The sequence below is a fragment of the Schistocerca serialis genome, chromosome 1 (assembly GCF_023864345.2).
Source record: "Schistocerca serialis cubense isolate TAMUIC-IGC-003099 chromosome 1, iqSchSeri2.2, whole genome shotgun sequence".
NCBI lineage: Eukaryota > Metazoa > Arthropoda > Insecta > Orthoptera > Acrididae > Schistocerca > Schistocerca serialis.
In genome coordinates, this window is record NC_064638.1 from 181,628,173 (window position 1) to 181,916,530 (window position 288,358).

Sequence of the window (288,358 nt, forward strand, 5' to 3'; positions counted from 1 at the left end):
ATAACACTGAACAAAGAAGTGAGAGTGTGTAAATTGCATGATTTTGAGAATTTTATGTTTATTTTAGTACAAAATCATCAACTTCACAAATATTTAGTTCTAGTTTTTTCAAAAAAATGTTATCTACATCTTTGTATAAATAAGTAACTAAATATGCATTCATAACAAATTTTAACTGAATAATTACTTGAATTATTTGTTATGCATTGATAAATTTCATTGTCATTCTGGAAGCACAAAAGTAAAATATTAAGAAAAAAATGAAGGTAATATTACATGAATGAAAGTACTTTGTAAGCGTACTTTGTATCAGAACTATGTAAAGAACAAAAGAAAATATATAAATTAACTGGTCACAAATCTATATAAAGGATTACAATTGTTAAATGTCCACATGTACAGTATATACAGTTATATATTTTGTTCAGAGATATATTCGGATGATGACCATTTTCGCTTGGCTTGACTTTCATATACATACTCGGGAATATCCCTTAAGACAGTCCAGGAGTAATCTGCTAAATTAGTTGGGCTCCACTTTCCGCCATACCTATTTTCAAATGTGGCAATATCTTGTTGAAATCCCTTCCCATGTTCGTCACTTACTGCACCACAATCTTTGGGGAAGAAGCCAAGATGACTAAGTAAGAAATGCATTTTCAATTACATGTTGCAACCAAGGTTTTCATAAGATGACAACAAGTTATCTGCAATCATCTTGTAATTTATTGTTTGTTTGTTCCCTAAGAACTGTAAACAGACTGTCTTAAAACATTCCCATGCATGCTTCTCACCACCTTGTATTATTCCATCAAAAGTATGAATTTCAGAAAGCTCTCGCGTCTGCGGGCCTACAAAGATACCCTTCTTTACTTTGGCATCACTTGAATAAGGTAATTTTTGCCTTAAATACTTAAACACGTAACAATTGTGGTTCATTCCCTTAACAAAGATTTTCATGAGACACAACTTAATGTGCAAGGGCTGGAGCAGAATCTTTTAAGGGTCTAATTGAGGTTCTTTTTAACTGGTTGAAGAGATTTTCTGGTGGGCCATTCATGTTTACTGTAATGAGATGCACGAGCTCGGCTATCCCATTCACACAGAAAGCAGCAATATTTAGTATACCCTAACTGTATACCGAATAGAAGTGCAATCACTTTCAAGTCACCACATATCTGCCATTGAGAGTCATTATACTTGATGGCTTCTAGTAAAATTTCATGGTCTGGTACGACTCTTTCATATGCACACTATGCCCAACTGGAATAAAAGGAAGCTCATTACCAATATGTAAAAGCACTGCTTTTAAGCTGAACTTTGACGAACCAGTAGTGAGTCTCCACTCATCAGGGTTGTAGTTAATTCTGAGACACTTCATTAGACAATTTTTGTCTACACATGCCACAAGACTATGTTGAAGTTTAAAAAAAGGAGCCAGTTGTTGCCCTCTTATGCCGCAGAATGAAATATTTACATTTTTTTCTAGAAAATTGCGTTACTGCAATGTTGATGCTAAAATCTCAGCCTTAGCTTCAGAGAGGTCCAAATCTCTAATGATAACACTCAACTCACTTTAAGACAGTTTTTGTGGATTATCAGTTGATGATATATTTGGAAGAAACACTGGATCTTGTGATGTACATGATTCAGGACATTCAGAAACCCCATCAGAGGTAATCACGTACTCTGTCGGTAGCTCAGGTATTGACAATCCTTCCCCATGTAGAACTGGACGTATGGCAGGTGGAATGTTAGGATGGATTGCCGGCCGCGGTGGTCTCGCGGTTAAGGCGCTCAGTCCGGAACCGCGCGACTGCTACGGTCGCAGGTTCGAATCCTGCCTCGGGCATGGATGTGTGTGCTGTCCTTAGGTTAGTTAGGTTTAAATAGTTCTAAGTTCTAGGGGACTGATGACCACAGATATTAAGTCCTATAGTGCTCAGAGCCATTTGAACCATTTTTTTTGATGGATCACTGTCAGCTTCTTGTTCTTAGATATTCCCTTCTTGATAGGAGGAACCATAGCAGTCACTAACACGGTTAGTTGGATCTCGCCAGATCATGGGCACTGCAAAGGGCATTGAACGTTCTTTCCCATGCATCTAATTCCTGAGGTTGCTGGCACAAGTGTCGCAAATCACATGTGGAGTCCAGGGTTTATTCTGATGCCCTATTTTGCACGCAAAGTAACAATTGTAAACTGTGTCAATCAATGAAGTTATTTGCTGTTTTTATTAAGCAAATGTCACTTCTCCACACAAATAGCAAAGTGTGTCAGCACTGTTGACACAAACTCGTGGCATTTTTGTTCACTTCAATAGCAGTTAACTTAAACAATTGGTAGTTATTCTGGAAACAAATGTGCAAAAATTATTACGTCCATTAATAAAGTCACTGAAGTTGGAGAGAATGGAGACAAAAAGGTCACTAAATTTGGCACCAAAATGTTTGTATCCAAAATATTGAACACATGTAAGACCAGGGACAACAATATAATTCATTGTTACTAGTTACTATGACGCTGACAACCATTATAATATTTGATTTTAAACTTAACATAAAAATCCGTATATAATTATCTCATCGTAATAAAACAGTGCAAAATGAAGACTAGAGCTAATTTTGAATTGTCTTTATGATATTCGCGATCAGCACATTAGAACTGATAAGGATTGGCTATTTTCATTCGATTTACATTTCCATTGTTGCACAGTGCAATTGTACTTCTACGAACTAAGTCGTTTACAGAACTCTATCGACTTGCTATCGAGGATTTCCCTATGATGTGGGAAGAGTGGCTGTTACTGACGTCACAGGACAGGACAGGACAGGAGTCGGTCTCTCACAACCGCAGTAGCCGCTTTCGACACAATGTCTGTGGTAGTCTGACCCCTATCAGTAATATATGGACCACTTCCGAGAAGAATGAAAATTCGAATAAACCAGTAAATACCACCACCTGTAGCACAGCAGCGCCTTCAAAGTGGGTGGCGGAAACGCCCAGACGTGATGCCTCAAGTGCGTACACACTCAGTTGTGTTTAGAGGGCTACGTCAGCCTTCGCCAGAGGTTGGCCGATCTTCACAGAACCTTTAAAATTTTTGATTTACAAAATCGCAGGCCTCCCTCCGTCAGAAGCTAATAGAGTTGACGCGGGTAGGAGAGACGATTCATCTTCCGCTTTTGCACTCGCGGTATGTGGCAGTAGATGCACAAGACACGAGTGATGCAAATTCTGTTAAAATTGCGAGCATATTCTCAAGTATTAGAAAGGAATTTTCTCGCCGACTGGCTCAAGTAACTGTCTGAAATTCCTCGAACGTAGTGCAGCATTGTCATACAGTGGGTACGTAGACGAATTAACTAAACGTCGAATGTCGCAGGAGATAGATAGGTTAATGGTAATGATACGTGGAGTGTTTAATGCTAGTCACACATTTTTACACCGGAAAGGCAAGGTTCGTCTTCTTCACTATCGCATTTGGACAGTTGAGGCATGAAGGCAGTAATAGGAAAGATGCGAGCTTAAAACGGATATTAAGTTACGGTTCTTACAGTGCAGTATTGTTTGTGTAAAGCACCTGTGCTGCGCTTGCTGGGTAAATACATCATATCGAACAGTCACAATCAGACAACGAATGGAGTTTCTATGAGTGGAGATGATGCGAGAAATATGGCCAACGTTGTAAGAAAACTCTGAGGACTACAACGAAAAACAATAATTTCGCCAAAGAAAGTATCGGAAAAAATGGTAACACACATTCTTCATATTCAGACTGCTGTATTTGCTCCATTAAAAAAACAGAAGCTATGGAGATAGCCTGCAGTATGGCAGACATGCTGCGTTTGAAAACTACACTTAATAAATATGAGGAAGTGGCGCAAGACGCATGGCGGAGCTCTGTACAAGGAAAAGTGAACATTGCTCTCGACGAAGAACAAAATGCGTGAACGGAAAAGAAATATTTGAGTATTTTCAACTACTGACAAAGATGGAAAATCTTGATATGGAATGCCGATGAAACTAGATTCCTGATGAACGATGTTGCTGGACAAGTGGTTGTTCGTAAGCGTGCAAAGACGTTAAAGTTTCACTTCGTCAGAGAAAGGAGAAAGGTGACACAGTTACTGCTTTGGGTTGCTGCAATGCGAGAGGATACTTTTTACCCCCTTCCTGCATAAAGAATGGCTGTACGGCAAACCAAAATTTCAATTGGGGGCACGTACACGGACACCTATCGAAATGAAGCCCGAGTTAGCAAACATCATCGCACACATCTTCATCGATTGGTTACTAAACCACGGCATTCCCATAAAGTCTTGAGAAGAAAATCTTCATTTGGATGGCCATGCTTTGCATATGAACAGTGCCAATTTGTGACATGTAGCGAGAGATAATGACGTTAACACAATTTGCCTAACGTGTCATACCAAACAATATCTTCAGCCGCTGGACCGTATTGCTTTCGAACCACTAAAGACATATTGGAAAGATGCTTTCCAGAAGTTCACGAAGGTGAGAAACGGCATCAAGAACATTTCCAGATCCAATTGTGGGGAATTATTAAATTCTGCAAGGATTCGATTTGCTAATGTTGAGAATGTCATTTCTGCATTTAGAGCTACAGGTATCTTTCCAATTAATGTCGACGCTATTCCAGATTACGCTCTTCTTTTATACTGCGACCAAAACCATTCTGTTCATTTTCCTCCAAGCACACGTTGGCGATCACATTTTTCTGTTTCCACTTACTCGTCGACCAGATACAGTACTTCAATAGCTTCTCCTAATGTGAATTCCTAGATTCATATTCCTGATCCCGTTTCTGCTCAGCGAAGAGCAAGCACATCGTCTTCTGCTAATAATCTTTAGTAAATGCATCTAATACCGACCAAAACGTCCAGGTAACAATATCCATGACCCTTAGGAATACCTGACGTATTCTCTCGGGCTTAAAAACACCTGTTAAAAAAGGAAACAAAGTGCTACTAACATAACGGACCTAACTTTCATTTCCAAAGAGAAATTCACTGAACAAAACAAGTAAAAACCGAATAACAAGATGACTGCTGAAAATTATCTCATGAAACATGGAGAAATGAATTTAGGTTGTCAAATAAATGTGGAGGAGTTTCCAAGAAGACACAGAGAAAACTGCATTTAGAGTGTTCTTTAGATGGTGACAACCATCAGGAGATTGTTCTTCACTGTCAATGCGAGTCAGAGGAGTTCAGTGAACATGATTGTGTAGAAGGTCTGAAACTTCACTATCGAATTCGATCGGAGGCCTGCTGGCTACAATGTGCAGTGTGCCAACGGTGGCGGCATGAAGACTGTTCAAATCGTGATCTCTTTGTGGAGGGAACGACAAGAATAAGCAGCAAAATTTGCAGCTACACAAAAGGCAGAATAATACTTCTTGTCTTGTAACTTGTTCACACTAACATCTATATAGGGCAAGGAGGCATGTTTCACTCACTTACCAGGGGCCAAGTAAGGTGCGTCGGCAAGAGATTCCTATCCTGTAATTTTTTTTTTAATACCTATCTGTGAACAAGTTCGCTCAGTTTCTACGTTTGTATAGGATACCACACGCGTTTGTGATAGTTAATTGTTAACGTGATTCCTTCATTGTCCCCATTGGCTTAAAATGGTAATAAAAGCTTATTAGGCCAGTCGTAAACTGGTAGGCTAGGCTTGTCTTCATAATGTAACGAATTCCGGTCATGTATTTACATGAACGATCTGTTCTATTAAAGAAGAGAAATGTGTGTCAAACATTTGTGCAAGCATTTATGCTTTTACAGGATTTACACAACATCGTCGTATGCGCTCGCTCTCTCGCTCTCTCTCGCTCTCTCTCTCTCTCTCTCTCTCTCTCTCTCTCTCTCTCTCTCTCTCTCTCTCCATCCTACATATCGTAACAGGTAGCAGGCAACCAGAGTTGTTATATTCGGGAAGTGGATGAGTGCAAATGAGTGCTTTGTAATCCCAGGTTAGAACGTAACTCGTCCTAACAAAAAGGATAGCTACGGAGAAATCATCGTCATAACCACAGTTAACAAGATCCCTATCGCTGTCATCCCAGTTCCCATTAACATGATTTTTATCATGGCAGTCCCTTCACTCGTTTGTCGTCCACGGAACTGACACGTTCAGCCGACGGTGCGAAACGACGTAACACACAGATAAAGAAGGGGAAGTTGGTGGCACGGCTGGATTAGTTTCTTCAGGTCGGGATACCCGCTGGTTGATCACAAGGCGTCACTCGAGGTGCCGGCAGGGGTGGTGCGCTGCCTGTTGGGGCGAACAGCTCTGGACTCTGCCGGTCTGCGCACAAGGGAGGTAGGCGAAGGTCGTGGTCACGTCCTAAGGGAGGACATCACTGTCCAAGAACTGAAGCGATTGCTCCAACTGCGTAAAAGCTCGGCCCCGTACCCATCACCCCCACGTTACCGCACTTGCTGCTGCGGAGAAAGAATACCGTCTACAGTCTTTTCGATAATTTTTGGGGCACTTATATTCCGGAATGGATGTCGATACCACTCGTTCATATCAAACTCTCACTCTCACTCACTCACTCTCACTCACTCTTCCTCACTCCCTTTCCTTCCCTGTCCCTCTCCTCAACAATCACGATCGCCGCTTGCACTCATCTACAGACCAGGTCGCTCAGACACAGGTTCCTCTCACTGCTAGTCTGGATCCTGGAAGAAAGAATAGACGGCGGACTGGAGAGGTCGTGCAAACACCACTGCAGGTTCCCAGGCCACCTTTCAACTTCGAATAAGTGCAGCTGGATATCTGGCAGCATTGCACACATAACGCGTACCGCGGAGTGTTCTAATCTTTCTTATCTAAGAAATGCAGTCACACCTAATGCTATGCGTCTTTGTGAGCAGCCTGCTAAAGAACTGTTTGGCAGATGGTTGATAGTAAAAATCTAAAATTATTAACCACAATGTAGTAGAAGAGCTTCTGAGAAGTAGTTGATAATGAAAATCTAACACAAATAAGCAAGCCCTAAGGGAGTGTCAGTGACTTTCCACAAGACTCCGTGTTTCGTATATTCGCGAGGGTCTCAGAAGACTCCTGAGATTGAAGAGCAAAGCTTCTCTACTAATCATTTAGGTACGAGGCGCCTAAAGTTTCAATCATCACCTTCAAAAAATAGTCACGTAACTATTATTTCTTATTTACGTGAGCAGGGTTTCGTGGCTGTTGCCATGAAACGTAGAATATTACAGTATGTTAGGCCGCATCATGTTCCTCTTCTGTTTCTTCTACACGATTGAGATTTCGACACCTCTGATGGCACCTTCATCAGAATCTTTCGGTGTCCTCGATTATTTGAACAATGTGAAAGACCATGGTTGCGTCCACTTGTTAAAATGAGTTTGCCCGCGCTTGTTCTTAAGACGTGGGGTTTCTGAGTGAAATTTCTCCACCTACGATTGGGGGCCCAACCTTCCATGGATACGTAGAATAAAGTGTAGAGAAAAGGAGTGGCAATATTTATCATAATGTTATTGTCCTGCGACAGAGGTGGCTTCTTGGTCGTTGTTTGTATTCCTCGTGCACCATGGCTGCATGTGTCCATGTATAAACAGTAATTCCTCGGCTAGTGTTAGCACATTGCTGAAAATTGTTTGTCGACCGCAGTTCTCCTGACGTTCAGCTGCCTCATCAAATTTCAACGTTTTGTACTAATGTGACGTCCTGGCTCCTCAGTATTGTGTTTTACTACCTGAAGTGTGTCACGTCTCACGGCAAAAAATGGTCGGGACGTTGTACAGATAATAACGTCTCTAATTAACACTGGCCAACTATGAAAATGTTTCGGGCTCAAAAATAGTTAACTCTTCTGTATTTCCATCTGCTGAATAAAAAAAAACAACACAAAAATTACAGATTGCCTCTTCCGTGGCTAAAAAGTGACATTTAATTTTTATAGAGAACATATTCAGTTTGGGAAAAATTTTGTTTTCGTAGTTGGCGCACCTGATCAATAACACACCATAAGTGTTCTTAAGCAGTTTGAAAGTCATAAACAGAGATACTCTTGTTATGAATGCGAGTTTCATATACTTTCTGCTGTAATTATGGTTTGAGAGTGATTTTGTAGTGTAATTTCGTAAAAAACGAGTCGAAAATGTGTAAATATGGCGAATAATTTTCGTTACATTTGCAGTGAAATAACGTTTTTCTCACAAAAACGCAATCTGACGCCTCTTGTGAAGATTGCCTATCAGCATTATTTCGGCATGGAAGCAGCGGACCAGGATAGGTTACAGTACGCTATATATAGCGGAACGGAGGACGGTTTCGCCAGTCTGCGACGGCTCACCTGAAGATAACTGGCATGTGCCCAGTTGAAATATCGTGCGAAGTATAGAACGACGACCGGCTGCAAGGCCGAAATTTGTTTGAACAGGATAAGTCTTGCACTGCACATATGTCACAACGCATGTTCAGTTACACCGAGAGAATGGCTAGAAAATAAGAGATGATCTATGGCTTTTGCTGTACCTATGGTTTGGCGCGAGCCGAAAAACCATACAGATGACTGCTGTTTCTCCTTGTCTCCATCTATAAAGGAAGGATTACCTCTGAAGAAAAATGGGAAAAAACGAAAAAAGTCACTTCCCGATTATTCGGTCTTTTAATCGACCCATTCCTCATTCAGATAGTTTACCAGTTCTTACTCAACCCGAATATTGTGTATTTGAAGTAGAAAATGAGGACAGTGGGGAACAAGACGCAGTAGAAGAACCAAAAAAGTCTTCTAAGTCCCGTGACTCTGATTTTGAGGCAAAAGATGATAACACGCGAAGACTGAGTCAAGCGGAATTGACTGATCTCATTATAGATAGAGGTCTGCGCGGATGCGGATATCCGCGGTATTTGTTACTTGGCGGACCAAATCGCGACCGAAGCGGATATCCGCGGGTCATCTGCGGATAATGAGCAAGGCATCTGCCCAGTACGTGAGTTTCAATGTTAGTTGAAAACTTCAAGTCTGTTGACATTCTTGGAATCTCGCAGGGCCCGGGTAGAGCGGATGTCTATTGTCCTCACGTAGCTGTACCCAAGAGACCTGCGCCTAATCCGTTTCCGCGACCGTGTCTTTTGTGTGGCCTGTGGAGTGCTCTCTGGGTGTCAAACCTGCCCACTGTCTACCAGACAGGTGTCTGTTGCAATTTTCCGCTGGCTTCAGTTAGCGCTTTGTAGTGACCGAGTGACAACGTGCATCGTAGCAAATATCAGTGAGTTATTTCTTCAGATGAACACCATATCGATGGATACAATTTCGTGTAAGGTGAAAAAAGGTGATTTTACTTTAGTGAAGGAAAACAAATTGGAATCGCCAATTTGGAAAAAATTCGGATACGTATTTGATGGAAACGAAAAGACATAGTGGCTTGTTTTGCATGTAAAAATGTATATTCCTACACTGGACACAAAAGTGGTACTTCAAATTTGCTAAAACATTCGTGTGAGGCTGGGCAAAGTAGCATAATTACTTATTTAAATACCAAGAGAGATGTGAAAGTTCCTGAAGTTCTGCCAAATTTGAAGACAGCCGCGACAGAAAAACTTATCAATCTTGTCAGCAAAGAAATTTTTCAATTCGAAGTTGCGTGTGGATCTGGGTTTCTCGAGACGGCACAGTTTCTTATTGATGTGAGGGCCAAGTATGGTGCAGTGAGTGCTAAGGAACTGATACCTCATCCAACCACCATATCCAGAAATTTGAAGGAAACGGCCGATCGTCTGCGTGAAACTGTCTCGGCAGAAGTGAAGAATATATTCAGAGATATAGGTGGAGCACTAATTGTCGATTTATGGACTGATTCGTACCGTAAAATAAACTATATGGGAGTGACTGCACATTATGTTAATTATGAAGAAGTGAAACTTGAGGATCGAGTGTTGTTCACCAGAAATTTTGAGAGTGAGATTAAAAAAACAGGAGAAAACATTAAACTTTAATTAATTAAGATACTACGGTCGTTCGATTTATTCAGTGCTGTGAATAACATCGTGTTCGTTACGGATAGAGGTCCAAAAATTGTGGCAGCACTTCGCCAATACAAGAGGCCCTCGTGCTCAGCACACATTCTTAATACTGTGCTGGAGCACACGACTCGAGGAGACGTGAATGATGAGAGGAGTGACGTGCAGCAACTAATAAATTCCTGTCGAGCTATCACAACTTTCTTTAAAAGATCTCGTCTTCAGAATCGCCTTCAGACGTCATTGAAAGGAGATATAGACACACGATGGAACAGTAAATTGGATATGTTTGAGTCTATTAATTCACAGTGGTTTGAAGTTCTGTCAATTTTGTCAGAGAAAAATCAAGATAATTTGATTGATTCTATAGACAAGAGGATGCTGGAAGATATAATAACCTTTCTCACACCATTTAAAATAGCTTCTTGTGATCTCGAAGCTTCCAAAACCCCACGCATTATTTGTGTGTGTTGTGGAAGTTAAAACTTCTCTCCTTCCTTGAAAAAAGTGATGGCGACAGCCTATTTCTGATAGATTTAAAGGGTACAGCCAAATCTATTTTAATCAGCAATTGGGACATAACAGTAACCCATAAACTTGAAACGTTTTTGAATCCAAAATATAAAAACCTAAATTTTCTTAGCACTGCCGAAAAAGATGAAGTTGTAAAGGAAGCGAAAAATTATGTTGCGAGAAATTTTCCACAGTTAAAACATAAGAAGGAAACAACATCTGGAATTCCTACAAAAAAACAGAAGTCTGACGTACTTTTTAATGAATTTGAAGATTCCTCAGAAGATGAATCGACGAGAGATCTTGACTTTGCCTCAGATGAAATGCTCAGATACACGAATGATAAAGTCCAATTTTCGGAAGGCATCGACCTCATAGCTTGGTGGTATGGACGTGAAAACGTCTATCCGCGTCTTTCCAAACTCGCATACTTCGTGCACTGCATTCCATCGTCCAGCGCGCCGTTTCAGAGAAGCTTCTCTACAGCGGGACAAGTAATGCAGGACCGACGCACGTCTTTGAAGCCACAGACGATTGATGACATCATGTTCCTGCATAGTAATCTTCCAAAGTGAAAAGGTACTTGTACAGCTTCTCTTAATTCACTGTATTTTTTGGGCTTATCTGAATTAGTTACAATTTTTTGCATCTGATTCTTTCTTTTACAGAATTTCAGTCAGAAGCAAGCAGAAGATCAAAATATTTAATCAGAAGCCGGTGAGGTTTTTATTGTAATATTTATAGTAAAGAATTTCCTCGACATATTGTTAGTATTTTACCTATTCCCAACAAGAACATTTAAGTAGCATTAGGTCAAAGTAGGAAATATTGAACAAGAAATTTGTTTTGTTGTAATTTTCATATTAAAGATTTCAATTTTAAGTTTTTACTCTTCGTAACAAGAACACTCAACAGCTAACACGTCAATATTATTAAACTAGGTAATGATGATCTCACAAGTGCCTACCTAAATTTTAGCGTGCACTACAGTAACATTTGCAGCCGCCGACAATTGTAGCTCTTTGTGAACAGTGAAACAGCCGGGCCGGAGCGGTGGCACGGCGGGCCTTGTAATTAATTAAAAGTGGGACTTCAAACTACGGCTCACGACCACCTACGAGCTGTGACTGCGATAGCCCGTGAAAGATTATTCTGATCACATTTAAAACTTACAAAATATTCAAATCGTCCAAACTATTAATGTGTGTTTTAATTTACCAGCCAATTAGTAAAGATAAGGGCTGAAATTCGTAACAAAACTGAACATTTTAACTGTAACTCGGTATAGCTTAACAGGGAACAGTGCCTAACATTTGAAGTTATGGGATAGTGGTTTTTATATAGACATCTTCAAATCGTTTGCAGTTCCATTAAGCTCTGAAAAAAAAAAATTATTTTTTAACATTGAAAGTATTAACTGCGAAATCTACTGCAAATTTTGTCTTAGTAATTTAGACCAATGTTGAGGATGTTTGAAAGTGTGAAAAACTCTTTATTTGAGAATGAAACAGACATTTCATTTATCGCTAGGTCTTAATTCGATAAATCAGCCAAAAGGTGAAGTTCGAGATTTCAATCGTATTTTTAGTTAAAGCTAAATGGACTCCTAATTTCTATAACCACTGATTTTGTTGTCACTCTTCAGAAGACGAGTTATTTCTTCCAGACAATGTCAATGATTGCTGGCAGTTCACCTTTTTCACTGGAGCGCCAGCGTTTTGCAGTGTAGGCCTAATACTGTAAATATTTTCACCTGGAAATGACGAGGACTGAACGCGTAAGCTATAATATAATCATCAGCTGACACGAATGGCTTCAAAATTTGACACATCCAAGCAGTGAGTACAAAAAAACTGTCGGTAAATGATGCATTGTGCTCGTAACAGTTTAAAACCATCGTCATTTTCAGCTGCCTTGGCACAAGAGCAGCGAAATATAATTGTTTCTATACACGTATTTTCATCATTTAATACTATTACATTGAATATTATTTTTTTAAAGCGTTTCCAATCTCAAGAGATCCGAGCCGCTACTGTGTGTGCTCTGGAGCGCCAATGCTTTTCTGTTTGGAATGGTCTGCTTTAGAGTAGGTATAGAGGATTTTACGTGATTTAAGAAGTCAAAAGTAGTTAAGTTGTCGCAGAAATGGCATCCTAACAATGTCATTACATACCATAATTCTAAGTACTGCTCTCTATTACTATTAATTACTCATTCAGAACTTAAATATATGCGGATGCGGTTGCTGATTAGGACATTGCGGATGCGGTGCGGATGCGGATTGCGCTTTTCTTATCCGCGCAGACCTCTAGTTATAGACCTTGACCTGTCAAGCGAGAAGGCAGAAAATCTTGGGTCTCGAGTACAGCAATGGAAATTTCTCAAAAGTGATGTCACAGTCTCTCAGTACAAAAAACGTCACATGGAACTACTTCCCTTTTAGGAGAAGAAAAACAATCCTGTTACTTGCTTCGACACTAACGACTTGATGAAATCTTTGAATCTGAACCATGATCATACTGGATGGAGATTATTCACAGATTCCTCCAAGTTTAGTTAGAAAGCTGTGTTACTTCACAATGGCAACCATCTCCCTACTATTCCTGTTGGCCATGCAGTTCACATGAAGGAGACATATGAAAATATGACAGCTCTCTTGGACTCAATCAGATATCAAGGACACAAATGGAAAATCTGTGGTGATCCAGAAGTCATTGCCATACTCTTAGGAATGAGACTGGGGTACACAAAACATTGCTTCTTCTTATGTATGTGGGACAGTAGGGATAGGAAATCGCATTGTATTAGAGCAGACTAGCCTGCAAGAAATCAACCCTAGCGAGAATAACGTCGTTGCCGAGCCTCTCGTGGACCTAAAAGACGTTCTTCTTCTATCCCTGCAATTGAAGCTGGGTTTGATGAAAAATTTTGTCAAAGGTATGAACCAAGAAGGACGGGCCTTTAAATACATGAGAGAAATTAAGTGACGCAAAACTAAAGGAAGGTATTTTTACGGGGCCACAAATTCGAGAACTTGTAAAGAATTTTGCATTTGACCAAGTTTTGGAGGGGAAAGGAAAGAAAGCTTGGGAAGCCTTCACGGCAATTGTCGTTGATTTTTAGCCGTCAAAAGAGATGATATTGTATGTTAACTGGAGGCCTAGAGACGACGGAGAGGCTGCGCCCCCGCCGCAGCCGCAGTGGTCCAAAACCCCACGACGACTACCGCAGTCCACGTCAACCCTCCACCGCCCCGCATCGAACCACTCATTCAGGGTTATTGTGCAGTTCGGCCCCCGGTGGACCTCTAGGCGTCTTCTCTCTTCTCTTCCAATTGTCCAAGTTTCACATCCACATCACACTCCAAACGAAACCTTTTACGATACGTTTCCTTATTTTCAGACTGATGTTGTTGCTGGTGAATAAGTTCCTTCTCCGATTAAATGCAGTTTTGGCCTTTTGAATTCTGGTCGCAATTTCTTTCCGGCTTCTACCATCTCTTGTGATTTTGAAACTTCCTGGCAGATTAAAACTGTGTGCTGGGCCGAGACTCGAACTCAGGACCTTTGCCTTTCGCGGGCAAGTGCTCAACCTACTGAGCTACCCAACTAGGACTTTCCTGTGATTTTGCTTCCCAGGTAAGTGAATTCCTCTGTCACTTCCAGCTCCTCTCTTCCAATTATCATTCTCAAAGGTTCATATTTTGCTCCTGTACTGCATACCATCAATTTAGTCCTTTTCTTGTTAATTCCCATTCCATAGTGATTGCATAGATTTTTCCATTGTTCTGAGGACTTCCACTAGATCTTCTTTCGTCTCTGTGACTATAGCAATATCATCTGCATAACGTAGGATGTCTATCTTCGACCCATTAATTTTGATCCCCACCTCAGCAGTTTCTCGAACTTGCTCTATAACTTCCTGGATGTTAGTATTGAATATTAGAGGAGAGATAGCACATCCTTTCGTTATATTTGCTTCTTGTTCATGGTGACAGTTCCTAATCACTGCCACCTCATTCTTATAGAAACTGAGTATCGCACGGGCGTCTTTGTACTTTATTCCACTTCTCGTCAGAACTCTGAACATCTCTTGCCAGATAACGTTATCAAATGCCTTTTCCATGTCTACAAAGGCAATATAAGTTGGTTTATTTTTCTGTAATTGTTTTTCCATAACGAGTCTCATTCCCCAGAATCTCCTCTCTTGTTCCCAATCCCCTTCTGAAACCAAACTCATCTTCACTCACCATATCCTCCACCTTCTCTTCAATTCTCTTCTGAACTATTTTTATGAGAATTTTTGATGCATGTGATATTAGGCTTAGAGTTCGGTACTGTTCACATCTCGTAGCTGCTGCCTTCTTTGGTATAGGAACAATGATACATTCCTGGAAGTCTGTCGGTATCTCACCTGTGTTCTAGGTGGACCTAATAAGTTTAAGCATCATCATTTACATGCTGTCACCAGCATTCTTTATTAGTTCTGCAGGGATGTCACCAATACCTGTTGCTCTGTTGTCCCGTCGTTCTTTTAGAGCTCTGTCAAATTATTCTTGCAGAATGTCACCTCCCTTGTCATCTTCGTCTACTTGCTCTTCTCTTCCTATTACTTCTTCCGAAAGAGGTGTTCCGGCATACAACTCTTCTATGTATTCTTCCCAGCTCTTCACCATGTCTTCACCAAACAGCATATTCCCCTCTTTATTTTCTATTGTGCATGAGAGTGTTGTTTTATGTTTGTTAAAATATGGATTTGCTGTTCTGTAGGCTAAATCAGTTCTTCCATTTTGCATATTTTCTTCCACTTCTCTACACGTTTCTTCAAGAAAATTTTATTTTGCTTTCCTAGCTTCTCTATTAACTAAATTCCTTAGCCTTCTGCATTCAGCTTTTCCTTGTTCATCAGTTGCATTTTTGTATAATCTCCTGTTTTCTATAAGCTCACAATATCTGCTGTAATCCATTTCCTTTTGTTTTTGGGTTCAGTTCTTCCAACTATCTTTTCTTCTGCTTTCTATATATCAGATTTAATTTGATCCCAGTCTCCATTTACTCCACCATGTTGAAAATTCTAAGCTAGGTTGTATGTTTCATGAGCATAGCGCTTTGCCAGTCCCTGCAGTCTTTACATACACCTGCAAACAAAGAAAACAATTATGTAACTTCATTTTTCAGAGGTGATATTAAAAAGTTTATGACCACCCATCTCTAATACAAGCCTTCGTAAGAGGGTAGGCCAGAGTGACGCTCTATTTTTGGAACCGATAATCATGATTTTCTTCGGTAAAATAATACACAAATTACACAACTGATTTTAGACTTTTATTGTACACCTCTAAGATTGTATTATGGGCTCTTCTTAAGTATAAACTTGCACCCAGAGGACATTACTCGATATCGACGAAAGGCCTTCGTGGAGTGCTAGGGCGGTCGGTGGGAACTCTGAACGCCACAATTTTCAACTTAGATCAAAATTTCAGTAACAGCTTTGAAACTGATGTTGATATTTATAAAAAGGTGCACAAAAGTCGAAATAAAAACATATCGCAAAAACCCTAAGTGCTATAGTAGAAAAATCGCCGACTCGCACGTTTCCAAAAGATATAGCCTAATGTAGTGGTGCCGCCAACTTTTGTATTGAAAAAGCAAACGATTAAAGTTTCAGCTTGTGTTCTTTTAATATTGAAATTCAACGAACTTTTATTCGGCCCCATATAGTTGGCCTTCCTTTTGCCAATGTCAAACACACTCATTTTGACGAAATTATATCGATTAACTGGATTCCGCGAAGCAGTAGTAGAACTTTCACTTAGTTTTTACATTACTTCAAGATCCAAAACACACATGCTTGCAAAGAGTGTTTCAAGTTTTATAGTTTCATTACAGTATTTTTTTTATTTATTGACACCCAAAACCTTCTCTAAGTACGAAATTGTGATGACACGATATTTAATTGTTGAAGACTTATTAAATGTTCATTTTTCATTATATGTTCACACATTCCAGTGCAATTCGAGGACATTTCTGAACAGTTTCTGCTTCGAACCTTTGCCACTTGCAACAAATGTACACGCAAAACAGTAAAAATTTTTAAATGCGCTTGTGTTACACCGAGATGTTAAGTACCCTTTGGGCTTACTACTACAAAATGTTTACAGTTTGACGTCTTATCTAATGTTTTTGTCTCGTTTAGCAATTGTCTTTACTGCAAGCTGTTCACGAATGATAGTAACTCGCTACCCAAGCACAAATAGTTTCATTCTGATGAACTGCTGAAGGACTTCTGCTACTGCGTATTATGTATATGAAGACAAGAACTTAACTCAATGTTCTACGACGTGTAGTCTCGCGACATCGCTTTCTAAATGGTTTGCTTACCGCAGTATACCTGTGCAAATGCTGCCATTAGCAGAGGGTCTGTGTACAGATTGAAATATTCGGCTCGTATCTGGCATTAGTGCTGATCAAATCACTCCTCACGCATCTGGACTTTTTCTGTTTCCTTAGCATCCTTACATCTTTTTCACGATTTCTTGACGTGGTTTCTTACATCGCAGACCATTTCTGTCTCTCTTACTCTGCAGCGCGTGTTTGTGCTCTATCTCTAATGGCCACTGAGGGTAATTCTCATTCGATATTTCTCCCCGCAAGCAGCCAAGTACTCACCGATAGATTCGTCCTTGCAATGTTGTCGACATGCCGAGTCGCTCCGTAAGATTGGAAACTGGAGCAACTCATCTACGAAAGACCTATCGATAATGCAGCGCCAGGACGCCGCTTGGCTGGCTGTGACGTCAGGAGGAGGGCCCCGCCATTGGCCGGGAGACTGGCCAACTGCAGCAGGCGCCGCTCTCCCACCCACTCAAGGCCTGCCCAACAGCCAGAGAAAGCACAGCCTGTGCAGCAATGTTTCACTCCAATGGCGCAGACACTACTACAAACTCTGTTGTCAAGCGTTCTTTTATAATACAAGGCTTCCATTCCGGTAAATCTAACGAGCTATTAGATGGCAATAGCTAAAAGCTCATAGCTTGACGAAATGAATTTAAAAATCGATGAGGGAGACCTAATCTTGACCGTAGGAGGCAGACGGAAAAGTACGGCTGTAGTTGAGAAAGGAATGACTTTAACAGGATTGAATAGACCACTACTCTACGCTATATAGTCTGTCGGAAAATTATTGAGCGAGCAGCACTCTTTGTTGTGGGATTTGGCTTTGGCAGAAAGGATCGTCGAATTGCCCGGCAGGGCCACCCAAAAACAGGTGCATGTTTCATGTCAGAAAATGTTTTGCACCAGGCAGTGATTTGCATTCATTCTGCTCCAGTGATTTTGGTTACTAGCATCTAGTCCTTAATAAAACACCGTCAGTAAGTATACAGTCCAAGGAAGCTTATCGCATCACTATTATTTTTAGGAATAGGAAATCCGTTACAAATCTCACCTTTTCTGGGTCTGGCCACACACCTTTGTTTGACACAAGATGTCTACGTATCTATTTCTATTGGTACACGGAGACACTTTCCTGGATTAAGTTTTAGGTCACCTTGTGTGAGACTTACGAACAGCTCTTAGTCTGCTTATGTATTAATCAACTGTTTCAGAGAACACAATAATGTCATTTAAGAAACAAAGATACAGTGTCCACTCGAGGTTACGTAGAAGATTATCCCTCATCAGTTCGAAAGTTGCTGGTGCATTTCACAAACGGAATGGCATTATTTTAAATTCATATAGGCCCTCAGGGGTAATAAATGCAGTTCTCACGATCAGCCTTGTCTACTTCGATTCGCCAGTACCCTAAGTACAGGTCTATGGTGGAGAGAAACTTAGCTCCCTTCAGACAGACCGGTGTATCATCGATACATGGAAAAGGGTAAACATCCTTTTCAGTTATGGTGGTGGTGTGGGAGGGTGGTAGTGACATCACACACAGGTCGACCGCGGCACAAAGTCCGGTAGAGCCGCGGCGCCAGCAGCATCGCTGCTGCAGAGACCGGGGAACCAGCGACGCGACGCGACACGACACGACACGACACGACACGAGACAGGTCAGGTCAGGAGGGACCTCAGGCCACGCTACACAAGGCGCTTAGGTGGTTGTGTCACTCCAGTGAGATGATTCGTTCTGTAGCTTCCACGGCTGCCTAGGAAAGTGCTTCCTTTTTAACGTTTTTTTTTTGTTATCACCTCTTTCTCTCTGGAATTATCCTAACTTTGGGGAACAGACTTATCTGCGTCTTTTTTAGTTTCTCGTGGCAGCAGTGAACCACAGTTACTCCTTCTAGGGTTAAACAGTGCTTCTGTTATCCGTTCTCGTGAAATATAACCCGAATAGAACTTAGTGCCTTCGCGAAATTTTTTTGTGAGTAGGGCACCTTGTATTTGTTGGTTTGGGTAGTAGAGTGATTTTCTATTGCCGTGTATTTCTACTTTGCCTTACGGAGCCCAATCGCGTTGAGATCCTTGAAACGAATTCCAGTATAGGAACAACGTTCCACTGGCAACACTGTTACGTATTCTTCATTCGTCAATATAATAAATATCATTGTTTCATCATGATACTAGTCGTTGCGAAACAGTTGAAGCAAGCGCTCCAAAATTAAAGTAGAAATTATCTTTTATAGTTGCTTCCTTTGATTAGTTTTATTTTCATTTCATATTACAGTCTTCCTATCCGTGTTGAGCTACCATGTAAATAGAAGCATATACTGACAATTCTGTGGCACCTAAAGACCGTGTACGAAACGATCATTTCGTTAATTATCGTGTTGCGACATCAGTTTCGCACAAAACTTCGTAGTCTGCTTTTAGCTATCAAACATTAGTGATATTTACTTCGTAAAATTCTGAGAGATACGTTTAAAAAATGGCTTTCTGATCGTTTCTAGCTCTTCATATTTTGTAGTCTGGTGTGCAGTAGCACTTACTGCTAGTCGGCGCCGGTCAGAGTGGCCATGCGGTTCTAGGCGCATAGTGCTCAGAGCTTTTTTTTTTTTTTTTTTTTTTTTGCTGTTCGGCTGTACAGGACTAGAGACCTAATCGTTACAGTTTTCGTTCGTTACTTTAACCTGTGTGTTACGTCGATTGTTTAGAAACACCAAATACTTGTCTTACCCTCCGTACAGCATCATGACACGCTGGCATCAGTCACTCCCAGAATTTATAGCAACCGTACCTGAGAGGAAAAAAACCTCTTGGCATTTAAGAATGTTGACACCAGTGTTCTGTAATTGTGTAAGTTGTGTGTGATAGAGTGTGTCCTTGTTTTTGATGGTGAATTAATTACAGAATGTGACTTTGAGAACGCTTCTAGGAGCTAAGTTGTTGGCAAAATTGTTCCGACACGTTTCTTATCATTCAGCACTACTCTTCCAGATAGTTACCAACAGAGTTCTTGTAATTATTAATAAGAGAACAGTCTTAATAATATATCATGTCTTTACATAAAGCGTTGACGGATAAACGAATTGATTTAATTCGTTGTTATTGCGTGCTCATTTTCAACGATTAACACGATCTGTACTGTACTGAGATGTACTCGCGTTCTATTGATAAGCTGTCCTTATCCTATATGCTCATTTTCATTCTGCAAGTAAGAAATTGCCACACAGAAGTAAAAGCACCTCTTGTGAGTTGCCGGTATACGTTCTTAATTTTCGATTTTACCTTCCGTATGGGAGTTTTAGTTTAGACGTCGGATTGTTAAGTACTAATTGCATTTGCATATTTATTGTTATTTCGTGGTCATGATTGTTCTGATTTCACCTACGTCTACAGGATTACTCTGCAATTCACATTTAAGTGCTTGGCAGAGGGTTCATCGAACCACAATCATACTATCTCTCTACCATTCCACTCTCGAACAGCGCGCGGGATAAACGAAGACCTAAGCTTTTCGGTTCGAGCTCTGATTTTTTTCTTATTTTATTTTGATGATCATTCCTACCTATGTAGGTTGGGCTCAACAAAATATTTTCGCATTCGGAAGAGAAAGTTGGTGACTGAAATTTCGCAAATAGATCTCGCCGCGACGAAAAACGTGTTTGCTTTAATGACTTCCATCCCAACTCGCGTATCATATCTGACACTCTCTCTCCTAAAACGAGCTGCCCATTTTTGCACCCTTTCGATGTCCTCCTTCAATCCCAAACCACGCAGCAATATTCTAACAGAGGACGAACGAGTGTAGTGTAAGCTGTCTCTTTAGTGGACTTGTTGCATCTTCCAAGTGTCCTGCCAATGAAACAGCCCGTACGAATTCCTCTTCATCTCACAGCAGCATTTGCATTCCATGTCTCCAGTTATTTGTTGGATATATATTCCACCCTTTGCCTTGTCCTACACTTTTAACCCTCTAGAGCACACTCTACTGTAATGGAAGCTAATTCCGGACACCTTACCACATGTCCCTTCGTCTTCTCAATGTTTTTCATTGTTTCGTTGCCTCTCTGAATCTGTGGATAACCTCATGCCTTACGTTATCAGTTTACACAAATTTACAGCATCCTTCCATATCTGCACGCCTATAAAGCCTCCATTCTCTTCGTTTCCAGTTTTCCTACAGTCAGTAATTCACTACCATACAATGCTGTACGCCAAATGTGCATTCTCAGAAATTTATTCTTCGAATTAAAGCGAGGTTATAAATCAGTATACTTCTTTTGGCGAGGAATGCCCTCGTTCCCCATGCTAGTCTACGTTTTGCACCCTTGCTTCATGTTATGCTGTTTTTCTTCCACGGTAGCAGGATTCATTCGCTTCCTGATCTTTGTTGGTTCCCAACTAGCATGTTATATTTATTAGAAACCTTTCTACAGCTACTCCTCCCCAAGTAACAACTTTCGCCTTTTTTCGGTTTCTTCTCAGTCCAAAATGTTTTATCTTTAGCATGTTCATGCACTTTAACACATCACACAATCACAGTGTATACAGAAGTTCATTCTCTTGCCTAAGCTATTTTCTTATCCACAATGAAACAAATTCCACTTAAATCTATAGGCCTCTTAGTCTGGCCAAAAATCCTTATCCTCTCTCTGTTTGACTCACTTCATCCCAAACTAGATCTAGGGCAAACATTTTCACATTATGTTGCTTCCCTAAAACATTCAGATTTCTTATTTTCCTCGCACTATTCCGTTAAATGATGCTTTTTGTTGGTTTTCAATATTTTCCTGTTTTTCTTAGATCTTCCTGTGGTACATCTTATTGGACTTCTTGAAATTAATCTACCGCTTATAATTTCTAAATTGTGGTTCCCAAAACAATTGAAAACTGAATAACGAGGGATGAATCTGGTACCAGTATGTGTTTATATTTTAACTTCTGTAAGATTATATCTTTCTTACTCATACCCTCCTGGCTTTAGTTTTGGGAATTTCTCTGTTGAACACGTGGGAAACGTTATAAAGTTTCTACACAAATCTTTGAAGATAATCCATTCTTTCAGACGTTGGTATGTAGCGATTCAGATGTAATTTTTCTGTTCTCTATTAATTGCTCCATATAAATAAAGTATAGTATCTTTTATATTATTGTATAGCATACTGTTCAAATTTGTGTTGAGTATGTGTGTGCTGAAGGGTTTTGAACATTGTCAGTTTGATATAACGTTTTATTATGAATCACTAGGGAATAAGTTTCTAATATTATATATTACATATACTGTGGCACGGTCAGAAGCTTTTGAAGATCTGTTTATCAGTTTAGTTAATTTATTTCTGTACTAATTGTTTCACTGGAGCGATGATAACTATGCATGATTGACTGTCCTAGAAACTGCAACTACGCCTGCGGTTTCCTGCCACTTTACAAATCACAGCTACCTTGCTGTTGTCAGATGAAGAGGCCCAGTGCAGTGCTGACCCCTGAGCAGCTCCGCCAGCGCAATGCAGAGATGCAGGAGAGGCGGCAGGGGCTGCTGAGGGGGGCCACCACCAACAGCCACCGGCTCTGGCTGCAGAAGGTGGCGGACCTACCAGAGGTGGACCAGCTATTCGAGGACTGGACTAAGGAACTGGAGGGATTCGAGGACTTCGTCCAGAGGCACATCGCCGAGGACTCCGATTCTGATGAAGACTTCCTGTATGAAGTGCCTCCAGCTGTGGGAGAACAACAGCATAATGACCATCAGGAGGTTCCTGCCAGGGGGGGATGTGGAGAAGGGGGGCGGCAGTCTCCCCCCAAGGGACCAACCATCAGGAAGAGGCTGGACAAGCGGTGTCGTCGCCTGGTGGCTCTGCTGAGGGAGACGTCGGCAGCATTCACAAAGAATATGTGCCACTAGTGGTTTCTGCAAGTGCCACAGAATGTAAAGAATGACAGGTGTACTATTACTATCTTACTGTTGTGTTTTTTTACAGTGGTTAATTTAGCCATTCCTGTTTGTATTCCTCTTAGAAAATAAATCATTTTATTTGTTAATATACTAATAGATTTTCGTTATTTTCTTCACGCAACACTTTCCTTTCTGAATGCTGAGAACTTATTAACATATTGTTTTATGATTGAAATAAAAGTATTGTTATTCGAGCTAGTAGTACCATAATTATTGCCACTGTCAAATTCTTTGCCTCTCATGACTTGAAATTTCAGCTGTCTTACACACTATTTAATTTCTCCTTGATGTGTTAATGGTAACAGGATTCAAAATTAATTTGTTGGTTGTGAAGGAAACGAAAAATATCATTTACTTTACTGGTCGAAGGATGAACTCTGCTGGATGAATAAACAAACTCACTCTCTGTTCTCTCTCTTCAAGGCGATGTAAATGTGTGAACTCTGGGTAACAGTGCTGGAACTGTATCTACAGAAATCTTGGTAAGAAATGGTAATCTACTTCATGGAATGTCTCCGCTGCCAGACAAAGTTTTTGAGAGTGTATTTCCATTACTTACTTATCTGCATTTAGTTTGATGCTGTCTGCCACTGATACCTCTGAACAATCTCTGTAGATTAGTTACTGGTTCTTAGAGTAGCGTGAATGAAACAACAAGGTAACAGAAGTATGTCAAACATATTTTAAAACTATTTTTAAACCAAGTTCATATTTTTAATTCTTATTAGCAGTAAGCAGATGAAACCAACATTTAGCATGACAAAAATTACAATAGACAGAACACAATGTTTACATCATATCTAGGAAGAAATTGAGATGAAAATGCATCAAACAATTTGAAAGATTCAAAAAATAACGGCGACTCATTCCACTCAAATGTATATGACAAAATATTTTAATTGCTATCTAATTCCATAGTCTTGGACAAGAGTGTTCCAGCAGAATCACGTTGTGGTGGCAGTGCTGAAATGCAGTTGTTTGGTGATTGAGAGCAAAAGAATGCTGGGATTGCTACAATAATGTTTCAAGCATAACAAGACAAGTTTGGATATGGGGACTAGAGGCATTCAAGTAACAAGAGTAGTACTATGCTGCAAAAGTACAGATTGATGTAAGGTGATGGATAATTATGTTTTATGTGACATAGTTCTGTCAAATGAGATGTGACAAAGAACAATCTTAATCTGTTCTCTGACTGTACCAACACCATTTTGAGCATGAAATTTCTTATTTATTAACATGCAACACACTGCCACAACTTGTCCGGAATATTGAGGATATGCTTTGACACTCTGTATGCCCATATATTCTCCACAGGAAGTTGAACGTCACTTATCAGACTTTACAACAGGTAACAACACTGATGCCAAACTAACAATATCATAAAGTGGGTCAGGAATTAAAATAGTACACTAAGGACTGACACTGTTAAACTTCTCTGGGCAACTAGAAATTTCTTTGAATATGTCGGATAACATCAACCGTTTTTCTATTTGCAAGATATCCAACGGCTTAGTAACACAGCATCTGAACTACTTTAGTTGAGGGGAACTACCTTAATGGTAACTTTAAAAAAATCTTGTTAAACTGAATGTTTAAATAGTGGGATTAACGATAGAAGGATTACAATGTTATTTCAAATGTTAAACATGCACAAGGAATATAAACTTGTCAGGAAATTGGTTTAACAATCTACATGACATAATCCCTGCAGGAACATCTGGGACGGGCTCTGTTCATAGTTGTGATCAAGCTCTCTTTTGTAGTAAAAACTCTCTACATTTTCAGATTTATTTTGCCTGAATGTAATCCTGAAAGGAAATAACCACAGAATATTTATTTGCTTACCTCTTTCACAAAAGATGATGTAATCAACGAAGTAACAAATGATGGTGAATAGAGTCTGGTACCAAGTTGTAATATGTATAGTATAGTCTATACTTGATAGTGTTATCAATATTCAGTCTCAGGAACCGATAATCATCTACTCTTAATATGTCTTTATATTTTATGCCTCATAATCATCTATTTTTTGTTTTGTATGAAACAGTCATTTTAACACAGGTAGATGGACTACTTGATTGTACTAGTCCACAACCTCTCCAGAATGAGAGATACAGGTGCTGTTTAGTTTCACTTCTTCAGATCCAACCTGGAGCTCATTTCATTTCACTGACACTCAGTGCCTGAGAATGAAAATGTTCTAGACATGTTTCAACATCAGACACGATTTAGTAACAAATTGCTAACTGCCTTGGAGTATGAAGTTGGAGGTGTGGAGAGACATCTTATAAATGGGTTGGTATATTTGAATTGCGTTTCCACTCCTATTATGACTGTTTCCACAAAACACATGCATGACTATGCTATTAGATGAAACTAAATGCCATCTTATTCACACCAATTTGTAACATATGTACTACATAACTTTCATCACTGGATACTATACACATGATGTGATTTCACTGTTACACCTCCTGATTAAACCTCACAATACCGAGATAAGGGGAGGTTCCTTATAACCACTTCTTGAAAATATTGTAACCTGGGCACTTCTTATATTTTAAAATTCTGAGAAAATAGTTATTGTTTTAATGATTTTCTCTAGCAAATTCCATATATGATTTAAATTCTTCAGTTAAAATTAATCCAAAGATTTACCCATTGAATTTCATATTCAGTATTTCCAAGTTTATGGCTTTATGTTGAGAGTAATAGTCAACAACAATGAATCACATCTGTGTTTTCTAAATCTATTGTGGTGGTTCGAAGTCAGTAGTACATGCTACTGAGAGTGAGGTAAAATGTATTTTTCAGGTTCTGGGCCCTACTCACACATCACAAACTCTTTTAAAAGTATGTTAATATTATTCAACAACGATTATTGTATTTTTATTTTTAAATTTTTTTCAGGTGTGCATAAACTACTTTCTCCTCTGCTCTCCCCCTTTGATAATGCTTATTGAAAATGCCTCAGTATTGTTAGGATTAAAATGATGAGCATTAGTGTGACAAACCTGCCACCGTGCCATACACAAGCATTGCAGTTCCCAGCTGAACTATCCAGACATGACCTATGCATTTCACACACAGCTTCAATTTGCTAAATACATTCTCCAGTTTTCCAACCTGTAAGTAGTGCTGGGCTGTCTCAGCTGATGACACCCTTGTCCAAATAAAGTAGGATTCTGGTTTCAAATACCTGACAGGCACACCATTTTAACTTTTCAACAAGTCTCAGACTAACGCACACTGTGCTATAGAGTCAAAGATATATTAAGGTTTGCAGCTATAGTCTGTACCATAAGCAATATAGTTTGCAGAAGAGCTCATCTCTTCTGCCACAGACTCGTACTTAAAAACAAGCCCTGCAGATTAAAAAATGTGTACTTCGCCAAGCAAAGAACCCTATCACCAGAAGTCGTAAATTTCGGGAGAAATTCGAGTGACAGAAAAAGTTGTTTATCAGCCAACCAGAATTGTACAAGCAATGGAAAAAGTAGCTCCTAGGAGATCGCGCAAGCGTTTATTCAGGAGACTCCAAGTCCTTGCACTACCTTGTTTATAGGCTTTGCAAGTAACACTTTCTATGAGAAACATCTTATGCGATAACAACCAGATTCTAGTTAGAAACCAGAATATTCACTCATAACACAAGAAGAAATCACGTCTAGTATTCAACTAGAAATGGACGATTCCAAGCAGGAAACAAGCTGTACAATAAACTGTCTTGTGACATCAATATCATAAAAATCAACTGAGCATTTAAAGCAGCTTTACATACCTACCTACTACAAAATTTTATGTTGTTGCTGAGTACCTAAAAGGTTAAAAGGTATAGTATACATTTTATTGTAGTAAATAGTGATAACGAATAATATGTATAGATTGTACTAAGAGTGAAACCGGAAAAGAGATAGTAGAATTCAACTATGTTTGTTCAGTATCGCCTCGGAAAATGATTGTACATTATAGATAAATATTTGTTACCACAAAGAAGTATGTCGTCCACAACACGTTATCATGGTGTGATATAAATTGTAAGTATCTCTTATCTAGGATGCTGCAGCTGTAAACTATAGTCTCAAACACTATGCAGAGAGTATGAACTCTTAACTACATTAATTGCTGTGAATTCATAAGCAGAGTATGACGATGTGGCGTAGAATGGTGAACATACCATTGCTTTTTATGTCCTTGTTAAGAGTATCCATGAATGTGACTTTTTTTGAGGTTTAATCACAGTTTGAGTTTAAAAAGACTAAGTGTAATAGTGTGTATGAACAATTTTTTTATTGCTATTTGTACGTTTTGTAATAGATAATCAGTTTACTGATGTTCTCTCCTCATTTTTTCATAATACTGACTTTCCGATATCACTTTGTATCTATGCATAAAGATTGTGAATAGAATCAATAAAACAATACCGTACTGTACTAAACGATGACAAGCTGTCCTTTTTTCAGTTAGAGAGAGATGATCATGGCTTTCCCGGAGATAGCGGTTCCTGTTGTTTCGATTATGCTGCAGAAGTTTCTCTGGGATGCCCTTTCACGTCCTCCATATAACCCAAGCGTCTTCTTGTAAGATTTCCATATTTTTATAGCGCTAAATAAAGACATTCGGACCGTAGATCTGCTTCGGAGGAAAAGGTGCCACGTGGCTACAATCATGGTTTCGTGCGCAACCGCAGAAATTTTTCGTTGAATGCATTGACCGTCTCATTACACCGTGGGATAAATGAGATTACAGTTATTGTGATTTGCTTTTGAAATCATGAAAAATATACTTCCTTAAATCTAACTGACTCGCTTTCGTGATAATGCCCGGTCTTTCTGCACTCAATAGCTATTAGTAAACAAAAATGCAGAGTAGAATTAGTAGGAAAGTGTTATAGTTGCAAGATATAAATGAGCTGCTCCTGGCCGTATTATATGCGTAGAGACACACATCTCATCAGTGAGGGTTCGTGTTTCAGTTTTTATGCGTTGTTTGGTCCTGTTGGGTTTCACGCTTTGAAAGTAAAAGATACGTACACAGTTATGTCCGTACACGAAGAGACGTAGCGTTTGCCGCAACCACGTATCAATGGCGTTGAAATTTTTTATATTCACATTCAGTTCGTCATCAGTATCTGATTGTTGTTTTTCTACTCTAGTATCATGTGAGTTAGGTGGCAGTCAAGAATTGTTAGTGATATAACATATTTCGAAATTACGGCCGTGTTGAAGACACCACAGGGTAAGGTTTGCAGATATTACATTATCACATTATGACACTGAAAGTTCATTGTGAAAAAATTCTTCGACGAGCAAAATAATATTGTCCGTGCAACAAACCGAAGGTCAGTGGAAGAAGACATCTTTCACATCTATGTATCGGGCAGAAATGGAATCGCAGGGAAAACCGTTTCCGCTGTGTTAGGGCAGATAAGGCTCCAGCTGTGGAGTGATGGTGAGGGGTCGAGGGGTTGAGGGGGAGTGGTGGAGAGGGGTAGAGGGGGAGAGGGTGGGAGGGGCTGAGGTGACAGGGTGACAACGTGCAGCTTCCGCCTTCAGTCTGCTGCTGGACCGCACGCTAGCAACACCGCAACCATTCTTGCTGCTGTTGTACTTGTTGTTGCTGCTGCTGCTGCTGAGGAAGACAAAACAGGTGAGGGGTTCTCTTATGCTGGCGCCTTGTGCTCTAATCACGTGTGTATGATCGCTTACCGGCTGTTTTGTCGTCAACAAGTCACTCGTTTACAGTCATTCTCCTGAAATGTGAAGCTATTGCCGTCCCTACCTGTAGATGCGATTTTTTTGTTTATGTTTAAATAGCCCCTGGCTGCAGTGCTTCCTTCCAATTTCATTATTGCGTAATCTATCCCGCGACTGCCACTCCCATCTCCAGATTCATCTTGTAATGTACACTATAAAAGCCAATTTTGCAATTACAATCACAAGTCTGCGACCCAATCGCCATCTACGGCGGAAAGCCAAAAATGTTCGGATTTTACTTGTGAATGTCGACCTTCCCAGCGTGGCAGCGTTAAAATACTGTGACGTTTCAAAGAGTGCCGTGCTCATCTTCTGGAGAATTCACGCGACAGAGAATACTCTGAAAAATAGCGAGAAATAATTTGCGCCATGTTGTCTTTAATTGAAATGTTTTGTTCGGTGGGCCTCTGAAAACCCCCTCTCTTGTATTCGAAGCTTAGAAAGAATTGTGTGTGTTTTGTATCATTTCGTTCAGCTCCATTTATTCTGTGTTACACGTTATAAATTTAGTGGCTTTTTTGTTTATATGCACTGTGGCTCAGCGTTTACTGCCTTTGCGAACAGAACGGTTAAGTTTCATCACAAAATCGCTTTGTTATTTATTTGTTTTTTCTCATCACCAGGCTATCCCAGTTGAACTACTACTGTTTGCAATTAGAAAATTATCTTACTTTTAGTGCAATATATTTCCATTGTTCTGCATATGCTGATTTCTTTATTAACGTTGCCGCGATTTGTTTAGTATGACATGTATTGTGTTTTGCTTTTCTGCATCTCAGCTGCATGCATGAACGGTATATTATTTTTTCTTCTACTTACCTGCCCAAGGCATTACTTAACATACAACTTTTTACCACAGATTCGTCTCGTCATCATGTAATTTATTTTAACACATTGCCTGACAAGGGTTACAGTTATTGTACGCTTGGTTTAATTCAGATATTATTCCGCATCTCCGGTTTGCTGTCCGCTGTTCCTTGCACGTTTATAGATATTTGTTTTATTTATTAATCCTCAGTTTCCCCCCTGTAATGTATTTTGTGAAGTCCACGTGCGTTTGTCTTTCACATTAAGGCATCTTCAGTCTATTTCATGTAGACTAGTAACATTTCACTTTTATAAGCGATACTGATCGATTAAATGACAGTCAACGTAATTTTCGCATAGCTATTTATTACTGTTTTTATTTCTCCGACCGAAATAAATGTTTCCTCTTATCTGGTCATAGGTTAGAGGTCACACTATCACTTCACTCATACAACATCGAGACATTTTAACGTCACGACGTATTTGTTATGCAATGGTCTTACAATTCGTAGAATAATAATTGTGGAACGCCACTAAAGGTCTCCCACTAACTGCAGAACTTTCTTATGAGAGCTGTGAGTGATATCAGTTGGAACTTGCTGTTTACTTAGTGTCTTAGAAAATTTAGGACGTTTCTTATTAGCCATTCAGAATGTTTTGATACAACTAGCCTTGTCAACATGTAAGAATGAGCTGTTACAAACAGCAGATCAGCTTTATATATAAAGATGTTTAGAGTAAATTAAAGCGCATAATAGATTACAGTGCCAGTTGATAATACACTTGTTAACACGTAGATACATAGTTATCTGAATACTTGTTTATATATATGAATCTAAGTAAATTGCTTACTAGTTACTTGTATATACATAATTACATACATTCACAATGTAAAATTACTAATGGCTAGTTGAAGCAAGCCATACGTAAGTGTAATTGTATAAACATAACATCTAATTTTATTGACACATACAGCTACGGTTCATGAACATCACTCTCCATAAATTTTCGCTCTTTCAACAAAGCTCCTAAAACTTCCTTCAATTTGTGTAAGCGAGTCAAATGAGCTGTTTTTGAAGATTCCCTTTTTGGGTGGCGGAGGCAGAGCTAGAATACAATAAATGACTTGTCTGCCAGTCACGAATGTAAGCTGACTGGTGTATTTTCCCCACAACAGTATTCTTTATTACAGATGTGAGTGGAAGAGTGCATACTACGTCTTACTGACATTTAGTCTTTATTGATGTAACGAAAATAAACTTCTTTCTAGTTTGCTGCTTATGTAATATTTTTGTATCCATTCCAAAACTATCCTATCGATCAGAAGTCGAAGTAATTTCGCGTTCTTCATTGTTTACATTAGTGGTGCAAACATAACGAAGTACATATGGCAAATATAAGCTTATTACAGTTCATTTCTGTTCTCTCCGGGTTATAGAACGAACTGCGGAACTCATACCTGCCAGAATGGGTAGAATGTTTCAGGCACGGTATTTGGATGACTATAATTTTGATTTAGAAGTTACTTCGCGGGGGAGGGAATGCACGTAGAAAAGACGAAAGGCGTTGTGTGACATTCTCATGATCATCCGTTTGAATAGTATTGTACTATTTTTGTTTGTAAGTAAAATGTAATTTGTCATGTACACTTGATCACTCAAATGGGATTTTCTTTTCGTTTATGTTTTTTTTTCTATGAGTTACTTTTCTTGCAAAGATAGGATGTGTCTTATTGGTTATTCTGACTTCTATGGAGGTTGGCTTGTGATTATTATTTCTGGGATATTCCGTGCATGTGACATTGTTTCATACTTTTACGCTCTCTTGCGGTCCTTGTATCTGACATGTAACGTTCTAGGTCGACTTGTTTGCACAACATACCTGCCATTACCTAAGTTCAATTGTATTTAGTATAGATATGCTTTCATGTGTGAACTTGGGGATCTTGTCAGTTTGGAATGTATTTTTTGATGGAATTATCTACTGCGTATGCTTTGCTTACACCTTGTGTTTTGGTAATTTTGTGTGCGAGTTTGTGTTTCTAAAATATTGTATACCTTCTTGGTCTTCTCTTACATATTCCTAATTGTTCAGTGTGTATGGGAGTGAGATGTGATTGTTTTGTTTAATTTTGCTGTTATTTTTATTTTGTTGTTCAGCTTTATGATTTACTACTCCATACATTGTTGTTGGCTATCTGCTTTATGATTTCATTTTTAGAAATTTTCGTATTTGACTGGCCCTGTGATGAATCTATGGATCATGTGTCAAAGTGTTGTTTGGATTGTGTAGTTGGAGGAGTGGTTCATGATTTTATACGTTGCTGTGGGTTTACAGTAAATTTAGAATATGCGCTTGCTTTTTTACTATTTTATCTTGAAAGTTAATTTGACGATCATGTTATTTTTCAACTATAAATTGATCTTTTTGGACCTCCTAAATGGCAGCAAATAATTTTTCAATTTCGGTCTGTATTTCGTGACTAAAGAAGAGGATGTTGTTCTATATATCTGATGTAGTACAATATGGTTTATTATTTTGCAACTTCATTTATGAAAATGATCTGTCAAACATGATTTATAAAATGTATTTACTACGTGTATTGAAGCTTTTGATCCCATTGGCAAACTATCCCATTTTAAATAAAATTCACTGTTCAACTGGAAGCAGATTTATTGTGTAGTAAGCAATACTGAAGTGAGTATTCTATCAATCTGGTCACCGTTGAGTTGGCTGTGTTTTCAGGTTTTTGTTTGTGGTCAGCCCTCTGGTAACCAGATTAATGAAATACTAACTTCAGTAATGCTTATTACAGAACAATACTGCTTCTAGTTGGACAGTGAATTTTAATCATAAGAGGGTAGCTTACCAAGAAGACCCCATTCCAGGCGCTTTAGTAAATATTTTTTGTGGAGCATGTCGAGTAGACAATTTTCACAAGAATAGTTGCACAGTAGTACAATATATTGTACTGGTTCAGATATATGGATGACATCCTCTACCTAAGATATGAATCACAAAACAAAAATTGAAAAACCTCTTACTGACATTTAACTGCGTACATAAGGAGAGAAAATTTACCATTGAAACAGAACATAAAAATCATAGTAATTGTCTAGATACATCGATAAAAAAAGAACATATTCGAAGTTTCCTGTAAATCCACAATAACCATCATTGTCATTAACAAGTCATCGAACCAGCCACAAAAACAAGCACCACTTCTACATTTGTTCTATAGACTCGACAAATTGCTACTCAACAAAGAAAACTACCAAACGGTACTGGACGTCATAAAGCAGATAGCCACAAACAATGCCTGCAGTATTAAAACGTGCACACAGTATGCAGCAGTAAGGCAGCTGCAGCGCACACCTGTGGGAAAGCATAAGACAAGGTTTCGTTTGTGTGTCAAATGAATTCCCACTTAAGAATTTGAGAATGTTAGTGAAACTAAGATAAGTAATACTAGTCGATTGCCGCAATTATATGGATATGGCAATGAGGACAAAGAATTTGAAAAGACCATTTAAAACTGTAAACGAGAGAGATTGTGCCGTGAGCAGATGCTGAGCTGCGAGAAATGGGAGAAGAGAGTGCATCTCAGCACTGGATAGAATTACTCAGGTAAATTATGAGAAACTGAAGTGAAGATTGGATGAGAACTTGGCCGAGTCTTGAAGACATGGACAAGTATCTATTTTTATATCACTTTTGAGAAAACGGAAATCCATTGCGAAATTACGTTGGAAAAGTCCCGTTGCAGTTACTTTCGTTCAAGACCTTTAAATGCAAGCTCCTCATTAACTTTCTACTGCTCAGCGCTACCACTGAATGAGTGCACGTTTACTTATCTGTGTGTTGTGGAGGTACCTCCTGTCTTCCTCCACCATTTCCCCCGTGACCGCTATTATCTAAGGACGGCCGATTCATATAGATGAGAGTTTGTTTCCTTTGTAATCCCACAGGAACAGTATATTTTTGCTTATGCTGCTCAGCACGCCGTGCAAGGAAAGCACGCCAGTGAAGCGTCAACTCGAGTTTTTGTGCATGCAGAGACAGAGTTCAGACTTCAAGAATACGCAGGGAGTTGACAGACATGAGTAATTGGAATGAGACTGCAGGGGAAATGCATCTCCACCTATTTTGTTTTTTGATCTTTTACTTCCTTCAACTGATTGTCTGATATACTGTTGCTTTTGTTCATACTCGTTCGAATCCACCTCAGTGTTTCTCTCAGAACCCACAAGCGTCGTAATAGGATGCTTGTAGGTTGTGTGATGTCAACACTCTAGGTTTCGATATCCTGATTAGCTACATGAGTTCGTAATTTACAGACTGTATTTATTCGAAGTAATGTGATGTTGTGGAGTCTTTACCGTTCTCCGTTTGATTCACAGGAACTTTGATCTTGTCAACTATCTCGTAATACAAATTTTCGCATGCATGTAGAGTACCATGTTGTGTTTTTGCTTGTTGGCCTTTTTAGTATTTGTTACTCCGTCATTTCGTTCCCGCGTCTATGTACTCTCTCCCGTTTCTTTGGCTTACTGTCCCCGCCATCTCTGGCAAATATAGCGTTCGTTTTATTTCTTTTGTAACTCTGAAATTTCGGCTATAATTGTGTATGTATAACATTTATTGCATTGTTCAGTATTCAGAGACATTCGTCTTTGCTGTGCAGTATCAGTACTTCAGTACACGCTATAGAACCAAGGCTCGTTTAAGTCCCTCAGTTTGGAGGTACAATTTGCGTTGCCTCTACGAACTGTCAGCTTATTTACGCTTGATAAAGGTAGTTTATACGTCTATCCTCGCTAATGGAAATATCCTGTATATTTTCAGTTCGTGCCACTATGCAACCCTCATATCCTTTGGTACTGAAATGTTTTCATTTGGTAGTGTCTTGGAATTCCACACGCACTTCATTCCATATCGCACTGTTTTTCAGTTTTGTTAGGTACTTCACGTACAGGAAGGGTACTTGCAATTTAATAGAAGTCATCATTTCAATAATTTTTATGTTTGTTTGGTGTTACACTACATGGAGCTTGAATGAGCGTGTATAAATTTATGGTCGCTAGCTGCTTCCTGGTCCGTTATTCTCCACTTCATACAGCAAACTTACAGCCTTCTCCATCCTCGTGAAATCGAACTTTTCCCTGTCTTCCTGTATCCTTCCTTCCTTTAGGTATACATGGCCTATTATGTGTGTGACTATTCTTGCTGTCCTTTCTCTTTCACTAAACTTCTTACGTTTTGTCATCCATGCAGAATGTATTTTATTCTTTCTCCATCTCAGAATTATTTATTTCGTGCTTCAGAGCACATCCTTTCACTTTCCTTAAATATTTCATTTTAGCCGACTTCGTACTTCTTTGGTCTTCCTTAGTTACTGTGCATGTGAGCATAGGTGCTACCATTACTTTGAAGAAATCTGTCTGTGTCTTGGCTGATGTTCTAAGTATAGTGCCACTGCTTGTTAGACCTGGTAGAAAGTGATATTTCTCTTAACTTTAAGCGAATTTCTTTTTCAAATGGTTTTGAAGCCCAGCAAACTATGCAGAAAATTCAATTATTTTGTAGAATGTGCGGTATGTGTGAGTGTTGTTTTCAAATTTTTTGGACAAGTGCAGTGGCAGTACTGCAGTACGCCGTTATTGGGTATCAAAACAAGAATGGCGCTATGAATCTACATTTTAAGATTGAACTGCGCTGTTCTGTTTTCTGGTCCTGGAGTGGCGTGCTGCTGTACTCTGGCGCTCTGATTCGCATATGTGCCACGACTTCATACGTGTACCTGCGATCAGAAGCTCGGATACTTTATTGTTGTGAAGGTAAAATGTATCACTGTAAGCCAGAAGGACAAGTCTCTTCAGACTCTCATCGTTATGTTAACTTCAACTGCAGTGATGGCCGGTTTCGTGGATTCTGTGTCAGTAAGCAAGAATAACAATTTTACGCGTTAAGGTAGATGTGTCACTGTAGAGTTAAATGCATTTTACTATTACTGGAATTTACTCGATGCCTTACAGATGTGATAGGTGTATGTAACTGCTACTTTTTGTTGATAATGATGAACTGATCTTGTATTTCATTCGACAGGAAGCAATGGGCCCTCGACCAGAGAAAACTTCCACTCGCAACAGCTTCGACAGGAAGGCGTCGAAGCGGCAATGCGCTGCAGGGGCCTCGGAAAGGGAAGAGCCAAGGAGGAAGATCGCTCGGAGGGTGGACATGCTCCCTACCGAGTCGCCGAGTGCCGAGGGGGTGGTGGAGGAGGCAGTGGTGCGGCAGGACAGCAGCAGTGCCTACGACCCACGGCGCCAACAGGTGGAGGAGTACGTGCCGGAGGTCGTGCCCGAGTGGCGGCGCCCCGAGTTCCGCGCCTACTGGGCCGACGCCGACCAGAGCTGCGGGGAGGAGGAGCCGTGGGGGCACCTGGCCAGGGACTGCCACCGCGACGACTGCCCTTTTGTCGAGGTCTGCCTGCCCGACGACGACGATGACGAGTCCGTCGCGTCGCTCGTCAGCAGGTGGCGCAGCTGGGGCCACCTGGCTAGTGAGTGCCCGGGCGGCGACTGCGGCTGCGTCCCCGTCTTGCTGCCAGACTAGGGCGCAGCCAGCGAGTCTGCTGCCGGGGCTCTCCTCCCAGAGGAAGGGTCGTGGCAGCTGGGAGCGGAGTCCGCACTGACTGCACCACGGCGCCAGGTGAGGCTCTCGCTGCATTTGCCTCTCTGCTGCTTGCGTAGCACTGTGTCCGTTTCCACGCGTACTGTTCTTTTCCTGTGGCTGCTCTGTGATGACCTTTCATTTGATATACCCAATGTTTTTATAATCACACGGTTTCACCAATGAATTTTGCTTCTCACTTTGTCCCACGTCAAGGCTGTGTCACCATTGTTATGAACTGAACTGCGATGGTCAATTTTAACAGGTAGCCAAATGCCCATCCTCTCGCCTCTTACCATCCATTTTTAATGGACCACATGAAAGAACACTTTAATTCGTGTGTCATATGTGCTAATCCATTAACTGAGAAGACGGTACAAATTAGTGGGAGTAGATGACAACGTCCACTTATGAGCCCTACTAAGCTAAATCCACGTTTTTGTGCAGTCTGGCTATTTTTCCCATCAACTGGGCTCGCCCTTAACTCCAAATACTGATAGCAACTGTTTCAGTTGTTGCTTAGTAGAGACCTTTATTCGTGCTGTGCGTGTTTCTGACATTCTAATGACAGGCCGTCCACGAAACGCGACAGTGACATTTTTGCAAGAGGTGGAGTCTCCTTACTGAGGCGCTGTTGAGAACGGCTCAGTCGTATAACGGTCGGTTTACATTTGACGCAACGGAACGTCGAAAGACTCCAAATACAAATTTCAGCCGGTGGCGTTCACTCACTAAGGCCGTCAAAGGAACGGGACTTCAGACTTAGGGTTTCTCGGGAATAAAGTTTTGAAGTTTTTACGTACTTAGAGGGGGGCGGGTTGATGGGGAGGGCGGGGTCGTCTCTGTGGCGTAGTCTGCGAACACGTCATGTGAACCGATTCCCAGCCGCGCACTCATTCTACAGTAGGTGATTTTGCCTTTGTTTTCTTACTCCTTGTCTTGTTTGCTTAGATGATTTTGTAGAACTTTGGAATTTTTGCTACGGATCCTCTTCTGCGAAGGCGTAAAATATGCGAAATTCAAAACGATTTACAATACCTGGAAAAAGACGCAGCCTATTCTGTGGATTAGTAAGACTGTAACTGACAAACATTTTTCTTAAAATTCAAAAAATACAAAAACCTTCATACAGACACCTTATTTACGTAAGGGAGTGAAGATTAATACCTAGTTTCACTGTCTATAACAACCCTATTCAGATCATGCACATACTAAATGCCGATTGAATATGAACTTCGTGTAACAGTAGTAATCATAATTCTTTGGCATATGTTCGTCTAGAAAGCAGCTAGAATAAGAAAAATTTTGGAAGCGCTAGTAACAACAACATTTAGCCAAGCTGTGCATAATGCTCTCACGAGGCCCATATTTAACAAACCGGCTGTATCAGTAAAAATCGTAGCAGTCATTAGCGTAATTATGTTTTGACTTCGAAAGCGGTTCAGTGAGGTCAGACCGGCAGTGTGTTTCTGTATTCTATTTCGTCACCGACGACTTTCATGATGAAAGGAAGACTGTTTTCTACGTTATAAATGCTACTGCTTTATCAAGCAGGACGCTGAGCCTTTCACAATTTTTGTGCCGTTAAAGCTGAAGTTTTTGCGCTAAATATGTGTTTCATATAATGGCAAGTTACTGATGTGATTTTTACCGATACAGCTGATTTGTTCAACGGCTCAGTCCTGTTGTTGCTGTTAGCTTCCAAATGTTTCTTATCCATGCTGCTTTCTACACGAATGCACGTGACACCCTGATGTCTATTAGGGTTGTATTCAGCTAGTGTTCAACCGTATCTCGTACGTGAGAGATCTGAATATTGTAAACATTGGAGTAGGCTGTGACGTGATTTTTTATTTGAACGTGCGATTAGCTTATTTCCGCTACTTGTCATTGTTAGGCATGTGTAAAACAAATATGGAAAAGCACTACATTGTCTGCATACATCGTCATGTATAAATACCATTTCACATTAAGGTAAAACATTACTGCACAAATTTGTTAAAACTACATGGTAATTAGCAGCTGCTGGCAGTTACCATGTGGTTGTAAGAAATTTATGCACTAATGTTTTACCTAAATGTGAGGTGTGTAAAGTGTTATTCATACTTGGTGATGTAGGCAGACAATGCAGTGCATTTCCATGATGGTTTTACAGTGGCTTTTTTTTTTTTTTTTTTTTTTTTTTGTTTGTGGTTTTAGGGCGCAAAACTTCTATGGTCATTAGCGCCCAGCCCGTGACGTAGAAAACAGGAAAAAAACGAAATTTAAAATCAGCAGCAATGGAAACAAAGTCAGAAAATTTGAGAAACTAAAGGCAGAAGGAATGCTTAAAAGTCCACTATAGAAAGGGGTTGGTTGTCCCCCAAAAAAAAGCTTCAAATGACTGACGTCATTTCACTGTCACTAATAAACTGTAGAACGCGGTCAGCTGAGCGCGTGTCATCTGCTAAAATCGACGATAGATCAGGCGATAGCTGTAGACGGGAGCGTAACGGATTAAAATAGGGGCATTCAATTAAAAGGTGTCTGACCGTCCACAGCTGAGAGCAGTGGGGACAGAGTGGGGGAGGATCACCGCTTAAAAGATGTCGATGACTAAAAAGACAGTGCCCTATCCGGAGTCGAGCTAAAATTACCTCCTCCCGACGACGCGTTCGGGAGGAAGAGGTCCAAGCGCAAGGAAGGGCTTTCACTTCCCGCAATTTATTGTGGGGAAGTGTTGACCAATGCGCATGCCATAAATGAGTGACTTGGCGACATAAACCGCTCCGTAGATCGGTAAACGGAAGAGACTGAATAGCTGGCCGAGGAAGAGAGACTGCAGCCTTGGCCGCTATATCGGCCGCCTCATTTCCACAGATACCAGCGTGTCCCGGGAGCCAGAGGAACGCCACTGAGACGCCCCCCAGGTGGAGCAAGCGCAGACAGTCCTGAATCCGGTGGACCAGAGGGTGCACAGGGTAAAGAGCTTGGAGACTTAGGAGAGAGCTGAGAGAATCGGAGCAGATTACGTACTGTATCCGCTGATGGCGGCGGATGTAGTGGACAGCCTGGAGAACAGCGTAAAGCTCCGCAGTATAGACCGAACACTGGTCGGGAAGCCGAAAGTGATTTGGGGTGTCGCCAACAATATAGGCACTCCCTACACCTAACGATGTTTTCGAGCCATCGGTGTAAATAAATGTGGCTTCCGTCATTTGTGCACATAGAGCAGCAAATGCCCGACGGTAAACAAGTGTAGGGGTACCATCCTTGGGAAATTGACATAGGTCTCTGAGCAAGTCGATCCGGGGACGGTGCCAAGGCGGTGCTGTACCCCAAGTTGTCAAGAAGGTTTTAGGAAAGCGGAAGGAAAGAGAATGGAGCAGTTGACGGAAGCGGACTCCCGGGGGTAGTAGGGAGGAGGAGCGGCCTGAATACCAGACATCAAAGGAGGCGTCGAAAAAAAGGTTATGGGCTGGATTAGCAGGCATGGAAGACAGATGGCTAGCATAACGACTCAGAAGGTTTGCCCGCCGATTGGACAGCGGAGGTTCAGCAGTCTCAGCATAAAGGCTTTCCACAGGGCTGGTGTAAAAAGCTCCAGACACTAAACGTAATCCACGGTGGTGGATAGAGTCGAGACGCCGAAGAATAGACGGCCGAGCAGAGGAGTAGACTATGCTTCCATAATCCAATTTCGAGCGCACTAAGGCGCGATAGAGGCGGAGAAGGACCACTCGGTCCGCTCCCCAAGAGGTACCATTCAGGACACGGAGGGTGTTAAGGGAACGCAGACAGCGAGCCGAAAGATAGGAAACGTGGGAGGACCAGCACAGTTTTCTGTCAAACATAAGACCCAAGAATTTAGCGACGTCGGAAAACGGAAGGTTGACAGGGCCTAGATGTAAGGAGGGCGGAAGAAACTCCTTACGTCGCCAAAAATTAACACAAACGGTCTTACTGGGTGAGAAACGGAAGCCGGTTTCGATGCTCCACGAGTGGAGGCGATCGAGACATCCTTGAAGACGTCTTTCAAGAAGGCTGGTCCGTTGAGAGCTGTAGTACATCGCAAAATCGTCCACAAAGAGGGAGCCCGAGACATCAGGAAGGAGACAATCCATAATTGGATTAATGGCGATGGCAAACAGTACAACACTCAGCACGGAGCCCTGGGGTACCCCGTTTTCTTGGGAGAAAGTACGGGAGAGAGTAGTGTTCACCCGCACCCTAAATGTGCGCTCTGCCATAAATTCGCGAAGAAAAAGGGGCAGCCGGCCTCTAAAGCCCCAAGAGAACAGTGTACGGAGGATGCCTGTCCTCCAACAGGTATCGTACGCTCTCTCCAGATCAAAAAATATTGCTACCGTTTGGCGTTTCCGGAGAAAATTGTTCATGATGTAAGTGGAGAGAGCAACAAGATGGTCAACAGCAGAACGATGCTTTCGGAATCCGCATTGGGCAGGTGTTAAAAGACTGTGGGACTCCAGCCACCAAGCTAAACGGTAATTCACCATACGCTCCAAAACCTTACAGACACTACTCGTGAGAGAAATGGGGCGATAGCTAGAGGGGAGATGTTTGTCCTTTCCAGGTTTCGGAACGGGAACGACAATAGCTTCCCGCCATCGCCTGGGAAAGGTACTGTCGGTCCAAATTCGATTATAAAGGCGAAGGAGGTAACGCAGGCTATGGGTTGATAAATGCAGCAACATTTGGACATGGATACCATCCGGTCCTGGGGCGGAGGAGCGAGAAGAAGAGAGTGCATGTTGGAGTTCGCGCATGGAGAAAACAGTATTGTAGCTTTCGCGATTTTGAGAGGAGAAAGCAAGATGTCGCACTTCCGCTGCACGTTTCTTCGGGAGAAACGCCGGCGGGTAATTTGAAGAGCTCGAAATCTCAGCAAAGTGCTGACCCAATGAGTTAGAAATTGCGACGGGGTCCACTAAGGTATCATGCGCGACAGTGAGCCCAGAGACCGGGGAGAAACTAGGCGCGCCTGAGAACCGTCGAAGCCGACTCCAAACTTCCGAGGAGGGAGTGAAGTTGTTAAATGAGCTAGTAAAGAATTTCCAGCTTGCCTTCTTGCTATCGCGGATGACGCGACGGCATCGCGCACGGAGCTGCTTATATCGGATACAGTTGGACAAAGTTGGATGGTGACGGAAAATGCGAAGAGCACGTCGCCGCTCACGTATTGCGGCACGGCATGCCTCGTTCCACCAAGGGACTGGAGGGCGCCGGGGCAATTCGGAGGTGCGTGGTATTGAACGTTCCGCAGCTGTGAGAATAACGTCGGTAAAATGTGTGACCTCATCGTCGACGCTGGGAAAGCGACGGTCATCGAATGTCGCTAGAGACGAAAAAAGTGTCCAATCGGCTTGGGCAAACTTCCAGCGTCGCGAGCGCATATATGGCAGTTGAGGCTGCAGTCGAAGAACACATGGAAAGTGGTCACTCGAGTGTGTATCATCAAGGGCGAACCATTCGAAGCGCTGAGCTAGCGGAACAGTACCGACCGCAAGGTCCAAATGGGATAAATTTGCCGTGGAGGCAGACAAAAATGTGGGGACCCCAGTGTTGAGGCAGACTAAATCCGCTTGGTGGAAGACGTCTAGCAATAGTGAGCCACGTGGACAAGGATGTGGAGATCCCCAAAGCGGGTGGTGGGCATTGAAGTCCCCAACCAGCAAATAGGGGGGTGGAAGCTGATCAAGAAGATGAAGGAGATCAGCTCGTGCCATTGGTGTAGACGATGGAATGTATACCGTACAAAGAGAGAACGTGTATCCAGAAAGGGAAAGACGGACGGCGACAGCTTGGAAGGAAGTGTTTAAGGGGATTGGGTGATAATGGAGAGTATCATGGAGCAGAATCATGAGTCCTCCATGGGCTGGAGTGCCTTCAACAGAGGGGAGGTCATATCGGACGGACTGAAAATGAGGGAGAACAAAGCGGTCATGGGGACGCAGCTTTGTTTCCTGAAGACAGAAGATGACCGGCGAGTAGGATCGTAAGAGGATCGACAATTCCTCCCGATTGGCGCGAATGCCGCGGATATTCCAGTGGATAATGGACATAGGGTGAACAGAAATGGAGGAACGTCACCAAGGGTGCTGTCAACGCAACGACTGCTCAGAGCTTGCGACTGACAGGATGGAATGGCATTCAGTCGAAGGCAGAAGATCCTGATCCATAGGTTGGTCAGGAGCAGCTCCTGCCACCAACGATCGGCCAGTTGACCGGCCACCAACAGTGCGCCTCGGCGACACAGAAGATGGCCGAGGGCGATTTCCGCCAGGTGGTGCTGTAGATGGGACACGCCTTGGCGGAGAAGGAGAGGAACTGTGTTTCTTCGTAGCCTTCTTGGAGGTATGTTTAGATGAAGGAGGAACCGATGGTTGTGAAGTTGCAGTACGTAAAAACTCTTCACGAGAATGCTCTTTTTTGGAAGACTTGGCGTCTGACTTTTGGGCTCGAGATTTAGCAGAACCCGACGAAGGGTGAGCCATAGAGTGGGCAGGCGAAAGAGGTGAGGTTGAACGGGCGATCTTTGCGCTGGCCGATCTGACGACCGTGGTACTAAATGTGAGATCGCAAGTCTGCGTGGCCGCCTCCTTTGTTGGCCGAGGAGAAGCAAGGACAGCGCTGTATTTTCCTTTCTGAGGCACGGTGGGCTGTCGACTGGCGAGTAACTTTCGAGCAGCAAAGGTCGACACCTTTTCCTTCACTCTTATTTCCTGGATCAGCTTTTCGTCCTTAAAAACAGGGCAATCTCGAGAGGAAGCAGCGTGGTCACCCATACAGTTGATGCAGCGAGGGGATGGAGGTGGACAAGCACCCTCATGGGCATCCCTGCCACACGTAACACATTTGGCCGGATTGGAACAGGACTGGCTGGTGTGATTGAACCGCTGACATCGATAGCAACGCGTAGGGTTTGGGACATAAGGGCGAACGGAAATTATCTCATAGCCTGCTTTGATTTTTGATGGGAGTTGAACTTTGTCAAATGTCAAGAAGACAGTGCGGGTTGGAATGATGTTCGAGTCAACCCTTTTCATAACCCGATGAACAGCGGTGACGCCCTGGTCAGACAGGTAGTGCTGAATTTCTTCGTCAGACAATCCATCGAGGGAGCGTGTATAAACGACTCCACGCGAGGAATTTAAGGTACGGTGCGGTTCCACCCGGACAGGGAAGGTGTGGAGCAGAGAAGTACGCAGCAATTTTTGAGCCTGGAGGGCACTGTGTGTTTCCAACAACAGGGTGCCATTCCGTAGTCTGGAACAAGACTTTACAGGACCCGCAATTGCGTCGACACCTTTCTGAATAATGAAAGGGTTGACCGTGGAAAAGTCGTGACCTTCGTCAGACCGAGAAACAACAAGGAACTGTGGCAACGATGGAAGAACCGTCTGTGGCTGAGACTCAGTGAACTTACGTTTGTGAGCAGACATAGTGGAAGGTGAGGAAACCATTGCGGAAGAATCCCCCATGATTACCGGCGTCTCCGATGGCGCGCTCCTCCCTTGTGGGGGCCCTCACCGAGGGCACACCCGCCTTAGGTGATTGTTCACACCTCAGGTCACACCTCCCGACAAACGGACGGAGGGACCAATCGGCACTTTCGGAAGGTATCAGCTCGGGTAATCACCCCTCCCTGGGCCTGGCCTTTACCAGGGGGTACGTACGTGTCCTACCTGTCTACCCGGGGCGGGGAATTACGCGTTACCCCGTCACCGGCTACGCATGGAAGTGCGTGGGTCGGCCTTCAGACACGCACAGGGAGGAAGAAAGAGAAAGGGAAAGGAAAGAAGAGGGGGTCTCAAACGCCGCAGCGGAGAAAAGGGTAAAGAGAAGAGGTAAGGAAAGGAGATGGACAAAGGAAGGAAGAAGACATACAAGCAAGTAAGAAGAAGAATGCGGTACATTTACAAGCGTCCGTCTCCGGACGTAGGCGCAAACCATACTCCCAGAGGGGGAGAAAGTGAAGGAATCAGCCAGAGGTGAGGGGGGGGGGGTGAAGACAGGGGATGGGGAAGGATGCGGAAAGGGAAGGTATGCAGCCCGGAAAGGAAGGAAGGCCACATTAGCTCGGGGCCCCGTGCTCGCTACGCACGTATCCACAAAAGAGTTGTGGATCCCCTGGGGGGTTTACAGTGGCTTGACAAAGTACGTACTCTCAATTAGCTACTCGCATGATTAAACAAAAATCACATTACAGTCTACTACAAACGATGTTCAGCTTTATCAGACATCTGGAGGCTGTGGATCCCCACAAACACAAAATTTGATCTGAATATGATTGTCACTCACAACGTAAACTACCTAGCCATCTTAGTTACGCAAACCCCGTCTAGGCGTTAAAGGAGTTTTACATTTTGTTTTGTTTTAATAAACTACGCAAAGTGCGTTTCCTCCATTCTTGATAATGTTACGCATTTCTAAGAACATTATTTGTTAAATGATCTCTTGTCAACAGTGAAAAAATCAGTGTCATTAGAGAAGAAAGATGAAGTTGCTTCTGACGTTATTTGACATTCGCAGGAAAAAAAATTCCCGAGAGGTTCAGCTAAAAATGTTGTATATACTGACTTGTGGACGTTAAATCAGTTTCAATGTATATATTATCTCTCTAAAAAATATCGATATTTTAAAATGTTTGCACGGTGTTTTTGCAATTGTTTCACTTTTCAGCAATTCGTATGGTAGACTTTTTAAAGAATAGAATTAACCAGTATTATTTTCACTTTGGCACAAGTAAACTTTGTCATGGGTTTCCCCTAATTCTGATGATATTGTCGGACTTTGTGTCATGGATGACACTATTACCTATCACCACTCAGCACTGTGGTATGTGAAGTGGCGTCGTCTTGTTGCACCGCTATTAGACGGTTACATCGCGTTCCGTTGACGTCCACCTTCAATCGGCTTTTAATAGTCGCAAAGTCTCCTGGGCGACCTTGTGTTGCGTGGTCTACTAGTTGCCCTAGGTCATCTAATAGAGCTTTAACGTGACGGAGATGTTTGAATTAATGTATGAACTTACAATTAATTGTATCGGACGTGTCAAGGCGGTTATCTACTTGTGAACATGAGTTTTCCTTGTGATAAGGACCGCTCGGTGTCAGCGCATTGTCCTCGCGGTGATACCTCTACATTAGCAGTATGTCGCTGGCCCCATTAACATTCACTTCACCTAATTTGACACACGCGTGAGATGCTAGCCAGAGTAATTCATAGTGTTGCATCAAGCCTGTGACATTTTCGCCAAAAAGCTGCGAAATCGCAACTGACGCGTTGGTTGTACGTATAAATAACTCTCGTTGCGAAGTTCCTTTAGCTGTCAACGGCTGGCCCTGGCTTGCAGGACTAAATCACTGTGCCGCTGTTTCAGGACCCGACCTGACGTCTGAGTGAGGCACACTGGCAGCACGTCGATGCTCACCATCGTTCTTTGGTTTGTTTGATGTATAAAGGCTCCCCGTGGATCGTCCGTTAAGTTGCTGTTTACGTTTTCCTTTCCATTATTAAATTTTGAATTAACTTCTACAGAGATGGATTGACCAGCGTTTTCTTGCGATCACTTTCGGTTGCACGTATCTTCCCGCACTCAGTGCTAATATCAGACTTACGTCCACACAACTGATTCTCAAAACTACGTTCTGTCTCCATTCTTACGTGAGAATTTCTTCATGAAATTTCCACTACTACGGGCGCGTTCATGTGTTGCGTGGGCTCTCCCAGTCTACTTCGTTGTTCCCACACCTTTCCCCTGCCTCAGAGATTCTGCTTTCGATAATTGCGTATTTTGATGATAAATGCTTCAGCTGAAAATTTAGCATCTCCTGTCCTTTACAACTGCGGCTTCCGATCCACGTAATTACGTATAATTAAAAACAGTAGGCGCTAATGGATCATTATGATGCGCGGTTTATGGAATGCGTCAACGTTTTACTTTTCGATGTGAGACTTTTGCCTAGCGGACATGACTACGTCTAATAACGAACTGTAACAAAATTACTCATACGCCTCCTTTTTACGTTACAGGTGCCTGGCATTTTTCCTCTAGACGAACACTCCCCAGAGCTGACGTGACAAGATCTCCACATGAGTTCACACATTTTTATGACGCATTTTATTATATTTTATTGTTCATTTTATTACATTTTATTGTAAATTTCATTATATTTTATTATATTTTGTTTCATTTTATTAATTAAAATAAAATTTTTTTGTTTGTAACTGTGTCTCTTATTTGTTATTACACATTTTCACCTTCGATCGTTATTTGTCTACACCGTAACATGACGTTCATCTGCCTGACTTAATAACGTGCACAAGAATCCGGCTAGCGAGCATCGGGAGAGTTCATTACAAATTTATATGGACCACCTATTTTATTTCCATGTAACGTACAATAGTTTCAACACGTATGTTTAAGTTGTATTAGTTACATGTCAGATAAACACGATCGGTTTTAAAGGTAGTTAAGACACATTATGAACTAATTAATGAATATAGACTTCGACAAGTTCAGTCATGTACAATTGCATCAGACGTGCTACATATGATTATAACTCAAACATGGAAAATGAAGGATCGTCTGGGGTTACCCATAATATTGTGTATGAACATAGATTTAATAATCGTGGTGTGCACATCGACATTCTCGGATGGTGTCTTATTTCGTGTACTATGACAGTTTGTCAGTCTAGAACACAGTTCGAGCCAAAAGAAACGATCTTGTTATAATTACTATTTTTCCTGCACCATTTCAGTGGCCACAAATTATTTTCAGTCGACAAAAGACTTACTTAGAGGACATTTCCAAATCACATATAAGCCTATCTTTCATACAGTAAGCTGCTATTTTTTTTATTGACGATGTAATAGTTTGTACTGTATTCCTGCCGTTGGCCGACTTGCTTTGTTTTCCACCAACTAAGTCACCCTTTCATGCTACGGCTGCAAGAAGACGTAGTTACCACACATTACTCTCAGCTTAATGTGACTCACATGTATCTTAGAATACTTGATTGTTAATGTTATATAAGTACCCATGCTGTCACAGGGATGAAGTGAACATTACACATCCGTTCTATGGTTATCTCCTGGACGAAAGGGAATTTGTCCTGTAGTGAAAATTTTTGTAATCTTAGAAGTCTGGTACAATTAAGTTTGTGCAATAATTAAAAGAAGCGAAGGTGACTAAAACCAAAGTCGTTCAGTTAACAGCCATTCTTCATGAGTAAGATTAATCATCATTACTCTAGAATACTCGTGTAATTAAAGATAACACACAGAAACAGAAATAAATTCGGTAAGTATACATGCACTTTGTATTTGTACCATACTAGGGAATATCGATAGGTGTTGAAATACGTATTCTATTAGTGTGACAATGACACTAAATAAAAATGAGACTATTTTAACGCATTATTTCAGGCGTAAAAATTAGAATTCTGTTGTCTTCAACCTAGAGAATTTGACATCGTTGATATTTATTTTGAAAGTTTTTAAGCTATGTTAAGAGATCTTCAGTCAGTTTCGTATGTCGTGAACCATTAAGAACCTGCTCACATGATCCACTAGAATACGTGCTATCTTGATGTCATTGCACTTTATGTGTTGCTATATTGTGTAAGGAATGTGACATAAGCGTGTCTATGTAGAATGTTCGCTCACGTACAGGAAGATTATTCAACACGGGAAGTGTCACTGATACAATGAACTTTCTTTTCTGTCGAAATTAAACTATAACTATCTGGATAATAGTGAAATATTGTGACGTAGTCCTTAAAGGTACGTAATTGCTTAATGTTGTACAGAAGGCGACAATGAGCGGGACAAAGAATAGAACTTAATCCTACTTTCGGAGTGAGACGTCTGACAAAAAGTTACATCACACTACAATACTCGAGAATTTCTGTGGGGCGTCTTTGGCTTTAAAATGTGTGCTAACCGCTGTTTTCGTATTTAAATTGAGATTCTGATTCAGACAGCCGATGATATTGTGAAGGAGTAGCTGCTCATGGATCACACCCTTCAGAGCATTACCAAATACAACTTGGAACAAAAAAAGCTTCCCAAGTACATGATGTACTTCAACTTTCACTTTTTACAATACCAGAAAAGGGCAAAGTGCTGTCCCATTTAGATATTTCATTTGATAAATGTTACGCGTATCCGATACATGGATGACTTGTGCAGTATGGTGGGGCAGGATTTCACGATTTTTGTAATTTCATGTTTCTTAGGAAAGTTTAACTTATTACGTATTTTTTATAGGAATACGTAACAGGTAAGACCGGAATTCGTAAACCGAACTGTCAGTTCAAGACCGTCGCAAACTCTCAGAGACAGTAGTTGTATCCCATTAGTTGAAATAATCTTTGCTGGAAATAATTTGTAAAGTAGCGTTAAGGAACGTTGCGAACTCAGCCACAACTCTCGTCTCATGTTTGTGCGTCAATCCTGTCAGAACACACGTGGACCTGGATGCCGCGATATGCCAAGGGAGCGGTGTTACCTGCTGCTGGAGTGTATGAAAACCCTGGACCCTGTTGCACGTAGTGGTGCGGGACACATTTAGCTCCAAGCTGGAAGACTTGGAACCGCTTTGTGAACAATACACAGCTACAGTTCTATAGCCCAGGTTACCCCTAGACGCAAATAATAATCGACTATGTTACAATACACGAATACATAAGTTGTACATAGGTAAGTCACTGTTGCGCTTCGCATTTTGCAAGACTAGAATTTTTCAACCCCTTGAAGTATGTAATCGTCTACCACTAAGAGCAGTGAATTATTGATGAAACAAACATAAAAATAAATTTTGTGACTGGTCGTACATTTTCGTTAGGGGATTACAGATGCATCCGATTCCACCCACCTGCTTTGACCCATGACGTCGTCATGGGGGCGGAAACGACCATTTTCGGTGTCTCCAAAACGGCGCCTATGAAGGCACTGCATAAACACAACAAACACGAAAATACATGTAAATACGACAGTAATATCTCCCTACAAAAATATAATCAATCTAACGGGATAACGACGGTAAACTGAGGGTTTTAGGGTGGGGTCAAGTTAAATATAAGCAGAAGAAAACGCACAACACGATCCCAAACCGCACAAAACGACAAAAAATTAAAAAATCGCCTAATTCCTCTACAACCACAAAATCTACACAAATCTGTCACTTCCCTTGACGTAGGTTGCTCAACCGCAACTGTCGATACCCAAAAGAAAACACCGATTACAACAAAAATAAAAATCTAACAGGTCCCTTGACATACATAGCTCAACCGCAAATATCGAAGTCACAAAACCAAATCGTAAAATAACAATTGTGATCGGATGCTCCCTGCATCTATACATGCAACCACGGGGGACGATACCAAAAATTAAATACCTATGATAAATAAAACCAATCCCACAAGACCTCAAAACCCAACAAAACATTATAACCCGCGAACAATAGACACGGAAACAACTACTTACCACCATCAAATTCCGGCGCTACACGCTAGGTTGGTCACCCCAGTCAACCACGCAAACACAAAGAAGAAAAGCTTCCCAACCACCCACAACCTTAAAACCCCCGCCCCCACCCCGCCCGAAAATAAAAAATCGGCCAACAAATAAAAACCACAAAATAAACGAAACTCAGTCACGCATTACAACTCAAGAATAGCTGCAACAAAATAGATCGTCTCCAACATAATAACACAAGCTCTCCCCCCCCCCCTCCCAACCCACCCATCTAAGTCCACAATCATTACCCACAACCGATCTGGGGCACGTTCTGAAATTTTACAATGTGTGGAGTAAAAGTTGTTTGATGCTCAGTGAATGATTGAGCATGTAGCTACCGAAACAGGACAAGTCTAGTTGTGCAAAAACTTTCAATTTCTGGTGTGCCATTTCCTATTTCACGTTACGTACAAGTAGAGTATACACAACCCTCCATACGGAATTTTTAGCAGATAACACATTAGGTGGGATTAGAGTTGGACCAGTCCCAGGCATATTTTCTCATCAGCCGATAGTGTCTCAGCTCCATGCAACGATGGGGAAACAGAGTTCAAATACACGAGGAAGATATTCAAGACAAATGATGATTCGCGTACCTCATGTGAAGATAACAGGGCCGTGGGTGCTTCGGCAGGTATACATCAGATAGTCTCCCACAGCAGTCGCAGGGTCTGACATCCGCGAGGCTCTGCCGATGGTATCCCAGCTGGCCCACACACGACAGGCGCGTAGCACGGCCGACTGCCAGGGCGGCCATCTCAACACTGCTCTGGCCAGTTTTCACAAAAAGCACACGCGTGACACATCATAGACGCTATATAATAGTGAGGCAGCGCCGTAAATCGGCCGATGCCTGGAAACCACATACACTGTAAGATTCGTTTCTAGTAGCAAGACTCACACAGACGCTTTAGTTAGTCGCAGTAGGAAGCTGGAACGCAAAATTACGGACACGCCTACACTCACGAGGAGGGACAGCAAACTCCTCGGCGGTAGCACAATACAAACAGACGCGAAATCGGTGCAACTGACGATTCCCAACCATGACAGACAGAGGGAAAACACCGTCCCCTGTAGATGGTTGATGATTCGCTGCAGTCCACCAATCATCGACGCAGCAGGACAAATACAAAGGGGCCTACACATGCACCAACCGACAGACCGACAAGCTGGACATGTGCGGGAGTTTTGGACAACAGATCGATCAATTTTTCTCGACGGGCGGTCGGTGGAGTATGACCACCCGACAGCCAAGTACACAACCGACACAGTTGTCTATGTTCGGTGGAAATGACGTACTGGGAATGGTAAACTAGGTTGTTATTTTCTCAATTCGTTTTCAAGGTGGCAAGGAGGCCCCATGATCACTAACGGAAGTCGGTCGAGACGTGTGTAGACTGCACAATAAATTGGTCGGTCAGTCGTTTGGTGTGGGTATGGGGCTTCTACTTCTACACGGATACTCTGCAAATCACATTTAAGTGCCTGGCAGAGGTTTCATCGAACGATGACTGCCATGTCGCCGGCGGCGGCTACAGCAGGACCGCTTGCTTAATGTAGTGTGGCTGGCCTGACCTGACGCCTGAACATCTACATCTACCTGATTACTCTGCTATTCACAATGAAGTGCCTGGCAGAGGGTTCAATAAACCACCTTCAAAGCTGTTGCACTTTCTACGTGTTCTGTCAATGAATCGCAGTCTTTGGTTTGCTCTACCCACAGTATTATCTATGAGATCGATACAATTTAGATTATTTGTAATTGTAATCCCTAAGAATTTAGTTGAATTTACATCCTTCGGATTTGTGTGGCTTATCGCGTAATCGAAATTTAGCTGATTTCTTTTAGTACTCATGTGAATAACATCACACTTTTCCTTATTCAGGGTCTATTGCCACTTTTCGCACCATACAGATATCTTATGTAAATCATGTTGCAAGTCGTTTTGATAATCTGATGACTTTACAAGGCGGGAAATGACAGCATCATCTGAAAACAATCTGAGACGGCTACTCAGATTGTCTCCTATGTCGTTTACATAGATCAGGAACAATAGAGGGCCTATAACACTTTTTTGGGGAACGCTGGTTATTACTTCTGTTTTATCGATGACTTTCCGTCTATTACTGCGAACTGTGACCTTTCTGACAGGAAATCACAAATCCAGTCACACAACCGAGGCGATACTCAGTAGGCACGCAGTTTGGTTAGAAGACGCTTGTGAGGAGCGGTTTCGAAAGATTTTCGAAAATCTAAAAATATGTAATCAATTTGACGTCCCCTGTCGATAGCACATAACATGGGTCACTAGGCGTGCCGCAGAGAAAGTGTTAAGGGAGATCGGGGCTTAACAGGCAGTCGACAGCAAAGTAACAAGAGATTGGACCCAGACTTGCGTTGGACGGATATGTGAGTACACGAAATATATTCGCAGTTGTGGATATGGACTACCGTCAGCTGTACAATAGTATGATGACAGTGAAAATATATGCCGGACCGGGACTCGGACACGAATTTTGCGCTTATCTCGAAATTTCGCCTTACCATTTGGCTATCCGATCACGACTCACCGCCAGACCCAAACCTCCATATATCGTCAACCATGTGTCCACAATCTGTACTCGTACGTACACCGGGTATGTATATTCCTGTACAGGAGGGATATTCTAGTCTAAAGTCTGCCCGGTGTCGGCGAGTGAAGAAGATACTGCAGTACCTGCATGTCCGATGAAACTTTGCATCGTCATTCACACACTGTAATGTCGTAAGTAGATACGTGAATGGGAATCGGCGGTGGTCGTGTGCAAGTCACCATTGTTGTAGGACCTCCATTTATTTAGGAAGACCACGAATATTCTTGTACCTGTAGCTTAATTACCACTCACACTAAACGCGAGTCCAGCTGAGATGTGACACAATTAAAGTACGGTGTAGCAGAAGGTGACTGCAGTGCCCGTGTAAAACGGACCATGGCGGAGCCCACAGCTCAATGTTTCTTGTGCAACTTGCGCTTGTGGACAGCGTACTCCAGTTGCCCAAATGCTGTGTCTTATACTCTCATAGGGCACACTTTCACATCTGTTCTCCCAAAAGCTATTCCCTCTAGTTAGTTTCTTTAACAGAGGGAATTTCAGAGAGATATCGCGCTCAACAAGACATGGCGATGGATGTTTACTCGGGAAAACTGATTCCCTCGACACGAAACTAGAAACCAAAAACGACTGCTGGAGTTAGTAAACTGGTTAGAGACAACAGATAGCCGGCCGCTGTGGTCGAGCGGTTTTAGGCGCTTCAGTCCGGAACCGCGCTGCTGCTGCAGTCGCAGGTTCGAATCCTGCCTCGGACACGGATGTGTGTGATATCCTTAGGTTAGTTAAGTTTAAGTAGTTCTAAGTGTAGGGGACTGATGACGTCAGATGTTAAGACCTGTACTGCTGAGAGCCATTTTTCTAAATCGATATGGCGTTCCTTTAGTGGGTGACAGCGCTCTGCAGATGGCAGAGTGTGTGGATCCGATCACAGATGCCCGTCAACCTCCTCAGAGAGGAAAAAACAATGAATCTTTTACTGCATTTCGTATAAGGATCTGTAATTATACGGCAAATAAATGAATGTAATTTCAAAGATGTAAAAGGAAGTGCAATAACCATCCAAAAGATTGTAAGAGGTTTTCGTTCCCTACATTCCAAATTTCAAATCGATATGATTTTGTTGTAGAGGGCGAGAATGATCTGGAAACAGCAGATTACTTGGATCCGCTGGAAGATGCCCGTGAACTTGCTGACAGACGGAAAAACAAAAAATCTGCTGTTTTTCGTATACGGGTCTGTAAATTCGACGTCAAATAGGTGACTTTCAAACGCTTAAAAAAATGTAGCTACTCACCAAGAGTTTGTAAGACGCGTTCGGATCCCACATTTCAAATTCGAAATCGATATGGTGCTTTGCGGTGGGCGATAATGCTCTGTAAATAGCGGGGTAAATGAATCCATTCGCAGATGCCCGTCAACGTGGTGAAAGAGGAATAGACAAAAAATCTGATGCTACATATTTTATTTAGATCTGTAAATTTGACGTCAAATAGTTGAATGTAATGTCAAGGATCTAGAAAAGGTACTCCAAATAGATAGCAAAATGTGTTTGGTCCTCACATTCCAAATTCCAAAATGATATGCTGTTCCTTTTGTGGGCGACCATGCTCTGTACGTAGCAGAGTTAGTGGATCCATTGGCAGCTGACCGTCAACCTGCTGAGAGAGGAAAAAACAAAGAATCTGTTACGACATTTAGTATATGTACCTGTAAATTGAGTGACAATTAGATGAATATAATTTTAAACGATTAAAACATGTAAGTACTCACAAATAAATTGTAGGATGTCATGGACGCCACAATTTGAAATTCGAAATAGATATGGTGCCTTTTTAGTGGGCGATAATGCTCTGCAAATAGGGTAGTAAGTGGATCCATTCGCAAATGCCCGTCAACCAGCTGAAAGAAGATATGACAAAAAATCTGTCAGTACACTTTGTATTTTTATCTGTAAATTTGAAGTCAAGAAGGTGAATGAGATATCAAGGATCTAAAGAAGTTGTAAGTACTTACCAAAAGAAAGTAACATGTTTTCGGTCACTACACTCAAAATTCTAAATTGACATGATGTTTTTTTAGTGGGCGACCATGCTGTGGAAATAGCAGACTACATGGATCCTATCGCAGTTGCCCGTCAAACTACTGACAGAGGGGAAAAAAAATAAAAATCTGTTACTGTTTTTTGTATACGGACCTGTGAATGTTACTTGAAATAGGTGAATGTAATTTCAAGTATTTTAAAAAGATATAGCTATGGATCAACAGCTTATAAGATGCGTTCCGGACCCACATTTCAAATTTGAAAGCGATACGGTGCTATTTTAGTGAGCTATAATGCTCTGTAAATAGCGGAGTAAATGGATCTATTGGCAGTCGCCCGTCTACGTGCTCGAACAGGAAAAGATGAAATAAAAATCTGTTACTACATTACGTATTTGGATCTTTACATTTGACTTCAAATAGGTGAATGTAACGTCGAAGGATCTTCAAAAGCCGTAAGTAATCACCTAAAGATAGTAAGAAGTTTTCGGTCCCACATTCTAATTTCGAAACCGATATGGTGTTCTTTTCGTGGGCGATAATGCACTGCACATAGCACAGTGTGTGGATCCGATCGCAGATGCCAGTCAACATGCAGAGACATGGTAAAAAAACAAATAATCTGTTACAACATTTACGCATGGATGTATAAATTTGACGTCCAATAGGTGACTGTAATTTCACACACTTAAAAAGTTGTAGCTACTCAGCAAAGATGCGTTCCGATCCCACATTTCGAATTCGAAATCGATATGGTGCTTTATAGGGGACGATAATGCTCTGCAAATAGCGGGGTACGTGAATCAGTTCGCTGATGCTCGTCAACGTGCTGAAAAAGGAACAGACAGAAACCTAATATTACGTTTTGGATTTGGATCAATAACTTTGACGTCAATTAGTCGAATGTACTATCAAGGAGCTAAAAATATAGTAAGTAATCCCAAAAGGCCGGCCGGTGTGGCCGAGCGGTTCTAGGCGCTTCAGTCTGACACAGCGATACCGCTACGGTCGCATGTTCGAATCCTGCCTCGGGCATGGATATGTGTGATGTCCTTAGGTTAGTTAGGTTTAAGTAGTTCCAAGTCTAGGGGACTCATGACCTCAGATGTTAAGTCCCATACTGCTCAGAGCCATTTGAACCATTTTGTGAACGTATCATCCGTCTTCGGCTAGGATGTTCAGACATCACAATTCAGGTCTTGAATATTCCTTGATGCCTTACAATCCTAGCTACGTTATCAGCTTATCCCTTCTGGTAGACAAGGTTTTCGGTTTCAGCTCTTTCCATTTTGTGGCTCTTGAGATTTAGGGGAATGGCAGTGTTGCAAAAACACAAAGCCGAGACGAATGTTTGGCAGCTGAGTTTGTGGTGTTGATTAGCGCCAGTGGAATGTAGAATTCCGCCCCAAGCTGTGTGCCCTTAAGGCAGGCAGTGCGTGGGTGGGACAGCGGCGCCTGCTGCTACTGGTCGGCCGCACGGCCAATGGCGGTGCCCTTCGTCTGACGTCACAGCCGGCCTCGCGGTGACCTCGCGCTGCCCTGCAAGCGTGTAGCTATCCCAGTGGTCTGCAAGAGACTGTTGTGTGCAAGGGAGAGAGGATCTATTAACTTGACTTCAAATAGGTGAATCTAATATCACGGATCCAAAAAAGTCGTAAATACTCACCAATAGATTTAAAGATTATTTCGGTCACCACATTCCAAATTCTAAATTGATATGCCGTTCGTTGTGGCCGAGTGGTTCTAGGCGCTTCAGTCCAGAACCGAGCTGCTGCTACGGTCGCAGGTTCGAATCCTGCCTCGGGTATGGATGTGTGTGATGTCCTTAGGTTATTTAGAACTACTTAAACCTAAGTTGTAGGGGACCGATGACCTCACATGTTAAGTCCCATAGTGCTCAGAGCCATTTTTACTCCCAAAAGATAGTAAGATGTGTTCGGTCCCCACATTTTAAAATCGAAATCGATTTGGTGTTTCTTTTGTGGGCGACCATGCTCTGCATGTAGCAGAGTTTTTGGGTTCATTCGCAGATGCCCGTCAACCTCCTGAGAGACGAAACAACAAAGAATTTGTTATAACATTTCGTACATGGATGTGTAAATTTGACGTCAAATAGGTGACAGTAATTTCAAACACTTAAAAAAGATGTATCTGCTCAGCAAAAGATAGTAAGATGCTTTCCGACGTGACATTTTAAATTCATAATCGATATGGTGCTTTTTAGTGGACGCTAATGGCCTATATACAACGGAGTAAGTGGGTCTATTTGCAGATACCCGTCTACCTGCTGAAACAGGAAAAGAGAAAAAATCTGTTTCTACATTATGTATTTGGATCTGTAAATTTGACTTCAAATAGTTGAATGTAATGTCAATGACCTTAAAAAGCTGCAAGTTCAAATGGCTCTAAGCACTATGGGACAATATCTGAGGTCATCAGTCCCCTAGATTTAGAACTACTTAAACCTAACTTACCTAAGGACATCACACACATCCATGCCCGAGGCAGGATTCGAACCTGCGACCGTAGCAGCCGCGTGGTTCTGGGCTGAAGCGCCTTGAACCTCTCGACCACAACGGTCGTTAAGCCGTAAGTACTCACCTAAAGAGAGTAAGATGTGTTCGGCCCCACATTCCTAATTCGAAATCGCTATGGTGTTCTTTTCGTGGCCGATAACACTCTGCACAAACCCAGTATATGGATCCATTCGCAGATGCCCGTCAACCTGCTGAAAGGAAAAAAGACATAACCAGGGAATAATGAGAAAGTAACAAAGATTTCCAGATACAGAAAACACAACACAAGTAATGAAAATTCACGAAAAGATATCATATATAGGACTCGTTAACCAGAATTGACCTATACAGGTCAATTCTAGATACCGATTCCAAGATTTATTATTTTCCAAGTTTTGAAAGTAGATGTTTGCAGCGTTCTATTACAGTGTTCTTGTTTTTGGTGTTACTTTCTGTACTACTGTTGTGGCATTAGGTGCCTACAGCACATTCATCGAGAAATGTCGTGCATGGAATTACTCTGTCATTTCTACGTTTCGTTACTTTTCGTGATTTTTATTGGATATGAATTATGTAAGGATTTAACTTTTTTGTCTCGCTCCTATGGTAAGGCAAAAACACGAAAACTAACAAATCTAGGAATCTACAACTAGACCTCACCTATACAGCTCAAGTACAGAGACAAACCCAAAAAAATAAATACTTAATGAAAAGTCACAAAAAATAACGAATCGTGGAACGGGGAACTGTAGCTGACCTATATAGCTGTGGTCTTAGGTTTCTGGATAATCTCACCGTCGGAAATCGAGCCACATTCGGAAAAGTGTAATAAAACATTTATGAGAACTACGATCATAAATATGATTTTGAAACCAAAATGCTTACATTTAAAAAAGTATTCGTGCACTGGATAGTGCTGTGAAGTGTAAGAATGTGCGAATCGTTAGACCTAATACAAAATAATTGCTTGTCAAGAATAGCGCCTATCATAATACCAGAAAATAACAGAAGTATATCGTCCTAACGCATGAGATACGGTTTTATTCCGTCTTGATTTCAGCGGTATAAGGTGCTGTTATACACAACTTGAAACTATTTCTTCACAGAATAAATTGTAGCTTATGGCTCAGAATCAGGTGAGATTCGGCTGTTTTCACTTTTATTTCATTATTATTCAAGTCCCTCGATAATTTTACTAACGCTTGGAGCGCTAAAATATAATAATTATGTATCTACACTCCTGGAAATTGAAATAAGAACACCGTGAATTCATTGTCCCAGGAAGGGGAAACTTTATTGACACATTCCTGGGGTCAGATACATCACATGATCACACTGACAGAACCACAGGCACATAGACACAGGCAACAGAGCATGCACAATGTCGGCACTAGTACAGTGTATATCCACCTTTCGCAGCAATGCAGGCTGCTATTCTCCCATGGAGACGATCGTAGAGATGCTGGATGTAGTCCTGTGGAACGGCTTGCCATGCCATTTCCACCTGGCGCCTCAGTTGGACCAGCGTTCGTGCTGGACGTGCAGACCGCGTGAGACGACGCTTCATCCAGTCCCAAACATGCTCAATGGGGGAAAGATCCGGAGATCTTGCTGGCCAGGGTAGTTGACTTACACCTTCTAGAGCACGTTGGGTGGCACGGGATACATGCGGACGTGCATTGTCCTTTTGGAACAGCAAGTTCCCTTGCCGGTCTAGGAATGGTAGAACGATGGGTTCGATGACGGTTTGGATGTACCGTGCACTATTCAGTGTCCCCTCGACGATCACCAGTGGTGTACGGCCAGTGTAGGAGATCGCTCCCCACACCATGATGCCGGGTGTTGGCCCTGTGTGCCTCGGTCGTATGCAGTCCTGATTGTGGCGCTCACCTGCACGGCGCCAAACACGCATACGACCATCATTGGCACCAAAGCAGAAGCGACTCTCATCGCTGAAGACGACACGTCTCCATTCGTCCCTCCATTCACGCCTGTCGCGACACCACTGGAGGCGGGCTGCACGATGTTGGGGCGTGAGCGGAAGACGGCCTAACGGTGTGAGGGACCGTAGCCCAGCTTCATGGAGACGGTTGCGAATGGTCCTCGCCGATACCCCAGGAGCAACAGTGTCCCTAATTTGCTGGGAAGTGGCGGTGTGGTCCCCTACGGCACTGCGTAGGATCCTACGGTCTTGGCGTGCATCCGTGCGTCGCTGCGGTCCGGTCCCAGGTCGACGGGCACGTGCACCTTCCGCCGACCACTGGCGACAACAGCGATGTACTGTGGAGACCTCACGCCCCACGTGTTGAGCAATTCGGCGGTACGTCCACCCGGCCTCCCGCATGCCCACTATACGCCCTCGCTCAAAGTCCGTCAACTGCACATACGGTTCACGTCCACGCTGTCGCGGCATGCTACCAGTGTTAAAGACTGCGATGGAGCTCGGTATGCCACGGCAAACTGGCTGACACTGACGGCGGCGGTGCACAAATGCTGCGCAGCTAGCGCCATTCGACGGCCAACACCGCGGTTCCTGGTGTGTCCGCTGTGCCGTGCGTGTGATCATTGCTTGTACAGCCCTCTCGCAGTGTCCGGAGCAAGTATGGTGGGTCTGACACACCGGTGTCAATGTGTTCTTTTTTCCATTTCCAGGAGTGTATTTCGTAAATTAAGCAGAAAAATAATTGAAAACAAACGTTAATCTTACGGCTGCTTTCACGTCGCTAGGAGCGTTAGTTCAGTTCCAACTGTCAGATGATAATTTTCGCAGTAGTGTTGTCACGGCCGCGTATGTTAGGCTGTGGTTTACGTCGGTTACTAAGGCAACCACAAATAACATTTAAGAACAGCCTACTTACCACTTACGTCCGTACTGGAGCGGGGCTTTGAATTTCGCCTCGCTACACTCGTTCCCTCAGATATAAATTATACCGTCGCAGCTGTATGAGCGCTCGACGGCAGAGAAAATATGTAAGAAAATGAAGGTACAAAAATTGTAACTCTTTTTGTTTAGTACCCGCTTTTGTCTGTCTTGAGACAGGAAGCTTAACTTACTTACTAGCTAGTCTTGGTCGGATTTAGATGAAAAAATTTATTGATGTGCAGACGTATTGTGGGAGTTTGTATGAAATTTGGAGGACGGAAGCAGCAACGTAAAATACATGGCATTCAACAGCAAGATGGTTTTGATTTGTATACATCAGTAATTCCTGGAAAGTGAAATTTATTGCAAAATTTCGGAGCAGTTACGACTTTTCACGCAGAAATGAAGCAGGAGATTTTTGGAGAACAAAACCTGGACGCCGCACGAGATAAGACATGTTAACATGATAAAGGCTGAACGCTTATCTACGCCATTTCCCAATGCTAATCACATTTTGTTATTATCTGTTCTCTTTCAAATAATTTTTGTAGTGGAAATTGGTTTGACTTTTGCTCAGAAACGCCACAAGGACCACCCCAACAATAGCTTTTCCGAATCACGAAGTCCTATAACTTTTCTGTAATACGAAATTTGCATTTCATCCTTTTTCACGGTCATTAATGATTTTAAAACCCCCTTTTTATTCACCATTTCTTCCCACATTATCAACACTTTCTTTTCTTCTCTTCTCTTTTTCTTTCTTATTAACCACTACAGTACTCTTACATCCTTCGCATTGTTAACTCATGATGTCACACATGATGTCACCGGTCAAAGCTGATAGGTGGGATCGGACACTAAAATTAACACGGCCTGAAATTAATCTATAAACAAGTACTAATTATTATAAAATGTATTATTTCTTACCAAACGTCTCTGTAAGTCGTATGTTTCTAGACAACATGCAGTTGTACTCGAGCATTATCTAAGCGAGCGAATACGGCCGGCATTTGACACAGCAGTTTCGTAGGAAAATTTCTAGTTTATAGTAGCCCGGTCTCCCTGCAGTTACAAGATTCACGAAATTTAATGTTTCTTCTACGGCCATAAAATAGTTATAAATAGTTGGACGACTAATTTGCATAATTAAATTACGGAGTCATTAAACATACGCGAATGCTACAATTAATGTTATGCATCCGCAGAAAGTTGCAATCGATTCGATGTCTGTTTTTTGGCAGAAATAAGATGCTATTTGCTGGCTCACCAGAGTATGCTGTCACTTCCCCGTGCTCTTACCGCGTTCCACAGTTTCTTTAAGACTGTTAAATGGATACACGAACAGTCGTCTTGCTCGCGATTCGGCTCGTCTCAAACCGTTAACCGTTGCTAAGCTACGGCGTGGGCCGTTGAAGAGAGCCCTGTATTGTTGACAATTGCGTCACGACGCGATTTGTCTTGTCTACGCTAAGAGGATATGAGGACAGTTACCACGGTAGCGACGGTAGCATGGACGTAAATGGGCTGTGGCATACTGGTCAACCACGCCAAAAATAAGGCGCTCAGAGGAAAGAAACGAAAGAAATAAGCAAACATTAAAACAGGAAGAAAAACTGGATAGAAACTGTAAAATCCATCAGTCAAGACGAATCTTCAACGAGGTTAAAGTAATGCAATCACTTAATTATTTTTATTTCATTATACGCCGCTAGTTTCGTTGCACCAAACGGAGGTGCAAATCTCCATGCTCATGGCACAAATCAGTTCATCAAATTAACATCAGGAAAGTTAATAATAGATAAATTTTACACGAGCTTTTGTGTAATACATAGCGTAATCAAAAGTTAAAATACAGAAATCTGCTTAATTTTTATCCTGGGACTCTCCAAGAGCATGGAAGTGGTGAGCCACAAAAAATCTTCATCTTAGACTGAAAAGTACATAGATTACTGCTAAGATTTTCTTTTTTTAAATTCATGTGATTGCTTATTAGAAATGGAAAATACTGCACGCTATTCTGCTCAAGAATCAAGGGAGTGCAAAAGAAATGCAGACTGCATTTTTCCCTAGTATTAAGTGACTGAAGGCTGCTAACTCTTGGAATAAGCTCATGTTGACAACATGTTACGTAAAAGAAAATATATTTAGAGTGGCCAGTTTCAGAATTCCCAGACTCTTGAGCATTGGTCGACCAGAGTTTCGCGAACTTATGCCACACTTTGCCCGAACTGCTCTTTCGTGAGCCAAAAATACTCTTTTATGGGATTATTTACACCTGGCTGACGTCGTATGTAATAAGACACTGAAAATAAGCAAAGTAGACTAATTAGGCTATCACTTATTTCAGTTTTTGTTCCAATGGTAAATACATCAGCACAAAGTTTTTGAACAAGAAACTGAACGTGGGCTTTCTATGCCAGCTTACAATCTATTTGAGCAGCTAAGAATTTGAACTGTTTAGATTCACTAATCGTGTGCCCATTACCTGTAATGAAAACGTCAGTTTTAGTTCAATTGTGTGTTAGAAACTGTAAAAACGGAGGGTTATCGTAAGTTTGTATCCTACAAGACATTAACTTATATCTTCAAATGCACAATCTGATAACTGCATATGTTGCGGTCGGTGTCTTTTTCAGTCAAGGTATTGTCATCAGCAGACAGTAATATGTTAGAATCTCCTGTAATATGTACATATGCATCTACATCAGTACTACGCAAGATACGTGATGGTATATGACGGAGGATAATTATCGTTCGATTGTCGGTACGTTGTCGTATTAGCTCTATTTTCTCAAATATTCTTGTCGTGGTCATTTCACAAGATGTATACGGGAGGATGTAGTATGTTTTCCGACTCTTCCCGGAAAGTACCCTCTCTAAATTGCTCTGAGCACTATGGGACTTAACTTCTGAGGTCATCAGTGCCCTAGAACTTAGAACTTCTTGAACCTAACTAACCTAAGGACCTCACACACATCCCTGCCCGAGGCAGGATTCGAACCTGCGACCGTAGCGGTCGCGCGGCTCCAGACTGAAGCGCCTACAGCCGCTCGGCCACACCGGCCGGCGTACCCTCTCTAAATTTCAATAGCAAACCTCTCCGTGATGCACAACGCCTCTCTTGTAGCGTCTGTGTAGCGCCCACGTGCCGGCTAAACGATCCCGTGACGAAAGGTGTCGCTCTTCTTTGGGCCCTCTCTATCTCTTCTGTCAGTTCTACCTGGTAAGGGTCTCAGAGATATGAACGATACCCAAAAATCGGTCGAACAAGCGCCTCGTACGCCACTTCTGCCGTGGATGAGTCACATTTCATTAAGATACTTCCTATGAATCTCAATCTGGCTTCTGCTTATCCAACATATGTAATTTATGTAGTCATTCGACTTAATGTAGCTCTGAAAAGTGCTCCTAGATATTTTACGGTAGATACCGTTTCCAACAAGTTGTCAGCATTAGTGCATTTGTACAGCAGTGAATTTCTATTCCTATGAATGCGCAGTACGTTACATTTATTTACGTTCAGGGTTAACTGCCAAAGCCTGCATAATTGATCAATGCTTTGTAGGTCATTTTGTAAATCTATACTGTCTTCTGGCGCTGCCACTGTCTTATAAACGACCACGTCATCCGCGAACAGTGTCGAAGAGCTTCTGACAGTTTGTGCTAGATCATTTACAAACAATGTAGGCAGTAATGGTCGTATCACACTTCTTGGGTTACTCCGTGATCAGTCCGCAGCTCGTGGTCGTGCGGTAGCGTTCTCGCTTCCCACGCCCGGTTTCCCGGGTTCGATTCCCGGCGGGGTCAGGGATTTTATCTGCCTCGTGATGACTGGGTGTTGTGTGATGTCCTTAGGTTAGTTAGGTTTAAGTAGTTCTAAGTTCTAGGGGACTGATGACCATAGATGTTAAAGTCCCATAGTGCTCAGAGCCATTTTGAACCATTTTTTGTTGGCGGACAGGCATCCTCCGCATACTGTTCTCTTGGGGCTTTCGAGGGCGGCTGCCCCTTTTTCTTCGTGAATTTATGGCAGAGCGCACATTTAAAGTGCGGGTGAACACTACTCTCTCCCGTACTTTGTACCAAGAAAACGAGGTACCCCAGGGCTCCGTGTTAAGTGTTGTACTGCTTGCCATTGCCATAAATCCAATTATGGATTGTCTCCTTCCTGATGTCTCGGGCTCCCTCTTTGTGGACGGTTTTGCGATGTACTACAGCTCTCAACGGACCAGCCTTCTTGAACGACGTCTTCAAGGATGTCTCGATCGCCTCAACTCTTGGAGCATCGAAACCGGCTTCCGCTTTTCTCCCAGTAAGACCGTTTGCGTTAATTTTTGACGTCGTTCGGAGTTTCTTCCGCCTACTTTACATCTAGGCCCTGTCAACCTTCCGTTCGCTGACGTCGCAAAATTCTTTGGTCTTATGTTTGACAGAAAACTGTGCTGGTCCTCCCACGTATCCTATCTTTCGGCTCGCTGTCTGCGATCCCTCAACACCCTCCGTGTCCTGAGTGGCACCTCCTGGGGAGCAGACCGAGTGGTCCTTCTCCGCCTCTATCGTGCCTAAGTGCGCTCGAAATTGGACTACGGAAGCATAGTTTACTCCTCTGCTCGGCCCTCTATTCTTCAGCGTCTCGACTCTGTCCACCACCGTGGATTACGTTTAGTGTCTGGAGCTTTTTACACCAGCCCTGTGGAAAGCCTTTATGCTGAGACTGCTCAACCTCCGCTGCCCAATCGGCGCGCTGTCCTTCTGAGCCATCTGTCTTCCATGCCTGCTAATACGGCTCATGACATTTTTTTCGACGCCTCCTTGGATTTAGGGTATGCAGGCCGCCTTTCCTCCCTACTACCACCAGGAGTCCGCTTCCGTCAACTGCTCCATTCTCTTTCCTTCCACTCCCCTAAAACTTTCTTGACAACTTGGGGTACATCACCGCCTTGGCTCCCGGCCCAGGACCTGCCTGCTCCGTGACTTTTGTCAGTTTCCCAAGATGGGTACCCCTTCTCTTGTTTAATGTCGGGCATTTGCTGCTCTATGCACACAAATGAAGGATGCCACATTTATTTACACTGATGGTTTAAAAACATCCTTTGGTGTAGGGAGTGCCTATATTGTTGGCGACACCCCAAATCGATTTCGGCTTCCCGACCAGTGTTCGGTTTTTACTGCGGAGCTTTACGCTGTTCTCCAGGATGTCCACTACATCCGTCACCATCAGCGGATACAGTATGTTATCTGCTCAGATTCTCTCAGCTCTCTCCTCAGTCTCCAAGCTCTCTACCCTGTCCACCCTCTGGTCCGTCGGATTCTGGACTGCCACCACTTGCTCCTCTTGGGGGGCGTCTCTGTGGCGTTCCTCTGGATCCCAGGACATATTGGTATCTGTAGAAATGAGGCGGCCGACATAGCGGCCAAGGCTGCAGTCTCTCTTCTTAGGCCAGCTATTCGTATGATTCCCTTCGCCGATCTAAGGAATTTTTTGTCGTCGTGTTGCTCTTTTATGGCACGCATATTGCTCGACACTTTCCAGTAATAAATCGCGACTCGTGACAGCTCTTCCCTGTGCTTGGACCTCTTCCTCCCGAACTCGTCGTCGGGAGGAGGTAATTTTAACTAGACTCCGGATAGGGCACTGTCTCTTTAGCCATCGACATCTTTTAAGCGGCGATCCTCCCCCACTCTGTCCCCACTGCTCTCAACTGTGGACGGTGAGACACCTTTTACTTGAGTGCCCCTATTTTACTCCGTTACGCGCCCGTCTACAGCTGTCGCCTGATATATCTTCCATTTTAGCAGATGACACGCGCTCAGCCGATCGCGTTCTCGAGTTTATTAGTGCTAGTAAGATGACATCAGTCATTTGAAGCTCTTTTTGGGGACAAACAACCCCCCTTCTATAGAGTTTTTTAAGCTTTACATTTGTTTTTAGTTTCCCCACTTTTTTGAGTTTATCTCCCATTGCTGCTGGTTTCCAGTTTCGTTTTTTTACCTTTTCCTAAGTAACAGACCGGGCGCTAAAGACCGTAGCAGTTTTGCGCCCTAAAACCATAAAAAATACCTCCTCCTGTTGCTCTGGAAGTATCAATGTCCCACGTAAATCTATATCGTCCTCATGACTGGACATAATTTTCTATGTAAGACCTTTCATTCCAGTTGCGGCTATTGGTGCATGGACATCGCAAGTTTTTGCGTCAGATCTATACCTCCCTTTGGATCGAACATAGTTCCACACACATAATTTTCTTTGGATATATCAGAAGACCGATCACAGTGTCTTTACACTCCAACACATACGCATTTCAGACAAGCAGTGCCAGTATCGTTTAGGTGCGTAGCGTCCAAAAAAATATGGTACGTCCACATTCACACCGGCTAACTGTCTCCAGTCTCCTCACTTCTAGGAAATTATTTGACTTCTAGGTCACCCCGCCGATCAGATTCGAGAACAAATTGCATGTATTTTCAATCAACTCATCCGGAAGGCGCTGCGCTCCTCCAAGACTCTCTCAAACAAGAGGTGTAAAGTGCAGGCGTGCGGCACTATGTCATAATCATCAACACTCCCGCAGACAAAAGTGTTCGGAAGACATCACTGATATGGGCTGGTGTACTGCAATAAACATCGCAGTCGTTAGTGCGACAAGAAAACGTGATCATCTGCATAACGGAGTCGATGAGAAGACATTCTGCCTTTCCATGATACAGCTGCATTGCCTGTCCTGTTTGTGCACTATAGTAGACCCGGTTGAACATTTGCGTTACACTAATATGCAGGTGTTTACGAAATGAATCATTCACCCCCTACGGTCAGATAAACACGTCAGAGCGTTGAAATCTCAGTTCCCCACGTCAATTCTATCGCCCCCTTAGGGTAGACATATTTAATTTTTTACAGAAGTAGTAGTATGATCACTGCTCACACACATCTAGCGATATGTCGGAGCACAAATAAAAGTTACTTTACGTTCCAGGAGAATAACATTCCCGGCAAGTAGGGCGATTATCATTTATACGTGTATAGCGGGCGAAAAATATGTCGTAATTTTGTTAAAAATGCTTTATGTGAACTTAAAAATAGAAAAAACCATTGCCTTTCGAATATGTTGTTTAACCACACCCGAGTATACAGTCGTGAGAGAGAGCTCTTCCTCAATGTTCAACCTCTGACCTACTGTCCCAAGAAGCTGTGAACGTTAAATCAAACCATCCTATAACGGTCTGCAGGCAGTATCATTTACGCTTTCAATCCAGCAGTTAAACTTTCTTTCGTGTGCAACAAATCCAGCTCACGTTTTACGAAATAATGCAACGTAGTGGTTTCTGGTAGTCGTCTTGTGACCTTTTCCACGTGCGTCACGTACTCCAAAATGCGTATTATGCAGAAAAAAACTATCCCTAACACCTATTTCTACAAGACTGCACAATAATACCTTTATACCTCCCACTGAGTACATAAACTACAATTTAAATGGAACGGACGAACTGTACAACAACTTACTACAAGTCCTAAGCAGCAGTAGTAATGAGCTGAATCTAGTCTATTGACCAGTATCAGCAAGCTATGCAGAGTACTTATTACTTTGAAGCTTTCAAATGCATTATCAACCACTTTCCAAATTATTTTGTTGTGGTTGATCACTTCTGGTTTATTCGAGCTAAAACGACCGAGGCTCGCTACTTCTACCGAAATTAAAAATGTTACCACCGGTGACGTTCTCCTTCATTAATCTGCAAAGACTCACGCGCGTGTGGACACCACACTTCTGCTGCAGAACTGAAGTTAGTACGTTACAGTTCTCGTATATAAATGAGCCAGTATGGGAGCTCGTTTTTATTATGATAGGAGCCTCTGGTAAGAAATAAAGGCATGTGCGATTAATTGGATTTGGTTTTTGGTGTCTATTACCTGATCACCCCTTAATGCTCCCACGGTCACAATAGATCAACATCGTGGTACCTTGAATGAAATTCCTACGTTGGTTTAAAAGTGAGTTGCCATGGGCAAACAAAATCCCACAGTTTTAAAAGTGTGACGATAGTGGTTGCGGTACAAATGTTTGACGGTGAAAGCGTAAGTTCGGAATTGGTGACGGTGCTTTCCCATTAAAGTATGCCAAAACCAAATTGTGAATGGTTGCTGCTGTACGCCATCAAAACTCTGTACTATATAATAGCCACGGTTCCCCAATAATGGCATAATTTGAAAACGCAGCATAAAGAAACATGACTTCCTTATTTTTAAAAACGCCTGAAGGAACAGATATTGGTGACTATCTTATAGCTGAGCCAAATTTATGAAATTTATGCATAATTGAGCAATCTTTCTGATACTAGCTGCATGAAGATATTACCTGTTGGTGACACATGAAAGTTTGTGCCAAACCGCGACTCGAACCGGAGTGCTTCCTTGTCACAAGAGGTTGAGGTAAATATTTTGGCCATCCGGTGCAGCCGCAATTGCGAACAAATTCATAAATTTAGTACAGCTGCCGGATCTTCAAATTTCTGCTTATACAGACATGGTTGAAAGTACGTACACACATGAAAAAAAGTTTTACACCACCTCGGTTCCGAGAATTCCGGAACCTGTACAGAAAACTCGAATAGAGATCAACATAAATATCATTTCAATTCTTTTTATTTCTCATGAAAACCACACATTGCAAGTTGTACCACCATAAAGCGAGACCTTCAGAGGTGGTGGTTCACATTGCTGTACACACCGGTACCTCTAATACCCAGTAGCACGTCCTCTTGCATTGATGTACGCCCGTGTTTGTCGCGGCATACTATCCACACGTTCATCAAGGCACTGTTGGTTCAGATTGTCCCACTCCTCAATGGTGATTCGGCGTAGATCCCTCAGAGTGGTTGGTGGGTCACGTCGTCCATAAACAGCCCTTTTCAATCTACCCCAGACATGTTCGATAGGCTTCATGACTGGAGAACATGCTGGCCACTTTAGTCGAGCGATGTCGCTATCCTGAAGGAAGACATTCACTAGATCTGCACGATGGAGGCGCGAATTGCCGTCCATGAAGACGAATGCCTCGCCAATATGCTACCCATATGATTGCACTATGGATGCCGTTCACTTATCGTACAGCCGCTACGGCGCCTTCCATGACCACCAGCGCTGTACGTCGGCTCCACATAATGCCACCACAAAACATCAGGGAACCTCCACCTTGCGGCACTCGCTGGCTAGTGTGTCTCAGGTGTTCATCCTGACTGGATTGCCTCCAAACATGTCTCCGACGATTGTCTGGTTGAAGGCATATGCGACACTCATCGGTGATGCCAAGCATGAGCGGTCCATTCGGCATGTTGTTGGGCCCATCTGTACCGCGCTGCATGGTGTCGCGGTTGCAAAGATGGTCCTCGCCTTGGACGTCAGGAGTGAAGTTGCGCCAACAGTCTGGATGATTGTCTGATCTGGCCTTATAACACTAACCAAAACGGCCTTGCTGTACTGGTACTGCGAACAGCTGAAAGCAAGGGGTAACTACAGACGTAATTTTTCCCGAGGGCATGCAGCTTTGCTTCCGGAGGTAAAATAGTCCCCCATTCGGATCTCCGGGCGGGGACTACTCAGGAGGACGTTGTTATCAGGAGAAACAAAACGCGTTCTACGGATCGGAGCGTGGAATGTCACATCCCTTAATCGGGTAGGTAGGTTAGAAAATTTAAAAAGGGAAATGGATAGGTTAAAGTTAGATATAGTGGGAATTAGTGAAGTTCGGTGACAGTAGGAACAAGACAGGGTTATAAATACAAAATCAAATAGGGGTAATGCAGAAGTAGGTTTAATAATGAATAAAAAATAGGAGTGCGGTTACGCTACTACAAACAGCATATTGAACGCATTATTGTGGCCAAGATAGATACGAAGCCCATGCCTACCACAGTAGAACAAGTTTATATGCCAACTATCTCCGCAGATGACGAAGAGATTGATGAAATTTATGATGATGTAAAAGTGATATTGAAGGGAGACGAAAATGTAATAGTCTTGGGTGACTGAAACTCGATAGTAGGAAAAGGAAGAGAAGGAAACGTAGTAGGTGAATATGGAATGGGAGTAAGGAATAAAAGAGGAAGCTGCCTGGTAGAATATGCACAGAGCTTAACTTAATCAGAGCAAACACTTGGTTTAAGAATCAAGAAAGAAGGTTGTATACATGGAAGAAGCCTGGAGATACTGGAAGGTCTCAGATCATATAATGGTAAGACAGAGATTCAGGAACCCGGTTTAAAATTGTAAGACATTTCCAGGGGCAGATGTGGACTCTGACCACAATCTGTTGGCTATGAACTAAGACTAAAACTGCAAAAACTACAAAAAGTTGCGAGTTTGAGGAGATTGGACCTGGATAAACTGAAATAACAAGAGGTTGTAGAGAGTTTCAGGGAGAGCATTAGGTATGATTGACAGGAATGGGGGAAAGAAATACAGTAGAAGAAGAATGGGTAGTATTGAGAAATGAAATATTGAAGGTTGCAGAGGATCAAGTAGGTAAAAAGACGAGAGCTAGTAGAAATCCCTGGGTGACAGAAGAAATATTGAATTTAATTGATGAAAGAAGAAAATATAAAAATGCAGTAAATGAAGCAGGCAGAAAGGAATACAAACGTCTCAAAAATAAGATCGACAGGAAGTGCAGAACGGCTAAGCAGGCATGGCTAAGGACAAATGTAAGGATGTAGAGGCTTATCTCATTAGGGGTAAGATAGATACTGCCTACAGGAAAATTAGAGACCTTTGGAGAAAAGAGAACCACTTGCATGAATATCAAGAGCTCAGATGGAAACCCAGTTCTAAGCAAAGAAGGGAAATCAGAAAGGTGGAAAGAGTACATAGAGGGTGTATACAAGAGCGATATTCTTGAGGACAGTATTATGGAAATGGAAGAGAATGTAGATGAAGATAAAATAGTAGATATGGCACTGCGTGCAGAGTTTGACAGAGCACTGAAAGACCTAAGTCGAAACAAGGCCCCGGGAGTAGACAACATCCCATCAGAACTACTGACAGCCTTGGGAGAGCCAGGCATAACAAAACTCTACTATCTAGTGAGAAAGATGTATGAGACAGGCGAAAAACCCTCAGACTTCGAGAAGAATATAATAATTGCAATCCCAAAGAAAGCAGATGTGGACAGATATGAAAATTACCGAACTATCAGTTTAATAAGTCACAGCTGCAAAATACTAACGCGAATTCTTTACAGACGAATGGAAAAACTGGTAGAAGCCGACCTCAGGGTAAATCAGTTTGGATTCCGTAGAAATGTTGGAACACATGAGGCAATACTGACCCTAAGACTTGTCATAGAAAATAGATAAAGGAAAGGAAAATCTACGTTTCTAGCATTTGTAGACTTAGAGTAAGCTTTTGGCAATGTTGACTGGAATACTCTTTCAGATTCTGAAGGTGGCATCTACATCTACATGATTACTCTGCAACTCACATTTAAGTGCTTGGCAGAGGGTTCATCGAACCACAATCATACACTCTCTCTCTACCATTCCACTCCCGAACAGCGAGAGGGAAAAACGAACACGTAAACCTTTCTGTTTAGGCTCTGACTTCTCTTATTTTATTTTGATGATCATTCCTACCTATGTATGTTGGGCTCAACAAAATATTTTCGCATTCGGAAGAAAAAAGTTGGTGACTGAAATTTCGTAAATAGATCTCGCCGCGACGAAAAACCTCTTTCCTTTAATGACTTCCATCCCAACTCGCGTATCATATCTGCCACACTCTCTCTCCTATTACGCGATAATACAAAACGAGCTGCCCTTTTTTGCACCCTTTCGATGTCCTCCGTCAATCCCACCTGGTAAGGATCCCACACCGCGCAGCAATATTCTAAGAGAGGACGAACGAGTCTAATGTAAGCCGTCTCTTTAGTGGACTTGTTACATGTTCTAAGTGTCCTGCCAATGAAACGCAACCTTTGGCTCGCCTTCCCCACAACATTATCTATGTGGTCTTTCCAACTGAAGTTGTTCGTTATTTTAACACCAGGTACTTAGTTGAATTGACAGCCTTGAGAATTGTACTATTTATCGATTAATCGAATTCCAACGGATTTCTTTTGGAACTCATGTGGATCACCTCACACTTTTCGTTATTTAGCGTCAACTGCCACCTGCCACACAATACAGCAATCTTTTCTAAATCGCTTTGCAACTGATACTGGTGTTCGGATGTCCTTACTAGACGGTAAATTACAGCATCATCTGCGAACAACCTAAGAGAACTGCTCAGATTGTCACCCAGGTCATTTATATAGATCAGGAACAGCAGAGGTCCCAGGACGCTTCCCTAGGGAACACCTGATATCACTTCAGTTTTACTCGATGATTTGCCGTCTATAACTACGAACTGCGACCTTCCTGACAGGAAATCACGAATCCAGTGTCACAACTGAGACGATACCCCATAGGCCCGCAGCTTGATTAGAAGTCGCTTGTGAGGAACGGTGTCAAAAGCTTTCCGGAAATCTAGAAATACGGAATCAACTTGAGATCCCCGGTCGATAGCGGCCATTACTTCGTGCGAATAAAGAGCTAGCTGCGTTGCACAAGAACAATGTTTTCTGAAATCATGCTGATTACGTATCAATAGATCGTTCCCTTCGAGGTGATTCATAATGTTTGAATACAGTATATGCTCCAAAACCCTACTGCAAACCGACGTCAATGATAAAGGTCTGTAGTTCGATGGATTACTCCTACTACCCTTCTTAAACACTGGTGCGACCTGCGCAATTTTCCAATCTGTAGGTACAGATCTATCGGTAAGCGAGCGGTTGTATATGATTGCTAAGTAGGGAGCTATTGTATCAGCGTAATCTGAAAGGAACCTAATCGGTATACAATCTGGACCTGAAGACTTGCCCGTATCAAGCGATTTGAGTTGCTTCGCAACCCCTAAGTGCCTGCTTCTAAGAAACTCATGCTAGCAGCTGTTCGTGTTTCAAATTCTGGAATATTCCATTCGTCTTCCCTAGTGAAGGAATTTCGGAAAACTTCGTTCAATGACTCCGCTTTAGCGGCACAGTCGTCGGTAACAGTACCATCGGCACTGCGCAGCGAAGGTATTGACTGCGTCTTGCCGCTTGTGTACTTTACATACGACCAGAATTTCTTCGGATTTTCTACCAAATATCGAGACAATGTTTCGTTGTGGAACCTATTAAAGGCATCTCACATTGAAGTCCGTGCCAAATTTCGCGAGTCTGTAAATTTTAGCCAATCTTCGGGATTTCGCGTTCTTCTGAACTTCGCATGCCTTTTCCGTTGCCTCTGCAACAGCATTCGGACCAGTTCTGTGTACCATGGGGATCAGTTCCATCTCTTACCAATTTATGAGGTATGAATCTCTTAATTGCTGTTGCTACTGTATCTTTGAATTTGAGCCACGTCTCGTCTACATTTGCATAGTCAGTTCGGAGGGAATGGAGATTGTCTCTTAGGAAGGCTTCTAGCGACACTTCATCCGCTTTTTTAAATCAAATTATTTTGCGTTTGTTTCTGGTGCATTGGGAGAGATGGTATTGAGCCTAGCTACAACGACCTTCTGATCACTAATCCATGTATCAGTCATGATGTTCTCTATTAGCTCTGGATTGTTTGTGGCTAAGAGGTGAAGTGTGTTTTCGCAACCATTTACAATTCGCGTGGGTTCGTGGACTAACTGCTCGAAATAATTTTCGGAGAAAGCATTCAGGACAATCTCGGAAGATGTTTTCTGCCTACCACCAGTTTTGAACAAGTATTTTTGCCAACATATCGAGGGAAGGTTGAAGTCCCCACCAACTATAACCGTATGAGTGGGGTATTTATTTGTTACGAGACTCAAATAAATTTTCTCTGAACTGTTCAGCAACTATATCATCGGAGTCTGGGGGTCGGTAGAAGGAGCCAATAATAACTTAGTTCGGCTGTTAAGTATAACCTCCACCCATACCAATTCGCACGGAGTATCTACTTACACTTCAATACAAGATAAACCACTACTGACAGACACAAACACTCCACCACCAATTCTGCCTAATCTATCTTTCCTGAACACCGTCTGAGACTTCGTAAATATTTCTGCAGAACTTATTTCAGGCTTTACCCAGCTTTCTGTACCTATAACGATTTCAGCTTTTGTGCTTTCTATACAGGGGTAAAATACAGGGAGCGAAAGGTTATTTACAACTAATACAGAATTTATACAGAAATGGCAGTTGTAAGAGTCGAGGGGCATGAAAGGGAAGCAGTGGGTGGGAAGGAACTGAGACAGGGTTCTAGCCTATCCGCGATGTTACTCAATCTGAATATTGAGCAAGCAGTAAAGGAAACAAAAGAAAAATTCGGAGCAGGAATTAAAATCCATGGCAAAGAAATAAAAACTTTGAGGTTCGCCTATGACATTGTAATTCTGTCAGATAGCAACGGACCTGGAAGAGCAGCTGTACGGAATGGCAGTCTTGAAAGCAGGATGTAAGATGAACATCAACAAAAGCAAAACGTGGATAATGGAATCTGGTAGAATTAAATCGGATGATGCTGCAGAAATTAGTTTAGGAAATGAGACGCTTAAAGTAGTAAATGAGTTTTGCTATTTGGGGAGCAAAATAACTGATGATGGTCGAAGTAGTGAGGATATAAATTGTAGACTGCCAATGACAAGGAAAGCGTTTCTGAAGAAGAGAAATTTGTTAACATCGAGTACAGACTTAAGCGTTAGGAAGTCGTTTCTGAAAGTATTTGTATGGAGTGTAGCCACGTATGGAAGTGGAACGTGGACGATAAATAGTTTAGGCAAGAAGAGAAGAGAAGCTTTCGAAATGTTGTGCTACAGAAGAATGCTGAAGATTAGACGGGTAGATCACATAACTAATGAGGAGGTATTGAATAGAATTGGAGAGAACAGAAATTTGTGGCAAAACTTCACTAGAAGAAAGGATCAGTTTGTAGGGCATATTATGAGGCAATTTAGTATTGGAGGGCAGCGTGGAGGGTAAAAGTCGTAGAGGAAGACAAAGAGGTGAATACACTAAGCAGATTCAGAAGGATGTAGGTTGCAGTAGGTACTGGGAGATGAAGAAGCTTGCACAGGATAGAGTAGCATGGAGAGCTGCATCAAACCAGTCTCTGGACTGAAGACCATTACAACAACGTTTGTCTCCCTAAGACTTTGTGGCGGGAACCCAAGGAAAGCTGCGAGCGATGGGTTTAGTAGACAGTGCTATATACGGAAGTTTTGCTCAGTTCTCGAAGCGTGCTCAGGTAGTAAGAGTAACTAAGGCGACCGTTCGCAACAAGAGAGGTATCTGGGTTCGAGTTCCGATCGTCTACTATTTGAAAAGAATGCTAATAAGAATATTTACCCATCGGTTACGACCAATACCAGAGCTGTGCAAATAACGGAGTTTAACCCATTAGCAATTTTATAACATTGCCGATTACTGAAGAGAATTCCCCAAGTGTTTCGTCTAGCTCTGGCTTGATGAGTTTCCACGAAGTGATAGATTCTACTGAGAAATCTACGGGTGATAAACTTCTTTCACATTATTCGTGTGAAATTTTCGATCGCCATGTGTTCCGACCTTCATAATCCCACACAAACACGAGATGTGTGGTATCTGCAGCTTTAAACTTACTCAAAACGGTAGAGAAAAGATCAACTTTGGTCTGATAAACTACTCTTCCCTTACTATTACGCTGCTCTTGTTAAGCTTTTCTGCTGGAAGTTACCTGGTTAAGATATACGAAGTGGAACAAGTAAACTAGGAAGTGCTTGCGTTTCAGTGAGTGTTGACTTTCTATTTGGGACAATACAGTCCCCATATGGAGTAATTTTAGAGTGTTACAGAGGAAAATGTACTTGCAAGAGGATACCTGTCCAAGTCTGGGATGGGTTTCTGTGACATGATTATACATACATTATTGGTCACATTGAGACGAGAGATCTCCGATGCTCACAACATCAGACCTGTTCGGACATGTGTCCGAAGCAGACTGGTCCAGAGGTGCACCGTGATGCCATCTGTTCAGAGCGTCTTCACCGACAATTTTTGGATCTCTCTCTCTCATGGCTTTAGTGTCTTCAGTATTAGCATGATCTCTTCTTCTGTAAATGTCCAAATTGTTGCAAAAAATTCAACTTATTTAACTTTAGGACTGGAGTTGAACCCGAGATAAATCCATCCAACTTGTCCCAAGGGATTATAAAGCTTACCTTCTACTGGCCGAATGCTTCCTGTGCAACATTCCAATTTGTCTAGAGAAAATAGGGATAGGCTACATATCCTCCAGAGTCACAGATCGGACGAAAAACGTGAAGGAATAGACACGCAGAAAAGACTTTCTGTGCTAGTACAATTATTTTAATCATTCTACAGCTTCTCCTCCTACCCACTCAACAGTACATATTTTTGACGTATTCCTTTTTTGAATCTATGACTGATAAAATCTTTAAAAAATTTTACTTTTAGAAAATTTCAAGTGATATCCACAATAACAGCATTACTAATCTACACTGATGGAAGCAAAGTGGCAAGATTTGATGTAACGAAAATGAGTTACTGTAAGACAAGACGCATGACATTTGTGATGTTTCTCACAAACTTCTTGAGAATTAAATAATACTGTTCGCTATTTTATCTCTGTTGTGTCTAACAAGTTTGCTAGTTGCAATTGTCGATGGAACTAAATTTTCTCGGGTAAGCATCCATTGTCATGTCTTGTTGAGTGCGATATCTGTCTGAAATTTCCATTGGTGACGAGACTAATTAGAGTGAGCAATTATTGGGAGAACATCTGTGGCAATTACAGATGTGGAAGAGCGTCGATTGAGAGAATAAGACACAGTATTTGTCCAAGAGGAGTAGTTGGTTAACAACGGAAAATTGCACACGAAACTTCGAGCTATGGGCTCCTTTCTCATACATTTCACGCGGGCACTGCAGTTACCTTCTGCTACACTGTACTTTCATACTGCCACGTCACAGCTGCATTCGCGTATGGTGTGAGCAGTGATCAATCTGCAGGCTCAAGAATAATCGTGGTTTCCTCAATAAACAGAGGTAATACAATAAGGGTGACTTGCACGCGACCACTGACGATTACCGTTCTCGTATATATGATATTGCGGTGGCTGAGTTATTCCGAATTACGATGAAAAGTTTCTTTGACCATGCATGCATGTCCGAAGGAACTTCACATCGTAATTCTTATTAACACAGGCACTGTAATGTCGTATTTATGCACCGACACCTGGGCAAACGACTTGCAACTGAAGTGTCTCCCTTCTACGGGAATACACATAATGCATGTACGAGAACAGGTTCTGGGCGGATGGTTGACCTCATATGGAAGTTTGGGTCTGGCCGTGGTTCGTGCTCAGATGGGCTAATGGCAGGGCGACCGCTCGCGATAAGGGGAAAATTCGGGTTTGAATCCCGGTTCGGCACAAATTTTCATTGTCATCATTCCGTTATACAGCTGATGGCAGTCCATAATCGGAACTGCGAATACAGTTCGTGGACTCGCATATTTGTTCAACACAAGCTTGGCTCCCATCTCTTTTGACTTTGTTCTCGACGGGGTGTTAAACTCCGGTCTCCCTTCACACGTTCACTGCTGCCCGCTTGGTGACAAATGTTCCAACGTCATGTCAGGCCAGCCACACTACATTAAGCGAGCGGCTCTGCTGTGGCCGCCTTCGGCCACACGCCAGTCGAAGTGTCTGAAGCCTTACGCCCCCACCAACCGACCGACGGACCAATTTATTGTGCTGTGTACGCACGCCTCGACCGACTTCACGCCGTGATTATAATGCCGCATTGTCACCGTGAAAACGAATTGAGAAAATAACAACCTGCTTTACCATTTCGAGTATTTTGTTTTCCCCACACATAGGAAATTGAGTCGGCGATGGACTTCGCTCTCAGGTGGTCATACTCGACCGACCTCCAGACGAGGAAAGTAGCTCGGTCGGTTGGCCAAAACGCATACACATGCCCAGCTTGGTCGGTCGGTTGGTGCATGAGTAACAGATCTTTGTATTTATCCTGCTGCATCCGTGATTGGTGGATTGTAGCGAATCATCAACCATCTACAGGGGGCGGTGTTTTCCACCTTTCTGTCACCGTCGTGGATCGTTAGTTGCACGGCGTTCACGTTTCTTTGTAGTATGGTGGCGTCAAGGAGGTTGCTGGCCTACCTCGTGAGTGTGGCCATGTCCTTAATTACGAGTCCCAAATTCCTACTGCCATCCACTAATACGCTTGTGTGTGTGTGTGTGTGTGTGTGTGTGTGTGTGTGTGTGTCTCTGTCTGTCTGTCTGTCTTACTGCTACTAACGAATCTCTCAGTGATTGTGTTGTGGTTTCCTGGCATCGGCAGATTTACAGCGCTGCCTCCCCCCCCCCCCCCCCCTCCCCGCCCCCCCGCCCATCTGTTAATGGTTAATGTAGCGGCGATGTTGTGCCATGCGTGTGCTTTTTGTGCACACTGGCCTGAGCAGTGTTACGATGAAGCCCTGGTAGTCAGAAGCGTTGTCAGCCTTTCCCGTATAGACCAGCTGGGATACGATCGGCAGAGCCTCGGAGATATCGGGGCCTGCGACTGCTGTGGGAGACCACCTAGCGAAGCACCTCGACTGTGTAACCTTCACATGAGGTACGCGAATTACCATGCATCTTTAACTTATGCCTTGTGTATTTAGATTCTGTTTCCCCACCATTGCCTGAAGTTGAGATTGTATAGTCTGATGCGAAAATGTGCCGGGAAGTGATCCACCTCTCATCCCACGTATTGGGAACGTACTATGATCTTAAAACGCCGTATATAGCTTCGTGTGTACCTTAATTGTACATAACTTGAAACTGAAAATGCTAAGCCAAATTTTGAACACTTTTGCACATCTAAAACTGTCCTGTGTCAGTAGCTGTGTGCTCAGTGATTTTTACCCCACACGTTGGGAAATTGCAGAACATGAGTCACATCGATTGGGGTATCGGTATGACACTAATTTTCTATCTGAAGCGGTTACTTTAGCCAGTTACGTACGTCTCTTACGCTTGTTTACAGTTATCAGTCGACGTTTTCCACGGCTTCGTCCACAGTGTGGTGGGGAGGGCAGCCGCAGTGGACACATTCAGCTCCCAGCTGGCTCACCAGACACGACGCATGCGCAGTTCTTACCTGCAGTGCGGCGATGAAGATTTACATTACGGGCTGCAAGCAGAACTGTCATCAGGTATTTACGTCTGCAGCCGTAACTGCTGTTTTTCTTCGGCCGCTGTTTCTGTCCTAGTACAATACCACCATGCTCGATTTTTTTGATTTTCATATATTTTGCAGCTTGCCTAACAGTTTTCCGAAATTCTTACAGTTGGTCATCTGTCACTACTTCGTTTATCGGTGTTAGTGGATTCAGGACGTGAATAAGAAGCACGGGTACTGCCATAGGTTCCTGATTACTCGGTCCACATCTTTAGGTGCCTAAAATATCTACGCTAAGTAGTTCGTTAATATTACCTCCACTTCCTGCAGTCACACAACTATCCAAACTTCTGCCTCAAACGGCGTAAAGCAGGAGCAACCCCACAGAGCCGGGCACTGCGCTAAATGTACCGTTCACAAGGCATACATTAAACAGAGCATTCTGGCAGCTCCTCTCGGACCGCTTCCCAGCAACACGATTTTCCCCATGTTGCTCAGCCCCCCATGCCTGTCCCACCCTTGACATGTACACTGCTTCGTAATGCCAGATTCTCATCCCATTCAGCTATAAAATTATCTCACATTTAGGTCCCCATTGTATAAATCAAGCAAACCTGAATCTCTTTGGATCGCCTGCTCCTGTTCCATGACAATGAACGTACCTGCAACCACTGTACCACCAAAAGTCACATCCTGACATTCTTGCCACTTCATCCGCTCGTAATATTGGAGTACTAAATTACACACTTGTCCATTGCCACCGTTCTTGAGTGACATATTCAGTTAAACCTACAGCATATGTTAAAAGGCGGTTGACTCTTTGTGTAAAGTGAACGACCCGAGACATCAGTAGGTCACATTCTTCGAATATGATTTCGTACATCTATATATGCGTCAGCAATGTTTCATTTACGGAAGTCGTTGCTGTTCCATTTACAATATTGTCCGTAGTTCTTGAGTGTCCCATGGCGAACTTCTTTTCCGATTGCTTTGTATCAGACTGGTCACGTTTGTTGGTATAATATTCAATACATCGTCGTTATGGAATCAGTTTCTAGTAGCAGCGGAGTTGGCTGTGGCAGTTGCAATTCCTCTGCAACAGATTCACAGAAAGTGGAAACTGTTGGCATCCAAATGCCAATAAGCAATGTTTACCTGACACGTAAATGCGGTAAATGGAGAGAATTAATGGATTTTCTGAAACGGAATGGCTTCATTAAGGAAAGGAAAAGACATGGTAACTCAATGGAGATAAATTGTGGCCCATCACTAGTACTAGGGACTGGTTCATGTAGGGTAATCGGCGTTTGCGGGTGTGGCGGTCATTTAGGGTAAACTAGTCGAAATTAATTTCGGTGAAGTTTCACCTTTTTGAGGTAGACTGCATGATATGAAATGGGCTGATAGGATGTTGCTGACGGACGTTCTCTGTACGCTGAAGTAGGGAGGGAGCGGGCGGAGATGGTGTTACATTGGAATGCGATGGAGGCCTATTATGTTCCGGTGAAGTTAAAAGTTGAGACTTGGTCTTCTTGGTTCCTAGTGAGAATCGAGGAAACTTTGTACTGAAAGTAAATGCGAAATGGGGTATCACTGCAATGGATATCGATACGGGTGCAACCAGTAATGCTAATAAGCATTGCACTTTGTAGGTCTAATAACATTAGACTGATTATTTAATCGTACTTGCGTCATGGATGTTAATGTCCTGTTCTCCTAAAACCACCAGCATTTCGCTACGTTCCTTATATTCACTTTTTATTTTGAATAACTTTATGAGAAAGCGACAGTTTCGTCGTATGTGCCCTGTGGTCTTGTGCATTGTCACAGCCATGTTGGGTTTAAATGAGGTACTTAAATTCGCCATTTTTGAATACGTAAAGGGTAAAACTGACCCCTAAGCGCACTACTTACGCAGTGTTAATTGTTATTACAAAGCTAATTTTAAAAGCTGTATAATATAGAAATCTTATCCTAATACTTACCTGGATTTGTTGGTGAAAAAAGAGTAACTTTTTCGCCAGTGCATGTTAAGACTTACACAGCATCAGTAATGCAAATGCGTAGCTGAAAGGTCACATTCACGAGACTGAACTATGATTAGTTCACACATCATTAGTTAAATCGAAAAAAAATGGAAAAACTGACAAATTTACGATCAGTCACACAATTTTTGTTTGTTGCATTAATAATACACTGCTCTCAGTGGTAGACGATTATATACTTTCGGCGGGTACAAAAATTCTATTTTTTTCAGTCAGTAGCGGGATAGTGACTTAGCGATAAACTCAGTATTTGCATATATTTATTCGTGTCTTGTAACTAATCGGTGGTTACTTGCCTGGTGTTAACCTGAGGTGTAGAACTGTCAGTGTGTACTGCTCTAAAATTGGCTTGTTCAAAAAGCGGTTCCAAGTCCTCTATCCGGGAGCTAAGCGCGTCCCGCACCACTCTGTGCAGACAGGGTCCAGGGTTCGCACGCAGTCCAGCTACAGGCAGCTCCGAACCGTCGGCACCTCGGGGCGTCCACCTCCACGTGTTCTGGTGGGGGTCCCTCACAAACGTGAGGCAACAGGTGTGACTGAGTGCGTAATATTCCTGTAATCATTTACAAATTAATTCCCGTAAAGATAATCCAACAAAAAAGATACGATCTTGTACGGACGCCACAATCTGATTGGCACATTCCCGTCTTACTCCTTACGTATTCGAATACATATGTAACCAAAGCGCCATGTAAGTCGCGAATCTTCCCTAAGAAACATAAAATCAAAGATATCAAGAAATCCTGTCCCATCCATACTACACAACTCACCCACGAATCGGAAAGACGTAAGGTTCATAGAACGAAATACCTAAATGGCACTATTATGTCGTCTTTCTGGTATTGCATAAACTAAAAGGCGAAGTACATCAGGGATGCGGGAAGAATTTGTTGCTCTAAGTGATAGCTATTAATATTCTGATCAGTACCATACCATCAGCAGATACTTCTTTGACGCCTTTGCGTGCTGAAGTCAGAACCTCACTTTAAAATCGAAAAGACTGGTTAGCATGCATTTCAGTCAAAGGCGCCCTTTAGAAATTTTCTAGAGCTGTAGTGTGACGTAAGCATCCGTCACACGTCTCAGTCCTTAAGTAGGCTTTATTCCTTGTCCCGCGCAATGTCACCTCCTTGAGCAGTCTACAAGTTATCAACCACTGCTACCCTCGCCATCCTTTGGTTGCGTCCATCCTGGAGTCCATCTGTGCCCTGGACCGCTCTCGTTGTACAGGTGTGTGTGTGTGGACCCCAGGACACGTCAGCATACCAGGCAACGAACTTTCCGATAGGCTGGCCAAACAGGCTATGCAGAAACCTCTTCCGGAGATGGGCAACTGTGAACCCGACCTGCGTTCTGGCTGACGCTGCAGGGTTTTTCGGCATTGGGAGACGGAATGGCATAACAGTACGCATAATAAACTGCGTGTCGTTAAGGACACTACGAATGTGTGGAAGTCTCCCATGCGGGACTCTCGCAGGGAATCAGTTGTCCTCTACCGACTCCGCATTGGCCACGCTTCGGCGACCCACGGTTACCTCCTGCGCCGTGGAGACCCGCCTCAGTGTCTGTGAAGCTCCCGGTAGACAGTGGTCCATATTCTGGTGCACTGTCCCACTTGACTGCCCAGTGAGGGAGTCTTGGGTTACCGGACTCGTTGCCGCTCAATTCATCTAACGCCGCCTCATTGGCTGATTAAGTTTCAAGTTTTATTCGTTTGGGTGGGTTTTATCATTTAATCTAAGTTTCCGCCAATGTCCTTTGTTCCTGTCTCTCCTCCACCTTATTGCTTTCAGGGTTTTAATGTGTTGCAGAGTGGCTGGCTTTTCCTTGTTATTCTCGTGGTCGGCCAGCCACTGTCATATGATTTATTGTTTTACTAACTTCTGTTTCCAGCGTCTCTGCTTTCTTGTCCTCTTTAGTTGCTTTTAGTGTTCATTGCCTTTCCTACGTTCTTGTGGTTTTTTCCTTTCTTCCGTTTTGTTACAAGTCCCGTCTGCTTTAGTGTCACACTTGTGGCATTGTTTTATTAGTAACAAGGGACCGATGACCTAGTAATCTGGTCCCTCCCCCCTCTTTTAAACCAACCAACTAACCAACCAACCAACCAGTGTCACCTTCTGTACAATATTAAGCAATTACGTACTTCATAAGGTCTGTGTAACACACATTTCACGGTCATCCAGATAGCTAGTGTTTCCAATTACGACTGGAGAGAAGCTTAATTGTATGAGTGACATTTCGTGGAATGTGAGTGCCCGTTCGACATGGACAGCGTATGTCACATTCCATGTCATTTACGTAGTCACTGTCACCACTGTCTCAACTTCAACAATTTACCAATACGAAAAGTGCAACGACACCACCATACCTCGTACTCTAGCTATTTGCGTGAGCAGGTTCTTAATGGTTTGTGACGTACAAAACTCATTAAATGCGTCTGAGCATAGCTTAAAAAGTTTCAAAACAAATATCAACGGCGTCAAATAAGTTACCTACGATTAATACAACAGATTGGTAATATTAAAGCCTGAAATAATTGCTAACATACCATTTTTATATAGTGTCGTTGTCACACCTATTAATCATTCAGTAGCTGTTTTGATGTTACGCAGTGGATACATTTTGTATCTTCACAGAGAGGTATCATCAGGTCTAAGACACTAAAGGTGGTGGAATATTGTTTGTATATATAGTTGCAAATTAATACTTCAGATTAATGATCATAGATATCAAAATCACACAGGTTTTAATCACGTTAGTCTAAAATCATAAAATTTTATAGTCACACATGCATTTATTCGTAACTTAGCTATCAAGCAATTCCTGCATTGAATAAAATAGATTTTCTGTCAATTTAGTCGAATACATTTTTCAATTCACTTAGTCTTTGTTTGTGTAATATTTGGAAAACAGTTGTAGAGGGGCATTCCTACAGGTATGTCCACAATCCCTTTCTCATAGCAGCTGGTTCAGTGTTGAATTAACCCTTAGCTTCCAGCAATTTCTGGTTTCATATTGGTGAACTTTTTTCATTTACTTGGTAGAGATAACTGTGTTCGTCGGCGAGTGTTGGAATTCTGTAGATGTAGACGTTTATTGGTGTTCGGATGTTCAGTTCTTTGAATTTTGGTCTACAATTCTTTTGCCTAGTCACTATGTAGGATGGCCTTTTCCTATATAATAAGGGTCTTACTCATATTTAATGCAATCCCCCAAAATTCATTCCTATAGGACATAATGGAATAAAATTTTACATAGTAATATTTTATCATGGTTTCCATGTTGACCATTTCACTTCTTAATACCAAAACAGAGTTGAGATTAAGATACTCAATTTTTTAATTCTAACGTATTTTTGATCTTCCTGATTTTAACAGATGAAATTGGTTTCCTTGTAATTCCATACTAATTTGTTATTGCAGAACCAATTACCATGGCAACAAAGAACCACTTCAGCATTTAGAATATGTTCTCCAAAATTTTCACCCTTTATCACAATATTGGCATCAGCATAAAGGATGGGGTTCATTTTGGATGTCATTAGGAAGCTAATATACATACATCAAGAGGAAATTGGTTTCCTTGTAATTCCATACTAATTTGTTATTGCAGAACCAATTACCATGGCAACAAAGAACTACTTCAGCATTTAGAATATGTTCTCCAAACTTTTCACCCTTTACCACAATATTGGCATTGGCATAAAGGATGGGGTTCATTTTGGATGTCATTAGGAAGCTAATATACATACATCAAGAGGAAATTGGTTTCCTTGTAATTCCATACTAATTTGTTATTGCAGAACCAATTACCATGGCAACAAAGAACCACTTCAGCATTTAGAATATGTTCTCCAGAATTTTCACCCTTTATCACAATATTGGCATCAGCATAAAGGATGGGGTTCATTTTGGATGTCATTAGGAAGCTAATATACATACATCAAGAGGAATAATGGCCCAAACATGATTCCTTGTCGTACACTATGTATAATTTTCTTTCTGAGTAAAATTTAATTAATTTTATTCTGATATCTGTTTATGAAAAAAGGATCTCAACAAGTGCAGTACTTGTTACCCTTATAATTCCTCCAAATGTAATTCGTAACTAACTAGATATAATGCTTTAGACAGGTCGTAAAATATCCCTGTTGTAGTTTCCTCCTTGTCAAAAACGTAGTTCGTGACATTTTGTGCACCAGTAGTGGTGGACTTACTTTGGTAACGATACTGACTTTTGGATAGTACTTAATGTGTTGTGAAAAACTTTATCAACCTTTCGTACAGAATATGTTCAAAGAGTTTTGCTGTTGTTGGTAAAATACTCAGGTAGGTAATTTTTGGTTTCTCTTGCATCACTCTTTCTAAATAAAAGTATTATCCTTCCAATTTTTAGTCTTTTGGGAAACACCCCCGTCTATTATTGGCTCATTATATACTTCGGACAGTGGCATACCTAGAAAGATAGAAGACAGTTTGAGGAGCATATTTGAAATCCCATAAATATGCTTAACCTTACTGTTCTTCAGGCTGGTTGTAACTCCAATTACTTTTCCTTCAGTAACAGAAAACAAGTAAATTGAATTACTTAATGGTTGTTTCTTCAGCTTGAACCCTTTTAATGCATTCGTTGCTGAGATTGTGATAGTGTCTTATATTCAGATATTTACATAGAAGACATTTGATAGTGATTCAGGACTTTTTATTTAGCTATTACTCCATGAAATTTCTTTGGGATAGTCCTTTTTATTCCATTCATGACTCATTTCTTCATTTAAGATTTCCCATGCTGTCCTTGCCTTTTCTTCTGAAAGGCTGATAGCCTTCTCAGTATCCATATTCTTAGCAAACATAGTGACTTTGTTATATATCTTCTTACACCTAGTATATATGTTCTTTGAGCACTCTGTTCTGCACTTACCTAATACATGCAGCTCCTTGAGTCTGCTACTAGATACCTTAATGCTCCTACTTATCCAGTTTTTGTCTTACAAAACCCACATTTGTTTTTGTAGGGAAGAATCTCACTAACATGATAGCAAGTGTTCGTTGTATAGATACTAGCATTTTTCCATTGTTTATATCTAGTAGTTCGGTCAGACTTTCCTTAGCAATATTGTTAGTGAACTTGTTTTCTTTGTGTAGAGGTTTATATTTAACATTAAATTTCCTGTGCTTTTGGTTTATAGTAAGTATTTGTTCCGTGCAGTAAGATAAATTGCTTTCAGCAATGTTTACTGTGTAATTCTTAGTGAATACTTGTGACAATATAATTAGTTACAGTGGCACTGTTACTAGAAACTCCAGTAGCAACTATGATTGTATTGTGCATGTTGAAAAAGGTGAATCTTGAAGTGGTTTTCGTTTAGAATCGTTGAGGTAATAAACATCGAAGTCCCCATTTGCTTTTAAATTCAGTAGTCTTGTTTAATGCTACATGGAAGCTATTTAGGAATATTACTAATTTACTATCAGGTTGTCTATAGACTTTGATTCGATGTCGTAGATCAGCGGGATTACAGAAACGTCATATTCCACCCGTCTGCTTCGACCAATGACGCCACCAATATGGCAGATAGGGCCATTCGCGATGACTCCAATAGGGCACCTATGACGTCATTACGAAATCATAACGCGAGCGAAATTAAATTAAAAACCAACACATCTTTCTCCAAAAATATAATCAAACTAACGGGACCAGCGTGGGAAATTGGGGGCTTTTGGATGACACACACACACACACACACACACACACACACACACACACACACACACACACACACACAAAAACCACCATCCCAAACCACACAAACGGCATAAATAGGCAGCACAAAATTCCCAAATTCCACTACTCACAATATCCTCAAGAGTCGGACACTTCTTTTCACCTACATAGACACAATTGTCGATACCACAATATAAAACCCCAAAATCTCCAAAAATTGCACCATCACCACAACTATCGATACTATAAAACGAACACCTAAACAAACATAATTTGAATCGAACACTTCACTTGACCTAGCGGCTCAAGATACCAAAACACACACAGCTACGACAGCCCATTGGAATTAGATACTTACCATGACCTATACAGCTATACAGCTGAAAAACAACTAAAGATACAAAAAAATTTTAATAGATCTTCTCCAAACATACATAAATGAAACCCCAAGTGCACATACCAAAACCTCAAACACCAACACATTCAGTAAATACCACCGTCCACACAACACAGAAATACCCCGCCGAACATCATAACACACGAAAAATACAATCAGCCGCCCAACAAAAAACACAACCAAAACAACTCCCAACCCACTTACAACCTACCAACGCCCCAGCCTTCACCCTCCCCCAAATCAAAGATCTATCAACAAATAAATACCAAAAAATAAACATCTTTCACACAACTCAAACTGCAAAAAACATACCCCACATAATAATCATAAAACAACCACCACCTCCACCCGCCTACATCTAGAAACATTACGAATACACACCCCCTCCCATCCCTGCCCGAGATGTAGCTCTACACCCTCACAAGAGATCGTTAACAAACTACCTTCAGCCTATACGTTTTACTAGTTGCCCTTTAAAAAACCCAAAAAATCCAATAGTCCCCAGGGACGCTCTTCTGCCAACAATACTCATGTAAATGAGACTGAAGGTTAGAAGAGCGCCTCTTCCCCTTCCCGTTATAACTGACTTAACCGCTCCCCAAAAACCCTATATCGTATTTGTACATACCCCAGTCTCATAATTTTTCAATTACAAACTATGGCTAACTACTAAATGATGATAGCCCCTCTCGCCAAACTCCCTAAAACACGAAAAAGCATCGGAAACCATTGTGCTGCCCCATCTATACACTCCTCATACGTCCCTCCAAAACCCTAAAAACACACTCTGAATAACCACCCCCAGAAACAGCTCCCCACACCCATAAACCAACCGGAGACTTACCCCTCCCATACTTTCTTCCCAAACAGCGAATCGTCAACCTCCACCACCTGAGGTCCACCCAATTTACCGCTGTACTTAATACACTCTGAACACACTTCCCTACAAAACGAAAATAAGTCAAAAACCGTCCTCTCACTCACACCAGTCTCATGTGCACAAAAACCGAGAGGATCTGTAACAAATAATACGTCAACACAATCTCTCGCATGCCCAACCTACACCTCTCTAACCAGGTACCACGCCTTATGGAGCGCCATACGTTGCCCCTACAGCACCGCCACATGTAACCCTCCCTGGTCCGAGACGCCGGAACTTCTGCCGACCTCATTTCCTGCCGTCACACGCCGCACACAACCACTTCTGCCAGCTGCCCATACAGTTCCACAAATTTTGTAAGGGACAACGCATTCTCCCCCATTTCCGCACGCAAACGAGCGCTATTAAATTTACCCGTCATACCCACACCAAACAAAAGTAACCACAAATTGAACGACTTACTACGTGACATACAGCAAACACCATAACTTGAACACAACGGAAACTTAATTCTTAACTCACTGACACCAATTTCTGTTGAACAGTAACAACCAACTAATGAACAGTTTAAGCAGCGATACAAAAATGAACCAAATACACCACACAACACGAGAACCATAAACACACCACCAGAGGACACCAACGACTGCAACAAAATATCAACTCATAAACTAAACGCCGCGTCGTCGTGACGTCACAGAACACACTGAAGTCACGGCGCAAAGCCGACGGGTGGGATCGGAGGCCTCCGTTGACAGAGCGCTCTATGGCAGAGCACTCAAGTTCTTTTTCAATACGTAATTTGCATAAATCCGAAATATTTTTTACACGCCCAATAGTCCATTTTGCACATAGATGCCGCAAGTTCATTCTTATGGCTTGTTCTACTTTAATATGAAGCTACTGTATAGTTGTAACGTTTCGGTACCACTAGCGAAACTCGCTGGTATGTTTTCACACAAAGTAGATGTATACTTCATGATCGTATCTCTGTTTTTGTGTGTTCTCCTTAGTTACGTGTGCTCCTGGATAATGATGGTTACTAATTGCCATGAGGAATGAGTGTTAACTGTACGACCTTCATTTTGGTGACCTTCACCGCTGATAATCTTTCTACACAGTCTAGCGTACCAGAATTCAACAATTACAGATAACTTCACTGCTGGACAAATTGTCGTCCAGCAGGTTCCCCTAGAACTGATGCGTAGTGCTCATGGCATCTCCGCGATAACATGGATACTTCAGTGGCTACTACCAACTAAGTATTCTAAGATAGCTGTGCAACACACTGTGCTGAGAATAATTTATTGAAAAAGTGTGGCAATAAGTTTCCTGCAGCCGTAGCATGAAAAAACGCCTTAGCAGGTGGTAAACAAAGCTAGTCAGCCGTCAACAGAAATACGGCGAAAATTATTACACCGTCAATAAGACACACAGCTGTGTGGCAGAGACCCATACATCGGACACGAAGACGTCCTCCAAGTTTTTCGGCAAGTAACAATCTGTAGGCATTTGGATGATGCAGGACAAATAATATCGTTTCCTTGGGTTTTGGAACCCTGTGGTAGACTGACATACTGTCATAGTGCGCGAAATGAGATATCATCCGAGAATGTCAATGTTCACAATACAATTAATATAGGCCTATCTATATTCATGCTCAATATTGTGGGAAACATTATTAGATCCATCATTATCCTGATTTGTCATTATGTGTAATACAGCTGATAGTTGTACACGAATGTGCTTGCCAGTCTGTACGCATTAATTAGTGCATAGTATATTCTTAAGTACCATTAAAATACTTAGTAACCGATACATGTTTCTCTGACAGGTAACTAATACAGCTTGGAAAGACACAATCTTCAAACCTTTCAACGTTACATAGAAATAAAATGCACAGTCCACAGAAATTTGTCATGGACCGTATGGCTCTGAAGCAAGATCCTTGACCAGGTTGTAAGGTTACATAGAATTTCATGTTACAGTGTAGACGTAACGATCGGAGGTGAAAAGGTGTAATTCCAAATAAGAGACACAAAGTTACAGAAGAATATCTTTTATTTAAATTCATAAAACGTGCATAAAATGAAATCACTCTCTCTAGGAAGTTCCCTTACCTGTCAATGACTGTCCTTGGGTTGCAGGACTAGTGCACTCTGCCGCTGTTTCCGGTACCGAAGTGACGTCTTGGAAGTCTGTGGTGTTACATAATGTAAGTGTAGTTGAACAGAAACCACAGATGATCTTCAGTCCGTGGGCCAAATTCCAGGGAGGCTCAGTGTGTGGAATGCTAGACACCAGTAAAACGTCAAAGGCACATAATACTAATTTTATTACTATCGCTTATCGTTTAACTTAATCGTGCCTGCTGAGCAACACACTACGTATATCAGCAAAAGAAAAGTCTGACTCATTCCATAAACCGTGCATCCTAGTTCACCACAAGTTGTTCTTCATAATGAAGTACGTGGATTGGAAGCTCCAAGTGTAAGGGACGGGAGCTTCTGGAAAGGTCAGTTGAAGTATTGTCTGTAGTAGGCTGTAATGCTATGTTCATTTAATCGTTCGATCAGCTAATTTGGACTAATTGTCAGGCGCCAAAAGAAAGATTCTGAGTGCTTTTTAATGTTGGTTTTACAGGTAATTGACAGTCACGGTTAGTCGAAATCAGCTAATCACACGATTAAACAAGCATCGCCCTACAGCCTACTACGGACGATGTTTACGTTTATTAAACTCCACATGAAGTGCCTTCAAACATTACAATGGAGAGAAAGACATGAAACAGCAACTTCACGAACAATTTACAGGGAGCATTGATTCGTACACCAAACCAAAGAACGATGGTGAGCATCACGATGCAACCAGTACACCTCATTGAGAGAGATCAGGTCGGTACCGGAAACAGCGGCAGAGTTCGTTAGTCCTGCTAGCCGGGGCCAGTCATTGACCGCTAAGGGAACCTCCTAATGAGCGATTTGTTCATACCACCAAAGCCTCAACTGCAGTTTGGGTGCTTTTTAGCGAAAATGTATCGCACGCTTCATGTAAGACGCCATGAGTTAGCAACGCACGCGTGTGTTAAATTACGTGAACGCTAATTGGGAGCTACATCCAGTTTATGTAACGAAACGTTACTAACAAACAATTATCGTCTTGATGACAAAGCGGTAATACAGAACGATCCTTGTTAAAAGAACAATCAATGTTCACATGTAGATATTAGCCCTTACACGTCGGAAACATATGATTTTTCAATATATATTCTTTCAAACATCTCTGAAGTTGTTAGATGAGATTTCGAGATTGCAGCCGGATCATGTTTACTTCTTGCCACGATATTTCGGCTGGCAATCGTCCAGCCATCTTCGGGTGTCAGTCACTGGAGACTGCAAGTTCCTGGAATCAACTTCGTAGCAAAAAATTTGCGCGAAAACTCAAGCGCATTGTCCTACGTCACAGGAGCGTCCTCTATCGAAATCCGCGATCTATGGAGCTACAGTTCTATCTGTGGCGCGCAGGCGCATGCGTGAATGTGGAAACTACATGTACGCCCTCTGTCGGAATGCACGCCCACGTGCTAAAAACAGACGTCAGATGTCGCCAGGGGTGTCATTGTGAATAAAATGTCTTCTCTGAGGAAATTAGAGAGATCCGGGCCCCAAGCCTTGTCCAGTTGGAAACCATCACGATTTATAAGATTTTGCCCTAGGCGTACCTCCACAGATTCTTTACTTACCGAATCCCAGAAAGTTTTCGCTGGGACCAAGATTTTCGTGGCGGAAAAATCCATAGCGTGTCCTGTGATAATAGTGCTCAGCTACGGCCGACTTACTGGGCTGAGAAAGGAGTGTGACGTTCGACTTCAACGCACCTTTGATGTACTGTGCGTGTCGTCTGACCGATGTAAGCTTTGCCACACTGGCAAGGAATTTTATAGATCCCGGCCTTTTGCAGACCCAGATGGTCTTTTACTGGACCAAGGAGGTCACTAATCTTCGCCGGTGGCCGGAAGATTACTTTAACTTGATGTTTCCTTAGAATCCTGCCTATTTTAGATGAAAGGTTGCCGATGTATGGAAAGAACTCCCTGGACTTGAATAGCTCCTTATCCTCTTGATTTTGTAGGTGGTCACATTTCTTCCTTCTTAGCGCTGTTATAATCTGATATGGAGAGTAACCATTACCTCTGAACACCGACTCTAAATGTTCCAGGTCCTTTGTAAGGCTGTCTCCATCAGAAACCACATTGGTCCGGTGCACCAACTTTCTAAGGACGCCGGTAGTTTGTGCAGGGTGATAAGTCGACGCTTGCAGGTAAAGGTCCGTATGTGTTGGCTTACGGTAGACAATGCCCAATGACCCATCCACTCTTAGTAACGAAGACGTGCATAAACGGCAAACAAGCATCCTTCTCTATTTTTTCTTGTGGATTACATTCAGATGTTGCAAGAACCGTGACAGTTCTTCACCATGGGACCACACTAAAAGAGTGTCATCTACATATCGCCAGAAAACTTCCGGTTTAAGTTCTGCAGAGTATAGTGCCCTTTCCCTAAAGTCTTCCATAAAAAAGTTTGCTACCAAAGGCGAGAGAGGACTGCCCATGGCAACACCGTCAGTCTGCTAAAAATATTCCTTATTAAATAAAAATTAGGTTGAGGAAAGGAGGTGATGGAAAATAGCTGTTACGACGGCGGTGAACTTACTGCTGAGCGACAAAGAATCCATAAGAGGAACCTTAGTGAAAAGTGAGATGACGTCAAAGCTGACTAGTAAGTCAGTTTCTCTGAGTTGAAGTGACTTCAGTCTATTGATAAAGTCAGCCGAGTTGCGAGCATGATGCACGCACTTCCCCACAAAAGGTCTCAGTAGAAAGGCGAAATGTATCGCCAAATCATACGTGGGGGCTTCAATATTACAGACGATCGGCCGTAACGGAACCTTTCTTATGGATCTTCGGAAGACCGTATAACCTGTGTGGCACAGAACTATGAGGTCTTAGTCTTTTGGCCACTTCTTGCGGAATAGAACAATTCAGCAGGGCTGATATTTTCCTTTCCACTTTCATTGTGGGCTCTTTGTCAATCTTTCCATTCATTGGTTCCTCGGCAGTTGTAAATGTGCTGATTATAAACCTCACGCGGCAAGAGCACTGTAGCGTTTCCATTATCCGGTGGTAACACCACCGTGTGAGGATCTTCTCGTAACTTTCGTAGTGCGGCCCTTTCCATTGCAGAAATGTTGCTCTGCTGCCATGGAGCTTTCGTGAGTACACAAGTTTCACGTCTTACTTCTTCTGCAGCATCTCTGTGAAGTTGATAATTCTTTCGATGACCTAGGGCAAGTGGTACACCACACAACACAAGATCGCCTGAGAGACGTGCGACTATTAAAGGCCTCTTCAAGGTGGACGTCAACCGAGAGGAACGCAACGAGGTGTAACAATCAGATAGTGGTGCGTTTACAGTGAACGCAAGGGCAAGGCGACAGAACTTCCCACACCGCAGTGCTGAAAGGTGATAGTGAAGTAATTGAACATCAAACATGATACCAAGTGCGGACTATAGTGTCGGAATTTGAGGTCTAGCGATGATAAAGATGACTTGTGCCGTAGCAAAGGTACTGGTTAACTATTGCAGATTCAGCCTTCTCCGTATCTTTATATCTGCTCTGCAAGCCATTTCCATCGACTCAGTAGCGTACTCAACACCCGACTCTCACACCAGCTGCTCTTACAATCAGAATGCTTACTGCAGTGACAATGCTACTAGCACACAATGATCACGGTTGTTGTGTGCTTCTAGGTGAGAACGTCTCTGGTGTAACATACCAACTACTGTTGGAAGAAAATCCACTACACAAATGTGAAATAGAACACATCGAACGAAAATAGGTTAGATCACTTTTCTTGAGTATCAATAACAAAAATAGAATTTCTGTTATGGGTACCAAGTTCTTGGAAGCACTGAAACTTTGTATTACTCTATATTTGACAACCCTGTTTTACTAAAATTTGGATTGCAGATTATGCTGAAATAAGTTTTCGAAAGAAAGTAAATAACAGAAACAGAGGAGCATAAGGTATTTTGGGGTTGGGAACCATTCGTGTAGACAGATCTGGTAACCACAGTAAGCGAAAGAGGAGCCAGTTAAATTGTAACACAATCACCAAGTGATAGAGAGAAGATACAAAACAGGTTTGTTGGCATCCTCATCTTAGACGTCTCTTATCAATTGTTATTGGTTTTTCCATCTCAGGTTCATAGTTCTTACTTACATAGATATTCTGCGGTTCTTGAGGATATATGGACACACAGTTTACAAATACGCTGTCAGACGAGTGTCGGCTGCGATCACCGTCTGAAACTCCTTGGATAGCTCTTCAGCGCTGTCGCTAATTCTCAGTCGTCGACGGTCAGCTGGAAGAGGTTCTGCACGGCGTCATCCCGCCATCGCGATGGGCCAGCCACAGGGTCGGGAGCAGACACAGCGGCGGCTACTGCGGGCCCCTCTGCAGATGGCTGGCTGTTGCAGAAGCCTGATCTGTTACCGAGCATGTGGTGGTAGCGTGCGGCGCGCTCACCCACACTCCTGGCAAAGGTGAACGGCAGCGGCACCCCTCTGGGAGGAGTGCCCCGGCCACTGGTGCAGCGACCCGCCAGCAGACTAACTGGCTGCTCCCTCATCGGGCAGCATGATGGGGACGCGGCCGCAGTCGCCGCTCAGGCACACGAACGCCAGGTGGCCCAACCTACGCCACCTGCTGACGAGGGACCTCACGGGTTCGTCTTCGACGCTGGGCAGCCTGACCTCCCGAAACGGGCAGTCGGCATTGCTGCACTTTCTCGCCAGGTGGCCCCACCTGCGACACCTGCTGACAAGGGACCTCACGGGTTCGTCTTCGTCGCTTGGCAGGCTGGCCTCCCCCAACGGCCAGTCGGCATTGCGGCACTCGCTCACCAGTTGGCCCCAACTGTGCCTCCTGCTGACGAGGGACATCATGGGTTCGTCTTCATCACTAAGCAGGCTGACCTTCCCAAACAGGCACTCGGCATTATGGCACTCGCTCGCTTGGTGGCCACATCTGCGCCACCTGCTGACGAGGGACCTCACAGATTCGTCTTAGTCACTGGGCAGGCTGACCTCCACAAACGGAATTGCAGCACTCGCTGGCCACGTGGCCTCAACCGCGTTTTCTGCTGACGAGGAACCGCACTGGTTCGTCTTAGTCGCAGTGCGCTGGGCAGTCTGACCTCCCAAATGGGCAGTCACTAGTTCGGCACTCGTTGGCCAGGTGCCCCCATGGCTCGTCCCCACTGACCTCTTAGACGTCGGCGTCGGCCCAGTAGGCGCGGTACTCCCAGCGCCGCCGCTCGGGGACGTCCTCCGGCACGTACTCCTCGACTTCCTCGCAGCGCGGGTCATAACACTGTGTTGCACTGCCACCGGCTGCATCTCCTCTTGCTCGCCCTCTGACGACTCGGGAGGGCGTGGCTGGTCGCACACCCTCTGCGGGACTCTCGTGCAAACGGCCTTCCTCTCCTTCTTCGCCCCCAGAGGACTCTGCACTGCGACGCCACATGGCTGTCTTCCTCTCGAAGCGGTTGCTGACGGCAGTCTTATCAGGTCGCGAGCCCGTTGGGCTCAGTCGAATGAAAAATGGGACCAGCTTAACATTCACAAACGTAAACAGCTGTTACATACACCGAACCCAACTATAAGGCATTGAGTAAATTCCACTAACAGTGATACATGCACCTTAATGTGCATAACCCGTCATTCTTGCTTACTGGCAGTATACACGTAATCGGCCATCACTGTAGTTACAATTAAAGTAATGATCAGAGTTAAAAGGAACGAAGCATCGTGGCTTAGTGCGGTACCTTTCACCTTAACGTATTAGTTTCTGTCTGCAGGCATACATTTGAAGTCGTCGCACACATGGAAATCCCAGTGCCAGATTACGACAGCCCGCCACTCCAGGAGCCAAAACCGAATAGCGCAGCACAATCTTAAACTGTGGACTGGCAGCGCAATTCTTTTTTGTTTCCTATAACGGCGTTCTCCGATAGTGACACTGCACAGTGAAACATCCAATAGGGCATAATCCAGTCGAGACAGCATAATAAATGGATGTCCAAAAAATTTAATTCATCACAGACCGCACTTTCTACAATATAATTAAATTTTCCATGTACTTGTCCTAACAATTTACAGCATTTTAAAAACAAATTCACTTCGTGTGAAGTAAAATTTCAGTTTACACCAGATCTAGCAAGCAGTAGTACTATACATAGAACGTCAGCCAAAACACAAAAAGGAATTCGTCTAAGTAATGGCAAAACCTGTGCTCACGTACAGAAGTGAGTCCGGGACAGTAAATAGCAAAGGCTAGAGAAGAATGAAGTCGGCTGAAATGAAATGTTAAAGCAAAGCAAAAATATGTAATCAGAGAGATCAAATCAACTATTCTGTAATGTGAAAAGAATTAAATATATTTTGGATGGAGGAAAGAATAGAACTTGGTCTACAAAATTGGAAGAAGAATATTGAAAGAATGGGGGCAGAAAAACGAAACACATTCATAATAGACTATACAGACCTAACGGCAAGACATGCTACAAAACAAGTAAAATATTGATTTCATAAAGACGGAACATGCTATAGGCTGTCAGGGGTAACAGACCAGGAAACAACTAGTGACATTAGGTCTGTGCATTCTGATTCAGGATCCATGCGGCGTAACACTTCACGCAGATAGAAATGGTTGTAATGATACGTTCCTTGACTTCCGTGTAATTGCAAGTACAGATTGTACATGAAGAACCAAGCAAACATGAGAAACAGTGCGATATGTAAAAACGTGCGTGTCGAATTAAAGAAAACAATAAAATGAAAAAAGATTCAGTACCAAGGAAAGTATATGAGGAATGCCTAGTAACACAGTCAAAACTTAGGCATGTAGATTTGCTAGAATAAACGTAAAAATATACTTCCGAGATGTAAATACGCTGGTTGTTCATACACACACGGGAACTGTTCCTTGTAGCTGCGAAACAAAACGAGCTTTCGCTATACAGTGTGCTCTCAAGCACTGACACTCGATAGGAAAGACGATCGTCGCTGAATACTGAAGAAAGCAATAGGTATCGTACGCGCTTCGGAAGAGAAATAGAGAATCATAACGAAAATTTCTGAGGCACCAAAGAAAGCACACGAACGCATGATTCGTAAGAGGAAGGGGTAGAAAACCAAGGCTATGGGGGGGAGGGTGCAGGATCACAGCAACGAAATGACGGAGTACTAAATACTGTAAACGCCAGCAAACAAAAAAGATAAATATATATTATAGGAGAGATCAAAGATCTTGTGACTAAGACGGAGAACTGCAGACACCATAACATAACATTACTTCAAATAAGTAGAATCTGTAAATTACGAACACTTGCAGTTACCCCCCTGCGGGTCCGGGGATTGGAATAGGCCTGAGGTATTCCTGCTTGTCGTAAGAGGTGACTAAAAGGAGTCCCTCCCCCTCAAGGGCCTGCGTCCGGAGACGGATGGTTACACGACCTCTATTTGCGGTCATTTTGCTTTTTCACTTCTCGTTTCTTCCTTTCTTTGGTTGGTTCCTTTTTTTGCTCTTCTCCACCTCACTGTCTTCCTTACTCTTTCCCTTCTCTTCTTCTCATTGCCTTCTCATTGCCTTCTTCTCATTGCCTTCTTCTCATTGCCTTCTTCTCATTGCCTTCTTCTCATTGCCTTCTTCTCGTTGCCTTCTTCTCGTTGCCTTCTTCTCGTTGCCTTCTTCTCGTTGCCTTCTTCTCGTTGCCTTCTTCTCGTTGCCTTCTTCTCGTTGCCTTCTTCTCGTTGCCTTCTTCTCGTTGCCTTCTTCTCGTTGCCTTCTTCTCGTTGCCTTCTTCTCGTTGCCTTCTTCTCGTTGCCTTCTTCTCGTTGCCTTCTTCTCGTTGCCTTCTTCTCGTTGCCTTCTTCTCGTTGCCTTCTTCTCGTTGCCTTCTTCTCGTTGCCTTCTTCTCGTTGCCTTCTTCTCGTTGCCTTCTTCTCGTTGCCTTCTTCTCGTTGCCTTCTTCTCGTTGCCTTCTTCTCGTTGCCTTCTTCTCGTTGCCTTCTTCTCGTTGCCTTCTTCTCGTTGCCTTCTTCTCGTTGCCTTCTTCTCGTTGCCTTCTTCTCGTTGCCTTCTTCTCGTTGCCTTCTTCTCGTTGCCTTCTTCTCGTTGCCTTCTTCTCGTTGCCTTCTTCTCGTTGCCTTCTTCTCGTTGCCTTCTTCTCGTTGCCTTCTTCTCGTTGCCTTCTTCTCGTTGCCTTCTTCTCGTTGCCTTCTTCTCGTTGCCTTCTTCTCGTTGCCTTCTTCTCGTTGCCTTCTTCTCGTTGCCTTCTTCTCGTTGCCTTCTTCTCGTTGCCTTCTTCTCGTTGCCTTCTTCTCGTTGCCTTCTTCTCGTTGCCTTCTTCTCGTTGCCTTCTTCTCGTTGCCTTCTTCTCGTTGCCTTCTTCTCGTTGCCTTCTTCTCGTTGCCTTCTTCTCGTTGCCTTCTTCTCGTTGCCTTCTTCTCGTTGCCTTCTTCTCGTTGCCTTCTTCTCGTTGCCTTCTTCTCGTTGCCTTCTTCTCGTTGCCTTCTTCTCGTTGCCTTCTTCTCGTTGCCTTCTTCTCGTTGCCTTCTTCTCGTTGCCTTCTTCTCGTTGCCTTCTTCTCGTTGCCTTCTTCTCGTTGCCTTCTTCTCGTTGCCTTCTTCTCGTTGCCTTCTTCTCGTTGCCTTCTTCTCGTTGCCTTCTTCTCGTTGCCTTCTTCTCGTTGCCTTCTTCTCGTTGCCTTCTTCTCGTTGCCTTCTTCTCGTTGCCTTCTTCTCGTTGCCTTCTTCTCGTTGCCTTCTTCTCGTTGCCTTCTTCTCGTTGCCTTCTTCTCGTTGCCTTCTTCTCGTTGCCTTCTTCTCGTTGCCTTCTTCTCGTTGCCTTCTTCTCGTTGCCTTCTTCTCGTTGCCTTCTTCTCGTTGCCTTCTTCTCGTTGCCTTCTTCTCGTTGCCTTCTTCTCGTTGCCTTCTTCTCGTTGCCTTCTTCTCGTTGCCTTCTTCTCGTTGCCTTCTTCTCGTTGCCTTCTTCTCGTTGCCTTCTTCTCGTTGCCTTCTTCTCGTTGCCTTCTTCTCGTTGCCTTCTTCTCGTTGCCTTCTTCTCGTTGCCTTCTTCTCGTTGCCTTCTTCTCGTTGCCTTCTTCTCGTTGCCTTCTTCTCGTTGCCTTCTTCTCGTTGCCTTCTTCTCGTTGCCTTCTTCTCGTTGCCTTCTTCTCGTTGCCTTCTTCTCGTTGCCTTCTTCTCGTTGCCTTCTTCTCGTTGCCTTCTTCTCGTTGCCTTCTTCTCGTTGCCTTCTTCTCGTTGCCTTCTTCTCGTTGCCTTCTTCTCGTTGCCTTCTTCTCGTTGCCTTCTTCTCGTTGCCTTCTTCTCGTTGCCTTCTTCTCGTTGCCTTCTTCTCGTTGCCTTCTTCTCGTTGCCTTCTTCTCGTTGCCTTCTTCTCGTTGCCTTCTTCTCGTTGCCTTCTTCTCGTTGCCTTCTTCTCGTTGCCTTCTTCTCGTTGCCTTCTTCTCGTTGCCTTCTTCTCGTTGCCTTCTTCTCGTTGCCTTCTTCTCGTTGCCTTCTTCTCGTTGCCTTCTTCTCGTTGCCTTCTTCTCGTTGCCTTCTTCTCGTTGCCTTCTTCTCGTTGCCTTCTTCTCGTTGCCTTCTTCTCGTTGCCTTCTTCTCGTTGCCTTCTTCTCGTTGCCTTCTTCTCGTTGCCTTCTTCTCGTTGCCTTCTTCTCGTTGCCTTCTTCTCGTTGCCTTCTTCTCGTTGCCTTCTTCTCGTTGCCTTCTTCTCGTTGCCTTCTTCTCGTTGCCTTCTTCTCGTTGCCTTCTTCTCGTTGCCTTCTTCTCGTTGCCTTCTTCTCGTTGCCTTCTTCTCGTTGCCTTCTTCTCGTTGCCTTCTTCTCGTTGCCTTCTTCTCGTTGCCTTCTTCTCGTTGCCTTCTTCTCGTTGCCTTCTTCTCGTTGCCTTCTTCTCGTTGCCTTCTTCTCGTTGCCTTCTTCTCGTTGCCTTCTTCTCGTTGCCTTCTTCTCGTTGCCTTCTTCTCGTTGCCTTCTTCTCGTTGCCTTCTTCTCGTTGCCTTCTTCTCGTTGCCTTCTTCTCGTTGCCTTCTTCTCGTTGCCTTCTTCTCGTTGCCTTCTTCTCGTTGCCTTCTTCTCGTTGCCTTCTTCTCGTTGCCTTCTTCTCGTTGCCTTCTTCTCGTTGCCTTCTTCTCGTTGCCTTCTTCTCGTTGCCTTCTTCTCGTTGCCTTCTTCTCGTTGCCTTCTTCTCGTTGCCTTCTTCTCGTTGCCTTCTTCTCGTTGCCTTCTTCTCGTTGCCTTCTTCTCGTTGCCTTCTTCTCGTTGCCTTCTTCTCGTTGCCTTCTTCTCGTTGCCTTCTTCTCGTTGCCTTCTTCTCGTTGCCTTCTTCTCGTTGCCTTCTTCTCGTTGCCTTCTTCTCGTTGCCTTCTTCTCGTTGCCTTCTTCTCGTTGCCTTCTTCTCGTTGCCTTCTTCTCGTTGCCTTCTTCTCGTTGCCTTCTTCTCGTTGCCTTCTTCTCGTTGCCTTCTTCTCGTTGCCTTCTTCTCGTTGCCTTCTTCTCGTTGCCTTCTTCTCGTTGCCTTCTTCTCGTTGCCTTCTTCTCGTTGCCTTCTTCTCGTTGCCTTCTTCTCGTTGCCTTCTTCTCGTTGCCTTCTTCTCGTTGCCTTCTTCTCGTTGCCTTCTTCTCGTTGCCTTCTTCTCGTTGCCTTCTTCTCGTTGCCTTCTTCTCGTTGCCTTCTTCTCGTTGCCTTCTTCTCGTTGCCTTCTTCTCGTTGCCTTCTTCTCGTTGCCTTCTTCTCGTTGCCTTCTTCTCGTTGCCTTCTTCTCGTTGCCTTCTTCTCGTTGCCTTCTTCTCGTTGCCTTCTTCTCGTTGCCTTCTTCTCGTTGCCTTCTTCTCGTTGCCTTCTTCTCGTTGCCTTCTTCTCGTTGCCTTCTTCTCGTTGCCTTCTTCTCGTTGCCTTCTTCTCGTTGCCTTCTTCTCGTTGCCTTCTTCTCGTTGCCTTCTTCTCGTTGCCTTCTTCTCGTTGCCTTCTTCTCGTTGCCTTCTTCTCGTTGCCTTCTTCTCGTTGCCTTCTTCTCGTTGCCTTCTTCTCGTTGCCTTCTTCTCGTTGCCTTCTTCTCGTTGCCTTCTTCTCGTTGCCTTCTTCTCGTTGCCTTCTTCTCGTTGCCTTCTTCTCGTTGCCTTCTTCTCGTTGCCTTCTTCTCGTTGCCTTCTTCTCGTTGCCTTCTTCTCGTTGCCTTCTTCTCGTTGCCTTCTTCTCGTTGCCTTCTTCTCGTTGCCTTCTTCTCGTTGCCTTCTTCTCGTTGCCTTCTTCTCGTTGCCTTCTTCTCGTTGCCTTCTTCTCGTTGCCTTCTTCTCGTTGCCTTCTTCTCGTTGCCTTCTTCTCGTTGCCTTCTTCTCGTTGCCTTCTTCTCGTTGCCTTCTTCTCGTTGCCTTCTTCTCGTTGCCTTCTTCTCGTTGCCTTCTTCTCGTTGCCTTCTTCTCGTTGCCTTCTTCTCGTTGCCTTCTTCTCGTTGCCTTCTTCTCGTTGCCTTCTTCTCGTTGCCTTCTTCTCGTTGCCTTCTTCTCGTTGCCTTCTTCTCGTTGCCTTCTTCTCGTTGCCTTCTTCTCGTTGCCTTCTTCTCGTTGCCTTCTTCTCGTTGCCTTCTTCTCGTTGCCTTCTTCTCGTTGCCTTCTTCTCGTTGCCTTCTTCTCGTTGCCTTCTTCTCGTTGCCTTCTTCTCGTTGCCTTCTTCTCGTTGCCTTCTTCTCGTTGCCTTCTTCTCGTTGCCTTCTTCTCGTTGCCTTCTTCTCGTTGCCTTCTTCTCGTTGCCTTCTTCTCGTTGCCTTCTTCTCGTTGCCTTCTTCTCGTTGCCTTCTTCTCGTTGCCTTCTTCTCGTTGCCTTCTTCTCGTTGCCTTCTTCTCGTTGCCTTCTTCTCGTTGCCTTCTTCTCGTTGCCTTCTTCTCGTTGCCTTCTTCTCGTTGCCTTCTTCTCGTTGCCTTCTTCTCGTTGCCTTCTTCTCGTTGCCTTCTTCTCGTTGCCTTCTTCTCGTTGCCTTCTTCTCGTTGCCTTCTTCTCGTTGCCTTCTTCTCGTTGCCTTCTTCTCGTTGCCTTCTTCTCGTTGCCTTCTTCTCGTTGCCTTCTTCTCGTTGCCTTCTTCTCGTTGCCTTCTTCTCGTTGCCTTCTTCTCGTTGCCTTCTTCTCGTTGCCTTCTTCTCGTTGCCTTCTTCTCGTTGCCTTCTTCTCGTTGCCTTCTTCTCGTTGCCTTCTTCTCGTTGCCTTCTTCTCGTTGCCTTCTTCTCGTTGCCTTCTTCTCGTTGCCTTCTTCTCGTTGCCTTCTTCTCGTTGCCTTCTTCTCGTTGCCTTCTTCTCGTTGCCTTCTTCTCGTTGCCTTCTTCTCGTTGCCTTCTTCTCGTTGCCTTCTTCTCGTTGCCTTCTTCTCGTTGCCTTCTTCTCGTTGCCTTCTTCTCGTTGCCTTCTTCTCGTTGCCTTCTTCTCGTTGCCTTCTTCTCGTTGCCTTCTTCTCGTTGCCTTCTTCTCGTTGCCTTCTTCTCGTTGCCTTCTTCTCGTTGCCTTCTTCTCGTTGCCTTCTTCTCGTTGCCTTCTTCTCGTTGCCTTCTTCTCGTTGCCTTCTTCTCGTTGCCTTCTTCTCGTTGCCTTCTTCTCGTTGCCTTCTTCTCGTTGCCTTCTTCTCGTTGCCTTCTTCTCGTTGCCTTCTTCTCGTTGCCTTCTTCTCGTTGCCTTCTTCTCGTTGCCTTCTTCTCGTTGCCTTCTTCTCGTTGCCTTCTTCTCGTTGCCTTCTTCTCGTTGCCTTCTTCTCGTTGCCTTCTTCTCGTTGCCTTCTTCTCGTTGCCTTCTTCTCGTTGCCTTCTTCTCGTTGCCTTCTTCTCGTTGCCTTCTTCTCGTTGCCTTCTTCTCGTTGCCTTCTTCTCGTTGCCTTCTTCTCGTTGCCTTCTTCTCGTTGCCTTCTTCTCGTTGCCTTCTTCTCGTTGCCTTCTTCTCGTTGCCTTCTTCTCGTTGCCTTCTTCTCGTTGCCTTCTTCTCGTTGCCTTCTTCTCGTTGCCTTCTTCTCGTTGCCTTCTTCTCGTTGCCTTCTTCTCGTTGCCTTCTTCTCGTTGCCTTCTTCTCGTTGCCTTCTTCTCGTTGCCTTCTTCTCGTTGCCTTCTTCTCGTTGCCTTCTTCTCGTTGCCTTCTTCTCGTTGCCTTCTTCTCGTTGCCTTCTTCTCGTTGCCTTCTTCTCGTTGCCTTCTTCTCGTTGCCTTCTTCTCGTTGCCTTCTTCTCGTTGCCTTCTTCTCGTTGCCTTCTTCTCGTTGCCTTCTTCTCGTTGCCTTCTTCTCGTTGCCTTCTTCTCGTTGCCTTCTTCTCGTTGCCTTCTTCTCGTTGCCTTCTTCTCGTTGCCTTCTTCTCGTTGCCTTCTTCTCGTTGCCTTCTTCTCGTTGCCTTCTTCTCGTTGCCTTCTTCTCGTTGCCTTCTTCTCGTTGCCTTCTTCTCGTTGCCTTCTTCTCGTTGCCTTCTTCTCGTTGCCTTCTTCTCGTTGCCTTCTTCTCGTTGCCTTCTTCTCGTTGCCTTCTTCTCGTTGCCTTCTTCTCGTTGCCTTCTTCTCGTTGCCTTCTTCTCGTTGCCTTCTTCTCGTTGCCTTCTTCTCGTTGCCTTCTTCTCGTTGCCTTCTTCTCGTTGCCTTCTTCTCGTTGCCTTCTTCTCGTTGCCTTCTTCTCGTTGCCTTCTTCTCGTTGCCTTCTTCTCGTTGCCTTCTTCTCGTTGCCTTCTTCTCGTTGCCTTCTTCTCGTTGCCTTCTTCTCGTTGCCTTCTTCTCGTTGCCTTCTTCTCGTTGCCTTCTTCTCGTTGCCTTCTTCTCGTTGCCTTCTTCTCGTTGCCTTCTTCTCGTTGCCTTCTTCTCGTTGCCTTCTTCTCGTTGCCTTCTTCTCGTTGCCTTCTTCTCGTTGCCTTCTTCTCGTTGCCTTCTTCTCGTTGCCTTCTTCTCGTTGCCTTCTTCTCGTTGCCTTCTTCTCGTTGCCTTCTCTGGTCTCCGCCTAGGCGTTTGAGACAGTCTGTCCTCTCTCTCCCTCTCTCTCTCTCCTTTTTCCTCTTCTTCCTTCCTCCCTGTGCGCGCCTGAAGGCTGACCCACGCGTTCGCACGCGTAGCCGGTGACGGGGTAACGCGTAATTCCCCGCCCTGGGTAGACATGTAAGGCACGCACATACCCCCTGGTAAAGGCCAGGCCCAGGGAGGGGTGATAGCCTGAGCTGATACCTTCTGACCATGCCGATTGGTCCCTCCGTCTGTTTCTCGGGAGGTGTGACCTGAGGTGTAAACATTCACCTAAGGCGGGAGTGCCCTCTGAGAGGGTCCCCACAAGGAAGGAGCGCGCCATCGGAGACGCTGGCAATCATGGGGGATTCCTCCGCAATGGATTTCACTCCATCTCTCTCGACTTCTGCCCAAAAACGGAAACATGACCAGCCACCAGTGACAAAAGTACTACCGCCTGCCCCACAGTTCCTCGTCGTTTCTCGATCTGAGGACCGAAAGGATTTTTCCTCTGTCAACCCTTTCGTTATCCAGAAGGGCGTAGATGCCATAGCCGGATCTGTCAAATCTTGTACCAGGTTGCGTAACGGTACCTTATTACTAGAAACTGAGAGCGCCTTTCAGGCACAAAAACTGCTTCGGGGCACACTCCTGTACACGTTCCCTGTCCGGGTGGAGGCTCACCGAACTTTGAATTCGTCTCATGGTGTGGTCTATACTAGATCCCTCGACGGATTGACTGACGAGGAGATTCAGTCTTTCCTCGCTGAGCAGGGCGTGACGGCTTTCCATAGGGTCATGAAAAAGGTCAACAATGACCTTGTACCGATCCGGACACATTTCTTGACCTTCGATAGTGTTAAGCTGCCATCGCGCATCAAGGCGGGCTACGAGGTTATTTCTGTTCGCCCCTATGTCCCGACACCTACGCGCTGCTACCAGTGTCAGCGTTTCAATCACACTCGACAGTCTTCTTTCAATGCGGGTAATGTGTCACTTGTGGCAGGGATGCCCATGAGGGTGACTGTCCACCTCCGTCTCCTCGTTGTGTGAACTGTCAGGGTGACCATGCCGCATCCTCCCGCGACTGTCCTGTCTATAAGGAAGAACGCCGTATCCAAGAAATTCGGGTCAAAGAGAAAGTGTCCACCTCGGCTGCTTGCAAGCTATTGGCTAGTAGGAAGCCCCACGCTGCTCCCAGCGGGGAAATACTGTCCTCGCCTCTCCTCGGACTACCAGGGAGATGGCAACCCAGACATGCGATCTGACCTTCAGCACCACGGTCGTCCGTTCGGCCAGTGCTAAGATCGCGCGGTCGACGTCTCCTCTTCCTCCCATCACCCCACAGACACCAGCCCCTTCATCAGCTTCTGCTAAGACGAAGACACAGAAGTCAGATGCACGGGCCTTCAAGAAGGAACTGTCCCGTCCAGACTTCCTACGTACCTCGACCTCCCAGCCTTCAACCGGTACTTCCACCAAACGACCTTCCAAGAAGGCTCATAGGAAGCACAGTTCTCCTTCTCCGCCACGGCGCATTTCTTCTCCTGCGCCACACAGCGGTTGCCGCCCCAGGCCGTCATCCGTTTCGACTGGTCGCACCGCTGGTAGCCAAACATCTGGCCGTTCACCGGTGGAGGAAGCTCCCCCTCCCGGCCATCTTCCCAAGATGGCTGATGAACCTATAGTCCCAATGGACGATGACTGTCCGCCTACTGATAGCGGCGGTAGTGCTCGCTCGAAGCCAGGCCCTCAGCGGCCTTCGAGGTGACCCCTTCTTTCATCTTCCTTTTCTTCTTACGATGGCACTTATTCACCGGAATATTCGCAGCATTCGCTCCAACCGAGAGGACTTGAAGTTGCTGCTCCGCTTACACCGTCCGCTCGTCGTAGCCCTCCAGGAAACGAAGCTACGCCCATGCGATCAAATAGCTTTGGCACACTACACCGCTGTGCGTTTTGACCTACCCCCTGTGGTAGGTATTCCGGCTCATGGAGGGGTTATGTTGCTCGTCCGGGTTGATATTTACAACGATCCCATCACATTGCACACTGGCCTGCAGGCAGTTGCCATCCGCATTACTCTCCCCACTTTTACATTTTCCATTTTTACCGTTTACACTCCATCGTCGTCTGCTGTTACCAGGGCAGACATGATGCAGCTTATTGCTCAGCTACCTGCCCCATGTTTGTTAACTGGAGACTTCAATGCCCACCATCCCCTTTGGGGCTCTCCGGCATCCTGCCTGAGGGGCAGGGCACCTTTAAACGCCACCCTACAGTGGCGAATTGTATCACTTATAAACGATTACGTGCACAGTGTCGTCGTATTATTAAAGAAAGCAAGAAAGCCAGCTGGGCTGCTTTCGCAAGCACCTTCAACAGTTTTACTCCTTCTGTTGTCTGGGGTAGCCTGCGCCGGCTATCTGGCACTAAGGTCCACTCACCAGTTTCTGGCTTGATGGTCGCGAATGACGTCCTTGTGGCCCTGGAGGATGTCTCCAATGCCTTCGGCCGCTTTTTCGCTGAGGTTTCGAGCTCCGCTCATTACCGCCCTGCCTTCCTCCCCCGCAAACAGGCAGAGGAGGCTAGGCCACCTAACTTCCGCTCCTCGAATCATGAAAGTTATAATGCCGCATTCACCATGCGGGAACTCGAAAACGCACTTGGCCAATCACGGTCCTCCGCTCCAGGGCCTGATTCTATTCATATTCAGATGCTGAAGAACCTTTCTCCTGCGGGTAAAGGTTTTCTTCTTCCTACTTATAATCGCATCTGGATTGAGGGACATGTTCCCGCATGCTGCCGCGAGTCTATTGCTGTCCCGATTCCTAAGCCGGGGAAGGACAAGCACTTGCCTTCCAGTTATCGACCCATCTCGCTTACCAGCTGTGTCTGTAAAGTGATGGAGTGAATGGTTAACTCTAGATTGGTTTGGCTGCTCGAGCCTCGACGCCTACTTACCAATGTACAATGTGGATTTCGTAGGCGCCGCTCTTCTGTTGACCATCTGGTTACCTTGTCGACCTTCATTATGAATAACTTCTTGCGGAAGCGCCCGACCGCGGCTGTGTTCTTTGATTTGGAGAAGGCTTAAGACACCTGTTGGAGGGCGGGCATTCTCCGCACCATGCATACATGGGGCCTTCGCCGTCGCCTCCCTCTTTTTATTCGTTCCTTTTAATGGATCGACAGTTCAGGGTACATGTGTGTTCTGTCCTGTCAGACACCTTTCGCCAGGAGAATGGGGTGTCACAGGGCTCAGTTTTGAGCGTCGCTCTCTTCGCCATAGCGATCAATCCAATAATGGATTGCCTCCCAGCTGATGTATCAGGCCCCCTTTTCGTGGACGATTTCACCATCTATTGCAGCGGGCAGCGTACGTGTTTCCTGGAGCGCTGTCTTCAGCGTTCTCTTGACCGTCTTTACTCCTGGAGTGTCGCCAATGGCTTCCGTTTTTCTGCCGAGAAGACGGTCTGTATTAACTTCTGGCGCTACAAAGAGTTTCTCCCACCGTCCTTGTGACTCGGTCCCGTTGCTCTCCCATTCGTGGAGACAACAAAATTTTTAGGTTTTACATTTGACAGGAAACTTAGTTGGTGTCCACATGTGTCATATTTGGCTGCCCGTTGTACCCGTTCTTTAAATGTCCTTCGTGTTCTCAGTGGTATGTCGTGAGGAGCGGATCGAACCGTCCTACTTCGCCTATATCGGTCGATCGTCCGCTCCAAGCTGGATTATGGGAGCTTTGTATACTCCTCTGCACGGCCATCCATCTTACGCCGCCTCAACTCCATACAACATCGGGGTTTACGACTTGAGATCGGAGCGTTTTATACTAGTCCCGTCGAGAGTCTTCATGCTGACGCTGGTGAGTTGCCACCCACCTACCGGCGCGATATACTGCTTTGTCGGTATGCCTGTCGGCTACTGTCAATGCCCGAGCACCCGTCTTATCGTTCCTTTTTTGACGACTCTCTCGACCGTCAATACGGGTTGTATGTCTCTGCCCTGCTACCCCCTGGAGTTCGCTTTCGTCGCCTTCTTCAACACCTTAATTTTTCACTCCCTGCAACCTTTCGAGTGGGCGAGAGCCACACGCCACCTTGGCTCCAGGCTCAGGTTTGCGTCCACCTTGACCTCTGCTTGCTCCCGAAGGAGGTTACCCCCGGTTCAGTCTACCACTCCTGTATTGTCGAACTTCGTTCGAAGTTCATTAATATGACCTTCATTTATACAGATGGCTCAAAGACCAATGACGGGGTCGGGTGTTCCTTTATTGTCGGGGCACAAAGTTTCAAATACCGGCTCCATGGCCATTGTTCGGTCTTCACAGCTGAGCTCTTTGCCCCTCTACCAGGCTGTTATTTACATCTGCCGCCACCGACATTCTGCTTATGTCATCTGCTCCGAATCCCTGAGCGCCATCCAGAGCCTCAGTGATCCGTATCCGGTTCACCCTTTCGTGCACTGGATCCAACGCTCTCTTCAGCAGCTGGTGGACGTCGGTTCTCCAGTTAGCTTTATGTGGGTTCCTGGCCATGTCGGTATCCCTGGGAACGAAGCTGCAGATGCCGCGGCCAAGGCTGCGGTCCTCCAGCCTCGGACAGCTTGTTGTTGTGTCCCTTCGTCGGATTGTAGCAGGGTAATTTGTCGGCGCATTTTATCGCTGTGACATGCCGATTGGGCTGCACTTACGGACAACAAGCTTCGGGCCTTGAAACCTCTTCCCGCGGCTTGGACGTCCTCCTCCCGCTCTTCTCGGCGGGAGGAGGTCGTTTTGGCCCGGTTACGAACTGGACACTGTCGGTTCAGCTATCGCCATCTGCTGACGGCTGCTCCGGCGCCGTTCTGCCCATGTGGGCAATTGCTGACGGTCCGCCACATTTTAACGTCCAGTCCGGATTTTAACACACTGCGTCTTGATCTTGGCCTGCCATGTACTCTAGATGCCATTTTAGCGGATGACCCACGGGCAGCTGCTCGCGTTCTTCATTTTATCAGTTTGACGACCCTCTCTAAGGACATTTGATTATGCTGTTTTCTTTTTTTAATCCTATACCTGTCTGTCTGTCTTTTATCGTGTTTTCCCTTTTAGTTGTTGTTTTATACTTGTGCCTCGCGGTGCATTCCTAACGTAGTCTGGGCGCTAATGACCGTTGAAGTTGTGCTCCCTAAAACCACAAAAAAGAGGTCGGCTACCCCTTTTTCTTCGCAAATTTATGGCAGAGCGCACATTTAGGGTGCGGGCGAACACTACTCTCTCCCGTACTTTCTCCCAAGAAAACGGGGTACCCCAGGGCTCCGTGCTGAGTGTTGTACTGTTTGCCATTGCCATCAATCCAACTATGGATTGTCTCCTTCCTGATGTCTTGGGCTCCCTCTTTGTGGACGATTTTGCGATCTAGTACAGCTCTCAACAGACCAGCCTTCTTGAACGACGTCTTCAAGGATGTCTCGATCGCCTCCACTCTTGGAGCATCGAAACCGGCTTCCGTTTTTCTCCCAGTATGACCGTTTGTGTTAATTTTTGGCGACGTAAGGAGTTTCTTCCACCCTCCTTACATCTAGGACCTGTCAACCTTCCGTTTTCAGACGTCGCTAAATTCTTGAGTCTTATGTTTGACAGAAAACTGTGCTGGTCCTCCCACGTTTCTTATCTTTCGGCTCGCTGTCTGCGATCCCTTAACACCCTCCGTGTCCTGAATGGTACCTCCTGGGGAGCGGACCGAGTGGTCCTTCTCCGCCTCTATCGCGCCTTAGTGCGCTCGAAATTGGACTATGGAAGCATAGTTTACACCTCTGCTCGGCCGTCTATTCTTCGGCGTCTCGACTCTATCCACCACCGTGGATTACGTTTAGTGTCTGGAGCTTTTTACACTAGCCCTGTGGAAGGCCTTTATGCTGAGACTGCTGAAACTCCGCTGTCCAATCGGCGAGCAGTCCTTCTGAGTCGTTATGCTAGCCATCTGTCTTCCATTCATGCTAATCCAGCCCATGGCCTTTTCTTCGACGCCTCCTTTGATGTAGGGTATGCAGGCCGCCCCTCCTCCCTACTACCACCGGGAGTCCGCTTCCGTCAACTGCTCAATTCTCTTTCCTTCCGCTTTCCTAAAACCTTCTTGACAACTTGGGGTACTGCACCGCCTTGGCTCCGTCCACGGATCTGCCTGCTCCGTGACCTTTGTCGATTTCCCAAGGATGGTACCTCTTCACTTGTTTATCGTCGGGCATTTGCTGCTCTATGTGCACAAATGACGGACGCCACATTTATTTACACCGACGGCTCGAAAACATCGTTAGGTGTAGGGAGTGCCTATGTTGTTGGCGACACCCCAAATCACTTTCGACTTCCCGACGAGTGTTCGGTTTATACTGCGAAGTTTTACGCTGTTCTCCAGGCTGTCCACTACATTCGCCGCCATCAGCGGATACAGTACGTAATCTGCTCAGATTCTCTCAGCTCTCTCCTCAGTCTCCAAGCTCTTTATCCTGTGCACCCTCTGGCCCACCGGATTCAGGACTGTCTGCGTTTGCTCCACCTGGGGGGCGTCTCGGTGGCGTTCCTCTGGCTCCCGGGACACGTTGGTATCTATGGAAATGAGGCGGCTGATATTGCAGCCAAGGCTGTAGTCTCTCTTCTTCGGCCAGCTATTCAATCGATTGCCTTCGCCGATCTACGTAGCGTTTTAAGTCGTCGTGTTGTTCATTTATGGCACGCGCGTTGGTCGACACTTCCCCATAATAAATTGCGGGACGTGAAAGCTCTTCCTTGTGCTTGGACCTCTTCATCCCGAACGCGTCGTCGGGAGGAGGTAATTTTAACTCGACTCCGGATAGGGCACTGCCTTTTTAGCCATCGACATCTTTTAAGCCGCGATCCTCCCCCACTATGTCCCCACTGCTCTCAGCTGTGGACGGTAAGACACCTTTTAATTGAGTGCCCCTATTTTAATCCGTTACGCTCCCGTCTACAGCTATCGCCTGATATATCGTCGATTTTAGCAGATGACACGCGCTCAGCCGACCGCGTTATCCAGTTTATTAGTGCCAGTGAAATGACGTCAGTCATTTGAAGCCTTTTTTGGGACAACCAACCCCTTTCTGTAGTGGATTTTTAAGCCTTCCTTCTGCTTTCAGTTTCTCCAATTTTATGACTTTCGTTCCCATTGCTGCTGGTTTTCAATTTCGGTTTTTTACTGTTTCCTAAGTCACGGACCGGGCGCTAATGACCATAGCAGTTTAGCGCCCTAAAAACCAAAACAAAAAGACATGCACTCATATACCGCGTACAATAAAAATACATCTGCGGACATGCAAGATAGATAACTAATAAACAAGGGAAAACATTAGTTCTTTGAAATTCAAACGCGTTCACCTTGGTGCAATCGGTTTTATTTCTAACACGTTTCGCATATCACATTAAGGCACTTCAGTTGGGTGAATCCGGATTAACAGTTCGGTTTCTACATGCTATATTCAGATTATAAAACCGTCTGCACTATCTTCACGTAAGTAAATCACTTACTCGTTTTTACGGTTGAAGCTTACGTTTTCTTCATATCTCGTCTTAGGCTGGATGTCAGTCTGTCAACTTAAAAAACATTCACATTTTCAGGACGCGATCTTTTCCTTCATAGAAAGTTAAGACCTTTAAGAGGGCGTGACAGCAGTTAGGCAGGGAGTGGACAGTAGGAAGATTGTGGACCATATAGCTGCCAGAGTGTGAGAAAGCAGTTCTAGGTATTTGTATGAATGAATGCATTTTCAGTTCAATGGCTAACTGACGGGGATCAAGGAAGATGACGTGACAGGTGTGAGTGATATCCTAATGATCATCTGTTGGTTGTCATACTACTATTTTGTCTGTTAATGCAAGTAAATAGCGATTTTTCATGTGTAGGAGAGTTTTTCTAGTAAAGTTGATTTTCAAGGTGAAGATAAAGTTTTTGTGCTAAGTCTTCCTTAGAGACTGTGTCCAGTGTTATAGTTCATTGTGCAAATGAACGTTAATGAATATGTGGTAAATTTTCGAGGCTGATGGTTTTTGTGACTCATGTTGTTTCTAAGGCAGCTTGCAAGTTGAATGTTGTGAAAGAATCAAAACAAGAGGTTTATTGAACTTCCCAAAGTCCTTACACAAATCATCAAATAGAATTCATCTTGTATTTCTATGCATTAGTTTAGCGATGACAGTCTAACTTCTTTAGAAAGTTGTTACTATCACTAGTTTTCGCTCTGTGCAAACAAATCACATCTGTTTTTACGTCTAATAGGTCAGCTTCAAATGCCTCCGCAACTTCTTTAGGGAATTGTATTGTTGCATAATGTGTATTTTCACATAGTTAAAACTACAGTGTCGGTAATTTTTCGACAAGTGAGCACGTAGTGCCTAATTTGCAAAAGCCACCCTCTGAAACTCTACCTCATCAAGGCAGTGTTCTGTTAGACATAATAATGTATTTTTATAGTTAATTTTCTAACACTGCTTCAATATCACCTACTTCACTTCGTAGTAGCTGCACATTCTGATGAAATTAAAGTATATTCGACTTTAATGTTCAACTTTGAAACTTGCTTCTATTTCTTTTGGGCCAAGCATTGATTTGATACCTTATCTGTGGGTTTGTGTCATGTGTCGCCAATGAAAATTCTTACTGCGTGCTGCACGCGTAGATTTCTTTGGCGATGTTTTCATAGTCTTGTGGGTTACGGGAGTTTTTCTCCTAGATGTAAGGTGGTCTTCTGTTGTTGGAACAGGACGCCACAACCAACGTACAGCGGTAGGTGGACACTTCACAAAAATTTAAGCGCGCCTTCAAGACGTAACACCCAGGAATGTTGGCGAATGGCTGCCTTCTACTGCAGCGTAGTGCCTTCCCACATGATGCCAAGGCTGTTCTCACTACGCTGAAGAAGTTTTGCTGGGATGCCCTTACCTACTCTCCATACATTCTGGACCCCTCTGCATACGATATCCATATTTTTTGGAGCTCTGAAGAAACACATTCATGGCCGTCGATTTGCTTCGGACGAAGAGGTGCGCGCTTGGGTACGTTCATTGTTCCGTAGGCAGCCGCAAACATGTTCAATAAAGGCACTGTTGTCGTGTCTCACAGTGGGATAAATGTTTTAACTGTTATGACGATTATTTTTGAAGTTAACTTTCCTTTTGTCCATCTGTCTCTTTTTCATTTTACTGCCGCTTATACCCAAAGGCACTGGTGTAGTAGTTTCGTCCTAGTGCGTGTTCGTATATTTTCTTGCCGTAGGAGTTTCTTGTAGGTGAGTTCCAGTCAGGGTGTTTTGCGTTAGTATCTCCAGCGGCGATTATGCGCGGTGATGAGTGTAACGCTGTCACGTGTCTTGATGTTCATAGGGCTGTTGTATACTGACACCAGAGTAGTGTAGGCTCCGTTGAACATGACCCTGTTGGCGGTTGCCTCCAATTTTCCAATTTCAGGGAGCACTATGTTTGTCTGTTAAATGTCTTTAAGTATGATGATAGGTGTTCCACTGAAACCAGAGCCGTCCGGTCCCACAGCAGCCACCTCACATGAGATCGGACACTTCCCTTGCCCTATATACGTCAACAGCAGCTCGCTCTACCACAACACCGATACCACCAATCACGGCTACATCAGCCACCACAATATCTCTCTCTCTCTCTCTCTCTCTCTCTCTCTCTCTCTCTCTCTCTCTCTGTCAGCTCCTTGAGCATGTTAGCATGTTATAGGGTCTAACAGATTTTCATGTTATAATGTACAGACATAACGATCGGCGGTGAAAAGGTGTAATTCCAAATAAGACAGTTACAGATAAATATTTTTTATTTAGATTAATAAAACGTGCATAAAATAACTCTCGCTAGGAAGTCCTATGGGCTGTCAATGACTGGCCTTGGGTTGCAGGACTAGTGCACTCTGCCGCTGTTTCAGGTGCCGACCTGACGTCTCGGAAGTCAGTGAAGTTACATAATGTTAATGTAGTGGAATAGACAGCACAGATGGAACTCTCCAATCCGTTGGCCCAATTCCAGGGAGGCTCAAAGTGTGGAATGCCAGGCACCTGTACAATGGAAAGGGGACGTTAGATAAATTTTTAATGTAGCTCATCATTAAACTTCCTCGTGCCTGCTGAGCAACACACTACGTATCATACCAGCAAAGGAAAAGGCTGACTCATTCCATAAACTATGCAACCTAGTGAACCACAAGTTGTTAAACATAATCAAGTACATTGATCGGAAGCTCCAAATGTAAGGGGCAGAAACTTCTACAGAGGTCTGTTGAAGCGTTGTCTGTATTAGACTGTAATGCGATGTTTATTTAATCGTGCGATCAGTTAATTAGGACTGTCATTGTCAGGCGCCTGGATAAAGACGCTGAGATTTTTCATGTTTGTTTTACAGAGAATTGACAATCACGTTTGTTAGTCTAAATTGGCTAATCTCACAATTAAACAACTATCGTGCTACAGCGTACTACAGATGATATTTTTGCGTTTATTAAACTCCACATGATGTGACTCGAAACATAATAATGGAAAGAGACATGATGCAGCGACTTCACGAACGCTTTTCAGGGAGCCTTTATTGGTACATCAAACCAAAGAACGATGGTGAGCATCACGATGCATCCAGTACACCTCATTGAGAGAGGTCAGGTCAATACTGGAAACGGCGGCAGAGTGAGTTAGTCCTGCTAGCCAGGGCCAGTTACTGAAAGCTAAGGGAACTTCCTAGCGAGTTATTTGTTCGTACCACCAACGCCTCAGCTGCAGTTTGGCTGCTTTGCCGAAATGTATCGCACGCTTGTCGCAACAGGCTAAGAGTTAATCTGTTTGTTGCTACCATCCCACGTGTGAGTTAAATTACGTGAAATGAACGGTAATAGGACCTACGTCCAGTTTATGTAATGGAACGTAACTAATAGACAAATGTCGCCCTGATCACAAAGCCATGGCACAGAACGGTCCTTGTTACAAGAACAATCAATGTTCAGAGATATATATTAGCCCTAACATGTTCGAAAAAAGTGATTTTTCAATATATACATTTAAACATCTCTGAAGTTTATACTTCGTTAGAGGGCAAGTAGTAGACTACGCAACACAAGATCGCCCAAGAGACGTGCGACTACTAAACGCCCTCTTCAAGGTGGACGTCAACCGAGAGGAACGCAACGACGTGTAACCGTCAGACAGCGGTGCGTTCAGAGTGAACGCAACGGCAAGGCGACGCTAATTCACATACCGAATTGCAAGGGGACACCACTTACTGCAGTTGTGAAAGGTGATAGTGAAATTATGCAATATCAAAAATGATACAAAGCGTGAAGTACAGTATCAGAATTAGGACTAGCTATGATAAATATTACTTGTGCCGTAGTAAAGGTATTGGTCACCTATTGCAAATTCAGCCTTCTCTCTGCTCTGCAAGCCATTTACATCACATCAATAGCGTTGTCAAGACCCGAATCTCGCACTAGCTGCTCTCACAATTGGAAAGTTCACTGCAACGACATTGCTACTAGCACCCAGTTATAACGGTCCTCATGTGCTTGTATGTGGAAAGGTCTCTGGCGTAACATGTCAACTACTGTTCGGAAAAAAAATCCACTACACACATGTCAAATAGAACACATCGAATGAAAGTAGATGACATCGCTTTTCTTGAATATAAATACCAAAAATAGAATTTCTTACGGGTACCAAGTTCTTTGAAACACTATAGCTTTCTATTACTCGACATTTGATAACCCTCTTTCAATAAAATATGGATTGCAGATTATGGTCAAATAAGTTCTCGAAAGAAGGAAATTAAATAAACGTAAATATAGGGGACAATGAGATTTCTGGGGTTGGGAACCATTGATATAGATAGATCTGGTAACCACAGTAATCGAAACAGGAAACAGTTAAATAACAGAATCACCAAGTAATAAAGAAGTGAACAATATGTTTGCTGCCATCCTCATCTTCGACATATGTTACAATCTGTTGTTATTCGTTTTTCAGTCCTAAGTTCACTTCATTTGAAGCATAGTTTTCCATCAGTTTCTATTTATGTAGATCTACTGTGGCTGTTGCGGATATATGGCCACATAGTATGTCTCTGGATTTCGATGTTTATAGATCACAAACAAGCTTCACTTAAAAAGCATGACTTCCAGTCACCCAGACTGACATCTTTCCGCGTTGCTTTTAAGAGACCGCTGCTTATTTACTGAGTCGTCTTGGTGCAATCCGAGTTTTTGCTGTGCATGTAACGACCCCGCCGTCAACATTGCGTCAAACCTTAACGTTTCTTGTAGACGGTGTGTCTCAACCTGCATATTTCTGCATGTCCTTTTGTATGGCATAGACGATACTATTTTTCTGCACGATTACCTGGTAAAAGTAAAACCATCACTGACGAATGCTAAACAAATCTTGTCGACAAAAAGAGGGGAAATGTGTGAGAATTTTGTTACGAATTTTCAGTACAGGTAAATTGTTGGAACAACTGCCAAAAGCGAGTCTGACCTGCGTTAAAATGACGAAGTCATTTTTCCGATAAGTTTTCCAGTCAGCCTATGCCAAGCAATACACAATGGCCCTCGTAAATCTTATTCGGGTCCTGGGGTGAATGAAGAACAAAAGAGTTACCGGTTAAAAGTAATACAATCCATTGAAAACACTGAAATTATTTCTAACATGTTCTGGGGACCACCAGTGGTCGAAATGAAGCAGCTCATGCTGACGGTCAAACTTTTCGGAAGTCGACACTGTTCTATGCGTTTGTCACCAACATCTAGTAAGTGTAGCATCTGACAACACAACCTAGGAAGTGCCCAGTGTGTTGTCGAAGCGTGTGCGGTGGCTGCCATCCGGGTATTGCGACGGTTAAGGAGATCAACTAAAGCGGAAGATAAGAGAAGTGCTTGCTAGTGCTCTGCTGAGGAATTAAGATTACAACGCAGACTGTTAGACTTGGCTATCTGTATTACATAAAAACTGAGCGTGCGTAATACTAATATAATATTACTAGGTAACCTCGGGGAAGAAGAAGAAGAAGAAGAAGAAGAAGACCGAAGGTTGCCCAGTCCTTGATTCAAGAAGGTCTTAAAAATAAATAAGAGAAGAATGGGAATACAGAAACCGATAGCGGCAGATACCTGGGATGTGGCGACAGCTGTAGGAATCCACAGGACAGAGGGGACCAAATTGAGAAGCAGTGTGATGATGGAAAGAGATGACGACGAAAGATATTGAAAGGAATTACATACCTCGGACGAAAGCTGCTCCAGACGCATCCTCTTGACGGGTCTGTGAACTTTGCAAGACCTTTAGTTGAGGATATCGTCGTGTGACCCAATGTCAGAGGAGTTGCTGAAGTCGTGCACACTGTCATCCGAGTCAGTCAGAGGCCTCGCTGTCTGAGTCGCTGTCTTAGGAATCACTGTCTTCACTGCTGTCAGACGACTCCGTGCTGCAATCAACGCCCGAAACTTCTTGGCGAGCTCTACAGCGCTGTCGCTGCTGCTCAGTCTTGGTCGGTCAGGTGGGTTCTCCACTGCGTCATCCCCCTGCCACAGGCCTGAGAGCAGCCCCAGAAGCAGGCGCATGCGCAGCGGCGGCTACTGCTGGCACCTCTACAGGCGGTTGGCTACTGAAGAAGCCCGGACTGTTGTCGAACTTGTGCTTGTAGCGTGTGGTGCTTTTACCCACGTTGTAGGCGTTGCCCAACGGCAGCAGCGCTTGCCGCTCGAGGTACAACCGCCTTCTGCGCTCCTGCAATTGCCGCTTCTACTCCTCCCATTACCTCTGGCTATGGACCAGGAAATGCTGTGCTCAGTCACAAAGGTAACTTATTACCATATCATGCTAGACACCGCTTTGTTTTACTTGAAGTACAGCAGTCAGCCACCCTTTGTAAAGAACCTAAGGCATACCTCTATTTCAAAACTTGAGTGTTACACAATCATTCTCACTGTGAGATGATGAAACTCATGGAATAGCGATATGCACATATACAGATGGCCGTTTAGCGCGTACACGGGGTATAAAACAATGCATTTGTTGAGCTGAGCTGTAGTTCGTACAAAAGTGATTCATGTGAAAAGATTTCGGACACGACTATGACTGCACGACGGGAATTAAGATTCTAATTGCAGAATGGTACTTGGAGCTAGACACATAACATTAAATTTCGGAAATCAGGGAAATATTTGGAGATCTACAGCGCCAATAGTTTGCTGAAAATACCAAATTTCGGACAATACCTCTCGCCAAGGACAACGCAGTGACAGAAGGCCTTCGCTTAACAACCCAGAGCAGCGGTGTTTCTACGTAGTTGCACTGCTAACAGACAAGCAACACAGTGTGAAGTCCATAGCAGTGCAACCACAGAACATTATTATGTGTGGAAGTGGATGGAGTGATGTGCTACCAGTAAAGCCAAATGCCGTGAGAGCTTCTCCTGGTGCATTGGTACAATTACAGTGGTCTCTGTGCTCAGCTACCGCCGCCCTCCCTCTGGGAGGAGTGCCCCAGCCACTGTGTATATCGAACTGCCAGCAGACTCGTTGGCTGCTCCCTGATTGGGCTGCACGATGGGGACGCAACTGCAGTCGCCACCTGGGCACTCCGCCAGGTGGAACCACCAGCGCCACCTGTTGACGACGGACCCGACGGTTTCGTCTTCATCGCTGGGCAGGCTGACCTCCACCAATGGGCAGTCGCAACTGCAGCACTCGTTGGCCAGGTGGCCACACTTGCGCCACCTGCTGACGAGGCACCCCACAGGTTCCTCTTCGTAGCTGTGCAGGCTGACCTCCACGAACGGGCAGTCACAACTGCGGCACTCCCTGGCTGGGTGGCCCCACTAGCGCTACCTGCTGACGACGGTCCTGACGGTTTTGTCTTCGTCGCTGGCTGACCTCCGCAAATGGGCAGTCGCAACTGACACTCGCTGGCCAGGTGGCACCACTTGCGCCACCTGCTGACGATGAACACAACAGTTTAGTCTTTCACTGGGCAGGCTGACCTCCACAAATAGGCAGTCACAACTGCTGGCCAGGTGGCCCCACAGCTCCTCCCCACAGCCCAATGCTGTCGGTGTCAGTCCAGTGTGTGCAGAACTCCTCCCAGTGCTGCCGCCTTGGCACTTACTCCATTACCCACTCCCCAACGTCCTCACAGCCAGGGTCGTACTCACTGTCCTACACAACCACCGCCTGCATATCCTTCTCATCCCCTGGCGACTCGGAAGTGTGTGGCTGCTTGCCTGCCCTCCACATGCCTTTGGTGCAGATGGCTTTACTCTCTGGCTCTTCACCTTTGGAGGTTCTGCACTGCATCGCCTCTTGGCCACCCTCTCGAAGCGATTGCTGATGGCAGTCTTATCAGGTCATGGGCCCATTGGGCTCTGTGGAAAGAAAAAGGGAACAGTTTAACATTAACCAACGTAAACAGCTGTTACATATACCAAACACTATCGCCTTGAGAGTCTCGTGGACAAATAGCGCGAGATAGGTTTCACACGATCGTCATTTTTGTAACCCGTGCTAATTCCTACAGAGTAGATTTCTGGTCTCCAGAAAGTCATACTGTAACATAATACACTTCCCAAAATTGTAAAACTGATCGACGTTAGAGATATAGGTCTATAGTTCTGCACATGTTCTACGTCCCTTCTTGTAAACGGGGATGACCTGTGCCCTTTCCGAATCTTTTGTAACGCTACGCTCTTCTAGAGACCTACGGTACACCGCTGCAAGAAGGGGAGAAAGTTCCTTCGCGTACTCTGTGTAAAATCGAACTGGTATCCCATCTGGTCCAGCGGCCTTTCCTCTTTTGAGCGAGTTTGTTTTTCTATCCCTCTGTAATCTATTTCGATATCTACCATTTTGTCATCTGTGCGACAATCCAGAGAAGAAACTACAGTGCAGTCGTCCTCTGAAACACCTTTGGAAAAACACATTTAGTATTTCGGCCTTTAATCTGTTATCCTCTGTTTCAGTACCATTTTGGTCACGTACCACTTTGACATAAGACCAGAACTTCTTAAGATTTTTCTGCCAAGTCTATGTATAGAACTTCACTTTGGAATACGGTGAACGCGTCTCCCGTAGCCCTCCTCACACTACATTTCGCTTCGTGTAATTTTTGTTTGTCTGCAAGCTTTTGGCTATGTTTTTTTTATGTGAAGTTCCCTTTGCTTCCATAGCAGTTTTCTAACTCGGTTGTTGTACCACGGTGGCTCTTTTCCATCTTTGCTGATCTTTCTTGGCACATACTCATCTAATGCGTATTGTACGATGGTTTTGCACTTCGTTCACTGATCCTCATACTATCTTTACTTGAAATGAAACTTGTGTTGAGCCGCCAAGTACTCTGAAAGCCACTTTTTGTCACTTTTTCTAAACAGAAAAATCTTCCTACCATTTTTAAATATTTCTATTTACGGCGGAAATCACCAATGCTGTAACCGCTTCATGATCGCTGATTCCCTGTTCTGCATTAATTGTTTCAAATATTTCGGGTTTGCTTGTCACCAGAAGGTGTAATATGTTATCGCCACGAGTCGGTTCTCTGTTTAACTGCTCAAGGTAGTTTCCAGATAAAGCACTTAAAAAAATTTCACTGGATTCTTTGTCCCTGCCACCCATTATAACCGTTTTCTCCCAGTCTATATCTGGCAAATTAAAATCTCCACCCAAAACTATAACATGGTCGGGAAATCTACTCGAAATGTTTTCCAAATTTTGTTTCAGGTGTTCTGCCACAACAGCTGCTCAGCCAGGGGGCGTATAGACATCCAGTTGCCATGTTTGAGCCTGCTTTAACCGTGACCTTCCCCCCCCCCCCCCCCAAGTTATTTCTCACTTCGGATCTCCGTCAATTTCCTCCGATACTATTGCCCTTCTTATTGTTATAAACAGGCCTCCCCCTTCACTATCCAGCCTGTCTCTGCGGTATACATTCCATTCTGAGTTTAGAATTTCATTACTGTTTACATCTGGTTTCAGCCAACTCTCCGTCCCTAGTACTATGTGGACATTATAAACGTTTATTAATGAGAGCAGTTCTGGAACCTTTCTATAGACGCTCCTGCAGTTTACTATTACCACATTAATATTGTCAGTCCATGCCTACTGCTACCTTGTCGCGTCTCAGGAGGCGTCTTGTCAGGCCTAGGGAGGGAATTCACTAACCTAAAACCCCTCATGTGCACTCCACACGTACACCGCTACCCTTGTAGCCGCTTCCTGCGTGTAGTGCACGCCTGGCCTATTCAGGGGGTAGTTGAAATTAATGATCAGAGGTAAAAGGAACCAGGCATCGTGGCTTACCGCGATACTTTTCACTTTAACGTATGAGTTTCTGTCTTCAGGCATACATGTGAAGTCGTCGCACACGTGTGAAACACAGCGCCACAGTACCACAGCACGCCACTCCAGGAGCAATAATTGAATAGCGAAACCCAGTCTTAAGCTGGGAATTGACAGTGCCATTCCTTTTTGGCTCCGATAAGGGCGTGCTGCGGTACGGACACTGCACAGTAAAACATGCAACAGGGTATACTCCAGTCGAGACAGTAATAATAAACGTATGTTCAAAAATTGAACACACATCAGACTGCACTTTCTACATACAAAATAATTAAATTTTCCCCATTAATGTCCTCAAATTTAACAGCATTTGAGAAACAAATTGACTTCATGTTAAGTAAAACGTAATTTTACACCAAATCGAGCAAGCAGTAGTACTAGACATAGAACGTCAGCCAAGACACAAAGAATTCTTCAAAGTAATGGCAACACGTATGCTCACATACGGAAGTGAGACTTCGAGACTAACTAACAAAGGCCAGAGAAGTATGAAGTCGGCTGAAATGAAATGTTAAAGCAAAGCAAAAGAATGCATTGAGAGAGATCGAATCAACCCCCCTGCGGGTCCGGGGATTAGAATAGGCCCGAGGTATTCCTGCCTGTCGTAAGAGGCGACTAAAAGGAGTCCCTCCCCCTCAAGGGGGTAGTTAGCGCCTGCGTCCGGAGACGGACGGTTACACGACCTCTATTTGCGGTCATTTCGCTTTTTCACTTCTCGTTTCTTCCTTCCTTTGGTTGGTTCCTTTCTTTGCTCTTCTCCACCTCACTGTCTTCCTTACTCTTTCCCTTCTCTTCTTCTCCTTGCCCTCTCATTGCCTTCTTCTCCTTGCCTTCTCATTGCTTTCTTCTCCTTGCCTTCTCTGGTCTCCGCCTCGGCGTTTGAGACACTGTCCTCTCTCCCTCTCTCCTTTTTCCTCTTCTTCCTTCCTCCCTGTGCGCGCCTGAAGGCCGACCCACGCTTTCGCACGCGTAGCCGGTGACGGGGTAACGCGTAATTCCCCGCCCTGGGTAGACATGTAAGGCACGCACGTACCCCCTGGTAAAGGCCAGGTCCAGGGAGGGGTGATAGCCTGAGCTGATACCTTCTGACCATGCCGATTGGTCCCTCCGTCTGTTTCTCGGGAGGTGTGACCTGAGGTGTAAACATTCACCTAAGGCGGGAGTGCCCTCTGAGAGGGTCCCCACAAGGAAGGAGCGCGCCATCGGAGACGCTGGCAATCATGGGGGATTCCTCCGCAATGGATTTCACTCCATCTCTCTCGACTTCTGCCCGAAAACAGAAACTTGACCAGCCACCAGTGACAAAAGTACTACCGCCTGCCCACAGTTCCTCGTCGTTTCTCGATCTGAGGTCGGAAAGGATTTTTCCTCTGTCAACCCTTTCCTTATCCAGAAGGGCGTAGATGCCATAGCCAGATCTGTCAAATCTTGTACCAGGTTGCGTAACGGTACCTTATTACTAGAAACTGAGAGCGCCTTTCAGGCACAAAAACTGCTTCGGGCCACACTCCTGTCCACGTTCCCTGTCCGGGTGGAGGCTCACCGAACTTTGAATTCGTCTCGTGGTGTGGTCTATACTAGATCCCTCGACGGATTGACTGACGAGGAGATTCAATCTTTCCTCGCTGAGCAGGGCGTGACGGCTTTCCATAGGGTCATGAAAAAGGTCAACAATGACCTTGTACCGACCCGGACACTTTTCTTGACCTTTGATAGTGTTAAGCTGCCATCGCGCATCAAGGCGGGCTACGAGGTTATTTCTGTTCGCCCCTATGTCCTGACACCTACGCGCTGCTACCAGTGTCAGCGTTTCAGTCACACTCGACAGTCTTGTTCCAATGCGGCTAAATGTGTCAGTTGTGGCAGGGATGCCCATGAGGGTGACTGTCCACCTCCGTCTCCACGTCGTGTGAACTGTCAGGGTGACCATGCCGCATCCTCCCGCGACTGTCATGTCTATAAGGAAGAACGCTGTATCCAAGAAATTTGGGTCAAAGAGAAAGTGTCCACCTCGGCTGCTCGAAAGCTATTGGCTAGTAGGAAGCCCACACTGCTCCCAGCGTGGAAATACAGTACTGTCCTCGCCTCTCCTCGGACTACCAGGGAGGTGGCAACCCAGACATGCGATCTGACCTTCAGCACCACGGTCGTCCGTTCGGCCAGTGCTAAGATCGCGCGGTCGACGTCTCCTCTTCCTCCCATCACCCCACAGACACCAGCCCCTTCATCAGCTTCTGCTAAGACGAAGACCCAGAAGTCAGATGCACGGGCCTTCAAGAAGGAACTGTCCCGTCCAGACTTCCTACGTACCTCAACCTCCCAGCCTTCGACTGGTACTTCCACCAAACGACCTTCCAAGAAGGCTCATAGGAAGCACAGTTCTCCTTCTCCGCCACGGCGCATTTCTTCTCCTGCGCCACCCAACGCTTGCCGCCCCAGGCCGTCATCGGTTTCGCCTGGCCGCACCGCTGGTAGACGAACATCTGGCCGTTCACAGGCGGAGGAAGCTCCCCCTCCCGGCCATCTTCCCAAGATGGCCGTTGAACCTATAGACCCAATGGACGATGACTGTCCACCTACTGATAGCGGCGGCAGTGCTCGCTCGAAGCCAGGACCTCAGCGGCCTTCGAGGCGACCCCTTCTTTCATCTTCGTTTTCTTACGATGACACTTATTCACTGGAATATTCGCAGCATTCGCTCCAACCGAGAGGACTTGAAGTTGCTGCTCCGCTTGCACCGTCCGCTCGTTGTAGCCCTCCAGGAAACGAAGCTACGCCCATGTGACCAAATTGCCTTGGCAACACTACACCTCTGTGCGTTTTGACCTACCCCCTGTGGTAGGTATTCCGGCTCATGGAGAGGTTACGTTGCTGGTCCGGGATGATATTTACTACGATCCCATCACATTGCCCACCGGCCTGCAGGCAGTTGCCATCCGCATTACTCTCCCCACTTTTACATTTTACATTTGTCCCGTTTACACTCCATCGTCATCTGCCGTTACCAGGGCAGACATGATGCAGCTTATTGCTCAGCTACCTGCCCCATTTTTGTTAACTGGAGACTTCAATGCCCACCATCCCCTTTGGGGCTCTCCGGCATCCTGCCCGAGGGGCTCCCTGTTAGCAGACCTATTCAACCAGCTCAATCTTGTCTGCCTCAATACTGGCGCCCCTACTTTTCTTTCGGACACATCTCACACCTATTCCCATTTAGACCTCTCTATATGTACTACCCAACTTGCACGCCGGTTTGAGTGGTATGCACTTACTGATACATATTCGAGCGACCACTTCCCGTGTGTTATCCATCTCCTGCAGCATACCCCCTCCCCATGCTCATCTAGTTGGAACGTCTCCAAAGCAGACTGGGGGCTCTTCTCTTCCAGGACGACCTTTCAGGATCAAACCTTCACAATCTGCGATCGTCAAGTCGCACTCCTCACGGAAGTCATTCTTACTGCTGCTGAATATTCCATCCCTCACCCTACTTCTTCACGTCGCGTACCGGTCCCCTGGTGGACCGCAGCATGTAGAAACGCTTTACGTGCTCGTCGACGTGCTTTACGCACCTTTAAACGCCACCCTACAGTGGCGAATTGTATCACTTATAAACGATTACGTGCACAGTGTCGTCGTATTATTAAAGAAAGCAAGAAGCCAGCTGGGCTGCTTTCGCAAGCGCCTTCAACAGTTTTACTCCTTCTGTTGTCTGGGGTAGCCTGCGCTGGCTATCTGGCACTAAGGTCCACTCACCAGTTTCTGGCTTGATGGTAGCGAATGACGTCCTTGTGGCCCCGGAGGATGTCTCCAATGCCTTCGGCCGCTTTTTCCCAGAGGTTTCGAGCTCTGCTCATTACCACCCTGCCTTCCTCCCCCGCAAACAGGCAGAGGAGGCTAGGCCACCTAACTTCCGCTCCTCGAATCGTGAAAGTTATAATGCCCCATTCACCATGCGGGAACTCGAAAACGCACTTGGCCGATCACGGTCCTCCGCTCCAGGGCCTGATTCTATTCATATTCAGATGCTGAAGAACCTTTCTCCTGCGGGTAAAGGTTTTCTTCTTCCTACTTACAATCGCATCTGGACTGAGGGACATGTTCCCGCATGCTGGCGCGAGTCTATTGTTGTCCCGATTCCTAAGCCGGGGAAGGACAAGCACTTGCCTTCCAGTTATCGACCCATCTCGCTTACCAGCTGTGTCTGTAAAGTGATAGAGCGAATGGTTAACTCTCGTTTGGTTTGGCTGCTCGAATCTTGTCGACGCCTACTTACCAATGTCCAATGTGGATTTCGTAGGCGCCGCTCTGCTGTTGACCATCTGGTTACCTTGTCGACCTTCATTATGAATAACTTCTTGCGGAAGCGCCCGACCACGGCTGTGTTCTTTGATTTGGAGAAGGCTTACGACACCTGTTGGAGGGCGGGCATTCTCCGCACCATGCATACATGGGGCCTTCGCCGTCGCCTCCCTCTTTTTATTCGTTCCTTTTTAATGGATCGACAGTTCAGGGTACGTGTGGGTTCTGTCCTGTCAGACACCTTTCACCAGGAGAATGGGGTGTCACAGGGCTCAGTTTTGAGCGTCGCTCTCTTCGCCATAGCGATCAATCCAATAATGGATTGCCTCCCAGCTGATGTATCAGGCTCCCTTTTCGTGGACGATTTTACCATCTATTGCAGCGCGCAGCGTACATGTGTCCTGGAGCGCTGTCTTCAGCGTTCTCTTGACCGTCTTTACTCCTGGAGTGTCGCCAATGGCTTCCGTTTTTCTGCCGAGAAGACGGTCTGTATTAACTTCTGGCGCTACAAGGAGTTTCTCCCACCGTCCTTAAGACTCGGTCCCGTTGCTCTCCCATTCGTGGAGACAACAAAATTTTTAGGTCTTACATTTGACAGGAAACTTAGCTGGTCTCCACATGTGTCTTATTTGGCTGCCCGTTGTACCCGTTCTTTAAATGTCCTCCGTGATCTCAGTGGTATGTCGTGGGGAGCGGATCGAACCGTCCTACTTCGTCTATATCGGTCGATCGTCCGCTCCAAGCTGGATTATGGGAGCTTTGTATACTCCTCTGCACGGCCATCCATCTTACGCCGCCTCAACTCCATACAACATCGGGGTTTACGTCTTGCCATTGGAGCGTTTTATACTAGTCTCGTAGAGAGTCTTCATGCTGACGCTGGCGAATTGCCACTCACCTACCGGCGCGATATACTGCTTTGTCGGTATGCCTGTCGGCTACTGTCAATGCCCGAGCACCCGTCTTATCGTTCCTTTTTTGACGACTCTCTCGACCGTCAATACGGGTTGTATGTCTCTGCCCTGCTACTCCCTGGAGTTCGCTTTCATTGTCTCCTTCAACACCTTAATTTTTCACTCCCTGCAACCGTTCGAGTGAGCGATAGCCACACGCCACCTTGGCTCCAGGCTCAGGTTCGCGTTCACCTTGACCTCAGCTCGCTCCCAAAAGAGGGTACCCCCGGTTCGGTCTACCACTCCCGTTTTGTCGAACTTCGTTCGAAGTTCATTAATATGACCTTCATTTATACAGATGGCTCAAATGACGGTATTAAGTGTTCTTTTATTGTCGGGGCACAAAGTTTCAAATACCGGCTCCATGGCCATTGTTCGGTCTTCACAGCTGAGCTCTTTGCCCTCTACCAGGCTGTTCTTTACATCTGCCGCCACCGACATTCTGCTTATGTCATCTGCTCCGATTCCCTGAGCGCCATCCAGAGCCTCAGTGATCCGTATCTGGTTCACCCTTTCGTGCACCGGATCCAACGCTCTCTTCAGCAGCTGGTGGACGTCGGTTCTCCGGTTAGCTTTATGTGGGTTTCTGGCCATGTCGGTATCCCTGGGAACGAAGCTGCAGATGCCGCGGCCAAGGCTGCGGTCCTCCAGCCTCGGACAGCTTGTTGTTGTGTACCTTCATTGGATTGTAGCAGGGTAATTTGTCGGCGCATTTTATCGCTGTGACATGCCGATTGGGCTGCACTTACGGACAACAAGCTTCGGGCGTTGAAACCTCCTCCCGCGGCTTGGACGTCCTCCACCCGCCCTTCTCGGCGGGAGGAGGTCGTTTTGGCCCGGTTACGAATTGGACACTGCCGGTTCAGCAAACGCCATCTGCTGACGGCTGCGCCGGCGCCGTTCTGCCCGTGTGGTCAATTGCTGACGGTCCGCCACATTTTAACGTCCTGTCCGGATTTTAACACACTGCGTCTTGATCTTGGCCTGCCATGTACTCTAGATGCCATTTTAGCGGATGACCCACGAGCAGCTGCTCGCATTCTTCGTTTTATCAACTTGACAAACCTCTCTAAGGACATTTGATTATGCTGTTTTTTTAATCCTATGCCTGTCAGACTTTTATCGTGTTTTCCCTTTTAGTTGTTGTTTTAAACTTGTGCCTCGCGGTGCATTCTTAACGTAGTCTGGGCGCTAATGACCATTGAAGTTGTGCGCCTAAAACCACAAAAAAAAGATCGAATCAAGTATTCTGTAATGCAGAAAGAACTAAATAAATTTCGGATAGAGAAAAGAATAGAGTTGTCCAGAAAAATGGAAGTATATTGAAAGAATGGGGGCAGAAAGAAGACCGTTCATAATAGTGTATAGACCTAAAGGGAAGACATATTGGAAGACAAGCAAAATGAGGGTTTCATGAAGACGGAACAGGCTATAAGCTTACTCCACGAAGTTAAGGAGGGATAACAGCTAGTAACTATAAATTTGTGCGGTCTGATTCAGGATATATCAGCGTAACACCTCAAGTAGATAAAATTTCTTATGATACACAGAGACTGTACATGAAGAACCAAGCAAACATGAAAACAGTGCAATACGAAAAAACGTGCGTGTGGGATTACAAAAACCCATAAATGAAAACATTTCAATACCAAGAAAAGGATATGAAAAATGCGTAGGGACAGGAAGGCAAAACATGGGTATATCCATTTGCTAGAATATGCGTAAAAATACGCTTAAGATACACTCCTGGAAATTGAAATAAGAACACCGTGAATTCATTGTCCCAGGAAGGGGAAACTTTATTGACACATTCCTGGGGTCAGATACATCACATGATCACACTGACAGAACCACAGGCACATAGACACAGGCAACAGAGCATGCACAATGTCGGCACTAGTACAGTGTATATCCACCTTTCGCAGCAATGCAGGCTGCTATTCTCCCATGGAGACGATCGTAGAGATGCTGGATGTAGTCCTGTGGAACGGCTTGCCATGCCATTTCCACCTGGCGCCTCAGGTGGACCAGCGTTCGTGCTGGACGTGCAGACCGCGTGAGACGACGCTTCATCCAGTCCCAAACATGCTCAATGGGGGACAGATCCGGAGATCTTGCTGGCCAGGGTAGTTGACGTACACCTTCTAGAGCACGTTGGGTGGCATGGGATACATGCGGACGTGCATTGTCCTGTTGGAACAGCAAGTTCCCTTGCCGGTCTCGGAATGGTAGAACGATGGGTTCGATGACGGTTTGGATGTGCCGTGCACTATTCAGTGTCCCCTCGACGATCACCAGTGATGTACGGCCAGTGTAGGAGATCGCTCCCCACACCATGATGCCGGGTGTTGGCCCTGTGTGCCTCGGTCGTATGCAGTCCTGATTGTGGCGCTCACCTGCACGGCGCCAAACACGCATACGACCATCATTGGCACCAAGGCAGAAGCGACTCTCATCGCTGAAGACGACACGTCTCCATTCGTCCCTCCATTCACGCCTGTCGCGACACCACTGGAGGCGGGCTGCACGATGTTGGGGCGTGAGCGGAAGACGGCCTAACGGTGTGCGGGACCGTAGCCCAGCCTCATGGAGACGGTTGCGAATGGTCCTCGCCGATACCCCAGGAGCAACAGTGTCCCTAATTTGCTGGGAAGTGGCGGTGCGGTCCCCTACGGCACTGCGTAGGATCCTACTGTCTTGGCGTGCATCCGTGCGTCGCTGCGGTCCGGTCCCAGGTCGACGGGCACGTGCACCTTCCGCCGACCACTGGCGACAACATCGATGTACTGTGGAGACCTCACGCCCCACGTGTTGAGCAATTCGGCGGTACGTCCACCCGGCCTCCCGCATGCCCACTATACGCCCTCGCTCAAAGTCCGTCAACTGCACATACGGTTCACGTCCACGCTGTCGCGGCATGCTACCAGTGTTAAAGACTGCGATGGAGCTCCGTATGCTACGGCAAACTGGCTGACACTGACGGCGGCGGTGCACAAATGCAGCGCAGCTAGCGCCATTCGACGGCCAACACCGCGGTTCCTGGTGTGTCGGCTGTGCCGTGCGTGTGATCATTGCTTGTACAGCCCTCTCGCAGTGTCCGGAGCAAGTATGGTGGGTCTGACACACCGGTGACAATGTGTTCTTTTTTCCATTTCCAGGAGTGTATGTAAATACGCTGGTTGTTCACACACTAGGAACTGTTCCCTGTAGTTGTGAAACATAAAATGAGCTTTCGCTTTGATGTGTACTCAAGACTGACGCTAGTAGTAAAGACGAACGTCGCTGAATACTGAACAAAGCAATAGGTATTGTACATGATTCGTAGAGAAGTACAGACTTACGACCGAAATTTCAGAGGTATAAAAACCACGACCGCAGGTTTCGCAAGAGAGCGTGGGCAGAAAGTGGAAGGAATGGGGAGTACAGAAACACAGCAACGAAATGACTGTGTAGTAAACACTGAAAGGCCAGCAAACAAAAACATAAATTGCCGCTCTACACGCATGGCCAGATTTATATTAAGATATAGCAGAGAAGATCAAAGCTCCTGAGACAAAGTGAGATCTGAAGACAACATATCACATTACTTCAAATACGTAGAATCTGTAAATTACGAACACGTGCAGTTAATCAGGATACCCGAACCAGGTATATCACACAGACTACAAACATTTTTAAAACGCGTGCGGGTTCTGAGAGAAACGCTGACAAACACTCGAACGAGTATGGACAAACACCATAGCATAATATATCAACTTGTTGAAGCAAGCCGGCCGGAGTGGATGAGCGGTTCTAGGCGCTTCCGTCTGGAACCGCGCGACCGCTACGGTCGCAGGTTCGAATCCTGCCTCGTGCATCGATGTGTGTGATGATGTCCTTAGTTTAGTTAGGTTTAAGTAGTTCTACGTTCTAGGTGACTGATGACCTCAGAAGTTAAGTCCCATAGTGCTCAGAGCCATTTGAACCATTTTGTTGAAGCAATTGAAAGCCCAAAAAAAAGACAATTCAGGAAGAGATGCTTTTACCCCGCAATCTTATTCCAAAATCCTCCTGTCAGACAGCTCCCTGTGTATTCTAGGAGTGCGAACTCAACTGCGTCTGCATTGACAAAGACGCGAGTCGACCCCCCCCCCCCCCCCCCCCAGATGGGAGTTGACTCTCATTGGCCTGCCTTTTTTGCTCGGCATGTTGAGCAGCGTAAACAGAAATGTGCTGTTACTGTGTCGTAGAAAGGAAACAAAACTTTACCTATTTCAATCGGCCTTTTGTGATGTGAAAATGATTTCCAGTGACAGCTACTAGAAATATACTTATTCTCGCAGCAGGTCAGGCCAACGCGTATTGGCCCCTGGTGTGGTTAATGGCCCCATTTAGGGAAGTGACGGTAGCAGGATTGGCCAGCGTTCTTGTAGAAGGACCTTGCGGTGGTACGGAACGGTGTTGCACGAGCGGGGTGGTAGTGCCATCGTGCAGCAGACGATTGTAAAATGACGCGAGAGGGGTGGTGGTCACTGTTACGTAATAGTTGTCATGGGGAAGGATGGGGGAAGACAGGAAGGCAGTACCTCCACGCTACACAGACTACAAAACGTGTGGCTATTAATTGGTATCGCTGAGCACGTGAACCAGTTTCTTAGTAGAAAATTAATATGGCCTTTGGATATAAAGATCTTTCACGAAAGTAACTGCAACTGATCTTTTCCAGCTTAATGCTCTCAAAAATAATATAAAATTTGATATTTGTACGGCCAAAACCTTACCCAGTCACGTTGAATTCAGTTTTCCAGAATTTACCCGAATAATATCCTGAGGTGGTCACACTCCTCCCATTCCAGCTTCTGCTCCGTATACAATCTCTCGTTCGCCGTCTTAAATGGTCATTTTAAATACTTTCTTCTCATTGGAGTGTTGTAATAGACTGCCGTCACCTGCCTTATCTTCATTAACGTTCTCGGAGTGCGAAATCATTTGACGTACAAACGAAATCTTATACTTTTCCACTGGCGTTTGCCTCAGCCGATAAACTGTTGAATGCACTGTGGACATTTTAATAAGTTTTTCGTAACTAGCAGCTACCCATTAAGACATGCATTCGTATTGCGGGTACAATGAAAATACATTTGCAGACATGGAAGATAGGGAACTAACTAACTATAATGGAAAATATTAGTTCTTTGAGCTTCAAACGCATTTACCATAGTGCAATCTGTTTTATTTATTCCTAACACGTTTTGCCTTTTACCGTAAGGGATCTTCAGTTGACGTCATCCGGAATAATAGAGTTAGATTTCTACAAGCTGTACTCAGATTAGAAAACTGCCAGCATCATGATCTTTACATTAGTATATCATTACTTATTCGTTTTTACGGTCAAAATCCAAGTTTTCTTCTTAATTGGTCATAGGCTGGATGTCATAGTTACAAAACATCGATACATTTTCACGTCACTATCTTCTTAATGTGTTACATTTGGGAGGGCGTGATAGTAGCTAGGCAGGGAGGATGGCAGAAAGATTGTGGACCAAACAGGTGCCAGTTCGAGAAAGAAATTTTAGGTATTTGTATGAATGGATTTTTAGTTCAAAGGTTAACTGAAGGGGATCATGGAAGATGACGTGACAGGGGTGAGTGATATTCTAATGGTCATCGGTTGGGTGTGATACTACTATTTTGTCTATTAATTTAAGTAAAGTGGGACTTTCCATGCGCATTTGGTCATTCAAAAAGGGGGGGGGGCGGCGGCGGCGGCGGCGGCGGCGGCGGCGGCGGCTTTATCGTTCCTGCTTCGGTTTTCTTGTATATAATAATTTTCATGCGATTGTACGTAACTTACTATTTATGGTTATTCATAGTTCGCGTGTTGGTATGTTCTTTGAGCTACTCTGAAAATGTGAAGTAACTTACTTCATATTTCCAGGCACACATTTCTTCTTTGTACATGATCATTAACGTTAAGTCTGTTTGACCAGCATACCTACAATCACATGTTAAATTGTAGTTAGTATCAATATATTTTCTGATCAGTTTCTTGTCAGTTTTGGAATTTAGTTTTCGATAGAATTAACATTTGTGTGTGCTATGTTCATACGCTCTCTTTAGAAATTTTGGTAATTATGTGCGTGTGCGCGTCTTAGCAACTGGAACGGTAATCTAATATGTATTTTCATTTATTTGAAAATAATTTTTACATAAAGCTGCTGTTATTTGTAGCATGATCCTCCTTACATGTTGACAAGATCAGTCGTGTCAAAACATACAGAAAGGCTAATAATTAATATTCTAAAGTTTCTAAGAAGAGAGACCAGCTCTTGTAAGATAAATCTGCAGAAAATGAGACGTCTGGTGGGGTGGAGTTCCACAGAAGTCTCCCTCCCTCTCCCCCCCCCCCCCCCTTCCCCCACCAGGTGTGCTCGCAACTCTTCGGCAGGTTTGTGCTTGGCTACCACGGGGCCTTAGCAGCATTTTTTCCTTTCCCCTTCAATGCTCCATGTCTATCCTCTTGCTACTCTTTCTTTCCCCTCACTTGGGAAACATGTCTGGGATTTTATTGGGAATGTTCTGCAGTGTCTGTTGCTGACGTAAGAACAGTCTCATCTTTGTTTTACGTTCCCATTTCATTTGTTCCGCCGGCCGAAGTGGCCGTGCGGTTAAAGGCGCTGCAGTCTGGAGCCGCAAGACCGCTACGGTCGCAGGTTCGAATCCTGCCTCGGGCATGGATGTTTGTGATGTCCTTAGGTTAGTTAGGTTTAACTAGTTCTAAGTTCTAGGGGACTAATGACCTCAGCAGTTGAGTCCCATAGTGCTCAGAGCCATTTGAACCATCATTTGTTTCCTTTCCCCCTTGTTCCTCCGCTTCGGCTTTTGAGGTTTGTCCTTTCCTTCTTCCTCCCCGTGCGATTCTGAAGGCCGGCCCACGCATCTGACCCGTAACAGTTGAATGGGTAATGCGTAATTCCCAGCCCTGGTTGGAGAGGTAGGGTTTGCACGTACCCCATGGTACAGGCCATGCCCAGAGAGAGAGGTGACAGCCTGAGCTGCAACCTTCCCAAATTGGCGATAGGTATCTCTGGCAGGTGTTCAGGAGGTGTGACCTGAGGTGTGAACAATCTGCTAAGGCAAGTGCGCCCCACTTCTGAGGAAGCACCCAGTTGGAATTAATGCACTTCTGTCGCCATCGTACTGTTCATCTGGACCCAGAACTTTACCTTAATGATGATCCACTCCCTGAGTTGGGACATATCGATTCTTAGGACTGGTTTTTGACTCTAGATTGACTGGCAGCACGTCAGTGCTCTCCGGTGCTTGAGCAGCACCAGTCGGGATGCAGATCTACGTTGCTGTGGCTCTACAGAGCCCTTGTCCAATCCAGAATTAACTATGGGAGTGTGGTTTATGGTTCAGCAGCACCCTCAGCGTTGCATGTACTCGACGCTGTGCACCACTGTGGGGTTTGATTAGTGACAGGTGCTTTTAGGACGAGTCCGGTGATCAGTGTACTGGTGGAGGCTGAGGTCCTTCCATTGCAAATCAGAGGTAAATGTAGTGTAATGTATTGCGAATACATAGAAAGAAGGATCCTTTATAGTATGATTATATGATAGCGGAGCAAACACTGGTAGCAGTTACTTCTGTAAAATATCTGGGAGTATGCGTGCGGAACGATTTGAAGTGGAATGATCTTATAAAATTAATTGTTGGTAAGGCGGGTACCAGGTTGAGATTCATTGGGAGAGTCCTTAGGAAATGTAGTCCATCAACAAAGGAGGTGGCTTACAAAACACTCGTTCGACCTATACTTGAGTATTGCTCATCAGTGTGGGATCCGTAACAGATCGGGATGTCGGAGGAGATAGCGAAGATCCAAAGAAGAGGGGCGCGTTTCGTCACAGTGTTATTTGGTAACCGTGATAGCGTTACAGAGATGTTTAGGAAACTCAAGTGGCAGACTCTGCAGGAGAGGCGCTCTGCATCGCGGTGTAGCTTGCTCGCCAGGTTTCGAGAGGGTGCGTTTCTGGATGAGGTATCGAATATATTGCTTCCCCCTACTTATACCTCCCGAGGAGATCACGAATGTAAAATTAGAGAGATTCGAGCGCACACGGAGGCTTTCAGACAGTCGTTCTTCCCCCGAACCATATGCGACTGGAACAGAAAAGGGAGGTAATGACAGTGGCACGTAAAGTGCCCTCCGCCACACACCGTTGGGTGGCTTGCGGAGTATAAATGTAGATGTAGGTGTATAACTGCTCAGCAGTTATGTAGCACACATTCGTAGTTCTCCTGAACACACGAATTACCATCACCTTTTCCTTCCTGCAGCAGTTCATCTCCCTCATCCGAGGCCCAGGTCGGGGCTAACAATTGCGGTTTGTTTGCAATCCCTTCTGTCTGAACTAGAGTCCTTGCCTGACAGCCTCTCCTCAAGGTCTATTCACGTGCACCTCCATAGTCTATGCCTCGGCCGCAGCTTCGTCTGGACATTTCACATGCCCCTAAGTTCTCTGTTAACCCTGTGGCTCTCCTGTGTCACTTCCTCTAGATTCTTGAAGTATTCTGGCTCTCTGAAATGGCTTACACTGACAGCTCCATGGCTGATGGTCACATTGGCTTTGCCTACATTCATGGTGGCCATATGAACATCATTCCTTAACCGGTGCTCCAGTGTATTCACTGCAGAGCTGGTGGCCACTTCTCGTGCACTTCAGTATTTCCATTCATGCCCAGGGAGTCTTTCGTTTTATGTACTGACTCCTTGAGTAGCCTGAAAACTATCGACCAGCACTAACCTCGTCATCTGTCCATCCAGGAGTCCATCTATACCCTGGAACGGTCTAGTCGTTCAGTGGTGGTCGACTGGACCCCTGGTCACGTAGGAATCCAAGGAAGTGAACTTGCTGACAGGCCACATGGAAACCACTTCTGGAGATGGGTATCCCCGCAATTGACCTATGTGCGTTATTAAGCTGCAATGGTTTTCAGCTTTGGGAGCCGGAATGGCAAAATATCAGTACGCACAACAAACAGCGTACCATAAAGGCAGGCTGTTCCAACCGAGCTCCAGGGAGCCGGAGCGCTCCGGAGCGCTCACTGCGGCAGCGAGCCCGGGTGGAGGGGGAAAGCGAACTCACTGCCCCCTGGCCGCATGCAGCCGTAATAATCCGTGCTCAATGACAGCTATGACAAGCCGCGGGAGCTCTGTACCTCTATTGGAGGATACCTTTCTATTCATTGAGAGGGATGGTCGACTACAGTGTTTTGTATGTCATAAAGTATTTAATTCTGCGAAGAGGTACAATATACAGAATTAAATACAATCAGGTAGAAGGCGCTGCACGCAGAGAACTGGCAGCCAGGCTTAAGAACGACATACCAGTAGACGTATGTTTAAAAACGGATTCGTAATACGGAGGGTATCAAAACGTGCAACATAGTTCGTGTTCTGTAATGCACCAAGAGGCACTGTGTGCTGAAACAGTAGAGCTAGGTGGCGTAATGAAAGATGTCGTGAAGTGTGTGAATTTTGTGCGTCTTCAAAGGATTCCTGAAAGATGTGGAAGCGGAGTATGGGGATATATCTTACCACAGTACAGTTCGTTGGCTGAGTCGGGGAAAAGTGCTTGATGTTTTCTTTGCCATTAGTGAGGAAATACCCATTTCGAAATGAAAGGGGGAGAAATGCGTTGTCTGAAAGATATAAAATGGATATCAGACCTGGCGTTCCTAGCTGACATAACTATGCATCTGAATAATTTAAATCTGTCATTGCAGGGCAAAGGGCAGCTAATCGTTGACATGCACGCGACCAGATCAAAGTGTTCATGGAAAAGTTACGTTTACTTGAAAGACAGATGAATAATGGATATCTAACGTTCTTCAATCATCTTGCTTCTTTGAAGCTACCTGAAGGTACTACTTTCGGCAATTACCAAGCAAAGTTAATGCAGCTCATCACGTCGTTTGAAACAAGATTCCGCGACCTCACTAGTTTGGAAATGGAAATTAAGGTGTTCAGCACTTTTTTTTCAGTTTCCACCGATGACTTGTCATCGTCACTTCAATTGGAGATTACTGATTTGCAAAATTCAACTTTGTTGAACGAGAGGTACTACAACACGTTGTATTTGTCACGATGGTAGTGTTCATTACAGAAAAAACATTTCCCAAACTTCACAACAATGCCGCTCAGATCATGTGCATGTTTGGATCTACGTTTTGATATGAGCAGCTTTTCTGAGCAATGAAAACAGTTATAAAGTAAGGAACGATCGCTTCTTCAGGATGCAACAATGAAGGCCATCCTCCGCATTAACGCTGCGAACACTTTGACGCCTGATATTTCCGATCTTGCAATGAAAAGAAAATTTCAACCTACAGAGGCCCAATAAATTTAGTATGCAATTTCTTGTAAAACATTTGTTTCTTATTTATTTCCTGAAGATCGTATTTCCTGGTGTAGCACGTCACCACGTCTTAGCAGCTAACAGTGTGAGGTTGTCGATCTTGTAAGACGCAGCTGGCAGATCAAAACCCTTGCCTTGCCGCCTGCCTCAGCCAGCCGTGCCACCTGCCGACGTACCGGCCCACTTGACTGGTCACAGCGAGCGACGCGGCTCCCTGGAGCAGGGAGCGCTCCGCGGCTCACAACGGAGCCCACGAGCTGGAACAGCCTGCATTAAGGGGACCACGAATGTGTGAAGCGCTCTATGAGGGCCTCTCGCTGGGACTTCGTGGCTATCTGCCAGCTCTGCATTGTGCTGTGAAGACCCACCTCAGTGTCGGTGCTGTGTCCGGTTGACAGTGGCCCATAGTCTCCTGTTCTGGCCTTATTTGGCTGCCCTGCGACTTCATCTTCGGATACTAGACTCATGATTGATTTTAGCAGACAACGCCTCATCAACTGATTTGGTTTTACGTTCCATCTATGAGGGTGGGTTTTGTCATTCGATCTGAGTTTTAGCGCATGTCCTTTGTCCCTCTGTGTCCTCCACCCTAGTACTTTTAGGGTGGAGGTTGTAATGTGTTGCAGGGTGGCTGGCTTTCCCTTTTTATTTTCGTGGCCGGCCAGCCACTGTATCCGCTTCGTTGTTCCACTCTCTCGTTTCTTTGTTCCCTTTAGTGTTCGTTGCATTTCCTCGTTTTTGTGGTCTGTTTTATTCTTACACTACTGGCATTGTTGGTAGCGACGTACTACATAATTTAATGGTATACTGAAAACTAAAATCATGGAAATTTTCTTTTAGTTCAAATAGTCACCTGGAGCAGCAACATTCACTTACAATACTACCTTCCATTTGCTGGACAGCACTGTAAAGCGGATTTTGGAAGAACTACAGGCCATCTCTCTCGTATCACCTATCTCTGGTATACTCTATGTACACCAAGTGGAAGTCGATAGAGGCCACGTTAATATTCAATGAGTGTGTTTTCCGGGACGAATTCTCAATAAGCTGTGTGAATTTCAATACTCAATAACAAATGGCCAACCGAACTACGGTTCGCCATCAGTTGTTGTTGTTTTTACTATCAGAAACAGTCTTGATCAACATTTATTTATTACAGTGACCTGTTTCGACCACTACTGTGGTCATCTTCAGACCAGTGAGTAAGAACCACCACCTGCTGGAGAATCACTAGTGATTGTGGTCAAGACAGTTTTTGATAGTAAATATTCGTAACATATTGATCAGTGTCACTCCTATGAAGTATTCAAATGTAATTATTGTTGTGATTTGAGATCCCCGTCTGAGGAGCGCAGGAAGAACATCTTAGCTGGTACTGTGCTGGAGATATTACCGGCGTTGGGAAGGTAGAGGCCGAGCAAATGAGATTATTCCTTGGGATCACGAGCAGTTCTTTTGATCGCGCCAGGCACTGTTGCACATTTGGCTTACCAGTTTCAAGTTTGTGAGCATGGGAAGTTTCATTGTGAAGACATTCATCAAGTAAAATGTGTGCCGAAGGATGCTTATGACGAGGAATAACACACCGATTTTCATATCCTTGTCTTTTCTCTGTTGCTTTTGTATTACTGTGTAAACAGAAATTCGATATGGGATTCGTTCCATATTTCATTATTTGTCTATTATTTTTGGGGTAGAGTGTACGATATATTAGTGAACGATAATGTTCTGCTTTATTTCAGGACAATATTGATTCTGTATGTATGTTTCCTGTGCGATTCGGTCTTCCTGTTCAATAAATGTTTCAGGGGAGACTAAGTTTCAGTTACAGGTCTATAATCGCTCGTGCCCGCCTCGAGTATGAGTAGTTCCAGATGAACGTGCAGATAACAACCTGGACATCTGGACAAGTATGGTAAAAAAAAAGTAGTGATGGCGCTGTTGGTGTAATCTGGCCAGTCGTGTTCATGTGCAGTATTGTCCTTTATAATTGTAATGTAGTTTTCGACAATATGTTGTGTGTTTCATGTGTTTTTGTGTAGTCTGAAGTATTTTAGTTTCTGTCTTTGTTTAGTTAGTAACATTAACAGCAACCCAATCCTATACATTCTATGCTCTCCTGACAAGAATTTCATTGTATAAGATTACTATTTCCTGAACGTGAGATTTGTGATCAAGTAACTGAATAGAAACCCATCACTATCTTGGTGAGGGTTGTCTTGCACTACGGTCATTTCTCTGTAAAAAAAAAAAAAAAAAAAAAAAAAAAAAAAAAAATCTTTTTGTTCAAAATTAAGAACTGAATTTAAGCCCAGTATGTAAAGTAACAAGGGCAAGTTTTAATGTTATTGTTCTTATTATTAGTATTATTATTGGCACTTAGAGATAAGTAGATTTAAGACTATGATTTAAATCAAAGACCAAAAAAGAATCAATAGGGAAACCATATAAACTGATATTAATGTTATGTGGTCGCAGGTTCGAATCCTGCCTCGGGCATGGATGTGCGTGATATCCTTAGGTTAGTTAGGTTTAAGTAGTTCTAAGTTCTAGGGGCTGATGACCACAGTAAAGTCCCATAGTGCTCAGAGCCATTTTTTTGGTAGAACTCTCGTCATTTGTCTTGCGAGTACAGTTCATGATGAGAAACAAGGCAGCGGCGAGGAACTACAGTAGCTTACGCTCCGGCTCACGGGACGGCGCTGGAGGCAGCTGAAGGCGGGGATTCCGGCAACGAGCAGCGGTCGGGGACCAGACGGGGTACCGGGTCCCCAACCCCACCTCCTGTGTTACGAGCGGCACTGGCTCCTGCGATCGCCTCCCTCGCCGGCTGGTAGACCTCACACAGGACGACGCAGGCAACGCCGGGCGGCGTCGCCACAGTTGGCTTCTGGTCGCCGCGCAGGGGGTCGTCGACCGCAGGTGTTTCAGTGGGACGGCTGGTCGAGCGCACGTCATCTGGCGCTGGCGTTCGACGGATCCTGGCGGCATCTGTCAGATCCTGTGGGCAGCGCTGAAGCACCTGTGTCTTTGGGGAGGGGGAGGAGTTACGGTTTGCTGACACTGGAGGAATGCGTAACAAGATAATACAGAGGCCATTATCGGCAGGAGATAGGTGTTCGATGAGCGTGTAACATCCAACAAATGGGTGTCACTTCGCATCGTATCGATGACACTACAACGGACGTCAGAGGGGAGAGTCAATACGCCCACTCTGCTGATGCTTGACGGCTGCGTAGCCATTCTGGAGGTGCAGAAAGGTTCACTGCTTGCTTAGAGGGGCGCCAAGTCGAGCCTATACGCGTCTCCCTGGAGCACGAACTTCGACATGGACGTCGTTGTCACACCACGGAAACATTGCCAACACCAGAGAACAGGAGTGTGGCAAGATTACCTGCTTGCCAAGGTAGGCACACGGAAGATCTTAGACGTGCTTCACTTGTCAAGGAACTCGAAGACGGTTGTGAGTGTGCCACGCCATAAGGAACAGTCAACGTTAAGATGACAACCTTCAGCAAACATCGCCATGGTATGGCTGTCGAGGTATGAAGAGGGCACACACGCATGGCTCAGAGATGATTTGTTGGAACATCAGAGGCAGGAAGGCTGCGCTTCGCGAATGGACAGTTGGTCACTGGTCACAGCTGGTACGGCGCTCACTCCTACGCTACGGGGACTTCATGGGCCTTCTAAATACAGTGTTGTGCCAGTGATCAGTGGTAATGTGCAACGTATCCGTAAAGTACGTCTTCTGCAACAAAACTGAACCTCCTTCATTACTATTTGTATTTTTTTCTTTGCTTACTTGTCAGTACTGTCCCGCTGGTTCCCACTCTGTTCGTCATTTGATTTAAATTTTGTTACTTCGTCATTCTTTTTCTTGTTATTTTTCATACTGATGTCTTTGTTCTGCTTTTGTGATGTTGATTTCACTTTTTAACTCGTTATGGGGAGTAGCCGATGTAAAAGATTTTTAACACGACACTCCACAATAAAAATCACTTCGATAAAGTAATTGATGTCAGTTTCCTTAAATTTATATTTGGTGACGATCCTAATACATTACCTTTGTCAGGTATTATTTAATTTTGCTTAGCTAGACTCATAGCTGTGTCACTATTGCTCTTTTATTGTCGGTTGCTCACATTGTAAATATTCAGCCTTGATGACTAGCTTGACGTCTAAATTTCTAACTTACGTTGGTGGCACAAAGTAAAAAAAATTAATACATTGTTAACATTGGATAAGTTTTTTGTTTATTGTGCTGGTTGCCTGGTGTCTAACTCAGATATTTAAATTTTTATGTTTGTACACAATTTTAGGAGATTTTTACATGCCAGGCACGTTTAAAAGCCTGGTTGGATGTATAAGAACGCTCCCTGCACAGTCTTTCTCCCCGAGAGGCTGCGTGATGAAAAGTTCCTACATAAGCACTTTCATAGTATTTTGTTCAAGTTTACGCAGTTCTCAAGTATTCAGCATCTCACTTCTGGTGCTTACATAAATGATGCAGGGAGAAAGAGTGAACAACTGGGTGTTCGTTCGTCAGCCACTATAAATTCATATCTGCTTAGCAACTAGCTTTTTACACACCGGTACATGCAGGTTATTAAAAATAAGTGCTTCACTTTACCTGCCACGCCTTATTTATAATGTTTTACTATGTTTCTTTCATATTCCTGCCCCTCTTTGAATGACGGAGTGGGTGAATGTGAATGTGTCTGTGTATTGTGCTACTAAAGTGTTTAGCCTTGGTCACATTTCCGATTGCTGGTAGAGCAGTTTAGCCAAGTTACGGATAGCCTTAGCATCAGGCAAAGAGGGTTGTGTTCCTCTGGTCGGTTGGTTATGTACAGCAATCGGTCTGTTTCCGCTACTTGGGTGGACACCGGCTGGAGTGTGGGCTGAAAAGGGTACGTTCCGACTGGGGCTCGGAATGTGAAGACTAACGACTCGTCTCTAGTAGCTTTGGTATGCTGTTGGAACCGTGCAAGTTAAAGCCTAGATAAAGTTTTAATCTGTTTCTTGCCTAACTTTATGCTTTTATGACCATGTTGCGTAAGTGCTTTGCGATAAGGAGCCCTTGGAACTTTTTTTAACATTCGGTGTCTGTAGGAGTTTGCTTTGTTGAGCCACGTCTTAAATTTGGAAGCATGATGGATAAAAGATGCTTGCTCTGGTCTAGTACTCTTGATTACTAATGTGAAAGTATATGTGCGTGTGTTCCTTACGTCACAATTCTTGCTTTCTTTGATTTTAACTTTTATTCCGTAATTTTCTGTTTATTCTATGTGAATGCCTTCGCCTGAGAGTTTCACGTGTTCGCTTATATACTACCTGATTCTCTTCTTTTACTTACCTTTCGCTGCTACCCATCTGCGTGAAACAATCTCCAAACGGTTTCACGATTTTGATGGTTCTGCACTGAGTTCCTTCCTGTACTGTGGGCCACGTGCTTTGTAAGCGGATGAGCTTTCAGCGACTTTTTCTGTCATTTGACTTTACTTACATTAGCAAATACATTAATTTTGATATGCATATGTTCTAATCAATTGTAATTTTGTTTTCATTCCTTGTGTAAATACTTCCTGTAACTCTGCAAGCGTTGTGGCTAATGATTGCTTCATATATTTCTGTATCCCGTGTTTCCTTAAGCTTCGTGTTTCTTTTCGGTACCGCTAACGTTTCTGTAATTGGAGTTTTTCGCATCTGTCCGCACGCCAACCTTTTCGGCAGCGTGGTTTCTCTGTGGTCCTTCAGGTTGAACCCTGCACGGCTGTCAGTTTCAATCGCTATACTGTCAATTGTCTGACGCTTTGCCTCAATATTTAATTTTAATCTGTGAATTTTAAATGTTGCATTATTGATGCGTCTGGCCGTGGAGCATGTCCTGTTTGCCTAATGTGTGTGTTTATGGTGTAGGTTTCTATTCATGTCGTTCTTTCCGCTCTCTGTATTGTCATGCTGTGAATGTCGAAATGCGTGTGTGTAATCAGACCAGTATTCTCAGTTGGCAAACTATTTATTGCCCACGAGCTATAAGGTTAGATATTTTACGTTAATTCTGTTACTTCTGTTACTCCTGTACAGTGAATCAGGCACCAGCAACAGAGTTTAATTGAATGTTAATATTCTTGCATCTCATGAATTTATGTCGTGAATAAAACGTTCAGTTCAATTGAAACTAATACTAGAAACATACCACCTATGCTGAATTACACGAGTACATCCTATATCTCTTTCCATGAATTCTCGGCGGGTCAGGGATTTTCTCTGCCCCGCGATGACTGGGTGTTGTGTGATGTCCTTAAGTTAGTTAGGTTTAAGTAGTTCTAAGTTCTAGGCGACTGGTGACCATAGATGTTAAGTCCCATAGTGCTCAGAGCCATTTGAACCATCTTTCCACGCACAGGTTGAATAAGGTACACTCCTGGAAATGGAAAAAAGAACACATTGACACCGGTGTGTCAGACCCACCATACTTGCTCCGGACACTGCGAGAGGGCTGTACAAGCAATGATCACACGCACTGCACAGCGGACACACCAGGAACCGCGGTGTTGGCCGTCGAATGGCGCTAGCTGCGCAGCATTTGTGCACCGCCGCCGTCAGTGTCAGCCAGTTTGCCGTGGCATACGGAGCTCCATCGCAGTCTTTAACACTGGTAGCATGCCGCGACAGCGTGGACGTGAACCGTATGTGCAGTTGACGGACTTTGAGCGAGGGCGTATAGTGGGCATGCGGGAGGCCGGGTGGACGTACCGCCGAATTGCTCAACACGTGGGGCGTGAGGTCTCCACAGTACATCGATGTTGTCGCCAGTGGTCGGCGGAAGGTGCACGTGCCCGTCGACCTGGGACCGGACCGCAGCGACGCACGGATGCACGCCAAGACCGTAGGATCCTACGCAGTGCCGTAGGGGACCGCACCGCCACTTCCCAGCAAATTAGGGACACTGTTGCTCCTGGGGTATCGGCGAGGACCATTCGCAACCTTCTCCATGAAGCTGGGCTACGGTCCCGCACACCGTTAGGCCGTCTTCCGCTCATGCCCCAACATCGTGCAGCCCGCCTCCAGTGGTGTCGCGACAGGCGTGAATGGAGGCGTGAATGGAGGGACGAATGGAGACGTGTCGTCTTCAGCGATGAGTCGCTTCTGCCTTGGTGCCAATGATGGTCGTGTGCGTGTTTGGCGCCGTGCAGGTGATCGCCACAATGAGGACTGCATACGACCGAGGCACACAGGGCCAACACCCGGCATCATGGTGTGGGGAGCGATCTCCTACACTGGCCGTACACCACTGGTGATCGTCGAGGGGACACTGAATAGTGCACGGTACATCCAAACCGTCATCGAACCCATCGTTCTACCATTCCTAGACCGGCAAGGGAACTTGCTGTTCCAACAGGACAATGCACGTCCGCATGTATCCCGTGCCACCCAGCGTGCTCTAGAAGGTGTAAGTCAACTACCCTGGCCAGCAAGATCTCCGGATCTGTCCCCCATTGAGCATGTTTGGGACTGGATGAAGCGTCGTCTCACGTGGTCTGCACGTCCAGCACGAACGCTGGTCCAACTGAGGCGCCAGGTGGAAATGGCATGGCAAGCCGTTCCACAGGACTACATCCAGCATCTCTACGATCGTCTCCATGGGAGAATAGCAGCCTGCATTGCTGCGAAAGGTGGATATGCACTGTACTAGTGCCGACATTGTGCATGCTCTGTTGCCTGTGTCTATGTGCCTGTGGTTCTGTCAGTGTGATCATATGATGTATCTGACCCCAGGAATGTGTCAATAAAGTTTCCCCTTCTTGGGACAATGAATTGACGGTGTTCTTATTTCAATTTCCAGGAGTGTATTTCATTCTCTTTTCAAATTAGCCTAACGCTAGTTAATGCACGGTCGTGCTCAAAAGTATCGGAACGACCTAATTGTATTTCGCCTTATTCGCATGCAACCCGCATAACGTACCTGTTTAGCCCTCTAATCGCTCCTCGGAACAGTCGTTTGACTATTGAAAATGGTTCCAAGTCACCACTAGAAAACGCTGCTCTGTATCGCAAGAACTCAAGATGTAAAGCAATACCACGATACTACAAATATCAGGGAACACCTTATCGCAGATAAGGCTGTCCTTAAGGCTTGTAAGCTCACATTTATTACAATAAATGACATACTGCGATGTCACCACTCATTACGTCAGGTAGGTTCGTCGTATTCATGATTTGCTCATCAAACTAACATACCGTACTCATTCTTTAAAACAAAATGACACTAAAAATTTAAGTTATTCACGAGAAGCTTGTTGAGAATATGTATGAACTTCAAATGACACGACGAACCGTCTCGTTTTGCATATTGATTCAAACCCAGGTCATGCAGACTAAGCAAAGATTTCGTGACTGACGGAAACTAACAGCCATTCCTGACTAGGCGTACAGAGTGATATACCTCGATTTTAGACAGTATCAGTTAGCAAATATCAACTTTAAATTACATAAAGTAAACATTTTTAACGGACGCGAATTCCTACCCAGCATCTATTCTCCCTGTAAATGAACTAAGAGATTTTAAATAGTACTTCTTCAGAAGTAACTTACTTGATATGCCATGAGGTAAAGCTTTGTGTTGGACAGCGATTCGACCCAGAACGTAATCGAATTGTTATCGAAGTACAATCAACTGAGATCGGATTTTCTCGGCAGTAGCTAGAAGTTTTAACTGAAATGACGAGACGAAACATTTTCCTTCCTAGGACTCCAACCCGGCACCTATCTCTGTTATATTCTAGAGAAAACGATCGTTAAATACGGGTTTGTCACACCAGCAGCGACATGTGAACATGTTTGTACTAGAAATATGGCGAAGAGTTCAGTGCAGACTGGGAATCGAATCCCACACATACGGTTGTTGACTACACACAGAGGTCAGCTACAGAATTTTTCTCTACCAGCAACTTGGAATAACTTCCTTGAACTTACAGTGATCTCGCAAATAGTTCTGTGTCTCACTGGGAGTCAAAAGCGTCAGATACCGTTAGTATTCACTACGAATGAAGATAAATTAAAAATCAAAATTATTATCCACCAGCAGACACATATTATGATGCTAGAGCTTGATAAAATTTTAGTACCGGGCCAGGCTTCGAAGCCATTCACGCGCAATGTGTGCAGACGTTGAAGAATCTGCAGTTTTGAACAAACAACAAATTGTAGTCGAGCTGTATTTTCACGAAGGGATCAAATTCCGCTTTAAGGGCGGTCTGAGTTGCATCATAGTTCAGAACCAATTTTATCGACATACAGAAGCTCAATTAAAAGATAGAATAAATGTCCTGTGATCCTACATAGCATTTGTTTCGTCACTAGAACTAAATAACTAGTATAAGAAACGTTACTAGTGATAGTTTCTACATGTCGCCACTCCTGACTTTGTGGTTCAACCTGACGTATACTTGGTAGAGATGGAATATCATGTTTAATGTGAATTTAAGACCACAATTTCATTATACCTTCTTCACTTGGCGTAGCCAGAAGAGAATAGAATCTCTCGCCGTATCAAAAATCATCGGCAGAAGTTGGTATCTAACTCAGATCATCAATCCAACAGACCATCAAATCCTCCTCTGCCTAGGATTTTTCTATCCTAACGCCGTTGCGCCACACTGGATGATAATTCTGACACACACTCCTTGTAGTGGTTTTCGCCCCTGTTAACTAATCACGAGAGATGTCTGAAATACTTCCATTCAGTAGTAACAAAGCGTGCATGCATTTAAAGATGAAGCGCATGATGTGAAGTTCTGTGATGGAGATACTAACCCAACACGTAATCGGATTGTTAACTAAGTAAAATAAAATGTTATGTATCGTTTTTCTTACCAGCTGCTAGGTGTTTGAATCTAAAATAAGGATACAAATTTTTGTGCCTGAGTGACAATCGAACTGTACACCTACCGTCCGTCTTTATTATCCACGAATATAGCTTAAGTATCAATTGCTTACTCATCAACAGTAAGATGTGTGCGTGTTTGACCAGAAATAACGACACCAATTGCGATTTTTGGCAACACATGAACAGACATTAAAAATGCACGTTAATTTTCACTAGCAGGCCGGTGTGCACGTGATAGGGCTTGAAATGATATTATGAATATTTTTGTACTGGATCAGTATTCGGAGCCACATACTCACCTTTGGAGGAGACCTAGAGAAGATTGCAGTCTTGGGAAAAGGAACGAAATTATTGAACTATACTGTATCGAGAGATACAGATCCTCGAAAGAGATCACAGTCCAGCACCAAAGTTTTCAACGTCTCTAGTTCAATCAAGTACAAGTAAAATAAGAGCCCTGTTCCTTTAAATGGCTATCGGCTCATCAAATAAAATTTTCTAATGTAAGTACGTTTACTGGCAACAGTATTTCTGTTTACCATGACTTCCGCCTATGTCATTTCGCAACGTAAACCAGCTCTGCCCAGTTGGTTATAAAGGAGAGTTATGTTTAATGCGGATTCTGGATTATAACGTTTTTTCCCCTGAGGTTACCAGAGGTAAGGTACATCTGTTTGTGCCTCTTAAAAGTAAATGCCTGAACTCACGCATCGCACCTGTGATAGTTCGTTCCACCAGACCATTGTGACCACATTTTCCAGCCCCAGTATTGTGCTGTAACGGATGATATGCTTAGCTTAAAAAATTAGTTACGGTGGAAAAAATGCGGGTCTATTAAATGGTTAAGTAGAAGCAAGCTTCTGCCGCGGAGATGATGCTGTTCACATGTCAGCAGAATGTAAAGAGGCTTATAGGCATCATAGCCTCGATGTGAAGACATTCTGAAATTTTCACTAATTCCGGAAATCTCTTAGTTTGAGAAAATCATCTGTGAAGTGTGAAGTTACCGTATAATTTGATTATTACCGTCGTTATTACTATCATTTTCTTCATACCTCTGCTGGAACACAGGTGCTTAAAGATCATTTAATGGCTTTTGGTCATTATAGCAGTAGTTGACCAAGAACAGGTTCTTTCCCTGTCTACGGAATCCTTCATGTTACTACCAAACATCAGCAATTACTCGTAGATTACATTAAAACTAATTGGTGAAGACTTTGATAGCAAAACGCGCTGCCATTCTTAATTTACTTGCACCTAGAAATGGCTCTCGAATACTGCCAAACCGAAAGCCAAGGGATCTTACTGCTTTCCGATATAAGTCGCTGTAAGTTCTTCTATATGATTTTGTCGAAGTGACCTGTTTAGAGTTGTGTATGACAGAATGTTTTACAAAATCAATTGTTTTTCTTTGCAATAAACACTTTCATTCTAAGCTATAAAGTTCAAAATTTTCGCAATATTACTTCAAATTTAATATTCGCTTGTATAATGTAGGAAAGTTTTTCACAGTTGCAAAACCTGCATTCGACTCATTGACCTTACACTTTGTCGCTGACCATAAATTCTAGCTCAGTGACACCAGTTAAAGTGACCTAATGGAGCGAAGACTGTTCGCCAGTGCTCTTTCTTCACTCACTGTTCGTTTAACCTGATTTTGTAATGATTTAAATAAGACATGACCTTCCAGTGGGAGAAATTTCGTCCCCCTTTCCGTTCTGTGAAATTTGTCAAAGCTTTTTGCCTTCCAGCCAGCGAAATGCGGAAGAGTACGGCTGGTAAGCGATTCACAAACCACGATTTAGTGCCGTTAAGACGATTTCTTTAAGCATTGTGGTAGCTGAAGGAATTTAGTTTCTAATTAAATAGTCTTATGCAGCAACGTTCGCAGATATCTCAAATAGGATAAGTTCTTTATCCAGGTACAAAAGTTGTAAAACAAACTTTCCACAGTTTGTGTCAAGTTTCTTTCCGTCTGATAGCACTGCCTAAGTATTTTGTGTAGGAGATATCACAACTAGTGTTCCTGTAGCTGTGGGAATCATTAGTTGAAAACGAGTTTAACACCAATGGGTACAGTACTGCTAAATATTCAAAATGATCATCAACCTAAGTCTGAGTTCATCCACAAATTGTCACTTTTATGATATTGAAGCTAGACTCTGTATCCTTGTCTTCCTTGAGTGGGCATTCGAAGGCGTTTACACACATGTATACAATACTACGAAAACGCTATAGTTAAAGTGGCTCTCATAAAGTAATTTTGCTTTTAATCCTTCTGGGTCTTCAGTGTGCAATATGTGTTGTAGATGCAGTCTTAGACAAAAAAAAATAACAGCCGAGTCGTTCACTTAAGGTGGACAATACAGTCGTGCTCCCCTCAGAATTTGTCTGCCAATATGCCCATTCTGGCAACATTGTAGACTGCAGTACTTGCCGGAGGAAATCTTGACTGCAGTCAGAGTACGTCACTCTTGACTACAACCGTAGTCCTGGGGTAAAATGCGAGACTAGCTAAGACGACGTCTGGCAACCGAAAGCACATGGCGTCAAATTTTATGGCACCTTTACTCTTTTTGCTGAAGCTATGAGTGTAATTCAGGCGAATCTAAAATATATTTCGCTTTGTCACATTGGTAATAACAGTTGGGTTCAACAATATTTTAGCCAGAGATTTCTTGGCTGATCATCTGCTTGTGAAAACCGCATGTGTCTGAGTTTTCTGGGACCCGTTTACTGCCTACCGGTGGGGGCTGAGGCACTGCTCTGCCTCGCCTCCTGCCAACAATGTCTGCTCCACTCCTCACTCTCGATGGTGTAACATGCTTTAATGTTGGTGAGTGGTGACCCATAAAATCTGTCTACGATTTGTTTTTCACACTTGATGGCAATGGAGGCACAAAATGGTTATCGAGTACTTTATTACACTAGTTTGCAGTATATCAATATTTCACAGAATTAATTTCATTGTTTCTGATCCAGTGCGCTATAATTAAAGCGTCACATCCTGTTCTTTTTCCTTTCACAGGAGATTCCTCAAATTATTTTTGTCATGGATTCATATATGTTAGTTAAATCACAGAGTAAATGCAATGCAATGTTATGTGTTTGGTTTCTTTCTTTTTTTTTCCCCTATGGTAAATGGATGCGAAACACTGTCTATACCTTTCACAACCTGCTCTATAGCTACTGAGGCAAACTGCTTGTTTCGACGTCCATAGATTAATTAATGGAGAAGTGAACGCTGTTCAAACGTAATATTTAAAATATTCAATTGGATTTAAGGTGACAAAATTGCCCGTATTTGAAGCTACCCAGTGAAAAAGTTGCTAGAGCAGCTGTTAGCTAATGGCTGCAGAGAGTGCAAAATTGCTACTGTGGAAATTTAGCACAGAGTCCCTATAGTAATCAAGAGGTTAATTTCCTTCATACTTATCACCCTGTCATGTGAGTCTTAAGTGAAGAACAATATTGAAATTGCTATCGTTGACGGTCGATTCAAATTTCTTCAGAGACACTTGTATTGTGAAGCAGCCTGGCAGTCAGAAAGCAGAGATCTATGACCATTAACACAACTCACTGAGACGAGTTACCAAAAGGACTTGATATGTAAAAGTTTTCTTCCTATTTAGTTAAGAATTTTTTCTGGAAATTCGAAGTTCCATAAAATAAATCAGAAAAACTTGCATATGCTGGCCCCTAAACACAATTAAAAAAGAAGAAAAATTAAACATAAATGATCTCTTTGATGCCTCAATCATTACTGCCATTATGTGTCTTACCAGTTTGATTTTATTTACTGACAAAACTACATTCACAAACCATGGAAATGTTAATTTTCTTCACATGCATTATTGGGCAACTAAAAATCCATGTTGGCTGCGACAAGTTGTACACCAAAAACCGTGGTCGGTGAATGTATGGTGTGGGATTATGGAGAACAGAATTATAGCCCCCTATTTCATCGAAGGAAATCTTAATGGTAGGAAGTACACCACATTCCTGCAAGAACCATGAGGTCGGTTATTGTAATACCTTTAGGAACAAAATGTATCAACACGATGGGTGCCCAGCACATTTTTCGCTGAAGGCTGGAAATGAGTTGCAGAGACAATTCCCAAATCTTTGGATTGGACGTTGGATGTGTCGTTGTCTGCTCGTTCGCGAGACTTGACACCCCCTGGATTTTTCTTGTGGGGATTCGGAGACATTGTTTATAAAGACGTTCCTACTACAGCTGAAGATAAGTGAGAGAGAATTGTCAGAACATGTGCTTCGATAAGTGCCGAAGTGATAGGGAACACAATCCATAAGAAGGTTGCAGCACTGCATTGATACCAGTGGCCATCACTTCGAACACCTTCTGTAAATGGACGTTCATGCCATTTTTTCACCTTCGTTGACCTTCAGAGGCCTTACTGTTACACATCACTGGATTCGTCTCGATAGCTGCTATCAGAAAAAGTACCGAACTATAGCATCCCGTTTTTTAAAACAAATTTGACCTTAATATCTCTGAAGCGACCCCACCCAGCAACAAAAACCCATAGTCATATTATGGCCCCCGGTTGTCCCATGCAACTCTTGTCCCACAAACTCTTCAGCTGCTATCCTACTTGCGGGATTAATACTGGTGGCATTAATTAGTGTCTCACTCTTTAAAATAATCCTCCAAATTGCGTTAGGGGTGGTTGTGGGGAGGAGAGCCTCTCCCTGTGGCGGGTACCGCCCAGCCGACCGCTGGTTCCTTCCTTTTTCCCTTACCTTGTTGTGCCTTCAGACCCTCTTGTGCAAGATATTGCCTGCGTCACATCAGTTTTCTTCTACCTATCATGTTACAACTGTCACGCGTTTTTTTAACACATTGACTTCCTTATACAGTTGCAGCATCAGTCCCCACTTCTGTCACTTTTTACCTTTCTAAGTGTTTCTCTCATGAAATTGAGGGACTGATGACCCACTAGTCTAGGTAAAACATATCGTCATCAACATCACGAAAAAAAGTCAGGACAAGCCAACCAGAGTGCTCTCACTCCCAGACGCAACAATAATATTGTGATCGAGTGACGACACATCCCTACAGATTTTAATGACTCATTTCCAATCCCTGGCGAAGACTTCATGTGCCACATTTTTCCACAAAACATATTAATATTATTTGGAAATATTTATCTGAAAAAGCAACGAAAAGTGTTTCATTTATTTTCTTCTTGTCGCTGTGAGCCTTCATTACAGGAGGAGGGAAAGCCTATAAAACATGAACCAGGCACTCCGGATCAGAGCCCTTTTGCTGTGCACATATCTTTTTCCGCCCAAAGTTAAATGAGAAAAAAATTTGCTCTGTTTCACAAACACAGTTCTGGGGATCGTACCACGTGAACACTAGCATGAGCTGACAACTGATTACGTACAACACTAAGAACCTTCACTGTATCGGCTCACTGAAACAGTTCTCGATGTGTTTGGAGAACTGTGTGGCAGTTTCAGAATTTCGTGATCATATTGTAGCACACAATACAAATGAGTACTGGAGAGTTAACTTGTCTCTTTGAACGGGATAAAAGACGGCACAGAACACAGGCAAGAGACAGCCGGAGGCGATATCAAGTCAGGAGCAACGTTCTAGCCGTGCATAGCGTTGGAGATCCCTGTCGTAACGAACAATACAGTCGAAAAGCGCAGCGGATCCAAATCTCTGGTGTGTGTGTGTGTGTGTGTGTGTGTGTGTGTGTGTGTGTGTGTGTGTGTGTGTGTGTGTGTGTGTGTGTGTGTGTGTGTGTGTGTGTGTGTCGGTACGATGACAGTGAACACCGCTATTAAGACTGATTATTCCACTCATAGTTCGATAATATGTTTATTGCAGAATTGAGACAGAAGCGTTATTTCTTCATAAGACAATGGTAACGGCAATAATCTTCCTTGATAAGAGGTAAGTAGAAATGAGAATCCAAAGAACGTCGGTCCAATAATCGTCGTAGCACTAAACACAGCAGCTTTGACGAGAACTCGCCAAGTTCCATAACCCGACTTCCCAGAAGCTTCTCTCAGTGGGAGAACGAAACAAAACGAGCACATGTCTCGGCTTATCTCTAGACACTCCACCGTTTCTAAGAAAAACGCCATCAAATTTTTCGACGCAAATTAGAGGCCTTAGTGCGTGCCATAAGTTCAGCCCGACTGGTGATGCAGTGCCTAGCATGGCGACCTCGCACTTGTGCGTCCCGTGTTGTTAATGGGTTTGATTTTTCAAATTTATCTACCATTGTTGATAAAAGGTTACTACATGAATGAATGTTAATAAAATTAGGGGCTACATGGAAGCTACATTAATTGTCAAGTAACTGGGTTTAACGAAAATTGTCATGCATTTATTACATCTACATACATACATACTCCGCAATCCACCATACGGTGCGTGACGGAAGGTACCTCGTACCACAACTAGCATCTTCTCTCCATTCCACTCCCCAACAGAACGGGGAAAAATGACTGCCTATATGCCTCTGTACGAGCACTAATCTCTCTTATCTTGGTGGTCTTTCAGCGAAATGTAAGTTGGCGGCAGTAAAATTATACTGCAGTGAGCCTCAAACGCTGGTTCTCTCAATTTCCTCAATAGCGATTCACGAATAGAACGCCTCCTTTCCTCTAGAGACTCCCACCCAAGTTCCTGGAGCATTTCCGTAGCACTCGCGTGATGATCAAACCTACCAGTAACAAATGACCCTCAATATGACCTGATAGAGATCCCAAACGCTCGAGCAGTACTCAAGAATAGCTCGTATTAGTGTTTTATAAGCGGTCTCCTTTACAGATGAACCAACCAACCAAAATTCTACCAATGAACCGAAGACGAGTATCCACCTTCCCCACAACTGCCTTTACATGCTTGTCCCACTTCATATCGCTCTGCAATGTTATGCCCAAATACTTAATCGACGTGACTGTGTCAAGCCCTACACTACTAATGGAGTATTCAAATATTACAAGATTCATTTTCCTATTCAGCTGCATTAATTTACATTTATCTATTTTTAGAGTTAGCTGCCATTCTTTACACCAATCACAAATCCTGTCCAAGTAATCTTGTATCCTCCTACAGTCACTCAACGACGACACCTTCCCGTACACCACAGCATTTATGTAGATAGAAAACAACAGCGGACCTACCACACTTCCTTGGGGCAATCCAGATGATACCCTCACCTCCGATGAACACTCACCATCGAGCACAACGTACATTCTTTTCGGGGTTTTCTGAACTGTCATATCTTCCATTATTGTGTTTTATTGTTATGTTTTTTCTTCAGGAACATTCGGTGCATTCCTCTGGATGATACAGATCATAGACACGATCGAAACATGGAGATCCGGAACACGACGAGCCTCCCGCGAAGGCACGTTTGTCATGGCGACGTTGCTTCGTATGAAGCTCGCTCGGGAGGGAAACATCGTTAACGTTGTTCCAGATTTCACGCGTTCGCAATAATTTCTCAATTGCAGTCGATTGTGAATCAAGATACATTACACGAATTTCACCGAAAACAATTTCAAATAATTTTTCCATTCATTTATTTCTTAAATACTTTCACCAGACACACAATCGGTACGCGAATGAGGACGTCATTTCAGTATGCAATGGAAAACATTCCTGTAGTAATCTTCTACGGACATCGGTAGATACAAGAAAAACAAAAATAATAAGGATCGGGTTTCGAACACGGGCCGCAAAAGGGCGAAGCTGCGACGCCAGCCACTGTGCCAACGCTTCGATCGTACTAGTTACTCGCTAAAAGGAGCATAAAAACCTCGAAAACATTGAGTAAAGGCAGAATATCTACGGGTAAGCCCAGAGACGTGTTCGCTTATTTTGATCCCTCTCCCACAGGGCGAAGTTACTGGGAATTCAGTTTGTCACTTCCGGGTTCTCCTTGTGAATCCACTGAAAGATTTGCTTGGCGGCTTAGCATTCGTTCGGTGCCGTTCAGACTCGGTAGGAGCTCCCACAGATGAGACACCTTAGGGTGTCGGTGCTAGTAGCCTGGAGCGGAGCTGCGACTGGAACCGGCTGCTGGAGGTCGCGCGCGGAGGAGGAATAACCACGGCCTCTTGATGCCCACGTGTTCGGCGGACGCAAGCTAGTCTCTGACAGCAGCTCCGCCGCTGTCGGTGTGAGCATGCCTGTGTATGATAATGGTTCCTAGTGACGCATGACAGCGTTAAGCCTGTAAACATAATGTTTGTAACAAGCACCGAATCCAAACACGCGATGCGCCAGAGACACGAGTGAAGTCTTTGGAGCTGCGCCTGCGGGCCAGGGCCGACAACCCGCTGAGCGTAGACGATGGGCCGGAACCAGGCCTGGCCGACGGCGCAGGGGTCCGGCCCTGCATGCAGTACCCATGTCCTTAATCCAGCGACAGAAAAAAGTATAACGTAGCTGTCATATACGCACACTCATCACATTTTTTAAAATATTACAGAACAAATTCTTTTGTCGAAAGTATTGCATAAAATTTCCAACAGGTATGCTCCTCTTCCCCTATAGCAAAATATACTGCCAGAAATACGATTACAACAGACGCGCAAGGAAGTTGACTTTGATCTCAAAGAAAGCATGATACTGCTTTTTTTCTTTTAAGCCTCCACCCTTTCTTTTTGAGACTTGCGTTCCGCTCTCTATACACATCACATCTGTCCTGCCTTTACCACCATAACATCCTCTTAATCGTAATACCACTTCACAGAATATTTCCTCATGTAAATCTGCAACGGATAGCAACCGCTATTTCTTCAGTTTCTAGGAAACTATTAGGTTACTCGCCTGGTATCTTGAAATAAGATTTACTTATTTTCGATTGACTTAACTATTCAAATTCATCTATAAAGGAATCCTTTGTCATGGATGACACTCGGCCTGTCTCATTTCTGAAACGCAATTCTGTTTACTTACTTCCTCCCCAAGGAATTGATTTCGAGTGCACCTCTTTCATCTCCCCACCCAGACCTTCTAAACTACCGTCTGAAAAGTTAGACGGATCAGTTCTTGTCAGTCTTTAGAGGTAGAAGAAAAGATTCAGGAATTTATTACGCTTCAAAGTTCTTCGAACAAATACGCTAACTCCAAACCTGCAGGGGTCAAGGATTGTCACCTACCTCGAGATGACTGGGTGTTTGTGTTGTCCTCATCATTTCATCATCATTCATGAAATTGGTGAGTCTGGACTGAGCAACGATTGGGAAATGGTACGGGCGCTGATAACCGCGCAATTGAGTGCCCGACAAGCCACAAGCCAATCATCATCACAGCTGGTGGAATGCGTGGTATCACCTGGTGGTGGGCTGCTTGGCATCACAGCAGATGCAGTCCATGACACAAAATAATGGGCGTCACTGGTGGATTGCATCAACATATTCTGTTATCAGCTGTACTTGTAAGCGCACAATGCGCCCATGGAGATGGTCAGAGAGCTGTATAACGTGAATGTACCCCCTGTCAATACTATCAATGTTCGATGGTACGCCCTGGCGTATATTTGCCCTCTTTCCCACCATTTACAATGCCCATCCTGATGTGTAGTGGCCTGGGATAGGACAGGTCATTACAGTTTCTATCAGCAATTGATCGTTACACTTCATGACACAAATTGTATCGGTAAGTGTTCGTCCAGGATCCAAACGCTACTGCCTGGTGAGAGAAATGATTTTTGGGTCATTCTTGACAACGAAACACTGAGTCTGGTGTCGAGCTGTAAGACTGGGTACCTTTGTAAACTGCATATGAGCAGTGGTACTTGAAATACCTCCAGTTCAGCTGTATTGGCTCATTCCACTTGAGTGTGGTGAGTCTAACTTTGTTTGTATTTGATTATGAAGAGTTCGCATTGAGAACCCAGATGATTTAAAAACAGCTCAATAGGAAGAAATACATTTTGCCTCAAAGTAGCATATCTATCGCTGTATATTTCCTTCTGGGGTAAAATACTATTAGGCGTGGGCGTAAAGGCCATATGCAGAAACTGTGTAAGCAACTAACGTCTTATTCATGTGATTCTCAGAAGAAGAAGAAGCTGTTACCCTCAAACAGTATTGCTTCGACGGTCATAAAGTACCCCATTAGACCATAACACTGCCTCGTGGGCTTAGTGAGAGGCGTGGGGCAGAGGTTTCTTGTAGTCCCTATGGTGCATGAGTACATTATTAGTCTGGACTTGGTGAGCAGAAGGAGACTGGGGCCTCTGTGATATAAGTTATGTGGGGCTGGCGATAGACATGTTGAGCCGTTGGGTACGACAGTTCTTGGGTTTACCGGGTTTACCTTTGGGGAAACTGAGGTTACAGAGCGTGTAGAAGTTCTGTCTTCTGTGGGTGATGGATATTCAATGATTCTCGGACTATATTTTCTCTACAAACATTGTGCAAGAATTGATCATTGGCAACTCCTGGTTCAGTTCAGTAAAACTGTATTTCACTTGGCTGATATAATTGGAAACAGTCATGTTGCAAAGATCACCTATCATGAAGGTGATGCCAGCTAAACTGCAGACGAATTTTCAAAAAATTGATCTGCTGGATAAAATACTGTCAGGTGTGGGAAAGGTACTGTGGGTTTCAGCGGGTACCAGTAAGGCTTATGGGACTTTGCACGTAGTTGAGCCACTGTCAAGTGATACAGCTGGATGGTTCACATCATTTTGCACATAGAATCAAAGCAAGTGTGAGTAATGTTAATGAGAATATATGCTCGAAGGTATCATTGATAACTTTGGCACACGTGTTACAATGTATAGTTAGTCACTCTGGAGTATTATAGTAACAAAATTTCAAAAGGTCGAGTCTGGACAGAAGCCATAAGCAAACCATCAACAGCACAGCGTTACGCAAGAAACTGATTAACTTGAGCAGTGATTACACAGTATTGGTTTGAGTCCTGTGGATACTATCGATAGGTGGGACTACACTAGGCATGGCCTTCACCTCAATAGGAAAGGGAAGGGAAAACTGTCTGGGTTGATTGCAGAAAACATAAGGGGGAACACTGTCACAAGTGGTAAAATAGCAGTGGTCACAGGTGTCAGAGAAATGCCTTTTTTAGTATATGGAAGGGGGAAGAAAAACGAGTTTTAAGAGAGATTGGCAGACACACTCAGTTTGAGAAAACAGACGAACAGGAGTCAGATTTTAGCATATAGATTCCATTTAAACAATGTTTAACAGAAAGTAATCAGACACTGCCAGTTCATCTTCACCAAAGCAGTTATAATCCCATTAGTATGCAGTATCAGTTATCTTTATTACACCATAACATTCTGGGACTCGGAAATAAAATTGATGAAATGAATTCATCTAACCAAATTCACATAATCTGCCTCTCTGAACATCAAGTGACCACTGGCATAGATATGTTAGACATTTCAGGATTTAAGCTAGCTTCCTACTTCTGCAGAGTAGATATGGATGGAGGAGTAGTTGCCACATTTATTAAAAACTGCCATAAATTCAAGAACATTGACATTAATAGATTCTGTTTGAACCAGCATATAGAAGCATGCGCAACAGAAGTAGAGTTCCATAACAGATCCTATATAATAGTAACTATTTACCGAGCACCTGCAGGAAATTATAATCTATTCCTAAATCATCTAGAAGCTCTTTTGGGTTATTTAACAGGAAGAAACAAAGAAGTTTTGATTGCTGGTGACTTTAATACAGATTTTCTAATGCAATCTTCTGGTAAACATTTACTGCAGTTAGTAATGTTGTCTTTCAATCTAACTCACACTGTAAACTTTCCAACTAGGATGACTAAATCCTCAAGGACAGCCATTGATAACATTTTTATAGACAAATCAAAGGAACAAAATCAGATCATGATCCCTGGAAAACTGCTCATAGATATGAACTGGAAAGATGTTTATAGTGCCCATGACATGAATGAAAAATATAATACATTCATGAAAAATTTCAGTACCATGTTTGAAAACTGTTTTTCTCTAAAAGTTACTCAAATTAAACAGAAGTTTATAATAAAACCATGGATTACACAAGGAATAAAGATTTCCTGTAAGACAAAAAGGAAAATGTATCTGTTGACCAAGAATAGCTCCAATACTGATGATGTAGCTAAATACAAGGAATACTGTAAAATATTAAAAAAAGTAATTCAGACATCTAAACAAATGCACTATGAGAAGATAGCAATGTCAGGGAACCAAATAAACACAATATGGGATATAGTGAAAGGAGACTGGTAGAACCAGAAAGGAACAGGAGCAAATAGCATTAAGGGTAGATGACACATTAGTAACCGATGGGAATAGTGTGGCAAATCTATTTAACAAGTACTTTATATCCGTTACTGATAGAATTGGATTGTCAGGATCAGTAAATAATGCCCTTGAATATCTGAAACTAGCCTTTACAAATAGCTTCAGCTACATGAATATGTCACTCACTTCACCAAAAGAAATAACTTCCATAATAAAATCTTTGAAAACAAAGCATTCTAGTGGTTACGATGAAATATCAACAAAGATAATTAAGGCTTGTTCTTGTGAGTTTAATACAATTCTAAGTTACTTGTGTAACTAGTCAATTATAAGTGAGACATTTCCTGACTGGCTAAAATATGCAGATGTTAAGCCTCTAATCAAGAAAGAGGATAAAGAGATATCATAAAACCACAGACCAATTTCACTTTTGCCAGCATTATCAAAAATGTTAGAAAAACTAATGTACAGGCAGCTTCTCAACCATCTGGCGACAAATAACATATTATCAAGAACACAGTTTGGATTTCTGAAGGGTTCTGATATAGAGAAGGCTATTTACACCTACAGTGAAAATGTACTTAATTCATTAAATAACAAATTACAAGCACCAGGTATTTTCTGTGATTTGTCAAAGGCATTTGATTGTGTGAACCACAACATCCTATTAAATAAATTAGAATTCTATGGTGTCATGGGCAGTGCTGCAAAATGGTTCAAGTCATACCTAGCTAACAGGAAACAAAGGATGTCAGTACAAGGGACTAGTGAATTAAGTAATCAGTCATCATCAGAATGGGAGGAAATTACATGTGGTGTCCCACAAGGATCCGTCTTAGGGCCATTGCTTTTTCTTGTGTAAATTAATAATCTCTCATCAGTTACACTGCCAGAAGTAGAGTTCGTTTTGTTTGCAGATGACACAAGTATTGCAATGAATAGTATGTCGAGTGTAGTTCTAGAAAGATCTGCTAATGATATTTTCATGGATATTAATAAATGGTTTAAAGCCAACTCATTGCCATTAAACTTTGAAAAGACTCACTACATGCAATTCAGAACCCATAAGAGGTTTCCACCCAGCATATGCATAAAGTATGAAGAAGAGCAGATAGAAGAGGTTGACAGTCTTAAATTCCTGGGATTACAACTTGATAATAAATTCAGTTGGGAGGAGCACACCACAGGACTGCAGAAACGCCTTAACAAATCTGTATTTGCAATTCGAGTGTTAGCAGACATGTTGTTGTTGTTGTTGTTGTGGTCTTCAGTCCTGAGACTGGTTTGATGCAGCTCTCCATGCTACTCTATCCTGTGCAAGCTTTTTCATCTCCCAGTACCTACTGCAACTTACATCCTTCTGAATCTGCTTAGTGTATTCATCTCTTGGTCTCCCCCTACGATTTTTACCCTCCACGCTGCCCTCCAATACTAAATTGGTGATCCCTTGATGCCTCAGAACATGTCCTACCAACCGATCCCTTCTTCTGGTCAAGTTGTGCCACAAACTTCTCTCCTCCCCAATCCTATTCAATACTTCCTCATTAGTTATGTGATCTACCCATCTAATCTTCAGCATTCTTCTGTAGCACCACATTTCGAAAGCTTCTATTCTCTTCTTGTCCAAACTATTTATCGTCCATGTTTCACTTCCATACATGGCTACACTCCATACGAATACTTTCAGAAATGACTTCCTGACACCTAAATCAATACTGGATGTTAACAAATTTCTCTTCTTCAGAAACGCTTTCCTTGCCATTGCCAGCCTACATTTTATATCCTCTCTACTTCGACCATCATCAGTTATTTTGCTCCCCAAATAGCAAAACTCCTTTACTACTTTAAGTGCCTCATTTCCTAATCTAATTCCCTCAGCATCACCCGACTTAATTAGACTACATTCCATTATCCTTGTTTTGCTTTTGTTGATGTTCATCTTACATCCTCCTTTCAAGACACTGTCCATTCCATTCAACTGCTCTTCCAAGTCCTTTGCTGTCTCTGACAGAATTACAATGTCATCGGCGAACCTCAAAGTTTTTATTTCTTCTCCATGAATTTTAATACCTACTCCGAATTTTTCTTTTGCTTCCTTTACTGCTTGCTCAATATACAGATTGAACAACATCTGGGACAGGCTACAACCCTGTCTTACTCCCTTCCCAACCACTGCTTCCCTTTCATGTCCCTCGACTCTTATAACTGCAATCTGGTTTCTGTACAAATTGTAAATAGCCTTTCGCTCCCTGTATCCCTGTATTTTACCCCTGCCACCTTTAGAATTTGAAAGAGAGTATTCCAGTCAACATTGTCAAAAGCTTTCTCTAAGTCTACAAATGCTAGAAACGTAGGTTTGCCTTTCCTTAATCTTTCTTCTAAGATAAGTCGTAAGGTCAGTATTGCCTCACGTGTTCCAGTGTTTCTATGGAATCCAAACTGATCTTCCCCGAGGTTGGCGTCTACTAGTTTTTCCATTCGTCTGTAAAGAATTCGCGTTAGTATTTTGCAGCTGTGACTTATTAAGCTGATAGTTCGGTAATTTTCAAATCTGTCAACACCTGCTTTCTTTGGGATTGGAATTATTATATTCTTCTTGAAGTCTGAGGGTATTTCGCCTGTTTCATACATCTTGCTCACCAGATGGTAGAGTTTTGTCAGGACTGGCTCTCCCACGGCCGTCAGTAGTTCCAATGGAATATTGTCTACTCCGGGGGCCTTGTTTCGACTCAGGTCTTTCAGTGCTCTGTCAAACTCTTCACGCAGTATCGTATCTCCCATTTCATCTTCATCTACATCCTCTTCCATTTCCATAATATTGTCCTCAAGTACATCGCCCTTGTATAGACCCTCTATATACTCCTTCCACCTTTCTGCTTTCCCTTCTTTGCTTAGAACTGGGTTTCCATCTGAGCTCTTGATATTCATACAAGTCGTTCTCTTATCTCCAAAGGTATCTTTAATTTTCCTGTAGGCGGTATCTATCTTACCCCTAGTGAGATAGGCCTCTACATCCTTACATTTGTCCTCTAGCCATCCCTGCTTAGCCATTTTGCACTACCTGTCGATCTCATTTTTGAGACGTTTGTATTCCTTTTTGCCTGTTTCACTTACTGCATTTTTATATTTTCTCCTTTCATCAATTAAATTCAATATTTCTTCTGTTACCCAAGGATTTCTACTAGCCCTCGTCTTTTTACCTACTTGATCCTCTGCTGCCTTCACTACTTCATCCCTCAAAGCTACCCATTCTTCTTCTACTGTATTTATTTCCCCCATTACTGTCAATTGCTCCCTTATGCTCTCCCTGAATCTCTGTACAACCTCTGGTTCTTTTAGTTTATCCAGGTCCCATCTCCTTAAATTCCCGCCTTTTTGCAGTTTCTTCAGTTTTAATCTACAGGTCATAACCAATAGATTGTGGTCAGAGTCCACATCTGCCCCTGGAAATGTCTTACAATTTAAAACCTGGTTCCTAAATCTCTGTCTTACCATTATATAATCTATCTGATACGTTTTAGTATCTCCAGGGTTCTTCCATGTATACAACCTTCTTTCATGATTCTTAAACCAAGTGTTAGTTATGATTATGTTGTGCTCTGTGCAAAATTCTACCAGGCGGCTTCCTCTTTCATTTCTGTCCCCCAATCCATATTCACCTACTATGTTTCCTTCTCTCCCTTTTCCTACACTCGAATTCCAGTCACCCATGACTATTAAATTTTCGTCTCCCTTCACAATCTGAATAATTTCTTTTATTTCATCATTAGCAGACATAGGCGACATAAAAATGAAAAAGCTTGCATACTTTGCCTACTTTCATTCCATAATGTCATATGGTATAATATTTTGGGGTAACTCATCAAGTCAAACAAAAGTTTTCAGAGTCCAAAAGCGTGTAATACGTAGTATTTGTGAAGTAAATTCACGGACGTCATGTAGAAACCTCTTCAAAGAACTGGGTATACTAACCAGTGCCTATCAGTATATTTACTCCTTAATGAAATTTGTCCTAAATAATATATCTCTTTTTCCAACAAACAGCTCAGTTCATACATACAATACCAGGAACAAAAATGATCTGCACAAAGATTTAAAAGCACTTACTTTAGTTCAAAAAGGGGTCCACTACTCAGGAACACTCATCTTCAATAATTTTCCAGCAAACATAAAAAAATGTAGTTACAAATAAAGATCAATTTAAAAGGAGCCTGAAAGATTTACTAGTGGCCAACTCCTACTCCACTGACGAATTTTTTAATAGAAACAAATTATGTATTGTATATATTCATACTATTAGTATTGTTATTTCAGCTACAAAAAAATAAAAATAAAGTTGACATGTTCCAAATCCACGAGGATCTCCTCAGCATGGATCTATGGGACGAAAAGCTAATCTAATTTAATCTAATCTAATCAGTTGTGGAAAAGGTATTGTTGAAGATTAACGACGTGTTATGAAGACGGAGGGGGAGGGGGGGGTTACCAGCAACTATGGTAACTCAGCACCATATACCGACAGAGTAACCTTATCGAATAGTCAGACAACCACAGCCATTCACTGAACAGCAACTATGACATGGCATCATCGAACTTACTGCAGTCCTGGGGTGCCAAATATTTGATACTAAGAAATCACTGTGTAGAATGAAGAAAGATACGTTTTGTAGTGATTACAGGTTTCTGAATGCACAGACCACTGCAGATACTTATCTTACCCATAATATTGCGGAAACCTCGCATACTTTGGGTCAGTGTCGCTACTTTACTAAAATGGATCCGAAAAGTAGTTATCATCAGTAAGGAGTAACACTTCAGGATAGGCCAAAGACAGGGTTAAACACACCGTACAGACATTATCAGTGTAACTAGATGCTATTTGGTTTAAGTAATGCGCCTGCTTTATTAGTTGGTCTTCCAAGAGGGTTAAAGTCGAATCCCTGTATGGATTACTTAGAGGGCAAAATAATCTATTCAGAAGGTATAGCACATTTGACGCTGAGCGTGGACAAATGACATTTTGCTCAAACTCGACTTGAGCGTGTGGGATATGTAATTAGTGAGTGTAGTGGGCAGATTGATCATCTTACAGAGCAATTCGAAAATTTCCAGCAACATCGACGACCAAACAGAGACAATCAGTTGTCAGTATGTGCAACTACTCCAGTAAATTCGTAAAGGATTTTGCAAAAATAGCCGAACCATTGAACAGAATACAGAAAAGGTGTGGAAAGTTTCACAGGAAACAACAGTGTGAATTAGCATCAGAGAAATTGAATGTGCATTGATTTTGGACTTTATATGGGTTTTCCAGATTTTGAAAAAGAGTTCATCCTCTCTTGTGACGCTTCTAATGAGACAGTTGGTTTTATTTTGGGGCTGGCGATTGATGAGCAGGAGTGAAAAAAGACGGAATATAACTACTCAACAACTGAAAAGGAAATGTTAGCTGTCATATACGATATTACATATTCCTATGTTAATTGTATGGTAGAAGATTTAAAGTTGTGACTGTTCATGCATCACTGAAATGACTGTTTGGTCTCATCTAGACGTCTAACACATTGGGCTCTCCAGTTTTTGAGTTTGATTACGAGGTTGTCCATAAGTCAGGTAGAAAACACACAAACGTGGAACACATTAAGGGGGTACGACAGGGTGACGGACGAAAATACGGCTCAAATACAAGATTCTTTTTTTCTCGTACTGGAATATAATAGGCAGATAAATGAATAAAGTATACACTAAAGTTTTTGTTCGTATTTTTATTGAAAAATATTAATATCATCACTGTGTAATTGGGATTTTCCCAAAGCAACTCTGAAAGGAGGTAGATCGATGTTTATATCTGTAAGTCCGGTTGCGGTTATCTGAAACATGAAATTAACACACCACCCTGATCCTTACAGATGTAATTTTAGTTCGTCATAGAGGTTTGCAAAAGAAACTTTTTTGGCGAAATTATAAATATTTGAAAAACGTGGCAACTTTTAGGAATCCTGTCTTTTGGCTGAAAAAAAAATACTCAATATCAACATAAATAAGAAATGGGCTACAATCAACTGAAGAAAATTCATTTCGCTTCAAAAAAGAGAGACCAAAAACCATGAAAACTGGATGAAAATTGTAGCTTGAGCGACCACAATCATTTCGAAAAGCATGGTTTTGAGAAACACGCGTTCATAGTTTGACAAGCATTTATCATATAAAAAAGGGGGGGCAATGCTTGAAACTTACCGAGTATCATAGATTCATGGTCCACAATAAGTATCGCTACGGCTAGTTGATGGTCGCTTTCGGCTACTTCGACCTGATACGCCCCTATTTTCGAACTCGAAGCGCTTTTTGCTGCTGAGCGCATCGTCGCTGGCATCTCATAAGGCATTTCAATGACGATTTTGATTTGAAGGGCACTCGCTACTTGTTTTAATGCAGTACGGTCTATACTGAATTGACAGACGGCGAAATTTGGAGCAATGTTGACAATTTCGCTTCGGCTGAATGTTAGTTTTGGAGCGTATCTCCAAATGAGGCTATTGAAAATTTCATTCACATTTTGAGTAAAACCACCGAAACAACGCTCCAGAAGATCAGATTTACTCAGATCGGTATAAATAAGAGTGATGGCATCGATAACGACTTGGGGCAATGGTTCTCTAACGCCGAGAAGTGCCGTGCACCCTCAGGGTCAAGCACTCATAGAACCGTTACTTTTTGGAGTCTGGAAATGATATTTTGGGGAATAATTCTTCAATGTATTTACATTAGAATTCCATTTTTAAAAAGTCGAGTTTTTTTTTTTTCGACCGTCACCCTGTCATTTCCCGGTAAGTCGCGAAGTAGGTAAGTTGAGTATGTTGGGCAAGGTAGTGTTGCATTGGCCACAACCACAAGCAGTGGGTGAAAACCAATACATTAAGAATTGTTGTGCAGAGTCCATATATCATTGTCCTGGCAGTTTTTCAAAAAGGAGTGTTGCAAAAGGCTCAGCATCATATCATGTCATGGTGACTGGTGAGCTACAGACAGACGTTTTGAGGAACGGTTTTGGTGGAGATCGAGGAAGCGTGACATGGAGCAGTATGTCAGAGACTTTGTACCATGTATGCAGAGAGAAAATCCCTTTTAGAAGGTTACCAGAGACATCAAAGTCATTTCAAATGCTAGGGCTCGACATTTGTGGACCATATAATAGAATACCTGCAGGAAATAGGTACATACTTATGATTAACGATCATTTCTTAGAATTTCTAGTAATTATATCAGCTCCAGACCATCAGGCCAGTACTGTGGCAAAGGCATTAGTTAACAATTGTGTATTGAAGACTGGAGTGTCTGATAGCTTAGTCAGGGATCAGGGTACAAATTTCATCTTGGAATTTACAAAACAGCTATGCCATGTGTTGTGTATTCAGAAGTTATGAATGAGGCTGTTCTACCCCTAAATGAACAGTAGGACAGAGCACATTCATAAGACCATTTTGAAAATGTTAAATTTCCACTTCACAACTGTTACACTGCTCTCCGTAGCTCGTTTGTGCATTCAACCCAAAAGTTAATACAGCAACAGACATATCACCATTTGACGTTCTATACAGGACGAAAATGTCATTCCTCTTTGACGTTTTAAGTCCTAAATAACGCCGAAACTGCGAATCAGTGAATAAGTATCCGAGAAGAATATGGGAAGTATGGAAAAATGTACAAAACATTACCAAAAAGGCTGTGGAACGCAAGATCATCTAAGCAGGGGCATGGGTAGACTACCACAGTATCATATAGGGCATAGGGTGTTGGTCACTAAACCCTACACACCAAAGTGAGACACAAATCAGTTCTTGACCATATATCATGGACTGTATAAAGTCGTGGAGACGATTTCAGCAATTAACATAAGGGTACATTTCCTGCCAAAACATCTATCATGCACCACAGTCAGGTGGAACTATTTAAGGCTTTTGCGAGTGCGGTACCAGAATTAGCGGTGACCAACCTCACGTGGAATGATGCAGTAAACAGAAAGAATTAACCTATATTCGCTATGCAGCACAAGAGCCAAGATATGCCTTATTCTTTGCAATGTTGTGCTGGTGTTAGATTTATTCCTGATATTTTTGTTAGCGTATGCGAACATTTTGTTTTTTTGTTTTCTTTGGGTTGATTGATATTTCATGTCTATGCCATGTGTGTACTTCTTTTATTATTGTAGGGTAATTGTCAGGTTTTTGTTGTCATTATAACTTGTTTCTATTTGTCATTACTTACTTGTACCAGAAAAAGGGAAATGATGGGTGGTTCCTTTCCTCAGATGGTGAATTTGTGAGGACATCCTGGATGATGGGAATCGTCCTGGGTTGGTCGTACTTCTGCTCCATAAGTGGAGGCTTACCAGTCGTTCAACCATTAGTATCGGTTGTGTCGTTATTTAAGCATTTGGTTGTCTTGCTTACAAGCCATCAATGGACATTGAAATTAACAGTAGAGATATGGGAAGTAAGGAAAGAAATTTAGAGATTGGATGATTTTTTTTAATTGTGTAAAGAGGCTCAAGGAAGTAATGTTCTTTTTTCAGAAATGCCAGAGGACTACGATGAGTAACAGTTTACATATGATACATTAAGAGCATAATTATCCCAGCTGGTGGATTTGTGCCAAGGCCCTAGTTTGGAGGAAGAGGTTGGTTAAATGCAGGAGGTAAATTACTACAAACAGTGTTTGGGACAACGTTTGGGGAACATGTTTGGAAATTAAATTATCCACTTGGGTAGGTCCAGCATGTGGCAAGTTCTATGAAATGCATTGTAGAACAGCATGCAATTTGACAGTATAGTTTAGAGCAAGGAGTATGAAGCAGTAAGAGGTTAGTATGAGAGCTAACTCGGTATACCAGTGATACAAAGATGATGTTGAATAACGATTTGTGGAAGATACATGGACAGTTAAGTTTACTGGATAATAAGTTGGCCATTGCAATGTTGCTCCAGGCATTGGTAGACCAGCTGGGTGACACAAGCAGTGAGGTGACCATACCACAGGAAACAATGTATTGTGCAGTAAATGGATGGCTCACAACAGTTTTGATTCCAGTACAGCCGTTCATGTTGGGATTGTGTCCAATGGAAAAGCAGTTACCAGCAGAATTAAGACAGCTCACAAATGATTGAAAGTAATTTAGCATTTTACGGCCAGGAAAAGAGTAAGATTGGATTGAATAAAGGTGTACATAGCAGTTCACTTACTTATACCATGGGTTAGTTTGAAATTTCAGTGTTACACATTCATACATATCCAGTGAAATATGGGTAGTAGGGAAATGGATACAAATGAGAATGCAGAAGGTTTATTGATTTCTGATAGTAGGGAAACTCATGTGCTTATGTCATTAGCAAATTTGGAGAAGTGTGCTCAAGGAATGTTGTTGTCTGTCCATACAGACTGGTGTAGACCTACATGCAGACATGTGAGATGAGTATGTTTTTAGGGTAAACAAATGAGGGAAGTTTCAAAAAGGAATCCATATCTACATAGTCTTACTTCCAGAAAAGTTGGGTGCACAAATTGTGAATTTTTAAAGTTTTATTCCTACCATGGCCAAGCAGTAGAGGCAGTCCTGGCCAAAATCCTAATCAAATAGGTAACTTGGTGCTATGTCTTCTCACCAGAAACTGTGTTGGCAGATCGCTATGAAAAAGGGAAACCTGAGAGGTTGTGAAAACTGGAATTGCAGGGAAGTCAAATGTTACAGCTTGTGAGTTACAGTGGCAGATACAACTGCTGTGATGTTGATATGGAATACATTTTATTGACCAGAAAGGTCACTAAGGTTATTACCCACCCAGAATTTAGCTTAGCACAATGCCACCCTCAACCCTAAACTAAACTTTCATTTGACAAATTTATCAAATCACAGCAGGAAAAATTTCAATTAAGTGGATGGTACAACATGGTCAAGCTCACAGAAAAGATAATGCAATGTGACCAATATTGAATAATATTTTGTGACTCAGACACTAGTATGCTAGACGTTGCAAATTAACCACACATAGCAAACCAAGCTCACAGAAGAAGAAGTTGGGAAAATCTGACAGGAAAAGTAATTGGAAGTGAGCCTTGTCATCCTCACCAGTAGGAATAGGTTAGCAGCTTAGCTATAAGGGTATAAATAATCATGCTTATCAACAATGTAGGAAAAGACTGATTGCTACTTACTGGAAAGAAGACATGTCAAGTTGCAGACAAGCATGATTAAAAGACACACACATATAACTTTTGGACACACACACACACACACACACACACACACACAAACACACACACACACACACACACACACACACACACACACACACACACACACACACACACACACACACCCTCCACCATCTCAGGCCAGAATTCAACATCTTCGACCAATAGACTGCAAGCTCTCTACAGTCTGGCTGGGGAGACGTGCCCTCACTACATCGTAGCCAGTAATCATTAGCCATCATCCTGATAGATCCATGGGGGCTGACTGTGGCGCTGCTGCTCTTCAACTAACACTGGGTGTTGGCTACTGCACCAAAGTGCATGACACAGGGACCACGAGAAAGTACGGGATTGCGTAGCTAGCTAGACATTGGAAGACCTGGCTGGGCCACACCCATTCTTCGCCACTGGCAGCATGCATGATGTTGCCTGCTGGTGGGCTGCTTATCATCACAGTACCTGTCACCCATGACCATGGACAATGGAGGTCTTGGAGGGTCTGGCATCAAAGCGTTCCATAACAGTCTATTTTTGCAAGAACACAGTGCAATGGTGAGGATGGTTGGAATGCTGTAGAAAGCTACTTGAATATATGCCTCTCACTACCACAACTGTTTGAATGTATGCACCGGTGTAAATCTACCCGCTCCCTAACTGTTTATCTTATCTAACCTGATTCATAGTGGCCTGGTCATTATAATAACAACTAATCTTTACCTAATGTCTCTGAAATCCTTAGTAGCTTCTGGTTCTTTCCACTTGTCCAGATCCCATCTTCTTATTTTCATTACTTTTTGCATTCTTCAGTTTTAATATATATATTTCATTACCGCAAATTGCAGTCAGAGTCCACATTGGTCCCTTGAAATCTCTTACAATATAAAATCTAATTCTGAAATTTCTATCATACACATATATAATCAGCGTAAAACCTTCCAGTACCTCCAGGCCTCTTTCATATGTAGAACCTTTTACACTCTTCTTAAAGCAAGTATTAGTGATGATTTAAATTATGCTCGATGCAAAATTCTACCAGGTGGCTTCAGCTTTCATTACTTTTCACTAGTTCATACTTTCCTACAATTTTTTCTCCTCTTACTTTTTCCACTATCAAATTCCAAACCCCATTACAATTTAATTTTCCACTCCCTTAATTATCTAAATAATTAATTTTCTCTTATCATACATTTCTTCAATCTTCTAATCATCTCCTGAGCTAGTTGGTACTTTAACTCATTTACTGTGGTGGTTGTGGGCTTTCTTACTTTCTTGGCTATAATAATGCAGCCACCAAGCACAGTAGCTTACCCACACTCCTATTTCCTTATTTTTTACTAGACCCACTCCTGTATTATGACTATTTAATGTTGCAGTTATACCCCTGTACTCATCTGACCAGAAGCCCCAGTCCTTCTGCCACATAAGTTTGCAAGTTACCATTATATGAGTATTTACCCTCAACATATTCATTTCACTTTTAAATTCATTCATCACTTAACTGATTAAGGGAGCTAACATTCTGAGCTCAAAACCACAAAATGCCAGTATTGATTTGTCTGATGATGACATCCTCCGAAGTAAACCCACCTACACAGCAAAAGGGAATGGTATTTTACCTCCAGAATATTTTACCCAAGAAGAAGACCTTTGGGAAAGTAGTTATAGTTTCTCCTTGTCTTCAGTCATTCACAGTATCAGCACAGCAAGGCCAATTTAACTTCTGTTACATGGCCAGGTCAATCAACTAAACTGTTGCCCATGCAATGACTGAGAACATAGCTGCCTCTCTTCATGAACATGTTTCTCTGGTTTGATGCATATGTGAGACTGCAGATTAACAAACAGATATTATCAAACTTGATAAAAGGGTTTGAAACGATATTCAATGCATAAAAATGGTGAGTTCCAATGCAAATAAAGGTGTGACACTATAGGGATAGACAAAACATTGATACATCTGTTAGTTTTGGTGTGAATGGCCAAAAAACTTTGTTGCTGGAGATTTATCTCCTATTGGAGTGATGGATAGTTCTGACCAGGAGAAAAGATCTGTAGCAACAGTATTAACCAGCACACCAGATTTGAAAATAGTGAAAGAAATGAGTAAGTGGGAGAAAATGCAAGAAGAAATTTGCAAAGCTAGTTTTGAAAAATAAATGACTTTACTCAGAAACGTGCATTTCAGGTGACACATTTATGGAGATGCCACCTGATCTATAATAGTAGAACACGGGATAAAGTTATGATAGAGCCAAAGCTAGGCTCACTGTGCTTGTACGTAGGTTTTCCTTTAAGTAAAGGACTTTATTTGTGATATTTTCAAAGAATGGAGTCATTTCAAATGTATTCAAGTGACACTCAGTGTTATTTTAATTGTAATATATATAATAATAACTGGAATATATATAATAATAATTGTAATATATATAATTCGATCTGATTTGTCCAATTTTGACTCAGGAATAGTAAGTGTCACATCAATATCAAGATAACTATTTATTTCTCTTTTCCTTTATCCTTCTCAAAAACTCTTTCATTTTCTCAGAATGATCTATTTCTTCTCATCTGCCCTTCTGACTTTCAATGTTTATCTGTTTAATTTATCTTCCTGGAAACCTCTGTATTTTTTTACTTTTAATCTTAATTTGTCTGACTTGAATAACGACTCCTGCTCAATCTGCATTTATGTTCCCAAACAAGGGAATATCCAGGATGGAATGTAACAATACTGTAAAAGGAAAAGTCTTTTTGTTGTGCCTATCTGTGACTCAGCATCAGCACTATATGGTGAGTGGCAACTTTCCTTTGCATTTAAGTTCTTTTATCTTGCCTCACTGGCCAATTTCTTTGTCTGTTTTTCTTTTTTAGAAGACTGTGTTGATCATTTTTGTTAAGCTCTCTTTATTCTCACAAGAATCCATAGAGTGTAATACATTGTGGCAGTGACTATTCCCATTGTGAATTGATGAAGGAAGGTGATCAGCAGCACAAAAGAGAACATGCAGAGACAGCACTTTTATTGAAGTCAGCACAATACAAAAGGATGTGTAATGCTTACAATGGTGGTTAAAACTGGACTGCAGCAAAGATAATTATGAAGTCCCTCACAATAGTTCATGCTATAACTTATCTTCACATTTTTGATGTTTTGTGGTCACAACATGGCACCCTACAACAATGCAGAGAATGGTGGAGGAAACACAGAAGCAATGCCAAGGTGTGTGATGTGACATAGCAGTCAGTTGGCATCATGCATCATGAATAGAAAGTTTTCCTGACAATCTACATTGTGGCTTGTCCAGAAGAGGGTTGTGGCTGGACTGTTTCTTGCAGAAACGGATGGAGCAGAGCTGTGTTGGTCTGAAATGATGTACTCTTAAATTCATGCCAGATATAGTCTGGCAGCACAAGGGACAGGGATCAACTGGTTCTGCCTCATGGCAGTGTTGTGCACGACAGGGGGCATGCATATGGGAAGGTAGCCATGGTTGTTGACTGAAGCAGTATTCCTCCATGTCGGGAGGATAGGTGATGATGATGCATAGGAACATGAGATGGTGCATTGAGACATGAAGCACACAGGAGGCTCATGGAAAACAAAGAGAGTGCCATCATATAGCTTTAAGAAGAGGTACTTGAGCAGGAACAGGAGATGTCAATGTTAAAGAATGTGATGCAGGAGGAAGAGAGAGACTCAGGAAGCTTAAGACAAATAACAGTAGGGAGTGTGTCAGAGAGAGGGAGGTCACGTGCAATACCCAGAGCTCTCAGATCACATCAAGCACATGATCACATGTGTTGTCAGCACTGGGAAGTAAGACACCAAGGGTTCCATGGGGGGAGGAGAAAAGTTGCAGGTTATGTTATCAGATGCTCTGCTTCAGAGAAATTTTGAAACCTGTGAAAGGTACTAATTTAAGTCCCAGACTCTGAGATATGGTTGTTCATAAGCCACATATTCGTTAACTTATTTGAAAGCAACTACATAATTTCAGTTTAGACACAGGCATACATACAAACATGAGAGATATATAAAGGGAATAGTAAGTAAGTGGTAACTGAGAAGTCAGTGATGGTCGAAGTGAAAGGATCAGGTTGGTGGTTATAGTGAAGAAATGAGGATAAATGCATTGTACATACATGTAAATCACATAATCACATGTAACTAACACACACACACACACACACACACACACACACACACACACACACACACAGAGTTTCTGCCCAAAAAGTAAAATGTGCACACATATAATGTTGTATTTATTACTTAATTTGCCTTGATACGAAGGTGAATTGGAAGTGAAACATGGACGATAAATAGTTTGGACAAGAAGAGAATAGAAGCTTTCAAAATGTGGTGCTACAGAAGAATGCTGAAGATTAGATGGGTAGATCACATAACTAATGAGGAAGTATTGAATAGGATTGGGGAGAAGAGAAGTTTGTGGCACAACTTGACCAGAAGAAGGGATCGGTTGGTAGGATATGTTCTGAGGCATCAAGGGATCACCAATTTAGTATTGGAGGGCAGCGTGGAGGGTAAAAATCGTAGAGGGAGACCAAGAGATGAATACACTAAGCAGATTCAGAAGGATGTAGGTTGCAGTAGGTACTGGGAGATGAAAAAGCTTGCACAGGATAGAGTAGCATGGAGAGCTGCATCAAACCAGTCTCAGGACTGAAGACCACAACAACAACGAAGGTGAATGTAGTAATAGGATAGGTATTTATACTTGAGTTTCCATCTTTCTGAACCAATGCTCTGGAAACATAAATGTGACTGTGTTTCAAAACTAAAATCATTTTAAAATATAAAACAATCAGATACAGTATTCTCCCTATCTTTGTCTTTGTTTAACCTCATCCTCACAATTAGGTCTCTCTCAACCTAGAGTATAAGTGATCTCACCTTTCATTTTTAACCTTCCAGAATCCATCCCTCTTGCCTCCTAACAGTTCTGAAAGCTAGGATAGTATACATCATTTTGCATGTCTGTCAGCTGTACTGGCATGTTTCCTGAAGAAAGTGTTGTATAATGTTTTTGCCTCTCAATATATGATTAACTTCTTAAATACATAACCATGTGTGAAAATTGCAACACCCAGAAGGAATGGTGTCAGCCACTCCAAAATCACAGGATGTGCAGAACAGTGGAATAGCACTAAGTGATTAAGAGCCCAGATATATGACATGCACATAGTCCCAGAAGTTCTCTATTCTGTGTGCCTCGGCAGGTCTGTGTTACACCACATCCAGAGTGGAAACATGCAATAAAGTACTGTTACATCTCACTGACGTCAAAAGATGCAATTCAGCTTCAGAGTGAGTTTGAATTGAGTAGAATCAGTTGTCACTGGGAAACAGTTTTATCAAACAATGCCATTGCAGCCTGTGTGATGTACAATATATTGCTGCAACAGTGATTGTATGAGGAAACAATGGATAGAAGAGGGTTGCACACAGTTAAAAGTGCCTGCTGGACTTCACAATGTGACCGAAGTACAGGAATACTGTACAAATGGCCTTAACTAACAGAATATCTTCATTGTCAGTGTCAACTCAGTGTTAGCCTAATGTGACATGTAAATGCATAATTATGTCAACAGTTTGATGCTGTCTGCCAAAGACTGGATTGGTGATGTGAGCTATTGTATTAGCTTCCATTGACCAGAAACTACCATCATCTGAAACTGCAAAGGGCATGTGAATGGTGTAACTGGGATGTAGAGTGACAGAATATAGCATTTTTGGGGCTGTTTCACTCCAGCTCATTTTATAGTGAAGGCCACACACATTTTACATACAACTGTGGTGAGTGGAGAGAGCAGATTGCATTTTTAAAAGGTACAGTGGACAAATGACAAATGTCATGGTTTGGGATACCATTGGCTATAATGTGCCATCTTGCCTCCTAGGTATTGAATTTAATCTGAAGAGCGACTCCTATGTAATGTATGTTTCCGAGCATGAGGTACTGCTCCATATGCCATATTTTAACAGGATCAAGCCTGGTCACAAGTGTTGAGGAATGTGAGAGTCTTCTTCAAAGAATGTCATGCACAAGTGCTTCTCTGGTCTGCACAGCCACCTAGCAAGTCATATATCTACATGTCCAGGATATGGTCATTTGGCAGCTTGTGGATTCTGGTCCTCCTACAGCCAGTCTATGCTTTATTGATGCACCTACAAATCATTTGGCAATGTGTCATCAGCAGCATATCTAGGCTCTGTTTCATGCCATACCAGGAGATCCAAAGGCCCTGACTGCAGGAAATGGAAACTTCACGTCTTACTGAATTCTAACAGTCGACATGCTTGTACAGTTCCATAATTATCATTTTTACATTGTGATGTCCCTAATCTGTGGTATAAATTTCATTGTAATCATGAGACTTCCTCTTGATGCTGCAGTTTTCATTAACAGTATTGCACTTGCACTGACCACACATTAGGAATGCTACATCACCACCTGCAGCATATGCTATTGCCTTGACGATGCCCACTGGCTGCTTGTATGCAGTTACTGCAATGTGAAATGCTTGTGTGTTTGTTTTAACAATAAAATGAAGGAAGATTCCTGCCTTTCACAGAATGTATCATTACTGAATGCTATGGAGTTTTCTTGCTGCCAGAACCTCCTTATAGACTGGTTTATACTTTTTGCGACTGAATACCAGATGCCATTGATTACTGCTTGACCTTGCAGTTGTGATTTTAATCCATATATTATACTAACACTTAACACTTTAATGTGACAGTTTGGGATAAGGGTGTTTTCAACTGTGAGTATATAAGACACCACTATGGATCAAGCCTAAACTACTTCAGTTACAATACTTCCAACCACAGTGACAAAATGCACAGTAGCCAGTACCAAACCCTTTCTGTACTCTACTTCGATTCTGATTGTGCATAGCTCATTGGTTTCTTTTAACATTTTGAAATGAGGGTAGTGACTGAATCTGGACAATCACAAGTTCTGAGTATGGCTTTCACAACACCAGGACGGATGAGCAACTGCTGTGACCATATGTCAGAGAGGGGTGTACACTGTCAGACCTATGAGGAGCTCAGAAATTAAAACGTATTTGTGCTATGTTATTAATTAAGAGGGAAGATCGGAAGGTAACACACAACAGTTTTATTACCAAACAGTTTATCATATTTAAAAAAAAACCTCAGAAATTAATTTACAACTTTTACTAACCAATATTAACCAAGTTTTTCAATATAGTTGTCCAATAGTACTAGTTACAATATGCCCTGTTCTTAGAAGTCTGTTTTGAGTGTAGCCATCTGTGGACTGCTGATTGCACTTCTGCATCTGTCACAATGAGTTAGCTCGCCAGGAATTCCTTCACGGGGCCAAACAAATGAAAGTCTGTTGGGGCAATGTGTGGATTGCATAGTTGGTGCAGAGCAGCAACATGGGGGCAAACAATGTCATGAAGAAATTTCACACCATCAGCCTTAATGTTGTGGCGTTTGTCATTAAGGACGCAATGTGACTTGTCCAGAGTTTCACAGTGGTGCTGTGTTCAGCAAAGTCCACCAGTGCATGTCCAGAGAGAGATGGGAAGGGGGGACAGAGAGGGAAGGTGGGGTTGGGGGGGGGGTACAGAGAGGGAGGGTGGGGGGGGGGACAGAGAGGGAGTGGGGTCAGAGACGAAGTGGAGGTCAGAGAGAGAGTGGGGGGACAGAGAGAGGGAGTGGGGGGACAGAGAGAGGGAGTGGGGGGACAGAGAGAGGGAGGGGGGGACAGATAGGGGTTGGGGGGACAGATAGGGGGTGGGGGGACAGATAGGGGGTGGGGGGACAGATAGGGGGTGGGGGGACAGGGAGGGGGAGGGCGGGACAGAATGAGTGTGTGTGTGTGTGTGTGTGTGTGTGTGTGTGTGTGTGTGTGTGTGTGTGTGTGAGATGATCAGCTGAACTGTGATTACCTTCATATATTTCAACAATGCATCGGCAGCAGAAGATTCACTGTTGAATACACATTTTCTGCAGCAAAGAAACCTAATTCTAATCCTAACAAACTGAAATTTAGGTCTGACTGTCTACACTGTTAAGTCTGATGTCATTTGCAGTGTGCTTGCATCCAGACATGGCATGGTGATCGCCACACATGTTGAACTTTGTAGGTTTTGCAAACATTTGAACATTTATCATATTTTGCCCCAAAAGACAACATGCATTAGCAGATGATTTTCGACAGCCATTTTCAAAGGTTTACAGTGGGTTTTGCACCCTGAAACCTATTCTGTTCTATTGGCATTGAAAAAATAGGTGTTGTAGTGTCCTCAATCCAGAATCGTCAAAAAATGCATTTAGCTACTTTTGCATCTGAGCTAATCATATGTATATTGCTGTTCACCATTAAATGACACACTGAGTTGCAGACAGGCAAAATGGAAAGAGTTACAAAATTCGCTTTTGGCCACAGCCCTCTTTTCTTTTCATCTCACGGGTTTACTTGTAAAGAAAAATTGTACAATTCTGTCTGCTGAGACAGACAGCAAAGTCAATTGTGTGCTTCATGTTAAATAGGTAAGTCACATAGAATTCACATCTCACAAAATATACTTTCGTAAAAACCAGAATAAGGTGTCACATTATACAATATGGTACTTATCATCAAATGAAGTCTCTGTACTTTATGGACATTGTTAGTTATAGCACAAAATTTACCACTTGAGAGAAATCTTGTGTTTGGTCTCCTATAAAACTGTACAAATATTTTATTTTATACCATAAGCTAAACTGATAATGAAGTAGGTTTAAAATCATCAAATGTTGAGTGCTTACCAAATTATATTTTACTACTTGCTTAACTTAGACTGCATGATGATTATAGTAACAGGTAATTTTGATAGACGAACAGTATTAGGAGAAGGTGCAGCACCTGGAACTGAAAATAAAACAAAAATGCTACATAGTTTGAAGACCTAGTGCTCACCACACACTTGACACACAAAGATTGTGTCCTCCATAGGATATTACAGTATCACATAAAGAAAAGAATAAAATTGAATGATTAAAACATGTAAAGAAAACACAGTGGCACAAGATTCTTTTGGCATGTCTGCTTTCAGTTATTCGCATTAGTTGTTTGCTTATATCGTTTTAGTTTCATTACATTTCATTTGGCATTTTCCAGATTTGAGACATGCCAGTCTGTATGCATTTGGATGAGAATGCCCTTGAATTCTGAGTGGTTCAATATAGACATTAAAAAATTCTTTAGTTCTCAATTAATGGACTTCGATTTTTCATGTGTCTTCAGTAACACTACATCATAAATTTTGAAATGAGTTGCCTGATATTTGCTATAATATCTTTGTTTCCTGGTGTTTCCCTGTTCTTTCATCAGGTATCCTACTATTTTCTCTCTTTCTTGTGGACTTGTACTTTTCAATTATTAAAACACACACACTAAAATTACTTGTAGTGAGAAAGACTTGTTTGAAAGTTCATCACTGGCCATATTTAAATTATAAACGTTGATATTTGATTAGTAGATGGTATGTCATATGTAGTGCAGGAGCCAGGATCCTTTTACATTTGTGTGAATCTGTATATTCTAACACAAAATTGTTTCAAGTATCACTCACCAGGAAAATTCTATGTGACAGTTTTGGGAAAATAAAACCAAATAGATTTGGGTGTCAACAATACACAACCAGATACAAAGAACAAAACATCAAATCACCTTCATTTTGTACAGTTTGGCATGAAATTCAGAAAAGTAACTTTTTAAACTAAAAGCTGAGAACAACAACATCAATGAAACGAGAAACACTTTTATTAAAACCAAATTTTTTGATTATAGTAAAGTATTTGGTAACAACTGTTAATGTGAAATTTAATTGTCATTGTGTTCCATCAATGTAATCATCATGAATAGACCAGAATCAGATGACACCATGTTAACAGAGAAGGACCCAGGTTTTGATCAGAGTCTCAGTGGTTTGTCATCAAATGAGGATGTTGTTATTAGCATGCCACTGGTAGGGAAATATGAGAATATTTGCTGAAATAAGGAATGACATAAGAAATAAAATCAAACTGACACAAGCCCAGCTAGGACAGCAAATGAAAAACGAATTAGTCTCTACAGAGCAAGAGTCAGGACAGCATATGAAAAACAAAGTGGACCCTACAAAAGAAAAAAAAAGAACTGGAATTATGACAGGGTAGTAGATGAAAAGTCTCATAGAATATACTAAACATGAACTCAAAATACAAACAGGTAATCAAATTAATGAGAAAACTACACAAGTTATGTTCCGGAGTAACGAAAGTGCCAGTGCAAAGATAAAGAATGCAAAAGCTGGGAAGGCTGTGAGACATCAGCCAATAGCTCACTGACCAGCACTGCACCATGACAGGAGTGGCCTCTATACAAAAAGAATATAAGTGCCACTCCTGCCAGCCTTGGCTGGACAGTAATAGACTGGCATTAGCTGACCCGGACAGTAGAGGACAGACACTAACAGAGGGACTAGCAGAGAGGCCTAGAAAAGCAGGGATATTAATGATAGCAGTGACTTATGAGTGAATGTGAATAACTTGTATGGACATTGTAATTAGCAAAGGACTTTCATTGTTTGAATGTCACCAATCACTTGCGATATGTTCTTGTAAACCAAAGTTAAACATTGTCAATATAGTTTATTGTTATAAAAACCATTAATGTGATTTGCTTGAATTGTTGTATAAATATTGAAGGAAGCAGAATCCTTCAGGCATCCTATAAGCAATGAGTAGACAGGCCTTCATGTGTTATTTCCAATTTAAGAACACAGAAAGGAATCGCACACTCCTGCAAAACCCACATTCTCAACATATTGTCCCACACTACATAAATCCCTGCAGTCGCACTATCCGCTGTGTCCTTGGTGGCTCAGATGGATAGAGCATCTACCATGTAAGCAGGAGATCCCGGGTTCGAGTCCCGGTCAGGGCACACATTTTCATCTGTCCCTGAAAACGTATGTCAACACCTGTAAGCAACTAATGGTGTTCATATCATTGTAATATGTAATATTTGCTTGTTGAAATTGGACTATGATCAAATATGTTTATACTGAAAGATTTTTCAACAGCAGTTTATGGTTTATGGTGAAATACACAAAAATTCAATCTTAAAACAATTTTTAATTTAAAGTCTATAATTTTATGCAGTTATATTTTTATGCAATTGAACAGAATCTTATTATTGACAGAAGTGCTAGTCCACCATGATTATTCATCAACAGTTTGATGTCTTTTCTTAACACTGAGAAGATCTGTGCCTCAGGAGAATCGTACCATGACTGTTTACAAGAGAATGATGCCTCATTCTCTTGTAAACAGTCATGGTACCAAAAAGAGCAATGTGACAAACAACAAAGGCACTGCCTTTCTACAACTTCTATTCCCACTTTGTTGTACTACACTTTACTACACATGGTGACACTGATAGAAATGTCCAGAAACCTGTTTGTGTTAAATTAATAATCTTTATGTTCATTGGAATCAAGGATGAGACTGGTAGAAGAGACAGCAAAGGACTTGGAAAAGCAGCTGAATTGAATAGACCACATCTTGAAAAGAGGATACAAGATGAACATCAACAAAAGCCAAATCAGGATAATGGAATATAGCTGAATTAAATGAGGTGATGCTGAGAGAATTAGATTAGGAAATGAGCACTAAAGGTGGTAGATAAGTTTTGTTGTTTTGGCAGCAAAATAACTGATGTTGGTTAGTACTGGAGGACAAAAGCAGAACAATGAAGAAAACAAAGAGATGAATATTGTAAGTATGTCCAGAAAAGGATGTAGGCTGCAGTAGCTGTTCAGAGATGAAGAGGCTTATTCAGGATAGAGTAGCACAGAGAGCTACTTCAAATCTGACATTGGGCTGAAGATGATGACAACTTTTGTGGCGGCGTTCGTAGCGACAAACAATTCGCTGTAGAAACGGCTTACGAAGTCACCGCCACACTTAATAGCGGGCCGACCGGTCCGCTGGAACAGTGAACAGAAAGATGAAAACCCAAACACTCTGATTAAATAAAAGTCGGTACTTATCTTTATTAACGAAGAACAGTAGTGAACTCCGTGTCTACAGAAATCTGTCTAGTTCGAGTCGGAGCGGCTAGGTCGACGTCGGCTGACGACAAACAACAACTCTGCTGCGATGAACACACAACTGACTAGCAAGTACACAATTCGGTGGCGAGTATACAACTGAGCGGCGAATACAGAACTGTCCTAGCGCTCGCGACTCCAGCGCTTAAGAAACCAGAAGCCAGCGGTGGCGCGCGCAGACTTGCGGCGATTTCCTGTCTCGCTGGCGCTGCTTATGCGGACGGTGTCCGGACTTTGATGCTGCCAACCTTTTGGCAGCGGGCTCGGGTGGCATTACTGGCTAGGATATAACAACAACAACAATGATATTGTCATTATGGCTAGAAGTAATTTTGCAGACACTTGTTTGACCGTTCAGTTTCTCTGCAAATAGCAGTTGCCAAATTGGAATATATTCTTCCAAATGGAACTCATGGTACTATGCTCTGTAGTATAATGCTGCTCAGCTGTGTGGTTTTGCCTATGTGGTGGCAGTCTCCCATAATGTTTCTAGAATGAAATTTTCACCCTACAGTGGAGTGTGCGCCGATATGAAACTTCCTGGCAGATTAAAACTGTGTGCCAGACCGAGACTTGAACTCAGGACCTTTGCCTTCGCGGTAGAGCACTTGCCCAAGAAAGGCAAAGTCCCAAGTTCGAGTCTCAGTCCGGCACACAGTTTTAATTTGCCAGAAAGTTTCCCATAATGTTGTTGTGCACCTGTTGATCCAAAAATACAACAGGTAAGGTATTGGTTGACTAGTGTGGAAGATTGGTGTAAAAAAATTTATCAAGCCGAGTTAGAAAGTACTGGCCAGTCAACATTTCTACCATGTTCAGAATCATGATGACATAATGTAGAAATTTGGATGGCCATGTCAGTTCTTTGCCTCAAGGTTACTGAACAAAAAATGGTTAATAATATCCTAGAAACTATGAGCCCTGGGAGAGTGTTCACATACATTACTCACTGACAAACCAGACACCTATACCATGCTAGGTAAATTGTCAGCAGGTACAGAGAACATATACACTCCTGGAAATGGAAAAAAGAACACATTGACAACAGTGTGTCAGACCCACCATACTTGCTCCGGACACTGCGAGAGGGCTGTACAAGCAATGATCACATGCACGGCACAGCGGACACACCAGGAACCGCGGTGTTGGCCGCCGAATGGCGCTAGCTGCGCAGCATTTGTGCACCGCCGCCGTCAGTGTCAGCCAGTTTGCCGTGGCATACGGAGCTCCATCGCAGTCTTTAACACTGGTAGCATGCCGCGACAGCGTGGACGTGAACCGTATGTGCAGTTGACGGACTTTGAGCGAGGGCGTATAGTGGGCATGCAGGAGGCCGGGTGGACGTACCGCCGAATTGCTCAACACGTGCGGCGTGAGGTCTCCACAGTACATCGATGTTGTCGCCAGTGGTCGGCGGAAGGTGCACGTGACCGTCGACCTGGGACCGGACCGCAGCGATGCACGGATGCACGCCAAGACTGTAGGATCCTACGCAGTGCCGTAGGGGACCGCACCGCCACTTCCCAGCAAATTAGGGACACTGTTGCTCCTGGGGTATCGGCGAGGACCATTCGCAACCGTCTCCATGAAGCTGGGCTACGGTCCCGCACACCGTTAGGCCGTCTTCCACTCACGCCCCAACATCGTGCAGCCCGCCTCCAGTGGTGTCGCGACAGGCGTGAATGGAGGGACGAATGGAGACGTGTCGTCTTCAGCGATGAGAGTCGCTTCTGCCTTGGTGCCAATGATGGTCGTATGCGTGTTTGGCGCCGTGCAGGTGAGCGCCACAATCAGGACTGCATACGACCGAGGCACACAGGGCCAACACCCGGCATCATGGTGTGGGGAGCGATCTCCTACACTGGCCGTACACCACTGGTGATCGTCGAGGGGACACTGAATAGTGCACGGTACATCCAATCCGTCATCGAACCCATCGTTCTACCATTCCTAGACCGGCAAGGGAACTTGCTGTTCCAACAGGACAATGCACGTCCGCATGTATCCCGTGCCACCCAACGTGCTCTAGAAGGTGTAAGTCAACTACCCTGTCCAGCAAAATCTCCAGATCTGTCCCCCATTGAGCATGTTTGGGACTGGATGAAGCGTCATCTCACGCGGTCTGCACGTTCAGCACGAACGCTGGTCCAACTGAGGTGCCAGGTGGAAATGGCATGGCAAGCCTTTCCACAGGACTACATCCAGCATCTCTACGATCGTCTCCATGGGAGAATAGCAGCCTGCATTGCTGCGAAAGGTGGATATACACTGTACTAGTGCCGACATTGTGCATGCTCTGTTGCCTGTGTCTATGTGCCTGTGGTTCTGTCAGTGTGATCATGTGATGTATCTGACCCCAGGAATGTGTCAATAAAGTTTCCCCTTCCTGGGACAATGAATTCACGGTGTTCTTATTTCAATTTCCGGGAGTGTAGTTTAGTGACAAAAAGTACATCACTCATAAATGGACATTTGCAACTGTTTTTACTTAAAGCACATGATGTGATAACAAGAGAAAACAATTGGCATCTGATAGCAGAACTTGCCTCTGCTGTAGTAGTCACTTAGGTCATGTAATGCATTATTGTCTTATACCAGGAGACAAGATTTTAAAAAAAGTGATGCAATCAGTTGGTAACTCCTGGCAGGAGTCACGGTGGGCCAGCAAAAGCCTGTAATATGCTGAAGACAGTTTTGACATCAGATTTATGCTTCAATTGCACCACTTTAAGCCTCAACCTTGCATATGCCTTGCTGGACTCAGGCAGCAGTATTTCTCTGCTTGATTGTCAGTGGTATTGTAAGCGTGCTCATATGAGTAAATTTCCTTCCCTACAATTGATCCCAAGCAATGCCACACTGTCAGTGGTGAATTGTTGCCCATACTAGGGAAAGTCACCACCACTTCAGTTGTTCTTGGGTTAATGTGGCCATTAAGTGTTGCCTTTGTGATATGTTACTTGGCTGTGAGTTTATAAAGAAGATGAAGTGATTTACATTATGTGGCTAAACAGTTCTTTTTTCCTTCTTTAGTTCCATTCTGACAAAAATATATCTTGTGTAGTCATAGTTATTATATTCAATATGTTTGTAATGTTCAACATAACCTCATTAATTTTAATATAACTGATCAGAATGATGCTTAAGCCCAGCAGATCCTAAATTTACTTGGTAAATCTCCCTATGTCCCTACTAACAAAATAAGGCCATGAGCAAAACTGATTCCCAACTTCAGCCTTCAACTGAAATTCCTGTCTGACAAACCCCCTATCAAAATGTAGAAACTACATCAGACGATAGGTGAACTTTAGGCTGATATGTTATTAGGCCACCAGTTTCACCATGTGTGTCTCCTATTTTTCTAGTGGCTAAAGCTAGTGGGATGGTGAAATCTGACCTTTCAGAGTGCAGTTTAACCAAAATCAAACAAGTGTAAGGACTGGGCCCAGGTTTTAAATGTACATCATTCATCATTTTAAAAACTTTATTACCATTTAAAAACAAAAGAAAATGAAATAAAATCACTAAAAATACTAAGATAGACAGTTATGAGATCAGCAACAAATTCATCAAACAGCAAGTAAAGAAACAATTATGTCCAGTTAAATAACCCACTATCTTTTTAAGAGCAACAATTCAGATACAAGCAACAGACATAAAAATGTAACTGGGCCTTTTATCAAATTATAACTCTTTATAAACAAGCCCATAAAACTGGAAACTTCTAATGTCAAATTGCAAAATGCCCTATATCTCTAGCAAAAACTAAATCTGACACTGTAGGTAAACTTAAAATTCAGTGCATCTAAAAACTAATTTAATATTTGGCAGTGCAAACTATTCTTTTCCTCTCTCAACGAAAAATAAGGAAAGAAAGGAAGGAAGTTCAGTATCAAGGAACTCTGACCTGTGCATACTGGTCACAGTCAACATCATATGACCAGAATGTTTGGCACAGGTAAATCCCTTAAGCACCAGGTTTAAGCTATGCATATTATACACATTTACTCTTAAAAGATTTGGCTGGTAACACCAAACACAACAAACAGGACCCAATAGGTCTATGATCTGATAAAACAAGAAATAACTAAAAACAATCTCTATCTAGGCACCATGCTTCCAAAATACAGTCAACAGTAGCCAAATGAAGCATGATGTGCCCAAACCCAGTTCCATTACAGCCCCTGACATTAAAAGAAGAGGTGGGTAAGGGGATGGGGGGACTGCCATGTTAAATAAACTACTGAACTGAAAGAATAAGCAGTTTATGACAGGAGTAACTTCCCACACTAATTAAAAAAGTCGGCCAACTTCAAAAACATATTACATTGTTAAAATGAGGGATACCAAAGTGGCACAAAATAAATGGCTGCTTAGGCCCTTGGAAAGAGAAAAACAGCAGTTATATGAAAGAATTACTAGATTTCAATTACATATATTAGTGAGCAGTGACCTCCACTGACCACTTAAGGCTTTAGAATGAAGAAAATAGTAGTTACATGAAAAAGTTAATAGATTACAATTACATAACTTAATGGGTCATGACCACCTCAGTGAAGCCTATGCAGGATGGTGTAGCACATAAAGCACAGCTGAAGAGACACTATAGTGCAAGAGACCCATAAGGTGGTGTACCATACTGCCCATGATGGTGGAACAGACCAAAGGCTCATCTAAGTCCATGAAATTACTGCACACTCAACACTGCCAGAGTTACGCCACTCAGCAAGATGGCTAAAACTGAGTAAATGTGTTACAATAAACATTCACTGTGGATATCATAAGATAGGATTGTAGAACATAAAAATAATTCCAGAAGTCCAGCCAAGCATCGACTAAGACACCTAAACAGGCAGAAATTTGCAACTCAACTCGACTCTTTCTGATTTACAGAGGTACTGGGAATGAGGCAGGCAGGTCAGTGAGACTCTTATATGGCGAAAACAATCACGTTCACCCGCAAAATTTTGGTCTATGCTTTCAGAGAAGCAGTGGGTTTCTCTGAGCCAAAATTCACTCTAGGCAAACAAGCAATAACTGGGCTTAATACTGCAGTCATGAACCAGCTACCATTTGCAACTAGATTACCAAACAGAAAATTAATTAATTCAGGAAGACTTCAGTGAGCTCAGTTAAGAAAGGACCTAACCTCAGAAAGCTGTTATACACACGCAAATTTCCCAGTGCCAAAAGTCAATATGCCTAACCAAAAATTCAAGCCGCATGGTTCCCTTGATGCTAGGAGAGGAGGTGGTCACCACCTGAGCACCACTGGTCCCAGCTCACTACTCCCCATGCAACCCTTTGCTTCCCCAACCATGACATTACCACCACGCCCCTAAATGAACAGCGCACTCTGTACTGCAGCTGCAAACTGGTGCGGATGAGGGATGCAGTTTGTAAATGGAAAGGGAGACAAAATAACTGAATATTCCCCACCAAATCTATAAAAAGGTGGCGGCAGGGGGCACTCTCCTCTTTCTTCAGTAGAATTAACTTATACTACTTGTATTGGCTCATATGAGCCTACAACAATCTACCTGTGCAGAGATTGTGTGAATGAAGATTAACAGAACTTAATTTCCATACAGTGTCACATGAAGGTAGCTTATCATCATAATCCACACCATGTTTTAAGACAATGCTGAGGTTCTGCACTAAAGCCTATTCCTCAACCTCACCTTTAAATTCCTTATGACCACGATTGTAGCACATAGCTAACTTCTTATTGCCATGCTGGAAGTTACATCTTACCCTCTTCCAATTCTGCTCAATAACTTCTGGATTAACCTGCTCTGAAAGGAGATCATTAATAGACCATAAGTTAACTACATGGGAATTCACCTGATAAGCAGATATAAGTGAGGCTGGGGAGGCCATAAGAGACTCATACTCATGCTGAGACATATTGCAAATGAAATAGGGCCAGAATATCAAAATATCCCACTTCCTTTGAGAAATACCATGAAAAATGACCAATGCTCCATTCAAATTATGATGGACTCAATTCACAGAGGAAGGGTTATGGACAGTATGAAATGGTGGTCATACGGTTAACAGAATTCTCAAAACAAAACCTTTTAAACACTTAACAAGTGAAAGCAGGAGCATTATCACTCACAAGAGACCTAGGTGGTTCAAAGGTAGAAAAAAAACTCAGAAGGCAGCAAATGGTCAAAGTAGGAGTAACCCCACAGGTCAGAATCAACCAGCAGAAATGGGAAAAGTCATCAGCAACGACCAGGAACTACATATTACCAGCATGAGTATGAGGGAGGAGCCCTTCATAATTGATAAAAAGTTTCTTCATAGGACAATCCTCCAAATTTAACCCCAAGAGCCCGTTTTGTGAGTTACAATTGGGCTTAGCACTTTTGCAGCTTTCACACTACCCACCAGTCTTTAAATATCATTATAAAGGGTAGGCCAAGTAATATATTCCTTAACTTTAGCAATAATTTTATTAAATACAACAAATGGGCACCCATCGCTGGATCATTAAAGTAATGGAATATGGGACCACAAAGTTCCATGGGTAAGCAAATCGTAAGTTCTCACTCACTACAGTGAATAAAAAAAAGTAGTTCTTTGTGCAGGCTATACCCAGAGACCTGTCCCCCTTGTAATAACATATGTTTAATCTAGGCAATTTTAGGGTCAAGATCTTGCTTCACCTTCAAATTAGTAAAGAGTTCAGGAGTTTCCATCAACACCCATGTTGCCCTATCGGAAGCCAACCCTCCATTCCCCATCTGCCACTGGTGATCATGGACCTCACCATCTGACACCTGATTGCTGGGGCCCATAATATGCCTGACCTTCGAACAAATAGCAAAAATCTTAATTGCCCATTGTGCTATTTGCACAGTCTTCCAGGGTGTATTAGAACCAATTCAGTCCTTGATGGTCCATTTCTAGGAGAAGAAACTCCCAGTGCTGAAGATGAAACTTAAACTTCTCAAAGTCATAGGGGTCTGCCTATGCTTCTCATTCATAAACAGAATATTCTGTTACAGAGGGTAATGATTTCTTCGAAGCATTTGCTATGGGTGACACTCCCCATTTAGTTCTTGCAGAAGGGCGGCCACTATACCACAAGAACAAGTATCCATTAGGACAACAAAAAGGCACTCAGAATTAGGAACAGCCAAAACAAGGGGGATTACCAATGGCCTCTTTAACTGACTCAAAGGATGTCTAATGACTCTCATCCCAATGGAAAAGAACCACCATTCTTTTGAAGCTCATTAAGGGGCCCAGTTAACTGAGTGCAATTTGGAACATACTTATGAAAAAGATTTGCCATACCAATAAACCCAGCCACAGCAATCTTATTCCTGGGTGCAGGGAATCTATGCAAATCCGTAGTTTGATATTCATCAATCCTAACTCCATCAGCTGAAACCAAATGTCCAAAATGATATATGCTGATACACCAATGTAATTTTGGATGGTCTGATAGTCAACCCTGCATCAGTAAAATCCTCAAGAACTACCGCAGGTGTTTTAAATGTTCAACAAAGGTGGTACTATAAACTGCCACATCATGAAGATAGTTATTCACACATTTCAAATTCAAGTCACCCAAGACATGATCTAAAAGATGTGAGAAAACAGCCACACCAGTGGACAAGTCAAAAGGAACCCTGCTGAACTCATGTAAGTTCCAGTCTCTACAGAAGGTGGTAACATGTTTACATAAATCAGACAAGGGTACAGATTCTAAGACAACATTCTGGTTAATTAATCTTTAGTCAACCACTGGATGGAACTCTCCACTATTGGCTTTAGTTACTGAAAATATGGGCAATGTATTCAGCAATGTAGGGGATCTGATCACTCCACCATGTAACATGGAACAAGTCGAAGAATGTAAGTTATTCATTTGCGGAGGGGACACTGTATGTGGAACTTTCCAATCTGGTACCTTGTTAGTAAGTTTTTTGTTTGTCAGTTAAAACTTGTGGAAAATGACTGAGAAGCTGCAATAATTGATTGTTGTTGTCTGGACTCAAATGACTCAATTAAAATTCTCCAGAGGGGCATAATGGGTACAGGGTAAACCTCTCAACAATCTTAAACTTGAAGTAACCAACTCCATCCCAATAATTCATTATTATCTCAGTATTCTGGATAAAATTGCACCCAAAAATTAATTTGACACACAAGTTCTTGACCAACAGTAAAGTTACTCTTCTGAATTTTGCAATCCAGTTGGCGTGACGACACAATAATGTATCATATTCAGGAGACAAGGAGCATTTTTTCATTTGTAGCCTTTTCAGTGTCAACTTAGTGGCCTGTTTGAGAGATGTTCTGTGAGGTTGCATACATTCATCTCATTAAATCCTGGTACTTGGTAACAATGTTTCCAAGCAATCTTTAAAAAAATCTTTCGAAGCACATTGTGTGCAGTTATTCACAGTGAACATCACAGAAAATAGAAGGCATGTAAATAATGTAATGAACCATATAACATGGTCAGGTAGGATTTTCTATGTGAAAAGTGTATCACTTACGGCATCAAAATTGTTTAAATTGTTTCTTAAGTTTATTTCCCACTCTTCCACTTTCAGGACCATTAATCAATTCATTCTTGTTATATTTTGTTGAAATCTCAAATTTTATCTCAATTTTATTTCTTTTATAGTGGGTTAAGTCTGTATTAAGTGTTAATGACCTCACTGAACACCATGATGTTGGAGCAATATGTTATGCAGGGCAGCAGAATGTCAAACCATATGGTTGTCCATTATACATTCGTCCATCATACATCCATACAAGCACTGAGAAACCAGTGTATTTACTCATCTCAATCAATACACCAGTTTAGAGCAACCACTAGCTGCAGTCAGCACTTGGCAGTACAACCTGACCCAGGCAGTAGTGCTGACAGCAGCAAAACCAGGCTGCCACAATCACCCCACTCAGCAGTACATGGTGGCGTCACCTTGTGTTACAACTGTGTCCCCAGTGGTACGAAGTCAAATGATGGTGCAACACAGCCAGCTTAGCACTCACGCCAATCAGCAGTGAATAAAAGAGGGGTGTTGTGACATGGAACCTGGAACCCAGACATAGGATGCAGAGACAGCAGCCTGTAGCAGCAAATCTGCAGTACCTGAGTGGATGCACACAGATACATGGTACCTCAGAAATAAGTCAGTTGAAAGTGTGAATCTCTGACTGCTGGGCAGTCACCACAAAGTTGGCTAAAGTCAGCCAACAACTCGTCTCTGGCTAAGACACCAATTCAGATCACAGGAGCACCAAGCACAACACACAGACTCACAACTAGCAAAGACAGCAGCTTGTTGCAATGGACCATACAACCCACATGAGGTTCACAGCTGTTGTTGAATACCTCTTAGGAATGGCTGCAGCTGAAGATAGGTACTGTATTACTGGAGCAGACAGTACTTAAGTTTGCTTGGCCAAAGCCTGTTGTGACAGACCATCAGTTCTAATCACATAAACCCCAGGAGGGGCACAATTCCAGGATCAGACCTGGTGTAATCTGGGTCACCAATGGTACATTATAGCTCTCATATTTCGTTGCATCAGCAGTGTTCTGACCCTGGCAGCAGTGAGGGGTTGGCTTTTGGTAACAAATCTCAATTTACTGCCAAGGCATAGGCTTTCATCATGGTAGTTCAGTCCATTTACAGCTTCTTGAAGCAGAACACAGAGCAGCCTTTTGTTTTCTGAATTGTAGGTTACAAATGCAGATTTAAAAGGCTGTGGTGCTACACTATATCAGATTTTTATTTCTAGTTTAACTTAACATTTTTGCCATATAAGACTAAAAATATTATGAATTAAAAAACATGCAGTACTGGTGTAATGTTTTACAATATTGTAGAATACTACACCAATATTGGGTGTGTTTTGATTTATAATGTATAATATATTCTACCAAGAAACAATGGAACGGTCAGCCAATTTTAATAAAAAATAACATTAAAGGACATTTTCAGTCTCTATTGACTGCCTCTTTGGACATACTAGATTTCATTATATGAGCAAAAAATTTCAGATTTTGCAGAGAAAAACACCATAAAATTGTGGAAAAAATATAAAATGTTGTGAAATATACTTTCCAGACGTTAGCACCCTTCAGGTATCAAAATAACCTGCCTTCAGAAAGTACTGAATAGTTAATCATAATTTGTTTGAGTCACAATAAGATTTGTGTAACTCCTTCAAATTTAATTATTTGGACATGGCATGGTCTCATTCTAATTGAATCAGTTATGTAAAAAATTAATGGTTTATAATCTTAACCTCAACCTTTTCGGACACTTTCTGCTGGCACACATGACTTTATCCACCTACTTCAAAATAGCAGCCATAAAGGCATTACCACATGTGAGTTATTTAAAGCCTAAACCTACTTTATTCCTCATTTCTGGTTCACATGAACTTGTTAACACTGCAGTAGATGTGTACTGTATCGTTACAGGGTTAGGAGAGACGGTGACTCCTGTCCTTCATTTGTGTTTCTTACTTGCTCATTGAAATAATTATCAAATGTTCTTTAGTTGCTTTTTATATGTTTGAATATGTATAGGGATGAAAATAAAACACAAATAAAAAAAAAAAATATTTCAGAGACAGTTAACACATACGGTATGCAAATGAGGCAAACACATCCAACGTTTACATTTATGACACCATTTTCTAGTTGACTTGTCTTTCTGCCTGCCACAGTCATAGTAACTTCCTTTGGAACCTTCTGTAGCCGCGGTGGCTGAGCTGTTCTAGGCGCTACAGTCAGGAACCGTGCGACCGCTACAGTCGCAGGTTCGAATCCTGCCTGGGGCATGGATGTGTGTGATGTCCTTAAGTTAGTTGGGTTTAAGTAGTTCTAAGTTCTAGGGAACTGATGACCTCAGAAGTTAAGTCCCATAGTGCTCAGAGCCATTGGAACCATTTTTTGGAACCTTCTCAGGGATGGTGTTGTGGTGTAGCTGTTGAATTTATGCCCAGCAGAAAATGTACATGCCGGCATAATTCAATGGAAATTTGAGGGACAACAGATGTGTACTGAATTTGAGGTTTCATCATTTCCCATGGCATCTTCTGCAGAAACTCCATTCTTTTCAGTGAAATATTTGTTCTAGAATTTGCGTGGTATATGCACAGTGTGTTCATGGCAGAAACATTAAGTAAATTATAGAAAAGAACCATAGGCCACCTATGAATGTTTCATGACACTTCATTTTTTTTAATTAGTTGATCAAGTAAATCAACTCGAATCATCATATTGTAAAAAGTTACATTTTCTGGTTTCTGTGAATCTCTTTTACTTTCATCAGTGGTATCATCATGTTATAATGTGGATATCAAGAGAACAGCTTGCCTAACTTTAGGGCAGTATGAAACTAGTGTACAATTCTGTTGAAAACTGAACAAAGAAGAATATTGAGGTCTTAGCTTATTAGGTAAAAACTCATTGGGAATTTCCTTCTTGTTTTTCCAGAGTGTTCCAATGTATGTCAGTCCCTTGTGTTCTAGTAGCTTCTTAGTCAGTGGTATACTGCTGAACCAGTTGTCACCAGTGATGTTATGGTGAGTCCCATGAGTGGTTCCACTACCCTCATTACTACATCTGTAGGAAAATTACTGTGCCTGTGTGCCAGCATAAGTTTCTAAGCTGGAAGTATAGGCAGTTTTAGCATCTACCAAAGCAAATGTCTTAGTGCTCTATTTGGCAGGCTTTTTAGGAAGATACTGTATGAATTGGCATTTTCCCCGAAAAGAGAGTAACTGCTTGTTGACACTCAAATGTTCACTTGGAGCAAAGGTTTCTCAAAAATTCTGAACAACCATCTCAAAAATGTCTCTAAGTGGGCTAATTTATCAATTTCTTTTCGAAGGCTTCTGTCCCTTATACCATCAAAACATAACATCTCAGAAGAAATTTAAATCTTTTTTCATTCATAGTTAGGTAACAGGATTCTAAGCCGTTTCCTCTACAGTTAGCCCACAGCATGCTAGTATTTCTTCTAGCACCACTTAGGGTTACTATTACATAGAGTATACCAAAAAATGCTCTTATTTCAGTCTCAGCAGTGGGTCTAGCATCTCTATGTCCCTGAGATTTACTTTTAAAATTTCTTACATTAATATTTGTGCAGTTAACTATAATTTTGTGAACACTGCTGCTAAGAAAACATCTAATAACTTACCTTCAGAAAGTATTTCTGATGCTTGAAGCTTGGGGTCCAGGAAGATGATATACGAGGGCCGTTCAGAAAGTAACCTCCGGTTGATTTAAAAAAATACACCAAGTTAAATAAAAATATTTTAATATATACATCTTACAACTACATCTTTGCACTATTTTTCTACATAGTCTCCATAGTGATTGAGGCATTTATCGTATCTCTTCACAAGCTTTGAAATTCCTTCTGCATAAAAATCACCCGCTTGTGCCTGGAGCCAGCCTGTGACCGCATCTTTGAGCTCTTCGTCGTCATCAAACCGCTGTGACCCGAGCCATTTCTTCAAATGCATGAAGAGGTGATAATCACCTGGCGCCAGGTCTGGGCTGTAAGGTGGATGGTTGATAACGTCCCACTTGAAGGATTCAAGAAGGGCCGTTCTTCTGCGAGCAGAGTGAGGACAGGCGTTATCGTGCAAAAAAACGATACCGGAAGTCAGCATACTGTTCTGTATAGCCCGTCGTAACTTTTTTATTGTTTCACAGTACATGTCTTGATTAATGGTCGTACCACGTTCCATGAATTCAACCAACAACACCCCTTTGGCATCCCAAAACACTGCTGCCATCAGTTTTCTGGCAGAAAAATCTTGCGAGGCTTTTCTTGGTTTGGTAGGCGAATTTGAATGTGCCCACATCTTTGATTGTTCTTTTGTCTCAGGGTTCTCGTACTTAATCCAGGTTTCGTCACCGGTCACGATTCTGTTTAACAATGGTTCTCCTTCGTCCTCATAACGTGACAGAAAGTCTAATGCAGAGGCCATTCTTTGAGGTTTGTGGTGGTCGGTAAGAATTTTGGGCACCCATCGTGCACAGAACTTACGGTAACCCAATCTTGCTGTCACTATCTCGTACAAGAGAGTCTTAGAAATCTGTGGAAAACCAGTAGACAACTCCGGCATTGAGAAACGTCGATTTTCACGAACTTTTGCATCAACTGTCTGAACGAGTTCGTCAGTCACCAATGATGGTCTACCAGTCCTCTCTTCATCATGAACGTTTTCTCGTCCACTTTTAAATAAACATACCCATTCACGGACAACTCCTTCACTCATAACTCTTGGTCCGTACATGGCACAAAGCTCACGATGAATAGCTGCTGCAGAATATCCTTTGGCTGTAAAAAACCTTATGACAGCACGCACTTCACATTTGGCGGGGTTTTCTATTGCAGCACACATTTCAAACTGCCACAAAAACTAAACTAGCGCAGGTACGACGTTCACTCGACCACGGCTTGATGCTGACTGACCTGTTGAGTGCGTGAACGCACAGATGGCGTCGCTACTCCCCCCACAACCCGCACTGTGACCAATCGGAGGTTACTTTCTGAACCGCCCTCGTATTATATTCTCTGACCTTGTTCTTACATTTCTTTTAAGAAACTTTACTGTCCTTCCCAAGACAACAGGAAAAAAATTCACCATTATTATTATTGTATTCATCTGCAGATTGATCAGTTTCAGTATCATGAATGCCTTCCATTAGTTGATCATCTTCATTTCATTCAGATTTCAGTCCAATACATCATTTTCATCCCTCTCTGCAGCTTCTTCGAGCCTCCTCATCCACACTTCTGGGTTGTAGGACATGTCCACTCTTGTTTTCTTTGTATGTGACATCACTAAAATAAGAACATGTTAATGAGTATCAGTTTCCGTAAATTATAGTACATGTTGAAGAGTGCATAATTATCACTTTAGTTAACATAAGTATTTTATTCATATTAATAAAATTTTTAAATATTGTACTTACAACAAATTTAGTATGAAAAACGTTAAAAAAAAGGAAATCGCCTACCTCAAGAAATTGTTACATAGATAGGCACATTGTGCACAGTTGCACACGAACTCACTACAATGTCCTGGTGCTCCCTGCCCAACTAATGTTAGCTGTATACGGATCATCAACAAAGCACCCACTTGAAAGGTACAGAGTGTGGGAACACTGCAACTTTAAACTTAACAGAAATAATAACAATATAAAACTGCTATGTGACAGCCACACCCCCACTCCAGGGTTAACTGTATTAGGTAATTTCAGTAGGGTATCATAGATCAAATAAGATGAAGACAAGGTCTAGGAGAAGGATGAGAGGCAGAATAATGGATAAACTGAGATGGTAACTGAGTCCATGAATTTAGCAGTGAAAAATCTGGTCTGTTACCTAGTCATTATATCCATTTTAAGAAAATTGTGTAACACTACATATACATCTATTTCCTTGTGATGATGTCTCTTCTAAGCTATAGTATATTAGGCTATTTATTGTAATGTTCCGCAACTGTAACATAAAAAGGTTTAGTGTGCGACTGATGTGATAAGATGCTTTAATCAAAGGAGAGTTACTTCCTCTTTTTCTTTTATGCAGAAAGGCACCCTCTCAAGCCCAGGCAACTGATTTAGCTGAGTAGTCAGCAGGGCCGACTGCCATGTGGAGGGCATGGGTTCAGTTCCTCTGCCAGGGACATTCCCTTAGTGGGAGGACTAATGGGTTGCACTCAGCCTGTTGGGGCCACATAATTAGAAATAACTCAAACTTGTAACAAGAGGATGTCCAGCACATGACATATGTTAGTAGCTAATGCTCACCAACATGTTTGTATGTCATTGATAACAGTGTTAAAATGGATATCTTGAGCTTGAAGAATTATAGGCTAAAGTGAGGTATATTTACATAATGGACTGCAGTACTACATATAAGGAGAAGCAGTAAAGCATTTTGCATTTAACTACCATAAAAATTGAAAATAGGGAATGAATAACTAGGAAACATACGCTTATTATTGCAGCTGATGTTCTTAACTCAAATTTTCCGAATGAAAATACTAATTCTTGAACTGCATGGCTGAAAATTCTCCATTCCTCTTGCTAATGAGGGAACAAAGATTTTTTTAACCAATGTGTGGCTATTGATGTTAACTAAATAACGAATATTCCTCTAATGTTTTCCCAGTCTAGTTGATAAATTATGTGTTGTTCTGTGTCCAATTGCCTAGATGGTTTTGACTCTTCAGCATGTTATTTTAACTGCTAAACTTACATGTAATGGTATAGCTGGACAAAGACAGCAAAAAAAAGTTTTGGCCCAGTCTCAGATTTGATGACTAAAATTATCAAATGGATACAGACTCTTTAGCCATGACTACCATTGTTGTATTTTATGATTCAGCCCTTCTGAATAAAGTGCTTTGTAATAGTTCAAATATCATCTGCCATTTTTAAAAAATAATTTCTCATTAGATATGAATGAATTATAGTTGACAGTTAACTATTTTGAGCAGTAATGCCTTCTAACTTTCTTCTGATTTTTTCTATGTTAAAATAGATTATGAAAACAGTTAACATTAAACATAGTGATGGAGAAGATAAACTGGGCTATGAATTTTAGTGAATATTTGATTACATGATCAGAAAAGTGTATTTATAATATATTAGTCAAGTAAATGAAGTAATATGTGTAGTTTTAAATAAATGGCCATCAGGTAACATATTTTAGCAACTAGTATAATATGATTCACACCAATATATAGGTAAAAATTAAGGAAGTATAAACACACTGTGAGGAGATTGAAACATTTTGCAACGTCTAAGTGTATGCCTTTTCAGGTTTTTTTGATTTGTTTGATATTTTGCACAATGTCAAAAGTGTTCACTGTAAGTCACAACCGAGTTCATCATTGGTTGTAGAAGCAAAACATACATTATTTGGTAACATTACTTACCTAACAGGCAGTGTCTATAGCTATTTATTTTAAGCTGGTATCACAGCTGCTCATTCAGTACATTGTTGTGGAATTCAGCAGACATGGTATCACTGTCAATAGCACTGTTCTGAAATCAGAGAAAGAAAGCAGCAGTACAGGATTTAACAGCTGTTCAGGGCTGAACGTGTAAGATGTGAGGCCATTATTGCCTCTGCTAGAAGTTATATATTCTCACTACACACAATAGGTGTTCTCAGATAAAGAAACTACAAGCCACATTTTCATATTCAGCATTTTGGTGTACAGAAAGTAAAATGAAATTTTTTATGAACATTGGCTTGAATGTCACACTATTCAGAACTGAATTATTGGAGGGAAAACAGTGGTATTGTTTATTCCAAAAATTGTTTTCTATATTGTGTATTGATATGTTTGCATTTGAACAATTGTAACCATATACATCTCTCTGTTGCTCAGGAATTAAAAACTATTATTATTATTATTATTATTATTATTATTATTATTATTTATTATCTGTTGGCTCACTTTTTGTACTTAATGCATAAACAAGAATAATTATTTAAACAACAAAGTTTTAATGATAAATGTGTAGAGTTTAATGTCCCATCAACTGCTAGGTGCATTAAACTCAGGGCAGGGGAGGATAGGGATGGCAATTCATTATGCCAATTACAAAAAAATTTTTAAAAATTAAAAAACTTCTTGGCAGTTGCCTGGACAAAGTTTGAACTCTTATTCTCCCAAATGTGGGTCTAGTATGTCAACCACTGTACTACCTCCTCAAAAACAAGTTATCATTAAGTTAACTATGGTATCTTCTTGATGGACCCCACAAAATGTTGTACAGGTGTTTAGAATGGCGGTCTACTTCAGCTGCTGACACAGTAAAAAATGCAGTTTGAGGCTCTTTACAAGCTTTTTAGAGTCTGCTTTGGGATAACACCAGTGTCTAATACTACCACAGAGGTCATTTGTATAGCCTTGTGTTTCCTCATCTGCCAGATCATTGTATCTGTCTGTCTTCACATTGTAGGTGGTTTGCAGGTTATGGAAGTTGCATACCATGATAGCTGTGAGGGATATGACATAGCCTTATTGCTCAGTGGTATCTCGGATCAATTAAAATGGGCTGTTTTATTGGCTATTATACCACAGTTCCAGTAAAATTTGAACTTTTCATTCACTGTGGCAGTGAGAGTGTCTTATCTAAAGCATGAAGGAATGTCATTCATAAACTGATACTTCTTTCACCTTCTGGTGCATTATTCTGAGGGCATTTCACTATCTCTATTTTTTTTCCATGTGTTCCAGAATGTTACACCTAAATGTAAAGTGTGATATGGCCAAATTTTGATGTGCACTCTTCCAACATCTATCAACCATTCTTTGCTCTTTCAGAGTATTCTTCTGATAGTCTCCCACTGCAATGAGCTGATCTTGCATCACTCAACAAAATACTCAATTCCAGGATGTCAACCAGTTGTTCAATACTTGCAAATCAACATGAAACTGGCTTTGTTATTAACATGTTTCCCATGCAGTATGCCAGCATTTTATATCGGTGTTAATTATTTCTGCCTTAGAACTTATGACCATTACAGGCATCTCTGTCAGACTGAAAAGTGAATATTTAGAGCTACTATTGCTGCTTTATTTTTATTAGTGTTACATAAAGCTTGCTCATTCCCAATTTCTGCCTGCCATTAGATCAGCACCATCATAGTGAATGGAATTGTGGCACACTATATTGCAGAAGTTATAAAGAGTGTAACCAAGATTTAAAATGTGACAGGGTAAAGCAGGGAGCAGTGGGGGTACAATGACAGTAGACAGAGGTTAGGAGCAGCTCACATTCTTTGCAGAAAAGGTGAGAGGGGGGGAAAATTAAGAGCAATTCCTCTCAAAATGAAATTCAAAAGTAACTGAAAACAACATACCAGAATTACTACGTAATAAAGGGTACCTAATACCATTAGTGTACTTACCTGAAAATACACTGTTTATAAGAAATTTGTAAATATTAAACGTACTTTCAGCCATTCATATACACGCAAATTTGTTCCTAATTCACATTTTAATGACTTATGACATGATCTGCTAACATGAGAAGAAACATCTCAAACTGGAGGTAGAACACTACTCTATAACCCAGAACAGTCAGGTATTTTTGATTTCAAGGACAATAATTTCAAATGTGACTGGGCACAGTTGCTTCTGGCCAATAACCATTATTTTTTATTGATTTCTACAAATTGGTACTGCAATGAGATAGTTATGTCTGTACCAGGCCAGGATGAGAGTTCAGTTTGCAAAGATGTTAATTTTTTCAGGCTAGTGATGGGGGCAGGAGGTGACAGCACCTGCACTTCTCTGATCTTAACTGGAATCACCCTTTGTGAATATTTTTTAAAAAAGTAGCAGTCTATAGCTAGAAACAAAGCTTTAGTTTAATCATTTAGATTGTACCTACGGAAATAATATCAGAAGAAAGTGAAATGTATTGATACTATAATCTTTTAATATCTGTTTTCTTTTAGTAAAAGTCCATGGTAGAGGAGTTCTATTCTTCTGTAGCCTCCATTACTTTGGTTACAGGGTAGAATTGGGAGCCAGAATTCATCTTTCACTCTGCAGCATAGTGTGCCTTGCTTTGACTCTTCTGGTAAGATTAAAACTGTTTACCACAATCTGACTCAAACTGAGAATTCTTTCTTATGGGCAATGCTGTTATTGATTGAGGTATCCAACCACTAATCACAACTTGAAAAAATGGAGAGATAAGCTGATTGAACCGAAGCTGTGAGTGAAATCCAAGTCACGATTACATAGCTCAGCTGGATCAGCAGGACCAGGTGGCAGGTTTAAGGACCACTCGACTCCATTCTTGGTTTGTTGTGATCACAATACCATGAGTGCATGTTAACCAGTGCTTCAACAGTTCTCCCTTGCATATGTTACAAGTCAGTGTGTATAATATCCAATTTATTCTGATCTAATGATATAGTTATGACTAAGTTACAGAAACTGGGAGTTATAACCATGAGTGGACATACATTGCAAACACAGTAACCCATTTGCAGATGTAGCCCTACACCTAACATCTTTAGACTCAATCGTAATTAGCTGTTTGATACTAAATTTTATAGTCCGCATCTCGTGGTCGTGTGGTAGCGTTCTCGCTTCCCACGCCTGGGTTCCCGGGTTCGATTCCCGGTGGGGTCAGGGGTTTTCTCTGCCTCGTGATGACTGGGTGTAATGTGATGTCCTTAGGTTGGTTAGGTTTAAGTAGTTCTAAGTTCTGGGGGACTGATGACCATAGATGTTAAGTCCCATAGTGCTCAGAGCCATTTGAATCAGCAGCATATGCTACTTGTATGATCAGATCAATATTTGTAAAAGAGCTAAGTTATAGATGATCACATGTTTATTTACATTCAGCTATGAAGTTCAACACTATATTCAAGGTTATTAAATCTCAACAAAGAAAGAGCTTTTACTACTCAAGAAGTTCATCACAATCAATAGCTGTGCTCATCCCAGATACTTCTGCATGGATTGTGTCATATAAATTGGTAAGCCAATTAACTCACAATGTGGAAAATAATCACCACATTTAATTTGGGAAATAAACTTACAAACTTTCCTACTTTAGTCTTTGCATACAAACATTAAATTTCAGGAGAAACTTTTAAATAATCAGCAGCAGAGATTGAGTTATTCCCTATGGTGATGAATACCTTGCAAATGGAGACACAGTCAATATTACAAGACAGACTTATTTAATATCAAGACGAATGTACTGGGCCAGTACAAATGTTTTAAAGCATAGTGTATATTTTTAGTTCCTGAGCTACTTTTTGATATTGCTAGTGTGGTATAAGTGTTGCTAGTTGTAATAAAATCTGAAATCTGACTTTCAACTGGGTGAGATGAATATATGGAGGTCAAATCATATTTCACATTCTAGACCATTTGTGTTTGCATGTTAATGGTGAATATCAAGTATTATGCCCAAAACTGTGTTGAGCACAGACAGAAAACAGAGCATTTGTGGTAGTACCTTGTCATACCTCACTTTATGGTACTATGTGACATTAGATTTCTGCCTCAGGTAGCTATCACCCCATTATGTTAAGCTGTCCTTTGCACTATATCATTACTATTGTCATTTGAACACCTTCACCCCTCTACAATAAAACTTATTTTTGCCTATAACATTGCATTTGTTATGACCACCATTCTTTTAGGAACCTTGGTAACTATTGGTTCTTCATTTCCCAATGACTACAAACATTTCAGCAGTACCACAGACAGGTTTCTTCAGGTACGCTACTGTCTGAGGCTGAAGAAGTCTAGGGTGATTAAAATACTTTGTTCAGGATATTTCAACTGGATAAGCCACTGCAATTCTTTGGACCATAGCGTGCAGTGTTTTGTCTTGTGGGCAGATGTGCAATAACCCTGAAAAAATGGCAGCACCATTATAGCCCTCACCCCCCATTAATTATTTCTCCCAGTGTCAGTTGTTGATCACTGTGATCTTTTTGTAGCCTGCAAAGACCCAGTGATATCTGGTTGCATCACAATCTTTCAAATGGTTTGATGTAGTTATAGATTTACTCCTACTTTGAATTAAAATTTCCATCTCAGTTTTTTACCAGACATGATATCCATTATATTCTGTTTTTTCTGTAGTAATCTTGTCTGTAGTAATCTTTGGTAACACTTTCGTTTCATCTGATCACCACTGGTAAGTATTAAAAACGTGACATTAGTGAAAATAGTCTTGAATTATATTTAACATACATTTGCTATTTTTTTGTTTCAGTCACAGTAATTCAATAAACAATTAAATGTCAATAACTCAGGAACAGAAATTCTTCAAATGTAACAGCCATAGACAGCAGCTATATAAAATTCAGAAATTCACTCACAAAGTCTACATCTAGCAGCAGAGATGCTCCAAGGAATACATTACCATTTGTTAGCAGAATATATGGAGATGCTGATATATTACTGTTAGCCACAACACATATCTATCCCTCTGGAGAGGGAGGGGGGGGAAAAAAAAAGAAAAAAAAACACAGTTAATCAATTCTGAATCCCGTCACTATAACGACATTAAGGAGAAGTGAAGAGGAGTATAACTGAAATTTCAAGTCACAATATGGAAAGAAGTTAACAGTGCCAATAATCATGTTAATATCAGCTCTTGCAAACACACTTTTGTGTAAGACATAAGAAAATGTTTCTCAGAACTAGGAAAGTGAAGAGATTAGCCAGGAAAATAAAAAAAAAACATATCAGTATTACTTTAAAAAAAGGAAATAATTTATTTTATACTGGCAATAGAAACAGGTCTTTTAAAAAATATATCACTGTAAACCATATTGTAGTACACATCATGCACACGTCATTATTTACACTTGGTAGCTGTTACAGAAACCACTAGTAGCATATGTTCCGTGGGAATGCTGCCAATGTCCTCCTCAGTAGAGCCACCAGACGCCGACACCGCCTGCCCACCCTCTTCCTGATGGCTGGCCTCCTTTGCGGAGACTGCCGCCCCCCTGCCCCTCCTACCCCTCTAGCAGGAGCCTCCTGTTGGTCACTTTGCTGCCGTCCTCCCTCAGCTGGGGGCTCTGCTTCCAGGAAGTCTTCATCAGGATCAGAGTTCTTGGCAGTGCGCCTCTGGATGGAGATCTGCCTTGCGGGAAACTGCTGCTGCCCTGCTCCCCATTCCCCTCTACTAGGAGACTCCGGCTGGTCAGTGTGCTGCTGGTCTCCCACAGCCGGAGGCATTCGTTCGAGGAAGTCTTCGTCGGGGTCAGAGTCAGAGTCCTCGGTGATGTGCCTCTGGATGAAGTCCTCGAAGCCCTCCAATTCTCGAGTCCAGTCCTGGAGCAGCTGCTCAGCCTGTGGCAGGTCTACCACTCTCTGCAGCCAAATCCGGTGGCTGTTGGTCGTGGCCCTCCTCAGCAGCTGCTGCCGTCTCTCCTGCAACTCTGCGCTGCGCTGGCGGAGCTGCTCTGCACTCTGCACTGCACTGGGCATTTTCACCTGGAAACAGCGAGGTAGCCGTGTTTTATAAAGAGTCAGGCAACTGCACCAACAGTTGCAGTTTTTGAAGAGGAACTTATGCGTAGGTGCTGTATCTCCAGTGAAACAATTACTACGGAAAGAAATTAACTTAACTGATTATACAACTTGAAAAGAGTCATGACCACGTTACAATACATGTAATATTTAATATTAGAAACTTGTAAGTCCCAAGTAATTCAATGACAGAAGCCTGTCAAACTGAAAAACTTCAGACTAGTGTAAACACACACACACACACACACACACACACACACACACACACACACACACACACACACACACACACACACACACACACCAATCACAAACTTGAACAATAAATTGTACAATAACTTATGAGATATTATTTGTATGTACCACTGCCTGACAGAAAGGATTATTCTCAAAGATGAGTATAAAGACTTTAAAACATTCTCCAAATGTCCAACATAGAAGTTCCTGAAACTAAAGTTAAGACAACAATCTTACAAAAGTTAAAATATCAATACATTAGAAAACTATTACTTGTCATTTATCTGTGTATTTTGGTACTCAAACTCTACAAATTAACTTTAAGAAACACAGATAACTGGAATATATGGAGCTATAAGAGGAAGGAAATGGAACACCTTGTCTAATGGTAGCCTCTTTGATGAGAGACCAAAACGTACTAGGTCCCCAGTTCAATTCCAGTCACAGCTTATATTTTGAAAAATAATCGTCAGCAAAGCCTTATGATAAGTCAACCTGGTACTGGTAGCAGGCTTTTCAAAAATAGTAGAGAAGCAGACGAAGTTACATGGCAATCGTTTGCATATTGAGTGGGAAGCTACCCTTAATAGCTGGAAGAATCGGCCAAATATTGGCTGCGAGAGGACTTAGACAGTGAAGACCACGTGTTAAAGACAAATAAAGTGTGGTGCATGACCAAAGTGCCATGGTCATTTCTCCATTTGCAAAAGATTTCGGATCTGTTCCTCATCTGATGTCTGAGAAGAGACTGCCACGGCAAAGGCAATTGGAAGAAAAATATTGAATAGGCCTAACCGACAAAATCTTGTGCTTGGAAACGGACTGGAGATACGGGAAGACGGATTACCCAATGGGCAGACAGAAATTCTGAAGGCAGATTTACTGTGAGGCGTGCTCATGAGTAGATACCTGTTCAGATCATACTTTATTAATGATGAATGTGACTGCAGTTTGAAAGACTCGTCTGGAGGAATCAATGAATAAAGAAGTGGGTTACTGAATTAGTGAGGAACGATGATGTACTTTTGAAGTTGTCTGCTGGTGTGCCTACTGTGATTATGAATAGGCATGCTACAATAGTCAGTTCAGTTGAAGAGGAATGGACATCTCTGAACTGGACCATCACAGAATTTGAACAGACAAAGAGACCTTAGGTAACAGAAGACGCATTTCAGCTGATCGGCAAAAGAAGGAAGCATAGGAAAGTTCGGGGAACGAGAGAAATCAAAGTAAGTCACTTAGGAACGAAATAAATAGGAAGCGTGGAGAAGAAAATGCGAAATGGCTGCAGGAGAAGTGTGAAGAAATCAAAAAAGAAATGGTCATCGGGAAGAGTGATTCAGTAGCCAAAACAACTTTCCGGCCGGCGGGGGTGGCCGAGCGGTTCTAGGTGCTACAGTCAGGAACCGCGCGACCGTTACGTTCGGAAGTTCGAATCCTGCCTCGGGCATGGATGTGTGTGATGTCCTTGGGTTAGTTAGGTTTAAGTAGTTCTAAGTTCTAGGGGACTGATGACCTCAGAAGTTAAGTCCCACAGTGCTCAGAGCCACTGAACCATTTGAAAAACTTTCGGCGAAATTAAAAGCAAAGGCTTGAATATTAAGAGTGCGAAAGAAATTCCATTGTTCAATGCAAAGAAGAGCGCTGATTTGTGGAAAAAGTGCATTCAAAAGCCTCCACAAGGGGAGGAACAGCTTGATGCGATAGATGAAGAAACTGGAATTGACACGGAAAACATAAGGGATCTTACATTACAGACAAGGTTTAACGTAAGACCCGAATACTTGCGATTTAATAAGGCATAAGCGATTGGTAATATTCTTTCGAAATATCTATTTTCATTCAGGGAGGTGTCAAATAAATGACTGTTTAAGCTGGTGTGTAGAATCTGTCAGACTGGAGATATATCAGGTTTCCAGAAAAATATCTTCTACACCGACCCTAAGAAACGAAGTACAGGCAAGTGTGAGTTACATCGCACAATCAGCTTAACAGTTTCTGCAGCCAAGTTACTGACAAGAATAACATACAGAAGAATGGAAAAGAAAACTGATGATGTCAGATGGTGACTAGTTTCGCTTGATGAAAAGAAAGAGGATCAGTAAATATCTAACATTGCACTTGATAATGGAAGCGAGACTAAAGGAAAGTCCACCTTCATATGTGTCGTCGAACTAGAAAAAATGTTTGACAATGTAAAATGACGCAAACAGACCAAGTGATTCTCTCTTATAATCTGTTAATACAGTATTGTAACGAATTTGTCGAATCACCAAAAGTAATTTGGGATACCTATAGTCTTACACTTCATCGTACAAGGTAAGGGAAAAACCAGTACTTGTTTTATTTGCAGCTGAGCAGTGTTCATCTGGAGCGACATACAGCCAACGCACAGAACACAACTAGCCGTCATACGACCGCGAGAAGGTAGACAATGGCCGACTGCGTCATCGGCGCGAATTGTTACGAGAACGAGAAAGAATATTGTTATTGAAATGCTGTACCGTACGTTAGTTTTGAGACTTTGTTGATCTTACTTCAGAGTAACACAGTCCAATCCTGCACTAGTGTACATAAAGTGTGTTTTATGACAATACAGTTATTTTTTATGGTACCGAGTAAGCAGAAAGAGAACATGGAAAAAGATGTAAGTAAAATTGTCCATCTTAAATACCAGTGTGACAATAATGAGAGGAATATAAACACCGGACAAAGATACGATCCAGGTTTAATGACACAAACCGAAAAAAATCACTGCATAGTACCAGAAGCAAAGGGAGCAAGTGAAGTGCTTAGTATATTACAGGAAGGGGAACTATTACATTTAAAGCCAACTGTTAGAATACTTCACCAAAATGTTCAATACATAAACAATAAAACAGAGGAACTAGAGGTAATATTACAGGAGTATAGGCCAAACATTCTAGTAGTTACAGAACATGGGCTAAAAGAAAATCACATAGGAATTTACAAATTGAAGAATTATGTGAAAGTAGCCAGTTTTTGCAGAACTTCCTATAAAGGTGGTGGGGTTGCCATTTTTTCTAACTATAAATCAACTAAAGCCATAAATATAACAAAATATGCTATAGAATTGAGCTTTGAAGATACAGCACTGGAAACTAAAATTGCTCGGAATTTATGTTGTGTATTAGGTTTGTATCAATCACCAAATGGTATAATTAAAACCTTCTTTGAACAGCTGGAAGATATAATCCAACACCTCTCAAAAACATATGCTTATTTGATCATTATAGGAGATCTGAACATAGACACGAGTAAAAATACGGACAATACTAAGACCCTACTGGACTTATTGTGCATATACAATCTAAAAATAAAAATAGATAAACCAACCAGAGTAACAAAGCATAGTGAAACTATTATTGATCATGTAATAACAAATATTCCTACATGCTATTGTGACACACAGGTAATAAACTCCACATTAGCAGACCATTTTGCAATCATGATAGACATAAATATAAAGACTAGTGATTCAGTGCAGAAGATATGGGAGATGAGAAGACAGAACTACCCACATAACATAAATCTGTTAAAAAAGATGTTAGAGGCAGAAAACTGGGAAACAATATATGCAGCTAAAGATGCAAACACCAAATGGAACCAGTTTTATTCTTTATTCAATTATTATTATGATGTTACATGTCCTGTTAGTACAAGGCTTGTCAAACAGCAACAAAAAAAAAAAAAAAAAAAGAAAAGCTGGGTGACTGGAGAAGTAATCCATGCCAGAAATAATCTGAGAGTGTATTATGACCTCTCCAAACAAAAAAATAATGAGGCCTACAAGACACTGTATAAAATAAAAAAGAAAGAGTACTGTAGTTTTATCAGAGAAACTAAAGCATCATTGATCAGGATGTCTATAGATAAGGGAAAGAACTACTCAAAAGGTTTATGGTCGTTCATTAATGGAGAGAGAGGAAAAGTAACAAATCGTGCAGAGGACATCTGCCCACTGATGAGTGTGAAAAGCAACGCAAACCCTCTAGAAGTAGCCAATACTTTTAACAGATATTATATTACTGTAGCAGACGAATTAATAAGTCAAAATAAAACAAATGCAGTAAGTAAATTGTTAGACCCCCCACATATAAATCATACTATGGTTTTCATACCTACAACAGATGCAGAAGTGTCAAACCTAATAAAACAACTTAAAATTAAACACTCTTCTGGCTTGGATGGTGTTACATCACATCTCATAAAGGAATGCAGAGAATGTATATTAAAACCATTGACACACATGCTGAATGCTGCGATAGAAGAAGGTATATTTCCAGATTCACTGAAAGTAAGTAAAGTGAAGCCAATATTTAAGAAAGGGAACAGGGATGAATTAGGAAATTGTAGGCCAATATCATTGATCTCAACATTTGCTAAAATCTATGAAATGATAATAAAGAATAGAATTGTAAGTTTTATAACAAAGTACAGTATACTGCATTCATCACAACATGGTTTCAGAGAAGGGAAGTCAACAAAAACAGCATCAACAGATATAATTGAGCACATTCTTAATTTACTTGACAGGCAACAAAAGACTTGTGGCATTTTTATGGACCTATCTAAGGCATTTGATTGTGTGAACCACTCAAAATTAATGATGAAATTATATCAGTATGGAATTAGAGGAAAATGCTATGACATACTTAAATCATACATTACAAATAGGAAACAATGCACAGAAATCAGACATACTAGTGGGGGAAATATAACAAACTACATATCAGAATTACAAACAGTTAAACACGGTGTGCCGCAAGGATCTGTGCTTGGGCCAATACTATTTATACTCTACGTAAATGACTTCCCTAGCTATGTAAATCAGAAACTTATAATGTATGCTGATGACACAACAATCATTTGCACAGCTGACACAAAGGAGGAGCTTGAGAAGGAAGCACTCCTGACTATTGAAAATGCAAATAAATATTTAACACAAAACAACCTGTTTATGAATCAGTCTAAAACAATTAATGTAGTATTTCAGACCAAGCATGGTGAAAATTATAATATAAATGGAAAGACTATTAAAGAAGTAACCAGCACAAATTTTCTAGGAACTATAATAGACAAACATTTGGCATGGGGGGAGCACATAGATGCACTGTGTAAAAAGATAAACAGATCATCATGCATAAAACAGCTAAGACTGTGGATGATGAAGTCCTCAGATCAATGTATTATGGACTTGTCTTCCCACATTTGTCTTATTCAGTTCATATATGGGGAAATGCACAAGCTGGCTACCTAAAAAGAATATTCACAATTCAGAAAAGGGCAGTGAGATGCATTGCAAAAATACCACCAAGACAGACCCGTAGGCAAGCTTTTGTACACTATAATATTATGACAGTATATTCACTGTATATATACCAAAGCATAATGGTGGTAAGGTCAAGTGATAAACACCTCCTAAATAAAGATGTACACAAACACGGTACAAGAGGAAATGAAAATTACTACATGATAAACAGAAATCTAAAACTGTCTATGACTGCCCCAGAAGAAGCAGGCAAAAGGTGTTTTAATAAACTCCCCAAAATCATTAAAAAAGAAACAGATCTAAAATATTTTAAAAATCATTTGAAATTATATCTCACAGAGAAATGTATATACAGTTTGAGTGAATACTAAGATGGTGTTTAAATATATCATTACTGAAATATACCTGTAAAAATTATCATTTCTGTATGTTTTTTTGATTTGTGTGTACGTATAATGTGAAATATGTAAAACCTTTGTATGATTATGGACTATTTCTGTTTAATCATTTGTTTCATTTATATATATATATATATATTGAAATCAAGTTTGATGTTAAAAGGCTATTGTATGACACACCCTATACTCTCAGCTGGATTTTCAGCTGGAGTCCATGGGCAAAGAATAAATAAATAAATGTAGAGTGTAGTACTCATTTATTACAAAGTAACCTTTTTATTTAATGAAATTGATTAACTTTTTAGATTAACTAAACGCCTGTTGACGGAAGGGGATTATAATGAAACGTGCATGCATTCCATTCAGAAAAATACGTGAGACACCTTAGCCTAGCCCCCAAAGAACAGACATTGATAGGTTGGTTAGATTTTGCTGCGCCAGCACCAGTAATCTAGACATCTCCTGTAATTAAAAGCTCAAAATGTATCTGACAAGAACAGCTAAATAATTATGGAACTTTATTAAACTGAAACACTGCACAGATATACAAGCTTATTTTGAGGCACTGTCATGACTAACGTTTAGAAAATCTCTGTAAAATTAACTCGGACCGCTTATAAATACTGCAGATGTTATAAAACTTAAGATTAAATTGAAATATTTACTTTGCCTACACTGATAATAAACTAACCGAAGATAACTACACTTTTTTAAATTCATTAGCAATAATATGTCGTCGTTATTCGTATCAAGAGGAGTCGAAGTTCTGGGGAGTGTAAATATTGATGAATTAAAAATTAAATAAAAATAAAGATAAATACAAAAACATCAAGACAGAGCCTCTGCTTTGATGGATTGTGCGAATCGACATATTTCATTGTCACAGTTTGTGTGTAAAAGCGCCGATAACTTCACAAATTGCAAGGCGTTAACTATATTGCTATATTATGCTTAACGTTAGATGGGTACAAATAATGGTAATTGCTGAAAAATGGTTACAAATGCAACCATAACAATAAAACAGTATCTTCCGCTGATCATTACTTAATGCAAAGACATGGTATGTTTTTAAAATTGTTGTCTTATTTCTGTAATGAATACAAGGCTTCTATTCGCAGAGATCTAGAAGAATAGGTTTGAATGGTGATAGAAGAAATCTTGTCGGAACAATTTTTCCAACGACCTAGCGCCGAGACGCGTCCTCAGTGGCTACTTCTGTAATTAATTCACCACGAAGAGCAATGACGCAACGTATTACACAAAAGTGCTTCATAATCCAAATTTTACTGCACACTGGCGTGACTCATCTGCGATGCAGCTCTTTTCCGCGGAGATTCCATGTGCACATAACGTGTTTAACGCTCAACTCTTTTTAAGTAAGCTGTTGCAAATTGGTGGAGTTCACTAATTGGTACTTGAGACCGATGCGAGTGTGCCATGACGCAGCTGCACTTAAGACGAAGCACTACATCGACTTGCTAAGCCGGGCACATAACGCAGATTACAGTAAGATTAAAGCAATGCATCAAAACTACAATAATTTGGGTTGTATCCCAACAAAGTCCAGTACTAGTAACAGATACGGTACACCAGACTACGAAAATTGAAGAGCTGTCAATGTTGAACAACGACTAATTTTCAGAGATGTCTCGCAGAAATGTAAGTTTCTAATTATGTTATTAAATAAATAACATCACTAATATTTGACAACTGATTGAAGGCTATGGAGTATACGAAAAAAAAGAGCAGTCTTGGTGCAGATTTCGCAGACATGGTACTTTTACAAATAACGAAATGATTAGTTGGTATTCACTCTGGTCACCATAAAGTTGTGACTTCATCTGCATGTCTATCTACGGGCTAACAAAACGCAGTTTGTTGTAGAGACTATAGTTAAAGTGAATTAAAAATAAAACTCCTCGAAGGAAGAAACTACAAATGATATATTCTCCTTTCAGTCTGAACAGGCTGCTTCAAGTGTTACGCAACGACCATCCTCATCACAATGCATTGATACCTATTCCAGTACTGACTCTGAAGACCCTCTAAGAGTGTTGCCAGTAGAACGGCTTTGCTAGCAGCGGAATTAATTTCTGGGGATCTCAACGGGAGTGACCGTTACAAGGAATAAAAGTAATACACTATAATAGAAAATTACATTATTTACGCAGACCAAGTACAAGGTGTTCTGCTCCTATAAAACTATCGTAAAGGCAGTAATTCGTATTCAAACTGTGTTTCAAGAGAACGGTAACACAAGCATTGGCCAACTCTGGAAGCTGTAATTATCGCCTACTGCTGCCACAAAAAAGTAAAGTAAACGCAGAAAGGGGTACTCTGCTCCTCGAATTCATGATAAATCGAGCAGGTATCAGAAAAATGAAGTATCTTCCTAGACTGCTAGATACGCCACAAGATATATCCACAAAGTGGAGTGACAGAGATACCTAAACGAGACGCGAGACTCAGCACAGACCCTCACCTGTTGCATCCTTCGTCGCGTCACTGGCAGCAGCGATGCTGTAAGCCCTCCTGTAGCGAAGATGCTGGCGCGAGCTCGTGCAGCAGACTGACTGCCGCGGTCAGCCACTGTGTGACGTCACTACTATCCTCCCCCACCACTACTCCCACCCCCTACGTTTCAATGACATGGCGACAACGCTTCCTGCCCTCCCGTGACACGAACCTCCACTAATGAATCTGCTCAGGTCACTTCTCAGGTATTCGGTTTGCTTCTGTGAGCTTTGATCATAAGTGCCAACTACAGAGTTGGACATCATTCCTTTAGCAAATCCTAGAGTTTTTCTTATGATTGCGGTGTCTCACTGCAATTGCGCCAAAATGCAAATATTCCTGGTTTTCTTTGTGTTCTGCTCGTTGAGGCTGTGTATTTTGAAGCAAATGAAAAAATTTTAACAGCGACATAATCACAGTATTATATAAAGAAGCCAATATTTTACATCAACTAACACTACATCATATAGTGATAATAAAGATGCAACTATTTAAAAACTAATCACAGTATAGACAATGATTTCATACACGCTCTTAAACTATCGCACTACTACGATTTAACATACGCTTCTGTTTTACTGACTAATGCACTAGAAAATGCAATTATATTCGAACAACAATTTAAGGAGAAAACGCAAAATAAGTTTTCTGTTTTAAACAAGCTACTTTATGTGACACAGAAAAAGTCCTCGTAACGTAAAACTAGGACCCCTACACAACTATTAATACAGACCACTCTCTTAGAACTTTTTCATTGGTAACAGAATTCCTTCTTTGAAGTATCAAGATGACCGTAGCATATTAAATATATACAGCGAAAGGAATACTTATATAATTTATTCTTCCAGAACATTTCATTCTCACAGGATATTTCACTTAAAGAGATAACAGTATAAGTAATTAACTTTATCAACAATTATTATTCTGTAAATACGTAAATTACGCGCCAAAACGGATATCTCTCTTTACCGAATTTATAACCAACCGAGACAAACGAATACAGTAATAACACGTATCGGAAACGGTGCAGACTTTTCTAGCAAAACGTGGAGGCCACTAGAGAACCGGACCCAGCATGGAATGACACAACAACAGACGGGATGCGAGGCGCGGCGTAGAACTCACCCGCTGTATCCGGCGCTGGCTTCTCCCCTGGAGTCTTCTCTGCAGCGGCGGTAGTGGAGTTGCTGGCAGCCTGGAGCATTCTGACTGCCGGCAGGACCACGTGGCCGCCACCCCCACCCCCTCCCCTCACGTTACATACCACTGCTGCGTGCGATAACGGTTCCCGACTTCCTGTAACAAGCTCACAAGCTAATGTATCTAGTGAAGTTGCTTAAGAGGTATTTCGCTTACTGTCGCGATCTTTGACCATATGTGTCGTGCAAGCATTTCGGCAACATTATTTTATCAAATACGTAACATACATCACGCAAATAACACGCAATTCATCGTTTCAAGTGTTTCACTTACCTTCGGGTTGTATGCATAACAGAATTTCAAATTCCTTTGATTTCCTTGTGACCTGCAGGCTGGACTGTTGTAACACCCAATGAAGATTTGGAAACAAAAACTGAAAATAGAACTATTTGGAAACTAGTCCTCTATTATAATGTGCCATCAACAGCGTCGGAACATTACAACACAGAAGAAAGAACTTTTATCCAAATCGCTTTGTGGATGCCTAAAAAATTCATTCACTTTTCGTCAAATTCCACAAGCGATAGTTGCTTTCTGGAACGAAGTGACTCAAGTAGACTGTAAAAAATGTAAAACCTCGTCACGCAATTTCTTGACACTCATATAGCACTGTAACAGAATCACTAAATTTTTGTGACCTTTTTTTATTACACTAACGACTATATTTCAAACAGCCCAAGTATCCATTCCATCCAGTTGTTCTTTTTTTTTCATGCTGGTGAGTGGACTTCGGGCTGTACAGAGATATTGAGTTAAAAGCGGGAATTTGTTCAGCTAGGTCCAATACGATGTATTGTATTCCTTTTACACCAATGATGGTTTATTACCAATAATTTTATTCTGTGTTGCGTAAAGTTCCTATCGCCTTTAAAGCCGTCAAACTACACTTACCCACTAGCAACAAATTTACTTTTTTGTTAACTATTATAAAAATATAGCCAGTAGCACCATCGTGTTTCCTCATAACTGCAGAATTGGACGTAGTAGTTGTAGTGGGTTTCGTACTTCTCTGGTACATGTCGCATCCGTTGAGTTATTAATGGGCGTGATGGGGTTATGCACTTCACTTTTGTGTATAGCTACACTTCAACTGAATGAAAAGTGGTTTTCATTTATTCCAAATGAAATGTATGGTACCATTCCTCTGGACTACTATGAGACACGCCAAGGGCGAATTATTACGCCAAGGGCTAGGTAATTATGGTTCATTATGGATTTCAGACCAATTTCAGGAAGACACGAAACATTTTCTGGAAACAGAATACGCTGTTATTATCAATGCGTACACTACATAGACACTGAAAGTGTGTAATCTTTGCTGGAGGTCACTGCAGCTGAATCGTCAGTGTGGTGTGACATGGGAGCGATTCGATTCCGTGTTAATAGCTGTTAGCCTCTTTTTATTATTTACCGAATGAGACACACATTATATGGGACATATTCCAATGATGTGCGGTTAATACTCCACAATGACAGTTTTCAAACTGTAAATCAGCGAAGTTCACTTATAGCGGTAAATACGATCCATGTTATTTTATCCACGTTGGATCTTTTGAACTCAGCAGCCTCTAATGATTGTTGGGGAATAAAGCAAACAGACACAAACACCACTATATTACTCCCACTAATGTAACTGGAAATGTTAGCCATAAGAACATCGGCATGGTTGTTCGAAACTGGCAATGGCGTTGAAATAAATCATTTTAAAAGTGTTTAAGGGAGGTTGCGTTATTCCCAAATTATTTTCTTTTTTGTCTTATTCTGCTCCCTTCGTGTCTTCTGCGTGATTTTAAACAGGCGTTCCCATGCTTAATGATAAAAATGTTGAAATGTACGTAGTACATAAAATATGAAGGTATCATAATATGCCGCAGAAATATTTAATTCGGCACATGCGTTACTGTTAGGAAATTATCTACAATAATAGTTTTCATAGACAAGAAACGATAATTTGTGGCTATTTTACAGAAAACACCGTACTTAACTCTATGTCATAACGTCAAATGCAGGACTTAAATGAAACAATAACGAAAACAGCCGCTGAGTCCTGTAGGAGACTAGAGGTCGCAGGTCCGGGTGGTAACACCGACACCTACGCCCCCCCCCCCCCCGTGTCTCTCTCTCTCTCTCTCTCTCTCTCTCTCTCTCTCTCTCTCTCTCTCTCTCTCTCGCATTCCACCCGGCCACTCCTGAGACCTTATCTCTAGTACAATAACGGCAGTGGTTTCTGTACTATTCGACTTCTGCACTGTTCACACAGTACTTGGAAGCATCTACTTCATGCACCTCTGCCAAACTGTGTGACTAATCTCACTTTCCTTGTGGTTATTGAAGAAACTTTGAAGAAGAGAGAGTGGAGTCCAACGTTCCATCGAAGACGAGGTCGTCAGAGAGCACAAGCAAGGACGAGCAGGAAAGGGGATCGGTTACGCCCTCTCAGAGAGACCATCCCTACGTACCCCTTGAGCGGTTTAGGAAAAACACTGGAAACCTATATTTGGATGGCCGGACAGGAATTTCAGCTGCCATCCTCGCGAATACGAGACCACTGCCTTACCACGAGGCCTCGAATTTTCTGTGAGGCATCGTGGTATTCTGACGCTCGCAAATGTAGTCATCCCATTTGGATTAAACTGCTAAGGGTAGACCTCCAAGTGTCATTGTTTTTTCTTCAGAGTTCTCGACTGTCAGATAATTTATTAACTACTACTGTAGACTCTGAGCAACATGGAGAAAGAAGGAAGTAGAAGCTCGGTATACAGACTCGTGCGGTAGGTATATACGTTCTCGACAATTACGTGGGGGTTTTCGATTCTTGGAAGCAGATTTATGTCCAACATTTTCATCTCTTAGTTCATGAGACATAATCAGATATGTATGTCCGTAATATCTCCCTAAACAGCAGAAGATGGTAGGTAAAGCAGAGAAATAAGCTTATAGTTAAAACAACATACAGTAAGTGTAGAAAGTGGCTGATGTGTATCTGTTGGCACATACTGAACAGTGAACGTAATTATTTACGTTTCCCCGCAAATTTTGGTCTTCGTGTTTTTGTTCACTATTAAAGGTTGAGCATAAGAACGCTAAGATGGCGTTAGCGAATTGGCCCTGTAATTAATCGACAGACTGCCGCGTCATAAGGTCAGAAAAAAAATATTGGGTAGGGAAAGGTAGAATAAGGAGCGACTGCACCAAAAGCCGATCTTGTGTGAACTGGGTGTAACACATGTGTTACATTGCTTTAGTGGCTTGAAGTCAGTGCGTGTTAATGCGTAACTTACTGTGAGATAATAAGCAGGAGCAGCTCCACTACCTTTGCATCCCTGTGTAAGGCAAGAAAGACTGCTTTGGTGGGCTCACAGTTCACCACATGGTTGTAAATTACCAGGACAGTGGCGAGTTCCTCACCCATCATTCTCCATCCGAGCATGTGCTACGTCTCTAAACACCACAATGTCGACTACAATTTAAAGTGCTAACTTTCTTCCTTTTGCTTTAGTATTTACTGGACACTTTTTTCTTGTTTTTGTCTATACTACCTCTTCCCAAAATGCGGTAAGCAAAGCGCTTGCAGTAGAAGAGATTTGTTCCACAATATTGAAAATCAAATATATCTCGTAGCTCTGAAGTATGTGTTTTAGAGCCAATGTTTACTTGACATTTGTGCTTCTAATATCATGTACTTTCAGTCATGTATGTTTGCGCCATCTTTATGATACAATCTGTATAATGGCCATGCAAAGGAATTAATTAAAAAACGAATGACGCAAGCGAGACATAGGCTAACGGCAATGACGTGAGGAGTGATTAAATCTAGTACGATATTTTTACACCGATAAGCCAAGAAGCCTGTTCTTCACTACCCTTTAGGACAGTTGACGCACGAAGGCTGTAAGAGAGAAGACACGAACCTAAAGTGGGTATCGGTTTTTGTCGAGCACTTCGGTGCTTACAGTGTAGAATAGTTTTGTCTACAGCTCCAGTGTTATGCTTGCAGGTTAAATACATCATGCTGAATACCTATACTCGAATAAAGGAAAGAACCTCTCGGAGTGGACATGATTTCAGGAATTCTGCCATCGCTGTAATGAGTAAAGCTCCTTCTCTGCTGTTTGCGAGTAAGCAGTTAAACATGCCTGAAAAATCCATAGGGACTAAAACGAAAAATATGTTTCACTAAAGCAAGCCTCGGAAAGAAAGGTGGTAAACATATTCTTGAGCTCAAGACTGCAGGATTTGCTCTATTAAAAGAAGATACGTTAGGCAAATACCTACAATATGATGGTTTAAAATCCACATTTAATAATCATGAGAAAATGGAGGGGAACGCATGGCTGAGTTCGTTCTAAGAATAAATCCCAAACTCTGTATGAGGAAAAGTGAAGGTTTCTCTGGATCAAAGACAGAAGGTATGAATAGGAAAGAAGTATCTGATTATTTTTAGCTTTTGACCAAACTGTTAACAGAAAAAGATCTTCAACAAACTGTATTCATCATACGGATTGTTAATAAACTGGAAATTTGATGGACAATGTTGCTAGACAAGTGATTATTCGTAAGGGTGGCAAACAAAGTTATAACATCGTCAGAGAAAAGCGAGGCAGTTACTGTTTCGGCTTGCAGTAATGGAGAAGGCCATTTTTTATTCTCTTACTGCAGAAAGGATGGCGTGTGTAGCAGACTAGAGTTTTAAAGAGGGGCACTTCCAGAGACAGTTCTCTAAACGAGGTCTGAGTCAGCCTACATTAACGCAGACTTCATGGGTTTGTTACCGGATCACTGCATTCCCAGAAAGCCTTCAGGGAAAAATTTTAATTTGGATGTCCACGATTTGCACGTGAACAATGCCAGTTTGGTAGGAGCCAGAGATAATGACGTTAGATCCATCTGTCCTCTGAGTTACACCACATTTTCTTCATCCAGTGGACAGCGTTGCTTTCAGACCACCAAAGGCATGTTGGAAAGACGCTTTCCACAAGTTCATAGAGGGTGAACAACGCATCAAGAATAGTTCCGGATTTTGGAACTATTGGGGAATTATTGACTCAATTTTGTCCAATTGTTGAATTCAATATGGATTCATTTTGATAATGTTTAGAATGGCGTTTCCGGATTTAGAGCAACAGGTAATTGTTCAGTTATTCTGGACGCTATTTCAAATTACCTGATCTTTCATCTTGCGATCAAAATCAGTCTGATCATTCTTCTCTAAGCATACCTTCCTCATCTCAATTCCGGGTGCTGATGCCGCGCAGTTGAGCGCCCCACAAAACATACTTCATCACCACCATCTCATTTCTCTCTTCCACCTCTTCACTCATGTACAAGTACTCCTAATGTGAGTTTCTCATTTGATTTTCCTGATGCACATCAGGTTGTTCTAATGAGTCTTCAGGAAATGAATCCTTATTTCCAACTCTGCATGTAACATTAACCACAATGAACAATTAACGTAATCTAGGGCTGAGGGTCTATCTGGCCTATTCTCTCAGACCATCTGTTTCTAAACAGAAACAAGGCGCTGCTAACATCGGATCTACCCTTAAACCGTTAAACAAAAAACCAAGGAAGAAAACAAGTAAAAACCAAATAACAAACGGCCTGCTGAAAAAGTCTCTCATAAAACAAGACAAATGTATTTAGGTTATCAGAAAAGCGTGCACAATATTCATCTTGAGGTTGAAGTTCTTCTGTCTGTGTTTGCTTTGACATGAAAATATGTTTTTGGGTGGGGTCTGCCATTAGCAAAACACAATTTTGTTTTTTGTCCCAGACATGTTTCACTGCAGCTGCAGCATCATCAGTGGTTTTTTATTATTATGGTTGTTAAACATAAGGAATGTTCTTTACTATTTAAATACATATATATTAGTTTCTAAATCGTAATTACAGATTTTTGAAGAGCACATAAAATTTTCTATTCATACCTTCTTATCACATGGTGTGGTTTTCCTGCTGTATAACGTTTTTACAGTGTTTATTTTTCTTCACATTTTGTCACCTGCAACTATATACAACTTAACGTAGGCAACATATTTACTCAAAATTTACGATTTCTAACCTGTTATGGCTATGCCTGAGATTAATAATTTATGTGAAAGGTTGTGTGTGTGTGTGTGTGTGTGTGTGTGTGTGTGTGTGTGTGTGTGTGTTTTTACATTATATTTCACTTACAGTTTCTTTTCTCGTCATCTTCTTCATTGTCAAGTTCTGTGTATTGAGTTGTCACTATCACTGTTTACCAGCTGTAATAACAAATGACGGACAGTGGAACAGTTGAATGTGCAGCAACAGCCGCCCCCCCCCTAAAAAAAACGAATAATTAAATAAAAGACCGAGCGAGGTGGCGCAGTGGTTAGACACTGGACTCGCATTCGGGAGGATGACGGTTCAATCCCGCGTCCGGCCATCCTGATTTAGGTTTTCCGTGATTTTCCTAAATCGCTCCAGGCAAATGCCGGGATGGTTCCTTTCAAAGGGCACGGCCGACTTCCTTCCCCGTCCTTCCCTAATCCGATGAGACCGATGACCTCGCTGTTTGGTCTCCTTCCCCAAAACCAACCAACCAACCAACCAACCAACCAATTAAATAAAATTATCAAATACTAAAATCCATAGTTGAAGGAAAGCAAGTAATAAATGAGTACACAGCTCTCCGCAATGGAACTCTGTTCTCTGCCCTGAACGACCTCTACCTTAACCCCTAGAACTCCCCCCCCCCCAGTCTCTCTCTCTCTCTCTCTCTCTCTCTCTCTCTCTCTCTCTCTCTCTCTCTCTGTCTCTCTCTCTTTCTCCAACCTCCCCCCGCCCCCACCCTACACGCACTCCTCTGAGAAATTCAAAACAACTGCCAATGACATCTTTAACTGTTCCACTGTCGGCCATCTTGTTTTCACACCTTCAACTGTTCCACTGTCCGCCATCTTGTTATTACAGCTGGTAAACAGTGACAGTGACAACTCAATACACAGAATCTGAGAATGAAGAAGCTGACGACAAAAGAAACTAAGTGAAACATAATGTAAATACACACACACACACACACACACACACACACACAATTTCACATAAATTATTAATCTCAGGTGTAGCCATAACAGTTTGTAAATTGTAATTTTTGCATAAATATTTTGCCGACATTAAGTTGCATATAGTTGAAGGTGACAAACTGTATAGAAAAACAAACACTAAAGGCGTAATACAGCAAGTAAAGCACACCATGTGGTAAGAAGGTATGAATACACAATTTTATGTGCTCTTCAAAAATCTGTAGTTACGATTTAGAAACCAATATTTATATGTATTAAAACAGTAAAGAACATTCCGTATGTTTAACAGCCATAGTAATAAAAAACCACTGATTATGCTGCTTTTGCCGTGAAACATATCTGCGACAAATACAAAATTGTGCTTTGCTAAAGGTAGACCCCTCCCAAAATCATATGTTAAATGTGCAGAAGTAACAAGATGATGAGAACGACCGCAAGATGGTTCTTCATTCTGATAATGAGTCAGAGGAATTCAATGAAGATGAATGTGTAGAACACCTGGAACTTCACTGTGAAACTTGATCTAAGGTTGATCGGCTCCAGTGAGTAGTGTGCAAAGGATGGCTGCAGGGAGACTGTTCAATTTACAGCATGTGTGCCCTTTGTGGAGGAAATGAAAACAAGAAGCACCAAAATATAGTTATACAAAAAGTAGAGTAATACTTCCTATCTTGCAATCTATGAAGAATTTCGTTCAATTTCCACGTTTTTGTCAGTTACCACATGCGTTCATAATACCTCATTGTTATTCTAAGTCCTTCATTGTTTCCACTGGCTTAAAATTGTAATGGAAATTTCTCAAGCCTGCTGTAAACCAGCAGGCTAGACTTGTCTTTGAAATTCAACGAACCAGTTCCCAAGTACAATTATGGGGCATAGCTCCTACCCAAAGTGCGTCATCTTACATGCCCTAGGTGGAGAGGTGGTCAAATACAATTTTTAGATATAGGTTAAAATTTTAATTTATTAATGTATCTACAGCAGCCAGCGACCTTTCCATTTAAGGCGAAAAATGTGTAACAATGCTTGATACGCATTTAAACCTTCTCCTGTGCACTTTTCCAGGGTTTGGACAAGTTTTTCGTAATATGTGTCATCTCTCAGTGTTTTATACCACATATCTAAACTAGAGCAGACAACCACAGCTGTTACATTGGGGAAATGTATGAGTAAAAATGAGTACTTTGTAGTACCACAATACAGAAAGACTCTTCCAGACAGAGAAGATAGCTATGGGCAGAGTATCCCGATCATCCTAAACCCAGAAGCACAATCACAACATTTCTATCCTTATAATCCCAGTCGTCATGGCAATCGCATCATTCTCTTGTCATCTACGGTACTGGGATATGTATCGCCAGAACAGTAGATTGGGGCAAACAAAGTAACTGTAACTTACTATTGGAATTGATAGTCATAGCCTGTGCACACTATCATCCATGTTGAAGAAGCTGTGGTGGAGTCAGTTTCGAATTGCAGGCCTTTAAAACGGACAAGTACGCATCAGTCGGTGTTACGAAACGATGTAACAGAGAGATAAAGAAGGCGAAGTTGATGGCATTGGTGGATTTGTGTTGTTTCTCAGGTCAGACCACCCTCCGATGGATCACGTCTGCACCAGGCGTGTGACGGCGGCAGCTCCCCCATTCCCGCCCTGCCAGCGAGGGTCGCGCGCCGTGTGTTGCGAAGGACAGCTCTGGACTCTTGCCGGTCTGTGCAAAGTGAGGCAGGCGAAGGTCGTGGTCAGGTTCTGACCCAACATCTGACTGTCCATAATCCGCATGAAAATATAATTATACTGGGTGGTCCATTGATAGTGATCGGGCCAAATATCTCACGAAATAAGCATCAAACGGAAAAACTACAAGGGACGAAACTCGTCTAGCTTGAAGGGGGAAACCAGATGGCGCTTTGTTTGGCCCGCTATTTGTGACTATTACAGCGCCATCTATCACAAAGCGAAAAAAGTGGTCCAACTAAAACATTCATATTTCTTTACCTATTACACGAGTATGTAATAAAAATGGGGGTTCCTATTTAAAAAAAACCGCAGTTGATATCCGTTTGACCTATGGCAGCGCCATCTAGCGGGCCAACCGTAGCGCCATCTGGTTTCCCCCTTCAAGCTAGACATACCTTCAGCTGCTAACGGCCGTTGATATATATCTCTCAATGGGGACAGGTGAAAATGTGTGCCCGACCGGGACTCGAACCCAAGATCTCGTGTTTACATGGCAGACGCTCTATCCTTCTGAGCCACCGAGGGCACAGAGGATAGTGCGACTGCAGGGACTATTTCGCCACGCCTCCCGCGATACCCACCCACATTCTCACCTTGCATATCCACACACTACATTCATAGTGTCCCACCCCAACACACTGATTACTCGTGGAAGACATTCTTCGTAAGAGTTCGGGGAATGTGTGCGCATCCGCACAGAGGAAGAAGGTCATGGCCGGTATTCCCTGTTTGTTCTTTCGGACATATCCGAAAGGACAGACACCATATCAATATAAGTATAAACTGAATGGGTTGCTGCGTGGAAGTACAGTCACAGACCTGGACGACACACACACACTGTCGCACTTGGTGGTGGTGGTGGTGGTGGTGGTGGTGGTGGTGGTGGTGGTGGTGGTGGTGGTGGTGGTGGTGGTGGTAGGGTGGGGGGAAGAAAGCCCCTACACAGAAAATAATAAACCGACACACTTTATGTTTCTCACCAACATACAGTAACTGTAGCACCTGGCAACACGGCCTACGACGGGCCCAGCATATTGTCGGTGCATGTGCGGTGACTGCCATCCATTTACCGAGAATGTTAAGGAGATAGAATTAACACGGAATATAGCAGAAGCGCGTTGGTGGTGTTCTGCTGAGGAATTACGGAAGAAAGTTTTGTTGTTAGGCAGTCCTCATGCCAGAGGTGTAGGCCAACTTCTGCAGGAGGAATTAGGACCAGAATACCAGGTCACAAATTTTTTCAAACCAAGTGCTAGTCTGGATCAGGTGACAGAGGATTTAGGTTCACTCTGTAAAGGATTTACCAGGGAAGACACCGTGGTTATTGTGGGAGGGCCAGGGAACAGCATCGACAGAGATCCTGGGTACAGTATAGAGTGTGACCTGGTAAAGATTGCGTCAGCATCGAGACACACCAATGTTTAATTTGTATCTGTCCTGAGACGCCATGACCGACCTCATTTGAGCTCTTCTGTTGGGAGAGTTAATTTGGAGTTGGAACGGCTGCTTGGATCGGGTGCGGGGGCTCATATTGGTGTGGTTCCTGTTGATTATCTCAGTAGGTGGGACTATACCAGGCACGGCCTACATCTCAACAGGAAAGGGAAGGGGAAACTGGCTGGGGTAATAGCAGGAAATTTAAGGGGGGGAGGCACTGCCATGAATGGTAAAATACCAGTGGTTACAGGTGTTGGAGCAGCACCTTTTTTAGGATAGGTAAGACAGAAAGATGTCAAGTTCTACGAGAGGTCAGGATTGAAACAAATCTTCAGTTTAGGAAAGAAATTAAACAGCACAATTCTAGCGCATTGGATCACCAATCACAGCTATCAATTATAAATTTTCACCAATCACCAGAAATTTTATCTCCACCAAGTTGTATCTCAGTCCTAGGTAATTCCATTGATGAATTAAAGTCACCCAACCCAGTTGACATAATCTGCCTCTCTGAACACCATGTGACCACTGGTATAGGAACTAGGCCTAAGCACAATGAGAAACTCAGACAGGAGAGTACTGCAAATGTTAGAATAAGGAAAGGTTCTCATAAAAGTATAATTAAAAATAATGTAAGTATATTTCATCAAAATATTGGGAGTTTAAAGAATAAAGTAGATGAGCTTCTGGTTTGTTTAGAAGATTTAGAAGCTGAGAATGAAATAGATATACTATGCCTGTCTGAGCATCACATTGTTACTGATATGGATAAGGTAAATGTAAGTGGTTAAAAGCTCTCTGCACATGTAATGAGAGAAAATATGGAGAAAGGAGGAGTTGCCATATATGTCAAAAGTTATCATTGTGCAAAAAGTATAGAAACAAAAAAGTTTTGTGTAGAGAAACATATAGAAGCATGTGCCTGTGAGCTTAAATTAAATAAAGGCACATTTATAATTGTAACTGTATATAGGTCCCCATCAGGAAATTTTCTTCTATTTCTGAAAAATTTGGACTCCTTGTTGTGCTATCTGTCAGACAGGGGGAAGCAAATTATTATTTGTGGGGACTTCAATGCAGATTCTCTGAAAGAGGGTAATAGGAAAAATGACCTTGAAGTATTACTTGGTTCTTTCAATTTGACACCCGTTATTGATTTTCCTACTCGGGTGGTAAAGGATAGCAGCTCACTGATAGATAACTTCTTTATAGACCAAGATAAGTTTAACCAGATAAATGCTCAGCCTGTTGAGAATGGTCTTTCTGATCATGGTGCACAGCTGGTTACAATATATGACATAGCTCCATTCAGCAATACTAAACAGTCCTCCAAAGTAGTACGTTCAGTCAACGATTTAACAATTGCAAATTTCAGGGAAAGCCTACAGCAGTTAGACTGGGATGAGGTGTACCGTGAACCTGATGCCAATTTAAAATATAATTTATTTCATGACATTTTTGTAAATGCATTTGAAAACTGCTTCCCCAAGAAAATAGTTAAATATACTCGTAAGAAACCTTGTAACAAACCATGGCTTACTAAGGGTATAAAAATATCTTGTAACCGGAAAAGGGAAATGTATCTGACAGCAAGAAAGAGTAGTGACCCAGAAACTATCAAAAATTATAAAAACTACTGCGTTATATTAAGAAAAGTTATTAAAAAATCCAGGAGTGTGTGTATCATGTCTGAAATCAGCAACTCTGATAATAAAATTAAAACAATTTGGAATATTATTAAAAGAGAAACAGGTCAACCAAGAGCAGAGGAAGACAGTATTACCATCAAATTGAATGAAAACTTTACGAACAAAAAGTCAGAAGTTGAAAATATTTTTAATAATCATTTTCTAAATGTTGTGGATATAGTAGGATCCAGGTGTTCATTAGAAGATGCTAGGCTGTTAATGGAAGAGGCCATACCTATGCAATTTGATACAATTGAAATCTCACCCACTTCTCCCTCTGAAATTAGGAAAATAATAAACTTGCTTAAAAGCAAAAACTCACATGGAATTGATGGCATTTCCAGCAAAATACTAAAAGCTTGTTCTCAACAGATAAGTAAGATTCTCAGCCACCTGTGTAATAGCTCTCTGGAACAGGGCATTTTCCCTGATAGACTGAAATATGCTATTGTTATACCTTTGCATAAAAAGGGGGATAGATCTGATGTCAACAATTACCGTCCAATCTCCCTTCTAACAGCTTTATCCAAAATTTTTGAGAAAGTAATGTATTCAAGAGTAGCTTCACATATCTGTAAAAATGAAATACTAACAAAATGTCAGTTTGGTTTCCAGAAAGGTTTTTCAACAGAAAATGCCATATATGCTTTCACCAGTCAAATTTTGAATGATCTGAATAACCGAACACCTCCCATTGGGATTTTTTGTGATCTCTCAAAGGCTTTTGATTGTGTAAATCATGAAATTCTGCTAGACAAGCTCAAGTATTGTGGCATGAGTGGGACAGTGCACAAATGGTTTAATTCGTACCTAACTGGAAGAGTGCAGAAAGTTGAAATAAGTAGTTCTCGTAACATGCAAAGATCAGCACATTCCTCAAACTGGGGAACTATCAAGAATGGGGTTCCACAAGGGTCAGTCTTGGGTCCTTTGTTGTTCTTATTATATATTAATGACTTGCCATTCTATATTCATGAAGAGGCAAAGTTAGTTCTCTTTGCTGATGATACAAGTATAGTAATCACACCTGAGAAACAAGAATTAACTGATGAAATTGTCAATACTGTCTTTCAGAAAATTACTAAGTGATTCCTTGTAAACGGACTCTCACTGAATTTTGATAAGACACAGTACATACAGTTCCGTACAGTGAATGGTATGACGCCATTAATAAATATAGACCTTAATCAGAAGCATATAGCTAAGGTAGAATATTCCAAATTTTTAGGTATGTCCATTGATGAGAGATTAAATTGGAAGAAACACATTGATGATCTGCTGAAACGTTTGAGTTCAGCTACTTATGCAATAAGGGTCATTGCAAATTTTGGTGATAAACATCTTAGTAAATTAGCTTACTACGCATTTTTTCACTCATTGCTTTCATATGGCATCATATTTTGGGGTAATTCATCACTGAGGAATAAAGTATTTATTGCACAGAAGCGTGTAATCAGAATAATAGCTGGAGTCCACCCAAGATCATCCTGCAGACATTTATTTAAGGATCTAGGGATATTCACAGTAGCTTCTCAGTATATATACTCTCTTATGAAATTTGTTATTAACAACCAAACCCAATTCAAAAGTAATAGCAGTGTGCATAACTACAATACTAGGAGAAAGGACGATCTTCACTATTCAAGATTAAATCTAACTTTGGCACAGAAAGGGGTGAATTATACTGGCACTAAAGTCTTTGGTCACTTACCAAATAGTATCAAAAGTCTGACAGACAACCAACAAGTATTTAAGAAGAAATTAAAAGAATTTCTGAATGACAACTCCTTCTACTCCATAGAGGAATTTTTAGATATAAATTAAGAAAAAAAAATATTAAAAAAATAAAAATAAAAAAAACAAAAAAGTAGTTATATTAACTTAAGTATGTTGTTAAATTAACCTAATTATGTCATGTATTGGAAAATTCGACTCGTTCCACATCATTACGAAATATCGTATTCGTGATCCATGGAACTAGTATTAATCTAATCTAATCTAACACGACATAACAATTAATCGTGCGCGATACTAATATAATTATGCTACCAGCTAACCTCAGGGGAGAAGGAGAATAGGAAGACTGAAGGTTGCCCGGTTAGACGGATTAAAGGAGGTCGTGAGGAAAAAAAAGAAATACGGCAAAAGGATATCGACATATCTGGGACGCGGCGACAGCTGTAGGAACCCACAGGAGAGAGAGGGAACAAAAATGAGACCCAGTGTGAAGATGGAAAGAGGTGGAGACGAGAAAAGATAAAGAGAAATATACTGCTTACCTCTGGTGAAAGTTACTCCAGACGCATCCTCTTGACGGGTTTGCGAATTTCTCAAGACATCTCGTTCAGAATATCGTCTTCTGACCCACTGTCAGAGGAGCTGCTGAAATCTGCTCTCTGTCCTCTGAAACAGTCCGCTGCTTTCAGATGATTCACTGTCTGCGCTATCCGACGAGTCTGAGCTACTCTCACAGGAGTCTGAGCTGCAATCACAGTCTGAAGTTCCTTGGTGAGTTCTACAGCGCTGTCGCTGCTCCTCATGATCTTCACCGGTCAGCTGGAAGAGGTTCTCCACTGCGTCTTCCCGCCGCCGCGACGGACCTGCCATACGCTCAAGAGCAGCCGCAGCGACAGGTGCATGCGCAACGCCGGCTGCTGCGGGCGCCTCTGCAGACTGCTTGCTGCCGAAGAAGTCCAGGCTGTTGTCGAGTATGTGGCAGTAGCGTGCGGCGCATTCTCCCTCGCTGTTGGCGATGGCAAACCGCAGCAGCGCCTGCCGGTCGATGTGCAACTGCCAGCTGCGTTTCTGCAACTGCCGCTTCTATTCCTCCTATGACCCTGAGTCTCGTCGGCTCCCTGTGGACAAAGTGCTCTGCTCACTCACAAATGTCACATATTAGAATAACACTATGGAAGACACCTCTTTGTGTTACTTTAGGAACTACAGCAATCAGCCACCTGTTATACAAAACTTGAGATACACTTCTGTTTCTCATCTTGGCTGTTATACAATCACCGTCACAGTGAGATGACGAACGCCACGGGACAGCGATATGCACGTATACAGATGGCAGTTGTATCGCGTAAACGAAGTACAAAACGGCAGTGCATTGACGGAGCTGTCGTTTGTACTCGTCTGATTCATGTGGAAAGATTTCAGACACGATTATGACCGCACGACGAGAATTAACACATTCTGAACGCGGAATAGTTGTTCGAGCTAGATGCGTGGGACATTCGATTTCGGAAATCGTTAAGCAGTTCAGTATTCAGAGATCTACAGTCTCAATAGTTTGCCGAGAATACCTCTCACCATGGACAACGCACTGGCAGAAGGCCTTCAGTTAATAACAGAGCTGCGACGTTTGTACACAGATGTCAGTGCTAACAGACAAGCAACATTGCGTGAAATAACCGCAGGAATCAATGTGGGACGTACGACGAACGTATACATTAGAACAGTACGGCGAAATTTGGTGTTGATCGGTTACGGCAGCAGACGGCCGACGCGAATGCCTTTGGTAGCAACACAACATCGCCTGCAGCGCTTCTCCTGGGTTGGACCCTAGATGACTGTGAAACCAGTGCCCTGTCAGATGAGTCATGATTTCAGTTGATATGAGCTGATGGTAGGGTTCGAGTGTGGCGCAGACCCCACGAAGCCACGGACGCAAGTTGTCAACAAGGCACTGTGCAAGCTGGTGGTGGCTCCATGATGGTGTGGGCTGTGCTTACATGGAATGGACAGGGTCCTCTGATCAAACTGAACCAACCACTGACAAGAAATGGTTATGTTCAGCTACTTGGAGACCATTTGGAGCCATTCAACGATGAATTTTTTTTTATCGATGATAGTGAGTCATGTCACTGGGCCAACCTTGTTGGATATTGGTTTGAAGTACATTATGGACAATTCGAGCGAATTACGTGACCACACGGATATCCCGACATGAATTTATGGAACACTTATAGGACATGATCTAGAGGTCAGCTGGTGCACAGAATGCTTCGCAGGCAACACTTTAGCCGTTATGGACGGCTGCAGAACCAGTGTGGCTCAGTGTTTCTCAGGGGACTTTCAACGACTTGAGTCCATGTGACGCCGACTTGCTGCGCTACACTGGGCAAAAGGGAGGTCCGATAGGGTAGTTGGAGGAATCCCGCGACTTATGTCGCCTTGTTGTACGTAGTAGTGGGGAAGACCAACAGAGGACCGCTGGCTTTAAAAAAGGCGGAAGACAGGCGTTGAGTCATGTTCAGTTTTTTTTCCACCTAGAGAACAATTTTACATAAAATGACCATCTGCAAAGTGATTGTATGATTTTCATAATTTAATAAAAAGAACAACTTTGTGATTGAGACAAAATGAAAGAATATGCCACCTGTACATCGATGAAGTAATGAAGAAAATAAAAGCTTCAGAAGTGGAATAAAATTCGGTGTGAAACGATATCTATTAGAAGTTTCACTGATAAAACTCCTATCCTATGTTCAAGTGAGGACTAATTAAAGGACACGTTGAATGGAATGAATACAGGGTGACATTTGAGCCCATCTAGATGCAAACTTATTCGAAACGTTTACATGTGAAACACGTCTCTACTAACAAGAAAAGTATTTGACGTTAAAGCCATTTTCGGCATGCAACCACACATTCGCAACGATCTAGCAAACTGGAAAGTTTTTGCTTCTCTTATTGTACACTTTCAGCTGTGTACTTTCAGCTATAATTCTGTACGCGATGAATAATGTGGCCAGAAAAAGTGAGGAAAGATTTTAAGGGTAATGCAGGGTTGGTTACTCTGAGAGATGATTGCCAAACAAATTTGATACATTACGCCGTTTCCGTGTTAAACAGCATTAAAGTTAACCCATTAGATCGTTGCGCGCGCAATTTCAAACGACCCGTCAGAGACGGTGTAACCAAACCTATTCTTCGTTTGGCTTTCTAAAACCGATCAAGAGAGCGATGCAAGAACTGGTCGTGCTACGCTAGTAAGGATCGAACCCGAGACAAAGGCTGACCAGTCTCGTGCGCTATCGTCTTCATTACGAGAACTACTGAGACCAATTGTATGTAGTGGGCCGCTTGAATTAGCGTGCAACGGCCTGATTGACTAACTTAAATGCTAATTAACTTGGAATAGGCGAAACGTAACGATTTTTTTTATTAACAGTTATTTCTCAGCACAACCGACCCTGCAACCCCGTTACAAGCTGATTGTGAATACTTTAACATCAACTGTATTAGGTGAAGATGTACTACGTATTATTGATACACAAGAATTTGTGGCGGATCTGGGACCGAATCCGGATTTACCGCTAATCGCAAGCAGCCACCTTGACCATTATATTTTTCTTTTTTTTTGCATTTTGTTCATTGTTGTTCATTGTATTTGGTCGTAGCGGACGTCACATGACATCCATTGAAGTTAGTTGTCGATCCTTTCACTCAGTTTTTTTTTTTTTTTTTTTACAGTGACCAGCCAGGTCTCTGACCGAACACGCTGACATACTGTGCCGGCGACAAGTTCGGCTATCCGGCCACGCTCCCCAGACCGATCCAAACATCCATATGCCGCACTACCAACATCCCCCAATTCACTCGACATACTTGTATTCCCGCAATAGGGGCTATGGACGGTGTGACATGTTTAGGTTTTCATTAAATGTACATGGTTCTCTTCGAACTTGTGTTTCGGTTGCTTATATAGCAGATCTCGTGTGGAATTTCGTTCTAGCACAGCAAGCGCCACGAGACTTCCATAATTGATTTACTATCGCACGCTCTATACGTATCGTTTGGACCCCTCCAACTTCGATAGGCAATCATTCTTGGAAATTACCCCGTAATCTGTTCTATTACAAACTGAATACATAACTAAACGAAGTTTGCTGTAATGATTGATTTATAAATTAACTTACTGTCGTGAAAACTATTTTTGAATGATTTTACATGGCATAGACTATTTAACAATATTTTGTACAATAAAACTGAGAAACGCACACACAATAAATCCGAACCATTCCTGCCAGTGTGGTAGGCTTGAATCTTATCCAGTGTCCTACAATCATTTGGTCGAAACACGACGCACGCTACCCTTGTATGAATTCTGGATGAAACCTCAGCTTCGATTTTCTCGTAAATCATGGTCCGTCACACGAAAACCCGCGATCCAGGTGTTCAGCACATGTCCCTCTACAACATACCGAAGATTCAGCAAAATCCATGATTAACGGGTCTCATAGTCCCTTGTCAGCTACGTCTGTTATATATCTAGCACAAGGTACTGAAATGAGAGGGAACAAGCACGTAAAATCGTTTAGCGGAAGAATTCTAGGCGAGTATGCCGCACCTTTATTCCACCACTTACAGAGCGTCTGTGGGACCCATCTTTGTATAGTGGTAGACCTGTTAGGTCAAGTTAAAACGACACATCGAAGCAATTCACAGATTTGGTCCTAAATTTGTTATTGGTCAGATCCATTCTATGGAAATATTCTATAAATAAAACTGAAAATCATTTCAGGGAAGAATACACTCTTTTCGTGGAACGCTATTGAGGGGACAGGCTACACAGAAACGGCATTTTTGTCGTGCAACGATTGTACTAGCTGACGTCCTATCATGTAGTGGTTCGCGAAATACATATGTATAGGCAGACTGTCTTAGCTCACAAAGAACTGAACATTAAGCAAAACATCAATACGCGAAAAAAAGGAAACGGAAAGCCGAATAATTTTGATAAAGTCACGATATGGAGAATGAAAGACAACAGTAGGATGACTGCACAAATCGTGGTGATGTGCACTGTTACATCCTGCATAAGTGACAAAACAGTTGATTGATTTGCCCGCATCTCGTGGTCGTGCGGTAGCGTTCTCGCTTCCCACGCCCGAGTTCCCGGGTTCGATTCCCGGCGGGGTCAGGGATTTTCTCTGCCTCGTGATGGCTGGGTGTTGTATGCTGTCCTTAGGTTAGTTAGGTTTAAGTAGTTCTAAGTTCTAGGGGACTGATGACCATAGATGTTAAGTCCCATAGTGCTCAGAGCCATTTGAACCATTTGAGTTGATTGATTTTGTATCGTAAACAGGATACGTCAGCAGTGTAGACGTAGTAAATATATCTCATGAACAAAATTATTCGTTCACGTGCCCGTGTTACGCGAATATCCAAGAGACGGTTCAGTCACCAACCTCGATACGTAAACGGTGAATGAAAATTTACGTTACTGTCTGCAAAATGTCGGGTAGTTTTTATTCTATTGTATTATTCATTTTCGAAAGCGTTGGTCTCCCATATCCCAAAGCGCTCAGTTTGGACTGCCCTGTCATACTTTATGGAGTTGAAGCATGAATCAGTAGGTGCTAGTATACGAGCTGAGGTTTTGTCATTTATACACACGTCCTGGGCTTCTGTCCCTGATTCATTAATCTCTTTTGTTTCGCAAGTTCCGTATGGTGGCCATTTTCCCAGCAGCTGTATACAAATTGGGATGTTAACAAGAGAAATGTCATTTACTTGCTGCATGTCAAGTTTTTTGTTTTACTTTTGCACCCAGATGCGTTTCAACTTATTTTCGAGACATCTTGTGGGGGCCCCAGATGAGCATCTAATTCACTGTCTGTAAGACAAGCAGCTTTCATATTGCAAACTAGTCGAAACCTTTGCAGCTTTCCTTGTGATCACTGTTTCGAAATATAGCACTGTAACTGCCATTTTGTGTGTCCTTTATTTATTTATTCTGCGCCAATTACATATGAATTCCTTTTAGAAAACATTTTGGTTAGATAAAATGCGCAGTATTTCCAATACTACAGAACATCGCACTCTAGAACTGATAATAATTGTGATCTCCTGTTACGAGAAACCTGTCGAGAAACAGCGGATAGTAAGCCAGCTTCAGAATTTAAAGTATAGAGATAATTCAGTGAGCAACAAATGGAACACTCACTTCGACTGAGGGACGAGTGCAGTAAGTACGGAGATGTTCAGAGAAAGTCAGGTATACAGCAACATGTATAACATCTAAATGACTACTCTGAAATTCACACTTCAGTGCCTGGCAAAGGTTTCCTCGAACCACCATCAAACTACATCTCTACCATTGTACTCTCAGACAGCGCGGGAGAAAAACGGACAGTTAAATATTTCCGTGTGAGCTCTTATTTTATCACAATGATCATTTCTCCCTATGCAGGTGGGCGTCAAAAAATATTTCGCATTCGGATGAGAATGCCACTAGGGAATGAAATAAACGGAAAGTGCATGGAACCTAAGGCGAAATAGTTATAGGAAAAACGCAAAGGAATATAGAAAATTTTGACCGTCCTAACGACAGATTCAATACACAGAAGAAACAATCTTTTATGGAATTAAAGGCAGTGGCGCCAACATCAAGATTACAGTGGAAATTCCACTTCTAAACTCAAAAGAGAGAGGAAATAGTACACTGTAGGCCCCTCCGGGGGGGGGGGGGGGGGGGAGCACTTGTCATATGACGCGATGGACAAAGGCGACATGGAGTATACAGGAAATCCAGTAGTCAGAGCTTAATTGGGCTTGTGAAGACATGAAAGAAAATAACGCAGAAGGGATTGGTATTATTTCGTAGGAATTTCTAAAATGACTGGGTGAAAATGGTGATACTGGAGATATGCGTACTGAACATCGAAACGTATCTTCCAAACAATCCTGAAGACAATAGGAGCGGATAAGTACGCGAATCGGCTTTAAGGCTTCTGCGTCCAAGTTGCTAACAAGAATGATATACACAAGGAAAGAAAATTGACAGTCTCTTAGATGACGAACGGATTGGCTTTCGAAAAGGTAAAAGCACCAGATAGGCAGTTTTGATTTCACGCTTGATAATGGTATAAATTGTGAACCATCAATCAGAAGTTAAGTAAGTCTGCTACCTTGAAGGAAAATAATGCATGACGGAAGGAGCAAGGAAGGCATAAGATGTAAACTAGCACAGACGAAGATTATATTCCTAGTCGAAAGAAGTCTCTATCCAAGACCGCTCTCTGCTTTCATTCCTATAGCGTAGGCTACCTGAAAAGAGTGAAATATCTTTATTGATCCTCTGCTCGTGTAAAATGATGTTTAAAGCATGTTTCCTTTCGATAATTTCTGGTGTTGTATGATTGTGAAGACACGATTTATTAATTCTTGTGTTGTATGACAGTGTTTTTCACGTGTAAGATAGCACTGTGAAACATCTGTCGTCTACACAGTAATTGCTGTTTGTTGTAAAGAGTGATTCACGATAATGGACTATATGAAACAGTGATCTGTAGTTATTTTAATAACGAACGGTACATCATTAATGTCTGCTCGATCCTTAGCTTGAAGAGGAAGAATAAGGGTAATTTACCTCCGCAAAACTTTATTTATATTTATTTATTGTATCGTAGTGATTGTTACAATATGCTGCAGATAGTAGCACATGTCGGAACGAATGACGCCTGCCGCTTGGGTTCTGAGGCCATCCTTGGTTCCTTCCGGCGGCTGGCTGATTTGGTGAAGACAACCAGCATCGCACGCGGAGTGCAAGCTGAGCTTAATATCTGCAGCATAGTGCCCAGAGTCGATCGCGGTCCTCTGGTTTGGAGCCGTGTGGAGGGTCTAAACCAGAGGCTCAGACGACTCTGCGACTATAATGGTTGCAAATTCATCGACCTCCGTTATTGGGTGGAGAACTGTAGGGCCCCCCTAGACAGGTGAGGCGTGCACTATACACCGGAAGCAGCTACTAGGGTAGCAGAGTACGTGTGGCGTGCACACGGGGGTTTTTTAGGTTAGAGGGACCCCCCCTTGGGCGAAACGATAAAATACCTGACGGCTTACCAGAGAGGACATTATCATCGTTGATAAAGAACGTCCGTCCTCAGAGACCAAAAACAGGAAAAGTTAACGTAATATTGGTAAACTGCAGGAGTATCCAGGGCAAGGTTCCTGAATTAGTATCTCTTATTGAAGGAAATAGTGCGCATATAGTATTAGGAACGGAAAGTTGGTTAAAACCGGAAGTGAACAGTAACGAAATCCTAGACACAGAATGGAATATATACCGCAAGGATAGGATAAACGCCAATGGTGGAGGAGTATTTATAGCAGTAAAGAATTCAATAATATCCAGTGAAGTTATTAGCGAATGTGAATGTGAAATAATCTGGGTTAAGTTAACTATCAAAGGTGGGTCAGATATGATAGTCGGATGCTTCTATAGACCACCTGCATCAGCAACCGTAGTAGTTGAGCGCCTCAGAGAGAACCTGCAGAACGTCGTGAAGAAGTTTCGTGATCATACTATTGTAATAGGGGGAGACTTCAATCTACCAGGTATAGAATGGGATAGTCACACAATCAGAACTGGAGCCAGGGACAGAGACTCTTGTGACATTATCCTGACTGCCTTGTCCGAGAATTACTTCGAGCAGATAGTTAGAGAACCAACTCGTGAACCTAACGTTTTAGACCTCATAGCAACAAATAGACCGGAACTTTTCGACTCCGTGAATGTAGAAGAGGGTATCAGTGATCATAAGTCAGTGGTTGCATCAATGACTACAAGTGTAATAAGAAATGCCAAGAAAGGAAGGAAAATATATTTGCTTAACAAGAGTGATAGGGCACAAATCGCAGAATATCTGAGTGACCACCATCAAACGTTCATTTCTGAGGAAGAGGATGTGGAACAAAAATGGAAAAAATTCAGAAACATCGTCCAGTACGCCTTAGATAAGTTCGTACCGACTAAGGTCCAAAGCGAGGGGAAAGATCCACCGTGGTATAACAATCATGTACGAAAGGTACTACGGAAACAAAGAAAGCTTCATCATAGGTTTAAGAGTAGTCGAATCATAGCTGATAAGGAAAAGCTGAACGAAGCGAAAAAGAGCGTAAAGAGAGCAATGAGAGAAGCATTCAACGAATTCGAACATAAAACATTGGCAAACAATCTAAACAAGAACCCTAAAAAGTTTTGGTCATATGTAAAATCGATAAGCGGATCTAAATCCCCTATTCAGTCACTCGTTGACCACGATGGCACCGAAACAGAGGACGACCGAAGAAAGGCAGAAATACTGAATTCAGTGTTCCGAAACTGTTTCACTGCGGAAAATCGTAACACGGTCCCTGACTTCAGCCGTCGCACGGACGCCAAAATGGAAAATATTGAAATAAACGATATCGGAATTGAAAAACAACTGCTATCACTTAGTAGCGGAAAAGCATCCGGACCAGACGAGATACCCTTAAGATTCTACAGTGATTATGCTAAAGAACTTGCCCCCTTTCTATCAGCAATTTATCGTAGATCGCTGGAAGAACGTAAAGTACCTAGCGACTGGAAGAAAGCGCAGGTCGTTCCCATTTTCAAGAAGGGTCATAAATCAGATGCGAATAATTATAGGCCTATTTCGCTTACGTCAATCTGTTGTAGAATAATGGAACATGTTTTGTGTTCTCGTATTATGACGTTCTTAGATAATACAAATCTCCTTCATCATAACCAACATGGATTCCGCAAACAGAGATCATGTGAAACTCAGCTCGCCCTATTTGCCCAAGAAATTCACAGTGCCGTAGACACTGGCGAGCAGATTGATGCCGTATTCCTGGACTTCAGGAAGGCATTTGATACGGTTCCGCACTTACGTTTAGTGAAAAAAATACGAGCTTACGGAATATCGGACCAGGTTTGTGATTGGATTCAGGATTTCCTAGAAGAAAGAACACAACATGTCATTCTTAACGGTTCAAAATCTGCAGATGTAGAGGTAATTTCGGGAGTACCGCAGGGAAGCGTGATAGGACCTTTATTGTTTACAATATACATAAATGACTTAGTTGACAACATCGGTAGCTCCGTGAGGCTATTTGCAGATGACACGGTTGTCTACAAGAAAGTAGCAACATCAGAAGACTCGTACGTACTCCAGGAGGACCTGCAGAGGATTAATGCATGGTGCGACAGCTGGCAGCTTTCCCTAAACGTAGATAAATGTAATATAATGCGCATACATAGGGGCAGAAATCCATTCCAGTACGATTATGCCATAGGTGGTAAATCATTGGAAGCGGTAACGACCGTAAAATACTTAGGAGTTACTATCCGGAGCGATCTGAAGTGGAATGATCACATAAAACAAATAGTGGGAAAAGCAGGCGCCAGGTTGAGATTCATAGGAAGAATTCTAAGAAAATGTGACTCATCGACGAAAGAAGTAGCTTACAAAACGCTTGTTCGTCCGATTCTTGAGTATTGCTCATCAGTATTGGACCCTTACCAGGTTGGATTAATAGAAGAGATAGACATGATCCAGCGAAAAACAGCGCGATTCGTCATGGGGACATTTAGTCAGCGCGAGAGCGTTACGGAGATGCTGAACAAGCTCCAGTGGCGGACACTTCAAGAAAGGCGTTACGCAATACGGAGAGGTTTATTATCGAAATTACGAGAGAGCACATTCCGGGAAGTGATGGGCAACATATTACTACCGCGCACATATATCTCGCGTAATGATCACAACGAAAAGATCCGAGAAATTAGAGCAAATACGGAGACTTACAAGCAGTCGTTCTTCCCACGCACAATTCGTGAATGGAACAGGGAAGGGGGGATCAGATAGTGGTACAATAAGTACCCTCCGCCACACACCGTAAGGTGGCTCGCGGAGTATAGATGTAGATGTAGATGTAGCACCATCTAGATAGAAGTAGGTGAATCTGAAGTACTATCCACGTTGTGTGACTCATGTCTAGATGTAGTTATGCTAGAGAGTGTATTACGAGTTCATGCCTTAGTCCTTCATGCAAGTCAAAAGACAGAAAAATGGAAAGGAAAACGAATTTTTTGAGGCAGACTTCAGAGGAGGGAGTAGGTCTATACCAATGTCATGTAATGATTGCACAGATCAGACGGAAATTCTGTAGAACTATTAAGTAGAATGAACGAATAATGATGAAAATAACTGAAAGGGAATAGTAAAGAATTAGTTTTTAAAAATTATATCTTGCACAAGAGGGCTAGAGTGCAGAGTAGGTTCTAGGGTTGCGCGAAACATACCACCATTCTAGCGCGGCAATTTTTGAGGGCCAGCAATATCTTAAATTTTATTATGGTTCCAAACAGACAAATTAAACAAAACAAAGAAAGTTTCATATTGTTGCAGAAGAAAATAAAGAACTGAGTATTAGGGTGATGCAGTGGATATGGTTCTGGACTCCTACACAAGAGTCATGTGTTTGAGACCCACCTTGCACGTAAGTATTAATTATCAATTCTAGTGCCTTCTGGATATGTCAAGAAGCACTGTTCCAGAAGGTTCTGTAAGTGGATATATACTGTGTAATCTTCCAGCCAGAGGCAGTTTGCACCGCGTTCTTGTGTACGTGTGTGACTCCTGTTCTCGATAAATGTGTGTCGAGTTCTAACTAGTGTTCGTTATTCAACTAGCTACTTCTAAGGACACCAGATTCTCGCAGTCTACGTGGCATTATTCCGCTGGAGGCCATGGGTATCTGAACTTGTGATAGCGTGCATTGTTATCGACACCGTGGCTCCCATTAGGTCATGATAGAGCCGTCGTTTACGTGACCAGAAGACCGAGTCCGAGCCATACTCTACTGAGTGGAAGCTCTCGGCACCAAAAGTAGTCTAGATAACCGAAATGGCGCCAGCCGATTACCAACATATAAGACGTACAATGGCGTTCTCTGGACATGAAGACCAAGATACAAACAAATAGTTAAAGGGATACGAACATATCGCCAACTTCAACATGTGGGACGAAACAGTATTCTTGTCTAATGCATTTTTCTACTAGGATGGGACGGCCAAGCAGTGGTATTAGAATAATGAGGATAAGTTGGCAAGTTGGGAAGTATTGTAGATGGAATTACATAAGTATTTCGGAGACACCGAGAGACAGAAGCGACAGGCAGAAGAAAAATTAAAAAGCAGAGCACAGCGTTAGGGGAAACTACACTGTCGTACATTCAAGACATCGTGGAGCTGTGCAAAATTGTCAACCCTCAGATGAAGGATGAAGACAAACTTCTGCACCTTATGAAAGGCCTAGATGAGGACATGTACCAAGCCCTTCTACTGAAGAAAGTGTCCACGGAAGATGATTTCATAAAACGGTCAGTACATTGAGACGATGCATTAAAAACGAATTGGCTGCAAGAGGTTTGAACGACTTCCGAACGTTGTATCGATGGCTGTGATGGAGGAGGAAACAGATTTGACAGACTTCATTTGTCAATAGTAAGGTATTGAGAGTACAAGCCGAAATAAAAACTGAGACACTGCGATGGATCATAAGAGAAGAACTGCAACAGAGGACAGCTCCAATATCTCATTGTTGAACTCCATTGAAAACAAAGAGTCCAGGTCAGGAAGAATGTATGCTCCTACAATGCTTCGTGAGGACTCCTTTTATGCCTCAAGGGAGACTGGTCTCTCGAGAAACCGGCAAATGTGCCCATTGCGGGCGACCAGGACACGTGTGCACTACTGACGAGAAAGATGGCAGGTGGGACTAAACCTACGCCAGCCCCAGGACGACGAAAAAGGACAAGGCGATGTGTTTACAAGACGGCATAGATCACCATAGCCGCAAGCTAGCCACTGGAGAGGACACTCTCCTTGACACAAATCAAGGTCTCTCTGTTTAGAAGCTCCAGCCAATCACCTAGGCACCGTAGCCTGGAAAATTAAATGGTGCTACCTTCCTTGGAGGTGAGGCCACCAAAGAGAAATATCCTCTGCGATCGATCATTACAATAATCATGGGGAACTACGTTGACATCCTTATGGATGGCTGACCAGGCCGAGCTCTATTGGCCTCTGGAGCTTCGTATTCAGTCTTTTCAGAGAAGCATCGCCACCAGTTTCAGAAAACCTTACTCATAGACAACAAAAAGTCTCCACTGAAGGTGGCCACTGCGAAGTATGTACAACCTACAGGAAGATGCATTACTTATGTCGGAATAAATGGTCATACACAGACAGCCCTTTGACGAATAGCAAATGCTGCACCGTTAATTGAAAAGCAGCCGAACGTCATAGAAACCTTCTACGACGAGTCTGCAGACGAGACTCACACTACCACTATGAGAAATGTTCGCCTAGATAGCTGCACTTTCAAGAAATGTTTCGTTTTCGCAAAGATTTCCAGTAATGTATAATATTATCTTTAGGCCTACGTCACTATAATAAGCAATGTCATAATGTTGTTGTAACTACATCTGAATTTAAAAAAAGTGGTCAGTGTGGCAGCATACCACGAAAGGGGTCCGGGTTCGATTCCCGGCTGGGTCGTAAATTTTCTCTGCTCAGGATGTTGCGTTGTCTTCATTATCATTTCATCGTCATCGACACGCAAGTCGCCGAAGTAGCGTGAACTTAAAAGACATGTATCAGGCGACCGGTTTACCTGACGGGAGACCCTAGCCATATGACATTTTATTTCACTAAGAGAAAAGATCTTCATGCTCAGCTATTACCGGATCTAACAAAGGAACAACAAGAGAAGCTACATGTTATCCTTCGAAAGTTCTCTGAATGTTTCGATCCATAGGTGAAGAGCAAGTCAGACACCGAATTTACACTGGGTATCACCAGCGAATCAACCAGAGAGCATAGCATGTGTCAGCAATGGAACATCAAATAATTCGTGAAGATATTACAGAAAAGTTAACGAGATAACTGAAAAGGATGTTTACCCTCTTCCATAATAAACCATACATCGGACTGTCTGAAGGGAGCTAAGGGTCTCTAAACAATAGACCTGTACTATGGGTACTGGCAAATCGAAGTATACAAGGCGGATCGTTAGAAAGCTGCATTTAGGCTTATTACCCCTGAGGGCCTATATGAATTTGAAGTAATACCATTTGGTTTGTGCAGTGCACCAGCAACTTTCGAACGGATGAGGGATAATCTTTTACATCTCCTCAAGGGAACACTGTATCTATGCTTGTTACATGACGTTATAGTATTCTCTGAAACAGTCGATTGACACATAAAAAGACTGAGAGCTGTTCATAAGTGTCTCACACAAGGTGACCTCAATCTTAATCCAGGAAAGTGTCTCTTCGTACCATTAGAAATCAACATACTTAGACATCTTGTATCAAACAGAGGTGTGTGGCCGGACCCAGAGAAGGTAAGATTTATAACAGAATTTCCTATTCCTACAAATAACTGTGATGCGAGAAGCTTTCTTGGACTGTGTTGTTATTACCAGTATTTTATTAAGTGCTAGATACTAGTAACCAAAATGACCCCAGCAGAATCACCGCAAATCACTGCCTGTTGCAAAACATTTTCTTACATGAAACATGCACCTGCTTATGGGTGGGCCTGTAGGGCAATTGGAGGATCCTTCCGGCAAAGGCCAATTCCCCCACTAAGACTGCTACTCGCTCAAAAATTTGCCGACATACTACACTCCTGGAAATGGAAAAAAGAACACATTGACACCGGTGTGTCAGACCCACCATACTTGCTCCGGACACTGCGAGAGGGCTGTACAAGCAATGATCACACGCACGGCACAGCGGACACTCCAGGAACCGCGGTGTTGGCCGTCGAATGGCGCTAGCTGCGCAGCATTTGTGCACCGCCGCAGTCAGTGTCAGCCAGTTTGCCGTGGCATACGGAGCTCCATCGCAGTCTTTAACACTGGTAGCATGCCGCGACAGCGTGGACGTGAACCGTATGTGCAGTTGACGTACTTTGAGGGAGGGCGTATAGTGGGCATGCGGGAGGCCGGGTGGACGTACCGCCGAATTGCTCAACACGTCGGGCGTGAGGTCTCCACAGTACATCGATGTTGTCGCCAGTGGTCGGCGGAAGGTGCACGTGACCGTCGACCTGGCACCGGACCGCAGCGACGCACGGATGCACGCCAAGACCGTAGGATCCTACGCAGTGCCGTAGGGGACCGCACCGCCACTTCCCAGCAAATTAGGGACACTGTTGCTCCTGGGGTATCGGCGAGGACCATTCGCAACCTTCTCCATGAAGCTGGGCTACGGTCCCGCACACCGTTAGGCCGTCTTCCGCTCACGCCCCAACATCGTGCAGCCCGCCTCCAGTGGTGTCGCGACAGGCGTGAATGGAGGGACGAATGGATACGTGTCGTCTTCAGCGATGAGAGTCGCTTCTGCCTTGGTGCCAATGATGGTCGTATGCGTGTTTGGCGCCGTGCAGGTGAGCACCACAATCAGGACATACGACCGAGGCACACAGGGCCAACACCCGGCATCATGGTGTGGGGAGCGATCTCCTACACTGGCCGTACACCACTGGTGATCGTCGAGGGGACACTGAATAGTGCACGGCACATCCAAACCGTCATCGAACCCATCGTTCTACCATTCCTAGACCGGCAAGGGAACTTGCTGTTCCAACAGGACAATGCACGTCCGCATGTATCCCGTGCCACCCAACGTGCTCTAGAAGGTGTAAGTCAACTACCCTGGCCAGCAAGATCTCCGGATCTGTCCCCCATTGAGCATGTTTGGGACTGGATGAAGCGTCGTCTCACGCGGTCTGCATGTCCAGCACGAACGCTGGTCCAACTGAGGCGCCAGGTGGAAATGGCATGGCAAGCCGTTCCACAGGACTACATCCAGCATCTCTACGATCGTCTCCATGGGAGAATAGCAGCCTGCATTGCTGCGAAAGGTGGATATACACTGTACTAGTGCCGACATTGTGCATGCTCTGTTGCCTGTGTCTATGTGCCTGTGGTTCTGACAGTGTGATCATGTGATGTATCTGACCCCAGGAATGTGTCAATAAAGTTTCCCCTTCCTGGGACAATGAATTCACGGTGTTCTTATTTCAATTTCCAGGAGTGTATATAGCGTAGAGTAGTAGTTTCTATTCAATCCTGTTCAAGTAATTCCTTTCTCAATTACCGCCGTACTGTAACCTCCACTCTTTTCCATCTGTTTCCTGCAATCAAGATTTGGTCTCCCTTATCGATTTTTAAATTCATTTCGTCAAGCTATTCGGTTTTAGCAATTTCCATTTAATAGCTCGTTAGATTTACCATAATGGAAGCTCTGTATTACAAAAGAACGTTTGACAACACAGTCTGTGGTAGTGTGTGGCGCCGTTGGTGTGATACATTCCTGCACGGACTGTGCGCTCTCTGGCTGTTGGGCAGGCCTTGAGTGGGTGGGAGAGCGGCGCCTGCTGCCATTGGCCAGCTACCCGGCCAATGGCAGGACCCTTCGTTTGACGTCACAGTCAGCCACGCGGCGTCCTGGCATTCCACAGGTTGCTAGGCGCTGCCTGGACGTGGGATCATCGACAGGTCTTTCGTAGATGAGTGGCTCCAGTTTCCAATCTTACGGAGCGACTCGGCATATCGACAACACTGCGAAGACGAATCACTCGGCTAGTACTTGGCTGCTTGCGGAGAGAAATATGGAATGAAAACTACGCTTAGTGGTCATTAGAGAGAGAGAGAGCGCAAACGCGCGGTGGAGAGTAAGAGGGACAGAAATGGTCTGCTATGTAAGAAACCACCTGAACAACTCGTAAAAATGATGTAAGGATGCCAAGAAAGAAAAATTCCGGATGCGTGGGAGGTGATTTGAACCACACTAGTGCCAGATACGAGCCGAGTATTTCAATCTGTACACAGACCCTCTGTTAATGGCAGTGCACGCACATGTTTATTGCGGCTAAGCAAACCATTTAGAAAGCGATGTCGTGAGAGTACACGTCGTAGAACATCGAGTGAAGTTCTTGTCTTCATAGACAAAATACGCAGGAGTAGAAGTCCTTCAGTAGTAGTTCAGTAGTTCATCAGAATGAAACTATTTGTGCTTGATAGTGAATTATTATCATTCGTGAACAGTTTCCAGTAAAGATAATTGCTAAACGAAACGAAAACATTAAATAAGACGTCAAACTGTAAACATTTTGTACCAGTAAGCCAAAATAATATTTAACATTTCGCTATAACACAAGCGCATTTAAAATTTTTACGGTTTTGCGTGTACGTTTGTTGCAAGTGGCAAGGTTTTGAAGCAGAAACTGTTCAAAAAGGTCGTCTGTATTCGAACTGCACTGGAATGCGTGAACGTATAATGGAAAATGAACATTTAGTGAGTCTTCAACAATTAGATATCCTGTCGTCACAATTCCGTACTTACACGAGGTGTTGGGTGTCAAGAAATTTAAAAAAAAACTATAATGTAACTATAAAACTCGAAACACTCTTTACAAGCATGTGTTTTTTGTAGCTTGAATTAACATAGAAACTAAGTAAAAACAGAGCAACTTCGTACGAAAAATTCTCAGGCCGAAAGGATGGAAATTCAGGTAAGAAGCTATTATTGGCGTAGGCCAGGGTAGAAATTTTTTTGAGCCTAATTTTTTCATTCACTTAAAATGTTGCTTAGAGAGTTTATTTTCAAGATTCGTTCATATAAACCGTAATTTAGTGCGTGGAGGTCTGGCTCATCCGAGGGCTTGAATGCCACCGATGTAATACTGTAATAATTACCGAAGTACCAGGGGTCCTGCTAGTTTCGGACAGCGTTACAGGGGGCATTAGTATCAACTAAAACATTCATCCGTTTATGGTAAAGATTCTGACACCGAGTGCTTGTATTGCGTCTGCTTAACTTTTCTTTTCGCTTGCTTTTTATACGAAGTAAAACGTGTCGTTGAAAGTGGCAAATATATTTGTACGGATACAAAAGTTTCGAAACGTACAAAAAACACTTCGACTGCTTTGCGGAAGCCAGTTAATCGATATAATTTCGTCAAAATTGTGTCTGACGTTGGCGAAAGAAAGGCCAACTGTACGGGGCCGAATAAAAGTTCATTGAATTTCAATATTAAAAGAATACAAGCTGAAACTTTAAACGTTTGCTTTTTCAAAACAAAGGTTGGCGGCAGCTGTACACCTAAGTCACGAAAAATACGTGAAACTGCATTAGGCTATATCTTTTGGAAACGTGCGATTCGGCGTTTTTTCTACTATAGGACGTAGGATTTTTGCGATATGTTTTAATTTCGACTTTTGTGCACCTTTTTGTAACGACTTTGCTGTCGAAAATATTGACCTTATTTCAGAGGGCCGCAGTTTTGTTGAAAACCATTTTTGTTAAATACCCATACCTACTTCGTTAGCCATTATATCAGTTTCAAATCTGTTACTGAAATTTTGATCCAAGTTGAAAATTGTGGCGTTCGGAGTTTCCACCGACCGCCCTCGCACTCCACGAAGGCCTTTCCTCGATGTCGAGCAGTGTCCTCTGGGTGCAAATTTATACTTAAAAAAAAGCCCTTAATACAATCTTAAAGGTGTACAATAAAGGTCTGAATTCAGTTATGTATCATTTTATCCAAAAAAATCATCATTATCCGTTCCAAAATCGAGTTTAACTCTGGCCTACCCTCTTACGAAGGCTTGTATTAGAGACGGGTTGTCAAATTTTTTAATATCACCTCTGGAAAATAAAGTTACATAATTAATTTTTTCTTTGCTTTCAGGGTGTATGCAAAGACTGCAGGGACTGGCAAAGCGCTATGCTCATGAAACAGACAACCTAGCTAAGAATTTTCAACATGGAGTAAATGGAGACTAGGATCAAATTAAATCTGGTATATACAAAGCAGGAGAACTGAACCCCAAAAAAGAGGAAATGGATTACAGCAGATATTGTTGAGCTTATAGAAAAAAGAAGATTATACAAAAATGCAATTGATGAACAAGGAAAAGGTGAATACAGAAGACTACGGAATTTAGTTAGTAGAGAAGCTAGGAAAGCGAAAGAAAATTTTCATGAAGAAATGTGCAGAGAAGTGGAAGAAAATATGCAAAACGGAAGAACTGATTTAGCCTACAGAACAGGAAATCAATTTTTTAACAAACGTAAAACACCACTCTCATGCACAATAGAAAATAAAGAGGGGAAAATGCTGTTTGGTGAAGACATGGTGAAGAGATGGGAAGAATGCATAGAGGAGTTGTATGCCGGAACACGTCTTTCAGAGGAAGTAATAGGAAGAGAATAGCAAGCAGACGAAGATGACAAGGGAGGTGACATTCTGCAAGAAGAAAGTGACAGAGCTCTCAAAGAACTACGGGACAACAAAGCAACAGGTATTGCTCACATCCCTGCAGAACTAATAAAGAATGCTGGTGACAGCATGTAAATGATGCTGCTTTAACTTATTAGGTCCACCTATAACTCAGGAGAGATACTGACAGACTTCCAGAACTGTTTCCTTGTTCCTATACCAAAGAAGGCAGCAGCTACGAAATGTGAACAGTACCGAACTCTAAGCCTAATATCACATGCATCAAAAATTCTTATAAAAATAGTTCTGAAGAGAATTAAGAGAAGGTGGAAGATATGCTGAGTGAAGATCAATTTGGTTTGAGAAGGGAATTGGGAACAAGAGAGGCGATTCTGGCACAGACTCGTTATGGAAAAGCAATTACAGAAAAATAAACCAACTTATATTGCCTTTATAGACATGGAATGGCATTTGATAACGTTATCTGGTAAGAGGTGTTCCGAGTGCTGACGAAAAGTGGAATAAAGTACAAAGACATCTGTGTGATACTCAGTTTCTACAAGAATGAGGTGGCAGTGATTAGGAACTGTCACCATGAACAAGACGCAAATATTAGAAAAGGGGTAAGGAAAGGATGTGCACTCTGTCCTCTAATATTCAATGCTTACATCCAGGAAGCTATAGACCAAGTTCGAGAAGCTGCTGAGGTGGGGATCAAAATTACTGGGTAGAAGATAGACATGCTACGAAATGCAGATGACATAGCTATAGTCACAGAGACAAAAGAAGATCTAGAGGAAGTCCTCAGAACAATGGAAAAAATTCTATGCAATCACTATGGAACGGGAATTAACAAGAAAAGGACTAAAGTGATGGTATGCAGTACTGGAGCATAATATGTGAGAGGTGGCAGAAGCATCCTCTCATATTTCTATCTTACTCTGAGTAATTCGATTTTCCTCTCTAATTGCATGCGGTGAAATGTTGCTATTCCTTTACACGCGGACTTCCCACGCAGCGTCTCTCGTCACCCGGGTGGTCCGGTGACAGGTGGGCTCTGTTGATCTTGAAAGGGTTAAGCCGACGGGTGTGAGGGAGTCGAGTGAATGCTTTCCAGACGCCGATATTGTCAGTAGAGCGGCGGAGACACGCCCGCTAGGGCCTGAAGGAGCTGCTGGGCTAGAGATTCCGTTACTTCGCAGAAACTTAGTGAAAACCGTTTGTGGCGGGCTACCAGCGAGGCGTGGGAATGACTTGTGTCCCCAGGCAGTCTGGGCGGGCAAATTCCCGCGTTTTCTGAAAAATCGTAACTGTGATTGGCTTGCTCAGGACATAGCTCCGTGACGTAAAAAAAATCAGCAGAAATTGGCGCCAAAAATCTCCATTGGTGGAATGGTAGTGCTTCGGCAATAGAGTGGAATTTTCCGCCGGTTTTCGAGTTGCTGAATGGAACGTTTAACCACGGCCACTGTCGTGGGGGCGGGAATGTTTTGTGTTCGGTTTCTACAGGTGCTCTTGCGGGAGTCTGCTCTCGCAGAGTAGGTTACAAGACTGAGCTCTAACTGCTCTAGACAGCCTGTCTTCCGTTGGCTGTCTAATATACTTTTATTTGATTGTAACTATTTAACGAAGTTGCTGAAGTTTCGACTTCAACGTAAATTTCTGAGTACAGTTGGCAATTGAGCGTTCTACGTACAAGCGGCCTATGTTGTCTGTCTTGGGCAGTTTTGACTAAAATTGACTGTATCGGAGTTACTGTGTGACTTCGCTTGTTAAAATCAATCACTGTACCGTCAGTGATTGTGTGGCAAGCCTTCTTCGTCTCCCTCAGAGGCGCATTTGTATTGATAGGAAGTCTTTAGTCTGTACAACCAGACCAGGACAATTTGTTTCGGGCTATATTTGCGACATTATCACCACCACGACGGGACGTCGAAGCAACCAGCCATCGCTTCCGGTACCCCAGATCGTGTCCTTGCAGTTAAGAAGACAGCTTGGTAATATATGTCCGCAGTATCGGCAGATTAGGGAATTTGCACTGTGATAATCAGAGCGCAGCAGAGCAGGCCTGTTCGTCTTCTTATAACATTGTTCCGTCTTGGGTGTTCATTGTCTGAGTTCTCACTACCGTAGCAGCAATTAATGTTGGGTTGGTTGTGTGTTTCTCTTAAGATTTGAGTTGCAAGGGATTGGCTCCACATACCACTTAGTCATAAATGTCACAATCTAGTGTATGGACAACTTCACCTTCACAGCATTTATTTGAGTATCCAATTTGATCCATTTTGATGTATTGTAAATGTTTCATGTGTTTTGTTTATGATTTTGAGTTTAGTCATACTAAATCAGATTGTTATTTTGGACATAAATTTCATTCTGTTAATCGGTAGAGCAACCCTTTCATTTCTCACTAAGATACTGAAACTTTCCTTTATTTAATTAATGTCTATCAATTTAAATTATTGCAGGTGCCAAACACTCTTCTACTCCACTTGCAGGGTCGATTACAGTCCGTTCGCGTTTCTTCTTAATCCATGTGCAACAGCAAAAGTAGGAGTTAGGAAAGGGGGGCTTAGAACATCATTTCCATATGAAGAGTCGAGAAGAATTTAGTGTTAAATATACTGCTAGCCCCGGCACCTCGCATATGAACCTTTGAGAATGAGAATTGGAAGAGAGGAGCTGGAAGTGACAGAGGAATTTACTTACCTGGGAAGCCAAATCACAAGAGATGGTAGAAGGCGGAAAGAAATTGCGACCAGAATACAAAAGGCCAAAATTGCATTTAATCAGAGAATGAACTTGTTCACCAGCAACAACATCAGTCTGAAAATAAGGAAACGGATCATGAAAGGTTTCATTTGGAGTGTGACCTATACGGAGGTGAAACTTGGTCAATTGGAAGAGAAGATAGAAGACGGCTAGAGGTCCTGGAGATGTGGTGCTACAGAAAGATGAAGTTCAGCTGGAGAGAAAGTAACAAATGAAGAGGTGCTTAGAAGAGTACAGGAAACCAGATCTCTGTAGAGGCACATACAAACAAGAAGAGAAAAACTTGTAGGGCCGGCCGGGGTGGCCGGTCGTAAGTTCGAATTCTGCTTCGGGCATGGATGATGTGATGTCCTTAGTTAGGTTTAAGTAGTTCTAAGTTCGAGGGGGCTGATGACCTCAGAAGTTAAGTCGCATAGTGCTCAGAGCCATTTGAACCAAATTTGTAGGGTACATCCTACGACACAACAACATCATTGGAACAATAGCAGAAGGAGCTATTGAGGGAAGGAATCGGCGGAGAAACCAAGGGTATTATACATGCTCCAGATCATGAATACATTGGATGTAACACACACGTGGAAATGAAGAGGAAGACAGACAGAAAATAGGAATGGCGCTCTGCTGCAAACCAACCTCTGGGTTGAACACTAAAAGAAGAAAGAAGGTGTATGCTTCCAGTCAAGGACAGTCAGTGAAGTCACCGAGCAATAGTGCATTAGCATGGTACCCACTTTTTTAAAGGGCTGTGGTATTTCATTTAGGCTCTTAACGTCGTGTTGCGAACATGTGGCAAGGGTATTCGAGAGTAGACACGTACCTGCAGACAAACAAAATATGGAAGAACGAAGTAAATGACTTTTTCACATGCGTCGTGGACAAACGTGTTCGCATCCACACTGCGGCGTCTGTCAGATGTCGTGAAGCTGTGGGAATTGTAAGACTAGCGTCATGTCAGAGGCTTCCGCCTGATAGATCGGCAACTCACCGACCAGGTCCACCATGCGGGGAGCCGCCACTGCCCCTGCACGCCTCAGCACTGCAAGTGCGACATGACGCCGTCAAGCCCGACCACCAGGAGGCGAAGCCGGCGCCTATAGAGGGCGCTGCCAACACGGAATCTACTAGAGTCCACGAGCCATGTGACACAGAAAGAGCCCCCACAGTATTTTGCCTCAGGCAGCTATATTAGCCGGCGACCGCACAGCACCAGTCAGTCAGGCTTCGAAAGCTGACCTTGGACCAGGAAACAGGTGTAGCTCATCACATCAAACGATATTTCTCTCAATGTCCATCATTAGGGACAGCTGCCGCTGCCAGAATTCATCTTCGGTATTTCTCCCGGACTCTCTCGCTACTAATATCAAGGGACGTTAACCTCTGCAGCAGCATAGGGTGCTCATTATACTGGCATAAAAATGGGACTTTTTGAATATTTACTGCACTTCATCAGTTAGTCCTAAGTTTGGGACGAAATAAACGAACATTACAATGAAAAATTTTCCTTAGCTCTAGTTTCTGTGATAGACACAAGCTGGAAAATTCATAGTAAGGAATTAAGAGAAAAATATAAACTTTCATTATGTATGCTAACAACATTGAAAGTGTATTTGGATTTTTTAAATGGTAGTTACATTTTAAAGGTTCTAAATTGCTGAAGAATATCTCGCAGGTGACTGGGTCTGAAGAAAATCATGTGGTGGCTGTGCAAGATCGTCGTCTTTTAGCTTACCTCTCGTAACGGAGTTCCAGAACATCCCTACACAAGAACCAACGGTAATCCACAAGTATTGCTTCATTCTAACTGCCCTGATGTCTGTTTCACACCAGAAATGTCCTTAGGGAATCTTTCTCCATGTTCATCACTGACAGCTCTACAACAAGGAGGGAAAAAGTCCAGGTGAGAGAGTAGAAAATGGATTTTAAAGGACATGTTGCATCCAGGCTATAGCAGAAGCACTGTCACCAAGTGAGTGTAGTTATCATCTCTTTTGCTGGCTAAAATTCAACGAACAACTCCAGTGAAGGCTTACCAAGCTTCTTTTCCTTTCCCTCAAAAGCTTGGTCCAATGCAGAATCCCTTACGTATTTTCGAATTTGTGGCCCCATAAAAATACCTTAACTTGTGCATCACTTAATTTCTGAAATTTTTCTCTCATATACTTAGAAGCCCGTCCTGCTTGGTTCATACCTTTGACATAATATTTCATCAAACCCAGCTTCATTTGCAGTGATGAAATGAGAACGACTTTTAGGTCCACGAGAGGCTCGGCAACGATATTTTTCTCGCTAGGGTTGATTTCTTCATAGCGTCTGCTTTAATACAATGCGACTTCCTGTCCCTACTCTCCCACGTATATAAGAAGCAAGAATGTTTTGTGTACCCCAGTTGTATTCCTAAGAGTATGGCAGTGACTTCTGGATCACCATAGATTTCCCATTTGTGTCCACGATATTTGACTGAGTTCAAGAGGGCTGTCATATTTTCGTATGTCTCCTTGATGTGAACTGCATGACCAACAGGAGTAGATGGAAGATGGTGGCCATTGTGAAGTAACACAGCTTTCCAACTAAACTTGGAGGAGTCTGCGAATAGCCTCCATCAGTTGGATCATAGTTCAAATTCGAAAATTTCATCAAGTCATTACTGTCGCAGCAACCAACAAGATCGTTTTTCTTCTCCTAAAAGGGAAGCAGTTCCATGTGACGTTTTCTGTACTGAGAGACTGTGACATCACTTTTGAGAAGATTCCATTGCTGTACTCGAGACCCAAGACTTCCTGCCTTCTCATTTGACAGGTCACGGTCTCTAATGAGATCACTCCATTCCGCTTGACTTAGTCTGTGCTGTTTATCATCTTTTCCCTCAAAATCAGAGCATGGGATTTTTCGAAGGCTTTTTTGGTTTTTCTACTGCTTCTTGTTCCACACTGTCTTTATCTTTTACTTCAAATGCAAAATTTTCGGCTTGAGTAAGAACTGGTGAACTATCTGAATGAGGAATGGGTCGATAATAAGATAGAATATTCGGGTAGTGTACTGTTTTTTTTCTTTTGTTCTCCTTTTTCTTCATTGACAATCCTGCCTTTATAGATGAGTCAAGCAGAAGTAGCAGTCATCTGTACTGTTTGTCGGCTCCCGCCAAACCGTAGGTACAGGAAAAGCCATAGGTCGTCTCTTATTTTCTAGCCGTTCTCTGAGTGTAACTGAACATGCGTTGCGACGTATATATGGAGTCCAAGACTTATCCTGGTCCGCTACTTCCATGCCGAAATAATGCTGACACGCAGTCTTCACTAGAGGCTTCAGATAGCATTTCTGTGAAGAAAACGTTATTTCACCACAAATGTAACGAAAATTATTTGCCGTATTTACACATTTTCGTGCCATTTTTACGATTTTACACTACAAAAGCACACTCAAACCAGAATTACAGCAGAAACTATATGAAACTCGCAGTCACAACAACAGTATCGCTGTTTATGACACTCAAAGAGCTTATCCAGCTATTGATCATTGCAAAACCCAGCGTCCAGCAAGTACTCACTCTCGGCTTGGCTCCACCCAGTGTTCTTTTTTAGCTGTGATCCTTCCCTCCGACCAGTGCCATCGGCTCTAACTGCCAGTGTGTCCTTATTGTGATCCACAGTTATTCTGTGCCTGCTGCGTGACGCTTGTTATTGTGCTCTTCCCTTTTTGGTCCCTACCGCCGAAGCGGACCTTTTTTTGTCCAAAAGGTAGTTACCTATGTCTAAGACAGCGTTTTTTTCTTTTTTTGTCGTGAGACATGACACTTCTGGTAGTAAAACACAATACTGAGGAGCCCGGACGTCAGATTAGTATAAAACGTTGAAATTTGATGAGGCAGCTGAACGTCAGGAGAAATGCGGTCGACAAACTAATTTCAGATATGTGCTAACGCTAGGCGAGGAAATACTGTTTATAGATGGACAGCCCGAGAAGCGGGTGAGGTTTTCTTTCTGTTAAAGATGATGACTATAGGATTCCAGTTTCGTGTCTTCCCGCCACTAATGGAAGTACACACCCAGCCATGGTGCACGAAGAATACAAACAACGACCAAGAAGCTACCTCTGTCGCAGGACAGTAACATTATGATAAACATTGCCCCTCTTTTTCTCTGAATATTATTCTACGTATCCAGTTACGGTGGCGCCCAAATTGTAGATGGAAAAATCTCACCCACAAACCCCACGTCTTAAGAACAAGCGCGGACAAACTCATTTCAATAAGTGAACGCGACCCTGGTTTTTGACGTTGTTCAAATAACTGGGGACACCGAAATATTCTGAAGAAGGTACCATCAGAGGTGTCGAGATGTCAGTCGTGTAGAAGAAATTGAAAGGGAACATGATAGAATATTCTACGTTGCATGGCAACAGCCACGAAACCCTGCTCACTTAACATAAGAAATAATAGTTACGTGACTATTTTTTCAAGATGATTATTGAAACTTTAGGGGCCTTGTGCGTAAATGATAATTAGAGAAGCTTTGCTCTTCAATCTCAGGAGTCTTCTGTGACCCTAGTGAATATAGGAAAGACGAGGTATTGTGGAAAGTCATTAGAGCTTGCTTATTTCTGTTACAATTTTAATGTCTACTACATCTCAGAAACTCTTCTACTACATTGCGGTTAATTATTATTGATTTTTACTATCCACCAACTGCCAAACATTTCTTTAGCAGACTGCTCACAAAGACGCATAGCATTAGGCGTGACTGCATTTCTTAAATGAGAAAGATTAGAACAGAAGACCATGATACGCGTTGTGTTGGCAAAGCCACAAGATATCCGGCTGCACTTATTCGAAGTTGAAAGGTGACCTGGGGACCTGCAGTGGTGTTTGCACAGCCTCTCCAGTCCACAATCTATTATTCCTCCCAGGACTAGTAGGACCCAAATTAGCAGCGATATGGACCTGTAACTGAGCGACCTGGTCTGTAGACGAGTGCAGGCAGCGCTCGTGAATGTGGAGGAGAGAGACAGAGAGGGAGAGTGAGTGAGAGTGAGAGCTTGATATGAACAAGTGGTATCGACATCCATTCCGGAATATAAGTGCCCCAAATATTATCGAAAAGACTGTAGACGGTATTCCGTCCCAGCAGCAGCAAGTGCGATAACGTGGGGGTGGTGTACGTTGCCTGGGTACGGGGCCCAGCTTTTACGCAGTTGCAGCAATCGCTTCAGTTCTTTGACAGTGAACTCCTCCCTTAGGACGTGACCACAACCTTCGCCCGCCCCACTTGTGCGCAGACCGGCAAGAGTCCAGAGCTGTTCACCCCGGCAGGCAGCGCGGGCAGGTAGCCGCCGCCGTCTCACGCCTGGCGCAGATGTCTCACGTGACGCCTCGTGATCCGCCAGCTGGTATCCCGACCTGAAGAAACCGACCCATCCGCGCCACCAACTTGCCCTTCTTTATCTGCGTGTTACGTCGTTTTGCACTGCCAGCTGAACTGCAGTTTTTTGCTTTTAGTGGCCTGTTTTTTGAAACTGGCGCCATCGTAGCTTCATCAACACGGCTGACAAAGTGTGCGTACACTCTCTGACGATCATTTCTAATTGCAAATCCAAATTTCTTTATGTTTCCCCCATCTGCTATTCTGATGATACACGTGTCAGTACCGTGGACGACAAACAAGTGTAGGGACCTTCGTGATGAGGATTCTGTTAATGGGGATTGGGATGATGGCGACAGGAATGTTGGTGACTGTGGTTATGACGATGATTTCTCCGTGGCTATCATTTTTGTTAGGACGAGTTGTGTTCTAACCTGGGATTGCAAAGCATTCATTTGTATTCATACCCTTCCCCAGTATAACTAGTCTGGTTGCCAGCTACCTGTTTCGATATGTAGTATGAAGCGAGAGAGCGCATACGAAGACGCTGCGTAAATCCTGTAAAACAGGCTATTCCAACCGAGATGCAGGAAGCCTGAACGCTTCGGACCGCTCGCTGCGGCAGCTCGGAGCCCGCGTGGAGGGGGAAAGCGAACTCATTGCCCCCTGGCCGCATGCAGTACCAACTGACGCAATAATCCGTGTTCAATGACAGCTGTGACTAGCCGCGGGAGCCCTGTACCTCTATTGGAGGATAGCTTTCTATTCATTGAGAGGGATGGTCGTCCGCAGTGTCTTGTATGTCAAAATATTTAATTCTGCGAAGAGGTAAATATACAACGACATTATACACGTCTTCAAGCAGTGCACTACGATCAGGTAGAAGGCGTTGCACGCAGACAACTGGTAGCCAGGCTTAAGAACGACATTCCAGAGGACATAAGTTTAAAAGCGGTTCCGTAATATTGAGGGTATCAAAACATGCAACGTAAGTTCGTGTTCTGTATTGCGTTTATAATTTTCAGGCGAATGAGAGTGGGGAAAACACTACTGAACCTGCAATTCGAGCAAGCTGCAGGGTCGCTCACATCATTGCGACGAGTGGCAAGCCGTTTTCGGTGGGACCACTCGTAAAATCGTGGATGGTAGCAGTTGCAGAATGTTTGTTTCCAAGGGAGGTGCAGGCAAGTGAAGGGGTTTGCCTGTCGAGGCAAACAATTTCTCGTCGAATCCTGGACATGGCAGTGGATTTAGATACACAGCTCAGGAAAGAGGCGGAGAGCCTTGTTGCATTTTCACTAGCGCTTGACGAAAGCACCGACATATCGGACTCTGCTCAGCTTGCAGTCTTTGTGCATGGTGTTGACATGGAGCTGCAAGTAACTGAAGGACTCTTGGATGTGGTACCACTCGATTACACCGCAACAGGAGGTGACATTCTTGAAACTGTTTGTGAATCGATGTACAATATGAATTTGCCGTGGGATAAGCTCCATTCTGTAGCGACAGACGGTGCACCACAAATGATCGAGCCTTACAAACGATTGGGGGTCACCAAGGTTTTGCTTCTCGTTTGAAAAATAAACTCGGGGGCGAATTCGGGAAAGACATTTAGACTCTTCAGTGTTTTATTCACCAAGAGGCACTGTGTGCTGAAACAGTAGAGCTAGGTGGCGTAATGAAAGATGTCGAAGTGTGTGAATTGTGTGCGGCGTCACGGTATGAATCATCACCAATTCAAAGGATTTCTGAAAGATATGGAAGCGGAGTACGGGAATGTACCTCACCACAGTACAGTTCGTTGGCTGAGTCGGGGAAAAGTTCTTGATGTGTCCTTTGCCATTCGTGGGGAAATATCCCTTTTTCTCGAAATGAAAGGGAAAGAAATGCGTTGTCTGAAAGATATAAAATGGGTATCAGACCTGGCGTTCCTAACTGACATAACCATGCATCCGAATAATTTAAATCTGTCATTGCAGAGCAAAGGGCAGCTAATCGTTGACACGCACGACCAGATCAAAGTGTTCATGGAAAAATTACGTTTATTTGAGAGGCAGATGAGTAATGGACATTTAACGTTCTTCAATCGTCTTGCTTCTTTAAAACTACCTGAAGGTCCTACTTTCGACGATTACCAAGCAAAGTTAATGCAGTTCATCACATCGTTTGAAACACGATTCCGAGACCTCACTAGTTTGGAAATGGAAATTAAGGTGTTCAGCACTCCTTTTTCAGTTTCCCCCGATGACTTGTCACCGTCACTTCAATTGGAGATTATTGATTTGCAAAATTCAATTTTGTTGAAAGAGAGGTACTACAACACGTTTCATTTGTCACGATGGTATCGTTCATTACAGCAAAAAACATTTCCCAAGCTTCACAAAAATGCCGCTCAGATCATGTGCATGTTTGGAGCTACGTATTCTTGTGAGCAACTTCTCAGCAATGAAAAGAGTAAAAAGTCAGGAACGATCGTTTCTTCAGGATGCAACAATGAAGGACATCCTCCGAATAAACGCTCCGAACACTGACGCCTGATATTTCCGTTCTTGTAATGAAAAGGAAATGTCAACTTACAGAGGCCCAATAAATTTAGTATGCTATTTCTTGTAAAACAGTTGTTTCCTATTATTTCCTGAACATCGTATTTCCTGGTGTAGCATGTCAACACGTCTTAGCAGCTGAAGTATGAGGTTGTCGATCTTGTAAGACGCAGCTGACACATCAAAACGCTTGCCTTGCCGCCTGCCTCAGCCAGCCGTGCCAAGTACCGGCCCACTTGAATGGTCACAGCCAACGACACGGCTCCCTGGAGCAGGGAGCGCTCCGCGGCTCACAACGCAGCCGATGAGCTGGAACAGCCTGCTGTAGAAGGATAAGTGCTTGCACAAATGTTTGACACACATTTGTCTTCATGTAAAAACATCACTGGAATTCGTTAAATTATTAAGACAAGCCTAGCCTACCAGTTTACGACTGGCTTAAGAAGCTTTTATTACAATTTTAAGCCAATGGAGACAATGAAGGAGTCACATTAACACTTAACTATCATAAACGCGTGTGTATCCTATACAAACGTAGAAAGTGAGCGAACTTGTTCATAGCTGGTATACAAACAAACAAATTACGAAATAGGAACCTCTTGCCGACGCACCTTATGTGGCGCATGGTAAGTGAGTGGGATATGCCTCCTTGCCCGATATAAATGTTCGTATGAACAAATTACAAGAAAGGAAGTATTATCCTGCCTTTTATATTGCTGTAATTTTGGTTGCTTTTCCTTGTCATTTCCTCCACAAAGAAAATACGTCTTCTAATTTTAACATATTCATGCAGCTACCGTTAGCACACTACACATTGTAGCCAGCCGGCCTTCGATCGAGTTTGATAGTGATGTTTCAGACTTTCTACACAATCATGTTCATTGAACTCCTCTGACTCGTCATGACGGTGAAGAACCATCTCCTGATGGTTGTTGCCATCTAATGATAACTCTAAATGCAATTTTTTCTGTGTCTTCTTGGAAACTCCTCCACATCTATTTGACAACCTAGATTCATTTCTCTATGTTTCATGAGAGAATTTTTCAGCTGTCCTCTCATTATTTGGTTTTTACTTGTTTTGTTCATTGATTTTCTCTTTGGAAATGAGAGCTAGATCCATTATGTAATAGCACTTTGTTTCCTTTTTGAACCAGGTGTTTTTAAGCCTGACGGAATACGCCAGGTATTCCCAAGAGCTATGGATTGTTTTACCTGCACATTCTGGTTGGCATTAGATACATTTACTAAAGACTTATTAGCAGAAGTCGATGTGCTTGTTCTTTTCCGATGAGAAACTGGATCAGGAATATGAAACTTGGAACTCACATTAGGAGAAGCTATTGAAGTACTGTATCTGGTTGACGAGAAGTGGAAACAGAAAAATGAGATCGCCAACGTGTGTTTGGAGGAGAATGAACAGGATGGTTTTGGTCGCAGGATAAAAGAGAAGCGTAATCTGGAACAGCGTCGATATTAATTGGAAAGGTACCTGTAGCTTTAAGTGCAGAAATGCCATTCTCAACATTAGCAAATCGAATCCTTGCTGAATTTAATAATTCTCCACAATTAGATCTGCAAATGTTCTTGATGCAGTTTTTCACTCTCATGAACTTCTGGAAAGCATCTTTCCAATATGTCTTTAGTGGTTCCAAAGCAATGCGATCCAGCGGCTGAAGATATTGACACGCTAGGCAAATTATGTTAATGTCATTATCTCTCGCTACATCTAACGAACTGCTACTGTTCAAATCCAAAGCATGGCCATCCAAATCAAGATTCCCTACTGAAGGCTTTACAGGAATGCAGTGGATTAGTAACCAATCGATGAAGTTGTGCGTCTGGAACCGCACGACCGCTACGGTCGCAGGTTCGAATCCTGCCTCGGGCATGGATATGTCATGTCCTTAGGTTGGTTAGGTTTAAGCAGTTCTAAGTTCTAGGGGACTGATGACCTCAGCAGTGAAGTCCCATAGTGCTCAGAGCCATGTGATGAAGTCTGCAATAATGTAGGCTAACTGGCTATCTCGGGCCTCATTTCGATACGTGTCCCTGGACGTGGTCCCATTTGAAATTTTGGTTTGTCTACACCCATTCTTTATGCAGTAAGGTGTTAAAAGTAGCCTCCTGCATTGCAGCAGCCCAAAGCAGTAACTGTGTGACTTTCTCCTTTCTCTGACGAAGTTAAAACTTAAACGTCTTTGCACGCTTACGAGCAACCACTTGTCCAGCAACATCGGTCATCGGGAATCTACTTTCATCGGCATTCCATATCAAGATTTTCCATTTTGGTCAGAAGTTCAAAATACTCAGATATTTCTTTTCTGTTCATGCATTTTGTTCTTCGCCGAGAACAATATTCACTTTTCCTTATACAGAGCTCAGGATCTCCTCTTAAAAAAAAGAACTCACCCATGCGTTTTTCGCCACTTTCTCACATTTATTAAGTGTGGTTTCCAAACGCAACATGTGTGTCTTACTGTAGGCTACCTCCATAACTTTTCTTTTCTTAAAGGAACAAATACAGCAGTCTGAAGGTGAAAAATGTGTGTTACCATTTCTTCCGAGACTTTCTTTGGAGAAATTGTTTTTCGTTGTAGTCCTCAGATTTCTTACAGCGTCGGCCGTATTTCTCACATCATCTCCACTCAAAGAAACTCCATTCGTTATCTGATTGTCGTCTTTCTGCATGAAGCATTTACCCAATAAGCACATCACAGGTGCTTCTCACAAACAACACTGCACTGTAAGCTCGAATCTGCAGCACAAAAAATTATTATCCGTTTTACGTTCGTGTCTTCTCTCCTACTGCCTTCATGCGTCAACTGTCCAGCTGCGGTAGTTAAGAAGACGAACCTTGCCTTTCCGGTGAAAAAATTCTGACTAGCATTAAACACTCCACGTGCTATTAACATTAACCTATTTATCTCCTGCGTTATTCGACTTTTATTTAATTCCTCTTCATGCCCATTCCAGGACACTGGTGGACTACGTTCGATAAATTTCAGACACCTACCTCAGCCAGTCGGCGAGAAAATTCCCTTATAATACTTGAGAATATGCTCACAGTTTCTACAGAATTTGCGTCACTCGTTTCTTGTGCATCTACTAACAGGCTAGTGCTGCCACAAACCGCGAGTGCAAAAGCGGAAAACGCATCGTCTCTCCTACCCACGTCAACTCTATTAGCTTCTGACGGAGGGAGAACCGCGATTTTATAAATCAAAATATTCTGAAGGTTCTGTGAAGTGCTGAAACGTGATTGTGTCCTGTACTTATCGCCTTTGCGAGATGAACAATACACCGCGCGTTGTACTCTCGGTTATCAACCGCCAACATTTCATTCAGGAATCCATTGGGGTTATTATGTTCCGCCAGACTGATGTGCGTCGTCCGTGTATTTGCGAAATTCGTCTTTTATTTGGGATTCAACAATATATGGACGCGCGCTATGTTGAATTATCAGGGATTGTGTCTTAGTCATGTCGACCTCTCGCATATAATCCATTCATGTGTTGCTATGGAAGGATCTGGCAAGTTATTTAGGGAGATACCAGCAGCCGCGCGGAATTAGCCGAGCGGCCTTGGGCGCTGCAGTCATGGACTGTAACATGCTGAATGTGCAGTGCGTAACAGACGAATGGCTCTGAGCACTATGGGCTTAGCTTCTGAGGTCATCAGTCCGCTAGAACTTAGAACTACTTAAACTAACCAACCTAAGGACATGACACACATCCGTGCCCGAGGCAGGATTCGAACCTGTGACCGTGACAGTCGCGCGGTTCCGGTATCTGTAATCAAAATGTCAGTTTCAGCTCAATTGTATGTTAGAAACTGTAAGAACTGAGTCTTAGCGTAAGTTTGTTCCCTAGAAGAAGACTGGTCGTCGTCGTGGGGTTGTGGACCACTGCCGCTGCGGCGGGGTCGGAGTCTCTCCGTCGTTTCTGGGCCCCGGTTAACATACAATACAACTCTTGGGAGAACATCTGTGGTAATTACAGATGTGAAAGTGCGCCAGTTGAGAGTATAAGACACAGTACTTGTGCAAGAGGAATAGTTTGTTCACAACAGAAAATTGCACAATAAACTTCGAGCTGTGGGCTCCTCCCTCATACGTTTTACGCGGGCGCTGCACTTACCTTGTGCTGCACTGTACTTTCATACTGCCACATCACAGCTGCATTCGCGTTTGGTGTGAGCAGTAATCAATCTGCAGGCTCAAGAATAATCGTGGTTTCCTCAGTAAATAGAGGCAATACAGTGAGGGTGACTTGCACGCGGCCACTGCCGATTGCCATTCTATATTCACGAAGATGCAAAGCTGGTACATTTTGCCGATGATACAAGTTTAGCTATTACACCCAACAGACAAGAATTAACTGGTTAAATTGTAAACGATGTTTTTCAGAAAATCATTTAAGTGGTCTCTGCAAATGGGCTCTCATTAAACTTTGACAAATTCAGTTCCACACAGTAAATGGAATGACCCCATTAATAAATATAGACTTCGATCAGAAATCGGTAGCTAAGGTAGAATATTCAAAATTTCCGGGTGTATGAATTGATGAGGAGTTGAAATGAAAAAAACACACTGAGGATCTGCCGAAACGTTTGAGTTCAGCTACTTATGCTATTAGGGTCATTGCAAATTTTGGCGATATACATTTGAGTAAATTAGCTTACCACGCCTATTTTCATTCTCTGCTTTCGTATGGCATCATATTCTGGGGTAACTCCTCACTGAGTGAAAGAGTGTTCATTGGACAAAAGCGTGTAATCAGAATAATTGCTGGAGCTCATCCAAGATCATCCTGCAGGCACTTATTTAAAGAGCTAGAAATCTTCACTGTAGCCTCATAATATATATATTCACTGATGAAATTTGTAATTAACAATCCAAACGAATTCAAAAATAATAGCAGTGTACATGGCTACAACACTAGGAGAAAGAATGATCTTCACTACTCAAGGTTAAATCTAACTGTCCCACAAGGGTGTAATTTATGCTGCCACAAAAGTCTTTGGTCACTTACCTAATAGCATCAGAAGTCTGACAGATAGCCATTTAGCATTTAAAAGGAAATTAAAAGAATTTCTTAATGGCAACTCCTCCTACTCATTAGATGAGTTTTTGGATATAATAAGTGGGTACTTTCCCAACCTCCACAAAAAATAAATAAATAAAATAAAAATATATTATTGAGTGTCATGTAATATTTTGTGTAATGTAATACCTTGTATAGACGCCTTTTATTAACCTGACACGTTCCACATCATTACGAAGTGTCGTATTCATGATCTATGGAACAAGTACTAATATAATATAATCTAATCTAAAAGAAAAGGGCAAGGTGAGTTTACTAGGAGCGGCGCTTTCTAAAACAGTACTGATTTGTGGACGTAAGTTGTTCCGTTGGAATATAAAAAAATTCCTTGAAACTGAATCTGGTGGCTTATTTGTTTTCAACTCTTCTCTACGCCAGCAATGCCTATAACTATGTCCTCCATACAGGAATCAGTGTGATGGTCAAACGACAGTATGTTTTTACTGTCTTCCAGCGTGAATGATATCTTAAATTCGAAAATTAAAACTACAGCTTTCCTTTTGCTGTCTTCTATTGCCACAGCAGACCGGTGTAGGAGTCTTGTTGCCAGCCCCCACTTGCATTTCCTTATCAGATGCCGCGATCAGTTGTTTATTGAGGACAGACAATGCGCCGACCGGCCGCATACCTGGCGCGCACACTGCGTGGCCCAGAACGCTTACTAAAAGAGATAACGAGGTGAGGTTGCCGCCGCCGCCGCTAATGCGATGACTCATCTTTCGACACGTGTTACTTTCTGGAAACTGTTGCTGTGCAGGAATGGCGTAACTGGGAAGTAAATGTATTTTGTCTGTTACGCTTTGCACATTGAGCATGGTATCCTCCCACTCCTTGTGGAAGCCCGCACTGAATGCTGAAGACAGGTAGTTACTGAAACGTATTGGTTGCGTTTCCAGTAGTTTCCCTCTATGCGTGTATGCTTCTTGAACATTTGATAATCTTGGTAGAAGAAGTATATGTCTTTTATACTGTTATCAAATATTCTCTCTAAAATAAAGTTTCTAGTTACATTCCTATAGTGCAAAACTCTCTGTCGTACATTAATCAAGGGAGGAAAACATTTCTCTGTATGGTTAAAACAATTCATTTTCACCAAGAGGAGGTGCAGAGAAGTGTACCTTAGCCACCTCGTGGTACTTTCGGCTTTTTTTGTTCAGAAAACGAGAAGTTTTAAGAGATTGTGATAAAATGTATGTGGATGGAGGTAGGCTGATTATTAAACAGCATCATATATGCCTCACTTAGTTCACGAGACATTGAAATGCAAATTTAATGTGACTTTTAAATATACAAGCGGAATATATCATTTATACAGCAACTGACTAAATGTGTCACATGTCCTTGTGATACCCCAAGAGAACAATTTCTTTGTCTTTTATTGGGGTATACGTACAGTATATTTTCTTAGTGATAAATACTCGTACTTTTGGATCATTGCTAAATTACACATCTAAGATATATTTAAATTCTGGTAAACAGTACAGTAGGTATTCCTTAGAAATGTTACTAAGTTTCTATTTTTCGTTTAATAAGCCTTGTCCAGTCAGATCTACTCGATTTCTAGACCCCCGTAACACTGTACTACTATGATAGATAATTTCTTCGTATACATTCACTTTTAGTGAAATACTGATGAAAGTCACAAGGATCAATAACTCACATTACCGTTTAATGCAATAGAATTACAGAAACACGAGCTGAGAATTGTAGCCCTCCAGGAAATAAGATGGAAGGGTAGAGAATTAATCACGATAAGCAATGGAATTATCCTTTATGGAGACTGTGGTGAGTGCCATCAATTACATACAGGCATTTATGACGTGACTCAGCAATGAAATCGGTGAAACAGTTTAAATCCGTTAACAACCAAATCTCCTACTATACAATCGCTTTCCACAAAAGAGGCGTAACGTTGATATAATGCAAACGCTACCTGTGGAAAAAAAAAGGAAGTTGGTAAAGGAGGAATTTTTCGCACAATTGGACTGCGTGCATCGCTCGTTGTCAAACAACAATGTTAGAATAGTGCTGGGTGATTTTAACCCCAAACTGGTTCAAGAAGGCATGTTTAAGCCGGTGATAGGCAATACCAAACATCATAAAGAGAGAAAGGACAACGGCATCCCATTTGAGCAATTTCACAATCGCCAATGAATATTTGCATCATGGTTACATTGCTTCAACATAAAAAAATGCAGAAAGCGATATGTATCGCCTCAGACAGGCAAACCATATTTCAGATAGACCATCTATGTATCCAGATGAGCTATGCAAACAGCATCACATGTATGTAAATCTAGAGAGTAACAGATTGTGACACTGATCTCTTGCTGGTAGTAAGACGAACATTAAATTTTAAGGTGGGTGGAATAGCTAGACAGACCTCATATTATGATACAAACAGATTAAAAGAGGGAGAGATTAAAAGAAAGTAAGACTCAACAGTGTAAGAACAGTAAGAGGAAAAGGGCAGTAGACTGTGATATCAACCACGACTGGTCTCAGATTAAAGAAACAGTAAATAGGGTAGAATCCGAAATTCCACGCAAACGAAAGCTGTCACATAAGGTGTGGTTCAGTCAAGTCTGCCAGCAAAGCAGTGAAGAGAGAAAGTTTGCGTGGAAGAGAGAAGGTTTGCGGAGATGAGGTGGTTAGAAGATGTGAACGCTCAGGGGTTAAAACACAGGCATATCACAATAAGAATGGAAACGGCAACTACACAGAGGCAGGAGAAACTGAAACATTACAAGGAAGTAATAGAAGAAGCAGAAGATGATTTCATCTATCACAGGACAAGACAAACGTACCAGATAGTAAAGAAAATGACGCAAAAATATAAGAAAATAGAATCATTTGTTAAAGATCCTTAGAGGAAGATTCTCATGGATGAAATTGAAATAGAATATCGATTGGTAGTACTCTTCGCAATATTACTTTGATGATCCCATGACAACGAAGTAGAGTCCTTCAACGAAGAAGAAATAAGACAAATAATAATAAAAACCAAAGAGGAATAAGGATTTCGGTGAATTGCAGGAGAGCTATAGTGACAAAATTACCAAACTGATAAAGACCGTTTGAGAATGTGGGAATTTGTCTGACGACTCTAAACTAGCCATAATATGTCCTGGTATGCGACAATTATTGAGGGATAGCATTCCTCAACGTAAGCTACAAAATTGTATTTCAGTGTCTACTGAAGACAATCATCCCAATTGCAGAAGCAATTATGTGGAAGTAGCATTGTGGTTTCAGAAGGAACAGATCAACTACAGACCAGATTTTCGTGTTCAGACATTTAACGGAGCAAGATTGGGAACACATTGATATTCACATAGTTTATGTTGAATTTACAAAATCAGTTTCCACAAAAATTGATACGTCTAGCACAGATGTGTTCAGCGGAAACCTTTTGCAGAGTAAAGATCGTTACGGGAATGTCGGAGCATTTTTATCTCAGAACTGGTTTTGTACAGGGAGAAGCATTAGCTCTAACACTTTTTACTTTAATTTTAGTAAAGGTAGACAGAGAACTCCAAACATTAAAGCAAGCTGAAATAAAACTGCGTCATAACACCAGCCTATTACAGTTATACAGTTATAGTAATAGCTTTTGAAATAATAAACAATATACTTACTTGTATCTAAGTGTCTCGTTTTCGTATTAATGCCCCGTCTATATGCAGTCAAATCTATTAGTAAACAAAAATGCAGAGTAGAATCAGTAGGAAAGTGTTATAGTTGCAAGAAATAAATTACCTCCTCGTGGCCGTATTATATGCGTAGAGACACACATCATCTCATCAGTGACGGTTCTTGTTTGAGTTTTTATGCGTTCTTTGGTCCTGTTGGGTTTCACGCTGTGGAGGTGAAAGATACGTACACAGCTCTGTCTTCACACGAAGAGACGTAGCGTTTGCCGCAACCACGTATCAATGGCGTTGAAATTTTTTTATATTCACATTCAGTTCGTTATCATTATCTGGTTGTTGTGTTTCTCCTATAGTATCATGTGAGTTATGTGGCAGTCAAGAATTGTTAGTGAAATCAGATATTTTGAAATTACGGCCGCGTTGAGGACATCACAGGGTAAGGTTCGCAGATATTACCTTAATTCATTGTGAAAAAATTCTTCGACGAGCAAAATCATAGTATTGTCCGTGCAACAAACCATAGGTCAATGAAATAAGACATCTTTCACATCTATGTATCGGGCAGAAATGGAATCGCAGGGTAAACCGTTACCGCTGTGGTAGGGCAGATAAGGCCACAGCTGTGGAGTGGGGAGAGGGGGTGAGGGTGGGAGGGGTGAGTTTACAGGGTGACAACGCGCAGCTCCCAGCCTTCAGTCTGCTGCTGGATCCCACGCTGGCAACACCTCCACTATTCTTGTTGCTGCTGCTGCTGGTACTGCTGAGGAAGACAACAGGTGAGGAGCTCTCTTGTGCTGGCGCCTTGTCCTCTGATCTGTACGTGTATGTGAGTGCTTTACCGGCTATTTCGTCGTCAACAAGTCACTCTTAGTTTACAGTCATTCTCCTGAAATGTGAAGTTATTACCGTCCGTATCTGTAAATGCGATTTTTTTATCTATAATTAAAATAGCCTCTGGCTGCAGTGGTTCCTTCCAGTTTCTTTTTTGCGTAATCGATAGCGCGACTGCCATTCCCATCTCCAAATCTTGTAAGGTACACTATAGAAGCTAATCTTTCAATTACAATCATGTCTGCGATCCAATCGTCATGTACGATCCAAAGCAAAAAAATTTAAGCTTTTACGTGTGAATGTCGACTTTCCTAGCGTGACAGTGTTAAAATACTGTGACGTTTCGAAGAGTGCCGTGCTGATCTTCTGACAAATTCACTTCGCCAGAAGAAGAGAAGTACTACACTTTTCGGAACGTCGAGATTTTAACACTACCACCCAACTGAAAACCCGAAAGCTTTTCATCAATATTACGTTTTTGGTTTCTTTTCGTTAATACGGTGATCGCCGCAAACAAAGTGATGGATGTTTCATCGGCGGACCACGGCGTCAGCCGAAAGGATCTGCTCTAGCAGACGCCTGTCAGTGAGTTAAAACTGCAATACATGTCTTTGTGGTTAGGGTGTTATTTTAGGCCTGCAAATATAGTGAGCTAAATGCTGTAGTGACGTGCCACTGAAATCTTGAATTTATCAGTGTGGTGTTCTCTAGCACAGTCCATGACGCGACGCAGGATACTCTGAAAAATACCGAGAAATAATCATTTTCGCCATGTTGTCTTTCCTTCATATGTTTTGTTCGGTGGGTCTCTCAAAACCCTCTTACTCTTGTATTCGAATCTTGGAAAGAATTTTATATGTTATGTTTTGTTTCATTTCGTTTAGCTTCATTTCTTCTGTGTTACACGTTATAAATTTACTCGCAATGTTTTTTTCGTATATAGGCAATGTGTCTCAGCGTTTACTGCTTTTGCAAACAATGGTTCAGTTTCATCACAAAATTGCTCCCTTATTTTTTTTTCTTTCCACCAGCCTATCCCAGTTAAACTACTGTTTTCTGCAATTAGAAAATTATCTTACTTTTAGAACAATTTATTTCAGTTGTTCTGCTTATGTTGAGTTCTTTATTAATGTTGCCGCGATTTGCTTAGTATAAAATGCATTGTGATTTGGTTTTCTGCATCTCAGCTACATGCATGAAGGGTATGGTATTTTAATTTTTTTCTTCTATTGACCTTCCCAAGACATACAACTTTTTACGACAAATTCGGCTCGTCATCATGTAAGTTATTCTAACACATTGCTTGGAAAGGATTACAGTTATTGTGTGCTCGGTGTAAGTCAGATACTATTCCTCATCTCCAGTTTGCTGTCCGTTTTTCCTTGCACGTTTGTAGATATTTTTTTATTTATTAATCGTCAGTTTTCTCCCTGTAATGTACTTTATGAAGTCCAGGCGCGTTTGTCTTTCACATTAAGGTGTCTTCAGTCGATTTCATATCGACTACTAACGTTTCACTTTTATAAGCGATACTCATCGATTAAATGACAGTCAACATCGTAATTTTCGCATAGCTATTTATTACTGTTTTTATTTCTCCGACCGAAATAAACGTTTCCTCTCATCTGGTCATAGGTTAGAGGTTACACTATCACTTCACTCACACAACATAGACACATTTTCACGTCACTAACTTTCTGTTTTGTAGTTTTCTTACAATTCATAGAATAATAATTGTGGAACGCCACTAAAGGTCTCCCATTGACTGCAGATCTTTCTTACGAGATCTGTGAGTGATATCAGTCTCAACTTCATGTTCACTTAGTGTCTTAGAAAATTAAGAACGTTTCTTATCAGCCATTCAGAATGTTTTGATGCCACTAGCTTTGTCAGCATGTACGAATCAGCTGTTACAAACAGTATATCAGCTTTATATATAAAAGACGTTTAGAGTAAATTAAAGTGCATAATAGATTACGGTGCCAGTTGCTAATACACTTGTTAACACGTAGATACATAGTTATCGGAATACTTGTTTATATATATGAATCTGTAAGTACATTGCTTACTAGTTACTTGTGTACACATAATTGCATACATTCACAGTGTACAAATACTTATGGCTAGTTGAAGCAAGTCTTACGTAAGTCTAATTGTATAAGCGTAACATCCAATTTTATTGACACACACAGATACAGTTCTTTAACATCACTCTCCATAAATTCTCGCTCTCTCAGCAAAGCTCCTAAAACTTCCTTCAATTTGTGTAAGGGAGCCAAATGAGCTGTATTTGGAGATTTTTTTAAAGAATTTAATGTTCATGTTTTTATGGGTCGTGTGTGTGTGTGTGTGTGTGTATGTGTGTGTGTGTGTGTGTGTGTGTGTGTGTAGTCACAGTAGATATACCATTTGGCTATTTTTAGCACTGGGTATATGAGTATTATTTCTTAGACTACATTTGTTTATGTTTCTTTGCCATAAATTAGACATGTAGATGTAAACGCTGGGGAATATGAAAATGTTTAAGTGTTCTGATCTGACTTCTGTATGTCTCGCTGGGAGGCAGAGCTAGAATACATTTAATGACTTTCGTCTGCCAGTCACGAATGTTAGCTGACTGGTGCATTTTCCCCACAACAGCATTCTGTATTACAAGTGTGAGTGGCGCATTGCATACTACGTCTTACTGACATTTAGCCTTTATTTATGTAACGAAAATAAACCTCTTTCTAGTTTGCTGCTTAAGTAATATTTTTGTGTCCACTCCATTAACTATCAGAATTCGAAGTAATTTCGCGTTCATAATTGTTTACATTAGTGATGCCACCATAACTAAGTACATAAGGCAAATGTAGGCTTATTATAGTTCATTTCTGTTCTCTCCGGATTATAGAACGAACGGAGGAACTCATGCCTACCAGAAAGGGTAAAAGGTTTCAGGTACGGTATTTGGATGACTATATTTTTGATTTAGAAGTTACACTTCGGGGGGGGGGGGGGGGGATAACACAGAAAATGGAAAACAAGACGAAAGGCGTTGTGTGACATTCATGATCATCCGTTTGAACAGTATTTTACTATTTTGTCTGTAAGTAAAACGTAATTTGTTTGTCATGTACACCTGACCACTCAAATTGGGATTTCTTTTTGTTTCAGTATTTCTGTGTCTTAATTTTCTTGCAATGATAGATAGTGTCTTATTGGCTATTCTGACTTCTCTGGAGGTTGGCTTGCGATTATTATTTCTGGGATGCTCCGTCTATTTGACTGCTCTGTTTCATACTTTCAGGCTCTCTTGCGTTCCTTTGAACTGACATGTAATGTTCTAAGTCAACTTGTTTGCACAACATACCTGCCATTACGTAAGTTCCATTGTAGTTAGTATAGATATGCTTTCATGTGTAAACTTGCGGATTTTGTCGGTTTTGGAATGTATTTTTTGATGGAATTATCTACTGCATATGCTTTGTTTGTACCTTGTGTTTTGGTAATTTTGTGTGCAAGTTTGTGTTTGTAAAATATCGTGTACCATCCTGGTCTGCTCTTACATTTCCCTAATTGTTATGTTATTCAGTGTTAGATGCGGGGGGAGGTGAATGGTTTGTTTAATGTTACTGTTATTTTCTATTTTGTTGTTAAGCTTGGTGACTGTTACTATTCCGTACATTGTTGCTGGCTATCTGTTTTATGATGTATATTCCTTTTTGGTAATTTTCCTTGTTGATTGGCTTTGTGTTGAATCTATGAAGCATGTGTCAAAGTGTTTCTTTGTTTGGGTAATTGGAGGACTGGTGCATGATTTCATCAGTTGCTGTGTGTTTATATTAAGTTTAGAATATGTGCTTTTTTGACTATTATATCTTTAAAGTTAATTTGACTATCATTTTCTTTTTCAATTACAAATTTATTTTTATGTGCCTCCTAAATGGAAGCAAGTAGTTTTTCAATTTCGGTCTGTGGTTCGTCACTTAGAAAGAGGATGGTATATATACAATACAATATGGTTTATTATTTTGCAACTACTTTTATGAAAATTATCTGTCAAACATGATTTATAAAAGGTATTTACTAAGTGTCTTTAAACTGTTGATCCCATTGGTAACCTATCCCATTTTAAATAAAGTTAACTGTTCAAATGGAATTGGTTTTGTTGTGTCGTAGGCATTACTGAAGGGCGTGTTTTATTAATCTGGTCACCATTGAGTTGGCTGTGTTTTCAGATTTTTGTTTGTGGCCAACCCTCTGGTAACCAGATTAATGAAATACTAACTTCAGTAATGTTGCGATTACTAGTTCTAGTTGAACAGTGAATTCTATTTATAAGAGGGTATCTTACCAAGAAGACCCCATTCCACGAGCTTTAGTAAATATTTTTTGTGAAGCATGTCAATTAGACAATTTTCACAAAAATTGTTGCAAAGTATTACAATATATTTTACTGACTCAGATATATGGATGACATCCTCTGCCTAAGAAATGAATCACAAACAAAAATTGAGAAACGTCTTACTGATATTTAACAACGTACATAAAGAGAAAATTTACAATTGAAACAGAACATAATAATCATAATTTACTAGACATCAAAAAATAAGGATGTATTCGAAGTTTGCTGTTAATCCACGATAACTAACATTGTCATTAACATCTCATCGAACCATCCACGAAAACAAGCAGCTATTCGACATTAGTTCTATAGACTCGGCAAATTTCTACTCAACAAAGAAAACTACCAAACGGTACTAGACGTCAGAAAGCACATAGCCACAAACAATGCCTACAGTATTAAAACGTCCACACAGTATGCAATAGTATCCCAGCTGCAGCGCACACCTGTGGAAAAACAAAAGACAAGGTTTCGTTTGTGTGTCAATTGAATTCCCACTTAAGAATTTGAGAATGTTGGTGAAGCTAAGATACGTAATATCAGTCGATTGCTGCAATTATATGGCAATGAGAAGAAAGAATTTGGAAAGACCATAGAAAACTGCGAACAAGAGAGATTGTGCCGTGAGCAGATGCTGAGCCGCGAGAAATGGGAGAGGAGTGTGCATCTCAGCACTGGAGGGTATTATTCAGGTAAATTATGAAAAACTGAACTGAAGATTGGATGAGAACTTGGCCGAGTCTAAAAGACATGTACAAATATCAACTTGTATATTGGTTTTTGAGAAAACGGAAATCCATTGCGAAATTATGCTGGAAAAGATCCGTTGCAGTTACTTTCTTGCAAGACCTTTACATGCAAGGGCCTCATTAATTTTCTACCACTCAGCGGTGCGACTGAGTGACCACACGTTTTGTTATCTGTGTGGTGTGTAGGTACCTCCGGTCTTCCCTCCCCCCATGACCACAATCATCTAAGTGCGGCCAGCAAAGCTCACGCATTGGTCTGACATGCTGCCAGGACAATTATGTCCAGTACCAGCAACAAGAAATCATTACCGTGTCACCAAAGGCCGAGTCATATAGGTGAGATTTTGTTTCCTTTCTACCCAACAGGAACAGTATATTTTTGCTTATGCTACTCAGCAAGCCGTGCAAGGAAAGCACGCCAGTGAAGCGTCAACTCACGTCTTTGTGAGTGCAGAGTCAGAGGAGTTCGGACTCCAAGAATAGGCAGGGAGTTGACAGGCCTGAGTATTTGGAATAAAACTGCAGGGGGAAAGCATCTCCACCTACTTCGTTTTTTGATTTTTTTCTTCCTTCAACTGATCGTCTGTTATACTGCTACTTTTGTTCATACTCGTTCGAATCCGCATCAGTGTTTCTCCCAGAACCCACGTGCGTCGTAATAGAATGCTTGTAGGTTGTGTGATAACACACTAGGTTCCGATATCCTGATTAACTACATGTGTTCGTACTTTACAGATTGTATTTAATCGAAGTAATGTGATGTTATGGAGTCTTTACCGTTCTCCGTTTGATTCACAGTAGCTTTGAGCTTGTCTGCTATCTCGTAATACAAATTTGCCCATGTATGAAGAGTGTCATGTTGGGTTTTTGCTTGTTGGCCATTTTAGTATTAGTTACTCCGTCATTTCGTCCCTGCGTCTATATACTGCCTCCCATTCCTTTGACTTGCTGCCTCCACCATCTCTTGCAAATATAGCGTTCGTGTTTCTTTTGTAACTCTGAAATTTCCGTTATAATGTTATATGTACAACATTTACTGCATTGTTCAGTATTCAGCGACACTCGTCTTTGCTGTGCACTGTCAGTCAGTACACGCTATACAGCCAAAGCTTGTTTTGTGTGTCTCAGTTGCGAGGTACAATTTGCATTGCCTCTACGGACTGTCACCTTATTTACGCTTGGTAAGTGTAGTTTCTACGTCTGTTCTCGCGATTTATTTTCATTTCGTGCCACTATGTAACCGTCATACCCTTAGTTTGGTAGTGAATTGTCCTCATTTGGTAGTTTCTTGTAATTCCACACGTACTTCATTCTATGTCGCACTGTTTTTCAGTTTTGTTAGGTACTTCACTTCCAGTATTTGTACTTGCAATTTAATGGAATGAAGAAATACGTCATTACAATAATTTTTATCTTCGTGTGGTGTTACGCTCCATGGACCTTCAATGAACCTGTATAAATCTGTTGTCGCTAGCTACTTCCTGGTCAGTTATTTTCGGCTTAATACAGCAAACTTAGAGCCTGCTCCGTCCTCGTGAAATCGACCTTTTACCTGTCTTCCTGCATCCGTCTTTTTTTAGGTATACACGGTCTGTTATTTATGTGACTATTCTTGCTTCCTTTCTCTTTTTTCTCTTTCACTAAGCTTCTCCCGTGTTCTCAGCGAGAATTCTATTCTTCCATCCATGCAGAATGTATTTAATTCTTTCTCCATTTCAGAATTATTTATTTGATATTTCAGAGCACATTCTTTTACATTCCTTAAATATTTCATTTTAGCTGATCTCGTCCTTGTTTGGTCTTCATTAGTTACTGTGCAGGTCTCATTTCTGCATGTAAGCAAAGGTGTTAGCAGTACTTTGAAGGAATCTGCATCTGTGTAATGGATGATGATCTATGTATAGTGCCACTGATTCTTAGACCTGGTCGAAAGTGATATTTCTCTTAACTTTAAGAGAATTTCTTTTTCAAATGGTATTGAAGCCCAGCAAACAATGCAGAAAATTCAACTATTTTGTAGAATGAGCGGTCTGTGAGGAGTGTTTTCATATTTCTTGGACAAGTGCAGTGGCAGTACCGCAGTACGCCGTTATTGGGGCCAAAAAAGAATGACGCTGTGAATCTACAGTTTAAGATTGGACTGCGCTGTTTGTTTTTGGTCCTGGAGTGGCGTGCTGGTGTACTCTCGCGCTGGGATTCGCATGTGTACCTGCAAACAGAGCCTGAGATACTTTGTCTTTGGTGAGGTAGAATGTATCACCGTAAGCCACAATGACAAGTCTCTTCTGACTCATCATTATGTTAACTTCAACTACAGTGATGGCCGATTTCGTGCATTCTGTGGCAGTAAGCAAGAATAACGGTTGTACGCATTAAGGTACACGTGTCACTGTAGAGTTAATTACATTTTGCTATTAGTGGAATTTAGTAGATGCCTTACAGTTGTGATAGTATGTAACTGCTACTTTTGGTTCATAATGTTTAACTGATCTTGTATTTCATTCGACAGGAAGCAATGGGCCCGCGACCAGAAAAAACTTCCACTCGCAACAGCTTCGACAGGAAGGCGTCGAAGCGGCAACGCACTGCAGAGGCCTCGGAAGGCGAAGAGCCAAGGAGGAAGGTCGCTCGGAGGGCGGACAGGCGGCCTCGCTCTGCCGAGTCGAGAAGTGCGGAGGGGGAGGTGGAGGCGGTAGTGGTGCGGCAGGACAGCAGCAGTGCCTACGACCCGCGGCGCCAACAGGTGGAGGAGTACGTGCCGGAGGTCGTGCCCGAGTGGCGGCGCCCCGAGTTCCGCGCCTACTGGGCCGACGCCGACCAGAGCTGCGGGGAGGAGGAGCCGTGGGGGCATCTGGCCAGGGACTGCCCCAGCGACGACTGCCCTTTCGTCGAGGTCTGCCTGCCCGACGACGACGACGACGAGTCCGTCGCGTCGCTCGTCAGCAGGTGGCGCAGGTGGGGCCACCTGGCTAGTGAGTGTCCGGGCGGCGATTGCGGCTGCGTCCCCGTCTTGCTGCCAGACTAGGGCGCGGCCAGCGAGTCTCCTGCCGGGCCACTCCTCCCAGAGGAAGGGTGGTGGTAGCTGGGAAAGGAGCCCACACTGACTGCACCAGGGCGCCAGGTGAGGCTCTCGCTGCATTTGGCTCTCTGCTTCTAGCATAGCACTGTGTCCGTTTCCACACATACTGTTCTTTTCCTGTGGCTGCAGTCATGATCTTTCATTTGATATACCCAATGTTTTTATAATCACACGGTTTCACCAATCAATTTTTCTTTTGACTGTCCCACATCAACACAGGGTCGCCATTGTTATGAACACAACTGCGATGGTTAATTTTAACATGTAGCCAAATGCCCTTCCTGTCACCTGTTACCACCCATTTTTAACGGACCACATGAAAGAAAACTTTAATTTCTGTCAATGTGCTAATCCAGTAATTCTGACGTTTCTTTTGCCACTAGCTCGGTACAAATTAGTGTGAGAAGATGGCAACGTCCACTTATGAGCCATACTAACCTAAATCCACGTTTCTGTGCAGTCTGCCTATTCATCCCATTAACTGGGCTCGCCCTTAACTCCAAATACTGATAGCAACTGTTTAAGTTGTTGTTTAGTAGAGACCTTTATATTCGTGCTTTGCTTGTTTTTGATATTCTAATGACAATCCGTCCACGAAACGGGACAGTGAAATTTTTGTAAGAGGTGGAGTCTCCTTACTGAGGTGCTGTTGAGGACGGCTTAACGGTATAACGGTCGGCTTACATTTGACACAACGGAACGTTGCAACATTACAAATACAAATTTCAGACGGCGGCATTCACTCACTAAGGCCGCTGACGAAACGGACGTCAGACGGAGGGTTTCTCAGGAATAAAGTTTTGACGTACCTAAGAGGGAGGGGGGGATAGGGAGAGTGAGGGTGTGTCTGTGGCGTAGTCCGCGAACACATCATCTGGACCGATTCCCAGCGCACTCACTCATTCTACAGTAGATGGTTTTGCCTTTGGGTTCTTACTCCTTGTCTTGTTTACTTAGACGATTTTGGTGAACTTTGATATTTTTGCTACGGATCCTTTTCCGCGAAAGCGTAAAATATGCGAAATTCAAAACGATTTACAATACCTGGGATAAGACGCAGCCTCCTCTATGGATCAATAAGACTGTAACTGACAAACATTTTTCTTAAAATTCAAAAATATAGAAACCTTCATACCTACACTTTATTTACGTAAGGGAGTGAAGATTAATACCTAGTTTCACTGTCCCTATTCAGATCATGAACATACTAAATGCCGATTGAATATGAACTTCGTGTAACAGTAGTAATCATAATGCTGTAGCATGCCTTTGTCTAGAAAGCATCTAGAATAAGAAATATGTTGGAAGCGCTAGTAACAACATTTAGCCAAGCTGTACATAATGTTCTCGCGAGGCTCAGATTCAACAAGCCGGCTGTATCAGTAAAAATCGCAGCAATCATTAGCGTGATTATGTTTTGACTTCTAATGCGGTTTTTGCAATTGTTTCACTTTTCAGCAATTCATATGGTAGACTTTTTAAAGAATACAATTAACCAGTATTTCTACTTTGCCACAAGTAAACTTTGTCATGGGTTTTCCCCCAATTCTGATAACATGGTCGGACTTTTTTGTGTCATGGATGATACTGTATTACCTATCACCATTCAGCACTATGGTATGCGAAGAGGCGTCGTCTTGTTGCACCGCTATTAGACGGTTACATCGCGTTCCGTTGACGTCCACCTTCAATCGGCTTTTAATAGTCGCAAAGTCTCTGGGGGCGCCCTTGTGTTGCGTGGTCTATACTTGCCCTAGGTCATCTAATAGAGCTTGAACTTGACGGAGATGTTATGTATGAACTTACAATTAATTGTATCGGACGTGTCAAGGCGGAAGTCTACTTGTGAACATGAGTTTTCCTTGTGATAAGGACCGCTCGGTGTCAGCGCTTTGTCCTCGCGGTGATACCTGTCCATTAGCAGTATGTCGCTGGCCCCATTAACATTCACTTTACCTAATTTAACACACGCCAGAGTAATTCGTAGAGTGTTGCCTCAAGCCTGTGACATTTTCGCTAAAAAGCAGCGAAATCGCAATTGACGCGTTGGTTGCACGAATAAATAACTCTCATGGCTAAGTTCCTTTAGCTGTCAGTGGCTGGCCCTGTCTTGCAGGACTAAATCACTGTGCCGCTGTTTCAGGACCCGACCTGACGTCTGAGTGAGGCACACTGGCAGCACGTCGATGCTCACCATCGTTCTTTGGTTTGTTTGATGTATAAAGGCTCCCCGTGGATCGTCCGTTAAGTTGCTGTTTACGTTTTCCTTTCCATTATTAAATTCGGAATAAACTTCTACAGAGTTGGATTGACCAGCGTTTTTTGCGTTCACCTTCGGTTGCACGTATTTTCCCGCAGCCAGTGCTAATATCAGACTTACGTCCACACAACTGATGCTCGAAACTACGTTCTGTCTCCATTCTCATGTGAGAATTGATGCATGAAATTTTCACTACTACGGGCGCGTTCATGTGTTGCGTGGGCTCTCCCAGTCTACTTCGTTGTTCCCACACCTTTCCCCTGCCTCAGAGATTCTGCTTTCGATAATTGCGTATTTTGATGATAAATGCTTCAACTGAAAATTTAGCACCTCCTGTCCTTTACACCTGCAGCTTCCGATCCACGTAATTAAGTATAATTAGAAACAGTAGGCGCTAATAGATCATTATGATGCGCGGTTTATGGAATGCGTCAACGTTTCCCTTTTCAGTATGAAAAGTGTTTTGCCTAGCGCACATGACTACGTCTAATAACGAACTGTAACAAAATTACTCATACGCCTCCTTTTTACGTTACAGGTGCCTGGCATTTTTCCTCTAGACGAAGACTCCCTGGAGCTGACGTGACAAGATATCCACTTCTGATACGAGTTCACACATTTTTATTACGTATTTTATTATATTTTATTTATTTTATTATAAATTTCATTATATTTTATTATATTTTGTTCCATTTTATTAATTTAAATAAAAAAAATTTGTTTGTAACTGTGTCTCTTATTTGTAATTACACATTTTCACCTTTTTATGTCTCTACACCGGAACATGACGTTCATCTGTCTGAACTAATAACGTGTACAAGAATCCGGCTTCCGAGCAGTGGGAGAGTTCATTACAAATTTATATGGACTGCATATTTTATTTCTACATAACGTACAATAGTTTCAACACCTATGACTTTCTAAGTTTTATTAGTTACCTGCCCGACAAACACGATCGGTTTTAAAGGTATTTAAGATACATTATTAACTAATTAATGAATATGCACTTCGACGAGTTCAGTCATGTACAAATGCATCAAACGTGCTACAAATGATTATAACTCACACCTATGACGGCATGTCAGTCTACAACACAGTTCCCGAGCCAAAAAAAATGATCTTGTTATAATTACTGTTTTTCCTGCACCATTTCAGTGCCTACAGATTTTTTCAGTTGACAAAAGACTTACTCAGAGAACATTTTCAAATTACATATAAGCCTATCTTTCATACAGTAAGCTGCTATTTTTTTTATTGACGATGTAATAGTTTGTACCATATTCCTGCTGTTGGCTAACTTGCTTTGTTTTCCACCTACTAAGTCTCGCTTTCATGCTACGGTTGCAAGAAGACGTAATTTCCACACATATCCGACACAATACTCTCAGCACAATATGATTCAAATGTGTGTTAGAACACTTAGTTGTTAATGTGATGTAAGTACCCATGTGGTCACAGGGATGGAATGAACATTACCCATTTGTTCTATGGGAATCTGCTGGACGAAACGGAATTTGTCCAGTAGTGAAGTTGTTTGTAATCGTTGAAGTCTGGTATACTGAACTATGTGCAATAATTAAAAGTGGTAAACGTCACGACAACGAAAGTCTTTCAGTTAACAGACATTCTTCATGCGTAAGATTAACCATCATTACTCGATGGTACTCGTGTGATTGAGGTTAACAGACAGTAACAGAAATTAAGTCAGTAAGTATACATGCACTCTGTCTCTGCACCATACAAGGGAATATCGCTAAGTGTTGAATACATATTCTGTTAGTGTGACAATGACACTAAATAAAAATGAGACTACTTTAACACATTATTTCAGGCGTAATAATTATGAATCTGTTGTCTTCAACCTAGATAATTTGACATCGTTCATATTCATTTTGAAAGTAAGTTTTTAAGCTACGTTAAGAGATTTTCAATCAGTTTTGTATGTCGTGAACCATTAAGAACCTTCTTACATGATGCATTAGAATACGTGCTATCTTGGTGTCATTGCACTTTATATGTTGCTATATTTTATAAGGAATGTGACATAAGCGTGCTCACGTACAGGAAAAATTATTGAACACGGAATTGTCACTGATGCAATGAACTTTCTTTCCTGTCGAAATTAAACTTTAACTATCTGGATAATAGTGAAATATGTGTAACATAGACCTTAAAGGTACGTAATTGCTTAATACTGTACAGAAGGCGACAATGAGCGTGATAAAGAATAGAACTTAATCCTACTTTCGGAGTGAGACGTCTGACAAAAAGTTACATCACACTACAATACTCGAGAATTTTTTGTAGGGCGTCTTTGGCTTTAAAATGTGTGCTAACCACTATTCTCGTTTTTAAAGTGAGATTCTGACTACAACAGCCAATGAAATCATTGCGAAGGAGTAGCTGCTCATGGATCACAAATACGTGATGTACTTCAACTTTCTTTCATTACCAGAAAAGGAGCAGAGTGCGGTCCCATTTAGATATTTCATTCTATACATGTTACGCGTATCCGATACATGGGTGACTTTTGCGGTGTGGATGGGACAGGATTTCACGATTTTTGTGATTTCATGTTTCTTAGGAAAGTTTCACGTCTTACATACCGCTTTGGTTGACGTATTTTTTTATTTGAATACGTAACAGTTAAGACCCGAATGCGTAAACCAAACAATGTCAGTACACGACCGTCGCAATCTCTCAGAGATAGTAGTGCATCTCTTCGGTTGAAATAATCTTTGCTGGAAATAATTTGTAAAGGAACGCTGCACACTCAACCACACCTCTTGTCTCTTGTTTGTGCATGATTCCTGTCAGAACACACTGGAGCTGGATGCCGCGATACGCCGAAGGGGCGTATTACCTGCTACTGGAGTGCATGCAAACCCTGAACCCTGTTACAATTAGTGGTGCGGGACACGTTTAGCTCCAAGCTGGAAGACTTGGAACCGCTTTGAGAACAAGCCAACATTCGTACAATGCACAGCTACAGTTGCGTAACCCAGGTTACTCCTAGACTAATCACCGACTGTATTACTATACACGAACAAATAATTTATACATAGGTGCTTCTGATTTTGCAAAACTAGAACTTTTCAACCCCTTCAAGTATGTAATCGTCTACCACTAAGAGCAGAGAATTATTGATGCAACAGAAACATAAAATTAAATTGTGTGACTGATCGCCCATTTTCGTCAAGGGATTACAGAAGCGTCCGATTCCACCCACCTGCTTTGACCCATGACATTAATGGGGTGGAAACGACCATTCTCAGTGTCTCCAATATAGCGCCTATGGCGGCACTGCATAAACACGACAACAAACACGAAAATACATATAAATACGACAGTAATATCTCCCTACAAAAATATAATCAAACTAACGCGAAAACCGCGATAAATTGAGGGTTTTAGGGTGGAGTCAAGCTAAATACAAGCACAAGAAAACGCACGCCACGATCCCAAACTACACAAAACGACAAAAAAAAATTACCAAATTCCTCTACATACACAAAATCTACACAAATCTATCACTTCCCTTGTCTAGGTAGCTCAACAGCAACTGTCGATCCCTCAAAAAAAAAAAAAAAAAAAACACCAACAACTACATAAATAGAAATCTAACACGTCCCTTGACTTACATAGCTCAACCGCAAATATCGAAGTCACAAAACCAACAACTAAAATAACAATTGGAATCGGACGCTTCCCTGAACGTATATAGGTCAACCACAGCTGACGATACCAAAAAAGAAACACCTATGATAAATAAAACCAATCCCACAAGACTTCAAAACCCAACAAAACATTATAACCCGCGAACAATAGACACCAAAAAACTACTTACCACCATCCAATTCCGATGCTACACACAAAGGTGGTCACACCAGTCAACCACGCAAACACACAGAAAAAGAGCTTCCCAACCACCCATAACCTACCAATCACCCTCCCCCCCCCCCCAACCCACAAAAAAATCTGCCAACAAATAAAAACCAGAAAATAAACGAGACTCAGTCACACATTACAACTCAAGAACAGCTGCAACAAAATAGATCGTCTCCAACATAATGATAACACAAGCTCTCCCCCCCCCCCCCCCAACCCGCCCATCTAAATCCACAACCATTACCCACAACCGATCTGCTGCACGTTCTGATATTTTATAGTCTGTGGAGTAAAAGTTCTTTGATGCTCAACAAATTATTAAGCATGTAGCTACCGAAACTGGACAAGTCTAGTGGTGCAAAAAATTTCAATTTCTAGTGTGCCATTTTCTATTTCACGTTACGTACAAGTAGAGTACATACAACCCTACATACGGTATTTTTAGCAGATAACACATTAGGTGGGATGAGAGTTGGACCAGTCCCAGGCATATTTTCTCATCAGCCGATAGAGTCTCAGTTCCACGCAACGATGGGTAAGCATAGAATTCAAATACACGAGGAAGATATTCAAGACAAATGATAATTCGCATACCTCATGTAAAGGTTACAGAGCCGGAGGTGCTTCGCCAGGTATACATCAGATAGTCTCCCACAGCAGTCGCAGGGTCTGACATCTGCGAGGCTCTGCCGATGGTATCCCAGCTGGCCCACACACGACAGGCGCGTAGCACGGCCGACTGCCAGGGCGGCCATCTCAACACTGCTCTGGCGAAGTTTTCACAAAAAGCACACGCGTGACACAACACAGGCGCTACATAATAGTGAGGCAGCGCCACAAATTGGCCTTGAAACCACATGCACTGTGAGATTCGTTTCTAGCAATAACACTCACACAGACGCTTTAATTAGTCGCAGTAGGAAGCCGGAACGCAAAATTACGGACACGCCTACACTCACGAGGAAGGACAGCAAACTCTTCCGCGGTAGCACAATACAAACAGACGCGAAAGCGGTGCAACTGACGATTCCCAACCGTGACAGACAGAGGGAAAACACCGTCCCCTGTAGATGGTTGATGATTCGCTGCAGTCCACCAATCATCGACGCAGCAGGACAAATACAAAGGGGCTACACATGCACCAACCGACAGACCGACAAGCTGGACATGTGCAGGAGTTTTGGACAACAGATCGACCAATTTTTCTCGTTGGGCGGTTTGTCGAGTGTGACCACCCGACAGCCAAGTACACAACCGACGCAGTTGTCTATGTTCGGTGGAAATGAAGTACTGGAAATGGTAAACTAGGTTGTTATTTTCTCAATTCGTTTTCAAGGTGACAAGGAGGCCCCATAATCACTAACGGGAGTCGGTCGAGACGTGTGTAGACCGCACAATAAATTGGTCGGTCAGTCGTTTGGTGTGGGTGTGGGGCTTCTACTTCTACACGGATACTCTGCAAATCACATTTAAGTGCCTGGCAGAGGTTTCATCGAACGATGACTGCCACGTCGTCGGCGGCGGCTACAGCAGGACCGCTCGCTTAATGCAGTGTGGCTGGCCTGATCTGACGCCTGAACATCTACATCTACGTGATTACTCTGCTATTCACAATAAAGTGCCTGGCAAAGGGTTCACTGAACCACCTTCAAAGCTGTCTCTCTACCGTTCCACTCTCGAACGGCACGCGGGAAAAACGAGCACTTCAATTTTTCTGTGTGAACCCTGATTTATTTTATCGTGATGATCATTTCTCCATATGTAGGTGTGTGCCAACAGAACGTTTTCGCAATAGGAGTAGAAAACTGGTGATTGAAATTTCTTGAGAAGACCCCGTCGCAACGAAAACGCCTTTGTTTTAATGATTGGCTCTACAATTCACGTATCATGTCTGTGACACTATCTCCCCTATTTCGCAATAATACAAAACGAGCTGCCATTTTTTGTTCTTTTTCAATGTTATCCGTCAGTCCCATTTGATGCGGATCCCACACCGCGCAGCAATACTCCAGAATAGGGTGGACAAGCGTGATGTAAGCAGTCTCTTTAGTAGACCTGTAGCACTTTCTACGTGTTCTGCCAATGAATCGCAGTCTTTTGTTTGCTATACCCACAGTATTATCTATGTGATCGATACAATTTAGATTATTTGTAATTGTAATCCCTAAGAATTTAGTTGAATTTACATCCTTCGGATTTGTGTGGCTTATCGCGTAATCGAAATTTAGCTGATTTCTTTTAGTACTCGTGTGAATAACATCACACTTTTCCTTATTCAGTGTCAATTGCCACTTTTCGCACCATACAGATATCTTATGTAAATCATGTTGCAAGTCGTTTTGATAATCTGATGACTTTACAAGGCGGGAAATGACAGCATCATCTGCAAACAATCTAAGACGGCTTCTCAGATTGTCTCCTATGTCGTTTACATAGATGAGGAACAATAGAAGGCCTATAACGCTTGGAACCGCGCGACTGCTACGGTCGCAGATTCGAATCCTGCCCCGGGCATGGATGTTTGTGATGTCCTTAGGTTAGTTAGGTTTAAGTAGTTCTAAGTTCTAGGGGACTGATGACCTCAGAAGTTAAGTCCCATAGTGCTCAGAGCCATTTGAACCAACCTATAACGCTTCCTCGGGGAACGCTGGTTATTACTTCTGTTTTATCGATGACTTTCCGTCTATTACTGCGAACTGTGACCGTTCTGGCAGGAAATCACAAATCCAGTCACACAACCTAGGCGATACTCAGTAGGCACGCAGTTTGGTTAGAAGACGCTTGTGAGGAACGGTTTCGAAAGCCTTCTGGAAATCTAAAAATATGTAATCATTTTGACATCCCCTGTCGATAGCACATAACATGGGTCACTAGGCGTGCCGCAGAGAAAGTGTTAAGGGAGATCGGGGTTTAACAGGCAGTCGACAACAAAGTAACAAGAGATTGGACCCAGACTTGCGTTGGACGGATATGTGAGTACACGAAATATATTCGCAGTTGCGGATATGGACTACCGTCAGCTGTACATTAGTATGATGACAGTGAAAATATATGCCGGACCGCGTCTCGGAAAGAATTTTGCGCTTATCTCGAAATTTCGCCTTACCATTTGGCTATCCGATCACGACTCACCGCCAGACCCAAACCTCCATATATCGTCAACCATGTGTCCACAATCTGTACTCGTACGTACACTGGGTATGTATATTCCTGTACAGGAGGGACATTCTAGTCTAAAGTCTGACCGGTGTCGGCGGGTGAAGAAGATATTGCAGTACCTGCATGTCCGCATCGTCATTCACACACTGTAATGTCGTAAGTAGATATGTGAATGGGAATCGGCGGTGGTCGTGTGCAAGTCACCATTGTTGTAGGACCTCAATTTATTTAGGAAAATCCACGAATATTCTTGTGCCTGCAGCTTAATTACCACCCACACTAAACGCGAGTCCAGCTGAGATGTGACACAATGAAAGTACGGTGTAGCAGAAGGTGACTGCAGTGCCCGTGGAAAACGGACCATGGCGGAGCCCACAGCTCGATGTTTCTTGTGCAACTTGCGCTTGTGGACAGCGTACTCCAGTTGCCCAAATGCTGTGTCTTATACTCTCATTGGGCACACTTCCACATCTGTAAATCCCACTTATGTTCTCCCAAGAGCTATTGACTCTAGTTAGATTCTTTAACAGAGGAAATTTCAGAGAGATATCGGACTGAACAAGACAAGGTGATGGATGCTTACTGTGGAAAACTGATTCCTTCAACACGAAACTAGAAAGCAAAAATGACTGCTGGAGTTATCAAACTGGTTAAAGACAACAGATAGCCGGCCGCTGTGGTCAAACGTTTCTAGGCGATTCAGCCCGGAACCGTGCTGCTGCTATGTTCGCATGTTCGAATCCTGCATCGGGCATGGATGTGTGTGATGTCCATAGGTTAGTTAGGTTTATGTAGTTCTAAGTCTAGGAGACTGATGACCTCATATCTTAAGTCCTGTAGTGCTGAGAGCCATTTTTCTAAATCGATGTGGCGTTCCTTTAGTGGGCGACAATGCTCTGCAGATGGCAGAGTGTGTGGATCCGATCGCAGATGCCCGTCAACCTCCTGAGAGAGGAAAAAACAAAGAATCTGTTACTGCATTTCGTATAAGAAACTGTAATTAGACGTCAAATAAATGAATATAATTTCAAATATGTAAAAGAAATTTTAATACACTACCAAACATTGTAAGAGGTTTTCATTCCCTATATTCCAAATTCCAAATCGTTGTGATGTTGTAGAGGGTGAGAATGATCTGGAAATAGTAGATTACATGGATCCGCTGGAAGATGCATGTCAACTTGCTGACAGAGGAAAAAACCAAATCTCTGTTACTGTTTTTCGTATACGGTTCTGTAAATTTGACGTCGAACAGGTGAATGTAATTTCAAACACTTAAAAAAGATGTAGCTACTCACCAAGAGATTGTAAGATGCGTTCGGATCCCACATTTCAAATTCGAAGTCGATATGGTGCTTTGCAGTGGGCGACAATGCTCTGCAAATAGCGGGGTAAATGAATCCATTCGCATATGCCCGACAACGTGCTGAAAGAGGAGTAGACAAAAAAATCTGATGCTATATATTTTATTTGGATCTGTAAATTTGACGTCAAATAGTTGAATGTAACTTCAAAGATCTGAAAAAGATACTACAAAAAGATAGTAAAATGTATCTGGTCCCCACATTCCAAATTCCAAATTGATATGGTGTTCCTTTTGTGGGCGACCATGCTCTGTACGTACCAGAGTTTGTGGATCCATTCGCAGATGACCGTCAACGTGCCTAGAGAGGAAATAACAAAGAATCTGTTACGACATTTGGTATATGTACCTTTAAATTGGACGACAAGTAGATGAACATAATTTCAAACGATTAAAAACATGTAAGTACTCACCAGTGAATTGTAGGATGTTATGGACGCCACAATTTGAAATTCGAAATCAATATGGTGCCTTTCTAGTGGGCGATATTGCTCTGCAAATAGGGAAGTAAGTGGATCCATTCGGAGATGCCCGTCAGTCTGTTGTAAGAGGATAAGACAAAAAATCTGTTAGTACAGTTTGTATTTTTATCTGTAAATTTGAAGGCAAGAAGGCGAATGAAATGTCAAGGATCTAAAAAAGTTGTAAGTACTCACCAAAAGAAAGCAACGTGTTTTCGGTCACTACATTCAAAATTCGAAATTGACGTGATGTTTTTTTAGTGGACGACCATACTCTGGAAATAGGAGAGTACATAGGTCCGATCGCAGTTGCCCATCAACCTACTGACAGAGGGAAAAACAAAAAAATTTGTTACTGTTTTTCGTACACGGACCTGTAAATTTGACTTCAAATAGGTAAATGTAACTTCAAGTATTTTAAAAAGATGTAACTATCGATCAACAGCTTGTAAGATGCGTTCAGGCCCCACATTTCAAATTTGGAAGCGCTATGGTGCTATTTTAGTGGGCTATAATGCTCTGTAAATAGCGGAGTAAATGGATCTATTGGCAATCGTCTGTCTACGTGCTGAAACAGGAAAAGGTAAAAAAAATCTGTTACTACATTACGTATTTGGATCTGTAAACTTGATTTCAGATAGGTGAATGTAACTACAAGGATCTTCAAAAGCCGTAAGTACTCACCTAAAGATAGTAAGAAGTGTTCGGTCCCACATTCCAATTTCGAATCCGATATGGTGTTCTGTCGTAGGCGATAATGCACTGCACATAGCACAGTGTGTGGATCCGATCGCAGATGCCCGTCAACTTGCAGAGACAGGGTAAAAAACAAAGAATCTGTTACAACATTTCGTACATGGATGTGTAAATCTGACGTCCAATAGGTGACAGTAATTTCACACACTTAAAAAGTTGTAGCTACTCAGCAAAAGATAGTTAAGATGCGTTCCGATCCAAATTTCAAATTCGAAATCGATATTGTGCTGTATAGGGGACATCAATGTGCTGAAAAAGGAATAGACAAAAACCTAATACTACGTTTTGGATTTGGATCAATAACTTTGACGTCAAATAATCGAATGTAATATCAAGGATCTAAAAATGTAGTAAGTACTCCCAAAAGGCCGTCCGCTGTGGCCGAGCGGTTCTAGGCGCTTCAGTCTGACACCGCGTTACCGCTACGGTCCCATGTTCGAATCCTGCCTCGTGCATGGATATGTGTGATGTCCTTAGATTAGTTAGGTTTAAGTAGTTCTAGGGGACTGATGACCTCAGATGTTAAGTCCCATACTGCTCAGAGCCATTTGAACCATTTTGTGAAAGTATCATCCGTCTCCCGCTAGGATGTTCGGACACCACAATTCACGTATTGAGTATTCCTTGATGCGTTACTATACTGGCAACGTTATCAGTTTGTCCCTTCTGGTAGACAAGGTTTACGGTTTCAGCTGTTTCCATTTTGTGGCTCTAAAGATTTAGGTGAATGGCAGTGTTGCAAAAACACAAAGCCGAAGCGAATGTTTGACAGCTAAGTTTGTGGTGTTGATTAGCGCCAATGGAGTGTAGAATTCTGCCTCAAGCTGTGTGCCCTTAAGGCAGGCAGTGCGTGGGTGGGACAGCGGCGTCTGCTGCTACTGGTCGGCCGTTCGGCCAATGGCGGTGCCCTCCGTCTGACGTCACAGCCGGCCACGCGGCGACCTCGCGCTCGTCACCGCTGCCCTGTAGGGCAGTGGTCTGCAAAAGGCTGCTGTGTGCAAGGGAGAGAGGATCTATAAACTTGGCTTCAAATAGCTGAATCTAACATCACGCATCTAAAAACGTTGTAAATACTCACCAAAAAATATTAACATGAGTTCGGTCACCACATTCCAAATTCTAAATCAATATGCCGTTCTCTGTGGCTGAGCGGTTCTAGGCGCATCAGTCCGGAACCGCGCTGCTGCTCCGTTCGCAGATTCGAATCCTGCCTCGGGCATGGATGTGTGTGATGTAGTCGAGTTAGTTAGGTTTATGTAGTTCTACGTTCTAGGGGAGTGATGACCTCACATGTTAAGTCCCATAGTGCTCAGAGCCATTTTTACTCCCAAAAGATAGCAAGATGTGGTCGGTCCCCACATTCCAAATTCGAAATCGATTTGGTGTTTGTTTTGTGGGCGACCGTGCTCTGCACGTAGCAGAGTTTGTGGGTCCTTTCGCAGATGCCAGTCAAGCTGCTGAGAGACGAAAAAGCAAGGAATCTGTTACAACATTTCGTACATGGAAGTGTAAATTTGACGCAAATAGGTGACAGTAATTTCAAACACTTAAAAAAGGTGTAGCTACTTCGAAAAAGATGGTAAGATGCGTTCCGATACCACATTTCAAATTCGAAATCGAAATGGTGCTTTTTAGTGGACGCTAATGGTATATTTATAGCGGAGTATGTGGATCTATTTGTAGATACCCGTCTACTTACTGAAAGAGGAAAAGA

General features: G+C 42.5%; 1 protein-coding gene across 1 annotated transcript; it reads right to left on the minus strand.

Moving 5' to 3' along the window:
• Positions 1–95,260: 95,260 nt before the first annotated feature.
• Positions 95,261–218,526, minus strand: LOC126458573 (trichohyalin-like). Its single transcript, XM_050095747.1, has 5 exons — positions 218,464–218,526; positions 203,088–203,621; positions 139,751–140,058; positions 97,699–103,987; positions 95,261–95,629 (listed from the first exon to the last, which is right to left on the minus strand). The coding sequence occupies exons 1-5, from the start codon at positions 218,524–218,526 to the stop codon at positions 95,261–95,263; spliced, it is 7,563 nt and encodes a 2,520-aa protein (XP_049951704.1).
• Positions 218,527–288,358: the final 69,832 nt, after the last annotated feature.

What these genes read in the sequence shown, in the direction of transcription:
- LOC126458573 (XM_050095747.1), bottom strand. Translation starts at nt 218,526, where the DNA reads ATGAGGAAGGTATGCTTAGAGAAGAATGATCAGACTGATTTTGATCGC. An exon ending in GGCCAGCCATCAGGAAGAGG is followed by an intron (nt 140,059 to 203,087) that starts GTGGGCAGGCGG and finishes CGCTGCCCACAG; the next exon opens with GATCTGACAGATGCCGCCAG. An exon ending in AAGAAGGCAACGAGAAGAAG is followed by an intron (nt 95,630 to 97,698) that starts GCAATGAGAAGA and finishes TGTATGTAACAG; the next exon opens with CTGTTTACGTTTGTGAATGT.